Source organism: Tiliqua scincoides, chromosome 3 (assembly GCF_035046505.1).
Source record: "Tiliqua scincoides isolate rTilSci1 chromosome 3, rTilSci1.hap2, whole genome shotgun sequence".
NCBI classification, from domain to species: domain Eukaryota; kingdom Metazoa; phylum Chordata; class Lepidosauria; order Squamata; family Scincidae; genus Tiliqua; species Tiliqua scincoides.
In genome coordinates this window covers 180,381,544-180,669,901 of record NC_089823.1, presented here as the reverse complement: position 1 = coordinate 180,669,901, position 288,358 = coordinate 180,381,544, and the positions used below count along the sequence as shown (strand labels likewise).

At 43.0% G+C, this 288,358-nt stretch overlaps 2 protein-coding genes and 1 pseudogene across 16 annotated transcripts in view; all 3 read right to left on the bottom strand.

Annotated features, from left to right (window-relative positions):
• Window positions 1–90,242, bottom strand: part of AFAP1L2 (actin filament associated protein 1 like 2) — a 96,757-nt gene extending 6,515 nt beyond the window's left edge. The window contains exons 1-17 of one of the 2 annotated variants that reach the window (XM_066620060.1): window positions 90,062–90,242; window positions 39,791–39,919; window positions 38,617–38,691; window positions 35,876–35,970; window positions 24,945–25,035; window positions 22,660–22,743; window positions 17,894–18,099; window positions 16,930–17,109; window positions 12,563–12,652; window positions 10,422–10,506; window positions 7,862–7,966; window positions 6,610–6,821; window positions 4,814–4,959; window positions 1,607–1,718; window positions 805–1,044; window positions 527–710; window positions 149–313 (exon numbers count right to left, since the gene is read on the bottom strand). In XM_066620060.1, the coding sequence (XP_066476157.1) occupies window positions 149–313; window positions 527–710; window positions 805–1,044; window positions 1,607–1,718; window positions 4,814–4,959; window positions 6,610–6,821; window positions 7,862–7,966; window positions 10,422–10,506; window positions 12,563–12,652; window positions 16,930–17,109; window positions 17,894–18,099; window positions 22,660–22,743; window positions 24,945–25,035; window positions 35,876–35,970; window positions 38,617–38,691; window positions 39,791–39,919; window positions 90,062–90,077 (2,215 nt within the window). In that variant the 5' untranslated portion in view covers window positions 90,078–90,242. The remainder of the gene's footprint in view (window positions 1–148; window positions 314–526; window positions 711–804; window positions 1,045–1,606; window positions 1,719–4,813; window positions 4,960–6,609; window positions 6,822–7,861; window positions 7,967–10,421; window positions 10,507–12,562; window positions 12,653–16,929; window positions 17,110–17,893; window positions 18,100–22,659; window positions 22,744–24,944; window positions 25,036–35,875; window positions 35,971–38,616; window positions 38,692–39,790; window positions 39,920–90,061) is intronic. The other variant, XM_066620059.1, reaches the window with a different exon arrangement.
• A 19,667-nt stretch (window positions 90,243–109,909) lies between these two features.
• On the bottom strand, window positions 109,910–284,798 carry ABLIM1 (actin binding LIM protein 1). 14 transcript variants are annotated; one of them, XM_066620057.1, is made up of 26 exons: window positions 284,321–284,794; window positions 261,340–261,474; window positions 238,268–238,451; window positions 237,061–237,170; window positions 222,142–222,268; window positions 220,002–220,095; window positions 193,540–193,627; window positions 191,578–191,636; window positions 188,331–188,393; window positions 177,851–177,928; window positions 171,550–171,705; window positions 161,683–161,727; window positions 160,104–160,139; window positions 159,811–159,940; window positions 146,266–146,286; window positions 144,060–144,164; window positions 141,459–141,506; window positions 136,019–136,165; window positions 132,300–132,391; window positions 132,103–132,199; window positions 127,784–127,848; window positions 126,722–126,782; window positions 126,325–126,332; window positions 124,566–124,640; window positions 118,946–119,026; window positions 109,910–116,029 (listed from the first exon to the last, which is right to left on the bottom strand). In XM_066620057.1, the coding sequence occupies exons 1-26, from the start codon at window positions 284,334–284,336 to the stop codon at window positions 115,916–115,918; spliced, it is 2,235 nt and encodes a 744-aa protein (XP_066476154.1). In that variant the 5' UTR covers window positions 284,337–284,794; the 3' UTR covers window positions 109,910–115,915. The 14 variants fall into 14 exon arrangements, with proteins under 14 accessions (XP_066476154.1, XP_066476142.1, XP_066476140.1 ...); XM_066620045.1 differs by lacking the exons at window positions 109,910–116,029; window positions 118,946–119,026; window positions 124,566–124,640 and adding an exon at window positions 232,641–232,748 and having other exon boundaries at window positions 124,663–126,332; window positions 132,300–132,394; window positions 136,019–136,159; window positions 284,321–284,797; XM_066620043.1 differs by lacking the exons at window positions 109,910–116,029; window positions 118,946–119,026; window positions 124,566–124,640 and adding an exon at window positions 232,641–232,748 and having other exon boundaries at window positions 124,663–126,332; window positions 132,300–132,394; window positions 284,321–284,796.
• Window positions 192,925–193,044, bottom strand: LOC136646901 (5S ribosomal RNA; annotated as a pseudogene).
• Window positions 284,799–288,358: the final 3,560 nt, after the last annotated feature.

Genomic DNA, 288,358 nt, shown 5'->3' with positions numbered 1-288,358 from the left:
TTACTTTTAACATAGGAGCCTATGCAGCAATACTATGAGATACACCTCAATCCCACATCCAGTTGGGTCACCAAGCATGCCACAAGCACAATACATTGAAGCATGTCGTTCCTCTGGTGGAATGAACAGGGGCGTCAATTATGTTTACCTATGCAGTTGATCAGCATCTCTTTTAGCTCCCGCTTTTCTTTCCGAAGTTGTGCCAGCTGAGAGCGGATTTCTTCTTTCTCCTTTTCCAGGCGGTCCCTCTCTTCTGAGTACCGCTTCGCTTCAGCCTCCGTCCTGTTTTTGCCTAGTTTGGTTTCTACAGGTGCTACAGACAGAAAAGCAAAGGTAGACTCAGCTCTGCAGCTAATTTTGTACATCTAACCTGAAGAAACCATTCCACACTGGGAAGCCAAATACACTGACACAATATTTTAGGATGGGCTGTAAATGCAGTTACAGCAGACATAGCTCCTGCCGTAAGACATTATCATCTTACAGTTCTTGGCTCAATAAATACTACCAAAGTCCATGGACCCACCTGTATTTGCCACTTTGGACCGTTCTTGGACTTTCTCTTTGGGTGCAACTATGACGGTAGTGGAGTCCTTGATCTCAGGGTCACTTTGTGGAAAGGCAATTTGCTGCTGCTGTGTCTGGATTTTTACTGTGGTTGTCCGTGGTAGCAGCAACTCATCCAAGTCTAGAGTCCTCTGTTGCGTGGGCTAGAGGAAAGAGAGGTAGAGAAATATTTAGCAATTAAGCACCATAGGAAGTTAGCTAGCTACACATGACTGCCCATTTGTTCCTGCATGGTACCTGGTCTGGAATCTCCATTGATCGTCTACTCGAGTCTGCTTCTTTGAGTATCATGGATGAGTCTTTTTCAGCCTCTGTTGAGTTTTTTCTGATGGCCCTTTGTAAAGAAGGGGAACCTGAAGGGGACACCTGAGCTTGCCGCTTGCCAGCACAATGCAGGAAAGATTTAACTGGAGTGAGGTCTAGGTAGACCCTGTCCTGGTCCCCTTCGCATTTGCTTTCATTTGGGGGCACATCATCCTGTGAAAGATGAAATTGTATGTTGTTGCAGCAATGCCAAAACAAAAAAGGCCTCTAGTCAGAGAAAAGGGGACTCTCATTTGAGAAATTGTCAGTGGTACATGTGAAAATTCAACACTGTTGCATCATTCTTTAGCATTCGTATTCTAAAAGTGGATTTAGAAACTGGTGACTAGCATTACCTAGTAAAATGGTTTAATTATTGCCTACAGTTCAGAAAAGGTATGGACAAGACAGAAATGTCCAAGCTTTTTTTTAATGTCGAATCTTCTTAAATAATTTTTCAAACTACTTATTGACTCTCCTCTATGAAACTGCACTGTACCAGCTCAGACCACTGGTCTTTGAGTTCCATATTCTTTACATTGTCTAGCATTAGTTCCCCAGTTATCAGACAGGGGTCCTTCCCAGCCTGAGGCAGATGCCAGGGATTGTACCTGTGCTTTACTGCATGCAAAACAGGTGCTCTACCACAGAGCTACAGCCTCCCTCTTCGTCCTTCCAACCTTCTCTATACCCTGAAATCACTGGAAAACCAAAGGCATCCACTGCAAATGCTCACCACTGTCGCTTCTGGAACATCTACATCATCATAGAGCTCCTCTTGTTCCTCCTTCCCCTTTGACATGTTATCAATATAGGCATTGGGCTCCGAGTATTTCCTCTGCATTAAGCTGGAAAGGATGAAAGCAGATGTGCTGTCAACGGCCATATATGCTGAATGAGATGATGGTGTAATCTTAGGTCACCTTCTTCTCTCAAATTATAGCAAGGTTTCTATTACTCCTGATTACAACACCTTATGTTCTACCAAACATCCACAAATATGCAGTATGCAATGAAATCAGCTCCATGTGCTTCAGACTGAAAAAGCTAGTAGCTGCCATTAAATCATTCACCAGTAGAGGGCAATAAATTAACTACTAGGTTTTCTTTGGCCCTTCTTAGTCACAAATGTGTGATATGTCCAATCTAAACTCAAGATGGAAAACTCAGCTTCCTGAGAATCCCACCCCACCTTTCATTGCATTTCATGTTCTCTCAGTTGTAAAGTAATATAAGTGTGTAAAGTCAATGTAAGTAAGTGTAAAGTCATGCACATTGGGGCAAAGAATCAAAACTTTACATATAGGCTAATGGGTTCTGAGCTGTCTGAGAAAAATCAGGAGAGAGATCTTGGGGTCCTTGTGGACAGCTCGATGAAAGTGTCAACCCAATATGCGGAGGCAGTGAAGAGGGCTAATTCCATGCTTGGGATCATTAGAAAAGGCACTAATAAGGCAGCTGATATTGTAATGTCATTGTACAAATCGATGGTAAGGCCACACCTGGAGTATTGCATCCAGTTCTGGTCGCCGCATCTCAAAAAGGAAATGGAGATGGAAAAGGAGATGGAGATGGAAAAGGTGCAAAGGAGAGCAACCAAAATGATTACTGGGCTGGGGCACCTTCCCTATGAAGAAAGGCTACAGCTTTTGGGGCCCCTTCAGTCTAGAAAAGAGGCGCCTCAGGGAGGACATGTTTGAGACATACAAAATCATGCAGGGGATGGACAGAATAGATAGAGAGATGCTCTTTTCCCTTTCACATAACACCAGAACTAGGGGACATCCACGAAAGTTGAGTGTTGGGAGAGTTAGGACAGACAGAAGAAAATATCTCTTTACCCAGCTTGTAATTAGTTTGTGGAACTCTTTGCCACAGGAAGCAGTGATGGCATCTTGCCTGGTTACCTTTAAGAGGGGATTGGACAAATTTCTGGAGGAAACGTTCATTACGGTGTACAAGTCATAGTAGGTATGTGTAAGTTCTTGGTTTTAGAGGCAGGCTGCCTCTGATTGCCAGATGGAGGGGAGGGCACTGGGATGCAGATTGTGTCTGTTGCCTTGTGTGCTTCCTGGGGTATTTGGTGGGCCACTGTGAGATACAGGAAGCTGGATTAGGTAGGCCTTTGGACTCTTAGGGCTAAGAAGAGCAGGGCTCTTCTTAAGTTCTTATGTTCCCCATGATCATTGCCAAAATATTCCCTATTCTGCAAAATGCTATATATATGGTCAAGATACATTATAAGATCCAAAAGCCACTGAAAACACTCTATCCATTCATAATTTGCGCACCAGTTCCTTAAAATAAGGCCTTAGAAAGAGGTGCCTGTGGACACCCTAAAAAACTGTTGTTTGGATGTACTCCTTGATCCAGACCTCCTAATGGATGATCAAGTGTCAGTGCCAAGAAGTGCTTTCTACCAGTTTCCCTGGTGTACAGCTTTAGCTATTGTTGGAGAAGTCATACTTAGTTACAGTAATCCATGCTCTGGTCGTATGTAGTTTAGATTATTGTAACACTCCTTGTGGAGATGCCTTTGAAGACAGTTCAGAAGCTTCAGTTGCTGCAACATGCAATTGCAAGGCTGTTAACTGGGGCAGCTTACAGGAATCATGTGCTATGTCCTTGCGATGGTTCAATTAAAGTGCTGGTTTTCACCTTTAAAATCTTGGGATCCGGATATCAGGAATCACCTTTAAAGGACTGGAATCAGAATACCTAAGGGCTGCTTTCTCTGTTATGTGCCTTCTCATACTCTCAGATCATTATCTGAGGTCCTGCTTTGGGTACCTGGGTTACACAGGCCTACAAAACTGAGGGTCAGAAAAGTTTTTCCCAAACTTTATGGTGGTTTGATATGAATTTGGGGTGCCGATTCAAAAAATGGCATCTGTCTTGCCCTATCACTAGTTTTGGAGATATAGTATAACCTATTTAGTGAATGGTTCAAGCAGCTTCCTCATGAGGAAGTTGCTTGAACCATTCACTAAAGAGGTTATACTATATCTCCAAAACTAGACATGATAGGGCAAAACGGATGCTATTTTTTGAATCAGTACCCCAAATATGCCCAGGAATTGGTGCAACGTTTAAGGAAGCAAAATGTGTGTTGGCCTGTGTATCAGAAGTATGACAGACATCCACAAGAAGCAGGGCCTTTTTCAGTGGCAGTGCTAGTCCCTGGGAATGCTCTCCCTTGATGTACCCTTAGGTACCTTGTCTGAGATGGCTTTTTGATACTGGCTGATACTGGGACTCAGTCTCTATTTTCTAATCTGATTTCTAGTCTATTTGTTTGGGTTGTTTCTGATTGGTGACATTTTGATTATTTATGATGTTTTATTGCTATTGTATTATTATTGTCAACTTTTGGAAATCACCCTAGCTCCTTCAGGAAATGGGTCATACGTATACAAGTTTTTAAAAGAAAAAAAATGAATAAGTGCCAACAGTTTAGGAATCATCTGCCCTAAAGGACGTGCCAAAAAACCAGAGTCTGTGCATATTCCTATACACTTTGCACAATATATAATGATCACAGAATTTGCATTTTGGCATGGAATCCCCTGATCATAAAATATTGTATTGGTGAAGAAATTGCAGTAAACAAAGCAAGCCATCATGTTTCACACAGCCCTTTTAACAAGCTAAAATGGTCAAAGGAAAAATGCATTGCCTCTGGACTGGATATAACTACCACATCAAACAGTAATGTGAGATAATTGTCATCAAGGTGACTTTTACCAATCTCATGTGGAGGATGAATTTGAATGTTCCTCAGAGCCAATTCTTTCTCTGCTGCTTCATTTTGCTAGCAATTATAATCAAATTGTGCATTCATCTTTTTCCAGCATCTCTTTCTGTCGGTACAACTACTAAACTATCAGATGAGACCAACTCTAAAAATAGGTTGCATGTCAAATCTGCTCCCATGGTAACTTACAGAAATGAACTCTTTGCCGCATTCACAATACAGGAGACTCTGTCAGCATCAACATAATCATAGGTAAGTTCTTCAGGGTCTGTTTTGGAGCCAGATTCTGACAAAAGGAGGCCGAGCCAATAGCCCATTTCTTCACCAGTCTTGGCCTATCAAGGAATCAAAGAAGACACCAACTGATATAGGCATGGGTTAAACTTCTAGGAGGTAGCTAGCTTCCACCTTAGAAAGCTTTCTCATCTGGAAAGGGAGTGTCATGATTCATCAGGATAGCAGGATAAGCAGAATGCATGGGAAGGAAATCAAATTATTAAGCAGTGCTTAAAACCCTCTCTGACAAGAAACATAAACAGATTTAATTCTTCTAAATTGCCTTGGTTTGAATAAAGCTCATTCTGCCAAGACTTCTATGTTAAAGGCAAAGTTTGTCCTGTAGCAGTAGGTAACAGCTTGACTCCCTGAAAACAATGCTGGTAGATGGACTTTCCCTGACCCAGCCTTTCAACTAAAGGACTATCTTTTCATTCCTCTGCCTAAAGAGGGCACTAGTTGGACTTTCTCAAGCTTGTGCTTGTCTGGTAATTAAGATTTAAACTTTTGTGACAAAAGGTGAGAGAGGACAGCCTGCAAACACTCTGAATGACCCATGAGAAATTATGCCATGACCTCCAGCCTGCCTGAACTAAAATGCATCACAGTCTGAAGTGCATCCCAGTTTCATGAATGGGGATTGTCTGAAGTGACTTGTTGGGTGGCTCTTATTCTGGTCTAATCAAGCTCAGCCATCCATCTGCGCAACAAAACAACCTTTAGAGTCTCTGGCAGTCTCTGGAAAGCCTGTTGTTGGCTGTAAACATGCCTCCCACAACAAAATGCAGGAAATTTGTCACATTTTCCTCCTCCTACTCCAATGCTGCTGATGTCAAAGGATCTAAGATTAGAGGTAAAAAAAAGGAAGGAAAATAAACCTGATTCCAAGGCCAATAAAAGTCACAAACATGAACGACTTGGTCCTTGTGTGTCACCTTTTTAGTCCTACAAACTGAAGGTAACTCCCACCAGATTGCTCCAATTTTTCACCAGCCTTAAGATGAGCTCAGCACAACGGATCACTTGTGACTGTTCCATGCAGCTAACTGTTATGTTCACTGCTTATCATTTCCTTGTACAATGTTTTGTTCACAAACATTTGTATACTCCTTTGAGGGGAAACTGGACAGAGGCCAACTTGGATGGAGGTTGACTTGCAGTGAGTGCTGAAGGAAGCAGGCCAGTAATTTTCACAAATGTTTTAATGCATGTTACATGTATGAGTTGCAGCTGGAATAATTTACTGCCAGCAGATTCTACTACATGCCATTTTAGTCAGCTGTGGTTTGAAGACAATTTTGTTTAGTTTGCTGTATTTGGAACTATATCTGCTGCTTTACTTGTATTTCTAGGGGGACGGGGACAGACACAATGGTATTTCATTACAGCATTAAGGGTCTGTTTGGCTGAAAAGAAGCATAAAAAATAAATTCATACATACATTTCAAGGGGCAGAAAAAATTATATATTTGTCTTTTATACATCCACGCTACTCAGTGCAATGAGCTCCAGAAACATGGAATGTATAACTGACAAAGCTGTGGCCGTTTGGATCCACATGGATCACCTCCAGGCAGTGGTTCCTGTTGTGTTCCCAAAACTGACCCAGTCAATCCTTAAATCCCACATGCCGTGACTGAAGCATTGAGCAGCTGCATTGTTTACAATCAAACACCTGTGCTGCATCTAAAGGAAGTGGCAAGCCATACCTCTAACATGGCCCGTTCTTCTCCATTATGCATGATACGGAATGAGTAGAGGTGGTCAGGGCTTGGGTATGGGATAACTTCACAGCCTATCAGGTTCAGAGACTGCTGAGCAGATTTACTTCTGTTCTTGTCCTGGTAGAAATGGAGCTGTCCATCCTTCACGTAACACCACCGAGATCTCCACTGGCTGTTCACTAGTACATTCAGATATGCTGCAAAGAATTGGGCACTCACTTAGTAACATCAATGGGACATAAGAACAGCCCCACTGGATCAGGCCATAGGCCCATCTAGTCCAGCTTCCTGTATCTCACAGCGGCCCACCAAATGCCCCAGGGAGCACACCAGATAACAAGAGACCTGCAAGGCCTCCTGGGAATTGTAGTTTAAGAACATAAGAACAGCCCCACTGGATCAGGCCATAGGCCCATCTAGTCCAGCTTCCTGTATCTCACAGCGGCCCACCAAATGCCCCAGGGAGCACACCAGATAACAAGAGACCTCATCCTGGTGTCCTCCCTTGCATCTGGCATTCTGACATAACCCATTTCTAAAATCAGGAGGTTGCGCATACACATCATGGCTTGTACCCCATGGAACTTAAGTGATAGCCTTCAACTTTGGGCCACTGCAATAACTGATCCCAGTTCTATTCATATCTACTCAGAAGTAAATCCCAGTGTAAGAGTAAGCCACTGGATGCTTACTCTTCGGTAAGTATGGATAGGATTGCAGCCCTAGAGTAGGCTTCTCATTCATACAGAGAGTCATAGCCAAATTCTGTCACATAAGAGCAGCTCTGATGGATCAGGCAAAAGTCTATCGAATCTCGTATCCTGTTTCCTACAGTAGTCTACCAGATGCATCTTTGAAGTTCATAAGCAGAACATACCCCTATCCTGCTATTGCTTCCCTATACTTCAGAGGGAGGTTATTTTACATGTGCATACATTAAGGATATCTGTCTAAAATCTGACCCTAGGTTAGAATCCGAGCAAGACATAAAACCCAAACCCTGGATGTTTATTCACAGACAGCTTTAACTCTCAAAATTCTTCTAACTAAAAGTTCAGGATTTTATTACCTCACTTTCTTTTCAAGAAGGGGGAGCAGATCAGGAGCCATCTTAATAATTTCTAGTCATAACAATTTGATTACGGCCTCTACATCATCTTCTAGACTAGTTTTTTCAGGGTGTCGCAGAGTTGGAAACAGATAAATACTTCATAGGAATTTCTTTCAGATCACTTACTGCAAATATCCAATGACCTGTCTGGACTGTCCAGTGAGGAAGACTTTTTCCTCCCAAGGTTCATTAGGTTGCTTAGCTTCAAGCCAGGTGTGTTTTTCTTCTTAACTATTAAAAAAAAGGAAGAAAGCAATAAGCCATATACCAAATTATACTGATCACTACGTAAAACAATGTGTGTAATTTCATTTAGGTTACAAACGGCATCTAAATAACAGCATTAATAATGCCCATCTACCATTTTTGTTGAGTGCTCATATGCATGGAATAACTGCAGGAGATTTACATAAACCGAACCAATTATGAATAGGTGTGGCACTTTAAGAAGACGACCCCTGAATGGTTGTCTGTCTGTAGAAAATCCAGCCATGCAATTCATCTGGGAGACAGTGCATAGCAATGCTAAGATGGTGCTTACAATTGAGCTCATCTCCATATGAGTAGAGGCACCTTGCAGGACATTGCAAGTACCCATGAAGTTGTCTTTTTGAGTCTAACAGCCCAAAACTATGCTTACGGGTGCTGCAGGCTACAGCTGCATCAAAATGGCCACCACTGCATCCTTTGGGGCCAAGGAAACCACCCTGAAATTGGGCTACTCCAGTCTGCGCCAGCTAAATTGCTGGTGCACACTTGAGAAACCCCGTGTTGGGCTTCTGAGCCTGACATATAGCATAGGATCCAGCAAAGGGGGCCTCGGCCAGTCCCAGCCCCCTCCTTGGCCAGTCCCACTTCCTGTCCCACACTCCCCCTGCCCATAAGAACATAAGAACAGCCCCACTGGATCAGGCCATAGGCCCATCTAGTCCAGCTTCCTGTATCTCACAGCGGCCCACCAAATGCCCCAGGGAGCACACCAGATAACAAGAGACCTCATCCTGGTGCCCTCCCTTGCATCTGGCATTCTGACATAGCCCATTTCTAAAATCAGGAGGTTGTACATGCACATCATGGCTTGTAACCCGTAATGGATTTTTCCTCCAGAAACTTGTCCAATCCCCTTTTAAAGGCGTCCAGGCCAGACGCCATCACCACATCCTGTGGCAAGGAGTTCCACAGACCGACCACACACTGAGTAAAGAAATATTTTCTTTTGCCTGTTCTAACTCTCCCAACACTCAATTTTAGTGGATGTCCCCTGGTTCTGGTGTTATGTGAGAGCGTAAAGAACATCTCTCTATCCACTTTGTCCATCCCCTGCATAATTTTATATGTCTCAAACATGTCCCCCCTCAGGCATTTCTTTTCTAGGCTGAAGAGGCCCAAACATCATAGCCTTTCCTCATAGGGAAGGTGCCCCAGCCCAGTAATTATCTTAGTCGCTCTCTTTTGCACCTTTTCCATTTCCACTATGTCTTTTTTGAGATGTGGCAACTAGAACTGAACAAAATACTCCAGGTGTGGCCTTACCATAGATTTGTACAACAGCATTATAATATTAGCTGTTTTATGTCTTCATAAAACGTCCATAAATGTCTTCCCCCACCTCCGCGCCACCCAGTACTTACATGGATGCTGGCAGTGGCTGGGTCTTCCTCTGCAGCACTAACAGGCACTGTGGCACTTGCTCCAAGGGTGCCGCAAATGTGCTTTATGGCACATTTGCAACACCAAGTGCTGGCGATACGAGTGTACCATAGGCACTGAGGCCCATAGGTTTGGGCCCTAAGATTCTTTGACACAATCTTAGTCCCCATATCCCACTGTAACTCAGTCTAAGCATGCATAACTTAAATAGTGATATATTATTTCCCTGCTTACCCCATGCCCCTCCTTTTTCTCTGTTGTCACCTTTGTATTCATATCTAGATTGTGAGCTTCACAGGAGATGGACCTTCCTCTCATCTCCATAAAGCATTATGAATATGCATGGTGCCATATAAATGAGCCATTTATATTTTAGTGTGTCCTCTGTTTTGAAATTCAGGTAGACAAACTCTTACCTTGTTTTACCTTCATTCTCAGAACAAATAGTGATTCAATTTACCACAGTATACATGTAACCCTGTGATATGCTGGGCACCTGGAATATCTCAGTGCACTGGATCAAAGAACATAAGAGAGTGGATACAACTCCAGGACAATGTCTTTAGAGCAGCAGTTGCAAAAAAGTGATCAGGCTAACAACGATCCTAAACCTATTTACGCACATGTCCCACTGCAGTGTGTTGCAAAGTAACGTGCAGTGTGTCTCACCACAAAACCTTACTAGGAGCCTCCAGAGATTGCTTTTGGGTCGCACCAGAATGTGGGGTCCCAGAAAGTCCACAGAAGCAAACCAGAAGTCATGGAATTGACCTAGAAGTTACTTTCAAGACATCCTGAGGCCTGCAGAGGCCAATGGAGTGTCTCCTCCAAGACACTCAATTTCACTAGCTCTAAATCCATGTCATATAATGCAGTCATCATGCTTCACAATACATTACAGTTAAATGGGAGAGCAAACGGATGTTCCCCCAGTCTTGTACCAACCAGGCAACCTGCAAAGTCAGTAGGATCTTCCAGGCTCTCTTCCCTCTTCTCCTCACTCAAAAATCACATAAGATTTTTAAACTCCTATTACCGTCTTTAGTTTCTGGCAGTTCCAGATGACCATCAGTGCTGCTTCCACTTTCTGCTGCCACCAAATATTTTTCAGATGATTCAACCTGCAAACAAGATGTAGGAATGAGATCTGCATTGCAGATCTGGTTGCAAGCTGCAGTGAGGTACTGGCGGAAATATTGTTCTCTGTAAGGAATCTACAGGCAAACTCCCCTTTACATTTACCAAAATTATTTCAGAAGAGATCACAAAAGGGCTGCATATCAGGAACTAGGGATGCTACTGCCAAAAAGGACATGGAGGTATGCACATATCCATAGCAGTGGGAACCAAGGCTAATTTACAGACAGGACTATCTTATGCATGTTTACTCAGAAGGAAATCCCACTGCATTCAGTGGGGATTATTCCAGGAAAACATGCATGAGACTGCAATCACTGATTTCTCCACAGAGAGTCTCCACAAAGGGTTCTCTGTTCCATAAAGATGAATGCTCTAGAAGTGCTTCTAAGTTTCATGAGCATTCAGTGACACTCTTATTACATTCAGAGATGGTTCTAGATGTAGGCAAGCTCTCTCCTTCACACTTGTTCCTAGCATTTTCTCAAAAGCTTTATGAGGTATATTAATGCTCACCTCAAGTCAGTTGCATCAGGCTATTTTTCAGAGATTATTCTTCAGTCCTCATTGCCATATGCTGACTCTCTGGCTGTGAACATCTCAGTATAGTTTACATGTGGCTTTGATGGCGCCTAACTGAAATGCCTGACACTCGTTTATATTGTGATAAGCTCTATTTTGTGTCACTTTTGCCCAGTGAAACTTTCTTTAAACATTGGGGTGAGTTTTGATGTTTACTTTAAGGGCCAAACTACAGGCATGCACCGCTTAACAACCTTCCACTTAATGATGGACTGCATATACGACGGTGGTCAAAGCACAACTAAGAGGCTCTTAAAGAGGCAGTCAGGTCTCCCATAGCCTGCAGCAGGATGTCTGTTCACACAACAAAGAGGCTCTTAATGCAACAAAGAGGCAATCTGTTTCCAGTAGCCTGTGCAGCCAACTAGTTTCTGGCAGGGAGTGTCTGTTTACACAACAAAGGCACTAGATTGGATTGAATGTTCACTTAATGACCTAATCACATAACAACAGGGATAGGAGAACATATCCCTGTTGTTAAGTGGCGCACATCTGTAGATGTTTTTGTAAACCAGCCTTTAACATATTGATTTAAAGCAGGAAATGGATCAGAAGTTGTCCTTTAAAACCCCAGTAGAGTTGTGAGGAGCTTGTTTGGTGCAGCTGTGTGTGTGTGAGAGCAAGATCTTTACAAATTGGTCCTTTGGAGGAATATTTGGTGCAATAATGGCAGAAGAAAAAGGATTATAAAAGCTCACATAGCTTACATGGTTGTGATCCCACACTGAAATGGATCTCTACCATAGCTGCATGGGGGTTTTAAAAGACCATCTCTGGTCCATTTTCTGCTTTAACCTCATTTCAAAAAGTACTATCTCCTTTGGCCCTGAGTTTTTACTGAGGTTGCAGAAAGTTTTCAGATTTCTTGAAGCTGGTTTATTCAGAAGAAAATCCATCTTATGGAATTACATATACCTTCTTATTATGCACTGCTTTTATTATTCAGAACCATCCATCTGGAACAGACTAATGACCATGTGTTTTTTCTCCTTTCCCCAGGTTGCAGTTTAGTTTGCAACCTTGGAACAATCTGTTCAAACTACAAAGAAGTTTCTGTTTCACCTGACAGTTTGTCTTTGTCTGGGATATCCAAAACTCTCCCCTTCTGAAATGCTTGTTTAAACCAACTCTTTCATTTGGATTTGAACAGAGCTAAATCTACAAGCACTGTCTAAAACCAGATTTCCTCTTGAAACAAACGTATTGGAAAAAGAGGTGGCTACAAAAGATGTCCAACATCAAAGAATGCAAAGGCAACTTGACGTGATTCCAATCATGCTCCTCTCAGCAGAGAAGGGCTGGGTTCCTTTTATATGCAAGTTTCAGTTATTTTCCTGTTTTGATGGGAGTAGCTTCCCTTGTATAATCAGATAGGTTTAGAAAAGAAAAAGTGATTCAGTAGACAATTTTAAAAAGCTACTTTTTTGAAATAATGTCTCTTTAAGAAATTAGACCTACTTTTGGATAACTAAGCCGCTGGGAGTCTGGAATATACTGGTTCCCTTCACTCATTCCCTCTGGATACAGACCGCTTGTCTCTTGGATTACCTATGCAGAAAAGAAAGAAGCAAGCTGTGAGCAAGGCCTTGTTGCTGTGGCTATATTGTGGGGGTTTTTTGTGTTCAGCACTGTAAGTTCTGCAGTAAACTGACACTTAAATCAGTTCACACAAAGCTGCTTTTAATTAACAGGCAAAGAAGTGGAGCTTTTCAAAGAGTGAGACAGATTAGCCGTGGAAACAAACAAGGCACAACCAGAGGAGGTGTATGGCCAGATTCAATACCATTCCAAGTAAATTCAGGATGGTTTCTATGCAACAATGACGGTGTACATCAGTAGAGAAATCATATATGTATGTGGTATATGAGTGTGTATGACACAAAGAGTTGCCAACTTTTTTACTGCTCCTGTGCCTTTAATAGTAGCTTTGTCTAAGATAAAAGCACTTCCATTTCTGGTTTTGAAAGGCTATTCCTGCTGGTATCTACTGGTCACAGAGCCGTTTTGACTTGCTCTGTTTTTTTCTTTTGATCAGTTGGACAAGCCTTTTTCTTCTGGTCTGGAAATCCTAGTACCACACCAATCAAGGAGGCTGCATTTGCTTGTTCCTTTAAAACACAGGGAAACAGAGTGCTGATGTTTTCCAAGCCACTATTCTCAGGTCCAAAGCAAACAATACATCCACACACACTTCAGAACTCTCACAGTACATGTGTGTTTTGTACCCTACTGAAATACAAATTGTAATGTGAGAACATAAGGGAGGTCAGGGAGGGAGGTTATTATGCATTTGTTCGGCTTGAGCGTGGACGACCAAGGCAGGCCCTGATTCTGTAAGATTTGGGATGACAGCAGCAACAACAAACTATCAAGCGACCATTATGAAATACTACTGTACTGGGGGACATATGATGAATGCTGACAACTGGTGATGCAGTGGTGGACCTCCCATTCATTCTATGGGACAAATGCCCCACGTGTGAAGCCTTGTGCACCTTTAGGACCCCGTGGAAGCCTTTCTGAGGCTCCCGACAGGGTCAAAAATTGCTTCTGGTTTTCCAGAAACACAGTTTAAAGTGTCAGGGAACTTGAGAGGCTTCCCCGACGTGTCCTGGAGTCGCCTGAGGCTCTGTGAGCTCCACATAAGTGGGGGGGGGGGCAGCATCGCAGACATTTGCCCCAGAGCACAGGGCTGGGGAGGTCCGCCACTGCAGTGATGAGAGTTGCTCTTCCAGATGCCATTCTGTGCCACTTGATATGGCCATCCCTAAGTATTCACAGAGTTCTAAAGGCTAAAATGAGCTAATAAAGCTTTAGCCATAATGGATAAAACTGAGGACTTCTTCAAAACCACATCACCCCCTCCCAAAGACACCAAAACAAAAACACCAAAAGGGAGACCAGCCACAACCTTGCAACATATGGTACTTATGGGCAGCTGAAATGAGTACTGAAGAGACCTGGCTGAAATCCCTATTGAGTTTTTTTGGACTCTGGGATCTCACTGAAAGGAGTTGTCTGCTAGCATTTACCAAGGAGAACAAGTCTTTCCCCTCAGAGCTGATTCTCGCTTTGCATTTTGTAGTGAGAGACCAATATCCATAATAAAAGCACACACCTCAGAGGATGGTTGTGGGAACATCAAATCTAATGCCTGATCCTTTTTAAAATCATCAGATGCAGGGCCCCTTTACTCCCAGGCCATAAACTTTGCTGTTGCCACAAATGGATCAGTAGGACAGGGAAAGAATTTTCATAGTGAAAATGATTATAACCATATTATCCTGAGCAGTGGTCCATTCAGTGGTCCATGACTTTGTGTACCTTGGCTCAACGATCTCCGACACTCATTCTCTCGATACCGAGCTAAACAAGCGCATCGGTAAAGCAGCTACCACGTTTTCCAGACTCACAAAGAGAGTCTGGTCCAACAAGAAGCTGACGGAACATACCAAGATCCAGGTCTACAGAGCTTGCGTCCTGAGTACACTTCTGTACTGCAGCGAGTCATGGACTCTTCACTCACAACAGGAGAGGAAACTGAGCGCTTTCCACATGCGCTGCCTCCGACGCATCCTCGGCATCACCTGGCAGGACAAAGTTCCAAACAACACAGTCCTGGAACGTGCTGGAATCCCTAGCATGTATTCACTGCTGAAACAGAGACGCCTGCGTTGGCTTGGTCATGTCGTGAGAATGGATGATGGCCGGATCCCAAAGGATCTCCTCTATGGAGAACTCGTGCAAGGAAAGCGCCCTACAGGCAGACCACAGCTGCGATACAAGGACATCTGCAAGAGGGATCTGAAGGCCTTAGGGATGGACCTCAACAAGTGGGAAACCCTGGCCTCTGAGCGGCCCGCTTGGAGGCAGGCTGTGCAGCATGGCCTTTCCCAGTTTGAAGAGACACTTTGCCAACAGTCTGAGGCTAAGAGGCAAAGAAGGAAGGCCCATAGTCAGGGAGACAGACCAGGGACAGACTGCACTTGCTCCCGGTGTGGAAGGGATTGTCACTCCCGGATTGGCCTTTTCAGCCACACTAGACGCTGTGCCAGAACCACCATTCAGAGCGCGATACCATAGTCTTTCGAGACTGAAGGTTGCCAATACAGGTCCATTCAGCTTACTACTGTCTACGCTGACTAACAGTGGCTACCTGGCTTTCAGATGAGGGACTTTCCCAGGCAGACCTGGACATACTAGGGATTGACCCTGGGACCTTTTCCAGGCAAAGTAGGTGCTCCACCATTGAACTACAATCCCTCAACACTGTATCCCCTCTCTATAAAAGGAAAGGGGGCTACAGAAATTTTACAACTCTGTAAATGTGGTGTGGAATCGCCTTTGCAAACCAGGTTGTTAGATCTGATAAATTTATTCCACTTCAATCCTGTTTCCACACACAGATCTCCTCCTCAATGTTTGTATTTTACAGAGCAATACTATGCAGGTCAGAACTAAGTTCCATTTTGTTCAATGGGGCTTACTCTCAGGAAAGTATGTATAGGGTTTCAGCCTTAATCTAGTAATCCAGGTCTTCGTTTGCTGTGCTGTCAATGAGAGCATCTTTCCAACAGAACTGACTATTTCACTTTACTTTCATTAAAGATCAGAATCATGAAGATTTAAATTAGCAACATTTTCAAGCCTTTAAACTACCCGCATATCAGCTTCAGTCAGCTGAAAGTGAGAAGAAAAGTCAGATTAGTGGCTCCATAAATGATTCAACTCCCTCTGCATGCTCAGAATTAATAATCAAGATTTGCAGAATAGAGCCAAGTATCTTCCCACAGTCCTTGACTGTTTCATGTTCTAGAATTTCTCTTTCCCGACATTCCTAGGCATTTTTACAAAAGGCAGTTTTAATAGAAGTGATAGTACAGGAAGTGATACTAAAATGTTCCTTTGTAAAGTTTTCTTTTAAAACTCAAAGCAAGCAATGCTGGAAATTTGCTGAGCTGAAAGACACCCTTGGCTGTTGCTTAAAAGGCTGGGATGTGAAGTTCCTCTTCATCCTCCTACATGCAGAGGGCAAAAGGGATTCACTTGGATGTGCTCTTATATTAGTCACAAAGCCCAGCAAATAAGGGTCAAGAGTGGGGCAGAATCTGTTTGCAGTAGAAGACATATGGGGATAGAGGCAGAACTCCATTTAAAGGAAATCTTGTAAATTATGAATGGGACAAAGTCCTTCTGCCTTCTGATAAGTTTTTATGCTGCTGGTCTTGCATCAGGATCAGAGTGTGCAACACCATGGCTGATGAAAATATCCTGTAGCAGAGTTCTATTGCCTTGGGAAAGAACTCTGATTTGAGTGAGAAAAGTAACTGCACTGCTTGTCCCCTAAACAGACCATTAATATGCTCTTCTTTGGTCACTGTGAGCAGCCGCGGACCTCCGCAGCCCCGCGCCCGGGGCAAAGCTCCGCAAATGCACCCCCCGCAAGCTATCGCCATCCCCCGCACACAGATATCCACCCCCCTATTCACCAGAGGCTCACAGAGCCTTGCACGACCTCCTGCCATGCCAGGGAAACCTCTGTGAGGTTCCCTGGCGCTATAAACTGTACTTCTGGCAAACCAGAAGCACAGTTTCCATCCCCGTCGGGAGCCTCAGAAAGGTCCAAGCAGCATTTGACCCAGGCAGGTCTATGGCAGGCATGCAACTGACTGGGAGTCCTCCTCATTCAGGTCCCCTGTGGTTTCTCATCAGGCAAACTCCATACATATCCAGTGCTTTAACAGTACTGTATAACTATGGGCTTATAAAATCCATATAAGCTTAAGGTCCTTCCAAGTGCTATCAACAGAGATTAGTCTACTCACCTTGAGCCACTGTTCTGCCTGATCCTTACTCTGCAAGCCCAGCACAATTACGTCTGCATTCATTGGGATGATCTTCAGCTTGTGTTCCTGCTTCCTCACATTCTTTTCCTTGTGAATAACACTGCAACCCAACAAATTAACATCCAGCTGGGGGTTGTGGTCTTTGGATGTCTTATAGCACTGGGAACAAAAGAATAAAGGTTTTTTTTTTTTCCCCTGATGACCAAACATGACTCTTTCCTTAATATCAAAGCTTCTAAGGAAAGATTTAATGTGCAGAAACCAAATTTGCACCCTGTATTTTTTTAATGTAAAGAAATGTAGAAATGTACTCTTGGTGACCAAGTAACAGTTGACAGCAATGGTACAGAAAAGATGCCAAGGTTTACGGCTCAATGAAAGAACTACTGGGGTCCTTTGTGTCCTACCAAATGATCGCGTGGACCCATTTCCAAGCTGTCATGACATGTTATACAACCAAAAATCGACAACAGGGAAAAAATGGCACTCAGTTTGCTTTCTTGTGTTCTTTCAAACAGTGAAAGACTAATAGATATTTTCAGCAGAAAAGGGGGATAAGAACAAGCAGATGTGGTATTAACAATTCCAACTTTGTGGTCCCTGCATGACCATCTGAACGCCTCTCCCATGCAAGCATAAACTCCCTTTCATGCATATATACTCATGACACCCTCTAAGAATGGGGTGGCACAGTGGCACGAGCTCCCTATTATGAACCACCCATCTACAAGAGTTGTAGGCTTGTGCCTGTGCAGGATCTGATATCATTGCCCTGTTGCCTCTTCCCAAATACCTGCTCTGCGAGTGCTTCCAGTCATGGAGGGTTTTCCTGTCATGCTATTCGGTCATATTAACATTCTAATTTTTGGAGGAACTTCAGCTTTTCTGCTATGAAAAAAACTTTATTGTAGATATTTTTTTTCTAAATCAAGTGCACACTTACCAGCAACCGGTTGTCCTTAATGACACAAAGCTGCTTAGCCCATTGGCCCAGCCATTTCTTCCGCCAGAGGAAAGCACAGATTCGAGAATCTTTCATGAGTTCAATGGAAGCTTCAGGGGAAGGCCACTGGTGGGGGGCTGACTTGCCTTTACTGCTCTCTTCTTCATCGTAGGATTCATAGGAGCTGCTGACTGCTTCTCCATCCTCTGCAATCAAGGGGAGGAATAGACGTTATACACGCTTTCTGACGAAAAAATGGTTGGCTTCTTCCATGCTTTATTAGGCAAGCCAGGGAACATTTGAGCATGCATGACAGGAGGATGCATAGATGAAAAGGCAAGGAGGGCCTGGATGTTTGCAATGTTTATTAAGCAGAGCTGGTCCAGTGAAGATGCCATCCTTACTTGTCTTATGCCACTTGCATTACTTTGACCAACAATGCACAAGCCAGACATAGGTCACAAACTAACAACTGTATTCAACAATCGTATCCAACATTTTGATAACAGCGATTATTTGAATGTGTGAAGTTGCTATGATGGATCAAACTCTAATCCCTTCACCCAAAACATGAATGGCATTCATGCGTAATTATAAACACTCTCTTGATCCTTCTCTTTTTCTACCTTGCCTTCTGCGTTGGATGAAGACTTTTAATACAAATAGTACCAATGAACATACAGACATTTGTATATTCTACACATCTTGCTTGTAGTAATTTGCCTGGCTAATTAATCCAGAGCAACCTAGCACTTTAAAGTAAGCTTACAATTACCAATTGTTGCTGGGTTGGATCCAAACAACCAGGAACAGAAGACAGTTTGAAGAAGGGGGTCTCCCCTCACACAGGTACCTTTGCCCACTTTTGGTGGGTTGCCTTCTCCCGTCTCGGTCCCATATTCCACTCTGCTTCTAATTCCCCCTATCATGAGGAGGAGCTTTTAAAGGGAGTTGAAAAGGGGTTACAATTGGGGAGGGACAGAAAGATCCCTTTACTTAAGCTATGCCCTGCTTGTGATTATTTGGATCAACCCACTCACATTTTATATAAATATTTTACTTCCTTCAGAATTGCAGAAAACATCATCACTTAACTCAAGGAGGAATGCATTTTAAATGTTCTAAGCTCTACTCAATAAATGTTTCATTTCCATTCATCAGAGAAGATGTAAAAAAAAAACATGACAAGCAGGTAAAAACAAAAAGTAACAAAAGCTAATGAAATAACAATGAAAATGAAAGGTTCATTTGTGGAAAATCTGCCACTGAAAATAGTGTGAGAAGCAAATACAGTTCAGATTTTATCCTGTGTCCTGCCACCAGTTTGTTCATATCTGATACTCATTTCCTGATTTAATGAGCATTTCATTAAAGAAGAATCAAATGCCCCCACTCAAATGATCCTTACTAATGACTGGATATATGCTGGCTGATGTCCCTAACCTGCTCAGTCACTTGCTTGGTCTCCTCATTCATCCTCATAGCTTATCCCTGTAAAGGTGAAAATTACATGGCCTAATTCACTATAGACCAGGGGTGTCAAACTCATTTCATGCAGAGGGCCGAAGTTAGCATGCAGGGCTCCTGCTGAGGGCCGGAAGTGATGTCATTAAGCAGAAAGTGACATCATTAAGCAGCTAATGGCCAGAAAGCAGAACTTGTTCTCATATAGAAACTCATTAACTGCAAATGACCGAAGAGAAAGTACACAAATCTTGACCATATTTCAAGATGTGAGGAAGTCCAGTTTTCATGTGGGCTGCCATTTCAGCTATAACACCTCAGCAGCTGAGAGCCTGAGGACTGGATAAAAAGCTTCCAGGGGCTTATCCAGCCCCCGGGCCTTATGTTTGACACCCCTGCAGTTTACATATTTCTTTGTCCAATTTCTTTGTCCAGGGAGGAGGAGAAGGGAATTGCCATTGGGCAGGAGGTCTGGTCTAGAGGGTAGAGCCTTCGTTTGCCTGAAGATAACATCCGAAGGTCGCCAGTTCGAGGCCACCGGCACCGTGAACGGCAAGACCTTGAAGCAGCTGACAAGCCTAGCCAAGTTATGCCGAGTTATTCCACCTGCTCTTTGGTGGCTGTCAGCCTGTGTGGGAGGAAAATGGAGGCCAGAATGCAATACCAGATCATTAAAGATCCATCTGAAATGTTGTGGTTCTTGAAAGACAGAACCTTCTTCAATTGTAAAAATCCCTATTGGGATTTAGTATAGCCTGCCTATGTAAAACGCCTTGAATTAAAGTCTGAGGAGAAATCTGACGACCAAGAAAGGCGGTATATAAATACCTGTATTATTATTATTATTATTATTATTATTATTATTATTATTATTATTATTATTATTATTATTGATCTTACACAATTCCAGCTGCATCACAATCCCACAAGGATGTCTCACATTTTCCTTGACTTTTTTTTCTTTTCACAAAATTATAGGGGTCTGTCTACAAGTGCATAGGTATAACAGCACATATTCAGTGCTGTTGTGACATTTTAACAACAACAAAATGATCCCAGGAGGAATTCGTCTATATTTACAAGAAAGACACAAAAATGTTAACTTGAGCTGAAATCAAAAGATAGGTGACAAGTGCTGGTGGGACATGCCAAAAATGCCAGCAAAACTCACTCATACTGCATCTCCACACAAACTCCTTCTAGTTTTGTCTGAATAGTGCAGCCAGGCAGCTTCTGTCAATTGGCTTTTGCTGCTATAGCAGCAGCAGTTGCTTGCATCACGGAAGTTAAATTTCCACCTTATACCTGACACACTGCCCTGCTCTACTAAAAAACAACCACCACCTTGCTATCTCCTTTCCCATTCCTACCCATACCTTTCTGGAAAAGCCCTGCCCAAGGAAAGTAAACCAGGTAAACACTGGTGTAGCAGTGCAAATGAGTTGTGTTACACCAATGTTCAAGCCAGGTTGAGCAGAATGTTTGAAACTTCTTGATACTGAGTTGACATTGGTCCATCTTGCTCAGCATTGTCAACACAGAGGAGCAGCAGCTGTCCAGGGTTCAAGCCAGGAGTCTTTCCCAGTCCTACCTGAAGATGCCAGGGCCTGCATTTGGTGCCTTCAGCATGCAAACCATATGCCCCGAGCAACAGCACCTCTGCAAAGGTAAAGCCCCTGTGCCAGAGTTATCAGCCATGTTCTAAGCTTGCACCAGTGAGCTTGACATGAGCTGTGTCACTGGCACTGAAGTTCAGAATGAGGCCACAAGGCAACAGGAAGGGAATTTTCATGCAAAAATGATGCTGGGTTGGCACAACATAAAAACCCAAGTTTGGAACACGTGCATTTACACAAGCAGCGCACTAGCCATCCAATGGAAGATTTATACTTCTCCCCCAGAAACCGAGTGTGAAATTCAGCACTTGCTCAACATCTAACCACCATGCCCCCAAGTTCATGGCATACATACATGACACTCCACAACGAGGACTTACTGGACAGTCCTTGTTGGGTCCAACTTTGAAATGTGCAAATGTCTGCAAACAATTACAAAATCCTGAAACACTAGCCAACATGGTGCATTTGTTGCATGGTTCACATGTGTTAGTTTTGAAAGTGAAAAGGAAAAAAAAAAAGGTTTTCTTGTTTCATTTCTAATAATAGACCTAAACCAGTTCAACTTCTTATCCAAACTGTGGCTTTAGATGTGACCACCAAAGACTTTAATTTTGCAACTGTTCTGTAGACACACCCTGCTCAGTCTCTTGCTTTGGACACATTCCTCAGATGCTATCAAATGTTTTCTATAGGTCTTACACACCCAGCTAGAAAAGCAAAAAGTCACAGAGGGAGTGCAGTTATCTGTGAGAGCTACTCATGAATCAGTTGTTGCTTCCTGAACGTCAAAGGTAAAGATGATACCCACTAATATAAACCATGCATCAATAAGGAAAACAGCGAGTTCATGCAGTCATTCTGCTCTCTCTCTCTCTCTCCCCCGCCCCCGCACCCCAGTGGAAAGTCATCTTCACTGTCAAATGGTGTGTATGTGTGAGTGTATGCAACACTTATTAAATAATTACATATCTTTTCCAAGTCCAGCCTAGAACCAGATGAAACTACTGCATTACAAACATGCCTTTGTTCTCTTTTCTCAGTTATTCTCACTGTACAGCAGCCCAGTTTAGGTGTTCAGCCTGATGTGCTCTGTGGTCATGCCCCCTGCTCTCCTGTGTTCAACGCTTGCCTGCAGGGGCAAGTGGAGATTCGTGACCTGTGTTCTATAATCTTGGCCAGCCAGGAGAGGAAGAAACTTTCCCCAGGTACAGTGCTTGCCCCATAGATAAGCGCTGGACACAGGAGAGCAGAGGGGTATGGCTGGCCAGTGTGCGCCCATACCTTTTACCTGGGTTCAGGCTGGATGCTTGAACAGGGCTCCTGTTTACAAACATGCAAACAGCCTTTTTCTTATGAATTTAAGCAGGGTTGTTGCCTGATTCAATAGAACTTAATCAATTAATGGCATAAGTTCCAGCTGAATCATTCAGCTGCAATACAAGGAGAATATTACGTACTTAATATTGGCATTGGTGAAAAGTTGGTGTTAGGTTGGTGTAAAGAACACATTACAATGATGTAATTTGTTTATTTGAAATATTCTGCCAAATGATAAGGATGGGTGTCAATTTACTAATTTGCTCTCTTTGTGTATGGAATGAAAATGATAGTTTCAATTTTTCCCCCACATGACAAAAGGTTTGAAAGACAATGTATGAGTGAAAGTTTGAAAACATGCCATACCCATGGTTATTGTGGCATATATTACTCCCTCCGTAACCATCAACCCTGGCCTCGATCCAGTAGCTGCAAGTCTACCGTAAAGACCTGCGTATTCACACATGAAGAAGAAAGAGACAAAGAAAGAGACCTACAAATGAACTAGCCAAGAATTACACTCTTAGCAGGAAAAAAAACATCATTAAAAAGAAAATATACTGTCTCCCCTTGTCTTATGCACAGTTCATTTGGGCAGATTCAACTTCATGTGGCCGGCAAACCAAAGGGGGGAAAAAGCAGAGGAAAAACAACAGTTTAAATAACGCAGGCAATTCCGCCTGCCAATCCACTTCCTGAATACATGCCTTGGAAAGAGACTTCACTTAGTCAGTTTCAGTTCTTGCACCTGCCTCTTATAATTTTTAAAGAGACAATACATATTTTTCAGACATAAGGGATTTTCAAAGTAATTTTTAATACATGCAATTTTAGCTTCAGGCTCTGACTCTTGAACATAACCCTCATGTAAAGCAAAGGGTAATTGTATTATAGCAATGATTAGAAATAGTTGACTGAATGATAATGACCATCATTATCAAAAATAAAATCAGATGGTGCAAATTCAGTATGAGTGGCTATTCTTCATTGTAGATACCATTCAGTTCCACAATGCTTCTTATCGCACCTACCAAGCAGAAGTGATGGAGAAAATTCTTAGTGTTCATGAGGATGTAGCAACAAAAGAGGCCACTACTGTGTTCATAGATGAAAGGAAGCAACCAAAACATGTTCTGCATTTGTTCTATCATAAACCCTTAATTCTTACTTTACATACTATTTACATATACCTTTATGTAAGATTAACCATTATGCTGCACATCCTATAGGAGAACCAGTGTGGAAAGTTAGTCAGAATGTTGGACTTAGGTCAGGATGAGCAGTATTCAAATCCCCATGTAGCTCATTGGGTGACTTTGAGCTAGTCACTGTCAACCTAATTACCTCACAGGTTAGTGTGAGGATAAACTGGGATAACCCCCACCCATGCATGCCAGCCTGTACTCATTGGAGAAAGAGTAGGACGGAACTGTAATTAATAATAGTAGAGCAGTGTGCACTCAGAGACTCTACAACTGAACTCCATAAACCCGGAATTCCTGCAGCAGGTGTGCTTTTCAGTACAATGGTATATCTGCACTTGGACTATACAATGATGCATATGGACGTACGCATCAGAGTGTGTTACTGAGTTACACATATACGAAAAACATGCTGGCTTGGCACCAAAACTGCACACCTTAAGGCAAAATAATAACTTATATCTTAGCAAGTCGGAATGGTACCAGACTTGGCCTGTTTAACTTTTAGATGAATGTTTACTTTCATCTTTCGACACAAATTGCCCACAGCACAGCCGTCATCCAGGGAAAGTGGGTCAATGATTAGGATATTAGTATGCAGCCTGGCAGAGTTTATCAAAGTGAACTCAGTGGTGGTTTGGTTAAATAATCCCAACAGAGCTTCCCCCCCCCCCCCAATTCTATGATCTACAACTCTTAATTGGGCAATTATGTATTTTTCCATGTGTAAAGGAAAACCAACAATGTCACATCACCTCCTTTGCAAGTGCTCATGCATCAAGGGTGCCTTCTAGTCTGTTCCAGAGACATTCCAGGAAGATGTCTTGCTCAGGCATGCAGGTACATGTCAGAAAACTATTTAGAAACTGTAAGCTGAAACAGAAAACGAGGCACAGCTTTGTAGCTAACTCCTGCTAACTGGGCAAAGAGGCACCTTTGAAAGTGTTGGATCTCTTATATTTAGCAAGGGGAGAGCAACTGTCACTATTTAACCAGCACAGTGTCTCTTCTAGTGGCTGCTTGCTGACACTTGCTCTGCATCTTTTTAGATTGTAAGCCCTTATGGAACAGGGAACCACTGAATTGTGCTATATAAACCACTATGTGAGTTTCTTCTTTGAGATGAAGAAGTATATAAATGTTTGCAATAATAATAACAGTAGTTCTTGCTTCTCAGAGGGGAAAAGGGAACTGCTGGTAACACATGCGCTCCATGAATTCATACAAGGGATATCATTGCACCTGGGATTTTTTTTGGCACATCGCTAATTCTCTCATGAAATCAAAACAGTTTAGCTGGCAATGGGACAAACAAAAAACATGTGAGTGTGTGTATTAAAAAAGATTCTAATGCCATTTGTGCTTACTGTTTCTGGATGTTTCTCTTAATTCTCAGCAACATCCAGATTAATAACATCAACAAAAAAGAGGAGAAATACTATTATTTACCATTTACAGAGACACCGTAAGGCTCAGCTTCTTCATAGTACCCTTCTGGAGACTCAGTTTTGGGGCCTAAATGCTGTTTTATTTCTGGAATCTGGGGAACCAACAAAGAAAAACAAAGAAGTTTGTAGACAAGAAGACAAATAGATTAATAGAATCAGTAATATGGATCACAAGAAAATACTGTTTTGGAAGTAAGCAATGTATCATTTAGGCAAACTTCTAACACAGGAACAGATAGTTGAACCATATTGTTAACACATATTAACATATTATTAGCTCAATAATGGCCCCGTTGCAATGCAATATAAACCCATAGTTATCACAATGTATTTATGAAACCAATCCATGCAATTTCCTGAAATCCAATCACCCAGGTATTATTTCAGACTGATCTGGGACTCTTGTCCCCCTTTCATAAATGTGTGAATTTTGGTAGAAACCCCACAGCCCAATTCATCAGGCCATAAACCTACCAGGAGTAAACAGTAGAATTAGAGCTGTCAACCTTTTTTTTCTGGCAAGGGCCCTGTGCCTTTAAACTGCATCACAAGCAAATATAAAGCAAATGTTTCTCTTGGCATGGAGCTGCAGTTGGGAAGAGTTTTTCTGCGGGAGTTTTGCATGTTAAAAGCAGAGGAGCCATGCTCAAAAGGAAACTGCAATGGGTGTCATTTATTCTGCTAAGGCCCACCACTTTCTTACTTTTCATTGTAGTAAAGCCACAAAAGATCGTTCTGGAAGAAGTTGTAAGTATAGGAAATCATAATTTAGATCAAAATTGAATCATTGTAGCTTTTCGTTTAACTGAGCTTTTAGACACAGGATGAGTCATACCTAGAAAGAATATCTCATTGAATTCCAGATGGTATACAATTCTAGACAAAGATTAATAGAAGGCCCCCTTTTCTAATAGTAGCATTAGCAATTATTTGATGAGGTTCAGATTTAGTTCCTGCTATTTATAAGCCTTATCTGTAATTACAAGTATTTTTAGTTACTAAAATATCAATGAACTATGTACAATCAGAAAGTAGAACAAAGCCTTATATCCTCTTTGAGTTAATCTCATAACTGTACTATTCAGTTTCCTCACTTAAAAATGTGATAGCATTAATTGGAGCAGGATGGGGGGAAGCTGGGAAATACATCCAACTTCAAAGTCAGTATAAGCAAAAACGAAGGAAGGAGATAAATAGTACTGAAGTAAACCAAGATACTCAAAAGATTCCAAGTACTGGAAAATCCCTGGGTGGCTGCCAATTCCATCCCAAGTACACAGGCCAAGGCTTGGCAAGGAAACAGACACCCAGGATCCTGTGGAAAGACTAACATACAAATGGCAAGGAGAACTTAATAGGAGTTCATATTTACAAGACATGCTGTCTAAAGCGAGAAACTGCCATGGGCTCTGCTTTCTAAGCACATCTCCAAGAAACTGAATGCATCGGTTTTCTTCTGCAGATACACATGTACTCAAATGTTCTTTGTGTATATGAAAGGATCTGGCTGCCCCAGCATTGCCAATGCAGGCAACACAATCAAACAAACAGGGCTGATTCACACACCACTTCCTTAACAGGCAGCTCTGGGATGGAGAGCAGTCTGCCCACTGACCCTGCATGCATTATCACACCTACAGTTGCAATTTCTCTTGGCTTTGAGAGTAACCTTAGCCATCCTTAGCCATATACATATATATGGCAGATGACTGATTTTACATAAACACAGCTCTCTTGAGTAACTGGTCTCAACTGGTCCCTTGGCAAAATATTTACTCGCCTTTGCAAAACGGTTAGATGGAAAGCAATACACAAAAAAATGCAATGAACTGATAGGTCAGCTATTATGACAACTATGGACAGCATACAGGAACCTGGTTAAATATTTAAGTGCTTAAAAACCAAACTGGGGCATTAAAACTACTTTCACGGTGGGGGCTAGACAGGGACCATATCTTGGATTTACATCTCCTGCTCATTGGCACTGGAGCCGAGTGATAAAATACCTTCCAGAAAGATTAAAGCAACAAGCGCACTTGGCAGCCACCTCTGTCTGCAGACATGAAACAAATTGCAGCATCTTCCTCCGTTATGAAATAAGTGCCGGATGAGGGAAAGTGAAAGTACTACTTTACATTGTTTCCCGGTAACAATGGAAACCCGATGGGATTAGGTGGAGCAGTAGTTTCATCCTCTAATGATTTTAAAGTTCCATATATTACTTTCACCCAGAAGCATGCAGAACCAAAATACAACACTCTCTATTTTAAATTGTATTTTATTGTATATAATATGTTTCTTTTAATGCAAACTGCTTTAAAAACTTAAACCCTTACATTAACTAGCCAGTACTGTAAGTAAACATCGCCAACATAGAAAATGGTACATAGCTGCAGTGGCATAGCTAGCAGGTGCAGGGGAGGCAGTCTACCCCGAGTGCCAACCTAGCGGGGGAGTGACACCACTAGTGACCAAAATAGCTAAAATTGAAGTTGTTAGGAATAATACCATCATGTTATAAACCATTCAATGCATAATTTACAGCAGAATGCAATGAAACAAACTGGAGTGAAATACCTCAATTCTATCAAAAGTTGTAGCCAAAAAACCAGAAAACAAGATCGCAACTGTCTTATGTAACAAAAAGTACAATTTCCTTAACTTAAAATGGAGCAGTGAGACTGATTGTTCAAAGAGCCAATGAGATGCTATTATGACACAGCATGGAACCAATAAGGTGTTAGCAAGGTGATACCCTGGGGACGTTATACCAGGGGTGGATCCAATGTTTGTTTTGGGGGGGGGGTGAGCACTGCCTTAACTCCAGGGCCCTGGTCAACCATGCAGGTAGACCTGGGCTCCCACCCAGACTTGAAGCCCAGATCAACCTGCTGGGTAGATTTGAGCTTCCATTCCAACTGCCCTCTGGAGCCCTCTTCTAGGCAGGTAGACCTGGGCTTCCATCTGGATTTTCCATCTGGGCTCCCATTTCAACTGCCTTCTGGAGCTGCCTCTTTTAGGTAGGCAGAACTGGTTTCCATTTCAACAGCCCTCTGGAGCTGCCTCTTCTTGGCAGGTAGACCTGGATCCTCGTATGGACTTGGAGCCCAGATCTACCTGCTGGGTAGACCTGGGCTCCCATTCCAACTTGTAACTGATTTTGCTCTCCATCCGGGTGGGCGCCCTTACTGCTGACAAAGTAATTTTGTCATATGGGAGGGTGACAAAAACTTATGGGCCCCAGGTGTAAAATCTCATAGGTACACCACTGCATAGCTGTATTGGCCATTAGAAGAAAAAAAATCTGCACTCCAAAATAGGGAAAAGTCATTAATAGGAGCAATCAAAAAGTGACTGAATATCAAAGAGAGATTTTTTAAGTTCTAGAGATTCTTCATCATAAAGGTGGTAGATAAGTAGTAAACAGTTGGGTCTCCTATAACGTTTCACCTATTTCTCCCCTGTCTTTTTGCTTACCATTTGCCCAATGCAAAGTTCTGTGGGAACTGGAAAGCTTGCTATTTTATATTCTGCTACTTTTTGGTTGTTCCTAATAAAGGGACTGCCCTATTTTGGATTATGGTTAATTTATAGCCCAATCCTCCAATGTAGCTGTACCAAGGAGGCTTGTGCTGCATCCTGGTGGGGGAGGGGGACAAATCCAGAAGATGCATTGTCATCCTGGTCACGATGCATTTTGGGGTGAGATTGGGAGAAGGGAGGAGCCTCACACAACCAGGAAGATGGTGCGGGCAGCTCAGAAGACTGCCTGCAGCCCTCTAAATGCAGCAGTTTCAATGTACAAGGGTGAGCAAAGCTATTTTTGGTTGTTTAAGCCCTCTCTGGCAATTGTACAACATCTGCACAATAATTTCAACATCAATGCCCAATGGAAAGTTAAATGGGCAGTCAAACGCCCAGAAACAGGTAGATATCTAGACAATCCTACATTTAAGGTGCCAGGTTTCGACTTACCTCGCCAGCACTGGAAAACTTTGAACAGCATCTGTACCCTACATGGTGTTTGCCAGGACTCAATGTTTAAATGGGAGCTAGTATCTACCCCACAGTGTGATTGCAGGTTTTCCTGCCAAACCATAGACCACATTGTGTCTGTCTGCAAACTGAAGGCATATACTGGCCCATGGTCTGACTTTTTCAGTGAAGGTAACTCTGTCCTTGAATGGCTGGACGAACTGGACATTGATATTTGATTTAGTTTAATTGTTATACAAGTCCATGTATTATGCCATACACGAAATAAATAAATTTGGCTGTTTACTTTGCCCATGTTTTTAAAGTGTGTCCCCTGGTATCAGCAGATAACTGAAACCTTAGATGCCAGATCAGCGGATGTTGGGGTATGCCTGTATAAAAAAATTCAAGTATAATAACAGCAACAATTATGATCAAAACACCTCAATCAAAACAACAGTGAGAGAGAAGAAACTTGTGAGAGAGGATTAAAAACAGCAGGCTTTAAATTCCCATCAGAAGACTAACAATGAGGGTGCCATACTTAAGTCAAGTGGAAGAGAATTCCAAAGCTGTGACACTGCCATAGAAGGCCTACTCCTAGTGGCCACTAATCTGGTTTTGGCCAGAGATGGTACATAAGGGATGACCTTAGGTGACAGTCAGTCTCATATAGGAAAAGGCAATTCTTCAGTTACCCCAATCCCAATCTATACAGGGCTTCAAAGGTCTGTATCCACGCCTTGAATTACACATTAAAATGAAATGGCAGTCCAAGTGCAATCACGGAAATAGCGGTCTGACAGAATCAAACCACTGTGTCTCTATGACTACATGAGCCTCCACATTATGCATCAATTGTAATTTCCAGACAGTCTTCAAGGGCAGCCTCACATAGAGAGTGTTACAATAGTTGATGTGAATAATGCATGGACCACTCTGATCAGGTCTGGTTTATTCAGGTAAGGCTGCAATTGGTGCAGTAACCTAAGCTGGGCAAAGGCCATCGTGGCCACTGCCACCCCCTGCCTATTCAAGAATCTAAGAGGACTTCCAAGCTGCGATAATGAATCCTGAGACAATGGACCCGGCCTACAAGAATGAGGAATACAGTTGAAATTCCTTTGCTGATTACCTTTGGTCATTCACAGCCCCAGTTCACACAGATGAGGCAGTCAATGTTTCTTAACTGCGCTATTTCAGACTGCAGAGAAATGACTAAATGCTCCTCCTTACAAAGAAACTGTATACATCCATGTAGGTAACTACAGATTGGGGGAAGGGTTCTATTTTGGCCTTCCTGGCAACCTTCAGTCTCGAAAGACTCTGGTATCGCGCTCTGAAAGGTGGTTCTGGCACAGTGTCTAGTGTGGCTGAAAAGGCCAATCCGGGAGTGACAATCCCTTCCACACCAGGAGCAAGTGCAGTCTGTCCCTGGTCTGTCTCCCTGGCTATGGGCCTTCCTTCTTTGCCTCTTTGCCTCAGACTGTTGGCAAAGTGTCTCTTCAAACTGGGAAAGGCCATGCTGCACAGCCTGCCTCCAAGCGGGCCGCTCAGAGGCCAGGGTTTCCCACTTGTTGAGGTCCACTCCTAAGGCCTTCAGATCCCTCTTGCAGATGTCCTTGTATCGCAGCTGTGGTCTACCTGTAGGGCGCTTTCCTTGCGCGAGTTCTCCATAGAGGAGATCCTTTGGGATCCGCCCATCATCCATTCTCACGACGTGACCGAGCCAATGCAGGCGTCTCTGTTTCAGCAGTGCATACATGCTAGGGATTCCAGCTCGTTCCAGGACTGTGTTGTTTGGAACTTTGTCCTGCCAGGTGATGCCGAGAATGCGTCGGAGGCAGCGCATGTGGAAAGTGTTCGGTTTCCTCTCCTGTTGTGAGTGGAGAGTCCGTGACTCGCTGCAGTACAGAAGTGCTCTCAGGACGCAAGCTCTGTAGACCTGGATCTTGGTATGTTCCGTCAGCTTCTTGTTGGACTTTCTTAATGTGCCAGGAAGAATATTAATTATGGATTCATCATTTGTCCTGAGTAGTGGCTTGGGGCTAATTCACACATTAATGTACACCATTCAATGAGTCACCACTCAATAATTCTCCGCTGGATATCTAAACTGTTGCCACCAACAAGTAATGTATTGGACGTTATGTGAAATTCTCTCAGAGTTGTTTCATTTACAATAGTTGCTTCACAGATGGACATCTTTGCTCAATATTTCAGTAATCAAATGACGAGTGATACTGTTTTGCATGCATTTATTACTCCTAGATCTGCTTTTTCTAAAACCTGTGTGGTACAACAGAATGGAGCAGGCAGTGCTAATTTTTACAATGAAGTAGCCAGTATATAAACAACAGCACTGAAGAGCAGAAGTCCCAATTCTCTGGAAGCAGAAGATGTTGATCACATCCAGAATGGTTGGAGATGTCTAGTTTGGATCAGTCAGGGGACAGAAGGTAGAAATGAGTTTGATGAGGAAGAGGTGGCTGAAGAATTGTGCCAAGGTTTCCCTCCTCATGCCTTAGTCAGGCTGAGAGATGAATGACTTCTTTGATTTGTTCCACTTCAGGGCCAAGTTATGTCAGCCACTAGTTTTCCCATACTAGAGTCAGTCAACAGGGTGAGTTTCAGGCAGTTTAGCTGCATCCCTTCTGCCACAAGTCTTCCATAAAAAAGGCAGGCTCTGCTCAGTCACAGCCAACCCCAACAAACTGCCCTCCATGGGCCCCCTCTGACCTGTGTGGACCCAGAGGAAGACGTTCTGCTGAGACTACCATTCAAAGGTTATGGACACAGAAGTGGTCTTAGTGCTGGCCCATGACACTGGCCCTGTATTCACTAATATTCAGAAATGTCTGTTGCCTGCTTGTTTCCACTGGTGCCCCTACTACTATTTCCTCTACCAGAAACAGTCCTCTGGGTTGTTCTAATAAATTCATAGATCCACCCCCTTTAGACTACGCAAACAAACAGAAATAAAGGGTGGTGGGATCTCTCGTAGTTCAGAAAGACTGGCTAGAAAATCTTCTTTGGTGATAGAATGTATTAATTAGAACAAAGGCTCTGTTCAAAGATTCTCAGATCCCTTTTTTTAGCAGTGACACCCCATCCATAAAAATCACCTGCAGCACAGTTTGTGAAGAGACCCTTCAGAATAATTTCAGATCAAGACCACTGCATGCTGGACAACTGTGTCCCGGTCTAATGCACCTCAGTACTAGACATTTGTGTCTCTTCTTTTTGTGTCCCAGACATTTGTGTCCCAAAATATGTATATTTATATTACATGTACTTTTTGTTTTAAAAATGCAAAGGTAGGATCTGGGTTAGGGCTAAGCTAAGAGGCTTGCAGCCCAATCCGGAGCTCACAGCGCTGGTCTACGGTCAGAGCTGAGTGTCAAAAACGTGCCATAAGGCACATCTGCAGCCCTCAGTGCAGGTCCAGCGCCGAAGCTAGCTCAGCACTGGCCAGTGTTGGGCTAGCACCTGTGGGCTGCCACTGCTCTGCCACTCCACAGACGTCCAAAGTGCCAGGCAGCAGAGAGATAGGTGAGGGTGTGGGTGGAGGTGGGGAGGATGTGTTCCAGGGTGGGGTGAGGCAGGCAGAGGGTGGGGAGGAGGCATGCTGCAGGCCTGACATGGAGGCTCTTGATTCTACGGCAGCCCAAGGGTTGCTGCAGAACTGAGTAGCCCCATTGCGGGGCTACTCGCCTTACCCAGGAGAAGGGTCCCCTTTCTCCAAGAAGCTGCCAGTGGCTGTCCTGTTGCACGTGGGATGCAGCACGGAAGTCCTGGCACAACAGGCAGCTCAGGATTGGGCTGTTAGGATATATAATATGGTGTTTGTTGCCCAATTATAGTGAGATGCAAATCACTGTGATGCAAAAAAAAAAACCACAAAAAAAACCCAGACGTGAGTGTCCCTGGATGCCAATGACTGGAACACATTTGACCAGAACACAGTTGTCCAGGTTGCAAATATCCTAGTACCTCTCAGATCACCATTTGACCATAGTTCATAGAGTCATTTCCTCAGCAGCAGCCCACAAGCTCTTAGCTTGTCCCATGCGTATTCTTTTTCAAGTCCTCTGTATTTTTACAGCACAATACTCCCAACAGCTGAGATTCTTAAGCCTATGTGCAAGTGGTGAGACCAACCCTCATTGAAAGGAAAAGGGGCAGAGTTAGGGACAAAGAAAGAAAACATCATTCAGAAGATTAGTCTTACAAAATGGGAGCCCAGTTTAAATGTGCAATCACCTGATGGAAAGAGCTAATTGGAGGCTAATTTTGATGACCATTTGCCAACCAGCCCTCTGTCTATGCATTGAAGGATATGAACATGTAGCAAATACACACAGCCTCCCTTCTCCCCTTATATCTGGGCATCACTGATTCATTGAGTTTCATCGAAAAGTAATAATAAGCAGTAGCACCTGGGCATGAAGGGACAGAGCATGGCATGTTCACATTCTTCTTAACCTGGTTGGGGATCTGGCTTGAGTTGTTACACAGAATGTTGAAAAGATTAACAACTGGATGTGACTACCCAGTCAAAAAGGGAATCAACAGCAAAACTGAGCATCTACAACGGAGAAAGAACAGCTCAATTCAGGGATCACTCCAAAACTTGGTTAACAAAGTTTAACTGTGGTTTGGCGTGATGTCCTAATAGACAAGCCAGAGTTTATGATTCAAACCGCACAACAAAATTAGAAATCATGGAAGTGGGTTTAAAACCATGTCTGTGCTAACTATAGTCTGGCAGGATACCTGAAATGACAACCATACCCATTCCTCTGCTCTCTCCAGAGGCTGGAGACTGAGCATAGTGATGGGGGTGTTGAGCAGGAGCAAAATGAAAGTGTACAAGCAATTCTAAACTGTGGTAAGATCATGGTTTAGGTTCTAATGGATACTGCAAAGCATAATTCAGTAGGATCTGAATAGAGCCATTGGGAGCACCCTTGGGAATGTGTATTTTGGCACTGGTGGTCTGTGCTATATAGTAATGGGTTCCCTGGAGTGGAGTACACAAATCCACTTTAGTCAAAGCTGAAATATAACACTATAGAAAAAGTTGCAAGACTGGTGTGAAAGACTTGGAGGATGATAGCAACAATGGATGACAGCAATATACTAATAAAGGTATCCCCTGCTTTCTGAGGTTCTTGTTTTTGATGATCCGCTCTTTCAACACATTTCAGTTATACAGGGAAGTCATTCATTCAGTGCATGCTCCACTCTTTCAACCTCTCTCTGCTGTTCTAAAGGCTAAAACTGCTGCCCCCCCCGATTTGCATATGACATGGTGATTCAAACTGTTTTGATATGTGCATGTGTGAGATGGAGAGTGTGCCAACATTAACTCCTGATCTATTCCCTTTCCTGAAGGCATTAATAAGAATCCATTTGCAGAAATCTTTGTGTGACAGCAGAATTTGCGAGATAAAAAAAAGGCATTTGCAGTTTGCTAGCTAAAAAAGCATTGGAAACAACATTTATAAACTAAAAAAAAAAAGACTGGGTTCCACTTTTCAACCGTTTCTACTTTTCAACACTGCTCCGGTCCCTAACCTGTTAAATGAGTGGGGGATGCCCGTATTGGTGTACAACTTTGGTGGAGGAAGAGGAGGGGAACAAATCCATTGACTTCAGCAACATGTGGACTGTTAAGGATTTAGTCTAACAGAAAATGTCTACCTGTCAGAATTTTAGATTTCTTTATATTCTGAATGGGTCAGTATCATGAGTGAGTGAAAATAATCTGAATACAGCTTTTTTCATAGCTACAGGCCATTATAGCTGGGTGTTTTTCTGGCCCACATAAAAGTTGTGTTTCCAATGGAAAGTTGCCTTTTGGCAAGAAAACAAACTAGAATGGATCAAGATGTGAGGTTGATTGGGAGCAAAGAGAGAGAATACAAATGACTTGCAACAGCAACCCATACATGCAAAATTTGGTCTTCATTCTCCAGAACAAATGTCTGATTGCATCAATTAACTCCCACTTGTGTTTTTGCTTGATTATTTCATTTTTGTTCTCTAAAAGTCTCACACAACACTGATTATCTGAACAACATTCAAAAGCTGGAGCTTAGTGGATTATATAGATAACTCAATTAAAGGTTTACAATCAAATTATTATGTCCTTTGGATATAGCTGGTGTGAACAGACTCAGTACAGGCTGCATGGAAACTTTCCAAATAAGAAATTAAAAGAAAATGTGTCCAAAACACAAATTCTGATTAGCTACGATTAGCCTTTGGCCTAATCAGAATTATCTGAATTATCTAATCTGTTGGCCTAATTGTGCAATATCTGAAAATGAAACAAGGGAAATGAACAAAGCAAATCAGAGGAAGTCAGCAAAGGAAGTATCCTTGTTTGGAATACTACAAAGGAAGCCTACACCATGGCTTCCTCATGAGGAAGCTGCTTGAACCATTCACTAATGAGGCTATACTATATCTCCAAAACTAGATAGGGCAAAACGGATGCCATTTTTGGAATCAGCACCCCAAATTCATATCAAACCACCATAAAGTTTGGGAAAAACTTTTCTGACCCTCAGTTTTGTAGGCCTGTGTTATTAATGCACTGTTTGTGAGTGCACGAGACTCTGGGAATTATTTCATCACCATTATGTATTGCTCTGAAGGGCAATAAATTCTGTCACCCAAACTATGAGTCCATGGCCCACCAGTGGGTCACAACCAAATTTTTGGTGGGTTGCAAAATGGATAAAGCAGAATAGGCTATGTGCATCATGGATTAAACAATTTGTTGCATGTGAGGGAGCACTGCCACCCAATTACCATTATAGCCACAGAGGCTTGAGCAGCTGGAATAGTGAAACTTTTTTTAAGGCGGGTCCTAATGCTAAAAAGTTTGGGAACCTTGAATATTACACAGCAGATATTCAAAGAAAGCAAAGGAACAAAGAGGCTTACTATTTTTGGAGGTGGAAGGTCTGGCAAACTCTTCTGAGGAGGAGACATGTGCTGTTCCACTTCCCCGTTGGTCAAGGCATCCTTGTGACCCAAGGCTAAGGCCCAAACAGAAATAAAACATGTGGCACTTCCTCACAAACTGTCCATTACACAGCATACGTATTCTGTAACATTCTTAAATGCTAAGATTTGTTTTGGAGGCTGCAGAGCACCAATTAGAGAGCGTACTATGGACCACACCAATGGCATTTGATACGACTTCCAAAAATATGGTGGAAAAGCAGTACAGCTAAGGACATGTTCTCTTGCTAGCTGTATTGGCACTCTCTGCTTCACACTAAAAACTGCAAAGACCAAGATGCCTTAAAAATAATCTGTCTACTTGCAAGGAAGGGCTGGTGTCTATACTGAGCAGTCCTAAGACTTTACCCTGTCATTATCATTCCTGAGAGTGGTTTAAACTTGCAGGCAAACCAGTCTTTTGCTAATTTTTTTAAAGCATTCTGGGAAGTGCCTTTCTTTTGAGATACTATGGCGTTCAGGCAGCAACGGACAAGCAACTTGTTGGGGGGGATTCAGAGCCCAATCCTATGCAGTGTGTGTCGGCTCACCGCTGGTGTGCACTGTCACAAATGTGCTGTAAAGCCAGTGGTGGGCTAGCACTGGTGGAGCAACAGTGCTCTGCTGCTTAGCGGTTGCATGGACTACTGGGCACTGGAGAGGTAGGTAGGGGCATGGGGGAAGGTGGGGAGGAAGCATTCTGGGAATGCGGAGGGAGGGTGGGGAGAGGGCGGGCAGGAAGCATGCCAGGGGCAGGAAACGGGGCAGGAGGGAGGCGGGACCTTTGCTCCACCAGATCCTGAGCCTCCGTGTCAGGCCACCCGCCAACAAGGAGGCTCTAAATTCTATACCAACTCTTGGGTCACTGTAGAATCGAGTAGCCCCATTGTGGGTCTTCTCGCCTTACCCAGGGGAAGGGGTTGAAAGTCTCCTTCTCTTGAGGAGCTGCCGGCACTGCCCGCTGAGCACGCAGGAAGCAGCGGCAGCCATTTTTGGCACCACTGCAGCCCCACACGCTGGGCAGCTCAGGATTGGACTGCCCAGCTCCTCCGGGACTGCCTGTAGAATAGACAGTGTCCAAACTCTGGCTACTCTGATAGTGAATGCAAGAATTTCTCTCCCCTCTACTCAGGGCTTGATGATGAGCAGAATTGGAAACAGATGACTGTTAGCCATACAGTAGCTGCTTCAAAACCACATGGTGACTGCTGAAGAATGTACCACACACAGTTGTAGCCATATGAAAATGCAGTGTCTATACTATTTGGTCCAGTCACTTGGTAAGTCCAGCATTTGAATTTTTGAATGATTGCAACGCCTGTAATCACAAGCAAAATAAATATTCTTGCCTTCTTCAGTCATGAGAGATTATCAGGGAAATCATCATGGAGAGATAATAATGGAGATCCTGTTCATGTATATGAAAAGTGTTGCTGCAAATATCCCAAGCAAAACTGCTATTCAAAATAGATTTGAAACTTGCATGGTCTGATGGCAATTAGGATATTGTACATATGTTAACACGGCATTGGCAAGGACGCCATGAACTTTGCTGCATAATTCTATGATTTAAAAATAAAAATAGTCAGGATGACATTACTACTTTTCAGACTTTCTGAGAAGGCATAATAACACTGAGCTCTGAATCTACATCCTGTAACAGGTTTCTAGTATAACGTGGAAGGCAGCAGAGCAAAATCCAATATGTCTAGTAATGCTATTAGCCAAACAAATTGGGCATCTGCTGCTTCTACTGTAATTTCTCTGATTTCCTGATCTGTGCTTCTGCATGTCTTGATTAAATGGAACCAAGGAAGTACCTTCCTATAGTCAAAGAATGCCCTTAGACAGTTTGGAAAGTGCAATAACAAAGTTGCAATACTGATATTGGGGATAACAAGGTCTGCTAATCGAAGTTCATCTTCGCTTATTCACCCAGAGATTGCTAGAATGTTTGACATGCAGCCTTTATGCACAATGTTGCCATAGAAGTAGAGAGAGAAAATTTATTGAGTCAAATTGATTTGTGCTGGATCTGCAGAAATTTTAATGCATTCTCTGGCTCTCCCCTAAACATTTTAGTCCAGTGGTTCCCAAAGTGTGGGTCACAACCCACCACTGAGAATGAAAACTGGGCCATTCCCCCTTAAGGGGAGTGGCCTAGGAATGGGTCCCAACAGTGCTGCAGTGATCGTGGTGCTGCATGGACCAAGGGATATTCCTACTTACCTAGGGGCATCCTGCTGCCTCCCAGGGAGTCCTGGAAGCTTGCAGCCACCTCCACGACCTTTGTGTGGCTGCAACAAGCTCCATTCTGCTCTCAGAGCTCACGTGTAGTTTGTGATTGTGCAAACCAGAAGTGAGCTCCAAGAGCGGAACAGAGCTTGTTGCAGCCACACGGAATGTTATGGAGGTGGCTGCAAGCCTCTAAGAGGCTGCAGGATGCTCCCAGGTATGTGGGGATGTCCCTGAATTGCCACAGTGCCGCGACTGCTGGGGCGAGATCAGGGCCACCCTCCTGCTCCTACCTCCGCAACAACTCACAGCAGTTCCAATGTCCAAGTAGGAATTTGGGAACTGCTGCTGTAGTCAAATACTTAAAACCTAACAAAGCTTTAGGTGTTTGTCATTTCACATCTGGGAAATGGGATCGCAAGCAAATAAAAGCCTTAAATTCCTACCTTTGTTTGATTTCTGGAGTTCACCCTGCTTATTGATGGTAACTTTATTCATATAAATGTATTCCTCATCACCACCTACAAATAAAACATAATACACTCCGTATTGCTTTTGTACATAGTTTCATTGCTTAGTGTATGTACAGAGCAAAGCACTTATGGGAGGGATTTGAAAACCAATTACTTTGTCAGAAAAGACTTAACTTCTAGGTTCTTCATTTCCACTGAAGTACCAGAGATAACTTGTTCACATTCTTACAGACTTAGAACTCAAGTGGCCCCTTTTTGCAGAATTTATCTTGATTAAATTGATTTATCATGAGGCAAAGAAGGAAGGCCCATAGCCAGGGAGATAGACCAGGGACAGACTGCACTTGCTCCCAGTGTGGAAGGAATTGTCACTCCCAAATTGGCCTTTTCAGCCACACTAGACGATGTTCCAGATCCACCATTCAGAGCGCAATACCATAGTCTTTTGAGACTGAAGGTTGCCAACATCTTGATTAAAATATAGAGGTGCCAAGGACTTGCAAAGGAATTGTAGTTTGTTGGTTTTTGTGTCTTTTTTTTTTTAACTCAGCCCTTGCAATGATCTGCCAATGGTGTGATTCAAAAAATATAAAACACATCATAGAGCTTAAGATTAAGACTGACCAGAATAAATGCACTTTGCTCAAAACAGGAGCTTTTATACTCTCTTCTTTTCTTGCTTATCTTTGGGAATTTGCACTGAAATGCGACACAACCACTAGAACTCTTTGATTTTAATGGTCTTCTAGCCTCACTATTTCCTTTTTTCTCCATGCACGGGCACACACAAAACCAACTGGAGAGGGGTAAGCTTTCAACCTTTGAGATGCCACAGGACTCCTGAACGCTTTCATATGCAATCTAGGACATCACAGATAAGATGCAAAAGTGATGGGAGAACAGGTCACTGTGGATATGAGCAACCTCCTGTACAAGTAAGGGCGCAACTTTCCAGCACTGGCATAGCGGTGCCAATGGGACATGTGCCTCATCCTGCAGTTGGGTGTCACTCATGGAGGCTTCCTCAAAGTAAGGGAATGAAAGTGCAGAAGCTGCATGGACATATGGGGTTAGGATTGCGCCCTAAGTTAATCTGGAACCTAAAATTGGCTCCTCTGAGAAAAATACCCTGTCAAACTGTTCTTACCACTTGATTTTGTGCACAGCCGAAGGAGGTCGGAGAGAAAGCTCTTTTTTACTACAGCAGTGCTGCTGAGATTTTCCTTGTCTAGTATGTTCAGGAAATCTTCAAGTTCTGTAAGTAGTTGCTCTAGAGCTGTAAGAGACATAAAACAAATAATGTGTTTATAAATATGCTCATCAGTTTAATACAAGAAAGAGGTTCACAATGACTCTTGAATTATCTAATGCTTTTTGAATCCTTTTGGTTGACAGAATTTGATTTAAATCTCTACTGCCTCATGGCTTATCGGCAAGGGCTCAAAACATTTTTGTTTTGTCAGGTGATTGTCATGATTGTGCTGCTGCCAGGAAGAAAAGGGTTGTTTTTTTAACTTACTTGGGGCTCGCTATGGCTCTTGGGAGGGTCTGGGGAGCCTGCGGCCCCCTCTGCAGCTCACCCTGTGCCTCCAAAGTCCTGTAAAAAGGTGAAAAACCCACTTCTGGTTTTTGTCCCGAAACAGAAGTGGATTTTTTTTTCCTTTTTCCAACATTTCCAAGTCTTGGGGAGGACTGCAGGGGGGCTCATAGACCCCCAGGAGAGCCATAGTGACCCCCAGGTAAGTAAAAAAAAAACCTTTCCCTGCCTGGCAGCAGCGCAATCATGGTGTTTGCATTGCCACCACCCTTACTCAGACTTTGGGAACCCCTGATTTATTGTATGATAATTAATTGATGGAACTCTGTAACCCACCTTGGACATTTGCTGCTGCATGGAAAAAGTGGGATATAATACTGAAGATCTGAAAGGGGTTTCTGTGCATGGATAGCTATGCATGATAGCTATAGGTTCTTGCTTTGATTGTGAAAGATATCTAATCATGTGAAGAGGCAACACACAGCTGAATTTGCAGGTTGGGGGTGGAGTCAGTAGGCATATCCAGATCAGAGGGAAGGGGCCAAAGGGCACAATCCCACACCCCCTTCCACATGGTGCAGTCTAAACATGGCCAAGATGGTTCGAAAAGATCTCCAGAGCGTGAGAATGAATCATAGTGGCAGAAATTCTGAACAACTCTCAAAGAGACAGTGACATTTCTCTGCATCCAGAAGTCTATTCCACTGAGCGTTACAGAGAGATTTTTCCATTGCATCCTTTCTGCGTCTTTCTCTCCCACCCCTCCCCCGCCAAAACCGCCTAAAACTTTTTGAGATGGCACTATTCATTTCCCTAACAGACTGCCTTGGCAGAAGGAGCTTGGCTTCTAGCTGTGGCTTCATTCTTTGTCTGCTACAGAAAATCAACAGACCGGCTGATCATTTGGTGCCGTTTGGAGTAAGCATTCAAGTTTCTGAATGGTGGGTGCTGTTGGCCTGTTGTGGATTTCCCAGCCCCTCCTGCCAAGCACATTCCAAGGCTTATAAGGGTCTGCTGCTGTAGGGAAAGGGAAAGTAGATTGTGATGACAGCAGGAGATTGCTATTCCTTTTAGTTGTGAAATGAAACAGATGTGTGGACCACAGCAGCTGAAACAGCTGGATGACTTTTAAGGAGGCTGATCTTCTGAAGGAACAAAGCACACGTATACAGACAAGCAAAATGCTTCCCATCCTTCAGTGCTGCCCATCCGAGATTGCAGTGATGAATGAAACCAGATAATGGTATGTTATCTGCAACGGTTATTCCCAAACTGGTGGGTTGCGAGTAAGCACTGGTAAGCACTTGATCCTGGCACCTTAAGGGGCATTAGTTTGCTGCCAGGGACAGAGGGTTTTTTTAAAATCTTACTTCCACCTGTGTCAGCCTCTGGGGGATGTGGGGAGCCCCACAGACTCCTCTGTAGGGCTCCCTAAGTTTAGAAAAGTTAAAAATAACATTTGGAAACCACTTTTGTTTTCGATCATGAAGCCGGAAGTGGTTTCCGATCGTTATTTTAAACTTTTCTAAGGTTTGGGGTGCCTTGCAGAGGTGTCTGTGGGACTCCCCACATCCCCCGGAGGCTGGCACAGGCAGAGGCATGTTTAAAAAAAACAACCCTCTGTCCCCAGCAGTAGTGCAATCCTGGGGGTCTCTTCACTGCCTTCTCCCCGCCGCCGCAAAGACTTAGTGGCTCCCAAACTTCCTAGGAGAAGTTTGGAAACCACTGATCTACAACATAAATACAGGCATTTCCATTTACTGCGGTATGCTCCAGCAGCCACAGAGTTTAACATAAACAAAATCAGAGACCTCCTTTCACAAGTGATGCTGGGAATGTCGAACCTCTTTTGTCTTTCTGAGTTTGTGGGGGGGAAAATGGTTGACAAATTTAGGGGAAACAAACATTTTTGATGCTGGTTTCTAGCACTGGCCTTAGCTATTCAGTTAGAACCACCAGGCAAATGAATGTCATTCTACTTGGGGGCAGGGTCAGTGGTAGGCCATATGCTTTGCATATAAAAAATCTCAGGTAGAAACCTGGGCATCTATAGGTAGGGCTGGGGGAGGCCCCCCCAGAACAGATGCAGTTGAAATATTGCCAGTAGCTAAAATCAGCTTGACGCATCAAACTAAATGAAGTCCACTAACCTATATGAAGTCCACTAACCACTAAATAAAGTCTGGCAGTCCACTATATCCTAATAATCCTCCTTTTTCTTTTACTGTCTAAATGGAATTGCAAAACTATGGCAGTTGTCAAGTACCAGTTATTCTAGATGGCTGGTGGACTGGATCTGAGACACAGGCACAGGCAAGACTAGGTAGACAAGATCTGGAAGAGAACAACCACATGTTTAGAGAACATCTGCATGAAAGAATATCCAGGACCCCTTTTCTCTAAAAACTTTCCAATCAATCTGTCTAAGCCTGCACCAGATATTTGAGTTTTGTCAATTACAATGCCAATTAGTCCTTAGAAAGCCCATACTTTCTAGTAGTACAAATATAGTCATTTGGGTGTCTGGAAAAAAATGCAAGGTTCTCATAAACAGGGTCAGAATCTTGAAAAAGATGTGCAAACAAATACTGTACACATTTACAAGGCAAAAATGAAGGCAAGAAAAAAGTTCTAATAATTCAATCATATTTCAGGTAGATTTATATGCAGGGATCTAAAAAGCAGTATTGGAAAAGTTTGGACATCTTTCTGTAAGAGATGAATAGGGGAAATAAGTGGCAGACAATGGTCCTTGTTGCTTGTGGGCTGACAGCCCTACTGCTGAACCCATCCATCACAATATGGGCCATTCTAGGAGCCAGACAATCATCTTATTGATGGGCTGTCATCTCTAAACCAGGAACTCTGAACTTTAACTAAAAAGGCATACAAGGCTTTCCAGTTTGCTGAACAAATAACAGACATGCTTGTTCCCCCTTCAGTGAAAGAAGGTGGTGGGAGGATCAGGAAGAAAAGAGAAAGTTTGAAAAACACCCAGAGGACTGAATGAAATGTGGATTTTTTTTCATACTATGATCATATGCTTCCTGATGGCCTTACTGCAGCCTTCAACATGAGTATAGTAAGACCTTCATAAATGAAGTGACTCTCAACTTTTCCACTGTGAACTTTTTCTTCTAGTACTGTTCCAGACTCAATCGTGGCACAGGAAGGGCGACACAGAACAATAAAATTATTATTGCTAACTGCTCTGGGGATCTTCCCAACAGAAAGACATGGTAAAAATGATTTTTAATGAATAAATAAATTTTAAAAAAAACATCTTTGCCAGAGGTTTGTATTCATGACTGCAATGAATTGTCTTATGTTGGACAAGCTTTCATGAAGCCTGCCATCCTGTCTTCAAAGCCTTAAGCTGTCCATTAGACCTTACTATTTCCAGAAACCTCCTGGTACAACAAGTCTGACCACAATATACTGGATTTATTTTATAATTTCCAAAACTCTCTCTCTCTCTCTCTTTCCTAAACATAGCTGAAAAGATTCATATGGGAAGACAAGACTAAGGGCACAACCCTAACCAAGCACTGACCTAGCCACAATGCAGCCCCAAAATAAGGTAACAAACATGCCTTTATCTTAAGGAGGCCCCCCTGACTGCCTCCCCACTGCAGGATGCAGCGCATGCCACACTGACACAGCTATGTCAGTGCTGGAAAGTTGGTTAGGATTGCGCCCTAAGTTCGACATTCTTTTTCTAACTGGTACCCTATTCATGTGATTCAATCCTATCCTGCACTGGAACAGGCAAGCCAAGAGGCTTGCGCTGTATCCAGCGCAGAATTGTGGCCATAAGCGGCTCAGCCAGAGGCAAGGGGAAACATTTAAATTAAACTAATATCTAAACTGCATGTAATGAGCTAAGTTTGAATGGACTCACCCCTATTGCAGTGGGATTTGATTAGTATTGGGATGTAAGACAGCAGCACTGGGAGAGGTGGATTTTTACTGTTCTCCACTGTGACAATTAAAATTCCACCCTAATCTGCTATTTGTCCCATTGGCAGCAACTTAAATTTACACATCACACAAGTGTGATCCAGGAAATGTAGCACACACTTGCTTCTCAAAGAACATACATATTTTGTAAGACAGTATCAAGAGTTTTCCAAATCAATGTATTCTAGGAGAAAAGTCCATACACACACGTATCTCAAGACAGAGGGTTATGCACCCATGTCTTTAAGAACTAACACTGAAGGTGGCCCTTCCTTGCTGAAAAGTCTCAGACTTGGCAAAACAGCTATTTACCAGATGAAAGGAATTCTGTTAGTCAGCCTATCCCGGACTTCGTCTTACATAAACAAGCTCCTATTATCTAGAGAGAGGAGAAGCTGCATTAAACCTCTAAAAGCCCGCCAGATAAAACACACTGAAAGGTACCACTAATCCTATCATAGATTTAAAAGGTAACCCATTGTTTTTATTTATTGTTTCAGCAGAATTTTTTTTCCCAAAATACTGCTGATGAATGAGTTACTGGTGAAGTGACTTTAGTCTTCATAAAACATTTTAAGCTTCTCACTTTTCTGCTCTTTCATTATTATTTTACACTAACAAAACTCATTGCAGCTCAGCTGTAATTTACTGATTTATCTTTTCTCATCATAGCCATTTGATTATACTGTACTTAGGCTGTACACTGTCATCAAGGGCTATCTTTATAGACAGAAACCCCTCTCATATCATCATTTAAAATTGGCTTGGTCAGCAAAATTTGGGTCTTCAATATTGGCCTGAGCTTCACCAAAAGTCATTGTTGCAGAAAACTGGAGATGTTTGGCGGGAAAGCTGATCTCACTGAACTTGGATCTTTCCTTCAAATGGGCAAATCAGCAAAGAGTTATCCTCTAATCAGGAGAGTGACCTGGTCAGTTTCCAGAGGGATAGCGCCCTGTAAGTCTGCTGCAGCAAAGACAATAAAGAGTCTTGTAGAACGGTGGTTCCCAAAGTTCTACTTGGATGTTGGGACCACTCTAAATTGTTGTGAGGGTGGGAGTAGGGGGGTTGCCCCAGCAGCGGTGCAGCATTCCTGGTGCTGTGGACCCAGAGACATCGCCACATACCCAAGGGTGTCCTGCAGCCTCCTGGGAAGTACTGGAGGCTTGTAGCTACCTCCACGACTCGCTGTGTTGCTGCAATGAGCTCCGATCTGCTATTGGAGCTCACTTCCGGTTTGCACGAAGAGAGCTCTGATAGCAGATCAGAGCTCATTGCAGCTGCAAGAGTCCAAGATCCCTCAGGAGGCAGCAGGACACTTCTCAATAGTAGGTCGTGATCCATGACTTTGGGAGCCACGGTTGTAGTATCTTAGACCAACCAGTTTTTTCAGCATAAACTTTTATGGACTAGTTACTTCATTTGACCTGGTCAAAGTTCCCTAGGAAGTTAAGAAAATAGAAAAGCCTCACTGGATCAGGCTAAAGGCCCATCTAGTTCTGTATCTCAGTGGCCCACCAGATGCCTCTGGGAGCACACAAGACAACAAGATACCTGCATTCTGTTGCCACTCCCCTGCACCTGGCATTCTGAGTTAGCCTACTTCTAAAAGCAGATGGTTGCAAATACTCATCACAGCTTGTAACCTGTGTTGGACTTTTGTTCTAGAAACCTCTCCTATCCACATTTAAGGCATCTGGGCCAGATGCCACCACCACATTCTATGGCAACGAGTTCCACATATTAATTACACACTGGGTAAATAAATATCTTCTTTTGTCTGTTCTAACTCTCCCATCACTCAATTTTAGAGGATGACCCTTGGTTCTGGTGTTGTGTGAAAGGGAAAAGAACATCCCTCTATCCATTCTATCCATTATTATCCACTGCATAAGCTGGTAAAGTACTATATAATATGATACTGAAAAGAAAACAACAACAAATGAATGCATAGTAGCAGGAATTGTTCTCAGTAAGCTGTGCAGCTCGAAACAGAGCTCTGCACAGTTTGAGCTTGGCTGGACCACAAGTCAGTGCTGCTGTATGATATAATCATTGAATGCTGGTAGACACTCTGCCATGCAGCAAGAGAAGGGGTCCATACAGTGGAGTGAACCCTTACAAGAATATTGCCAGTAAGACAAGTGAGACAAGCCACAGAAGCAGCATGGTACAAGAGCCTCCTGGCTCCAGGTGATGTGGGAATGTCACCCCCACATCATCGTGTTGCCCTGCCCTGAGCCGGACATGCGCCCTCCCAGAATGGCTCTGTTTCAGAGCCATTTGAAGCCAAAGGGAAGGCCCAATTCAAGGTGCTTGCTGCTTACAAAGACAAGACCTTCGTGCCTGTCCCCCATCAATGAGCTCAGGAAACATGCCATAAAAGGAAAGTGTGTTGCCCCAGACATCCCCCATATGCCACTGACCCCGACACCCCACTATGGCCTAGCACATAGGGACCAGGGGGGCTTCAGCCATCATCTTCATCTGCTATTGCACACAAAGTACTGGAAGAAACAGTTTCACTTTTGTAGAGGCCTGTGGGAGTGCTTGAGCCAGAGTGTCTCCCCTTGAACAGCCTGAATAGTCAGAGGCCCAGTAACCTGACTGTCCTCAGGTAAAACATACACTTTGCCCTCTTTTTATGTGTCAAATCATGCTTGAAAACAGCCCTTATAGTGAAAATTTGAATAATGAGTACAATTATTACATTAATTTCACTGGGAAAAATTCTCATTCCAAAGTCATTCCAAGTTCACCCCAATGTGCTATGGCACCAGTGTTTCTCAAACTGTGGGTCGTGAGCCAATTTCAGGTGGTTCCCCATTCATTTCAATATTTTATTTTTAATATATTAGACTGGTATGCAACTGCATTTGGGGAAATGTTACAAATCAGTACTTTTAACAGGCTACTATGTATATTCTTTTAACAATAATAGTTACTCCTGGGTAAGTGTGTGTAAGATTCCAGTCTAGGATTGTTAAAAATTTCCTGCTTGATGATGTCACTTCTGGTCAGGACATCACTTCCAGCAAGTCCTGACAGATTCTCATTCTAAAAAGAGGGTCCTGACGCTAAATGTTTGAGAACCACTGTGCTATGCTATGTCTAACAGCATAAATAAAAAGTTGCATGATACAGTAAAATAGAATATTCCTCTAACATTATACAGCATCAATAAAGTTCACAATGAAAATGTTCCAGAAGTTCTAGCAACACAAAATGTGGTCCAGTCTTCTAGACTTTGTATCTAGACCAGAGTCAAAACTAAGCCTGAATATATAATCTGTTGGTTGTCTTGATGCTGAGCTAGAACTAATTCACTAAATACAAGAAGTGGCAATCAGTTCCAAATAGGTGATTCAGGGCCCAATCCTATCCAATTTTCCCGTGCTGGTGCTGCTGTGCCAATGGGGCATGCACAACATCCTTTGGTGAGGAGGCAGTCACAGAGACTTCCTCAAGGTATGGGAACATACCTTGGTATGGGTTTCCTTACCTCAGGGCTGCATTGCGGCTATACCGGTGCTGGAAAGTTGAATAGGATTGGGCACTCAGTAATTAGGCACTCGGAATTCCACTGCAGAATTAATGTTTAATTTTCTTGATTTTTAAAATTTAAAAAAAAAAATCCAGTTGTATGTATTTTGTTTCTAAAAACCTTTTGAAAATCAACATTTTTTAAAATGAAACAATTAGCATTGTATTCATGTAATAGGCTTGCACTGCAAGAAAGAAATCTTGATATTATTCTGCATGACATATACTGCATATGTAAACCGATTTAAAACTGACTCAGGTTATCTGAACCATTTACCGAACGACTTTTTATAGCAAACTGAAAGCGCAGGGTGTAAAAACAAATAAGAGGAACCTGAACTGAATGCAAAACTTATGCAAAATGCTCAGCTCTCTAGTCTAGATTCCTCATTGTGATTTCGGTTAATTGTTTCTGCCACTTTCAGACTTCTTCCTGATAGTTTCTACACTCTGCTTCAGTCTCTCCAGGACAGAACTTGATGCTACATTGTACAACAAAGCAAGAATTTCCTATCTGGATGGCTGGGCGACAAGGGTAGGCAAACACATAGCCTTGAAAGATAAAGTCACTTGGACTTTAATGTAACTCTTCGTACACAATGGTGGCTAACAGAGCCTTCATATTCAACAGAGACAAGCTATCCAAACATTCTAGGGCTAGGCAAGTCAGTAAAGCTCTGATAGGCTTACAAACTTTCTAGGAAGGAAAAGGACACGGACAGAGATGCTGACACACTCCTCAATTCATTTTACTTGTAAAAGAAATGCATTTCAAATATCTTAATCCAGTTGAAGTTTGCATTTCAGGGATGAACTCATACCTATCTCTTCATCCATGCTTCTTGATGGTTCAAAGCTATCTAGATTTGGTTACATTAGAACATATGACTTCTGCAGGAAATACAAAACCAATACTTTCAAAGGATCACATGCTTCCCTTTAAAAATCTCAGCTGCAGGAAAAAAAAACAATAAGTAACTTGAGCTCAATTCTACTTATGTTTCCTAGTAATAATCTGGACTAATTCCTTTCAGCCTCAGGCTTAATTCAACAGGATATGATTATTATCAAACAAAGCAGGAAACACCCTTAAATAATCATTACATATTGGGGAACTCAAACAGATCAGTTTTCCATCTTCAAAGTACTTGGTACATTAATAACTAAATTAAAACCTGGAAGCTAGGAAACATCAGTGTCTTATTGTAGGAATGGGGCCCATACAAAAGTAAAGTTGACAGGAAGACTGGGGCAATATGGCTGATCTCACCTATTAAGGTGCAGAATATGTTCGGCCTTTGTTGGCGTTAAACAAGAAGCACACTACTGTCTACAGCTAAGAACAAATTCACTGAGACCAGAGGAAAAAATGAGTTTAGTCTTTTATCAAGAAAGTTTCAGAAAAGTCAGAGCAGCAAGGTTCAAAGGAGAAGTGATAAGTGACTTGGGGTCCAATTCTATCCAATTTTCTTGCGCTAACACAGCCTCAAGGTAAGGGAACAAACATGGCAACCTCCATGACTGCCCTCCCCCACTGCAGGATGCAGCGCACACCCTGTAGGCATGGCTGCATCAGTGCTGGAAAGCTGGAGAGGATTGGGCCCTTAGTTTCAGGAAAAGTCAGGTTTTAGGAAGTCATTAGAATTTGACAGACAGAAACTATCAAACAGCTGTTATAGGAACCCAGTGAGCTAAGTTCAAGCCAAAAGCTGAACTAATGGGCTCTATTCAACACTATACTGTACTCTCATTCTCTCAGAAATACTGTTCAGACCTCATAGAATTAAGATATCTTTTAAACTGCAGCAAATACTTCAGGGTATTCATTAATTAACCCCACACATTCAGCGAACATGCAGAGGGGGAGTAGAATTGCACCTGCTGGTCACACCCCACTCATGCCAATGCACCCACTGGTCACCTCCTCATTTGTAAGGGCTCCACGCATGTCACACTAATGTTTAACACGAAGCTGTTGAATGATGTGGCTAGTAGCTGTGCCGGTGTCAGAAAATGAGGCAGGTTTCCACTTCCTTCCATACACTCACAGAATGCATGACAATTAACAAGCCAGGGGTCCTTTTATACATGAACTTTGTGTGAAAAACACAAAAACACCATTAACTCTCTGCTGTGTTGTGAGAACAGAAGTATCCATCACTTGAATTCCTATTTACACAATTCCATGAAAATCATGGTCAACTGCCATAAGTCCTCTAATAGCGGTGTAATTGTTGCCAGCAGAAACGGCAGGAGGCTCCATTCACCCGCCACACACAGACCCAACCTGTATCGAGGCAGGTAGAGAGCTGGTGGGGGCAGGTCATGGGCAGGGAGCAGGGAAGGCAGAGGCAATTGGGGGGTGGGGTGGCTCTTCGCAGCAACAACATGCACCAGGATGCTATTCCAGTTTTTCCTGCCTAACTTGCCTCCTGCCTCTCCTAAGATTTATGCCTGCAAAAACAAAGTGGGTCGGTCTGAGGAGACCATTGCTGAACAGGTGGCGTACCAGGAGGAAGTAAAAAAATTTTTTTACTTACTTAAATTTTTACTTATTCACCCAGGCCCTCTGGTTGTCACCCCAACCGTTTCATGCAGTGTGTGCTCTGTCAGTGCAGCTGCATGGTGGAAGATGGCAACGGGATAGGTCTGAGCTCTTGGACTAGTGCATTAGGTACAAGAGAACATTTCCTTTATTGGCCTAGCTAGCTCCTTCTGTGTCCTTTAGGTGATGAAGCAGTAACTATACTGCCTGAATGCAATGTGCCTGTTGCCAAAGCAAAGTGCTGCAAAGCTGCAGTAAAACTGATTGAAGTCAATAGTATTGGCATGAAATGTTGCATCATTAATTGAACCCATTTCTGTCTGGCCCACAGGTGTACACATTGGACCCTGTTGCGTATACAGTAAGTACTACTGTTGTTGTAAGATGTGGTAAACCTGTACTCCTATGTACATTTACAAATGAACAAGTTCCACCGAATTTAGTGGGGATTCCTTCAGAGTCCTTAGCACTCTACGACACAATACTTTTCCAGTCACCCATTCTCTTTTTGTTATGATAGGTCCTCTGTACCTGCAGGACTTAGCCCATAGTTCTTTCTTAGTTTGGCAAATCCAACTGGACCTTCATTCAAAATGCCACAGGTGTTCAACGCTACACAGGCCTTTGTTTTGTATCATAAAAGCAACATGTGAAATTATATGCTGATATTGCTGAGCACTGAAACAGGCTCAAAAACATTATGCATTCAGTAATCATCTGTCCTTGTTTCAGACTCTTTTAAAGAAGGGCAGGATTATGGCCTTGGCTATTTATTTTCCACTTGCAGTTAAGGTAAACCACAAATTCCATTTTTAGCCCACATGTGGACAGAGCACCAGCCACAGTTCACAGTTTCATTTCTACAGCATAAGTAGCTTAGAACTACTGAGAAAGACATGTTTTTATTAATTCAACAGCTTCAAAGAATGGCAATGACAATACAAGATAGAGAATGATCAGTCAAGCAAAGTGCATGAATAGAAACAAGCAGACAAAAAAATGAACATTTTGCAAAGAAGTTGAGGAAGGTACATTCTTAAATATTCTTGAGTTAAAGACAGGTTTAGGGTCGCAATTTTGTGCCAAAGAAGTCCAACCTCTTCTCATAATAAACTGCGCCCACTGAATAGATAATTTGGCAAATAATGGAATGGGAAGGGGCAGGAAACAAGGAATAGAGAGCATTTTAATCAGAAAAAATAGTTTTTCTAGATAATTCCAGATAGATATTGTACATTCACCCAAACTTTACAGAGGTGTAGGCTGTATATATTCTGCAGGAGTAAGCCACAAGATCAGACTGCTAACTGGAACTGGTTGTATTTGCGGTCCAGGGCAGCGCCTTGGCCAATGTAGCCACCCCACTCATCACAACCACTGCCACCATCTTTCTCCTTTTAAAAAGGCAGAGGAGGTAGTAAGAAAAAGTACACAAGAGAAGAGCTACCCTAGTCCTCAAGATTTGTCTCCTCTCCTTCTTTTACTCTGTCTTCTTCACCCTCTGACTTTTCATAAGGCAGAAGCAAGAAAAGGGAGGGGGAGAACAGCAGCAACAAGGTAAAGGAAAGCATGATGGCAGAGGGAGATGTGGGGAAAATACAGGCAGGTAACAGGGTAGATGCAGAGACAGCCTGAAGGGAATCAAGGGAGCAGAGGGGTCACAGGGGAGCTTAAAATGTGCATGGTGCACTTTGCATGCTGCAGTGGGGAGCAACTGGGCTTTAGTTGGACCTGGTCTAGAAAGTGGGTTAACACAGGGGACTGGCCAGGCTTCCACGTAAGAGGATGCACTCTGCATGCAGAAAATCTTAGGTTCAGTTTTTGGCACCACTAGATTGGCTGGGTAAGACCCCTGTCTGAAACCCTAGAGCAGCCATTTTCAACCTTTTTCAGCTCACGGCACACTGTCAAGGCACTAAAATAGTCAAGGCACACTCCCAGTTTTTTACTTACATTAAATTACTACATTGCAATTAATTTTTAATTAATATAATTAATACAATTAAATCATTACATGACAAAGGGCACAATCCTAACCAGGTCTACTCAGAAGTAAGTCCTATTTTGTTCTATGGGGCTTAGTCTCAGGAAAGTGTGGTTAGGATTGCAGCCAAAGCCTGGGGGGGGGACACTGGGGGGGAATGTGCCTGGGGGACTTACTTCTGAGTAGACATGCCTAGGATTGGGTTTTTGGCTGCACTCTTTTTTCTCAAATACAGGAGCAGGCAATTGGCACTTCTCTCCCCTCCCCCACCCCACCCCCTCCCACAGGCACATTCCCCCCATCTCATAATTGCAGTTAGCACCTCTCCTACTGTCCCTCCCCTCACCTTCCAAAGGTCCAGAATCACTTGCCTCACATTCTCCCTCCCCACATTGCCTGCTCCTGTATGTCAGAAAAAAGTGACATACAAAAGCTCAAGCCTAGGCATGTCTACTCAGAAGTAAGTCCCATTATAGTCAATGGGACTTACTCCCAGGAAAGTGTGGATAGGATTGTGGCCCAGCACCCTTCCTCTGAAAGACAAAGGCAAGGCAGGGAGGGTCTCCTTGGGGAGCTGCAGGCAACTGTGGCAAGGAGACACCAGCCATTCTTGGGCTGGTGGCCTCAGCAGACTCACTGGCTTCATAACTGCTTGCCTGCCCAGGCTCCCTCGTTCTCACTCACTCACTCCACCCAGACCTCCTCCAGGCTTCCCTCGCTGCCCAGTCAGCATGCAGGGCAAGCAATAGATACCCAATCCTAGGCGTGTCTACTCAGAGGTAAGCCAACAGGGCTTACTCCCAGGTAAATGAGGATCCCCAGGTAAATGAGCAGGTTGCAGCCTTCCTCTTGCTCAGCCGAGGCTGCTCCTTTTTTGCCTGCTGAAGCGTGAGGGTCAAAGCAGCCCTCTTCTCCGCCTGCAGCTGCTGCCTGCCTCCTCCGGCCCTGTGGCACACCTGAGGCTGCCTCGTGGCACACTATTGTGCCATGGCACAGCGGTTGAAAAATGCTGCCCTAGAGAGCTACTGACAGTCAACATACACAATTCTGACTTACCGGGACCAATGGTCTGAGTCTGTATAGCAGAAGATACCAACGTAAATGCTTTTAATTTCACAGTTTATCTGATCTAGGGACTGAAGACTAGTACAGAAATCAGGGCTCAGCCTCACTGAGTTGTCAAACAAATTAAACCAAAGCTCTGAAGATTTCAAATCCAGGCTCAGAAATAGGCCTTACTCTGAGCATAAGGGGGAGGTGATAGACTTAACTAGGAGAGGAAAAAATAAAGCCACATGTGTTCACAAATATCCCACAAGCATATTTACGGGAGAGACTACAGGAACCCACTCATTTTAGGTTAAAGCATTTCACCCAAAACAACAATAACACAGTTTTGACAAGCATCCAAGTTCTTCCCATAATCTAAGCATATTAGACAAAGGCGAGAAGGCAAAACACACAGAGTTTGAGAGACATGGAAACACCCAGCCATTCCCAAAATAGGAAGAGATCAGATCACAGCTGGAACATGCATGGGATCGTACTCCCTTGCATACCATGGACTAACAATGCAGAGCTCTCACACACAGCATTGCAAACAACAAGGTCAGGAAGTCCAATTCTCCTCTAAAAATACTATGAGAAAAAGTCTGAACATTGCAAGCAGACATCAGTCATGCCACTCACCAGGCAATTTCCAATGGCAGTGGTTTTTAAATTACTGGGGGAAAGTGCTCCCCTTTGAGAAACTCATCCATAGAAACTGAAATTCCCATGAAAAAAGGGGGAAATGTTGGGCTATGAAAGTCCCAAAAAGGACGATCACTGAATGTCGATCTAATAACTGTTCAAAATGTTTATTAACTCTAAAAAGGGAGGGGGGCCTATGATGGTGATTGTCTTCTGTGCTGATATTCAGAGCAGCGTTCAGTCCATGCTTAAAAAAATATCTTCATTAAGGCAATGTAACTTCTATGGGCTGCCTACATTGAGGAAATTCAGCATGTGTTTATGTCAGGGTTGGTTAGCTTAGGAACTGGCTGAAGGCTCACACACACCAGAGAACTCACCCACCAGGCTGATCCCGGCACCCCACCCAGCAACAGTGGCAGCAGGTTTTGTACCAGGGCTTCCAGCAACCTGGTATTGGTACTGCTACATGTATCTTGCTTGGATTGCATTCTGTTTCTCCTAATCATGGGGTGACACAAGGAGCAGGGCTGCATCTCCTGACCATGATAGATGCTGCACAAACAGAACTGGACAGGAGTTTATAATTCTGCTGGATTTCGTCACCTGGGAATGGCTGCTGTTCCTGTGATCTTATGATGCTTATGGTGTGTGGGATGTACTGCTTTATAGCCCAATCCTATGCAAGTCTACTCAGAACTAAGGGCCAAATCCTATCCAATTTTCTAGTGTCAGTGCAGCCATGCTAATAGGGCATGAGCTGCATCCTGTAGTGGGGAGGCAGTCACAGAAGCCTCCTGAAGGTATGGGAACATAAGAACAGTCCCGCTGGATCAGGCCACAGGCCCATCTAGTCCAGCTTCCTGTATCGCACAGTGGCCCACCAAATGCCTCAGGGAGCACACAAGACAACAAGAGACCTGCATCCTGGTACCCTTCCCTGCATCTGGCATTCTGACATACCCCATTTCTAAAATCAGGAGGTTGCACATACCCATTACGGCTTGTAACCCATAATGGATTTTTCTTCCGGAAACTTGTCCAATCTCCTTTTAAAGGCATCTAGGCCAGATGCCATCACCGCATGCTGTGGCAAGGAGTTCCACAGACCAACTACATGCTAAGTAAAGAACATTTGTTCCCTTATCTCGGGGCTGCAATGCATCTGCACCGGTGCTGGTAAGTTGGATAGGATTGGGCCCTAAGTCTCATTATGTTCAGTGGGGGCTATTCTCAAGAAAGCATGGATAGGATTGCAGCCTTATTTTTCCGTTTCACAGTATAGAGCCCAAGAAGCTTTAGGCTGACACATGGCTAACTTATTTTCATGAGTGGTGTGATATTATGGTCAATGTCAGGCTACTGCTATGGCAATCCAGAGTCAACATCCACTCAGCTGGCAGCTTGAATTTCACTGGCAATGATGGCACCAAGTTCTGGAAGTCTTGCACTGGGTCCTTCCATAATGCCTGTGCTTGTCCACTGATGGCTACGGATGATGAAGAGTTCAGGGTTGGCTTGGCCAAGTGGGCCCTCTGGCCTTTGGCCAGTGCCCAGTGTGACTGATCTCTGTTCAGTGATCTTGGGCCAGCCGTTACTTCTCAACCTAGCCTACTACATCGTGAATATAAAATGAAGAAAGGGAAACCATCATGTGGATTTCCCTGTTCTCCTTGGAAGAAAGATGAGATAAAAAAATTAATAAGTAATAATGCTGACACAAAAATGTAAAATTGGAAACAAACAGAATTCAGTTTTAGTGCCAGGATTTCTCCTCAGGTTGTGGAACTAATTCTCTACTCAGTTCTCACACATAAAATAAGATGAAACAAATGGCAATTTAATCTTTAAATTATACAAAACATAATGACTTCAGCAAATAAAATACTCTCCCCCTGCATCTACCCAGCAAGTTTGATCCTGTAGAGAGGAAAACAATACATACTTTTTTGAACTTTGATAGACTTTTGAAAAAAGGGGTCTTAAATATATTTATTATTTGATCCTGTTCATGTTTTTACACATAGAACTCTCTCTCTCTCTCTCTCTGTCCCTGATGCATGGCAGGAGAGCAAGTTAATTAATATAGGCTTTTGGATCATGGGCTGAATTGTTGTTTCTGAATTGCTTAGTATTTTATCAATGCTTCTGTTTTTGTCGAGAGATGGACACTTTTCTTCTCTTTTTCTACATTCCTGTGCACATTTTTTCCCCTTGCCTCTGCCCCACCCCGTTCTTTAGAAGGTTTTCCCAGCTTTCCTCTTGAGTAAATAGTGAAAACCAGAGTGTTTCTCCCTGGGGTGACTCAGTGTATTATTTCCACTTGAGGTCTGAAGCTATGATATCAGCTATGAGGTACAGAGGAACTTGGAGTCTTATACCACATGAAAGCAATGTTCTATTTGCTTGGTAGACTCCGTTGTGCTGTGCAGTCTTCCATCACCTCACCAGAACAATTGTGAAGTGCACATTGAAAAGTTGAAAAAAAAGACTGAATCAGCAGCGGTCAGTTCTAGGGGCAAGAAAACTGTCTGCTATTCAAGGTGCATTCATCCTAAATCAACTGCCTTGGAGACAAACAGGGCTTGACTCCAAACAAACCTCCACCCTTGGTCCTTCAAATGAAGCTGCTGATGTTGCAGACTTTGAACTTTTGCCTATTATAACAGTTTGTATCAACTATATCTTGTGCTTAAAAAAACAAAAAACAACCCAAATTTTGAAAAAACAAAAACCACCGTCCTCTACTCCAGATCAAACATTTTAGATGTTGGGCCCTTTGGCACAACCCTATGATGCTGGAAGGATGGAAATCATGACAGTGGCCACACTTAAGGGATAACAGATGCTCACATCTGCTAAAGATTCCATCTGGCAAGCTGACTTTTGCGTATCAGACTGTCCATTGCCAGATCAAAACTGGCCAGGAAGATCCCAATGAAGCATTCAAAATATAGCACCACAAATAAGCACCCACACATTCAGAAAATACACAACCCTTCCTCAGTCTTGCCCAGATGAACTCTGATTGCCTTTGCCTGTCCAAAATGACTAACTCACACTATCAACTCATGTAGAAGGAACTTGCTGGGCTTTTCAATGTGTGAGGTGGACTTCCTATGGATGTGTGAGCAATTGTGGGGGGGAAATTAATTATTTTTGACCCACCCTCTCACCCAATCTAGACTTGGTGTAAGTTTATCACATTTTTATACCACCCTTCCTCCAAAGCGCTCGGGCTTGTATACATGGTTCCTTCCCTCCTTCTGTCCTCATAACTAGAGGTGTTTGTTTTCGGTAAGTAAGACAGGTTTACAGTCTTACTGAACACAATGTCTTACTGTGTTCTTACTGAACACAACTGGCTTACTTCTGAATAAAGTAAATAACACCATTTTCAAACACCTCTGCTCATAGCACCCCTGTGAGGTTGGTGAGGCTGAGAGACAGTGACTGGCCCAAGGTCACCCAGGAAACATCGTGACGGAGCAGGGATTTGAACCTGGATCTTCCAGTCTAACACCACAAACACTGCACAATCCTGGCTTTCAATTGGAGAAGAATACAGAGTGCACTGCCATGTTCAGCTTCTTTCACACCACACACTCTGCCTGAGCCATCAAGTTGAGGAAGTCAGAGGTGGTCAGATGTGATGCTGGCTTCGTCTCTGAAGAAGAGATGAAGTCACAAGCTTAGTTCATCCACCTCTTCCCATGGAGACATGGGTGGCCACCTCCTGAACCGCTACATATGAATGACTGGATAATGTGTGGTTACATGTTGGCACAGCACCCATATCATCACTTACTTACACTACACTAGGTTCCATACAGAAATGAAGAGGAACATGTTCTTACCTGCAGACCTACAGTCTCGAAATGTGCTCCCCCTGAATTTGCTTTGAGAAAGGCATGAACTCACTTCCTGGTACTCAGAGTCACTCAGGCTGAAACTGGAGAGGCATTACAAGTTCCTTGGCTTTGGGGTTAGGAACGTTTGTGACCTGCTGTTACTGTACATTTTGACCATCAGATTAAAAATTGGCAGAAGTTTGCAAACAGCTGGGTGAGAGTCAGAGTTTGCAAACTGGGAGGAAAATAGAAGTTTCCCTTCCAGAAACTTTAGCAGCTGTTTCTCAGAGATGACATATTTTAACTTCCAGCAGATTCACAAAGCACTATGAGAAAGAAAAAAAAAAAGTCTCTCTGGGCTGCTTCACACATTATGCTTTTCCTATACAGAAACACACTCCAGAAAGGAATATTCCTATTTACCATAATGTACGGGGTTTTCTATGCTGCAAGTGGGGTGCCAAGGCTTGCAGCACCTGCCCAATCTATGAAGCTGCAGAACAAAAGATGGAGATCGCCTCTGCATGGGAAATTATGTGCATCAGACTTCAGACATTAATGTCACTTGATAATAAGGTGAATAGTGATGTTGTAAGAGGAAATGGTTGCCTATGAGTGGAACTTGAGAGAGTTGGAGCCAAAGTGCACCTTATACTTGCCATGAGAGGGATGCTGCTGAAATGGCACCCCCAAAATAGTCTCACATAAAGTTCACAGTCAAAGGCTACAGTATTTTGCAGAACAATGGGTTAAGGATAATCCAATAGAAACCCACTCTTTACTCTTTTATTATTATTATTATTACACATGCAGAGAGAGAGAGAGAGTTTTTAAATAAGAGTAAATCAATAAGTAGTTCCCTGTCCTCAAAAGGCTCACAATCTTTAAAAACATACACATACACACAAAACAACCACCAAAACACACACGGGCGTGCGCACGCGCACACACACACACACACTCACTCACACACACACACACACACACACACAGAAGAGACATCAGCAACTGCTATTGGAGAAGTTGCCATGCTGGGTGAAGAGGGACCCAAGAGTATCTTCCAGACATACCCAAATGGAAATGAAAATACATTTTGGGCACAATCCAAACCTGCGCTGGAGCAGGCAAGCCAGGAGGCTTGCGCTGCATCAATCGCAGGTTTATTGGGTGCAGCGGCTCAGCCAGGGGCAAGGGGAGGCTCTTCCCCTTACCCCTGGGTAAGGGCTGCATGCCCCAATAGGTCTCTTTGGATCTGCGCCACCTCTGGAGGTGGCGCAAGTCTGAGGAGAGCAGAGCGGCTCAAAATCGCTCCGTTCTCCCAAGGGACAGGGGCTGGGATCCAGCATAACCGCCGGGTCCCAGCCCCGCCCCCAGCTACACCGAGGCCGTCCATTGCCCGCCCTCCCCAACCAGAAACGCCCCCTCCCACCTCCTCCCCACTCTTTCACGCCTACCTTCGCTGCTTGTGTCAGCGCAGGTGTGCTGGCACGAGTGGCAGGGAGGAAGCCACTGCGGAGGCCTCCGCCAGCCTCTGTGTGTTGGCACATCCGGATGCGCCAATGCAGCTTCCTCCCACTGAGGCGCAAACGTGCTTTACGGCACGTTTGCGACCCTCCAGGGGCTCCTATACCAGCATAACTGGTTAGGATTGCGCCCTTTGTCACTTTTTTTAACTTCAAACACACCCAATATGTTTAGATTACAGATTGTTCAGACAAATGGAAGCTGGGTTGAGGTCTAATTATCCTGGCTGATGCGAGACTACATGTGGGGGGGGGAGAGCGGAGTAGAAAACAATTAAGTGGTATGGTATGGATAATCTGGAGTTTATTTCTAGCAAGCAAGGATATGTTTCTGCTGACATCATTTTTAGGTGCAAGCATCTATTTCATTTGGTTTCCAGAGAAAAGAGATGCAAAACATTGAAGAACACAAGAACAGCCCTGCTGGATCAGGCCATAGGCCCATCTAGTCCAGCTTCCTGTATCGCACAGTGGCCCACCAAATGCCTCAGGGAACAAACAAGACAAGAGACCTACATCCTGGTGCCCTCCCTTGCATCTGGCATTCTGACATAGCCCATTTCTGAAATCAGGAGGTTGCACATACACATCATGGCTTGTAACCTGTGATGGATTCTTCCTCCAGAAATTTGTCCAATCCCCTTTTAAAGGCATCTAGGCCAGATGCCATCACCACATCCCGTGGCTAGGAGTTCCACAGACCAACTACACGCTGAGTAAAGAAATATTTTCTTTTGTCTAAGAAGGTATATTTTACTAGATCAGCTTTCTGTTGGTGTAGGAAATTCCAAGTATTTGATTGACTTCAGGTAGAATGTGAAAATGTGTAGAGGCCTAGAATAGAAAAGCCTTTGCCTCATAAAGAATGTTTTCCCCTAATCCCATTTCATTTGTCATGACACCCTTACGCAATTCCAGTGTGAGCAGAAATACAAACTCCAGAATGACTTGGATGTTGACAGGGTTTAAGAAGAGAAAGTAGTTAATTTGTCATTCATCTTTTTGTCCCTTCAATTATTTGCGCCATCTGTCTTCAGTATTTGACTCCCACTAACCGACTCCCACATTCCACTTTACAATGCGACTGTTCCCTCCAATTACGTTTAAAGACTGGTATTTATTCATGCCCAGTTTTCAGAATCAATAGCATCCTTTCTTGCTAGCAAACTGAGTTATAACACAGGCACCAATTTCATATGATGAGGGCTTCTCAGAAGGACTATTGTTTTCACCCATGAGGAACGTTTTACGAAACTCTATAGCATAGAATAGGTACAGCCAGTAGCTAGGCCTTTTTACAACCGAGTGCCATGAGAGGCCATACAGCTGCCCAGTTGTTCGCAGTCTCTTCAAGGGTGAGAATTTCTTCTCTAATTTCATCTCTTTCTTTCTCCATCTTAAACATATCTAGCATTTTATAACTTACTTGCTAACATGCATTCAAAGTTAGGCCCTCAGGACTGGCAGGATGTCACTGCACACAGCAAACGTATTTTTTTTTAACGGGAAACTTCGTTGTAAATTCATCATTTGTGCACTTGATCTTAGATCCAAATTCTGTTTTGTTATCTTAAGGGAATTATGCACTTGCTGTTTGCTGCCTTTTAACATGTGACTCATGGACTAGTTTTCATCAATGGAAAATCTCTAGACATTGCTCACTAGATATGCCCTCAGCTTCTCTGGATTTTTATATAGAGAAAAAAAAAGCTTTAATTAATTCACCACTTGCTCTGATCACAGCTCTTTTAGGATGCTGTCAGGCAATTTCATTTCAGTGTCCAAAGCCTGTCTAGTACTAACTTTCGCTCATTCCCATTGATCCTTTTACACAAATATGACTCAGAATTAATAATCCACTCACAAATAATCCACAGAATTACCAGTAGATGTTCCTCGACTATGATATCATCCTACAATTTCTTTATGAACATTTTAGTATTGGAACCAAGAGTTTATATTCAGAACTGATTCACAATTAAAAGCATACTGATTCACAATTTAAAAAAAGAAACTCAGCAGAGTAGCTTTTGAACATTTAGTGGAAATCCTCTTAATTAACCCAGAGTGTTTTAATTAATTGTGAATTAAAGAGGAGCTTTCAGTAACCATTAATTTCAAAACAAATAGCAATTAAACTCTCTTTATGCTATTTTTCTGTGATGCCTTAAAAAACCACATGAGCAGCCATTATATTATGGACAGATCCTTGAAACTTAACACTTAAACAGTGGATGTCACTGACATCTTTACTGAATGCAAAATAGAAAGCTGTCAACTGTTTGCTACAGATGAAAATTAGTCACAAATAAAACTCTGTTTTTGTGAAAACTGGAAGCTGCCAGAAAAAAGCTCAGAATGGCTCTAGAGGTGACTAGAGCAAGACTGCAGTTGCCTTTGGATATCAGGTTGGCTCCAAAAACTGTGGATTTTGTTATCTGTGGTTCTCGGTATACACTGGGAGGTCTGGCTCCACCTGTAGTCTGTTGTAGATAGGAAAGTTTTGTAGTTATGGGGACCATTCCATCATGTGAGATTCCATAGTATTCTGGAGAAGTACAGTTCAGAAACAGGTTTGCCTTCTCGTCTTCCATTTGCATACATACTTGAAACCAACTGAACATCAAGATTCCCAAGAAGTTTACCTACCACAGAGATGTTTTCCATCTCCAAATACCCTGCAATGCCCATACCTTAGAACAGTGGTTTTCACTCCTTTAGTACCAGGACCCACTTTTTAGAATGAGAATCTGTCAGGACCCACTGAAAGTGATGTCATGACTGGAAGTGGAAAATTTTTAACAATCAGGAAACAGGAAAATTTTTAACAGGAAAATTTTTAACAATCCTAGGCTGAAATCCTCCCTACACTTCCCAGGAGTAAGTCCCATTTACGATGTTAAAAGCATATTCATAGTAGCCTGTTAATAGTACAAATCTGTGACATTTCCCCAAATGCAGTCATATACCATCACATCACACCAAGTCTAATATATTAAAAATAAAATATTGAAATGAATGGGGACCCACCTGAAATTGGTTCGCGACCCACCTAGTGGGTCCCAACACACAGTTTGAGAAACACTGCCTTCGAGCAAGAAATCTCCCCCATGAACATCAAAGGAGATACCAGGGTTGATATGCTGTAGTGCAGAGAACATAAGAACATAAGAACAGCCCCACTGGATCAGGCCATAGGCCCATCTAGTCCAGCGTTCTCAAATGTTTTAGCACCAGACTCACTTTTGAAAATGACAGTCAGGACCTACTAGAAGTGATGTCATTAACCTGGAAATGATGTTATGGCTATAAGTGATCATCAATTTAGGCTTCAAACTTAAGCTGCCATCAGCCAAAGGGCCCATTACACAGAGCATTGGTGCTGTTATTTTGCAGAGCTCAATCCGTATATACCAGCTTAGAAGTCAAAGCAGAATGCAGATTTGGATCCTTCTCCAACCACACAGCCCTCCCTCCTTTCCAGTGTCCCATCTTTCCACCTATTCAGGGCAAAGCACCATGCATCTCTCCCTCCAGGAGCCTGTCCTGCCCAGCAGCTCCGTACTCTGTATTTTCAGCTCTGCATTTTCAATAGCTGCTGAGCTAGGTTAAATGCGACTCACCTGAAATTAGCTCATGACCCACAGTTTGAGAAACATTGCCATAGTGTACTCCAGAGACAAAACTCTTATTATTGTGTATGGCTCTCTCAGTAGATAATAGCCTGTAGCACCTATCCTGAGGGAGCAACCAAAACCACACCGATCAAGATGTGTCAGATGAAATCACACAGCAGGTGAGTTCAGACGAAGGCTAGTCCTATATAAAAGAAACTGTTGCTCACTTGTGGAAAATGAAGTGGACCAGGCCTGCAAACTCACTACATTCTGGAAACTTAGACTTGCACAAGAAAATACAGGGGTACAATTCTCTGTCCCTATTACCTTATGCAAATTCCACTGAAGTCAAGGGAAGTAATTAAACAGCTTTGATCATGCATAAATCTCATTCATTTCAATGGGTTTGTACCAGAGAAATACATGGCGGATCTCATCCAGCATTTCTGGAACTCTTTGTGCAAATCTGGGATTTTGAGATGTAGCATTTTGGCCATAGTAACAGATCTGAACGTACGTACTTTGACTAAGTACAGTCTTCTCTCTCCCTGCTTGTATTACGTGATTCTGATCTGAAAACTCTCTAACCACAGGTTTTCTACCCTGCCTGGTGCAATCAGCATGGGGCTAATTAGCTGACTCCACACTACTGAAGATAACTGTATTTTTCCACAAAAACTTCTGTTGCCGAATTCTCTCATGAGGGTGCTTGCAGCTCATTGGCCCTGGAAAACGTGGTGGTGATTTTGATCTGAAATTGGGATTTTTTTCCCCAACTCTGCTAAGAAAGGAGATTATTTTAATCTTTATGCACATGCATGGCTTGTACTGTCAATTTCCAAGACTTTAAAAGGAGAAATTTTCAAAGGGAGCAAATAGCATTTAGGAGCCACAAATTGTTATTTTAAAATATATAGGCTCCCAACTGTCATCTAGGAATGACATTTTCCTACTATATGTCGTGATCATTCTAGATAGCAGAGTACTATACTAAAGAAAAAGGAAAAAGTTACATTACTTGGGACATTTAGAAAGAAGCGGAGGAAGTGAGAAATAATAAATTTACAACTCAATCCTATTCTCTTCCCCCCCCCACCCCACGCCAATGCTGCAATGCCAAAATGGCTACCACTGCATCTGGCAGTGGGAGCAATTGCAGAGGGCTCCCCTCTTGTTCCCTTTCCCGGGGTAAGCCTTCACAGTGAATTCACTGGCCCTGGTCAGCATAAACCGACTTTGCAATATTGGGTCCAGGAACAGAGCTAGGATTCAGTGGCCACCGCTGCTGCCAAACCCAGGAATTCCAGTCCCAGAGTCTACATTCACTGGAGAGTAAGTAGGTGCATCTTCCATAAATGATCACTAGATTTCATGGAATCCCTGGCAGAAAGCATCTAAGAGCAACCCTGTGCTTGAACTTAAGCAACCTAGTTTTGATTATGCCCAAATCAGTAAACACATTCTAATCTCAATAGGAGGCTATTCCAGACATGAGGAAGGACTCAAACCCACATCAGCACATGGCTGTCTGGAAATGGCACTTCAAACAAAAGAAAAAGACTGCTGTAGAAATAAGTCCCAGAAGCTTTTAGCTACTGAACCTGCATAGGAGCTTCTGGGTGTTTACAAGTGTTCAAAAGTAATGACAAACAGGCAAAAAAGGGCAGTATTCATCACACCATGTAATCTGTAGTTTGGCCCTATGTTTCTGTGGTGAGTTCCACCTAGCTCTTGGAGACCGCAGTTCTTGCATCTAAGGCAGGGATAGCCAACTGAGGTCCTAGTAATCCGTGAAGTGGATCAGCATTGGTATCAACGTTCTTGGGGGCCCATCAGTCAAAAACCTGTGCTGGGATCCAGAACCTTTGAGAGAAATTTTATCAGGGGGTATAACGTTTCTTTTGGGCCCCTTCCCTTCTCCACTGGATCACAATTTCACATGATCACTGGATCATAATTTCTATGAATTACGATATATAAAACTATGTAGGCTTACACAAAAGGTGAATGCTAATCTTTACATAATATATGCAAACATTTTCTGAGATCCCAGGAAATTTCCAGCTTCCCTCCTTTGGCTCATGGGCTCCCTTTTTGATCCCAGGCCCAGATACCATGTACCCCCGGCACACCTGAGTGCCCTGAGGAAGGAGTGTCCAGGGGGAGCGTATGCCTCTGTGACAGTCTGACAAACAGGCTTCTTCAGAGGCCCTGTATCACCCTGGGGATCTCTGAGAAAGCCTGACTGCAGATGGGGAGGGAAAGCACTGTTGACACAAGTTGCTTGAGAGCTTGAGGAGTTAGTCTAATGGGTCTCGTAGGGCCCATGTCCAGTGTCCAACTTGGCTGACCTTTGATGCCATCCATGAACTAAACTGTCCCACCACCAACCATGGCTGCTTTAGGCAGGGAGAAAATATTTGCAAAGTTCTGAACACAGAAGCCCACATAATATGCACTTTGGCCCACATTCATTTTCCCTACCTAACAGCTTTTCCCAGCATCATGAATCAGTGAGTTAGGAATTTACCTGTTCCCCAAGTCATACAGTTAAACTCCTTTCTATGAAAGCGCAGAGACTAACATATGCATGAATCACAGCACACAGCCGACTGAATGGCTTTGTCCCAAAATGGGACTCTCCCAGGATGTCAGCCATTCAACAGCTTGAGGATATTCTCCTATTAGAAAACATTCAGTGAGAGGGGGAGGGGGGAGAAGCTAGATTATATGATTCATAATTGCAACTGTGATTGCATTCTGTCTGGATAGGGAGCTACATCCTGCCTAATCAAAATCCGCTCTGTGAGTTCAGATAGATGTGCCTTTGTTCAGTTGCTTTTCAGAAAGAGCTGTGAGTGGTATGCTCTAAGGTCTATGTATAGTAGGAGAATCTTCTTCTTCTGTACCAGGAGGCTCTCTCTCTCTCTCTCTCATGCATGCACATTTTATGCATATCTAGCTATGCATCTGGGGTGGCATAAAAAATGGATAGACATGCCAAGAGTGCCAATTTCTGCATTTTAAGCAATCATGCATTTGCCATGAAATCATGTGAGAAAAGTCATTAAGATACACTAACAAAACCAGAAGTACTAGATTATCTGGTGACTGTATTAAAGCAGGGTGTCACAACTGCAAAAAAAACACAGCAGTCTAACTATAGTAACCCCCAAGATTTTTGGTTTTGGCAAGTGAATGCCAAATAGATGAAATGCTATTATTTTGCTTGCCTCGTGAGCTGCAGTGACCAGACTACTGATCTGCAACAAATAAATACCTACTAGTCACCCAATTTCATTCTGTAGAATACCACACAATTCCTTATGGCAGATTCAAGTAAACCACAAGCATAATTGGGGGAACAAGTTCCTGCATCGTATTTCTTTTCTTCAAGAAGGTCCACAACCTAGTTCTTTCTTCCTGATAAAAGTTCAGAGCAGAGCTTTTCAGATGATCCACAGAGTCGCTTCAATGACTTCGTACAAATACCTTACATGGTGTCTGCTCCATTTCAAGTTAGTCAATGTGGAGTTTGGCTGCCACCACAGGTTTGTCACCATGCAGCGAGAAACACACAGAACAGCTCACTGGCTGAGACAGCTATTGCACAGAGGCAATCCCAAGCATCCCTCTCCCCATATTGCCCCCAAATGGCAACACTGTTGCCCCCAAAATGGCTTTCTGTTAAAACAGATTCAAAATCATTCTTCCCTTACTGAGGTTTCATGTCCACTATATAAATAGCAACTCTGTTATCCAGATTCCTGATTATCCCACCCTATCAAGGCCTCCCTAAGTGACAATTCCTGGTTAGAAAGTGAAGGGGGAGATCAAAATGCAGGAAAAAAAATGTGTCATCTTAAGTAATATATTTAAGGATGCATATTCTGAAAAAAAAAGGTAATGCCTTTATTAGGATCCACAAAATATCAGTTCTACAGATTTTAAAAAATGAATTTGTTTATGAAAACCTACAGACATACATAATAAATTTGTTTATACATACAGCACCACCAGTGGTTCCCAAACTGTGAACTGGGGCACCTCATGGCACCATTGTGAACTCACTGGGGCACAAAAGAACAGTGTCGTGACCACAATAAATTTGGGAACTGCTGGTACATATTATGCTTTACACAAGAATAAAAAGACAGGTGCCCTACTCCAAGGAGCTAGTTTACAATCTAAACAGAACTCTTCATTACTTAATAATGGATCATTGAGTTCGGTCCTGAGGAGTGTGGTGTACGTGACTATGCTGTACGGTCCTTTCTAGTACCCCTCTCCTAAAAATTCAGAGAATTAAAATTTGATATTTGAATCTGTAGAGTGGGAAAAGGTATAGAAAGGACAACCAAAAAGATGGTGGGGAGCACCTTTTCTATGAAGTATGTTAAAAACAACAGAGGCTTTTTTTAGCTTAGAAAAATGATGACTAAGGAGAGGGGGACATGACTGAGAGCCCAATCCTATGCATGACTTCTCAGAAGTAAGTCCCATTATACTCAATGGAGCTTACTCCCAGGTAAGTGTGAATAGGATTGCAGATGGGCAGCCCAATCCTGAGCTGCCTGGAGCTCCCAGACCACAGCTCCACGGAGGGCTGCCGCCAGATCCTGCGCCTCCCGCGCAACCGCAGGAAGCTCCTCGGAAGAAGGGAATGTTCATCCCCTTCCCCCAAGTAAGGGTAGCAGCCCCACAATAGGGCTACTCACTTTACCTAAAGTAAAGGCACTCGTGTAGGGTGAGCAGCCCTGCACGAGTGCCTTGGGTCCTGTGGAGCTCAGCTCTGCGGATCCGCCTCTCTCTCTCCCCCCAACATGCCTCCCCCACACCCCTGGCCACGCCTCCCCCTCCCCGGAACACCTCCCCCACGCCCCCAGCCACGCCCCCGCCTCCTGTTCTGCAGCCCGGCGGTCTGGGAGACCGCGGAGCTGCAGAACATGGGTGACCGCCGGGCACTAGCTCAGCACCAGCTGGCGCTGGACTAGCTCTGGTGGCAGCCCGGCGGTGAGCCGCGCAAACGTGCCTTACAGTGCGTTTGCAAACTGAGGTCCACAGCGCAGAGCCGTGCCGCGGACCTCAGGATTGGGCTCTGAGAGTGCAATCCTAGGCATGTCTGCCCAGAGGTAAGTTCCATTGCGTTCAGGGAAGCTTAACCTCAGGTAAGTGTTATATGATTGTAGACTGAGGTTTATTCAATTCTGCATACTGTGGAATAAGTGGTAGAGAGAAGCTTTTCTCTTTTGTATTACTAGTTCTATCCATTGAAACTCACTGGCAGGTGATTCAAGAGAAAGCACTTCTTCACATACTGCATAATGAACCAGAGGAACTCACATCCACAAAATGTGGAGACGGCCACTAGTTTTAAACAGCTTTAAAAAGGGTTTAGTTTAGACTAGAGGGCTTTCATGGAGGATGGCTATCCGTGACTACTAGTGAGGATGCCCACATGGCACCCCTGGGACAGAGCTAACTACTTGCTGTACATGTGACTTTCCAGAAGTTGGTTAGCCTCTTTGGGAAACTGAATGCTGGACTTGATCTTTGCACAGATTTAGCAAAGTGCTTTGCATATCCTTAATAAATTCTTATCGTTTATCAGTCATGCAACAGTTTGCTACTTTAACTTATTAGCAGTAACTTCTCCCTTGCTACAATTACATTTCGAAATTTATTTAGTAATGTGAAACATAGATTTTAGCGATATAATCAAAACACAAATATGTTATATAACAATAAGGGTTTTGGACTACAGTGACAGCCAAAATCATACTCTTGATTTTGCTGGAGGGACATCAGGACAAATGTTGGCCTTGGTGTTTCCCTAGATCCTAGCCAACAAGACAATTGTTTAGAGAGAGAAACAAGAACATATGTTGCAAAGAAAGAGATTCCAACAAAAACTCAGGCTAGCATGGGAATGAAATTTAATGGCAAAATCTGTATAGTTGGTTAAAGGCCTGGCCAGAGATTTTTTTGTTTTTAACTTTAGTGTGTATTCGTCATTGTATGAATCTCTCAACACATTACTATCTGTTACATAACCTTGATTTGAAGTCTTATTTTCATGGAGCAGGGAACATCAGGTTACTTTTAGTTGCAATAGCTGTGATGGACACTGTATTTTTGAGTCCTGTAGGCAGGAATTGAAAAAGTGATATCCTGTTGGACCAAATTTTAAAATGGCATGCAATCTCTTCTAGGTTTCACAGAAGTCTTCATCAGTCAAAATAAGTATTAGGATGAGTATTTGGTGTGAGCTTAACAGCGCAACCCTAATGTTCCTCTGAGCTGGAGCAGCCCTCCGTGCACCAGCTCCAAATATTGCAAACATGCCGTAAAGCATGTTTGCAGGTACTCAAGATCCAGCAGTGCTGGTTTGCTGGTGCCACATCTGAGCCCAGCGTCAGTCTGAGCAGGTAAGATTGTGCTGGGCAGTGCAGAGGCATGGGAAGAGTGGCAGGAGAGTGGTTTGGAGGTGTGGTGTTTTTGAGAGGGGAAGGGCAGAAGGGGGAGGATCAGGCCCAGGATGGCTGGGGCTTTACTTGGGGAAAGGGGAAATATATCCAGCCTGCTCCAAAGTTGCAGCATAGGTCACGGGGGCTGGCTGTGCCAGAGCAGTTTAGGATTGCATTGCCCATTGTATCTCTCACTCTCACTATACAGAGAGAGAGAGCACACATGATGACCTTATAATTAATTAAGTATTTACAAATGTGGACGGTGAAAACTGATGAGTCCACCACACAGTACTTTGGGCTACAGGTCAAAAAAAAAGTATACTGTTTGTACTTCGATTTGTCCAGAGATCAGACATAAAAGTTAGATGAGAACAAAGAAAAAAAGTAAAACATCTGGAAAAACAGTGTAATATAAAACAGCATCAAAGGAGGAAAGATATACAATACAGGTTAGGAATTTATGAAAATAAATACAGAAATTGTATTTTTATGGGAAACTTTACACCAAATTATTAATTTTCTTATGTTGAGCGGCAATCTGTTAGAAAGTGAGCCACTTAACAATGGATTTCTTTTGCTGTCACGACAATAAAATATCTGTGTGACTGAAATAAATTGTCCATTAAAATGACTGCTGTCAATTACATCCATAGCTATTAGCTAAGCATTACTGCAAGGTTTTCATCTTGTTAATTTCACCAACAGGACATTCACATGGTTTTTATTTAAACACACACACACATACACACACACACTGCAGCAAAAGTATCCTGACTGGCTTAACCCAGATTTTAGGGAACCCTAAGAAAACCCCTCCATGGGCCCTCTCCTGTCTGGCAGAAGCTTAGAAATGAGAAGAGACTGATAATAATATAATGACCAGAGTCTCTGTGGCCAAGTCAATTACTTGCTGCTCCTATCCCCTGTACATTTCATCTTGTTCCTCTCAAGCTTGTTTGCCTTGCCTTTCTCCTGGCTCCCTTCCAGTCCAATATATGTTCCAAATTCTGTGAAACCTCCTCCTTTGAAACCCACAAAGCTTGGGCACTGGGAATAAATTATGCAAACTAATTAAGAAAATGCAAATGCATTTTGCTCACACATACCCCAACAACTTCTTGGCAAGGCGGCCACATTATTCTGCCATGGACTGTGTACAACCATGGTTACTTCTTTGTCAAGAGAGATGGTGGAGTGGAATGGAAGCATATGGCAGACCAAGAAGGTGAAAAGGTCATTGTCTGGGTTACACAGAACAAGCATGGAAGCTTTATCTCTGCTTCCAGTCTTGGTGAAGATGAGCGACTGCCTAGGGCAGTGGTTCTCAAACTCTCAGGAAGAGTTTGCGCCACTGTAAGTCTTGGTGGGGGTGGGAGGAAGGCACAATGTGATCCCCAGGATTGCACTGCTGCGGGCACAGAGGGAGCTTTCCCTAGCAAGCCTTACCTGCTGCCAGGGTCCAATGGAGGGCTCTGAAGGGCTCCCCGTAGATTGGAAATAATGAAAAACATGATTGCAACTCACTTCCGGTTTCACGTTTGAAACCTGGAAGTGGGTTGCGATCACATTTTTCAATGTTTACGAGCTATGGGGAGCCCTGCAGAGTCCCCCGCAGGGTTCCCCACACCCCCCTGAACACTGCCAGGAGGTAAGGCTTGCTAGGAAAAACCACTCTGCGCCCGCAGCAGCACAATCATGGGGATCGCATTGCTGCCTTCCCCCCACCTCTTAAGGATGCAGGACTCAGGGCTTTCAGGCTGGGGTGTCACGATGCCCCAGTTTGAGAACCACTGGCCTAGAGCACTAAGTTACACTCCACATACTTTAAAAAAAACAAAAACTTATTTTGTTTCCATAGCTGATTATTTATGTCGACAACCTTTTTCTTAAAAACACATTGCATTTGCTTTCTAACTTTTCCAAACCCAGTTTTTACCCTTGGGGGGGGGGAAACAGGAGCATGTGCTTTGGATGGAGTTGCAGCCCAGTGGAAGAGTATCTGCTCTGTATAGACAATCAATCCCTAGCATCTTCAGGCAGGGCTAGAAAAGATCCCTGTTCTGAAGTCCTAGAGAAGTGCTGTCAGTCAGTGCTGGAATTACTAGGCAATGCTCTGAGTCCATATTCCGCAGTTACATATTCACTATTGTAGGAGACACCGTGTGGAACTTGAATTGAAAAGGATTGGAATCAAATTCCTGTTTAGCCATGAAACACACCTTGGGCATGTTACTGCTTATCAGCCTAAGCTTTCCTCCAGGAGACACTGCCCTAAATTCCATGCAGGAAGGGTAGGATATAGTCTTGTCAATAAATCAGATTGCTTCCAGGATACATGTCATATCTTGTTTACCAACTGTCTGTGGGAATGAATTAAAAACAGCATCACTTTTACTGCTCAAAATTCTTCACATACAATAGCTCAGAGTCCAATTCTATCCTCTCCCCCACACTAGTGCAGATGTACTGAAAAAAAGCATGCTGTAACCTGGGGGGAGGATGAAGGTGGATCAGGAGGCTAATAATAACAGCAACAACAACTAGGTATTTTTATACCGCCTTTCTGGTCATCGGATTACTCCTCTGACTTTATTCACGACGGTTTACATAGGCAGGCGTTTCTAAATCCCTCAAGGGAATTTTTACAAACATAGAGGTTCTCTCTTTCAAGAACCAGCAACATTTCAGAATAGATCTTCCTGGTTTGGTCTCACTTCTGGCCTCCAGTTCTCCCACGCAAGGTGACAAGCAGCTCCATCTCTCACATGGAGGGCAGCTAAAACGCTTCTTGCTCACACCAAGAGCAGGTGGAATCACTCAGCTCGGTTTGTCAGCTGCTTCAAGGTCTTGCCATTCTCAGCCATTCAGGGAGCTGCCGGTGTCCTCGAACTGGCGACCTTCTGATGTTATCTTCTGGCTAACGGAGGCTCTACCCTCTAGACCAGACCTCCTGCCCCCATAAGGACTCATAAGCCCCCCAGTCCTCAATGGGTTTCCTCAGACCAGTGCTAACTACACAGCTGGTGCACGTTTGAGAAGAGAAAGTGGGCGGGGAGGTTACTGAGGGAGGTGATAGGAATTGTGCACACCATCACTGCTAAATCCACCCCCTCCTGCAACCTCTTCACTCCCATTCCTCCCCCAACCCAGTTTCACCCCTCCCCCACCACTGCTTTCCTGCTCCAAAGGTCATGGTAGGGTCTGGCTATGGATGGGGAGTGCTGCCACCTCTTGCAACAATGCTCCCAAAATGGCCACTAGTGGAGCACTCTGCGCACTGTCAGCAGCCATTTTAGGCTCTGTTGAGTTCCACTGGCACAAAGTGCTCTGGCTGCATAGGATTGGGCTGCGCATTACACTTTCAAGCACCCACCAAGTTAGATCGGTCTTTTTCCCTTTATTGCTAGGGCTCCACAAATTTGCTTGCCAAGATTCAGGAGATTAGTGCAGAATTGTCTCTAACACTTAGATTTAGAGAAGCTAAAAAAGCAGATGATAATAATAATAATAATAATAATAATAATAATAATAATAATAATAATAATAATAATAATAATAATAATACAGGTATTTCTATACCACCTTTCTTGGTCCTCATATTTCTCCTCAGACTTTATTTTATTCAAGGCTGTTTACATAGGCAGGCAATTTAAATCCCCGTAGGGATTTTTACAATTTGAATGGCTCTATCTTTCAAGAAACCACAACATTTAGATGTTTCTTTCTTGATCTGGTCGCACATTCTGGCCTCCATCCTCCCATGCTCAGAGCAGATGGAATAGCTCGGCTCAGCTTGTCAGCTGCTTCAAGGTCGCACGGTGCCGGTGGCCTCGAACTGGCGACCTTCAGATGTTATCTTCAGGCAAATGGAGGCTCAACCCTCTAGACCAGACCTCCTGCCCATCTCACTGTTATAATAGAGTGTTATTATAGAGTGATCAGTGAGTGATAGACATCTCATCTCAACATTTCAAGGTCAGCTTGAGATCCAAGGAACCCATGCCGTTCTTCCAAGTTTGTGGTAGTGTGGAGATTCCCCACACACTGGACAGGCTCAGAAACCAGGAAGACATGTCATTTCCAAGTCCTTCCAAAGCTCCGCATGACATTCTATTTCCTTTCTTGATGGAAGGAGTCAATGGTAAGCACAAATTTTGACTGGCCAACAAGGTCAGCCAGAATTTCTGGATTCCTGCTCACACCACAGACAAGTAAAGCCGAGGCCAAGAAAAGCAATTTGCCTAACTAAAGTCATTACACAAATGAGCTCATAGTAGAGGCAAGATTTCCACAGGGACTTCTTGGTTTGCAGCACAATCTCTTAGCCACTGTGATCACTGGCTGAAATGGACTGGAGCCCAAAAGAGCTACTACAATCCATGGAATCAATGGGTCAGATGGTTTGTGCCAAGGCAGAAACTAGATTCTGGATCACAGTCTTTAAAATGTGCTATTTTTAACTGTCCTGTGCTTGAGGGCAACTTTGAAAATGTAAACATCACATTTTTCTGAAACTAGATGTTATTCAAGTGACCTTTAGTTTGCAAAGTTCATCGGGGATGGAAGGAGAGAGAAGCAGGAAAAATACAGAAAGGAAGGTTCTGTAAGAGCTATATATTCCTTTATGACCATGTTGGCTATATGTAAACCCAGTCACTTATTTACCATCAGCACAGCAATAATCAAATGCCAAGTGGCGTAGAAGGCTCTGACAAGACCCGGGAAGTGGCATGTGTCTCCTCCGAAATCAGAAGGGTTCAAAATGCCTTTGCTTGTAGAGACCTTTGGCACTATTGCTCACTTCTGCTTTCTGCCTGTAGCAGGCTAAAAGCCTTTTGCAGACAAATTATTCAAGTATGGTGAGGGACACGTGGTGAGGCAGCTAGATCAGGCCAGCAAGCCCTGCCCCTGTGCTGCACTCCCTTGATGTGCTCTAGAAGCCTGACCCCACCGGACCACCTCCACACAGCAGTTGCCTGAAATAATCAACCCCTGCTAATTGGGTAAGAGGCACTTTTTCAAGTGGGTGCTCCTTTTTTTAGCAGGGGGAGAGTAACTGGCCCATCTCACCCCAGCAGTGTCTGTTCTGGTGGCTGTCTGCTGGCATTCTTTTGCATCTTTTTAGATTGTGAGCCCTTTTGGGGACAGGGAGCCATTTAGTTATTTGATTTTTCTCTGTAAACCGCTTTGTGAACTTTTAGTTGTAAAGCAGTATATAAATACTGTTAATAATTAATAATAATAATCAACTCTGTCATTGGAGACTAAGGGTCCAATCCTATGCAACTTTTCAGTGCTGGTGCAGCCTGTGGTGTGTGGGGGGCAGTCACAAAGACTTCCTCAAGGTATGGGAACATTTGTCCTCTTACCTTGGGACTGCATTGTGGCTGCACCAGTGCTGAACAATTGGATAGGCTTGGGCACTAAATCTCCCCACAACAGAAATGCTGAGTGAGGCTAGGATTTGCTGGTGTGCTCTCGTTGCTCCCATGCATTCTTTGTCACACCTACATAACATCTGCAAAGAACTGTACTTGTTATGGGATCATCTGCAAGGCATGGCTGCCTATACATTTGAGTTAGAATTCAGAGTTTTATATAGGCTGCAGCGGGCAGAAGGTCACTCCAGAGATATTTGTGATCTAAATTCACTTCCAAAACTTTGCCCACCCACCTGCCCACCTTGGTATTTTTATTTCCTTGTTCCCTCCACGTTGCAATACAGCCCTGTTTGGCAAATGGACAGAAAACTGAGTGGAATACAGCAAATTGAGCAGGATATAGAGACTTGTACACGAGTTATGTGATTGTGCAAGCTACCATGCTGGAACTGGTTCTGCTTCCCTAAGCCACCATTTCACACTGGTAGCTCCCAAGTTTGCATTTCAAGAAAACCAAGACAACCACCAAAAAATTTCCCAGAAGCCCAAAGTCTGTCAATGCCAAAGACTAGAATACCACCATCTCTATTTGACCAATTCATAGAGGACAGGACTATCAATGGTACTAGTCACAAGGGCTATGTGCTTCCTCCAGGTTCAGTGGCACCATTCCACTGAATGCCAGTTGCAGGGGAGCAGGGAAGTATGTCTTCCTCTCCTGCTTATAGGCTTCCCAGAGGCAGCTGCTGGGCCACTGCAGCAAATAAAATGCTGGACTAGATGGGTCCTTGGTCTGATCCAACAGGGATTTTCTTATACACCTCCTTTCCAGCCCCTCAGCTCTAAGATTCTGTAAAATAGGAAAGCAGAACAAAATGTGGCTGTAAGAAGATGGTTGTTATCTTCGGGTATCCCATTAATGTTTTTCTCAAAATCTCTTCAAGGGCCTCTTAAACACTTCAGAGGCAAGGGAGGGGGAGGAAGTAAGTTATGGAAACTGAAGAAAGCAAATCAGCACATCAGAGAAATGCCAGCAGTGTGGAAACTTCCTCTCATGAAAACAATGTCCTGAATGCATACACAGTTTCATAACCCAGTTTGGTAGGAAATGAGGCAGTAGGGCAGCACTATTTACAAAGGTACAAAAGTCTCCAATTGTAATCCACACAATGCAGTGTGGCTTGTCACACAAAGCCGTTTGCCCTAATTGGCCTTAAGATTCTTCTTCTCAGGCGAGGGTTTCTCGTGTTCACTAAACATTGGTGTCAAGGTATCTTATAACTGGTGACTCCCCAAATCTATACACTTTGGGACCAGCCATTCCCAACATCCCCTTTCCATGTGTATCTTGAAACTTCCCACTCTGCTGTCTCCAGCAATTGGCACCAGAACAACATGGAAGGACTGTACAGAAAAGGGTACAATAGCCTCCAGTGGCACCCTATATCTGTCCTAATAAGAAGAGAACCAATTAAAAAATGTTCAAGTAGCACATAGTGTGGCCATTACCAGGCTGCACCACTTCAGTGGAAGAGAGTTTGAATGCTCCGCTTCCCAACGTGTAAACACCAAACCCAATTTCTTGTACCTGTAAAAACAGCATATCCAGGTCACCCTTAGCATTTTCCCCAACATTCTTTTTCTGTGTGGTGCAGAAGTGTTTTTATTTGTTTGTTTGTTTTAAATGTGCAGAAACATTGGGGCATGCAAACTTCCATTTGCACGCAGAAATGGAAGTTTACTCCTAGCAATACATTCCAGGAAGCACATGCCATGCTACTGGGACATTTTTTCTTTGTGCTCCTTATTTCTGGATACAAGTGGACATTCACAAGTTTCCTTATTCTCTTCATTTGAACTGATTCTCAGGTCAGGGTCACTTCTGATGCAACTCCCCCCATGAGTGCTATTTGCTCCCGTTAGAGTTCTCTCCCCCAGGACAAAACTACATGTGAGGGGCTGATCAGGCTCAGAAGAAGTACAGTTAAAGCCCCCCCCCAGCCTTGATCTGGATCAACTCTACCCCAAACACATTTCACTTACAGGCAGTAAATGAATGAGCTCAAACATTGGACAGGTCTGGCATTGGCTGAGGGCCCATGCCCTTCAGAATGCCCCCCTGACCAGGCCTGCTCTCTTACAGAACTAGTGCCTGATGCACCACAAAAGTTAGGGTTAAAGAGCCCCAGCAACCTGATGTCAGTACTGTTGCTAGGAGGAAAAAAGCAGCTTTAGCCATTGAGTTTTGCCCTTAGACTCTAGCTCAGGGGTGTCAAATATAAGGCCTGGGGGCCGGATGTGGCCCGCGGAAGCTTTTTATCTGGCCCTCAGACTCTCAGCTGCTGAGCAGCGCTAAGGAGTTACTGCTGAAAGGGCAGCTCACATGAAAATTGGGCTCTCCCATATCTTGAAATATGATCAAGATTTGCGTATTTTCTCTTCTGTCATTTGCAGCTAATGAGTTCCCAAGGGAGAAAAAGTGCTTATTTTTGGTTAAGACCTGTTTAATGACATCACTTCCTGCCTAATGACATCACTTCTGGCCCTTAGCAGGCATCATGAATGCTATTCAGCCCTCTGTATGAAACGAGTTTGACACCTCTGATCTAGCTAATAAGAAATCTCCCAACATTTTTTTCCCCCCAAGAATGCTGTCCAGGAGCTACCACCCTGATGATATTATGACCAGATTGTGTGAAGCAGTATATAAATACTGTTAATGATAATATTATTTTGACTAGAGTACTAGAAATACTAGAAATATTTTGACTAGAGTACTAGAGTGTTAAAAAGAGGCAAACTGTTGCAAACCAGCTACTATAGTACTTACAAGGACAGCGCACAACATAATCTTTTTTTTTTTAATGCATATAGTGTGCAACAAAATCTTGAGTTTTTAAGAGATTGAAAAGGAAAGAAAATGTAATCTGGTTATATACATATATGTGGTACACAAATTATAGTACAGAATATGCACTAACTTAAAAAGAGTTACAGAAACAAAGTAAAGAAATGTAAGAATTCCATTATACTAAGAACCTTTCATAGGTTTGGACTCATCTGGTGGTGAATTCCAAGAAAATGGGTCAGTCATGCCCTACAGCGAATTAAATCAATGAGCTACTGGAAGGCTGCAGATGACTCCATGAAATCCACCAGGAAAGAAAAGTTCCAAGTTACAAACATGCTTGCAGAGAAACAGGCAGTACCCATTATCTAGCAAAGTCTTGTGCCTGTCAGCCAGCAAGCCAGCTGTTCTAGTCTAGATCTGTAAGGCTTCTGCTCTCCGTATTGTCGAAAATACTTTCAGAATGATGTTAAAGTTTGCCTCCAGCTGCTTAGGTATCTTTTCTTATGACCAACCCATTGGGGTGGCAAGTTCAAAACATGCCAGACTGTGTAGCAATAGAAAAAGGGAAAGTCAGGTTGGAGCTAGGATGTAGCCACCACAACATCCAGCAGTCTGACTTTCCCAACCTATTAGATCAGGTTCCCCTTTACACACAACTGGCCCAGCAGTGACTATGAAATATAAAGCTATCCAGTCTTCTCTGGTCTTGCAGCTGCCATATTGTAAGTTCTGCTTGTTTATAGGGTGGCCATTTATAGATATCTTTAAATGTATGTATTAACACAGGAAACAAGCACATCAGCCCCTCAGGCAACATTAAACATCCCCTTAAATTAGTCAGGATACATGCTCTTTGAAAATCCAATTTAATGCTCCATGTGTTCACGACAACCCGTTAGGCTACCCATACATCTGTTCTATTAGAATCAGCTGTGATAGTTCAAGAGTCAAGCCAGGGCCTTTAGGATAGTGGTCCCACTATTCCCTGCTAATTGCAAGAAAGAGCTCAAGTTCAAGCCTGTCTGAACATGCTGCCCCCTGATATTTGAAAGCAACTTTTCATTGCTTTGTGCCACTGAAATGCACTCTACACATGCTCAGGGCAACCTCTTCTTTACAGTTAATTCATATATTGCAGAGTTGAAAATGATCCACAACAGATTCTGGGGAGCTAACAAATCCTTACTCAGGTGAATTACCGGTAAGCCCTGTCTGTTACATTTTTATTGTCATTTTTCCCCCCCTCTACCTAATGCATTTTCCTTCATCCTCCTATGAACATTGGGGAGAAAGTACAAGCAAGTCTGTGGAAGAGGAGAGAAAAATAGGAAGTGTGGCTTACAAAATACATACAAAAAGCAACCTTAGAGTATGCTCATGTTACTGTCTCCTACTGATCTGGGGAAACGTACAATATCACACTTAATAGAGAACAAGACAGGCCTGCAGTAGAGAAAAAAGAAAGTTTGGGTGTTCATTCCATAAGTAACAAGTCAATTCCTCATGTGCAGTCTTGGGTGGAATTCAAATCCTCATACCTCTACTAGGTCAAGTGCTTAACTGAGGTTATTTGCAAGGTGCATACTAAGTTGTCTTCCTAAGGAAAGGCATATAAACCGTGATGGGCAAGTACACTGGGAAAAGTAGCAAATTTTAAAACAGGACTTTCAATTTAAAATGAAAAGTGGACAAATAGGTTTGCTTCATGGGAATCATAGTCTGAAGGCCAAATACTGGGATATTAGCCTCTAGGCAGAGTTGCTTGTAACTGGATAGTATTATGATGTTGCCATACTCCAAACCATCATCAGATGTGCTTACAATGGAATTCTGCCCACAAAGGCAATAGGTCAGTGGGAAGGAACAAAAAGAAGATATTTTTGTAGACACTGACCCTTCATGTTTGGAACATTAGACCAAACACTCACAGTTTTCCCAGGCTTTCCCTGAGTTCATCCCTTCAAATGCATCCACAGATGCACAGACTCAGCAAACCTAGCAATTCTACAGCTAAAGTGTCATCTACTGTTTAAAAAAAAACAACAAAAACCCATAGTCCTAGACAACAAACCAGGCTCTCCCATAGCAGAACTGACAGCCTATGCTCAGCTTTTCTTCAGCAACAGCTGCTTAGAAAGAAAGCTGCCAACCAGCTCATTCATTTGCATGACGAGGGCTGTGCATTCCACCATCACAAAGACCAGAAGCAGCCTATACTAGACGACTTCAATTCTTGGAATCCAAAGCTCCCAATCTGCATTTGGAAATCCTTGGCTGCCAGTTGCTGACACAATAAACTTTAATGCAAAAATGGACAAGGCATACAAGCAAACATGACAGCGCAAAGGACCTCACAATATTGACACAGAGCGGCCATTTCAACATATGCCCATCTTGGAGGGCAGCTCACCTGAGATTATTTGAACCACCTTGCTCTCTTCAGACTTAGCACATTTCCCCATTGCAACACCACTAAAAAGAAGCAGGAAGAGGATTCTGACAGCCTGCTTATGGCTCCTGTTTAGATCTCCTTGGCTGTGCCGCAAAACCGATGCTTAAATTTCAATTTATTTTGCCTTGTTTACTCCTGAGTTTCCTGGAATCCTGCCTGTTTGCACTTTGCTTACCCTTGATCTTGCTAAACTATCTCCACTCCCAGACATTGTTTTATAGATGAAAATGACCCAAGAAGCAATTACTCAATTTACCACACAATCCTCTACACATTTACTCAGAAGTAGGTCCCACTGTGTTCTGACTCCCAGGAAAGTGTGTATAAGAACATAAGAAGAGACCTGCTGGATCAGGCCAAAGGTTCACCTAGTTCAGCTTCCTGTATGTCACATGCCTTAGGAAGCACACAAGACTACAAGATACCTGCACCCTAATGCCATTCCCTTGCACCTCCCTTATATAGGATTACAGCCTGAAACAAACTATCTGCTCCAAAGTATACTTACACTATTATATTGCACTGTAGTTCCTTACCCCCTGCAATATTCCTTCACTGGCCTATCTTGTCTGTTTACTAGCATATGAGAGGTGATCATTCAACATTCCAAAGCAAGCAGATAAGACAGTTGCGTGATTCCCTTCGGATACTTAAATTAATCATCTTGCCTTCGCCTTCAGTAAGAGCACACCCTTATTTTGTTTTGTTTTCCCAGCACGTTTTCAAGATCCTAGGTGTCTCCTTATTTTACAACTCCCCCGTTTCTCTATGAAGCTTCTGGTGCCTTTGTAATACTTGTTTTAATTACAAATATATAGGTTGAGGATTGAAGGGAGGTAGATATCAGAACATGCCTTACAAGCAAGTTTCCCTGAGAGACATTCTTGCAGCCTAGGCTAGAATGTCACTCTTAGTTTGTTCTCTTCAGTTTCTTTGCTTCAGTCTGGGATTTCCATCAACTCTCTGTCTGTTTCACTCAGGCCAACTCTGCCTGTCCGCTGTTACTTCCTTTGCTCTTCTTATACTGGCCACACAAGGAAACAAGTCATCTTATCCCTTCCTCTCAGATGGAAGTATCAGCATATAGGAGCCTTCAACACCTCATTCAGGAACAACCCTGGAGCTATTGGCCAGCCAGTCTTCATCATCCAACAATTTGACATATATTTTTTCTGGTGAGAAGACCATGGTTGTGTCAAAGAATTAGAATCCATGTTGTTAAAAAAGTCTTCATCATCATAATCTTCCCTAATAAAATATGAAGAGGATTTGGTTGCCCATCTAACCTGCCACATGGGCACTTAGCGCAAGGGTGTGTAAGAAATGTAAAGCATTTTGTAAATCGAAAAAACATAAAAACAACTAAATTTTAGGAATTCTGTGATAGAAAAAGCATCAACATTATTAGGTTCCCCCCACCACCACTGACATCTACTCCTCTATCTTTGAGGATTCTACAATGTGAATTTTCAGGCATAGAATCCCCCCCCCCCCCCAAAAAAAAAAAAAATCCCTGACATTTAAAGGAAGATATGATACTTAACAGGCAGGTAATCTTCAAATCAGTTTCTGCAGTACAGCATTTCTATCTGCAAACTCATCTTTCAGGTTTTGTTTCAACCCTTTAATACTAGGCATTCATAACAAATGGATAGAAGAAGGCATCAAATGAGATGAGCCTACCCTTGGATGACAACCATGTACACAAAACAAGTGAAGTATACACACATTCCTATATTTCCAGTTCACAAACTCTTGGAATTGATGAGAAAGAGCATCTCTCTCTCCCCATCCTTGATTTTCAGGGAAGACTCACATTCTGCCTTGTGCCCTGGAATCTTCAGTAATGGCACTACTGAAAGCATCATTCCAATAATAAGATGCCTTTTCACATTCATTTAATATATTCCAAGGCTGTGGGTCTTCCATGAAAATGGGTACATGAAAATGCCACAACAATAAGGTCATTCACATACAGTCTCCCTCCTCTCGCAGGAATTCAATATGGTCTGCAAACAAATCTTGCTGTAAAGGAGGTCAGGGAAGTAAGGAAGACCACTAGGACAGACGGCATAGTGATTTTGCCATTGCCAAGTCTAGGCATGTGACAGGATGGAAGAAAAAGGGTCAACCAAAACAGATGTCTACCTTCACCAGGGAGGTAAATACTGTATCTACAATTGGAGACCTGCTAATTGCTAGATTTCTCCCCCCCCCCCCCCCCCCACACACACACAAGAAAATTAGTGATGCAGGAACCAAGAGAAAGTGGGAAAGGAGGGTTAGAACACACAAGAAAACAGAATGGCTTCAGAATGTCAAAGCACAAATTGCATTCATCTCTCATAAAGAGATGGTGTGTTCAAGCAGAGAGAATTCTGCAGTCCAATGACCACTACAGCATCTTTAGATCATATCACTGTGTACTAGATGCTGTATGAGTCCCTGTCCAAAAGGGTTTGCAACCAATGAGATAAACAAAACAAGGACAGCAAACACATCAGGGCTTGAAAAAGAGCAGAAGCCGAGATAATCATCATTAGCAACCCATCCATGTACATTTTGAAGACTTTGCCACAGTCACCCTTACAACAATCCTATGAGGTTGGCCAGTTCCACTCTCTCCATGTTACACAGATGGAAAAGAGGGGCTGAGGTTAAAACATAGCGATAGGGCTAAGGCCCACTGAATTCCCAAGCACTGGTCTAAAGTCATGTGATGTTGCAACTTTGATGAAGCTAAGCAGAGTTGCATCTGTCTACTGCCTGGCTATGAGACCACCTGGAATCCCATGTACACCACCTTAAGTTTCATCATGGAAAAAACCAGGAGATTTATATGAAATAAACAACATGTACAAATGAGCTGTGATTTCAGTCAGGGACTCAACACACCCTATGAACAGGTAGGATGGCCTAGCAGACTTTTGTGAAAAGTCTGGCCTAGCAGAGTATTGTGAAAATATACCTAAAATCAGTCCTAGCTTCGATCACATTGCTTTATATGACACCCTTTGCTCATCAGAGAATGACAGCCCAATCCTATTTACACTTTCCTGGGAGTAAGCCCCATTGACTCAAATGGAACTTACTTCTGAGTAGACATGCATAGGCTTGGGCTGTCAGACAATTATTTTTTAACAGCTTGAAGTCAGAGAAAAAGCAACAGGAAACCACTGTTCTGCCCCAGCACTACAGCCATTTCTTTCTCTGTCTTACTTTGCAAACAGAACTTCGGTTTTGTCCCACATTAAGTGAGAGAAGCAGGTAGACAGACTGAGGGTTGGGTCCACAACACCCTTCCCTAATATGATTTCCTTTTGCCCCATAGCTGTTAAAGCAGCAGCTGCAATCTCCAGGTTAGGAGCCAACATTCCTAAGGGGGTAGTAAAGCTTATCATGAACAGTGACTTACTCAAACGTTGTTAGTTCTCTTAAAAGCTGACTAAAGGGAACCACAAAACAGACCAAAACATGATGGTTTGGTTGACTGCACCCAAGAGAAGATATGGTCTGGAGGGATCTGTTGTGGCTGTGCTCTAGAGTTGGGCTGTGGCTTGTCACCAAACCAAGAAAAGCCTCTGTCCTTGAATCTTGGCTGAGTGTGTTACAGTCCTGCCTTTTCTTACATTATTATAACTCAGAAGACTCTTTTAGAAAGAAACTGGAGTATTACAGATCTCTTCTGAGCTTTTAACCTTCCTTTTTATGAATTAGGAGGAGTGCAGTCTTGAAGTATCTACCAGAGTATGAATGTAATGGCCTTCATAGATGAGGGACTGCATCCATATGAAACTCACATCTTTCAAATGCTTGAAATTCCTGCAGGGGAATGACTCCCATGGGCACAGCAGCATGCAGGAAGTACAAAGGAAGCTGCCTCAAGCCAAACTGGACCATCCAGCTGAGCACTGTCAACATTGACTGAAAGTCTGAAAGTCTGAGTTTTTCTCTGTCCTAACCTGGAGATGCCATGGATTGAACCTGGGACCTTCTACAGAGTTATTACAGAGCTATGGCCTACCCTTCCCAGGGGACAATACATGCAAACGCAGTAGCTGAAAAGTATGCTACTGTACTCATGGGACTTGACCCCACACAGTGACTCCTATATCTAGGATGTATGAGTTTTTTTAGTTTTCCTACATATGTTTACATACATCCAATGGGCTATTTCACATGCAGGCATTTCAAGCCTCTGAGTCAGTCCTATTTAATACTTATGCAAATATGTATTACTTAGGTGATACTTACCTATTAATCAGTGCATGTAATCAATGTCAACATTGATTACAAATTAGAGTTTATTCTTCTTCCTCCTACCCTTCCCAAAATCATTAATTATAATCTATAGTAATACCAAGCTTCTAGTCAGAAGTTCCTGACTTGTCAAGCAGAACCTAGTACAGGTGCTTCTTTAGATTTTTTTTCTAGTCAATGATGAGTTCTCCTGCCTTAATATGAACTTAGTTGCAAGTTAACTCTCCTGTAGTCAGACATTAAACTAGAATCCAGTCTAGGAAGCTATAATAAACATTCTTCTCCCTGGGAGAAATGTTTGCCGAGTGTCTAGACTCAAGTTAAGAGTGTTAGCTAATTCACTGTAATTGGAAGCTATCTTTCATTCTGCTCCAACAAGTGCAGCCGTCTGCTTGCTGTATCTGATCCCACATGCACCAAAATATGTAGTCCAGAATTAAGAACTTTGCATCAATCAGCTCATGATCTAGTCTGCAAGCTTAACCGATGGTCAGCTTTGACAGTTACCAACCAACTGGTTAGGAAGGGGTGCTGTCTGGACCCCCCCCCCAAAAAAAAGATAAACAAAGCTGCCAGTACAATCAAAACTGCCTCTGTGAGCTCTTACTTAATGCAGGACAGCACAATCAAACGGAAAGGAAGAAAGTAGTCTCTTATGATGCTACCTTGTAGTGAAGAGAAACATTGGTCCATCAGCATTCTATAATAGCTAGCAGTAGCATTCCAAGGTTTGTGACAAGCCAACTTGCAAGCACCAAGGATTGAATCTGGGCCTTCTGCATGGAAATTGGTCTGGGCCTTCAGATGGAAATTGCTCAGTAGGTGAGCTGCACCCATTCTCTCACATATGTTGCTTTTTTCCTGTCTACAAAATACTCGTTAACAGAGACCTTCATAAATAACCACACACTTCTGGAGTCTCTACCACTGCTTGTTCTTGTCAGTTTCTAGTTAGTGGTTTTGCTTCCAGCTGTACTGCTCACACAAATGCAAGTTCTCGTACATGAAAAGAATGAGTTCTCTGTTCACACCATAACCAAACCAAGAAGAGCTATTTTCAGATTTAATCAGACCCTGCAGAAGAGACTCTTCCCAAGTGATGAAAGGTTCTTCTTCAAAGCAGGATACGAGTACCACAGGATGCTACACACATGAATGGGGGAACGGAAAGCCACTGCAGACTTTTGTAGGCAGCTCACTTTTCCTGTGAATGCAGCTCCTCAGCAGTTTGTCTCTTGTGGAGTAGCAAACCACTCCTCAGTTTTGCAAGACTTACCTGTTTCTCTTGAACTGAGTACCGTACATGCCTGGGATGTTTTGAGCTCTTTATTTATCTCATCACTCTATACCAGCCACCTGCAAAACAAGTTAGTTTTCCTTTTTTTGTATAAGGAAAACAGCAAGGCTGGGTCACGGACTCCAGAATGATACATAAGAGAAACAAACACCTTCTCTTTCCAAACACTTGTTGTTCTTGGCCTGCTGAAGGCCACAGCCTGGGGAAACAAGGGGCTATTCCCACCTCACCCATAGGTTGCACATTGAGGCAGGGTGGCAGGCCACCCGTGAGGTGAGGTGAAGCAGTTGCTTCAAACAGCAGATGTTCACTCAGGCAGCACCCTGAGCCCACTGGCTATCCCTGCTGCAGGCATCTCATCCTGCTTCCGCTTACTTCTTGCTCTTTGCTGGGCAGCTCTGCGTTGCAAAAGAGTAGCATAGCAGAGTGGGCCCAAGGACATCAGGAGACGCAGTACCCCACTTTCAAAACAGGCTCTCTCTTTGGGAAGTGGGGCAACAGTTCCTTATTCCGCCCCACTCTGCTGCTCTACTCTTTCAAAACACAGAGTGGCAAGTAGGAGGAAGAAGATAGGGGATGGGTGGGAAAGCTACGGGTGAGCTTAAGGAGATGGGCTAGACTAGAGTGAGTTACAGGCCAGGTTTCTTTTGCATGTCAAAGGGGGTGTAGCTTCATGGGACAGAGAAATGAAAGAATGCTTATGGCAAAAGCTGCAGCAGCTGGAAGGAACCCATGTTTGGTGCAGGGAGGAAAGACAGGAAGCTTACTTGCTGCTCTATGCCATCCCACTCCCCTCCAAACCATTGCCTTGCCTTCTCTATCTTTCCAATTTAAAACTGCAAATGTGGCGTGAAGGTCCTATTCTGTCGCTTGCCATTTTGGCACCATTTGCCCTTCCTTTCAAACCAGTTCCTACCAATGATCACACACTGAGCTGGCTGACGGGGTGCAGCACAGCCTTTTCAGGAACAGCAAGAGGAAGGTAGCTGACAGGAGGCTGAGGTTAGGGGGAAAGTGAGAAAGTATAAGCGCATCAGTAATAGGGAAGCAGACAAGTAGCTGTCAATACCCACTCCCGTGCAGGCCGTTCAAATTCATTTGGCAGCCTTAATGCCATCTCTCTGCAAATGCTTTCTTCTCTACTCATTTAAAGCAAAAAATAAAAATAAAAAATCCAAGGCTACAACCCTTTGTGCACTTACTAAAGAGTAAACCCACTCAACTGAGTGGACTTACTTCTGGGAAACATGTATAGCATTAATGAACATGCCCATTATCTATCCATAGGAATGCACATAAGAGACTAAGGCCCAAATCCTAACCAATTTTCCAGCGTTGGCATAGCTGTGCCAATGGGATGTGTGCTGCATCCTGCAGTTGGGTGTCCTTCATGGAGGCCCCCTCAAAGTAAGGGAATGTTTGTTCCCTTACCTTGGAGCTGCATTACCCTTATGTCAGTGCTAGAAAATGGGTTAGGATTGCGCCCTAAAGTAAAAAAAATTAGCACACTCATGCTATTGCTCTCCAGTTGTGCCCTAGGGACTAACAACATCCCTAGTCCTTAACAACCTTGTACTAGCGGGAGGGGGGAGCTATCTTGTCTTCTGCCACAAGCAGCAAAGACTCTTGGGCCAGCCCTGTATTGAAACAACTCCTACACTACACAATTATCTCATTTTTCAGAACTGGGTAGTTTCTTCCCAAGGGACCAGTGGTTGATTGCCCTTACTCTGTAGAACTAATTACAAAGGGCTACAAAACTGAGGGTCAGAAAAGTTTTCCCCAAACTTTATGGTGGTTTGATATGAATTTGGGGTGCCAATTCCAAAAATGGCATCCGTTTTGCCCTATCGCGTCTAGTTTTGGAGATATAGTATAGCCTCATTAGTGAATGGTTCAAGCAGCTTCCTCATGAGGAAGCTGCTTGAACCATTCACTAATGAGGCTATACTATATCTCCAAAACTAGACGCGATAGGCAAAACGGATGCCATTTTTGGAATCGACACCCCAAATATACCCAGGAATTGGTGTTACATTTAAGGAAGCAAAATGTGTGTTGGCCTGTGTTATCTGTTCCATGCCTCCCGCTGCTTGCTGTAGGAAGGGGAAGGCAAGATCTTCACCATCATGACCAAGCTGCAAAGTGCAGTCAGGTACCAGCAAGGTGGCAAAATGTAGAAGGCGGGGAACACTCAAACCCTGAGACATTTAAATTGCATACAAAATTTCTCCTTGGGAAGGCAGTCTGATTGTTTTGGTGGGAAAAAACACATACTGGAGAACAGCCCTACATGTCACAAAAGGCAAGTGATATTTAGAGATGTAGAAGTTTGTAAATCATTGTTTTCAAGTTGCGGTTTCTCAGATACCCATGCAAACTGATAGCATTGCCACTGGACCAGCAGCCTCCTGAACATGTAGAGTGGGCAGGCAGTGTCTTCCTTAAAAATGTGCTGATTGCAAGACATTCTTAGCTCATTATACTTTCTCAACACCTCTGCAAGGCAAGAGAAAGAGAATTTCATAAATGAGCCGAGATTTGGAAGAGTCAAACCACCACACTGGCACGTCCATGAATCGGAAGAAAAATTGCCAGAAAGAATCCATATATTTTTTTTACCACACAGCAAACACAAATGTAGTTCTTAGCATGGAAGAAATTCCATTAACCTGTTTTTGTCCAGCCCACAGGTGTACACATTTGATCCCTGCTGTGTATATGTAATGTTGGGCAGAAATGGGTAAATTTTCAACTTTAGGGATCCTGAACCTTTAACAACTGTGTAGGAGAGAGAATTTCAGCAGGTGCAGCTTGTCATCTGTGAGATGACAAGCTGCACCTGCTGAAATTCCCTTTTCTATACAACTTGCTAAAAGTCCAGGATCCCTAAAGTTGAAAGTTTGCCCACCGCGGCTTAATTAACGGTGTGCACTTTCCTAAAAGTAAGCTACACTGAACACAGCTGGACTTATTTCTGGTAAAAATGCACTGGATGGCACTGCAAGGGCAGTGTAAGAAACCGACTCTTGCAGGGTTTACTGGGTGTTAGGGCACAGCCCCTAAATCTATACTCTGGGACAGAGTCCTGGAAAACACAAATGCTTTGGGGCATATGCAGAAACTTTTTCTTCAGCACTAAGTAAGCATACTCATTCCCATGCCATACATTCTGGATTAAGGACTGGAGATTCTCAAGCACAGGGCATGCACTGCAGGGACCCTCTCTTTTTGGGGAAATCATGTACTGGGCAAGACTGCTTCCTAAAGTACTCAAAGGACTTCAAAATTATTCATTAACCATGTAGGATACACCCAGCTCTCCTCTCCACCCTCCTTCAGCCACTCCTTCCATCTACACCCCAGAAGAATCTCACTGACAGAAGAGAGAAACCTGGGAAGTCTGCAAATACTTTCTCAGGTTTGGGCAGAGTACAGAATAGACCCTCCTTGCCATTCTGATCAGCAGCAACAGCAATTCCCCCACAGAGAAGGGCTTGGCACACCCCAAGCCTAGGCATGTCTACTCAGAAGTAAGTCTTACCAAGTTCAAGGGGACTGAGATCCTAATCCTAGGCATGTCTACTCAGAAGTAAGTCCCATTATAGTCAATAGGGCTGGCTCCCAGGACATAGGTTTGCAGCATTGCAGCCACAGTAAGGTGCACAAAACGCAACACTGCCCCCGTTTCCCCGTCAATCGGGTCAGAGCAGAAGCACTTGATCGTTTTTATCTCTCGCCGTCTCCTATCTGATTTCAAGTTCTGGTCCTCGTCCAAAGGTTTCAAGGCACCAGACGGCACAAGCAGCCTGCCCACGATCATCAACCTGACAGGAAACACCCTGGGCTGCTTTAGAATCTCACATTCCTTCAATCTGTCCATCACGATCCCTCTCCTAGCTAAAAAAGAAACAGCCACAAAGCCTCCGTTATGAAATCATCCCAGGCGTTTCAATCACTTGAAAGCCAGCACTGAGTAGGCTCTCCTCCTCCCTTCTTCGGTTCAGATCTGAGACCCCAAACCATCCGATTACCCTGCATGCCGCTGAGCTGTGGGGTGATGGAGAAGAACATACAGTGCACACACCCAACTATGTACCTGTGCTTTCACAGCTGCCTGTCACTGAGCTGTGGGGTGATGGGCAACACACCCACCTGTGCTTCCTCTCCACGCAAACCCACCCTGCGCCAGCACCCCAGTGCATGCCTGCGTCCCCAACTCCAACCCACAAATCTATCCATCACACGCGCAAAGAGATCCGCGTCTTGGGAGAAGGGCGCTCAGCCACAAAGGCTGCAGCAGGCAGGGCTTGGAGAGGCGGCTGCCGGGAAGTGCTTGGGAAGGGTGACCATCCGTGGTGGGAAAACGAACTCCCCATCCTTGGGAAAGCACCGCCGAGACTTCCCCTTTCCCACGCCGGGCAGGCAGCAGCCCCACACCTCGTCTCCCCTGACCTTTGTACTTATCCATCCTGGGATCTCTGCTTTCTGTTCCCCGGGCTGGGCAGAACGGAGGGTCCTCGGAGAGGGCGAAAAAGCGCACGGATCTGTCCCCGAACTTCTGAAGGCTGTTGCTCTCCAGCCCGCTGCAGGGCTACATTTGCCTCCTGGGCTCGCTCTCTTTGGGGTTCTCGCCTTCGATTCGCCCAGGCGGGCTCTGCTCTCGCCTCGCTCCGCCCCTCTCCATAGTGAGGTCACAATGAGCGGCTGCTGGACCAACTGGAAGCGCTTGCGAGCTTCTGTTGCAGGCTTCCAAGTTGCGAGGCTGGCGCCCGTGCGCAGGGCGGTGCGGTTCAAGGAGGGGGGAGAAAGTGGCTGCTTCCCCCACCGTGCTGGGAGATGCCAACGCCTGCAAAGCCAGCGCTGCGCTCCGAGTGAGAATCATCACATTCCTCTGGGTTAGATAAGGAGCCACAGCAGACCACAGAAAGAGAGCTGCCCCCCTTCCCAGCTCGCTGCAGGCCCGCCGGGATGGGCCACTCAGCAGGGATTGCCGGAGAGCAGGCAGGTCGGTGCATGCAGCCCCAGCCAAACCTTCTCTCCACCAGAGTGTTTTGCTCACCCTTCCAGACAGGCTAGAAATAGTTGCAGCCACTTAAAAAAAAAATCCTCCCCCTTTTTTTTCCTTGTAAGGTTAACCCTGATTTATTTGCAGGGTTACCATGTAGTGAACTGTAAAGCAAGAACATTTACCCAGCACTGTACTATTTCTAGGGTGGGAGGAGTTGAACTCTGAGGGTGGGAAAATGCATGGTGGTTGCCAAACTTTATTGACCTGTGGCTCCCTTGACATACCAGGCTGTTGGCCAAGGCTCGCCATTAGGGATATAATCCTGTATTTCAGTGGTTCTCAAACTTTTAGCACCAGGACCCACTTCTTAGAATGAGAATCTGTCAGGACCCACTGGAAGTGATGACACAACCAGAAGTGACATCATCAAGCAGGACATTACATTGGCATCCTTCAGTCTTGGAAGACTATGGTATCACGCTCTGAAAAGTGGTTCTGGAACAGCATCTAGTGTGGCTGAAAAGGCCAGTTTGGGAGTGACATATCCTTCCACACTGGGAGCAGATGTAGTCTGTCCCTGGTGTGTCTCCCTGTCTACAGGCCTTCCTTCTTTGCCTTTTTGCCTCAGTCTGTTGGGCGAGTGTCTCTTCAAACTGGGAGAGGCCATGCTGCACAGCCTGCCTCCAAGCGGGCCGCTCAGAGGCCAAGGTTTCCCACCTGTTAAGGTCCATTCCTAAGGCCTTCAGATCCCTCTTGCAGATATCCTTGTATCGCAGCTGTGGTCTACCTGTAGGGTGCTTTCCCTGCATGAATTCTCCATAGAGGAGATCCTTTGGGATCCGGCCATCGCCCATTCTCATGACATGACCAAGCCAACTCAGGGGTTTCTGTTTCAGCAGTACATACATGCTGGGGATTCCAGCTTGTTCCAGGACTGTGTTGTTTGAAACTTTGTCCTGCCAGGTGATACCGAGGATGCATCGGAGGCAGCACATGTGGAAAACGTTCAGTTTCCTCTCCTGTTGTGAGCGAAGATTCCATGACTCGCTGCAGTACAGAAGTGTACTCAAGATGCAAGCAGGAACATTTTTAATAATCCTAGGCTGCAATCCTATCCACACTTACCTAGGAGTAAGTCCCATTTACTATCATAGTTAAAAGCATATACATGATAGCCTGTTAAAAGTGTAGATCTGTAACATTTTCCCAAATGCAGTCATGTAACATGGTAGCATCAAGTGTAATATATTAAAAATAAAATATTGAAATGAATGGGGACCCACCTGAAATTGCCTTGTGAGCCACCTAAGGGTCCTGACCCACAGTTTGAGAAACAATGCTACGTTGTATAGGGCAGCTGGGATTTTGCGAGGTTTCCATGGCTCCCTTGAGAACCATGACTCACAGTTTGGGAACCACTGGCGTAAGCAGTAGCATTGAGAAGAAAACAAATAGCTTTCAGCATCAGAAGCTCCACCCTTTCTCCTTTTGTCAGACCCATTTAGCACCATCCAGGGCCTGTAGTCACATCTAGTGGGGTTACAGATGACTGACTAATGAGGTGCTGTGAGGTGGAGGCATGTGCTAGGATTTTGGGATCCCTGTTCTGCACCTCCCTGAACTGCCTCACGTTGGTTATTTGGAAAGCAGAGCAGAAGAGCATGTGTGTGGAGGAGATGTGAGTGATGGCCTAGAGCAGTGTTTCTCAACCAGTTGTACTCATAGCACCTGTGATACTTGAGATGGTGTCCACTAGTATTCATGGGACCTCAGGCTGCCACCGCCTGGCAGTAAGACTAGCAGTGCAATTGACAATCTCTGGCAGGAGTCTTGGCATGGCGGGTAGAGTTCCAGCATGCACTTTTTGTATGCTCCAAAAAGTCTTCCTGTTCACCCTGAGAATCTTACCTGTGTTTGTCCCATGGCATCTTGTCTCCCAGTCTGGAAGTAACTGGCAATGACATCATCACCAGTTACTTCCAGAAGTACTTGCAATAGGTAGATCATGCAAAGTGGTACAGGGTGGGACAAACATTGAGGAATGCTGGACTAGAGCAGCTCCTGGGTTTCCTTTTTTCTCCTAAAGATGCTTGTGATCATGAAAAATGCACTGTGAACCAGGGAAAATCTTGAGCACTGTGTGGGTCAGATGTATGGATTGAGTTTTGAGCACTTCTCCAGTTTGGAGGGGAGCACCAGCTACCGTAGTAAAAGAGAGAGACTATTGTTTCTGCCACAAAAAAACAATCTCTCTCTCTTTAATGGAAGCTGTAATGTCACACAACTTCCCCTCCAAAATCCTATGTGGGGCAAAGAAGTGCTGTAGGTGTGGCAGTGCCTCACCCTGGCATCATCCTCTTTGTGTGAAATAGCATTATGTATGAGAGAAAAGTAACTCTGAGCATGTGCAATGTGCTTTTCTTGTAACAATAAGCAGACCCCACCCATGCTCTTATCATTAAGGAACATGAAGCTTCTTTCTTGGCACATCCTTTATTTTATAAATGACCCTCCTATTATAATGGCAATTATAATGTTCTGAGAACAAGCTCCATATGTTTCTGAAATTGTTTCCTTATATCATCACTGAAGCTTAGGGCCCAATCCTATCCAACTTTCCAGTGCTGATACAGCTGCAGTGGAGCCCCAAGATAAGAGAACAAATGTTTCCTTGCCTTGAGGAGGCCTCCTTGACTCCCCTCCCCCTTCACACACCCCATTGAATTGGCTGTATTAGTACTTGAGACTACTGTGAGTTTGGCCATATTGCCTCACTTTTACCTTCTGAATTTTCCGAAAGACTTCAGCGGTTGTCTTGGGGTGAGTTCTATGCCTTAACTGTCAAATAAATTCAGTTAGGGTTGAGTCCTATGCATGTCAAAAGTGGGTGGTAGGTGGCCTAAATCCCAATTAAGTCAATAGGATGGTGCTTACTTCAGTGCACATAGACTACTTCATCATAATTCACTGTTATTAAGAATATTTGTATACTGTGCTGCTTTTCAACAAGGACAAAAAATTGCACTGATTTACATAGCAAATAGAGTGAGGAAATAGCTTCCATCTGAAAGGGGCTTACACTCTGAAAACAGGCATGAGGGACACTATGCTGGAATGAATACAGCCAGTTGCTCCCCCCACCTTCCATGTAAGATTTTAAAGGGCTTTTCTTTACCCAGTTAGAAGGGAGTTAAATGGACCCACTAACTTTTAGCAGAATTACTCTGATATAACTTTGCTGTGAATTGCAGCTTTAAGGATCATGTAGAATCTCCACATAAACTATTGTGGAAACCAGCATAAACTTTTTGTGGTAGTCCAGGAAAGTTCATGCAGAAATAAATGTGTTGGACTTTAAGGTGCTAGAAGATTCTGGCTGCAATCCTTTCTATACTTTCCTGGGAATAAGCCCCCCTGATTATAATGAGACTTACTTCATAGTAGACCTGCATAGGATTGGGCTCTCTGTTGTTTTTCTTGTAACAGACTGACAGGGCTATTCTTATGGAAGGTTTAATTTTAACATGCCTGTGAGGAAAAGAAATTCCTTGTTTCAGATGTAGATTAAGCCCTTTCCAGACAAGGGCATTCTGAGAAACTCTCAGATGTTCCACTGAGAATTGGCTGCTGGTTATCTGGTGGGATGATATACAGTTGAAAGCCAGAGGCTCTGGAAAAATGGGTTCCTGCTGTATATTTAACTGAAATGTAAATTGTGAGAAGCTGGCTACATGATAATGAGTGGTGTAACTTTTGCACCAAAGGGAATAGGGAGGCCTTGACTGAGCATGAGGTGTGAAAGGTTAATTAAAACTATTTTTTGTGGCTCCTAAAGGAGGAAAATGATTTTTCTTTAGAGCTAGGTAACAGATTCTATAATAAAGACCGCCCATTCTTGATATCTTTAATAGTTTCATGTGTTTGAGACCTATGGAATTTTGCAAAATGAAAATCCTGAATCTGTGTCTGAAGTTGGTGATGGGCCAGATGAGATAGGAAGCTAAAATCTGGACAAGCCGGGGATATTATTATTAGAAGTGTTTGTTTACGGTAAGATAGGAATACTGCCTAAGTTTTACTGAATACAATGGGTATACTTTTGAGAAAAGTTAGTACAGTGATATTCAAACACCTTTAGTGAAGAGATCTGTGACCCAGGAATTGGATTGCTAGCTTGTGAGGTTGCACTCCCCTTAAGGATTAGGTTTGCCCATTGTGGGGTGGAGAGGATATTCTTGGACCTAGCTTTGAACTTGGATGTCCAGGTGTTGGCTGTGACCTGGAAAGCCTTTAGCCAAGTTAGGATTGTGTGCCAACTGCATCCTTTCTTGGGTTGGACAAACCCATGCATTGGTGATCTCTAGGTTCAACTACCGACATGTAATTTTGGGACTGTCTACGAAGCCAGTTCGGAAACTACAGTTGGTAGAGAATGCAGTCATGAGGTTGTATTGGGGGCTGTGACTACGTCATGTCCCTCCCTTTTCATCTTCATTGGCTTTTTGTATGTTTCCAGGCGTAATTTAAGTGCTGGATGCAACCTATAAAGCAATGTCTTTCTCCCTCAAACACACCAGTATCTCTCTGTCTCCAAAAACAGCATTATTGTGCCTGCGCAAAAACATTGGTGCAGATGGATTATACCTACATGGAAATGTGACATGGCTGTCCTTAAACCATTTCTGTCCAATGTTGCATATACACAACAGGGACCGAATGTGCACACTTCTGGGCCAGGCAAAAATGGGTTAAATTGGAAACATCTGTAACTTAGATGTCCTTAAGTCAGGGACAATCCATACAATCAAAACCAAAAAGCAACTAAGAAGCCCAGAGAACATAAGAACAGCCCCACTGGATCAGGCCATAGGCCCATCTAGTCCAGCTTCCTGTATCTCACAGCGGCCCACCAAATGCCCCAGGGAACACACCAGATAACAAGAGACTTGCATCCTGGTGCCCTCCCTTGCATCTGGCATTCTGAAATAGCCCATTTCTAAAATCAAGAGGTTGCACATACACATCATGGCTTGTAACCTGTCATGGATTTTTCCTCCAGAAACTTGTCCAATCCCCTTTTAAAGGCATCCAGGCCGGATGCCATCACCACATCCTGTGGCAAGGAGTTCCACAGACCAACCACACGCTGAGTAAAAAGATTTCAGCCCTTGCCAGAAAGCTAACAGGAAAGGGATAGTTCTTAATCTCACTGGGAGGAAATTCCATAATAAAGGAGCTACTGCTGCCAAGTGGGCATCCAGGAACAGCAGAGAGTCCAGGACCTGCAGATCTGCTCTTGCAGAGGGAGTGCATCCCCGTTAAGGAAGGACAATACTCAAAGACCTGCATTGTGGATTTTTCAAACCAAGAGAACCCCTGTTTTGTACAGACTTAATCTCAGCTTCTTAGCTCATATCCAGGTCCTCACCACCTCCCAGCACCACTCTTCAGGTTTCAACCACTTCCACAGCATTAGATGACAAAGAAGTGGTTGAAACCTTAAGTGTGGTGTTTGGAGTTGATGAGGAACTGGGTATGAGTATGAGCGAACAGTCTGCATATTGATGACACCGGCTCTAAGCCCTTAGAAGACCTCTCCTCCCAGTGATTTAATACAGATATTAAACAACACTGACAGGTTGTGTTTTATAGAAAAGGACTGTTTTGCATTGAAAGGCTGGTGCAAGGGGGAAAGAGTTTTTGACAGTTGTTTTGGAGCCATGTTAATAGTGAGGCTAGTGGAACTGCAAAAAGTCAGTAGGAGGTCCTTAGTTTTCTAGCACAGAAACTAGAGACAATTTTTTTAAAGGGGTGAAAAAGCACAAAGAAAAAAAATACATGTACTGTACAACCAATTCTTGTTAACCACAGACTCCTATCCCGTAGATTTGCTGATCCGCATCAATAAAAGTACTGTCACTGCACACTGGTCTCTTTGCACTAAAAAATTCTGAGGGACTTTTGGCCTTTCACACAGTTTTGCTGGCGTAACATGTTCTCAGTGGTTGTCGCTGGCTTAACAAGTCTCCATGTGTTCAAGGTAAGATTCAGGCTCCTAAAGTTAATATAGTGTATAGTGAAGAGTGTCCACGTAACCTTAACCCCTTGGGATCGATAATTCAGTAACCACGATTTCTGTAACTGTGGGTTTTTCTGTGGGAACCTAACCCAAGTTAATGAGAATTGTCTATATATTCACACAATAATTAGACCACACGACTGAGGCCGTCTTGTAACACTATTCTCAGATTTGGTGAGGTCTTTGGGCCAGACCGTGTGTGTGTGTGTGTGTGTGTGTGTGTGTGTGTGTGTGTGTGTTTTGGGCTCAAAAGTGAACCCAAACATAGGGTGAGTATATACAGGAAGCGTGACAACCATGTACAGTATTGCTGACTATTAAGTATAGACACAGAATGTGACTTATCATAAGACTGGTTCATTTCTTGTAAAGCAACTTTCAAACCATCAACTTATTTTTATACATGGTTGTTTCACTGTATTATTGGCAATTTGGCTTTCTGTTTTACAAGGCTATATTTTGTTTTTGTGCTTTCAGAATTCAGGACATACTATTACCTGTACTAGATGTACACACCAATTCCACTAGTATGCAACACATTTGCCCCAAAAAGTCATATGCTGAGATTCATAGTCCCTAGAACATATGAGAGTAAGGGTGCAATCCTAACCAACTTTCCAGCATCGGAGTAAGGGCAATGCAACTCCGAAGTAAGGGAACAAACATTGCCTTACCTTGAGGAGGCCTCAGTGACTGTCCACCAGTTGCAGAATGCAACACATGCCCCACTGGCACTGCTATGCCAGTGCTGGAAAGTTGGTTAGGATTGCACCCTAAAGGAGTTTAGTCTCAAGTGCACTAGTTAGATCCTGAGTACAAGGGAGCAGAATCTGACACCTGTCACTTGTGTATAATTGATTTTACATAACTACACTCCTCCCTATACTGCACTGGTCAAAACATAAGTATTGTAGAGTATCTTAGAGATTGCCTACTTCCGCACAATCCGGCTCGTCCTCTTAGGTCATCAGAGAAGGCCTTTTTACAAGTGCAGCCGCCTAAGGAGGTACGTGGGGCGGCGGCAAGAAATAGGGCCTTCTCAGTAGTGGCACCAACGTTATGGAACTCCCTTCCCCTTGACTTGAGAATGGTTCCCTCTCTTGAGACTTTTCGGCGAGGCCTGAAGACCCTTCTGTTTAAACAAGCTTTCTGAGTTCATGGCCTTTTTAACATCTTTCTATATCTTTTAGTATTTTTACAGGCCTGTTTCCTCTATGATCTGCTGCTTTAGGCTCTTTTTATCTGCCTTTTTATCTGACTACTGTTTTTATGGTATTTGTTAATGTGTTTTTAATATGTTTTTTATCTGTTTGTTAAATTATGTTTTTGATTTGTTTTTAACATGTTGTAAGCCGCCCTGGGTCCCTTTTAGGGAGAAGGACGGGGTATAAATAAAGTTTATTATTATTATTATTATTATTATTATTATTATTATTATTATTATTATTATTATTATTATTATGAGCTTAAAGAAGAGCTATAGAAGATAATCTCTCCTTCTGTTTTGCAAAGCAGACATTGGTGTGGTGGAGCAAGCTCTGCCCTGCCCCTAGTGTGGGTTGTCTTACCATTGTTGCAATCCATAAACTTGGGGGGGGGGGAACTCAGTTGGCTTCTATCCCAGTTGGCCTCCTCCTTGTCCCCTCTGTACTCCTTGTCCTGCCTAGCCATTCTGTGTTAGCAATAGCAACAAAGCATTTTCAAGACTGTTTTAAGCATGCCCAGGAAGCCGTTTTGAGGATAGAATCACCAATGAGGACAGGACTTCATTTTGATGAGGCATCCAATGATCACTCAAATGATAGCATCACTCCAGTGAGAACACCTAACACTAGAGCAACCTGTATGCAGAGCCAGTGCATAATGTCCATCCTGGCAGTTTTGATCCCAACTTAAAGGATTGTGTTTTCAAAATACCAGACAAAATCTTCTGCCGTTTCTGACATCTAGCTTCTCAAGATGAGGCAACCGGCTCACCTTGCCTCATGGTAATGATAAGATCCTGACAAGAGCCATCCTTTCCCTTGAGATAAGTGTTGCTTTGCCTCACACCAGTGTACTCTCATGGATTGAGAACTGGTTGAAGGCCAGGAAACAGAGAGTGGGTGTCAATGGGCAATTTTCACAATGGAGAGAAGTGAAAAGCGGTGTGCCCCAAGGATCTGTCCTGGGACCGGTGCTTTACAACCTCTTCATAAATGACCTGGAGACAGGGTTGAGCAGTGAGGTTGCAAAGTTTGCAGACGACAACAAACTTTCCGAGTGGTGAAGACCAGAAGTGATTGTGAGGAGCTCCAGAAGGATCTCTCCAGACTGGCAGAATGGGCAGCAAAATGGCAGATGCACTTCAGTGTCAGTAAGTGTAAGGTCATGCACATTGGGGCAAAAAATCAAAACTTCACATATAGGCTGATGGGTTCTGAGCTGTCTGTGACAGATCAGGAGAGAGATCTTGGGGTGGTGGTGGACAGGTCAATGAAAGTGTTGACTCAATGTGCGGCGGCAATAAAGAAGGCCAATTCTTGGGATCATTAGAAAAGGTATTGAGAACAAAACGGCTAATATTATAATGCTGTTGTACAAATCGATGGTAAGGCCACACCTGGAGTATTGTGTCCGGTTCTGGTTGCCGCATCTCAAAAAAGACATAGTGGAAATGGAAAAGGTGCAAAAGAGAGCGACTAAGATGATTACGGGGCTGGGGCAGCTTCCTTATGAGGAAAGGCTACAGCGTTTGGGCCTCTTCAGCCTAGAAAAGAGGTGCCTGAGGGGGGACATGACTGAGACATACAAAATTATGCAGGGGATGGACAGAGTGGATAGAGAGATGCTCTTTACGCTCTCACATAACACCAGAACCAGGGGACATCCACTAAAATTGAGTGTTGGAAGAGTTAGAACAGACAAAAGAAAATATTTCTTTACTCAGCGTGTGGTTGGTCTGTGGAACTCCTTGCCACAGGATGTGGTGATGGCGTCTGGCCTGGGCGCCTTTAAAAGGGGATTGGACAAGTTTCTGGAGGAAAAATCCATTACGGGTTACAAGCCATGATGTGTATGTGCAACCTCCTGATTTTAGAAATGGGCTATGTCAGAATGCCAGATGCAAGGGAGGGCACCTGATTGAGGTCTCTTATCTGCTGTGCTCCCTGGGACATTTGGTGGGCTATCAATGATATCAATGATATCTCAATGGCTCTCTCCCCATTTTTAGGAAATATGAAATCTAGCAGTTTGTGTTTTGGGGGGCCAATCTTATCCAACTTTCCAGCACTGATGCAGCCAGGCCAACAGGGCATTGCTGCATCCTGCAGTGGGGGAAGCAATCATGGAGGGCTCTTCAAGATAAGGAATATTTGTTCTCTCACCTCAGGGGCTACACTGGCTCTGAAAAGTTGGATAGGATTGGGCCCTTAAGTTCCAATTCATCCGGGATTTGTTGCCTTTACACAGTTATCAGCACAATTGCAGTGGATGTGTGGTAATTCAGTATACAGTATTCCAGCACAACTTTCTTTCCCCTCAGAAGTTTAAGAATTTCAATAATTTGCCCACATATGCAATTTTGTGACTTCAGATCTTTCATGAGTCAGGCCACACCTGGCAAAAGAAATAACACTTGACAGTAAATTCCTGCATTGGGCTTAAACCAAGAAAGTGTAGTTTAGTGGATGGGTCTAGTCAAGACTGGATGGGTCTAGACAAGACTGTGAGGAACTGCATCAATTACCTGCCATTTTTGGGGTCCTTTGGTGCATTCAGCTGCACTCAAGTTGAAAGGGATTGTGCCTTTACTTATTAGGAAGTTGAAATGGGTAGGATTTTAAGGACAGACCTTCTGGTCCCTATCAGATTGGAAGCATTGTCCCTCAGTACTGCAGAAGCTGCTACTGGATGCCGGTTGTTGTGAACTCACAGGGGCTGTTCCTTTGGGCATATTCCCAATGATAAAATTTTGGGCTTTGGCTTTTTTATTAGACACAATCCACTTCAGTCCAGCCAAAGTCAATAACCTTCCACAGTTCTTCAAGCCACAGCTGCATGTATAAGAAGAAGAGGGGGAAAAACAAACCACCAGCCCCAGAATTCCTCACATGTTGGAAACTGAATTCGCATTGACATGCTGTGAAAAATAGATGCGTGTGGAAACATTTTGTGACCTCAGATATCAACATTTAAGCGGAAACGTCTACTGTGAGTGGTTGATTTATTTGCTCTTTCTCTTCCCCTTCTCCAGCCCCCATTTTGCTTCTGCTGACTTTTATGTAGGAGTCAAGAAGTCCGTTTTGTAAACAACAAAATTTCAGCCCTCCGTTCCCATGAAGCAGTTTCCGCCATCCTTTGCAGGCATCGTGATGCATTCCGTGGAAATAGGTCACATTCTGAGCAACTCTAATTGAAGTTAATGCCTTTTTTCCTTTTTTGCTTTTAGAGAAGTTTGAGGCAGTTGCTTTCCTACAGGAAGAATCCCTGTAATTCAAATTGCTTTTTGAAAGGGTTTAATGTAGCCACATGAGATCTTCTGGCAGAAGCAACTGAGAGAATATAAATAGAAGTTCAAAAGAAAAAGGGGGGAAATTTCCAGTGGGGATGAAGCAGTTGAAAATTCACTGGTTTAACAGGAAAATGGATGAGTAGAAATACTGTTCTCTGACACAATTAGAACTTTATGAAGAACTTTTTACAACTATCTTGTACCTCACCAACATCCTGCTGGGGATATTTTAGTTCTGTAGGAGCACAACAGAAGCAATGGTCCCAATCTAACACAGAATTCACGGCACAGTCTTATGCATGCCTACTCAGATGTAAGCCCATTGATTTACCTTGGAGTAAATGTTTAGGATTGCAGGCTAAGAGCACAATCCAATGCTTATCTACTTAGAAGGAAGTCCCATTGTCTTCAGTAGGGCTTTCTCACAGGTAAGTGTCCATAGGATTACAACTGGGCAGCCCAATCCTGAGCTGCCTAAAACGGCTGCCTCAGCATCCTACACACAACAGGGCCACCACCTGCGGCTCCTTGGGGGAAGGGGACTTTTGTTCCCTTCCCCCAGGTAAAGCAAGTATCCCTGCAATGGAGCTACTTGATTCTGCAGCAACCCTTGGACTGCCGTAGAATCAAGACACTGGATGCAGGCGAGCGGATCTCCTCTAGTCCCTCCTCCCTCCCTCCCTGCTACCTACCCTGGCACACCTCCTCCCCACCCTCTCTCCTCCTCCCCCAGTGGTGCTAGCCCAGTGCTGAGTGGCACTGAGCTAGCATTGGCACTGAAGGCTGCAGATGTGCCTTATGGTATGTTTGTGACACTCAGGTCAGCGGAGGACTGGTGGTAAGAGCTCAGGATTGAGCTGTAAGTGTGTTTAAACTTGTTGATTTCAATAAGTTTAACACTGCAGTCCTATGTATGCTTATTATGAAGGGGGTCACACTGTATTGACTAGGGCTTATTTAAGGTAAATATGCCTAGGATTGCAGTTTAACACCATTTAATTCTTGTGTTAAATTGTGGCCCTTCTGTGCAACCTAACTAGCCTTCCTGAAATCAGACCTGCTAACTGCAGTAGTGATGTTAAATCTAATCTACAAAATGTTGTATGTGGCCATATACTAGAACCCAAAATGTATATTTTGAAGCTGTGCTTTCATAAAAAGCATTATAGTCCACTAAGGTAAATTTTGCAAGAGGTGATTTGCCAGATCAAAGCAGAGCCTGTTAACAGGACAGGCTGTTTGTGAGCTAGCTCTGTGCAAAATCTCTGCTAAAACTGAACAGCTACATAGCTCAGATTTAAGGTTTTGCAAGCAGAACCATTTGGGCCAGTTTAATCTTTATCGCTCCAGTATTTATAGCAACCTAGGAAATTAGCTCTGACAGGTGATTGCCTAATCCCTATATTATTCCTTCTGCCTTCTCTGTCTATGGTCTAAAATTACTACCGTGTATGGAGACTGTAATATACCACTGATGATAATAGTACCATCTAGGTACCCAGTTCGCTATTGGTGTTACAACTCCTTGACTATTAATTCTTATAGGGTAGAGTGTCTCTATTCTCAGTGCTGCTAGATTTTCAGTGCTGCTACCATCTGTGGTAGATTTACAGAAGCACATTGGTGAAGCTATACTTCCCCAATTTGAGAACATGCACATTGTAGCTAAAGTAATGCCACCAGTACTGTTTGCTTGCCCCCTGTGATTTTTTGCGGCACATATGGGTCTTGATGGAGTAAACTGCTTGTTGTGGAAGTTCACGGTACCATAAATTTTAAAAAATTTGCAAGTTTAGACTGACATGGGGTACAATCGTTGTACCAAACTGAGTGTTTGGCAGCAAACAAATGTCTGGGAACCTGGGGCACTGTCCTTTTGCTATGGTGCACTGGATGCAGGAGGTTTGCAAGAAACAAGTGTCTGACAGTGAGTGCCTAACCCTCCCCCTGTCTGGTGTTTTTTCCCTGCACATCCTAGGGTTGTCTCCAGGATTGGCCTACAACTTTCAGGAATCAACATGAATCACTGGGAGACTTCTAAGAGCACTCGCTGACATTACATCATGTTAGGAAAAACAAAATCTCCAGGAAAAACTTCAGTCACTTTAATCGTCAACAGAGTTGGCAAGTCTAGCCATATCCTATTGCTTTGTTCCCAGATGTATATAAGCCACAACTTTGGGAAAATAGCAAAGGGCTTGTAGCAGGAAAGTATCAGGGAGTGAAAGGATTTGACCAAGCACATACCCTGCCCCTCATTTCTCCCCAACTACTTTGCAATGTATTTTTCATATTTTTATACCACCCTTCCTCCAAGGAGCTCAGGTGATGTATGTGGTTCCTTCCCTCCTTTTGTCCTCACAACAGCCCTGTGAGGTAGGTGACACAGAGATAGTGACTTGCCCAAGGTCACCCATGAATCTTCATGGCTGAGCAGGGATTTAACCTGGATCTTCCATGTCTTAAGTCCAACTCCAGAACCACCGCACCAGCCTTGCTCTGATGAGACAAGAAGCAGTGGGTTCCAAAGTCAGTGTTTGACATCAAACTTTCAGCCCTGTGCGTGCTGATTAGGAGGTGCCCCCCAGGCAAAATGTTTTTATACAGCAACACATTAGAAACCTAGGCCAGGAGTCTGTGTGTGACTTTCGATATAGAGGAATGTAGGTTGCCTCTTAAAGCTCTCTGATGTGCCACAGCCCTTATTCTAGAAAAAAAGTCATGAGAGCCGTGTTGGTCCATTAGAAAAAATTCCAAAGCTACACTCTTGTAATACTGTCATTAGACTTCTGTTCTATGCCTGACAAGGGGCCTGTGTGCCTTGGTTAGTGCTAAGAATGGGACAGAATAACTTCCCTGTTTGGTATTTTCTCAAAATGGGGGAATGTTTGTCCCTTCTTCATACCAGGAGCCCTGGGTGCAAACTGAGATCCTGGTGAGGCTAATCAGCATGAGTCTGCTTAATTCCTCCTGTACTCCAACTTAAGGCTGTTATAAACTGCAGCCTTTGGGGGGCCATTGTCCCATGTCCTGTCACCACTTCAATTGCTCTGCTTCACATCCAGCCTAATGAAGAGTTCTGGCAAACTCAAAAGCTTGCTTGAGGTTCTGTGTTTCTTTGGTTGTCTCTAATAAAGAAACTGATTGGGTTGTAACCCTTATTGTGTAATTACAGAGAGACCTTTATATTCAGCTGCTGTGTTATCAAAAAGGATCTCACCCCCTGCAAGTAATAATTGCTACTAAATGCTTCCTAGGCTACCACCCGAATTTTCTCTTGGCAGTGACTTAACATCTAATTGGAGTATTAAGCCATCAAAGAACCTATTTCTAACAGTGATTCATTCACGGACTGTCTTGAGGACTGTTAAGGATTACAAGCCTGCCTGCAGCTTCAGGTTCACACAAGCAGGTCAGTGCATGGCATGCCTTTCATCTGGTTCCACTGCATTTCTTTTGTCACGCCCACCTGAAAAGGTGTTTGTGCTGGAGCAGCCGCTAGAGGAAGAAGCTGGGTGCTCTTTCACCATATGCTTTTTTATGGTGTTTTGCGCCACCATACAGTATATGGAGCTGGCTGAATATATGCAGGCGTTGTGCAGGTGTTGCTACAACCCTAGCGCTGTTCACTCATTATGCTATGACTATACTGTACTCCTTATGCTATATAGACCATCTACACATTTCCTAGTAAATGTCTGTACCAGGGTTCATTTTAGAGATCTATAGCCTGTGTACGCTGTACACAGATTGTGTCTGCATTAAATAGAATGTGCAAATAACTGCATAAAGCTACAAACAGTGGTTGTGTCAGAAAAGAGATATACCTGGATGCAGTTGAAATTGGTGTAACTTGTGGTCTTGTTGGTGTTCGTTTTTAAATTGCCCTTTATTGGAGTCAGGGAGACCCAAGTTATTATTAATTATTATTATTAACAGTATTTATATACCGCTTTTCAACTAAAAGTTCACAAAGCGGTTTACAGAGAAAAATCAAATAACTAAATGGCTCACTGTCCCTTTTTTTGCATCATTCCGGAGATGGCAAATGTGGGCTGCCAAATGTCCTGTACAGTATTTATAGATCTTGCATCAGATGAAGTAGATGGTCACGAAAGCTTCTGCTGAAATAAACGTGTTTGTGTTTAAGGTGCTGACATGACTCTGTTGTGTTTTGCTGTATTTACAGTGAAAGCCTTCTGGGATTGGTGAAAGTGTAACATGCTGCTTTTTCTTTCATATTAATTTTGCTCTCTGATATTGTGGAAGGATTCCAGTTCCTTGCAATGTACAACAGCTAACTCCTTTGGAAAAATGACAGTCATGTTTTCATGAAAACAACAGAGGTAATTTGTGGGCCATCTGGTAATTTGCTCCTATCTATCCATTGTAGTTTTTTTTTTTTTCTACCACTAAGAGAAGAAATTAACTATAATGTCAAGCTGCTTAAATAAGTGTTTACTTTTTTAACCATCTGTAATTGGAATATACTTTGACTACATTATACGTTTATATCTAAAATGACTCAATTCTGCCTTCCTTCCTGTGTGAAGAACAATCATATGCAGAAATGAATTGTCGGGGTGCCCTCCTCCCCAGACCCAGACTTACCTTGTGAGGGGGCCAAGGAGGCACAAGGGGAAGGCAGCTTGGCCAGGCAAGAGGGAGAGCCGCAGGCAAGTATGCCCAGCAACCTCCCACATCCCCAGCTCGTAAGGAGACACCTGCTGACAGGGCACCTCTCCCTGACTGGAGCACCTGGTGTTGAGGAGAAGGTGGGAGGCCAGAAGGACCTGACCCAGTAAGAGGTCAGGGAGGAGGGAGAGACAAGGAAGGTAACACCACAAAGAGAGGCCCTGGTCGGGGTCCCTTTTATGCCCTCCCCAGTAAGGAAGAGGCAGGGCTGGAGGAGGAAGCAGCCTATATAACTGACAGGAGGGCCATGATGAGGGTAGAAAGCCAGGACTGGAGAGGCAGAAGGCTGTGTCTCCAACAGCTCCTGCCTAGGACTTGCTCTAAAGGGCTATGCCAGGGACAAGGGCCAGGGTGACTTAACCCCCTTCCCTTGAGCCAACCTGAGGCCTCCTGAAGGGCCCCAAACAAGGACCATCCTCAAGCAGAAGCTGCCTTCTCCCCCAGCCTGCCAGACACCCCTACATGAATCAAGTGACAGAGGATCAAGTGCATTTTTCTGTCATAGATAAGCTGCCTCTACAGGTGGGGCCTCTTTATCTGCAGGGGTTCCATCCCGCAAGTACCAAAAACTACGGATGACAAACTTCGTGATTTTCAGAGCCCATCTTTGCTCCGAACATGACTGGAGCCTTGCTCCGGTCATGTCCAGAGCCATTTTAAGCCTTGGAGAGGCCATGCATGGCGTCTCTGAGGCTCAGAATGCTGCCTGAAGCATCTGTGTGTGGTAGGATGCTGCCCTGGTTTACCAGAAGTAATAAAAAAGGCTCAGGGTGACTTTCTGAGCTTTGGAAGGACACACGCTGCTGTGTGTGGCCTTGCCAAGGCTCAAAAAAACCTCCCAGATGCAACTGGAACAAGAGAGATCTGCCAGGGGACATCTAGAAGGTCCACAGAAGAGCGTTTAGAAGGCCTGCGGGGGGATAGTCTGGGTGTTCAGTGATGAGGGAAATCCGCAGATGCCGAATCTGTAGATAAAGAGGCTCCACCTGTACTTTTCATATTAGACCAGCAACTCAGCTATCACTAATGTTATAGAGGCATACAAAGAAACTTGTATCTGTAATACCCTTTCACTGCTGATGGTGGTGCATAAGTTAATTTGTTGTGCTTATTACAGCCCAACTTGTTTATTGTTTTCACACTGTCTTTGCCTGTTAAAGTGCTTTACAATGCACTTTTTCATTTTATAAAATCTGCAGCTATTGGTGGCAGTTTTATGCTTGCATGGTTACAGTGCTAATTGTTTGACTGTTTAAATAGTGTTGCAACTGGCCTGGAGTGGCCTTTCCCGGGTAAAAAAGGACAGCATATGCATTTTTGAAATGGATACAATTCTATGGCCCTGTTGCCTTGCAATGGTCATGTGCTCATAGCATTTCAGCCTCGATATCATTTTGCAAGAGAGAGCTTGAAAACCACCGAAAATCTGTGCTCTGGTCATCTTTCAGGCAGCATAAAAAGCAAACATCTATAAAGAATACTTTGCAAAGGCTGCTCCTGCAAACTTTTTCCCATTCTTTCGCTCTATCTGAGCTGCAGAAAACAGTCTGCACATGCTCCAAAGGGCCTTCCATAATAGAAAACTGCAGACAGGGTTGGAATTTCTATTTATTATTTTCAACCTCATTGCAAATAGTACAAGCAAATAGGCAAGTATATTGATGTGGGGGGATAAACAACATTTTTGCTTCAGGAGCTTGTTTGGTGGAAGCCAGCTTTTTTTGTGTGTGGTCAAGACAACACAGTAGAGTCTCATGTTGTCATTCTTGAAGGAAGTAGTCCCAAGGTGCCATATATATTTAACAGCAAATTAGTGTTGACATATGACTGTGTTTCAATCAGATCTAATTTTTGGCACCATTATCTATATTTTTAACATGCTGTGAAGATTCGCTTTAGCAGCTGCTTTGCTGTGTGGAGGAGAAGTAGTACATTCCTCAATCATTACTCAGGGGTCAGAGAATTATTTTAGTATCCGAGCAAGAGGAAAGGAAGTCAGCTTTGGGAGTTTGGAATTTTATTTTTTTAATTATTTGGAATGAAAATTCAGCAAGTCAAGGGATTAAAGAATGCTTAGGGAGAGGCATTTGAACCACTATTGCTAGGTATACTAACAAATGAACAGCCGGCTATTTTATAGTGACAAACACTTTTAAAAGAGTGCCTATGTTATCAAATTGTCCTGGTACTGACAGACTCTTGTCCCAATACTGATTTCACCAAAGTTGTGTAACCATAGTGCACTAAGCATAAAGAGAAATAAAGGAATACTTTGCTTCAAGCACACACAATACTTTGGGCCAATATCAGCACCAAGTGAATGGTGACCTTGGAGGAAAGTTCTTCAGTGAGACCCCTGACCATCCCTGATACCACAGCAGGCCACCAATACTGAGAATTTGGGATTAGCATTATCAGGTTAGCTCTCTGAAGGGAGGGCTATCCTTGGCCAGTGCCTGCCCTGGCTGACCTCTGACACCACCCGTCAGAGGATTATTTCCTTTGTGTTTTATAACAGTAAAGAGACAATTGTTCAAATACCACTGTTTTGCATAATAACCTTTCACTGCTTTCTGGAATTTCAGTCACCTGTTTGTTCTATAGCTTCCATACCATGTATTTATAAACAACTCTAGTGTTGCTCTTTCAGAACAGGTTGGACAATCACTGCTATTTTCCAGAGGAGCTTTCTGGAATATATTAATGCCTCTATTATGGATTATTATTGGGACTTGCTCACATGCATCCCCTAAGAGTGGATGTCCTGTGTTAAGCAGTATACTGTTTTTCTGTTCTGATTTTAGATTTCTTGGTCAATGGGACACAAACAACTGACCTCATGTTCTTCAGAAGTTAAAAGATTTAGGATGGAAGATGGGCTGGATTTCCATTAATTGCAAATTTTCTGATAATTTGAAATTACCCAGAACTGCAGCTATGCAATTGAAAAGACCTCAGTTGTTGAAATAAGGGTCATTTTGCAAAAACTAGTCAGATGTATCCTCTGAGTACATCTGATCCTGATCCTTGCAAGCTCTACTGTATTCAGGCACAATGAATTAACTGCACTTTTCCCAGCCTCCCCTTTCTCTTTGGCCTAGTCTAGGTATAGACTTTGCAAGACTTTTCCAAATTATGCACACATGTACTATGATGGCAGCTTGGTATGGGAAATGTATGACATATTATAACATTAGGCTAGCAACTATTTTGTGTAATTTACCCTTTGAAGAATCTCTGCTCTGCCGTGTGGTATGACAGCTTAGGCCTGAGTCCTAAGACCTTCCTACTGTGGAAAAATCCCAAATGAGTTATCAAAATGCCCACATTTCCCCACAGAAAGCTGAATTCCTTTATCTTTCGAGCTGCAAGATACAGTGGCAGGTTTTTTGATGTCCCCAAGGCTAAGGATTCTGGACAAATGCCACCCCTGCTGATGCCGCAAGCTAGGTCATTCCTTGGCATGTGATCAGTCCATCCTAGAAATGGAAAGGCCTCCCTAATGAGCCATTGTTGGGAAAGCAACAGGAGAAGCCACCTCTTCATCCTATATTGGAGAAGTCAACCCCTCATTGGTTTACAGACAACATCCAACTATCAGGTAGGAGGAAGGTTCAGTAAGGTCTGGGTAATAGGCTGCAGGTTTTGGTACTCATCCCTATTTATTATTATTATTATTATTATTATTATTATTATTATTATTATTATTATTATTATTATTATTATTATCCTGCCTTTCTCCCACACATTCAGAGCCTCAAGGTGGCTAACAACATACAATAGATTAAAACAATATTAAAACACAACCATAAAACAATTAACACAATAAAAACAGGTCAAACCCCTTATGGGTCACATAAACAAACTACCAACTATTAGGAAGAACCCCCCCCCCACCTATCCATTTGGGGGAGGTTAAAAAATTTATCAGAATGAATTTATACATTGTGTCAGTCTAGTGATGCAAAACCTAATTTATAGCAAGTTTTTGAAAATGCTAAATAAAGAAAAACAAAATCCATCTATTTTGAATAAAGCTCAAAACTTTATTCATTTACTTGGTTTGAGTACAACAGTGACGTAGCTTATAGTGGTATTGTCAGATGACATTTGCATCATGAAAATAAAGATGAGCAGCGATGATGGCCAATGTTTTGTTTTGCAGAGAAGCAGATCTAACTGTACAGACAGGCATCAGTGATTTTTTTTTTTCTTATTTTGTTTCAACAGAGGCTCCAAATTAGAGCTGTACCACAACAAAAGGGGAAAAAACCAAATAAAAGGGAAATAATCTGAAAAAGGCGACATAATCTCAGTTTTGGAAACAGGTTGGAAAGAGAAGAAAAGTGATTAAACCCCCAGAGTTAAAAGTCTGTCAGAGTGAAGCAAGATACCGTATATCTCATTAACATGATTTTGCTACAAAACAACAGTAAAGCTCTTTCACTGCAAGGATTTTGTTGTCAGCAACTTAACTTTATGTTGTGCCAAATGGTGTTATCAACTATGCAAAGTGCTTACTATCCTGGAAATAAGCAGCATTTGATAAAGGCTCTTATCTGATCTTGTCAGTGGACAAATAGCCTGATATTACATTTTCCATCACAGTTTATGAAATTTATATCAGATCTTGACTGCATCATTTGTTTCACTGAATGCAGATTAGTTTTAAAAACAGAATGATGCATAGTTGTACCTGTTCCCCTTTGAAGAAACAGCCTCAGGGGCAAAATCTATATCCTTTAAAAGCAATAGAATTGGGTTGTTTTTGCCATGAATTTCCATTGCTAGATTCCACACCTTTCTGAAGTTAATTCCTCAAACTCCTATTGATGTTAATGAATTTGGACTGAAGTTCCTAAAATAATGATTTGATTCATGCAGTATTTTTGTTCTTTCATATGCATGAACATACTAAGGATAAAACAAACATAACTGTCCTTTTCTTTTAGAAAACATTTTGTGATTTGAAGGAATTCACACAACTCCTGGAATGATGCTTAATTTGACAGTTTCTTAACTTGGTATCTGAGGTAAAACTATGAGCTTTTGGCCATCTTTTACAGACAGCAATTCAAGGGAGGTCTCTGCAGCATTGCCACCATTTTTATAGAAGACATTCTCTGTTTTTAGCAGCTGCATGTCAGGCAGAAATTCAGTTGGTGATGCTTTACACCAGTGGCATTTTCATAGTAGAAAAAGCAAAACCTGTTGAATTAGGTTTTTTTCCTGCTATAGAGTCTCTGGGCACAATCCTAACTGTGTCCTATGCCGGCCTGGGAGGGTCGCAAACATGCCGTAAAGCATGTTTGTGCCTCCTCGAGGGGAAGCCGGGCCGGCACTCCAAGAAGCACCGGCCTGTGGAGGCTGACATAAGCCTCTGTGCTGGCTTCCCCCCAGCTCCTTGCATCGGCTTGAATGAGCCGACGCAAGGACGAAAGGTAGGCGTGGGGGAGGCGGGGAGGAGGAGGGAGGGAGGCGTTTCTGGGTGGGGAAGGGTGGGCGGTGGGCAGCCCTGGGGGTGGGCGGTTGGGGAGAGGGAGGTGGGGCTGGGATCCAGTGGTTATGCCAGATCCCAACCCCCATTTCTGGGGAGAATGGAGCGGCTTCAAGCTGCTCTGCTCTCCTCGGTCTTGCGCCACCTTAAGAGGTGGCGCAAGTCCAAGGAGACCTATTGGGGCCAGCAGCCCTTACCCAGGGGTAAGGGAAAAAGTTTTCCCTTGCTTCTGGCTAAGCTGCCTCTTGGTTTGCCTGTTCTAGCGCAGGATAGGATTGTGCTCTCTGTCAGGAAGATAGCACACTTGAAACATAAATGCTAATCAGAATGTTCAAACTTTGCATGTGATCAGGCTGTGCCAGGCTGCATTTTGCACCAGGTAATAGAGAAGAGAAAAAGGAGCACAGGCAGGAAAAAATGTCCCTTAATTAAGCCTATACTGGAGTCTCCTAAATATTTTCATTTCAATTGGATGATGTCTCTGGGTAAGAGTATCACTCCTCCAGAAGAGTTCATGAGTTGTATAAGGATAGTGTTCAGGAACATGCCACATATCTAGTTGACTCTTCTGTGCTTATTGTCTACAGATTCTGCAGGCTTTCACCTTGCAGCTGTACTCCTTTCTAGAACTACAGCTCAGAGACTGGTCAAATGGAAAGTAAGTACAGGATTTAAGGATTCAGCTGCGTCTTAGAAAAGAAAAAGTTTCTCGTGCCTAGTAACTTTTTCTTTTTGAGTGGCTATGAAAATTGCCTTAACTCATTGCTTCCACTTTGGGGGGGGGGGGCGCGCTCAAAATTCTTCTCATATGCCTAAGTTCTCTAGGTGTATACTACTTTCTAGGGAGAGGCTGGAAGTATAACAACAGAGGTCCCACTTGGATTACGCTATGTGAGAACTGAGGTGGTAAAATTGAGGTGTGAGTGATGAGGCAAATCTTATCATAGAGTTCACAATTTATCACAAATCACATCAGAGAATGGAAGCTTGTGGTAGGATTTCATGCTCTGTGTGGTAGTAACTTGCAGATGATATGCTCCCCACATAGTAAGAGGTTTCACACAGTTCACCTAACATTTTGGCATTTCTTAAATGCTCAGCTGGAGAAAGTATATTTGAAGCATAGGAGGTGACAGAGCCTGTATGTCATGTCTTAAACAATAGCAGTCCTCCCAATAGTGTCAAGGTATAGAAATATCCTGAAAGAAAAACCAACAGGGGAGAACAGATGTAATTGACCCTAGGTGAGGGGGGGGGAGGCTGTTAGGATTTGGCAAATTTTGTGCATTTTAATTGGGGTATGTTACCTCAAGGTGCCATCCATTTTTGTGGCCAACAGAAAGTCTTGTCCAGAGCTTGCAGCAGAAAAGCAGGGATACCAAGAGAAGGAAAACAGAAAGGATAGCAAGTCACATGGAGAAATAGTGATGGTCGTGGTAGTAGCAACACTGTGAAGAAGGCAAAAATCAGCCAGGCCTTATATTCCTTTGCAGTCGATTGGCTTCCAGTTCAAAGCACGCACATAGAACAAGTGTTCTATTTTTCCAGTGAGCAGGGTGGCCTATTGTAAACCATGAATGCAGACTTTTTGACCTTTTCACTGTAAATAACAGATGAATATATAAAACAGTATCATGATGTGAAGAGCAATGATAATAATCAAAAACTGAACACAGACCTGTATTGCCATTTGAAGGTCTTTTTAGTGCTACACCAATCGGTTTAAGTGGCAGAAGAGGCTTAGAATGGGTGGCAGTAGGGCTTTTCACCAGAAAAGACTGCCCTGCCCTGCTGGGCCACGACCTTTATTATTCTGTTGCTGGGGCATCTTCCTCCTACTAATGATATAGGGTGAATCTAGACAGTTTACTAAGTGGAAACTTATCATGCAGTCACTTAATAAACCAGTCAAATTGGTATAATCCTGTCAAGTGCTGAGGTGAATTTTACTCTGCCCTGCTTCCCAGGTTCTCTGCCACACTTATACGGAAGTGTGATAATTTTTTCCTCACCAGTTGACAGGATGCTATTGAGAAACCCACACAGATGACCACTTTACTACATATTTTAGCACAAGTCTACATCTCATGTATGATCAAATTAACTCTGGGCAAGACAATGAGCTTTCTCATTGGGTAGCTAACAACCAAGCTAAACAAGGATAAAAGAGTTTGCCCAGGAGGAGTTCAATCACCTGTGTGAGCATGGACAACCAGCTTACCAAGAGCTTACAGGGTAAATAGCTATTTGGTAAACACATACCTGTATTTACCTTGCTTAGCTTTTATTGTTGTGGAAGCAGAAAAGCCCTAAACGTTATGTGACCAAGTGACCAAGTCTTAATATGATATCTGGAAGACAAACAGTAAAACCTAAAATGGTAGTGATTCTCACTCAGGACAAAAAATGACATTTCACTGCATCTTCCTGCTGGCAAGGCACAGCTCTGGGTTCTGTCATAGAAAGTTTTGCACATTCCTAGCAGAAAAGAACTTGCACCACTCTCTGAATGGTTCTGCTAGAAGTAGGCGGCTTCATACTATAACTCTGGGGAAAGACTGCATATAGTACAACTAGGCTTGCCAAATCTGACTGAAGCTATTCCTGGAGATGCTTATAGACCCATCATGAGGTAATATCATCTAGCCAGAGAGGCCCTGTTGACACCTCTACGATCGCTTTCAACAGTCTCCTGAAGGCTGATGCTGATTCCTGGAGATTCTAGATCAGAGTTGGCAACCCTAAATATAATGCTTCTTTATTGATTTAAGCAGCTACAGGCACTCAGGAAAAATAAAGTTCACCTCAGCTGCAGCTTCATTGCATTAAAAAGTGAAAACCAAATCCCTCATTCTTTTGCAAAGAATGAGCAGGTTATGTGAATGAAACCAAATCAAACTTGCTGAACTTGATAAATATTGTGCAGTGCCTCAGTGCATACAAGAAAGTGGTTCGATCTGCCATTTTTTTTAATGAGTCAAGCATGCCTCATTAAAGGTGCCTTGTCTCAAAGAATCTCCCCTGTAAAAGAGCTTACCCAGCTTTCTTGTCATAAAAGCAGAACAGACCAGCAAATGTACACCAACAGTGGCACAGTAACTGTCTGCATCAACAGGAAATTTGGTCCTCATTCATATGTTTCCTTTGTGTTGCAGATCTGCTGTGGCATAGTTTCGTTCTGTTTCTATCAATGTTTATAAAGAACTGCCATTGTTGTGGACATGATGACTTGGTTACTGCCACCACTCGTCTGGACCAGTGGTGACAATGTGGAAAGTGGTTATATAAGTGCACTTGCTCACATGGTTTTCCACAAACTTTAGCAGAGCAGTGCAGGGCCAAACACACCACAGTGCCTCTCACACTGTCGTGGCAGCATCTGAATCAGGCCTTGGATTTCACAGTGGCTTGAGTTTGAAAAGGTTGTTGAATCTCTTTCTGCCCTCACTGTGGAATGAGGAAACCAACTTTGTTTTTGTCTTTTTGCTTACTGCTCTTATTATTTTTGATAAACTAACTCAGCTGTTTTCAACCAGTGTGCGGTGGCACATTGGTGTGCAGCAAATGGTCCACCACGTGTGCCGTGGGAGTTTGAGGGAGGGTAACTTATTAGTAGGGGTATTGGGAGATGCCAGCCCCCACCAGCAGTATAGTGTGCCTTGACAATTGTCCAAAAACAGATAGTGTACCTTGACAGCCTTTTCAGTGTGCCATGAGATGAAAAAGGTTGAAAATCACTGAACTAGCTTAAAGTAAGAGCAGAACAAGATGGAGGAGGGAAGATCTGACAACAAATACAATTCAATTTACCACTGAGATTCCTAGCAGTTATGTGAGAGTGCAAGCTGAGAGTTTGTTCTCAAAGAATTTGGCTGCTATGCAGAGAAGGAGAGAAGCTTTCTCATGGTTACATGGAAAGCAGAGAAGCTTTCTCATGGTGCTCCCTAGGGCATTTGGTGGGCCGCTGTGAGATACAGGGAGCTGGACTAGATGGGCCTATGGCCTGATCCAGTGGGGCTGTTCTTATGTACTGCAGAAATAATAGGCAGTTCTTGAAAACAATGCCAATCAATTATAATGGCTGTGCCCGAAGGATAAATATATTACAATAGGATTTCTTCCTTAACTACAGAATATATGCATTCATTCCTTGGAAAGACCGTGACTACATCATTGTAGACTGATGTCCTATGGGCACTTCCTGGCTCTATCAATATAGTCCCTTGACCTTTGAATAAAAAGTAAAGGGGAAGTGGGGAGGACAGAGAAAGCTTGTGTTATGCATATTCAACTTTCTGTAAAAACTTTGTAATGCAAGAACACCACTGCTGAGATTTTGAACACAGACATGTTCATGCCACAGCACTCTGGCAAGCTTGGCAGGCCTTTGCACAATCACAAGGCATATAGAGGTGCCTTTATCAGATTTTCCCTTTTTCTTTTTCCTGCTTGAGTGGTTGCTCTCCAAAAAGTGTTAAATATAATACATTATCTTATATATGATTTTTTTCATTTTCCCTCCATAGAATGATTCAGAAGAGTTTGGCTTTCTTCTTCATGTCATTGCGTCTCCAGAGAGGTAACTTATCAAATTCCTGTATCGTCATGCCGAATATTTCTTGAAAGACCTCAGGTGCTAAGTGACGCTGAAGAAAGACAGGAAAAAGCACAGCAGTTAGAACAAAGATACAAATATAAGACCTAGTATTTGTGAAAGCTAGTGTGTGTGCGTGCATGTGCGTGTGTGTGTGTGCGCGCGCGCGTGGAGAGGAGAGAAGGTTTCAGGCTTCTGGAAGCTAATTTTTCCCCCCTGATTTTATGTTTTGTTTATTTATTTAAGAAATTTATATCCCGCCTTTCCTTTGCCAAAGGCGGCCAACAAGTTTCACAAAAAACAATGAGGCTTATAATAGAAACAATAAATACAATGATAGAAAAACAATGAGTAAAAAACGGGGGGGGGGGGATTTTGGTACAAATAAGAAAAAGGGGTAAGTAGAATAGCAGCAAGCAACATATAGAAGCACAGGAAGCAATCACGAGCACATCCAAATGCACATTCAAAACATACATTGTTCGAACACTTGATGAAATAAAAATGTTTTGAAACTTGCCAAAAAGCCAAGAGGGAGGGGGCAGTTCTTAACATTCCTGGGAGTTCCATAGTTATGGCACTACTATGGGGAAGGCTCGCCCTTGTGTTGCCATTCCTCTAACACGGGTCACAAGTGTATAGCACTTATTTATTTATTTGAAAAATTTCTATCTGGCCTTTCTCATGCTGAAGCAAGTGCCCAAGGAGGCACTTGTAAAATAATCTCCTCCAATGACTGAAGAGGGCAGACTGGAATGTATTAGGGAAGGGGATCCTTCTGATAACCCTGGTCCTAAAATGCGGAGTCCTTTAATAAAAGTCAATACTTTAAAAATAAAAGTTAATACAGGGGGAGGTCCATGGTATCTGTAGGGGATCCGTGGCATCTGGGAACCCCATGGATTCTGAAACCCACAGATGCTGAAATCTGTGGGTCAAGCACCCTGTTGCCCTCCAAACACAACTGGAGCTGTGCTTGTCACATCTGGAGAGCCAAAAGGCACAACGTCCAGTTTTTGGCCCTCAGAAGGCCTTCTGAGTGTCAGGAAGGCTGTGCGCGGCCACCCACAATTATTTTAATTACATTATTATGTTACAATTAATTTAATTAATATAACTAAGGGCACAAGCCTAACCAGGTCTACTCAGAAGTAAGTCCTATTTTGTTCAATGGGGCTTACTCTCAGGAAAGTGTGGTTAGGATGGCAGCCTTAGATCATTACATGACAATGAAAGAAATTCCCCAGAAGCTTGGAGAGGGAGGTGTATGTGGTTTCAGGAAAGGTTTTGAAGCATGTCTGTTCAAACTGTTATCAATCGATGTGCTCTGATGTGCCAGGAAGTGGCAAAGAGAGATGAGACTGAGCACACTGGAGAAATAGAAATGTGCTGTGAGGGACAGTGAGGAGATGTGGCTGAAACAAGTGCAGGATTCACTGGGGTGGGGGGAGAGAGGGAGAGAGAGAGAGAGAGAGAAAGGGAATGAGAGGCACCTTCTGAACTTTGGAAGGTGGTGAAGTGGGAGGAGAGGGGCAGAAAGAGAGGGGTTAACTGCAATTATGATGGGGGATGTGTGTGCAGGAGGGGAGGAGGTGGGGTGGGGGGAAGAAAAGCATCACTTGCCTGCTCATTTATTCAAGAAAGAATGCAACCAAGCCTCTGTATGTCTACTCAGAAGTAAGCCGCATTATAGTCAATGGGGCTTACTCCTAGGTAAGTGTGGATCAGATTATAGCCCAGTGCCCTTCCTGCCAAAGCCTTGTCAGGGGAGGCAATGCAGGCAGGGTCACTTTGGGGCATTGCAGACAAGGAAAAGGGTCTCTCCAGGATCCTTGCCAGCCAGCTGCTTCTGGCCCCTACCTGCTTCCACCTTCAGGCTCGCTCCCTCCTTCCTCTCGCTGCTCGCTCTCACTCCCTCCACGTTCCACCCGCCAGCAACAGCAGGAGCGTTCAAGCCCCTGCACGGCTGCCCCTTTCTCTCCTGCTGCCGCGTGAGACTCCAAGTCGCCGCTTCTCCCCCGTGTGCAGCTGCTACCGCCACCTGACTCCTTGGACCTGCGGCACACCTGAGGCAGCCTCATGGCACACCAGTGTGCTGCATCACAGTGGTTGAAAACCGCTGCACTAAGGCATGAACCTGGACCATGGTCAGATCCTATCATCTCAGGTACAGCTGCAGTTGGTGCATCAGCCAAAGCTGGACCAACGCACCCCTGGCCACAGCTGCCACCTGGCTCTCCAGGGAGAGCTGTGAGTCCAGGAGCACTCATTACATATATCTCAGTAGTGTACTGTGCTCAATATTCTATCTTCCAAACAAGGCTGGGCTGGGAGTTAAACTTGGAAGGTGGTGAGGACACACACAAAAAAACCTCTCAAACCACTGAGGTTTCATAAGCACAAAATTCATGAGACCTTAGTTGCTTGGTCATCAAATGTGACAGTTAGCACTGGCCCAGTGCCAGACACTGCCCAGTGCTCTGGGCAAGTGCTGGGTGGTGGAGGGGTGAGAGGGAGTGTGGGGAAGGCGTTCCGGGGCAAGGGGAGGGTGGGGGGAATGTGGGGCAGGGGGAGGGACTAGGGTGGGACTGGTAGAGCTCAACTCCGCTGGATCCATAGCCTTGCATCAGGCCCCCTGGCCAGCTGAGCAGCCAGTGCAGAGTCGAGTAGTCCCATTGTGGGGTGTCTTATCTTACCTGGGGGAAGCGGACAAATTTCCCCTTCCCCCGAGGAGATGTTGGGAGCAGCTGTCCAGTGTAGTGGCAGCCATTTCGGCGCTGCTGCAGTCCTGGGCACGGGCAGCTCAGGATTGGGCTGACAATGTCTGTTTTGCTGAGACCCTTCGATTTAAATAAGTGTGCAGTCTGTTTTCTTGTTTGCTCAAAAATCTTTCCTTTTTAGAGCTTTATAAAACAACTAATGTACGCAAAGCCACCTTCTGACCACAGAACAGAACTTCAAAGCTTACCTCCAGCCTGGTTCTATCCACTTCTCTTAGTATTTTACTTCGCCCTCTGTTGGTCACCATCAGCAGTTCATATGGGAATATCTGTTAAGAGTGTAGATGAAGCATCTATTTAGAATTTACTGTGCCAGAAAAAGGCATCATTAAACTATAAGAATAATGTGGTCATTGTTGGCCAACAGCTGCAAGAACTCTAATGGGTTGCTTTAAATACTTGAATGTAAAGTGCACTATTTTCTCTTCTTCCTTCAATTACTTGTTTGTTACTAAAAATCAACTTCCTTGTTTAGGATTATGTCTGTACCAGCTCCTTTTTTTTTTTTTGTTACAGTCTGGGGAGCTTTCCTTCATTCTGTTTCCACTTTCTAATTGTCCTGCTTGCTTACATTGAAGAGCTACTTCTGATGGTGTCTAAGCTTGCCTCTTCAGCTACTGTCCTTCCTAACCTTTTTGTCAGAATTTTGTTTGTTTAAATTAAAGCTGATTTTCCATACATATCTACTCATTCATCATAGTCCATTAACGGTCTGATCCTATCCAACTTTCCTGCACGGATGCAGCCTTGAGGTAAGGGAACAAATGTTCATATACCTTGAGGAGGCCTCTGTGACTGCCTTCCCACCACAGGATGCAGCACATGCCCCTTTGATACAGTTGCAACAGCACTGAAAAATTGGATAGGATTAGGCCCCCACTCATTTCTTCTGTTTTCAGAGGTTTTTCTAACTTTATTGTGAGAAAACCTTTAGGTTACTTGGAAACCTATTAGGTTGTTTGCTTTATTTATTTTAATAATTTACACACAGCCTTTCCTAGTAAAAACCAACACAGAGCAGCTCACAAAAGATTAAAATTCCAGAAATGCAAGACAAACTACCATGGAGAAACCCTAAAAGCAGCAGTTAAAACTAAGGCACCATTTCCCAGCATCAACACAGGTTTTTAAAAGTCTTCAAAACAAGAAAAAGTGTTCGTCAGTGAGAAAGTCATTAGCAGTTGGCAAGCTTCACTTAAGACCACTTGTCAATCAATACCTATCTCTTTTCCTGCAATGTACAGTTAGAAGGGAGTTTGGATGCGGTGAACTCTCAAGTAATGTGAAAAGATGGTGAAGCTGAATAGCCCTGGCCCCAAGCTGGGTGCACTGAGCATATACCTCAGAATACCCCACTATCAACTTTAATGTACAGGGGTCATTTGCCAAACAGAGTAGGAAGGGTTCCTTCAAAGTACACAGTTTTGAAACAACAGTGCTAATTTGGAAAGGAGAGAGAAGGAAAGGTATTGTTGGCCTTGCTCAACTTTGGCTATTTCAGTAACTCACAACAGCATCTCAAGACTGTCTCCCCCTGTTTTTTTTTCACCACTGTACCATATCAGAGTTGCATTAGGGTGATCTCCATAAATTCAGAGTTACTAGGAAAAGGAAAATGCTAACCAGAGGAAATTTCCGTGAATGTAAGCAAGCATAAAGATAAATAACTGAAATGACAACAAACTGAAATTAAATTATAGGAAACCTAGCATACTAACTAATGTCAGGCATACCTTATTGTAGGTAGATTGCAGGTAAATCTACTTTTTAGATTTTACAGAGACTAGGCACCTACACTGGCTATTATGCACAGGATTTGCTTTTAAATATCAACCAAAAACTTGGGATATCTTTATTAAATTTATTTAGCCAACATACTGTAAGAGACAAAAATAGCTGAGTTTATCAATGTAATTTTCAGCAAAGTACAGTAGAGGTGGGATACTATGGAGACTCAGAACTGGATTGGTCTACCTGTAACTCTTTGCATCTGTCTCTCCATTCTGCCTCTTTATACCATTTGTTGGATACCATCAACAAGACAATGGACCATGGCCCACAGAAGCTGAATGAGTGGCCCAGCACCTCTTTTGCCTTGTGTCTTGGTGTATGAATCAAGACAGCATGCAAATATATTGGTTTATATGACCCATTCAGAAGATCTCTTACAATTCAAAAGTTGAAGAAAACGATTACATACTCTGAAACTGAGATTCTCTGGAGTCCTGTCGATCTTCTGCTTAGGAGTATCTTTTCCCCCATTATTTTAAACCTGCACATCTCATAGCAAAATGGTTTTTTTCCTAAATCACTTTTAGAGAAAAGTTTCCATTGAAATCAACTAATTTTTATTTTAGTTCACTGACACTGGTAAATACTTAAATAGGTAAATTTATAAACTTGTATCGTAAGCTGTTTTTCCACTTGCATAAGGGGGCCGGAAGTGATAGCTCAAGACTGTTGCACACATGGATACAAATTGAATCCTGATGAGGCTTCATGTGTGTTTCACCCCATTCCACCCCATTCCACAACATCTCCCTGCTGGAGCTAAATGTTTTAATTCATTGTTGAGCAATACCTTCTACATGTGATTGTACCTTACTTCTGCATGCACATCTTCGGATACAATCTGTTGTTCTGCAGAGATATGTCTACGGTGTCAGTACCCATCAAATTCAGGATGCGTACTGTGTGTGCAAACTCTAAATTTGATAAAACTGCTGTAGCAGATGCCTTGGATTCCTTGCATGAGCCATCTGGCACTGTTTACTAAAGAGGTACCTTGCTGTCTCCCAGTCTCTGCTAGTGGTGTACCAGTGTTCTGCACTGTGTGAATTAATAGGGGCAGAGTGTGCCATCCAGAAGTTCCTGTATTAGGCTAGGATTTTGGACTTGATGACCTGGTCTTTTTAGCTGTGTTACGAAACTCAAGAAAAATGATCAATTTTTCAGAAAGTTTATGAACATTTTCTCTGAAATGTATTTCATTCTTGGCCTCTTTGCTCAGTATGTTAGTAAGACCCAGTTTTCCTTCCCTTGAAGCTGATAGAAGACTGTCAGAATATATATTTTTATATTTAGTAATGAAACTACCAGAACTAACTGTGATATTAATCATTTTGGTATCCATTATCTACATCAAGCAAACATTTCAAAAGAACAATAAAGAAGATCCAGTCATCAATAAACATTCACCACTTAGTTTATTGTAATTAATAATTTATATAAGGTATACGTATATACAGCTTAGAAGACATTTAGTAGCAAAGTCTGACAATCTCACAGTCATACAGTTCATATTAATATATAACATTAATTACATTGTGTTTATCTTTTACAACGCAACATGAAATGGAAATACTTTTTTTAACAAAAGCAACCAAAAAATTAACAAACGTTGAGAACTTTGCAGCCAACTATCATATTCATGTTTTACCAATTCACAATGTATTACTGATCTAAGTACTTTAAAAAATATTTTAGTTTGAGAATGAGGTTGGGCAGGGTTCTCAAACTGTTTTCCATATTTTAAAAACCCATTTTCCAAATCAAATAAATTCAGATCCAGGATTTTTAAATTAAAAGAGCTCATTTGTCATTTTCAGGACTAACTGATGTCTTGAATTGAGAGCCAAATCCTATGCATGTCTACTCAGAAGTAAGTCCCACTATAGTCAATGGGAACTTACTCCCAGGTAAGTGTGGACAGGATTGCAATCTAACTTACAAGAGCAATGGATTACTTCTTTAAAAATATGAAAATATAATACCAACAAAATTCAAGCAGGCTTTGGCCCTGGAAAAAGCAATCATTTTGCCATAATTAGGCATAGCCCAATTGAAGAGACTAAAAATTTACTTCTGAGTAGACATGTATAAGATTGCAGCGCAAGACTATTCAGTCAGGCTCCTCGGTGGCCAATACTAGATATGCAGAGTTATCGTGCATCGAAGAGGAACTCTAGTGATGATCCACTATGGTCTAAGACAGGGGTGTCAAACTCATTTCATACCAAGGGCCGAATGGCATTCATGATGCCTGCTGAGGGCCGGAAGTGATGTCATTAAACAACTCATAACCAAAAATAAGCACTTTTTCTCACTTAGGAATTCATTAACTACAAATGGCAGAAGAGAAAACATGCAAATCTTTATCATATTTCAAGATATCGGAGAGCCCAATTTTCATGGGGGCTGCCCTTTTAGCAGTAACACCTCAACACTGCTCAGCAGCTGAGAGCTGGATAAAAAGCTTCAGCGGGCCGCATCCGGCCCCCGGGCCTTATGTTTGACACCCCTGGTCTAAGAGGCAAAAATTAAACTTCAACTGGAACTGTATTCCAGCTCAGCCATAAGCTCATGGAAGGGAGGCTCAAGGATTTCTCCCAGCCTTATTTCCTCACCTACAAATTGGGAACAACAAAAAATTTGCCATCCTAGGAAACATTACGATACCAGTTTCTTCCATGTACTTTACCATTTCCACTCCCATAGCTAGTGTTTGAAAATGGTGTTATTTTACTCAGAAGTAAGACCATTGCGTTCAGTCTTAGCCTGTAATCCTTTCTTATTCATCACAGAGTTGTGTTTAACACAACCTGTGCTTGTTTAATAAACAAACACTTCTACGTATGTCCCATAGCAGATTTTCTGCATTGGTGGGCTCCTGATTCAGCAAGCCAGCTTTTCTAGATTCTCTCAGTGCCTGACAACCTGCCTTGCATCTGCTGAGTTGCTCAAACACTACTCTTCCTAAACCTTTTACATACAGAGATCTCTGAGCCTAGCACAAAGCCCTTTGCTATGGAATCCTCTGGAAAGAAAGCTGTGTCATGCTGTAAGATTCCAATGCTATTTAAATAAAATGGTGAGCACGCTCTAAAATTGTATTCACCCAGGCCTATCTTAGACCTAATGAGAGGTGCATGGCACCTGCCAGAAACAGCAGTACAGCTTCTTCTGCTCCTCTCTTCCCGAAAGAACAGAGACTGGACCATCCATGGAGTTGGCTGAAGCAGCTGTCTCAGGCAGCAGACTGGCAAAGGGTGCCCACACCCATTTGCCTTCATCCTACTCCCTAGATTGATAAAGGAAGAGGGGAATGGAGCAGAATAAGTTTGAAGGACAGAAGATTGTGGCTGTCAGCTCTGACAGCAAAGACCAACTTTTAAGGAGGTGGCATCCGGGCTGCATCCTGTACTCTTTTTCACATAAGATTACTGTCATCAGACCAGATTGTGCTGAACATCTTTCTAGCAGCTGGGGACTGCTGGAAGCACTGCTGTCTACAGCACTGCTGCTTAACTATGAAACATAAGTCCTAATCTGTATTTCCTTTTCCTTTTACTCTGTACTATCTTATTTCCAGATATACTATTCAATGTAAACAAGAATGAGCTCTCTCCCACTGATGCACTTTTCCTGATGCACTACAGCTGATGTTACTGCCATGTTGCCTCTAGACCTGACTGGTCTGACAATATGCAGGAACTATAATTGTTCCCTCTGGCTGCCAGATCCCTGGAGACATTCAGTAGGGTTGAGATTGAGCATAAAAATATTTTTATGTCCATACTGAACACTAGTCTTCAAGATGGGTTGGCTATGTCAAAAACTCATGTCTGGAAAGGAGATATATTCACCATATAATAAAGGAACCAGAGCAAGAAAGGATTGGCACAAAAGGAGCACTATTTAAATTTAAAAAACCAAAGCAAAAACAGGGAGGCAAACCCACTTTTAGTGACACACCATCATGGCAAACTGTCATTACCTTGAACGAAAATGAATAATATCTGCACTTGCCTTTGGTTCCAACATGTTAGGCATAGATACTCCTCTGTCCATTCGCATTCCAGGAACATGACCATCTGGGAGGGACTGCATTGGATACAGGTAGACATCAGACACATGGGTTACATGCACACACACATAGATAGGGTAAGAGCATTCAAGGTGACTATAGACATGAATTTATACTTAGCTGCCAACATTTAGACCTTTCCATCTGCCAATGGAATCCTATTATTATTTACTACTAAATAAAGGACTTGAGGGACACTCTACTTTCCAGTATCTTTCCTTATTCATAGTGCCCAGTTTTCCTTTGAGTTGAGAAGCTTTCCATGGGCTCCACCAAAACCACTTCTAGTATGAATTAAGTAAGCAAGAGACTCTTCCAGTCACAAGACTGAATGAAGAGACCTGCTGGATCAAACCAAGGGTCCATGCTATCCAGCATTCTGCATTCAACAGCAGTATACCAGATTCCTCTGGGAAACTTACAAACAGGGCATGAAGGTAACTGTACCCCCATATAGTCCCCAGCAATTGCTGCTCAGAGACCAAACTAGACACAATGCTAATCATATATGTTAGTATGCTAATCATGTCACAATACTAATCATGTCTGTCAGTAGCTGTACAGGGTGGCAGGCTTGGAATTGGCACTGTGGTGAGGGGGTTTTAAAAATTTTTAAAAACTTTTTTTATAGGATTGTGATATGGAGGAAACTGTCTGGTATACGAATGCAATCAGTTGCATTACTGGCAATGTTCCTCCTGAAGCAAATAGCAGCCACAGGGTGGGACATTAGGGGAAATGACCATGCACCATGGTCTCATGCACCATGGTCTCAATCCTGCATGACGGTCTCATGGCTGGTATTTAAAAAATCAGCATGAAATAGTCCATGATCTGATCCATATTGCATCTAGTTCGGTGTTGGAAGGATGGGGAATAGCGGGCAATATTAACTCACAGAACTGGTTTGCCACCAGTTCTGTCAAAACTTCTTTACTTAGGTACTTTCCAATTATTCTTTATGAGGGAGGATTTTTGTTTGTTATTATTCTGTGGTAGCTGAAAGGTAAAATGGTAGATTGCCACCCACTCCAGTTGAAACTGGGATTTATGATTTTTCCTAGTCAAATGGCATAACATTTAATAAAGAATTTGTCATAATTATCCAATAATTACTCTTATTTGTGGAAAGGTCTGTAGCAAGTAGTGATGTACTTTCATGAGCTCAAGTATTCAGAGCTGGAGATGACATTTAGAAAAAAAAAATTTCTTGGCCAATCTATGCAGCTTCACAAGTGTCAGTATTACAGGAGTTCATGCTAGCTTTTTTCATGCCCACAGTTGCATACAAAAGGAGGAAAGTTATAGGATCATACATGGAAAATAGGAGGGTGGGTAAGGCTGCATAATAGAGAGGTATTCATAATAGAGGGGTATTCTGGACTTTCCTTTAGTTGGGACTCTACAATTGGATACAGTACTAAGAAATGATTGTTGCAGGCTGCTTCAGTGAGAACCTTAAGAAAGTTCACCAAGCAAATAGAAAAAGCAGTCTCTGAAAGATATTGCAGTTATGTCCTTTCCTATAACAATAAAAATTTACATCGTTGATTAGGTATAAAACATGCAGATAAAATTGAAACCAATGTGTTAAGAGACTCTTCCCTGTAGCAGAAACTCAGGCGTGACAAACAGTGGACAGGTTGTTGAAGGAGCTGTTTAAAATCTCTGTTACTTGAAGGTAGAAAATCCGTACTGTACCTGGAAATCTGAAAAGCAAAAATGCAGGGGAAAGGAAAGAACACACATTCAGGATTAGGATTTTTTTTAAAAAAAGAATTTTAATCTCAGGGCCTCTCTTTCAAGCTAGATTGCAAGCATTATACTTGCATAACTTGCAAATATAAGATGACCAATCAAAATGAAACAATGTTATTTATATGCATGCATACATTAAAGCACAGTTCTCATTTACATGATGCTCTCTCTATTTTAACTCAGTATTTAAAAGAAAGAGCTCCGCATTTCTGGCACCACTACCACTACACATCTGCATACTTCAGGGTGAAATGTTCAAAAGTCAGAAATGGAACTGAAGGAGCTGACCACGCATACTGTTGCAAGGACACAGTGCAAACCACATCCTGCAAGTCCTTACCTCGAGCAGCACTGCTCACGTCACCGTAACTGTTGTACTGACCAAAATCTGTTGAAACTGGCTGTAACAAGAAGAAAGGGATGGATGTCTAAACCACATCATCTCATTATGTGATGGTGCCAAGAATATCAGCACTATCTGAATGTGGAAAGTGACAGCTGAAGAAGCAACTAAGAACTAGCATTGGGGTATAAGGGGATTGGGCTGAAGGGTATTTTCTTGGTCTGTAAATGAGAACAGCAGGCACATAAGCAGAGGGGTGAGAAGCTAAAATCACCAAAGAGGTGGACACGCATAGCAATAGCCTAGAATAAGCCTGTAGCCTCAAGTGGCAGATTTTAGCTCTATTTCATTATCATTAACATTATCATCAATTTAATTGATTATACTTTTACTGGCAAGGGGATAAAATTTTGGTGGCATTTTACTTTAGGTACCAAACTATTCTGAATCAGCACTGTGTCAGCAGTGCTGAAAGTTGTACTAAAGTGACGTTCTTTCCTATCTCCTACAGAGTTTTCTGATTGACTGAAGTTCATGGAAGTCATAGGTTCCAGTCCTATCCAACTTTCCAGTGTGGATGCAGCCCTGAGGTAAAGGAAAAACATTCCCTTGCCTTGAGGAGGCCTTGGTGACTGTCCCCCCATCCCCCCCCCGGATGCAGTGCATGTTCTGTGGCCAAAGCTGCCTCAGCACTGGAAAGCTGGACAGGATTTGACCCTTAGACACTGTGTGCAGCATTATAAAAGCCAACACTGGCTTAGTAAAAAGACTAGGGCAGCAGTCATGATTTACTCATTTAAGTAAACTGCAGGTATCTTTTTAGAAATTGGAGTGATGAAATCCACATCTTCCTCCACTATACCAGCAATTCTGAGACATCTATGGTCTTTACTAATGGCACTGCTGTGTGTAACAGAGAAAGAGTTTTAGAGCTAGCTCACTTTCCCCATACCTCAACAGGCAACTGCATTTGGAGACCTAGTGGAATCCATCCTAGAATAAACACCACAACCTGGCAAACACCTTTTTATGGGAGAAGAACTCCCCCACTTCGCTTACCCTATGAAGTCCATTTCTTCCATAGCCAGGAAGGGAGGAGGTTTTAGAGGCAGCAGCATGTGAAGCTAAATGGGAAGGGGGGGGGGGGAAAGCATACCTTTAGAACAGAGTGCAAGAAAAGCTATGCAGGCTCAGGCCAAAGGCCCACCAGTCTAACATCTGGTTCACCACAGTGGCCCACCAGCTGCCTCTGGGAAGTCCATTAGCAGGCATGCTTCTCTCCTGTCACTGCTCCCCCAGAACTGGTATTCAGAGGCATCACTGACATTGAGCCTGGAGGCAGTGATTAGACATTATGACTAGTTGCCAGTGATAGACCTCTATGTCCTCCATGAATCTGTCCAATCCCCCTCCAAAGCCATCCAAGCTAGTGGTCATCACCACATGTTGTGTCAAGACATTTCACAAACAAATTATGCACTGAAATTACATAGAGAAAAATGTCTGTCTACTTCCCTGCATAGATTCATAACCTGCTCTCACATCCCCCCTTTAACTGCCTTTTTTCCCCCAAGTTAAAAAACCCATGGAAAGGAGGCACTCCATCCCTCAGTGTGGCCGCCCTCTTTTGCATCTTGTACAGTTCAAATGCCATGATTTCTAAATTAATTTATGGTTAGGAGATTAACACAGAATTCCTTTCATCTTACTTTAGGCTTGAAGTACAGTTATTCACCCACTGCAATTCTGTTACTGCTTAACTCTGGTGTGTGCAGCGAAAGAGACCAACATACATTTTAGGCCTTTCCATGTGGGCCCTTAAGACATCCACACAGTCATCCACACCAGAAAATTGGACATATGTGCACAAACACACATGTGTGCACACACGGACACACACACATTGTCCTTAAAATAAACACTTAAGCAGTAATTATATCTCTTCCCTGGCATGTACCACTGTTTGCCCATAAGATTCATCTAGTGAGGCAGCCATTCGTTTGCTATGATCCAGCACTTTGGAATGTGCTGCCTCTCTCCCTGAGGCAATGCTGACTTCCTCTTCCAATGTGGGAAAGGGTAAAGGCTATGAGAAGCATAAATATTGACAAGGTATATGTTGCTTTTTAATAAGGATTTCATGACCTAGCCTGCTGGCTTTTCAGGAACACCAATATTGCTCTGACTTCAGCAAATCTCACATTCTGTATGGTCCTCAAAATGTATGTGAGTATAAATTCCATGAAGATGCTCACTGCAAAATTAGCACTTACTCGTATATATTTTTTTCAAATACATTAAAAAAAACAAAACTTGACTGGCTACAGTCCAAGATTTTCAGAAAACAATTTGAATTAATTCTCTTAACTTTTTACATTTAAAAGTTGTTTTTATTGTGTTCATATATGGCAAAAAGTTACATCAGGATTGGTCAACCACATAACATTTTGCGGCTCGACCTAATGGTAACTGAGGATTTTGCTCATGAATCCATCTCAGAATATGACATGCTTCCACATGCAAGCATTAAATATAGATTTTCTCTGCATTTCAAAAGTTAACTTGTGCACTTGCAGCAGAAGAAAAAAATATATAGAACAGGCTACATGCCTGGTGCCTATGTGCACTTGCAATGTTATTTAATTCTCTCAGCTCTTGCATGCTGCTACACTCCTGCCCATTATATTCACTTTTCCAGCACCCTCAGCCATCAAAAGATCTCCTGCTTCATCAAATAACTCTGCCCTTTCTACTTGCTATCCCTTAAGCTTGGAAGTACCTCAAAGAACACCTAAGAATCACTTGATTAACTTGATTCAATTCCCTTCCTTGCTTGCTCACTTGATTAAAATCCCTTCTAAAAGCCCGCGTTTTCATGAAGCTTTTGATACCACATGTTAGGTCACATTCCCTACTGTAACTAACAGCCCAATCCTATTGAGCTCCTACTGCAGTGGATCTTGCAATCTGCCTTATGTTCTGGCACAGCAGTACAAACACTGCGCCACTGTCAAGTACTACCAAGCCACTGGCAAAACAGCCAGAGGTACTGTGTGTGTGCCAGTAGCTCCCAGACATGGAGCAGGTAAGGTGGCAGAGGGAGTAGTTCAGAGGAGGATCAGGGCAGGGAACAGGCTGAACTGCGGGTGGGAAGGGGAGGATCTCAGCGGCAGTGTACATGGCAAGATCCTACCTCCACTTCCTGGCATGGATCAGCCCCCAGGAGTCACCTTAGCTTTATACCCGCATAAGAGCTGGAGTAGGTCTGAGGAGACCCACTGGAACTGAGGTGGTCTACAGAGAAGTAAGTACAACAAGTCTTTTTTTTGGTGCCATTATGTCGACTGTTCTGCATGCTCTCAGCATGCACGTATTTCCCTCATTCACTCTTACCTTCACCCTGTTCCCTTTTTCTGTTATCTCCCTTGTGTCAATATCTAGATTGTAGGCATATTGGGGAAGGGATCTGTCTTTTCACTCCATGTATGTGGCTGGCACTACATAACTAGATAGGATTTATCACCTTGGAATATTACATAATAAAGGTTTTTCTTCTGAGGCTGAAAATTACGGAGAGTAACATTTTTCTAATTTGAAGGTCTGCTTAATGCAGCAAGTTACATCTCCCTGGCCAATATTTTTATGTTCCTTTAGACATCAATTAAGTTTTCTCCCCAGAAATCAGCATAATGAGCTAATGTTCCTACTGTTCATGACTGCACGCAGAGCCAACATAAGTGTATGAAATTTCTGACTCTATGTATCAGAAATATTGCAAATAGCAACACCATTATATATCTGGACTTTCAAAAGACGTTCGACACGGTCCCTCACCAAAGGCTACTGAAAAAACTCCACAGTCAGGGAATTAGAGGGCAGGTCCTCTCCTGGATTGAGACCTGGTTGAAGACCAGGAAACAGAGAGTGGGTGTCAATGGGCAATTTTCACAATGGAGAGAGGTGAAAAGCGGTGTGCCCCAAGGATCTGTCCTGGGACCGGTGCTTTTCAACCTCTTCATAAATGACCTGGAGACAGGGGTGAGCAGTGAGGTGGCAAAGTTTGCAGAAGACACGAAACTTTTCCGAGTGGTAAAGACCATAAGTGACTGTGAGGAGCTCCAGAAGGATCTCTCCAAACTGGCAGAATGGGCAGCAAAATGGCAGATGTGTTTCAATGTAAGTAAGTGTAAAGTCATGCACATTGGGACAAAAAATCAAAACTTCACATATAGGCTGATGGGTTCTGAGCTGTCTGTGACAGATCAGGAGAGAGATCTTGGGGTGGTGGTGGACAGGTCGAGGAAAGTGTCAACCCAATGTGCGGCGGCAGTAAAGAAGGCCAATTCTATGCTTGGGATAATTAGAAAAGGTATTGAGAACAAAACGGCTAATATTATAATGCTGTTGTACAAATCTATGGTAAGGCCACACCTGGAGTATTGTGTCCAGTTCTGGTCGCTACATCTCAAAAAAGACATAGTGGAAATGGAAAAGGTGCAAAAGAGAGTGACTAAGATGATTACGGGGCTGGGGCACCTTCCTTATGAGGAAAGGCTACGGCGTTTGGGCCTCTTCAGTCTAGAAAAGAGACGCCTGAGTGGGGACATGACTGAGACATACAAAATTATGCATGGGAAGGATAAAGTGGATAGAGAGATGCTCTTTACACGCTCGCATGACACCAGAACCAGGGGACATCCACTAAAATTGAGTGTTGGGAGGGTTAGGACAGACAAAAGAAAATATTTCTTTACTCAGCGTATGGTTGGTCTGTGGAACTCCTTGCCGCAGGATGTGGTGACGGCATCTGGCCTGGATGCCTTTAAAAGGGGATTGGACAAATTACTGGAGGAAAAATCCATTATGGGTTACAAGCCATGATGTGTATGTGCAACCTCCTGATTTTAGAAATGGGCTATGTATCAGAATGCCAGATGCTAGGGAGGGCACCAGAATGAGGTCTCTTGTTATGTGGTGTGCTCCCTGGGGCATTTGGTGGGCCGCTGTGAGATACAGGAAGCTGGACTAGCTGGGCCTATGGCCTGATCCAGTGGGGCTGTTCTTATGTTCTTACCATGTTCCTTCTGTAATCTGGAAATACATTTAAGTTCACAATCTCATTTGTTTGGTATGTGCCAAGACTCTGGAAGCTCCCATTCTTACTCAAGGCATTTTGAGAATTCATTGTGAAAAACAACCAGGGATATAGTGGCTCAGAGAGGAAACCATTTCATGGGGATCTAATTCACACCCCATGTTTTGTGCTGTCACAGAATGAATCCACAACAGACTTAGATGGAAACTGGCCTTATTTCAAACAACATAAATCATCATTTCCCACACACCAGCCATGGGAGTTTTCCAGTTTTGTTGCTTACCCGAATTAACTGGAGAATCATAACGACTGTTGGGAAGTGATGACCTTTCTTTTTCCATCTCTTCTTTTAATATCAGTTGTCCCAAACCTGAGTTGAGCTGAAAATGGGAATTGAAAATAACAGGTTAGTTAGCGAAAATGAATCGGGTATTGCTCATATTGGTACATTTGGGTGATTTTCATCCAAATAATATCCACCTTCATCAGCTGTTCTTCTTGTAGCTGCCGACGCCTCTGAAGTTCTTCCAGATCTTCATCTCGGCCAGTTGATCTGCGCCTCATGTCAGAACCTACTTTCACAAAACCACAGCACAAAGAAAGCTTCTCGAACAAGCGTACATAAGGACTGGCATTTGTTAATAATGCTCTCTTAGCTTTGCTTGCTGAATACAGAAACTAATGACACTAACGGCAATACTGTACATTGTGAAATGCTTTTATACTGAATCATTCCACCTATTTTACTTCCAAACAATCACAGCATAATCAAACATTTCCAGTTTTGGTTCAGCTGTTTCACCTTACATGCAGAACCCACTTGGTCCTGCTTGGCAACTAGTATTGCTGATTTTGCTCATTAGAGGACCACTTCGAGGAAAGTGTGGGTTCCGGAGGCCAAAATGCTCACCTTGATGTCTTTCCTGGCAACATGGTTATTGCTACAGCCACTGCTCTGCTCCATTGTGAATATAGAGATGAACATCCTCCTCTCATCACGGTGTTTACAATGGCAGGGCCAACCTCTGGCTGATCAAATTTGGCCCAGCAATCCCAGTTATTGACCATCTGTTTTCTAAAGAATGAGTTTTCTTTGCATGAGTGCGTTTTCCCCAAATGATAAGTGAACAGCGGAGACCTTGTGACTGTATCAATAATTCCCCAGCTGTGACTGCCAAAGTAATGGAAGACAACTTCTGTATCAGATAGGTGTGTAAGTGAGCATTTTTAGTATAGGATTTGGAAGTACAAACTTAAGCAACTCCAAAACCAAGTCAACTAATACTTGGAGCTTGAATTTGTTCTGTAATTTTAATGCCAATATTTGCCATAGCTAAAGCATTAGAGTTTCAAAAAGATATATACACAGGTCCGACCTTGTTATCTGCGAGGGATCCGTTCCAGGACCCCCTGCGGAAACGCGAATTAGTGCCACTTCTGGTTTGACAAGCAAACTGGAAATGGCTGTCTGAGGGCTCTAGCAGGCCTTCTAAGGTCCGTGGAGGCCTCTGCAGGATTTGGAACGCCTGCTGGAGGCTTCAGAAAGCCACTTCTGGTTTGCTCCTCAAACTGGAAGTGGCTTCCATGGCATCTGCAGTGAGTAAAATCCATGATCTGCCAAGATCTGCCGAATCTGCGGATACCAGGGATATACTGTATCTTTCCTTTTCACTTTACCTCTCACATTATTTTTGATTCACTAAATAGAAGTATAGAATGAGAAATGCATCAAGCATTTTAATGAAAACAAAGCCCTGAATAAATGCTTAAGGTCATCTGCTGAAGTTATAAGAAAAGATTTAAGATGAGAATTAGCATTTCTCATAGAATTAAATTTGGAATTGAATCTGGAAGGCCTGGATACCCCAGCCTCTGTTTTTCTTCTATAAAATGGGAATAATAACATCCTACTTTACAGAATTGTTGTGAGAACAGCACATGTGAACAGCACATTGCTAGAGGTGTTTGAAAACAGTATTATTTATTTTACTTAGAAGTAAGCCCCTCAGGTTCAGAAAGAGGCTGTAATCCTATCTTACTCACTGGAATCAAATTTCTCCATACTGCAAATTAAAAGTGCTATTTAAATAAGTAGTAGTAACTATTTCTTTACATGAAGCATTTGATGCTAAGTACTTCATGTTCTGCACCCAGTTAGCCCATGTTCTGTGATCTGAATAAATCAGTTATTATAAATGTGCTTTGTGCTATTTATTGTAAGTGCAAATATCTGGGAATTTGGGGATGAAAGCATTGGAAATGTGCAGGGGAAGAGTGAAAGATATGAATATAAGGGATATCAGGGGACGAAGGATGCAAAAGGAGAGAGGGTGCTGGGACTGTCTTCACTGACTGTGGACAACTGGATATTATATTCATATGTAAATATTTAGACTCCCAACAACTGGTTTTAATAACAAAAAGCAGTTTCAGGAGAGCATAATTTTCAGTGGGCATGTGGTGCCATTTTTCTATTGTACCACTCACCCCAGTTGCTTTTCTACATACGAGTCTGAGGCTTGCTATGACTCATTTATCTAAATAATGGTTCAGATAATCTTCTGAACTTAATGTTGATGTGATTTTCTTGCCCAAACAGTAGCATGTGCATTTGCCTTTGGTGTGCAACAGGTAAACAGCAGCTCTCTAAGCTTGCATTCCTAGAGGCCATGGAGAATTAATTGCATGGACAAAAGAAATGACATGACGACACATATACTGAACTCTAAAACATATTTTTAAAAGAATGAAAACAGCATGGAAAATGAAATAAATGTTTTAGGATACAAAGATGATATGAACAGGCTACTTTTAGCTCAATCTGCTTTGAAAGCTATTTGTTTTATGTCTGTCCTATCAGGAACCCTAGAAATGTCATTTTCTACAGCTTCTCTTTCCTGATGTGATAAGATGAAAAGGGGGGGGGGAACTAAAGAAGTCAGGCTTCACTGCAGTACTCGAAGACACCACATTGGATTTAATGAGGTTATTTTAAGAATTATTTGTAAATAATTGCCTGTTTTAGGGAGGCACAGCCCAAGATAAAGTGGTACCCGAAGCAGTACCCCAGTTTTGGTGTCCAGACTGGCTTCCGCTGCTGGTACCACCTTCCCACACAGCCAGTTCTTCAAAACCATCTGGATGGAGCATACTGGGGCATGCTCCACCAGGTAGGAAAAGGGGGTGTCCTCTGCTGCCGCCATGATTGATTGAGTAAGGTTACAATGCTTAAGAGAGGGATTGCTGCTTTCCCCTCTTCTTGTTTGGTCTCACTGAGCAAGAAGAGGATTGGAGTGTAGGCTGAAGTGGTTGGGGGAGTGGTGGACAGGGGTCAGTGGTAGATACATGTGGGGTGCATGGCACCCCTACTAGTTCGTCATCTCCACCAGTCTACCATTCAAAGCAGCCACTTCACCCAGCCTCATGGACAGGGCAGCCCACAATTTAGGCATATCCCATCTTGGTAGACTAAGAGCACAATCCTATGCATGCTTACACAGAAGTTTGTCCCATGCAATGTTCAATGGGCCATATCCCCAGGAATGTGTGCATAGATTCCAGTCCTAAATTTCATTAACAATCCTCACAATACTTATGATCATGATCCAAAGAATCATGTAGGCATGCACGCATACCCATATTCTTCTCACTTTCTCAGAAGGACACCCAAGGAACCCTTAAGACCCTATTTAAACAAACTGAACATAAAAAGTACTTGATGTTTTGGGCCAACAGCTTTTAAAAAGGGAAAATCATGTAGAACAGTAAGTGTACGCCAATGCCATTTACCCTTTAAGAGGATCATACATGAAATCCCAACTTTTCTTTAATAACTCTGGGGAGTTTGAAGTGAAGTTTTAGGACTGTGTGTTGGGCGGGTCTCCTAGTGAGAAAAAAACTTCAGAAACAATTAGGCAGTGTGAATGCAGACTCTGGAATGCAGACTTCAGGGACTAAAATCTCACAAATTATTTTGAGGTTATTAAGCTCTGGCAGTTCCCCCCCAGGGATATCTCCCCCCCCCCCACTTTCACAGTGTTACTATTAAATGTATATTTGTTGTTGCACCTATAAAACACTTAAAGATCAGGTGCGAAAAATGTCTGTCCATCTCACACTTTCCAGCATTAATATTTATGGAAATTTATTTATAGGCACTAAGTAGCTGTTTTTTCCCCATGTCACTTGTTGTTCCATACCTACAGCCGCAAGTGAGGGAGGACCTGGCCAGTATTCTGTCTCAATCTTTGGAATCTCGTTGGGTGCTGGAGCGTGGGCTGCTGGGAACTTGGAGGACTTGATGATATCATCGGAGGACTTGTTCTGTGCTGCCAGAGCAGCTGCATCTAAATAGCAATCAGGGGAACTTAGCTATCAGAATTAAGTTGCTGTGTTACAGCCTACATCAATGCTTTGGTTTTTTCTCTTTCATGTTTCATGACAATTCAAATTTCTAACACTATAGACACTGTTTATACCTTCATTTAGCAACAGATAAACTTAACAATTGGGACTCAAAGCTCTGTTCCCACGCCACCTTCCAATCAAAATTCTGAGCTCTTTAGAACAATACCTTATAAAGTGCATACAAACATAACATGAAACTGGAAGTCAAAGTGGAGTTCTCTCATGGACAGAGCCTGACTTTCTCCCACTCTTGCAATGCAAATGCCAGACAGAGCAATTCAAAAACTGATTCAGTCATCTGTCTTGCCCTCCCACAGCCTTCAGGCAGACTGCAACAAACTTGCAGAAGCATTTTTTTCCTTGAGATCAATGCAGGAGAGAAACTGTTTGAAAGATATGCTTCCAGAGTTTCCCCACCATTCAAATAATGTTAGGTCTGTACACAACTTTTGACTGCTTGACAAGACAGTGAGCTCTCTGGAATAACACAAGAATTATTTAGCAGTATTTTTTTTTAAAGAAAACGTCCTCTAACAATAGCTGAGTGTGTCATTGGATTTCATGTAAGGCAAGGATTCAGTAATATTTTAGTGATGTTCTACTAGTTCTAATCCCACTACATTTTACAAAATTTCTGGGGGTAAAATGGCACCAAAAATGGAATTTATGTTAATCATTAAATCCTAATGTCATTCAAAGCTCAGATTCATTAAATTAGCACTTATTCATTGGTCCAAATCAGTAGCAGGTGAACAGTTATGGGATTAGAGGGTAATGCAAAAGGTTGTGCTGATTCTATTGTGCATGAAGCTACTAAAAACAAAGGCCATACACTAGAAAACCAAGTTGTTCACTAAGATAAAGGTCATCTTCACTGTTTTCCATTTGCATTTTTGAAAGCCCCCGCCCCCAAGTGATGTTTTTCATAGCACACAGAATTAGCTAAAATGTGGACACCCACTTTGGGAAAAATAAGTGTGGGATAACAGAAAGTTCTGCAGGGCCATGCTTGAGACGGGTAGGTAAGAGAAGAGACAGTATGGACAAGAGAGGAGTAAATGCAGATATTCATTCCCAACTTGTATATAAATACATTAATCTGAGAGTCATAATGTATTTATATACAAGTTATATATCAAAGTTGGAGTGATCATGTGGAAAAGGCCTTATAGTGAATGAGGCCTTTTCCACATGATCACTCCAACTTTGATATATAACTTGTATATAAATACATTATGACTCTCAGATTAATCTACCCATGTTCAGTTACAGCGAATGAGGCCTTTTCCACATGATCACTCCAACTTTGATTCTACTTATATGTTAGATTTAGTATAATTTCTGGAGTACCTTTAGAAGTGACAATACTATTGCACTGATGACAGGCAGGTTCAGATGACATCTTTGGACCAGTCTGGCCCATTGAGTGAAGCAAGGGCCTGTCTGTCTTGCCAAACAGCAAAATGGAAATTGTATTACGAGCATAAAAATCAGCACACATAGGCCTTGATCACATAGTTGATTTCCTGGAAAATATCCAAGACATCAAAGATGTGATTGAGGTCTACCCATGTTCGATTTTACATTTACAGGAAAACTTTAGATGTGCTGCTGTTCCTATAAAAGTAAGAAGGGATAGAAAGTGCAGGCTTCTTCAGATAAGCCCTTTAAGGTAGGATCTGAACTGATCCATTTGTGTTCATACATAATGGAGGAGGGGATAGCTTTCCCCATTTAAACACCTAACCGAATGAATTTTCTCCAGCATAGGAGAAGGTGAAGTGAAGAGTGTTGGAAGAATGAAATAAATGATTTGAAAGTCTGCAAAATGGGAGTACTGCTGCACTACAGAGAGAATGAAAGAGGATAACGTTTGTAATGTTCATCACCACTATGCTTGGCTTGTATAATGGCATGAACAGGCTCTCAAACTTAAAACACTTCAAAAAATGTATTTGAAATTTTGCAGAATGGCATGGGTGATATGGGTGGGCTGTAGTATTATTCATCATTGAGTGCTTTTGCAAGCAATATCCAATAGAAGCCTGTAAGATGCATGCAGCCACACAACAGTTACAACAGCAACAAATGTGTTATCTGGGAAGGAGAATCACATTTTCCCAGCTACAAAATATTGCTGATTTGAGTGTTGTAAAATGTAAAATGTCCCAACAACAAGGGCGTGTATATTTGAGGAAAGAACAAATGAGAAGAAATGTGCCTTTACTGATTGCATGGAAAGACTCCTACACTACTGACTCTCTATTATTGCTCAAAAGGGGCTCCATCAATTGGAAATGTCTCCTACATAAGCTTAATTGAAATAAATGGAAGCTGTGAGAACATTTCACACAGTAATCTTGAACAGGAATCGTTCTTTTCAAAAAAATGGTTGGCAACCTTCAGTCTCGAAAGACTATGGTAGAAGCCTACAGCACCCAGTATTCCCAGGTGGTCTCCCATCCAAGTACTAACCAGGCCTGACCCTGCTTAGCTTCTAAGATCAGACAAGATTGGGCATGTGCAGGGTAACAAAGGGGTGTGCACAAGAGAAGTTCCAGACGAACAGTAAAATTTTAATGAGTAAATAGCCACCATCTTGGTTCATTGCTCAGGGGTCTAGAAAAGCATGATTTCAAACAGTACTTACGTATTAGAATTGATGAGGTCAGTGGTAAAACATTCACAAGTTAATGGAAGGTGAGTAGACACAATAAAATTATAAAGAAATAAAAATAATGTTAAGAAAAAATGGTAACAAATTATAATAATAACAATAAAAATAATAGTATCATCCCCATGAGACCAATCAGCTCTCAAGGAATCTAACTCTGTTGAATGCTATATTCTGGCACACTTCTGAGTTCCTCTTAGATCTTCCTAATTTTTTTTTCCACAAGTCCTTAATAGCTACTTTCATAAACCTATAATTATATTTTCTGTTTTTAGATGTCATGATAAAACTATTTTCAACACAGGATCAACAAAAAATAATGGAATTCCTCTGAAAATACTGCAGTCTGACCTCTAGTATTTTTAAAAGCCTTTCTTTGATTAATAATGCACTGTTATTGGTGCTTAATTTTTAACATGAGTGGTGCTGAGGCTTAAGGCTCTTCTTTGACCTAGTAGTCTCTACTCCAGATGTTTGGGGGTCCGGCTATGGTTTCTTAGTAGGAAGAATAAAGCACTTGAAAGAAGTTCAAAGACACAATTATTATTTTCAGATATACTAGCGCTGAGATTCAGCACCAAAAGCAGATTTCTATCAGCTCTACCTCAATGTAAGTGCCGTCAATCTACTTCATATGAGAGAACAGAAAGGGACGTGGGAACCAGATGTTCCCATGCAAACCTCAAAAAATGAGTGAGGGTTGTAAGAAAGATGAATTTGCTTGTAGGATTATGCCCTGTCATTACATAGAGGCTGTATCTCATGGAAACTGGTTAACTTTTCCTAATATTTTTCCTATTATTAAATTGGATATTTCACATATGCTCAGAAAATGTGGGAAAATGGTGAAAGTAACAGTGGTTTCTGGATGCAGAAGTATGTTTGAAAATTCTATTGTTTTCTATTGTCCTTTCAGATCAGAATAAGCTGAGGGCCAGACGCAGACACTGCCTCCAAGACCGACAGCAGACAGACTATACAGATCTGGGTCCTCATTGGGCCAAGACTGGGAGTTTGGCTGGGGTTTAAAGCAGTGAGGGAACTGAGTTGGGAGCAACTGTGTATGACTAATATGTCAACCCCAACTCACTAAATAATAATCACAACAGTTTAAAGGATGGGAGGAAGAATTAGTCTCTAGGCAGGCATCCTCCATGGCCAACATTGCTCCATCAGAGATTGACCAAATTCAGTTTGCTGGAGCTGGGTGCTTCCTGGATCAAGCAAAAATGCTGGCAGCAGACCCTGGAGATGGCTCCATGGAGCCAAGTCTAGGGAGATCAGCTACAGGTTTTCTACTCAAGCTTCTACTCAAGTTGGCCGGAGTGGTGGGGATGTAGCAGGTAATATGGGCCTGGTTCAGAGTCAGAATGTCATTGGATAGCAGTTGCTAGGGAACAACTAGGGGGGAAGGCTGGTGAAAGACCAAGTGAAAAAGAGGAAAAAGTCTTGTCCTTCACCTCACCTCTCCAGGAAAGGCTTTCTCTGTTTTTGTTTTGAAGGACGTGCACATTTTCAAGAAGGGGCGAAAATGTTCTTCTTATCTTTAGATAAGGATCTAAACTACATTAATGGGTGCGTGGGGGCATGCGTGGATAACTGAATTCACTGATACTGGATCCACTGATACCAGGGTCAGCTTATACATGTATTTAATTTCTAGTTGTTGTTTTTTTTTTAAAAGATTAGAGATGCAACACCCCCTCCAACCACCCAACAAAAGCTGTAAGATCCCACCACATAAACTTAAAACTTTATTTTGCAATTCTACACTTATCTTTGATAATTCTTAAATCACAGCAGCAGTACACAAAAGGGCTTCATGTGCGCAATACAAGGAAGCTGTTAATGTAGGAGGACATTTGTCTGCAGTTCTCACTACAGGGACTCAAACCACATGTGAGGCAACCTGCTTTTTAATAGCACTTCTTGGAGACTGCTTTTATAAAAATGGCAGAGAAAACCCTAAAGGTAGAAAATGGTTCCTCATTTGTGTGCAGTGTGATCTTTTGGACAGGTCTCAGTGTTGTTTCACAGTTTCATTAAACATCATAAACTGTTGATCTCAGAATTGCTTATTTACTTTTTGAAGAGATGCAGGACTCAATATTAAAAGAAAATGAATGCTAGGGGAAATTTGCATTTGGAATGCTGCCCTGTGAGTTAAAAACAAAACACCCTTTCTATTCTGACTTTGAAAATGAAATAGAGGCAGTTTATATGACTGAAGCAAAGGCCAACAAGACATATTTTGTAACATTCTTGAAGACAAGCAGGGTATTGTTCATCAGTCCAGCAATGATGAATTCCCATAATTCTGGAAAATTACATTCAAAGCACAGAGGCATCTAATGTTTAGTTGGACCTTTCAAAAATGCTCTGTATACATCAGAAAAAAATGAAAAGTACAAAATATAAAAATTGAGAAATCCATGCAATTATCAACTAATGTTATACAATTCTAACATGAATACAAAGTGCTGGAGTTGTCTACTGTTCTGCCATGCAGCTAATTAATATATGAGATTGCCCCACAAGATAGAAAGAATAAGGTTTACCATGCTGCTTGTAGATAGGTGGTTTTCTATAAATATTGATGCCTTGATCTGTAAAAGTAAAAAGCAGAGACATGAATATTTGATTCTCTTCAGTTATTTTGCAGGAAGACCTAAACACCAAATTTAATGGATGTTCCAAACTAAGGCCTGAGCACAGAATCCAGAAAGCTAACTCTAGTATTGCACAAAAAAGAAAGCATCCAATGAAAACAAAACACAAAAACAGATGGAAAGATATCAGACACATGACATGAAATCTTTGACGTAAATAGTTGATAAAATGGTGATGTACCTAAAGTATGAGCCATTCAATTTAAAGTCTTAGTAGATTAGTCGTTGGCTAAACATTTCAGAGGAAGTGTAACCAAAGAAGATATGGCAGAGATGGAGATAGGAGCAATTTGGCAGAAAACAGTTACCATATGATTACCAGGAAATTGCACAAAAGTTCAATTTCCCCTCCAAACACAGACATCACATATAGAAATGAGGTACATTTACACTAAACACTTCAGAACATGGTTCTGAAAGCCACTTCTGCCCAACATTGCATATACGCAACAGGGACGCAAAAGTGTAGGCTGGGCAAAAATGGGTTAATCCGCCATGCTGAAGAACAATTACCTTCTACAAGATTATACTGAGCCTCCAAGATGGTTCTTGACACAATAGTTGGTTTGGTTCTAAAATCAACTCATACCACCAGAAGCCTAAATTCAAGTACAGGAGTATTTTATGGCATATATTCACTTTTAAAGCCTGGCATGGCCTCTATAAAGGCAAGATTCTTGTTCTTCTCAAATACAGGAAATGTAAGGATAGCACAAATAACATGTCATGAGAAAGGTTCTTAGTAAGCAAGAGGAACTCTGTGTGTGTGTAGGGCAGAACCCCCAAAAATGTAATTTAGGTTTTTTTTTTCCATTTAAGTCAGGAATCAGAAAAAAGAAGTGAATACTATAAGGTCAGGTTAGAGTGCTAAGGAAGGTATTTGTAATGTATCATAGCATGCATTCCTCTTGTACTCAACATACTCTTGCAAACCAATTAAATGTGGTTCGGAGGAATGCTTGGAAGATGTAAGTAATGGCCTTAGGCTGCAATCCTAACCACACTTTCCTGAGAGTAAGCCCCATTGAACAAAATAGGACTTACTTTTGAGTAGACCTGGTTAGGATCGTGCCCTTGGTGCTATATATAATAAATAGCTAAGCTACTGTCTTAATGTAAACTTTTAATATTGTTATTCTGTACAACTTCTGTGTGAAGTTCACTGACCGTGTCTTAGGACTCCATGACTACAAAGGTGTCACCACTAGACCCTATGGTAACTAGACCCTAGTTCTGTGGCTGAAATACTTACAGTTAGGCATATTCTTGCTATCAAAGAAACATCTCTATTTCCCACATATAACAGAAAATGCCACTGGAACCATTCATTGACAAGGATGGGTATAAACAGATACATATTCTCTCCAAATACACTGAAACAAGGGAGTCCTGAGACAAGCAACCCAAAACCTAACAAAAGGATTTGCCAACAGATAAAGGGATATATTATATCTATTTTTTCCTTCTTTCATGCTCAAACTTAATATTTTTCCTTGTCTGTAAAACTCAACATTATTGATCTCAAGTCATCCGTCTACTATCTTATTCTTTATTCTGGTACATTCTGGTACATTCTTTATTCTGGTACATGAAAGCACTTGCACAAACATACAAAATATGCAAATGTATTGTTTCTGGATTAGAATGTCCCATTCTGTGACATTCTAATCCAGGTACAATACATTTGCATATTTTGTATGTTTGTGCAAGTGCTTTCATTGATAATAAGCAAGTGGAATTTAAGAAGCAGCACTTATTCACTGCTGTTTCTAGAAACTGGTTAAAAATCGGTTACTAGATTGTGTGCAATATTTATAGCAAGAAAAGCAGAGCTGAACACAAAGCTGAATTTGGGCAGTATCGCTTAAAGCAGACCCCCATTTTTTGTACTAATAGAAAGTGTACAGAAATCAAGTAGATGAAACTGAAGCTAATGAGGAGATCACTTTGTAACAATGAGAATATACAAGCTTTTGACTGAGGGTGCCCAATAAAGCTTTTCAAAAGACATATCACTACAAATTAACTGTCTCCTATAGCAGAGCTATCCCAAACAGAAAATCACATTTAATGTGAGACAGAAAAGCAAAACAATGGCTAAAATATTTTCTTTGTCCCCTAAAAGCAATGAAAGACAGGAACTAACAGGAAGATGGCTACAGTGTAAGCAGGAAAAGACTTTAGTTTTGTACACAATGGTTTCACAAATCCATAGTGTAACCCTCCTTTCTCCAATTCTCTAACTAAGAGAAAAGATTGACTATTAAGGCTTATAAAATGTCATCAAAACCAACATATTCCAATTTCTCTCAAAATTAACAGGCAAACCCTGCTTTTCAAAACCGGTTTATGGTATATTCGGAGTTAAAAAAAAAACACCTAAAAAAACCTAAACAAGTACAGCATGAAAGAATGGAGACAAGACAAAGGGTACGAAGGCTACGGTCTACACTACGACAGGACACCAAGACACACAGTGCCAGCTCCTACCTGGAACATGGAAATGTTTAGGGGCCTGAGCATAAGTTGGTGTTAGAGGGCGGCTGTCGGGCCGATAAGGGGCAGGGGAGTTCCAACCGCTGGACGGCTCATTGCCTCCAATGAGAAGAATGGAAAACAAAACAAAAAAGAGCAGTAAAGAAGCAGGCACAATTCAAAACCAAGCAAAAGACCGAGGGGGGAAAAAAAGACAGGGAGGAAACAAAAAGAAATAGTTTAGAATCAAGAAATGTGGCTAGCACTGGAAGGCACTGCTAGTCTGTATTAAAAGAGACATTCACCTTAGGCTGGCATTGCAGTTCAGGCCGCCTGCATTCTCTCATTCATTCACTCTAACAGCATGCATGAGGGAACAATGCATTTGGATTAAATGGAGACGCCACAAAGCGGAATGAGAGGTTATATGGTAATGATTCAATATCAGCTGGGGTCAAAACTTTCAGTTTCAGAGCCATCATGTTCGGCAGTGTAATCACTGCTAGGGGAATTCTCCAAACAAGTTGGTTCCCAATTTGTTCCCATGCTTAGAAGAAAAGTCTCCCATAATTCAAACGATCATACATGTGACAGAGTCATACATGTGACAGGGTCTCTGCATTTGTGCAAATTCAGGAAACTGACAAAGTCCTGAAAACAGTATTCTTGCTATGCCAACCACGCAGCTAACTCCCACAGTCACCTCCATTTGGATGAGGAGGGCTGGGGGGAAAAGGTTTGCACTTAGGTCATGTGCATATTTGGAAAAAGTTCAAAACCATCACATGAAACTGCTCACAAGAGAGAGGAGCAGAATACAAATTCCTCTCCTGGCCTGAAAGGTTGGCACACCAACAGATTTTCCTTTCTATGCACACCTAGTGGTAGCATGCAAGATATGCCCAAGTTTTTCAAGCATAAATAGCAACACATAATATATAAAACCATGGATCACACTGACAAGTTTGCTTTCCAAGTGTCACACACTGATCCAATTTTGTGTATAAACTGTTCCTTGACAAAGCAGGGAGTATCAAACACTAGGAAAAAACCTACTCATTACAAAAACTCAGGCTAAGTAATATATTCTTGCCGTCATGTCTGTGACTTCTCAATGAACCCAGTAACGTTTTAATTCTACTTTAATTCTACTTGTTTAATTCTACTTGTGAAGTACACTTCACACTTCACATTTCATCATTGCCTCAAGTGAAGGGAAGCATATATTGCCATGCAGTATGCATTCATCAGAAAATTCACATTAAATAATTTGACAACATGTTTACAACATGTTATTACTAGCACCCACAGATGGTAGTCTCTGTATCAGCTATCAGGAACTTGTGGGAGAAGGGGGAGTAATCATGTAAGTACCTGAAAATATGTTAAATGAGTTTATGACACTACAGCTTGAAACTGCCTCTACATCACGGCTCTTCCTCACAGTGAGGTGTTTTGTGTTTGTTGGTGGTGTGGAGATAAAACACACAAGATAGGCTAATCTACATGGAGCAGCTGTTATGTGGCAGGAGTGCGGCTTCCATGTCATTTGGCGGCCATCTGGTGGCAAGTGGTCCTTACATTATGTGCTTTAACACCATGGAGATACAGAAGAACTACCATGTGAAAGAACTACCATTTCAATTCTGATTTTGAAAGTTACCTTTTATACGCTGAGTAGAAGTCAACATGTAATGAACAAAACATTATGGCTCTATCATGTGCCACAAACCTGCTACAAACAAAGACGCTAAACCTTTAGGGGGTAACATTATCAGGTTTTGACCACATTGTTGGAAGTTCACCAGGTGTAGTTTTTGTGCCAACTATGTATGTATGCTTAATTAAGCATGTATGGTATGCACTTCAGTCATCTGGCTCTCAAGTAGACTGGTGCTTAAATTTTCTCTAGAGAAAGTTGAAGGTTGGCAGTAATGTTTGGGCAATTATGGTCAACACTGCACTACGGAATCAGCATAGGGATGCTGACTTTCTAGTCAAATACAACAATATTGATCTGTACATTTGTACATATGCAATCAGACACCATAATGAATAGCTGAGCAGTTAAGGTAAAATAATGAAAATAACTGTTAGGTTTATACTTGCAAAGAAGCAAGTATACAAAAGGTAGTGAAATTTGATCAACACAAACACACACACACACAGCACAAAGGCCCACCATGTATAGGGGTCACTGGAGAACTGAGAAATGGCATACCTATGTAGAATGAAGCAGCATCTGAGAAAAGAAAAGGAGATAAATCACATGGAGAAAAGAAAATGTAAATAAATGAAAGAGCAGAATGTAACCATGTGAAACACAGTGTTACATTTCAGCTGAAGTAAACTAAGTAGAGAAAAATAATAAAGAGCAAATATGCAAACGAATGAAAAAACAGAGCAGGATGTGATCATGGGAGACAGAGTGGTGGTTTTTCATTCTCAGTTCAGTGGGTAAGTCTGGAAATAGAGGGACTGGCTATGTATGACAAAAGGATATGCCACAGAATTAGGTCTTACATAAGAACATAAGAACAGCCCCACTGGATCAGGCCATAGGCCCACCTAGTCCAGCTTCCTGTATCTCACAGAGGCCCACCAAATGCCCCAGGAAGCACACCAGATAACGAGACCTCATTCTGGTGCGCTCCCCTGCATCTGGCATTCTGACATAGCCCATTTCTAAAATCAAGAGGTTGCACATCATGGCTTGTAAACTGTAATGGATTTTTCCTCCAGAAACTTGTCCAATCCCCTTTTAAAGGCATCCAGGCCAGATGCCATCACCACATCCTGTGGCAAGGAGTTCCACAGACCAACCACACGCTGAGTAAAGAAATATTTACTTTTAGCTGTTCTAAATCTCCCAACACTCAATTTTAGCAGATGTCCCCTGGTTCTGGTGTTATGTGAGAGTGTAAAGAGCATCTCTCTATCCACTCTGTCCAGCCCCTGCATAATTTTGTATTTCTCAGACATGTCCCCTCTGAGGCGCCTCTTTTCTAGGCTGAAGAGGCCCAAATGCCATAGCCTTTCCTCACAAGGAAGGCGCCCTAGCCCAGTAATCATCTTAGTCACTCTCTTTTGCACCTTCTCCATTTCCACTATGTCTTTTTTGAGATGCAGTGACCAGAACTGGACACAATACTCCAGGTGTGTCCTTACCATCGATTTGTACAACGGCATTATAATATTAGCCGTTTTGTTCTCAATACCTTTTCTAATGATCCCAAGCATAGAATTGGCCTTCTTTACTGCCGCCGCACATTGAGTCGACACTTTCATCGACCTGTCCACCACCACCCCAAGATCTCTCTCCTGATCTGTCACAGACAGCTCAGAACCCATCAGCCTATATGTGAAGTTTTGATTTTTTGCCCCAATGTGCATGACCTTACACTTACTGACACTGAAGCGCATCTGCCATTTTGTTGCCCATTCTGCCAGTCAAGAGAGATCCTTCTGGAGCTCCTCACAATCACTTCTGGTCTTCACCACTCGGAAAAGTTTGGTGTCGTCTGCAAACTTTGCCACCTCACTGCTCCAGGTCATTTATGAAGAGGTTGAAAAGCACCAGTCCCAGGACAGATCCTTGGGGCACACCGCTTTTCACTTCTCTCCATTGTGAAAATTGCCCACTGACACCCACGCTCTGTTTCCTGGCCTTCAACCAGTTCTCAGACTAGGAGAGGACCTGTTCTCTAATTCCCTGACTGTGGAGTTTTTTCAGTAGCCTTTGGTGAGGGACCGTGTCGAACGCCTTCTGAAAGTCCAGATATATAATGTCTACAGGTTCTCCTGCATCCACATGCCTGTTGACCTTTTCAAAGAATTCTATAAGGTTCGTGAGGCAAGACTTACCCTTACAGAAGCCATGCTGATTCTCCCTCAGCAAGGCCTGTTCATCTATGTGTTTTGAGATCCTATCTTTGATGAGGCATTCCACCATCTTACCCGGTATAGCTGTTAGGCTGACCGGCCTATAGTTTCCCGGGTCCCCCCTCTTTCCCGTTTTAAAGATAGGCGTGACATTTGCTATCTTCCAATCTTCTTGCACTGTGGCCGTTTTGAGGGACAAGTTGCATATCTTAGTCAAGAGATCTACAACTTCATTCTTCAATTCCTTAATAACTCTTGGGTGGATGCCATCAGGGCCAGGTGACTTATTGATCTTTAATTTATCAATGAGGTCTGAAACATCTTCTCTTTTAACCTCTATCTGACTTAATTCCTCAGTCAGGAGCGGCCATTCGGGCAGCAGTATCTGCCCAAGGTCTTCTGCTGTGAAGACAGATGCAAAGAACTCATTTAATTTCTCTGCCATCTCTAAGTCTCCTTTTATCTCCCCTTTCCCTCCCTCACCATCCAGAGGGCCAACCGCTTCTCTGGCGGGTTTCCTGCTTCTAACATATTTGAAGAAGCTTTTATTATTCCCCTTAATGTTGCTGGCCATGCGTTCCTCATAGTCTCGCTTGGCCTCCCGTATCACCTTCTTACATTTCTTTTGCCACAGTTTATGTTCCTTTTATTCTCCTCATTAGGGCAAGACTTCCATTTACGGAAGGAAGCTTCCTTGCCCTTCACAGCCTCTCTAACTCGGCTCAATAGCCATGCGGGCACCCTCCTGGATTTAGTGAAACCCTTCTTTCTTTGCGGTATACACCTCTGCTGGGCCTCTATTACTGTTGTTTTAAGCAGCCTCCATGCACTCCGGAGAGATTGGACTCTTTTTACCTTCCCTTTCAACCTCCTTCTAACCAGCCTCCTCATTTGAGGGAAGTCCGCCCGTCGGAAGTCAAGGGTTTTTGTGAGAGATTTGCCCAGTATTCTTCCCCCGACGTGCACGTCAAAATGGATCGCAGCATGATCACTGTTCCCCAACGGCTCCGTAACATTGACATCTCTAACCAGGTCCTGTGTACCGCAAAATATTAAATCCAGAGTCACCTGTCCTCTGGTGGGCTCCATGACTAGCTGCTCTAAGGCACAGTCATTTAGCACGTCAAGGAATCCGGTCTCCTTTTCGTGACCAGAACACAAATTGACCCAGTCAATATGAGGGTAATTGACTTGACTTGACTTGAATATGAGGGTAATTGTCTTGGTCATCACTGGTTCTCTTGTCAACCAAACATAATATCTACCAGTGGTTAATATTCCCATATCTTTTCCCCTCTTATAAAAATATCTTTTAAAAAAACTGCAGAAACAACCGCATCTTATTTCCTAGTCTGTGCAATTAATTTCATGAACACTTCCCCTCCAAAATGTAGAAATGAAATTCTGTTGGGGCTAGGCGATGAGCAAAGCCCACAGAGGAAGATAAAGTGCAGTGAAATGCTGGCACCTGAAGTGACCCAAGATAGCAAAGCGATGGAATGAAAACACGAGCCAGGTAGATGTCCACCACCAAGCTGTATTTACAAATGTACAAGCAGCAGCCAGTCGCAATCACAGATCTTCAGTAACTCCAATACAGATTCACGATCTTCCAAAACTCCTCACAACGACCCACAAGGTAGGCTCCGGCAGCCTCCCTCTTATACTTCTTCTGACCAATCAGGTAAGGAATGACCTCATCCCCATTACCTCATCCTCTTGTGACTGCATTACCTCACCCTCCCAGGATGTTCTAGCTCCTTTCCCATTGACTTGCATCATGACTGTAAAGTCACTGTGACTCAGCACATTTACCCAGTCACTATTGGTCAGTACAGGGTCACCTGGCACACTTTTCTTCTGCCTTACATCTTGGGTTTACATCTTGGGTTTCTGCCTCTGCCTTGGGTTTACATCTAGATACAAGCCCCAGGCTTTCAGGCCTTGCCATGCTCAGGCAGCAAATTTCCTCAGGCTGTGTCTCAATACCCTGACAAATTCATATGGACACATCAAAATGAAACAATTTTCAAAAATGTTCATAGACAAAAGATTTGAAAAGATTAACCATGTTCTGCTTTGCCTAGATTCCTTTACCTAGAGAAAACCAAATTGTATTTCCATATATCATGAAAATGACACTACAGGGGCAGAAAACAGAGAGGCCAGGGCATGTTGGGGACATTTTTGTTATTCAGGGGATAAAGGGCAAGATGGTAATTTGATGAAAGGCTGGTAAACTTCATTCCACAAAAGTATGCTATAATACTTAACCATTATTTTCTGTATTTACTAAATTCTCACACACTAAAAAAGATCAACTCAGCCATCAGAGCCATCAGATCAACTCAGATCATCAGAGATGATCAACTCTGTTGGGCATCTTTGTTACAAACTATATGCTATGTTTCAGAGACTGGCTCTTCCAGTGTTTTTACATGTTTTAGGGTGCAATCCTAATCCCTTATGTCAGTGCTTTCCAGCACTAGCACAGCGGTGCCAATGGGATATGTGCTGCATCCTGCAGTTGGGTGTCACTCACGGAGGCCTCCTCAAAGTAAGGGAATGTTTGTTCCCTTACCTCAGAGCTGCATTGCCCTTATGTCAGTTCTGGAAAGCACTGACATAAGGGGTTAGGATTGGGTCCTTAATCAATTTAGCAACCATAAACAGTCATGAATATATTATATGCATTTATCAGCTTCTCTCTCTAGTCTACCACATATAGGAAACAAATTGCTCTTGCAATTCTGTTATTCTTTCTTGGAGAGCTGGCTGCATTTTGTCACAGTGACATAGCTAAGGGGGTGCAGGGGGTAGCAATTGTACCAGACAAAAAGCTTGGGGGCGACGGCAACAAGCTGAGCTGACACTGGTGGCCAAAACTGTGAAAACCTTGGTATGTAAGAATAATACTATCAAGTTATATATCACTGGAAAGGTAATTTTAATGCAGAATTCAATGAAATAAACCACACTGGAATATATGTATTCTTTCAAAAGTTATGGCTAATTAACCAGAAAATGAAAACACAACTGCCTTACGGAAAAAAGTGGATATCCTTAACTCAAAACTGACCTATGAGACTATTGTTCCGAGAGCCAATGAGATGTTATTAGGATACAGCATGGAACCAATAAGATGTTAATACGAGTCAGCTCTCATTTCCATGCATTTCCATACAGTCTCCCTGTTAACTGGGTAAAAAAGGCACTTTTTCAAGTGATACTCCTCTTATATTTAGCAGGGGGAGAATAACCATTCCTCTTCACCCCAGCACAATGTCTCTAACCAATAAAGGGCACACTTTTTATTTACTTAATTAATTACTTAATTAAATTTGATTTTGTCATGGGGGGCTACAAAATCTTCTTTGACCCAAGGTAGCAGATAGATGCCTTAGCTATGCCACTGGCTGGTGGGAGGTGGCAGAAAAGTGAGTAGTGAGCTGCTGGGGGGAGGAGGTGGGTTCCCCCCCCCAATTTCACTTTTTAAAAAGCGCAGGCGTGATGTCATTTCCTGTTCCGAGCTCATTTTGAGCTCAGCACTGGGCTACATGAGCATTAGCTACACTACTGCTTTGTAGTAGTTGGCATATCAGAACACCATTGTAATTCCAAGAAGTTCAGGTGAACTCCTCTTGCAGCAGCACTTCCAAAACGGCTGCCAACCAAGCACTCTATGTGCTATCAGCAGCCATTCTGCAACAGTAGAAATATGTTCCACTGTCAGAAAGTGCTCCAGTCAGCAGCCCAATTTTGGATAGCACTGGGCTGCCCTACTGTTGTAGGGTTCTCTTTGGCTCCTGACTAAATCTTTGTAAAGACGTGTCTGAATGGACTACCCTCTGAATCACAAAATAGGAAGCAATATCAGAAGAAAATAAGTCAAATCAGATGAAATGTTCTGTCGCTTTATACATTTTTTAAAATTGCCTGATGAAAAATATTGAGCTTTCAAATTCTCTTTACCTCTCCGATGACCACTAGCTACCACTAGCAGAAGAGCCAGTGGCAGAGGAGCCATTTGTCAAGCTTCCATCACCCTTTGACAACTTCCCTGGACATACAACTGGTTATCCTCCTCTCTCTAGTAGTGGAAATGAAAACTCTCCAAGGTGGTGCCACACACCACAAATTACATTCAGGATTCCTAAAATAGGATTAAGGAAACCAGGACACACATTTGCCATTTTGGAGAAGTTCCCTCCAGTAAGAGGCTGGAGTTGGAGAGATTAGGAGGATTCTAAATATTCTGAACAAGATTTGGACAAACTGCAATCCAGATTTGCCACATTTGATAGAAACTTTTAACCTGTTTCATGACTGGTTAGCCTTGGTTTCAATATACCAACAGAAGTGTAATGCTTGTTTCAGGGCAGATTCTGAAGTGCACCACCAATAAGAACATAAGAGTATAAGAACAGCCCCACTGGATCAGGCCACAGGCCCATCTAGTCCAGCTTCCTGTATCTCACAGCGGCCCACCAACTCATCCTGGTGCCCTCCCTTGCATCTGGCATTCTGACATAGCCCATTTCTAAAATCAGGAGGTTGCACATACACATCATGGCTTGTAACCCGTAATGGATTTTTCCTCCAGAAACTTGTCCAATCCCCTTTTAAAGGCATCCAGGCCAGATGCCATCACCACATCCTGTGGCAAGGAGTTCCATAGACCAACCGCACGCTGAGTAAAGAAATATCTGGTCTGTTCTAACTCTCCCAACACTCAATTTGAGTGGATGTCCCCTGGTTCTGGTGTTATGTGAGAGTGTAAAGAGCATCTCCCTATCCACTCTGTCCATCCCCTGCATAATTTTGTATGTCTCAATCATAATAACAATAACAATGGAGCCACTTCTGTCTAGGCATCACAGAAACCTTTCCACAGTGTAGAAGGGAAAAACTGAACAGAACAGTGCACAACAGCTTTTGGCATACAACAGGATGAAGAAACTGCATTGGTTAGTGCGACAATGGCAGAAGTTCTGAGGAGAATATGTGAGGAGAGTGACTGGAGGTGAAATTTGAATGGAAGGGTGTCAAGGGAGAAGAGTAGAAGCTAAAGTAAGAGTGGTAAGAGCTAACAAGAGCAGGAAAACAGTAACAGATAAGGGCTACTTTGGGAGTTCTTTTATTTTACAAATAATAAACAGTATATAAATGCAAATAAAAAATAAGGACTGGAAGTCCTCCATTCCAAAACATCAGAGGTGTGATCTGGGCATCGTGTCTCTGCCTTCCCATCCTCCCCGCCTCTTACAGGAAAACAGCACAGGGCTCTCAGACTGGGACACTGTGACGCCCCAGTTTGAAAACCACTGCTCTACACCCAACCCTCCCAGCTGGATTAATCTATTTCATCCAGGTTATATGCTAGGAGCTGAAAATCTGTAACACAAATAAACTTTTTGTGCATCTGAAATACAGCTTCCTGCACTCTTGTTTCAGAGCTTCACATGAAAGTACAATGGAAAAAATTTCTAGATGGAAAGCAGATTTCTTCCTAGGACACACAGCACAAACACTATAATGGCAGCTAAGCGCACTGCAGAACCTGATCGAGTTCCACAATTTCTATCATGTGCCATGTGCCAAAAGGAGCCTGAATGAAGTCACCACAGAGTAGCGTGCAGATGCACAGCTCATGACTCTCTGCAAGATTTACAATATGGTTATTGTGCTTTAAATAAATCATTTCCTTCCTGGTTTGGTTTCTCTCATTCTGCAGTTCACACTGAGAACCCAGGGCACAAACTTCAACTCTCCAAGAGACTTTCACATTCCACATCTCACACTTCAGAAAGTAATAACTATGAGCTGATCCACAGTGAAGTTTAGCGATGTCAAATTTACAAGAGCCATGGGCTCTTCAATGTAATGGGAAAAAATGAGAATGACTTTTTAAAATGATAATGCTATAGTAAGGTTTACAGCATGGAAAGTGAAACAGGAATTTATGGATCAAGTGCATGCAGACATGAGTTGTGCCTCAGTTTTTAAGGGACCCCACGTTTAAAGTATGAAGGGAGCTTTGCTACCGTGATGATTAGAGCAAACTGAGAGGAAAAGGTTGTACATGAGTATTGTGCAATTGGGGAACAAAATCCCTATAAAAACACACACTCGAAAGTCAGGAAGAGATAATTTGGAGGTTGAGGTCTAGTAGCATTACTGCTAAAGTAGTGTTTCTCAAACTAGGTGGGTCGCGGGCCAATTTCAGGTGGGTCCCCATTCATTTCAATATTTTATTTTTAATATATTAGACTGGATGCCACCATAGTATGTGACTGCATTTGGGGAAATGTTACAGACCTGTACTTTTAACAAGCTACTATATATATTATTTTAACAATGATGGTAAATGGAACTTACTCCTGGGTAAGTGTGGATTACAGCCTAGGACTGTTAAAAATTTTCCTGCTTGATGATGTCACTTCCGGTCATGACATCATTTCTGGTGAGTCCTGACAGATTCTCATTCTAAAAAGTGGGTCCCGGTGTGAGGACCACTGTGCTAAAGCATTACTGTCCATGAAAGTTATCAGTGTAACATTCAACAATAAATGTTACTGGTGTTAGCCCAGGATGGACAAAATATGTCACAGGCGTTAAGCATACAAACCCTGCCATTGTGATTAATTAATCTAGGTGACTGCTGCTGCTGTATCAGGTCCTGACACTGACTGGGTACAGGGAGCTGAGAAGACTTACGTGGGCAAGAGACAGGTGAGCACTGAAAGAAAGGGACGGTGGATGAAGAAAGCGGCAGGGCAGTCTTTGAGGAGGATCGGGGGTTCTAGAAGGAAGAGCAAGTGGTGGACAGAGCAAGGGAGGACAAAATAATTATTGATGTTGCAAATATTTTGAGGTTTAAAAGTAAGCACATCTCTGAAAACAATTTCAAAGAGATCAATTTTAGCCACAGCATACACGTGACTTTCAGATGTGATAAATATAAGCTATCACAAGGTTATTTTTCCATGCCCTTTTCAGATGGAGAAAATAAGAGAATGTAGCATCGTGTATTTGGCGTGGGGATTTACCATGTAAGGATGCATTCTTCTTTCAAATCATCTGAAGGAATACAAGTACTCCCTGACTTATCTGAGCCACGATTTTGAAGTTTCTATAAAGTTTGGGCTGTGCAAGAGAAGCCACCTGCGCTCACCACCTGCTGCACTGTTACTGGTCACCACTCTGCAAGCTGAGACTGTTCCTAGCCACCCACATTTTCCTCTTTCATTTAAACATCCTGCATGGAAGAAGGGGCGAGGTAACCCTGCTCCAAGGACCAGAACACAGCAATCTCGCTCCTTCTTCCATGCAGTGGTATCACTCGGATTTGCATCACCCGGTATGGGAGGCCAGCACATCACCCCCCATGATGGAACTCCTCCCACATAGTGGGCGGCACAATGACCAGGTTGTGGGCGTGGTGACGTACCATTGCCCACCCCACTGCTTTCTGGTCTATAACTTTTGATAGAACACAGATACTTCAATGTGGTTTTTTTCATTGCATTCTGTCATAAATTACGCATCAAATGGTATATGTGATGGTATTATTTCTAAAAATCTCAATTTTAGCAATTTTGGTCACTAGCGGTATCACCCTCCCCCCCCCGAATGTCACCTTACTAACATCTTATTGGCTCCATGCTTTGTCATAATCACACTTCGTTAGCTCTTTGAACAAATCAGTCTCATTGGTCTCTTCTGAATTAAGGAAACATACTTTTTTGTAACATAAGACAGTTGTAGGTTTATTTTCTGGATAGAATGGAAATATTTCACTCCGGTTTTATTCACTGCATTCTGCTGCAAATTACACATCATATATAACATGATGGTATTATTCCTACAAACCACGATGTTAGCAGTTTTGGTCACTAGTGTGTGCCCCCCCCCCCGTGCCTATCACCTGGTGCGGTCCACACCCCCTTAGCAATGCCACTGCTTGTGGGCTCTTGTGAGGAAATATAAGGCAGTCTAGGAATGTTATGTTTACAGAGCAAAGCAAGTGGTGAGATGTACAGAGTGACAAGTGTAGGTGGCTCCTATTGAACAGCTCAGTTCCGACTTACATAAAACTCAGCTTATGTATTGGCACCTGGAATGGAAACTTTGCATAAGTCAGAGAGTGCCTGTAAATACCAATTCATATGGCACATTTGTACAACATATTCATCTCAAGAATCTGATGGGTAGAATTACCTGATGACTATCCATTAAGAAGTGAAATTGGCCTTAAATACCAAGGAAGAGGATGAAAGACTGCTGCTGTAAGTGATAGATGACTCTGGGCAATGCCAGCATAGTGGTGGTTTAATGCTAGATTTTAACTTGAGGTGTACAGGCATGGGAAGACGTGTTGCTGGAGAACTTACAGAAAATGTGAGACATGTCACTGAGTTTGAAGAAAAGGAACAACATCCAGAATTATGACAATTTTGAATTACACTCCACATATTGGAAACAGCAGTATTCTACTGCACGTATTTTAAAGAACCGAAAATGGATAATAATGACACTATATATTACAATTTTATATTTGAACTATACTAAGGGCCCAATCCTATCCAACTTTCCAGCACCAGTGCAGCCGCAATGCAGCCATGAGGAAAGGGAACACATGTTCCCATACTGTGAGGAGGCCTCTGTGACTGCTTCCCCACCACAGGATGCAGCGCATGACCCATGGGCACAGCTGCACCGGCACTGGAAAAGTGCATAGGATTTGGCCCTAAGTAGTCATAATTTTGGTAATTAGGTTAAAAATATGCCTCCATAATTTTCAGTGCCACACTTCCCTAAATGTAAGAAAGTTTACTCTTGAATACTAATTTAAGGAGGGCCCTTAGAAAGGACATATATTCCTCAAAGAGAAGATATGTCAGGTCTAACATAGTCATGATGCAGGCCTCAGGCATGCTGGGAACCACTGCCATCTAGTGGAGAGGTGCCTTATTAGCTTGCCTAGAAAGCTAATAATTCTCCAGTGTATCGGACACTTGCTTGAAAGGCCTGACCTTACCTTTGACATGGGGGATGAAGTGGTGTCGGAAAGGGGAGTAGGGACGGGAGTCATTGTGGGTGGAGCTGAGACTGCTAGTGCGCAGGTGGGAGGACTGTTGCACACCAGTAGACAGCAGCTCTGCAGCAGCAAGGAATCATGAAGTAGGACAGAATGGAAACAAAGAAAAGAGAACACAAAATAAGACAAAAGCAGGGGAGCGGCAGGGAGAGGACCATTGGATACTAGGCTCTGAAAAGCAGGAAGAAACAAGATTAAAAGGTTCCAGGCAACAGAGGTCGAGACAAAGTCACAAGAAGCAAGTGAAGACAGGCTCTGATTTGTATTGGATACCCCTTTGGCACAGGATAAAAGAGTATGCTTTCTGTAAGTTGTGATTGTCGTGTATGTATCTTACACTCTGAGCTCAAGTCAGTTTCAAAAGCAGCAGCTGTTGGGTGAAACAATGCCAATGGAGAAGCTAGCAAGCTCTTCGCTATTGTGTAAAGACATTCTAGAATTGCATTTCTCAACCAGTGGTGCTGGTACCACTGATGGTACTTGAGGTGGTGTCCAGTACCCGCAGTACCCCAGTCATTGGCAACAAGACTAGCAATGCAACACAATAAGCAGCAACAGGAGACACAGATCGGCAGGCAGAGCTCCAGCGTGTGCTTTCTGTATACTCTAAAAAGCCCTTCCACACACCCTGAGCCTCTTAGCAGTGTTTTTTGTATTGCGTCTGGCTTCCCAATCTGGTAGTAACTGTTAATGACATCATTGCCACTTACATCTGGTGGTACTTCCAACAGGCAGACCATGAGAAGTGATATAGTGGGGGACAAATGTTTAGAAATGCTGTTCTAGAAGTAAGTTTATGGTCTTTTCCATAAAAAGGACAAAAAGTGCTTTGCCTCCAGTGTGCCACTTGCAACAAAAAATTTTAACATGGCATACCTTCCTTAAACAGAATACATGCTCTACCAATGAAGTACTTTCATTTGGCTTGCAATTGAAGAATATGTCCTTCATTTCTTGATCAACTGATCATTCAATTTATCACTTCAAGATCAATTTCTTCATGTGAAAACACATTCAAGGTTTAAGAGCTGCAATTTTCAACCAGCGATTTTGTTGTGGCATATTGCTTTGGGTCCACAGGTGTGCCCAAGGAGTTTGGGGGAGTATCATTTGTAAGTAGGGCCATTGGAGGATGCCTCCCTAAGCAGGGCAGTGTGCCTTGTCAATTGTCAAAAAATTGATGGTGTGCCTTAAAAACTTTAGCAGGTCAGTTTGGTGTGAGACGAAAAAGTTTTAAAATCAGCATTTTAAAGAGTATGCAGAGACTATAAGCTTCTGCATTTGTGTAAAGAACGAAGCACCCTGTATAGTTTATAAAAGCAAAGAAGATCTTCCACAAGAATTTCGGAATGCAACCTGATTGCTTTCCCATACTATAAACAGATTTCTGAAACTATCTTAGGGGTGTGCCTATATCCATGTAGATAAACAACACCAGGAAACCATTCAATATAGTTGCAAAACAGGCTCAGTCATTTTTGGGTTCTTAGGAAAATTCCACAGATTTGATCCTAAGGGGAATAAAAACACTTTCTACACCTACTGCACCAAACATTTAATTTATTGCTTTTTAAAGTCTATATAATTTCTCATGACAATTAAGGGATTAAAATTTTTGAAATACTATACTTTATGCTCTATGCATAGATTCAAATATTAGCGCGGGCACCAAAATTCTTCCAGAAATGGAACCAGAGACAGCGTGACTGTCTATTATTGTTATAGAAAGTATTTCTATTACTGACACATGAGTCTATGGTCTCCATTCACATTTGCAACTCTGTACCCGCATTATGTGTGTGTTAATCTGTATGAGAAAAAGGAGGTGGAAGAAACATATTATTCCAAGAGAAATAATGAGAAATGGCCATTGTTTGGACAAAGCTCTGAATCAGAATGAAATTTGGGGAAAGTCTGGGTTTATCCATAATCCAGCATTTATGGAGAAATATCACAATAAGCAGAAATGTGCTGGCTCAATGAGCAATGTGGATCTTAAAACATCATCGTCAGTATCATACGATACGCCAAATTTGGTTTTTGTGCCATGCCATTAAAACAAAGAACTCCTTCTGCAAAACAACTGTTTTCAGTCCAACTACAATAACAACAACAAATCCTTGGAACTAAAACTAAAAGCACATTAGTCTTTTGATAACAGGGTTCCTATTTTAAAAATATATCGCTTGCACAAGGACATTTGCTTTCTCTGATTTGGGAAAGGGATGCAATTCTCCCCATTCAAATCTGGCTCCAAAGTTTAAAGTTCCAAATTACAGATAACCTTAAATTTTGAACATCAAAGGAGTTATGTGACCTGTTTTAATAGATTATTAGGAGTATTAGCAAGCTAGGAGAAACCAGGGCCTAATTAAAAAGATGCCTATAGCTCAATATTCAGTCTTACTTGACACTTATAAAAGTAAGTACAGACACCAATTATAATTGCCCAAGAGTTGAACTGTGGTGGCATTTAGGTATAAGCCATAAAGTTGGTATTATATTAGTATCCTAAGAATGCTATTTCCCCCTAAGATTCAAACATTTTCCCAAATAACAGGACCCATTGCAAAAAAAACATGTTGTTGTATAATTAGCTGAAATTCTAGCCCTCTTTAGTTAAAAACTTAATCAAAAAGAAGGAGGAAAAAGATCAAGCAGTTTTATAGCATGTAAGAAATCTTTTAATTAAACCCAAAGAAGCAGATTCTTCTCCTTTACACCTCCACAACTTAAAGAAATAAAGATTCCGATCAGGAACCACAAAGTGGCAACAGTCCTTACCAGGTCTGTGAAAATGCTGGGGTGAGCGTGACATTGTGGGAGTGTAACTGTGACGACTGTACACAGGGGAGCCAATGGAACCCTGACTGGTTGATCGGTGGATCATCCGTTCCCGAATATCTTGATAACCCTAAAGAAAGACCATTTAAAACATACATTGATATTCAAGCATATAAGCACAGAATGGCTACTTGTTGTTTAGGCAAGTTGCCTGGTTCAGGCTTGGCAGCAAAGGAAAAGCAATAATAATATTACAGGAATACAATGAAGGTCAAGAGTTTCATCGAACTTACTTCTGCAGATGGGGTTGGAGAGAGTGTCCTTGGAGACTGCAAGATATTGAAGAATGAAAGTTATATATAAGACTTTGCTCTTGATTTGCTGCACGTGCCCTAGTAATAATATTTTCAAGTCTATTATGGAAGTGAAAACATGAACAAATTCTTGGGGCCAGCTAAATATAGGGATGTCGGTCACACTGGCCCCTGGATCTAGGGAACTCCTCAAATTTCAGGCCACAAAAAGGATGAGTGCTTAATTTAAGCAAATATTCTGCACAAGCGAACTTTAACAGCTGATTATGGTACTAATTATAACATTAGCTGGAAAGACGACAATCACAAGCATTATTAATTTGACAGTTACAGTAGTTCTGCAAAAACCTTTTAAAACAAGAAATTAATGTGCAGATATTTCTTTGGCTCAGGGTTTGAGTACCACAACAAATTCTACTTTTTAGACTGTTCCCATATATGACACATGATGAGGCCTGGAACAAGTTTCATGGCTGAGTCTGGTGAACCTTGCTCCCCTTGAGCCCTCATCTAATCCTAAAGCAGGAGAGATAACATTTCTAGGTAAAGAAACAAGCCGGAAAAGTTACCATCCCTTTTTGAAAACAATGTCATATGTGAGGATCTCTTTACAACATGTTAACAACATGCATTTTTATTTGGTGCCGATTTAAATTATGAATGGTCATTTCAGAGTGAAGATGTGGGATAAGAAAATTAATTATGTTTGGGGGCAGCCTTTCTTCAAGAGCCCATTTCAGTAACCATCACCCACTTACACAAGTCAGGCTAAGAAATAATGATCACAGCCACTTTATAATCTGTATAGTAAAACAAGGATTTGAATCCACATCCAAGTCCAACACTGTACAGGAGCTCTTGAATGTATCTGGGATAGGCTGTATTTGTGGCAAAGGATGGTATATTCGCTGCACCACACAACCACATAGGTGCTCAGGTCATGGACTGGATTCAAAAGAACTGTGAAGGAAAATCGCTACCAATGCCATTTCACAAGCACTTCCTCCAAAGATTGCAGAACAATGCAAGCAACAGGTAGTTCTCATGGTTCTGTCTGTACAATCACTTATACAAGCAGAATATCATGTTCTGGATGAAGTTTCACCTTTCCTGTGCAATGCTTCAGCACAATACTGTAAAACAGTTTCTCCATGAACTGAGGTCACCCGTTGCGTGTGGAACAGCACCTATGGCTACCCACCCCATGTCCAGTGCTCTATTATTCAATCCAGTCTCTGAGGTTACATAGTGGCATAGCAAATCTTGTTACAAAACAATCACAAAGCCATCCCAGATCAACCCATGCCAGTTTGGTCATGTGAATTAGCCCTGAAATAGAAGTGCTAGTTTCCAATAACCTCCCCTTAAAATGTTCCTACAATATAAAAATCAAACATATTCAGGATTTGTCCAACAATTCTCACTTGCAAAATAGGCAGAGATAAGTCAGTGACTGGCAGTCAAGCATCATAACAACTAATTTCCTTTCATGTCCACTTTAGGTTTATATGTTACTACCAAAGACTTGTATGAATGTTGCACCTTTTTTCCAACTTACACTTTCATCGTGCACAGGTGAACTGCCATATCTTGAACTCTGAGTCTGTCAAGGAAAGTTTGGGTTCATCATTCTTTGTGCAAATTCTGGAAAGTTTTTAACAGAAAGTAAAGCAAAACAAAGCCTAAAAATCAATAACCTCAGGTGCACTTGGGTAGCACCATGCTACCAAGGAAAAGGCAAGGTGGAATCTAGTAAAAATCAAGTCTTCCACAAATATCCTGAAGTTTGATCCTAGGCACATTATTTGTCAGGTCTTGAGTGAGTGATCCATTTGTCATGGTCAATGTCTGGCATTGAAAGTTTCAAGAACAAAACTGTCAGGGTTTGTAGCTAGAGAAATATAGCCCTGTTTCATGACTGCATCTCGGTTCTCCATGTGTTTACAAGTGTAATTCACACCAAACCCAGAAGAACTCATAGTGTGCTAAACCCACAGTTCTGTATGTAAGTACAAGAGCAGAGAGTGCAACGCTTTTCTATTGGATGAAAATAAGCCTTCAGATTTGAGAGCAGCATTCTGAGAAGAACCCAGTAAGGCTGTGGCACTAGTTCAAGGTGCATCAATTGCAGTGGGTTTTCCACTGGCAAAAGAGACTGAGAAGAGGGCAGGGGAAAAGAGGATAGCACATAGTCCTTTCAGCAGTGGTCAGAAAGGCACTTCCTAAACCTGAATATTGGCCCAGCTGAATTAGCTAAACCTCCACTGCCCATGGTGGCCCAGCCATGAGGTGGACTGAGGTGGCAGCTTCAAGGAGTTGGTGGACCCATTTGGGATGCCCTGCATATCATGTCTGCCTGCTGCCCACCCAGCTGCTTCAGCCCATGTTCTAAAGCTCTCTGCACTTTCAGAGAGTGAATGAGAGAAGGAACAGAGCAGCAGCAACCCATCTCTTCCTCCAGCTCAGCCACTGCAAGCAATCACAATGGTAGTGCTGGAGAAAGGAGGAGGCAAAATTATCCTGTTCTGATTGCTTCCTTCTGTGAAAGTGATAAAAACAGGATCACACTGCCTCTCCCCACCTCCTTCATGCCCAGGAGTTAAGAAGAGTGTGACTTTAGTGGTTCCTTTCCCTTCTTCTTGCTCTTTTTTTTTTTAAATGGTTAGGGGACAGAAGAAAAAAGGGGACAGGAAAAGGAGGGAATTAGGCCTCCACTTCAACCATCATTGGTGTCACCCTGAGTCAAAACTGTACAGAACTCCCGACTTGTTTCATCAAGACTTGTCACCACATAGTTACTCAGAGACTCAGAAGTAATGCTCTATGGCAGTGGTTCCCAAACTCACCAGGGACTTGGCACCCTTCGCACTCACAGGGGTGCTGCATGGCACCATGTAGCCTCTTTTTTCCAGCTCGCTGGGCCGACATGCAAAATCTCATGAGAACAGCGCACTATGTCAGCTGGGAAGAGGCTATGCAGCACCCCGTGAATGTGTCATGGTACCCACTTCGGAGCCTCTACTCAATGGCCTTTGAAAAAAAGGAGATCATGCAGAACTCCAGTTAACATCAAAGCTTTACGTGTGATACCATGAGTCAGAGTCAACATAACCAGTTGAATGGCTGGTGCCGTTCACTTTATCATGAAACAGAGACAGGAAAAAGTGAACATGAAGGCAAGGGGAAGGGAGAGAATATCCATCCATAGAATCACTCAAAAGGGAGAAACCTGAGTTGCACATCTATATAAATATGTATTTGGTTCAGAATTCAAACACAAACTGTTGTAATTAATACCACGTTACCAGTAAAATAAATAAATTACTGGATAACACTGGGGGAGCAAAGGATTATTGTTTAAATCACAAGGTACCTTTTCTTGTCTGGAATCTACAGACTTGGCACAAGCAAAACTTGAATCAGCTCCACTGAGAATGTGCTTTGTTGCTGATTGGGTGGCCCTAGCAATTACACAGCAGCAGTCAGTTTAAAAATTAGGTATTGCCCTGCAAAAGCAAGGGTGAGAGAGGCAGAAGCAGCAGATGGCTAAAGACACTTAAAGGTAAAAGGTGAATAATGACGGAACAGAACACAGTCATACACTAAAAGCGCAGGCAGCCAAGAGCTCTGATCTCCCTTGTTCCTTGGAAAGCTATGGAGAAAGGAAAGCTGTGGGGAGTTTACAAGCAGGAAAGCCTCAGTTAAATAAATGAAATACATGAAATGACGCTCATATGCCACAGCTATAAAACCTTTCCCTAACAGATTTAATTAATGTTAACAGATCTGTTAATTAACAGATTTAATCAAAAGTTTTGATTCACTGAGAAATCAGATTCTCTACATTCATTCCTTGGCTTCGTGCGTTGTTCTGAACCAGAAGCGTTGCTGGTTAGCCTCCACTAGGTGGCACTGTGTGAAAATGTTTTCCATAGTAAGCCCTAAAGGTAGCTGTTGTGAGACTTGCCCGATATATCACTGACTGTACACTTTATAAAAGTTAGGGCCAAATCCTAACCAGTTTTCCAGCACTGACACAGCTGTACCAATGGGGCTTGGGTTCATCCTGTAGTTGGGTGGTAGTCACAGAGGCCTCCTCAAGGTAACAGAATGTTTGGTCCCTTACCTTGGAGCTGGAAAGTTGGTTAGGATTGTGCCCTTAGTGTGTCAAGCATAATGCTGACTGCCTTCCTTCCCAGTGCTGTAAAGCTAACTGTGGCCACAATCCTAACCAACTTTCCAGCACTGACATAAGGGCAATGCAACTCCAAGGTAAGGGAATAAACATTGCCTTACCTTGAGGAAGACTCCATGATTGCCACCCCGACTGCAGGATGCAGCACATGCCCCACTGGCATAGCTATGCCAGTGCTAAAAAGATGGTTAGGATTGCGCCCTAAGCTGTGTATTGTTACCTAAATTCAATCTGTGTGCACAACTTGGGTGAATCTAATCTTTCCTGGATATTATACTGCACATTGTTAGAACTGGCCTTAAGAATGCAGAGTATTATGAAAGTGTGTGCGCACACATATCTATGCTTACACAACTACAGGAAAGATCCCTCCAAAATGAATGGGCAACAATTCAATTTCTAGCACTGAATTTTATCTTTCCCTTGCGTGTATGACCCATGTTGACCCCAGATCTTCTCCATCTTCAAGGGCAAACAGTCAGTGAATCAGCATGGACAAAGGACAGATACATCCTGTGTAGAGAATCGAAGAGTTGAGTAAGTGCACCCAATCCCTGAAAAATGCTCTGTACAGCTAGACCTGTATGTACAAACAACGTTACTAATTGCCCTAAGACAGTGTTTCTCAACCAGTGGTACAGGTACCACCAAGCGGTACTTGAGGTGGTGTCTGATGATACCCGTGGGAACCCTGGACACCTGTCGCCTGGCAGCAAGACCAGGAATGTAACACAACAAACAACAGTAGGAGGCTAAGTTTGATGGACAGAGCTCTAAAACATGCTTTTCTGGGCTCAGAAAAACCCTTCTGTCCACCCTGAACTTCTTACTGATGTTTGTCACATCATATCTGGTCTCTCAATCTGGAAGTAACTGACGATGATATTATCACCTGTTACTTCCAGTGGTATTTTGAATAGATGGACCATGTGAAGTGGTACGGCGGAGAACAAACGTTGTGCAACACTGCCCTAGGAGATTCCACTCCATAAACCACAGCAAGAATAGACAATAAAGCGGCTTTGGAGCTTAGAAATGAACCAATTTCCCCGCTGGTCTGTTGCTTTACATATCTTCTGACAGGTCCTTTATTTCAGAGAAGGCTGACATGGCTGGATTACAGCACAGAGCCAGCTGTTTATACCTCAATTAGCAACTGAAGTTCCTCAAGGAGGAGAAAGACTGCTATATAACATTGCTAAGTAATGTTATGATCTACCACAGTGGTTCTCAAATTTTTAGCACCAGGACCCACTTTTTAGAATGACAACTGTCCAGGACCCACTGGAAGTGATGTCATGGTCGGAGGTGACAACATCAAGTAAATTAAAATAAATAATTATAAATAATTAAATTAAAGTAAAACAAATAAATAAGAAGTCAGCCCTGTTCCACCAAGTGAATTTTCTCTGTAGCCTGCCTGTAATAACACCCCCCCCTGCAAAAAAATCAGTAAGATTTTCAGCCCTACCCAGTGCCCAGTCTAAGTTCTTATATTTAAAACATTTCATTATCCACCTAGCTTTACAAGTCTAAAAAAGAAAAAGAATTCACCAGTTGAAGCCTCAGTTTTATTCTTTTTTGGGGGGGGGGCGCCTTCTGGAGCATTTGTTGAGCTGCACTTTCATCAGATTGGGACTATTCTGGTGGCCTTACATTCCTCTTTGCCTGACCTAACCACGAGGCAGGTTTGCTTACTCATGAGTAAACACAAATATGTATCTTAGTGACACTTTTCATAGGGCTCAATACATTCATCAGCTTGGAAGGAGGGACTTCCTTCACTGGTGTTTTTTGGGTGTTGCGTTCATCAAATCGGGACCATTCTGGTGTCGTTGGATTCCTTTCAGCCTGCCCTTTCTGATGGACTAAGGCAAGTTTGCCTGGGCACGTGCAAGTGCACAATATGGCTCAGTTGCACTTTCCATAGGGCTCCATGCATTTGCCTTCTCAGCTACCAGCTTATCCGTTAAAGTTGCGGTTTTCAAACTCTCTGGGAGTTTGAAAACCACAGTAAGTCCTTGCAGGGAAGGGGAGGGAAGCAGCAGGGCTGGGGGAAGAATCTGCAGGGCATCTGCAGGGCTCCCCAGCCTTCTAAAAGTGAAAGGGGAGCGATCTTGCTCCACTTCTGGTTCTGTGGAAGTGAAGTGTGACCGCTCCACTTTCACTTTTAGAAGTCTGAGGAGCCCTGCAGACGCTCGCGCAGGGCTCCCTGCACCCCAGGATGGCTGCTGCAGGGACTGGTGAGTGCATCCCAGTCCCTGTAGCCCCGAGCTTTGCAATCCTGGGGAGCGTGTCACTGCCTCCTCCCTGCCCCCGCCCCTGATTTTGAGAAACTCTGATCTAGCACAAACAACTTAGCACCTTGTAAATTAGTTGTCTAAACTTCATGTACAGAATGGGATAAAGGGAAAAAGACTGAACACAGCAGAATCAATTGCAAGAGAAAATGCTTTCTTACTTCCCAGAGTTATCTACAGTTTCCAGAAGGACAAGATCAGCCCAAACCATTCTTTCTTATATGCCTGGAAAACCAATGTTGGTTCTGATAACTGGGCATCTTCCTCAATAAAGAATGATAATTTTATTCCAGAATAATATGGACTTCTTTTGCACTACATTAGAGCCCAGATTATGGCTAGTCCATCAATGTCGCAGCAGACTGGTTGGGGGCACCCCTCTCTGTCTGCCAATTTGCCTCAGCTGCTCTTCTTTCTTTTTCTATTCCCTAGACTGAAGAGGGGCAGAGAGGAAGAGGAAATGGGAGAGGAGGAAAGTGCTGAGCTAGAACCTTCATGAGAGGGAGCAGCAGAGGCTGATACATCATTGTAAGGGAGGGGGCAGCATTTGGCAGGCAGTCACAGGCATCAGAAGGTCTTGGGCCAGCCTTGTCAAGTCAGGCTAGACTTGTCTTGTTTTTATCACCACAGGCCACAATCATCTGTACTGTTCTCTCATCTGGAGATTATGTACCTTATTTCTAAAGCCTGTCACTAGCCCTGATGTGCTTCTATTTTCTTTGGTAAACATCAGCTGGATCAGAACTACTACTGCTCCCCCAGTCTGAACCACAGGAGGGACAGGGTGCTAAAACTCTTGCCCCCATTATGGTCCTGATTCAGATAACTTTCTTCCAATAGCTGCAAATCAACAGCAAAAAAACAGTTTTCACGTGTGTCAGCAAGATCTTCTTTCCCTTGACAAATAGTAAAGAATATGGTTTAAAGCAGCTCTCACCAAACTACGGCCCATGGGCTGAATCCACTGTTTGGCAAGAGACCACCCTCTCTGTTCCCCTATGCTGCTGCTTTGTTCTGCTCCTGATTTGGGCACAGGGATGCTCTGGGCAGTCACATCTGCCTGGACTTCCAGCTGCAAAACCTGATGGGACACTGGGCAATAGACATGACTCTCCAGAGCATCCCTGTGCCCAGACTGGGAGGAAAACGAAGTGGTAGCACAGTGGAATGGCAAGCACTGGTCGGAACGGGGAGGACTTTTTCAGAGTGCAGTGGACTCCAGTTTGGAGACCAATGGTTTAAAGCCTGATCCTTTCCCCTTCTGTGATCCTAATTAATGAGGGCTCTTCAACCTCTCCAGACTGAGAGCAAAATCCAAAGTCCAGCTGAAATGTCTGCGTGACTTCCTCTTTGCCGACGATGCAGCTGTCACTACCCACTCTGCCAAAGATCTCCAGCAGCTCATGGATCGTTTTAGCAAGGCCTGCCAAGATTTTGGACTGACAATCAGCCTGAAGAAAACACAGGTCATGGTTCAGGATGTGGACTCACCTCCCTGCATTACAATCTCTGAGCATGAACTGGAGGTTGTCCATGACTTTGTGTACCTTGGCTCAACAATCTCCGACACTCTTTCTCTCGATACCAAGCTAAACAAGCGCATCGGTAAAGCAGCTACCACGTTTTCCAGACTCACAAAGAGAGTCTGGTCCAACAAGAAGCTGACGGAACATACCAAGATCCAGGTCTACAGAGCTTGCGTCCTGAGTACACTTCTGTACTGCAGCGAGTCATGGACTCTTCGCTCACAACAGGAGAGGAAACTGAGCGCTTTCCACATGCGCTGCCTCCGACGCATCCTCGGCATCACCTGGCAGGACAAAGTTCCAAACAACACAGTCCTGGAACGTGCTGGAATCCCTAGCATGTATTCACTGCTGAAACAGAGACGCCTGCGTTGGCTTGGCCATGTCGTGAGAATGGATGATGGCCGGATCCCAAAGGATCTCCTCTACGGAGAACTCGTGCAAGGAAAGCGCCCTACAGGTAGACCACAGCTGCGATACAAGGACATCTGCAAGAGGGATCTGAAGGCCTTAGGGATGGACCTCAACAAGTGGGAAACCCTGGCCTCTGAGCGGCCCGCTTGGAGGCAGGCTGTGCAGCATGGCCTTTCCCAGTTTGAAGAGACACTTTGCCAACAGTCTGAGGCTAAGAGGCAAAGAAGGAAGGCCCATAGCCAGGGAGACAGACCAGGGACAGACTGCACTTGCTCCCGGTGTGGAAGGGATTGTCACTCCCAGATTGGCCTTTTCAGCCACACTAGACGCTGTGCCAGAACCACCTTTCAGAGCGCGATACCATAGTCTTTCGAGACTGAAGGTTGCCAATACAGGTTCAACTACTTTTAACCAAAGGAAACTGAGGTATGTCAAGGCCAGTGACATATTTGTCATAAGGAAGCTGCTAATCACGATGCAAAAGACCTGTGAATAGAATCTAAAATATACCCACACACATTGCTTCATTCCAGATTATTAACTCTACTTCCCTAATCTTGAACGGTTATGTGCAGAAGACTTTGTATACAATCCTATTTATTTGTTAGCCTGGCTTGTACTGATGCTACATTTTTTTTTATCTCAAAACCCCTAGATCTGATCCTTACTTCAGATCCTAGTGTCAACATGGACTGTGATGCCACCTGTCCACCAACAGATCTATTACGCCATGCAATGTACAAAGTAATATTTAGTACAGTGTTTCCCAAACTGTGAATCGGGATCCACCAGGTGGATCACGAGCCAATTTCATTCATTTCAATATTTTATTTTTAATATATTAGACTTGATACTTCCATGGTATGTGACTGCATTTGGGGAAATGTTATAGATCTGTACTTTTAACAGGCTACTCTGTATATGTTTTTAACAATGATAGTAAATGGGACTTACTCCTGGGTAAGTGTGGGCAGGATTGCAGCCTAGCTTGGTTAAAAATTTTCCTGCTTGACGATGACGCTTCCAGTCATGACATCACTTCTGGTGGTACCTGACAGTTTCTCTTTTTAAAAAGTGAGTCCCGGTGCTAAAAGTTTGAGAACCACTGATTTTAGAAGCATCTCACGTTTCAATATTCTCAACAGATATGTGTAAAGGGAGGATACAGATATAGAAAAAGGAAATTACTTGTGAAAGGTCACCCATTTGTTTTGATGGCAGAACTGGGAAGAGGACCCAGATTTCCAAACACCCACTCAACCAAGTGCCTTCTCTAATATATTACTATGCATCTTTGGTATTAGAGTAGAATATCTAGCAAACATGGAGTTAAACTCCTCTCCCTCCCCCATTACTTCTCTAGTCTCAACTCACTCATAAAACAGCTTAGGTTTTTAAAAGAGTGTGCTGGAGGACTAACACATACATCAGTTTGTAGCATTTTGTCAGCCTCGTAGCCAGTCTGTGTTCACATTTTCTTTATAGGACTTATATCCCTGGAATAAACCTATGAATCCCCTTCAGATATCTTCATACAGGCATAGCTCTGGCATCCACTCCCAGTTTTACAACATCCGTGCTCAAGTTTGTGGTGGCAATTTGCTTGGAACACAGTCGTCAACAAACATAACAGAAGCCAGGAAATATAAATGTAATGAAAAAGAAATGATGAGAATGGGCACAGGGTTCTCCTATATTCTGCTAGACAGATTGCTCTGCAATTTGCATTACTTTCTTTGCTTATCTCATTTCTACAAGGCTAATGTAGATCATTTTAGCCTCAAACATTGTTGCAGGCCAGAGTTCCTAAAGGGATCTACAAACAAAGACTATTTTACAAGACACAACTCACATATGCTAGGTACGTACACAGTCTGCACTATCTGCAGGAAAGCAGTTCATTTAGGGAGCCTTTGGAGATGCTCAGGTCCCCCTAAATCACCAAGGATCAACTGTTACTAGCAGGAGGATGGTTTTGACATAGCTCAAGTGTAATCAAGCAAAGACTAGCCTAACATCTGCACATATCCTGAAATGGGGTAGGATTGCTTCTCAAAGGGTTCAGGGATTATATGAAGAATGGTACTCTGAAACTGAAGTACTCCATGCAACAAAAGAGAAGTTCAACCTACCAGCATTCTCTGAATGTTTTAACTGGGAGAGCAACTTGTCCCATATCATTCTTTAATTCAACATGTGCAAGCCATGTTTTGTCTGAATTTTGGGCAGTGCCTCCATTAATGCAGTGAACCCTGACAATGTATGCAATGCAAACATGGAGATGCTTGTCATGCTTATGGCATCTGAATATGTTTGCCATCAGGATATTTTGATGGTTCTGCAGTGTGGTGACCATTAAGAAGCACTCATCAAACAAGAGATTAGGTTGCAGAAAGCAGGTTTTTGTGGCTCATCTTGCTCATCCTGTATCTTGCTCATCCAGAGTCACGATAGTCTCTGAACACTTTGAAATGTATGCCATGCAACAAGTCATTCTGTATTCTTCCTGTTTCAATGTCAACCATGGGTAGGTATCAATGTTCCTTCAACACTGTGTTCCTCTTCTAATTAATTCTGGTCCCTTTTTTGCTGTGAAAAGCTCAGGAACTTGGATATTCTACTGGTGCTTCACATCCCTGCACTTGCTTCGTACATGCACTTGGTAGCTTCCATGAAACTATGAGGAAAACGGAGCTGCAAACTATACAGTGAGAAAAGGCAATTTCTCTTTTAGCTGCAGGTGGGAATTACAGGGTGAGAAACACAGAGGAAAAGCATGCTTGTTTTTTTTGCAGCAGCAACAGCATAGCAGATCTCATGCTGCAAAGAACACCAACATTCTTTCAAGGCTAGAGAGAGGCAAAGCATTTCTGAAAAAAACAGCAAGAGCAACATTGAAAGAGGTGTGGGTTATAAAGAGGACAGAAGCCAGGCTGACCTGTAACAACAGTGCATATAAGAAGAGAATGGGTGACTCCCCAATTCATTACCTCTCCAAGACTCTGCCTCTCCTGTCTCTCCTCGTAGGCGGAAGTGTAGAAAGGCTCATATGTAATTAGGTCTGGACGCTCAATGTCATAAATGGCCTTGACTTTGGGAATGGCTGCTAAATCCTTATAATCAAGGATCTCATTGTCTACTTTTGCCTGAAGGTCAAAGACAGAAGACAAATTAACACACACACAAACTTGCAGATTCTGCTGTATGCAATTCATTTTTGAGGGGTTTTGCTTTGTGCAACAGACTTAGAGAAAATCCTGTTTGCCAGTCTGTTTGAAAAAAGCCACCAGGGCCGGCCTTAGGGCAATTTGGCTAAATAGGGTCCCACACAAGGAGGGTCCACACAGTGGGGCAGCAAGCAGAGAGCTTGCAGCCACAACTGGCACCTTGCTCAGTAGCTGATACTCTGGCACGGAATCTTCCATGCCAAGGTGTCGCAAGAAGAATGCAGCAAGTGTAGCATTGCTACTGGACGACCCTCCCTTCTGCCCACCACTGGGTCCAATTGGCTTCAATTCCCCCCACCCACCCCCAAAAGCAGTTAGCAGAGATGCTGCTACCAAGTGCCTTGGTGATGCTGCTCATCCTGGTGAATGACGGGAGCAGGAAGCCCAGCAAAAATGTTTTGCATTGGGTCCCGCAGCTCCTAAGGCCGGCCCTGAAATCAATCACTATTTTATTCAGCTTTCAATAGCTTCTTTAACAGAGTAGAACATGTTTCTTTTCTTTTGCTCCAACAGGGCCTGAACTTGGCAATACATCAGTCCTAGTTTGTTAAGAGTCTAAATCCAGCTCTGCCAGTAACTCAGTGGGTAACCTTTGAAAAGTAACTTCCTTCTTTGGATTTCATTCTCCCACCAGCACCATACACCCCGCCAATGCCTGGCTCAGAGACAAGAGTTGGGGTAGCACGTGATGACAGAACAATTATTACTGCATTCTAATTATATTTCCAACCCACTCATCTCCAAGAATTCAAAGAAGTATACATTTAGTTAAGAAATGGCCCCCCCCAAAAATACCCAATCAAAATTTATTAAAATATAAAGCTAAAAGTTCCAAAACAAACCACCAGCACCCTAACAAGAAGACTGTATAATCAGTTTCAATCTCCTGAAATGAAGAGGACTCTACCCTAGACAATTAAAAAAATCCTCCCTAATCAAAACAAGTCTGTGTATTCAAAACCAGTGAAACTGAGCTTTGCTGGAAGAGAAAACCCCATAGTGAGATTTATTTTGTGCTTTGACCTACTTGACACACAGATGGAAATTATAAAATGGTACCACTGATAATCACAAGAGCCTTGTGGGAAGCGGCACCCGCTAATTAAAGTGCAGCATATAGGAGGAGATGAAGTTTAGACATCATCTTGCCATTTGGGGATTGGCCTTGCATGGGCCAGTTGCAAAGCATGTGATTTACATATACAGCATACGGTCCCGGGTCCCATCTCTGTCTTCTCAAGGTAGTCTAAGTACAGGGCAACTCCTTCTATAGCTCCTGTAATGTTCTGACTCCTCCATGTCATGTTTATGTTCAAAAACTAACAACACAGATCATGAAGCTAAGCAGGAAGCTAACAAAGCTCCAGCAAGTCATTAATTAGAATGACTGGTCTCATTTCAGCCTATTGAGGTTTATGAACAATAAATTAAATTGCAGTATTCAGATTTCAGCCAAACGCTTACACTTCATCTTAAACTGGCCAACCACTGTAAGCCTACTTCAGTCATATTGCCTGTTCACAAAAAATGAAACACCTGGGTCCTGTGCCTTATGATTTGGGGAGAATGGGGGAGGGATTAGATGGCTGGTGTCATATAAAACATTTGGAAAACATCTGACTAAGGCTGAAATCCTATGCACACTTTCCTGGGAGGAATCCCCACACAACACAGTTGTACTTACTTCCAGGTAAACATGTATAAGAGTGTGCTGTAAATGTTTTCAGTGAGTTATACTGAATTTTACTATGAAAAGGAGCTATCATTAAAAATATAGTTCCTTTTTCTGTTTGCATTACTATATTATCTCCTTTGCACTAATAAATGCTTCTTAATGCTGGCTGCTAAATTTATGTGAGTATTCAATTAAACTAAACTACATCTTCCTGAAGCCTGTTTTAGAATCTTCCAGCTCTAACCAAAATGAACTGGTGCAACTGTTAGCTTTTTTTTTTTTAAAGCCATTCTTGTTCAAAGCAGAGCATGCATGTCTGGACATTTTTAAGCCTGTGTTGCTAAAAGAAGACATTTTAATTACTCCCTTGTGCATAGTAATCATATACAGAGATTACCTGGTGCTGCAGATTAAAGGCTACACCAAGTAACCAGCAGTTGACATTCCCAAGCCTGCCCAAGGTCCGAAACTGACCCATGCCAACACTCTGGCTTCACTCCAGGGTGATGCTCTGGGTTTGAAACCAACAGTTCATACAAAAGTCCACTTCAAGTACCTGCCCCAGCTGATGTGAACAGAAAACCCTTCACTGACTTTACTGGATGCCTAATGAACACCTTTTTTCTGAATGCCTAGTTATTTCTGCACTTGAGAAGATCCATGGGTCAGTTTGCTGAAAATGCCATATGGCAGAGCTGATATCAGCTGCGGATGTAGGCATAATGAAACTCCAGGTAGCATTCATGACTCTGCATGGATGACTCTTTAGGTAATCCGGGGGCATGACAATATTGCAAGCAGGTTTATGGCTTTACTTAAAGAAGTCTGGCACCTCCTTATATAACTGTTCTATAAAGTGGAATATGTCACCCACTATTAGGGTCATCAACGCCAGATATACCTGATCTCTGCTCCAGTTCAAAAATGAATGTTCTGATTGTCACAGTATTAAGGAGTAAAAGCTAAATAGCCTTTATCATCCTTTCTGACACAATCAAGTATATGTTTTAAGGAAAAATTTCATCCCCGGCCTTTTCATATGCATTTTTTACAATGAATCCTGTGTAATATGTAACGTGGTACCTTTTTAATGCTTTAATTATCAAAATCCTATTGATAGGTTGCCAGGTCTTTGCGAGAAGATGGTACTTCAAAAAGCAACGAGGGCTTCAAGCTGTTGGAAAAACAGGGCCCATCTCCAAGCAATAATATGGCAACACTAGAGTATTTTCATGTGTTGCAATAACCACTTACCTCTCCAAAACACTCTTTGGAAAAGCCTATCCTTTTACGGCTCTGATTATATCTACATAAAGGTGGGGGCAAAGAGGTTAATGAGTAATCTCAAATAGGAATGCCACTGAGTTCTACCACACCACAACCTTCTACATTATTGTGTCAATTTCTGGTCGCCACATCTCAAAAAGGACATAGTGGAAAAGGTGCAAAAGAGAGCGACTAAGATGATTACTGGGCTGGGGCACCTTCCTTATGAGGAAAGGCTACGGCGTTTGGGCCTCTTCAGCCTAGAAAAGAGACGCCTGAGGGGGGACATGATTGAGACATACAAAATTATGCAAGGGAAGGATAAAGCGGATAGAGTGATGCTCTTTACACTCTCACATAACACCAGAACCAGGGGACATCCACTAAAATTGAGTGTTGGGAGGGTTAGGGCAGACAAAAGAAAATATTTCTTTACTCAGCGTGTGGTTGGTCTGCGGAACTCCTTGCCGCAGGATGTGGAGACGGCATCTGGCCTGGATGCCTTTAAAAGGGGATTGGACAAGTTTCTGGAGGAAAAATCCATTACAGGTTACAAGCCATGATGTGTATGTGCAACCTCCTGATTTTAGAAATGGGCTATGTATCAGAATGCCAGATGCAAGGGAAGGCACCAGGATGCAAGTCTCTTGTTTTCTGGTGTGCTCCCTGGGGCATTTGGTGGGCCGTTGTGAGATACAGGAAGCTGGACTAGATGGGCCTATGGCCTGATCCAGTGGGACTGTTCTTATGTTCTTAGACTGAAAATCCACTTGGGTCCCTTTGCTGAGAAAGGCAGGATAAAAATAAAGTAAGTAAATAAATAACTAAATAAATCCAGGTGTCAACTGGTATGGAAGCACAGTTCTAGAAACAGCTAGGGGCTACCAACACAGACAGGGTCAGGTTTGGTCCACATATGAACTCTGAGCTGTAGGCTGGAGGAGATGCCAAACAGTAGGGGTGCCCTTCACACTGTGTTGGTTTACCACTTCCCCTGGCCTGCTGCCCCCCTACCAGTCAACTACAGGTGGAGCCTATTTATCCGTGTAAATTCCGTTCCGTGACTGTTCCATGACCATGACGCTGCGCGATTAACAAAAAACACGTTGTGCTAAATTCCATAGAGTTACGCAAATTTGCTGCAGCCTGACACTTGGGGCTGGAAGGAAACTAAGGCAGCTGTTATCAATCCCCTCCCCTCCGCTCCTTCACCTCCCCCTCTTTCCCCTTTCACAGGTGGGATGCTGAGCTTTTAAGAGTCCAGTCCTATGTGTTTCTACTCAGAAGTAAGCCCCATTGTAGTCAATGGGGCTTACCCTCAGGAAAGTGTGGATCGGATTGTAGCCTAAATCTCATGCTTTGCTTGCTGGGAAGGCTTGCGGCTGGAGCAGGAGAGCCTGCAGCATCTCAGTGGTGGTGGTGGTGGGGAGAAATTCGGCAAACACTCCCCGGGTTTTTTAAAGCAATCCCCTCTGTTGCTACCGCACCTGCCCCTGTGTGTGTGAGTGAGTGAGAGAGAGAGAGAGAGTGCGCACTCCACCTTGCTGCACATGTTCTGGTTACACAGGGTTTTCCACCCCCCTCTTTGCTGGTTCAGGGGCTCCAAGAGTGTTACTGTTCTTTGCAAGGGGAACCTCTTCCAGGGCTCCAGGGCTATTTCCCTGTCTGTGCCAGGTGGAGCCTTTTTGCAGTGTTTTGGGCTGCCTGGAAATGGATCAGCGCAGGGCAAAGGAGGCAAAGGTGTGTGTGACTTTCAGTCCCCCCCACCCCATTCAAGTTGAGACAAATTTGCAGATAAAAAATCCGTGGATAAATAGGTTGCACCTGTACTTCACCTTGCACCCTGATTCTCTTTTCATTTTCTGAGAATACATATGAAGATTAGAGCAGTGGCAGCTCATCTCTTCTCCAGTGCTGCTGCTATAACCAAGCAGTCACAGCAGCAGGGCTGGAGGAGAAAGCAGGTGGCTGCTGAGAACTGGTTAAAATCTCTTCAAGGAGAGTGATGACAGCAGAATCAGGCTGCTGCCACTGCTTCACTTTTACCTGCTTGGTGCTTTTTCAGCACAGGCCAGACAGAGCATTCTGAGAGTAGAAGAGGTTCCTCTTCTCCCAGTGTGTTTAGTCTGCTTGCATTGAACAGCCAGGTAGGAAAGAAGGAGGTGGCACCACTGGTGGTGATAAGGGTGAAAGGGTGCTCTGTGATTGCTCTGCCTCCTCCTTTCCCACCTGACCTTCAAAACAGGCTAAGCAAACAAAGTGACACTGAATTGCTGTCACTTCATCTTTGATCCAGTCTCAGTATACTATACTTAAAGACATCCCCTCCTCCCTGTCTTGGGGGTCTTAGGGTATGGCCTGGAATATGCTGGTTGCTCAAGTCACCAGCCACATGCTCCCCTTTGGGCAATCCCCAGGCTACATGAGACCCCCATCTCTCATGCTTAATGCACTTTGATGCATTCCACACTGAAGATTTGGTACATGCAAGGTAGGAGTTAGCCTAGTCCAGTGGTGTCCCCTGGGCTCATTCTAGCAACAGTGAACACACAATAAACTAGTAAAAACATGAACTAAAAATGTCCCAAAACCCTAAACCACAGTGATTCTACCGGAACACAGCTAATTAGGCCTGGTGTATGTTGACAACTATTTAGAGTCATTTGTTCCTGCCACATTAATTACAAAAAATACCAAACAAAATGTGAAGCAGAGCAATTTAAGGTGGAAGACCTGGGTATTGAAGTGTGATGGCCCCTGTACAAATCTCTTCATGCACACTTGGTTTCAGCTGCCATCCACAAATAAAAAAGAAGCCTCCAAGCCTTCTTTCTTTCCAATTGTTTGCCACAGGACAGATGGGAATCCAATAGCTATAATTTTGTGCAAACTATTTGGGTATATTATATTCGGTAATGCCTGAACACTGGATCAATAATCTGGAAAATGAAATCCTAACAAGGCAAGTATTTCTGGTTGAGATTTTTGCACATGCCTAGTAAAAGTGTGAGTAATGGAGAACAAGTCCACAATCTTACTGGCAACTTGGAAAATCTTGGTTGCAAATTCTTCATGAAGGCAGTTATCAACAATAAATATGAGTAATACAAAAAGTATACTTACATAGATTGAATGCCCTGGTGAGCCAGGTATACTAGAGCCAGGCCTGGAATAAATACTTTCTGAGGATGTTCTTGTAGGCTGTAAAAAAAATAAAATGTTCACCACTAAGAGATTGACTAGACAATGTACCCTGTTTGAAACACAGAAAGATATATCTGCAAATGCCCAAGTTAAATCTTGTCAATGAAAACAGTACAGTTTTCATCACGAACTCGTGATACAAGCTGAGTTTCTCTTGGTGGAAGAGTATCACATTTTGTGGATAGTAATAGCTTTTTGTCTACATAGCCAGAAAGGATGAATGAAAAACACTGAAGCATCACAACAGCATCTTTGCGTATTCCTGTGAATGTCTGATGCTGGAATTCAGCTACAAATCATGTGGAGGGAAAGTGCCATAACTACATGGTAGAGCACATGCTTTGCATGCAGAAGGTCCCAGTTTTAATCCCTGACATCAAGTAGATCTGGAAAAGGTCCCTCATCTCGGACAGCCCTGACAATGTCAACAATACAGAGCCGAAAGGACCAACAATATGACTTACATACAGTCATGCTTGGGCTTCTGAACCTGCTTAAGACAATAGGTTCCACTGAATTGTTTTTCTTGTGACAGCAGCCATCCTCACCACAGATAAGAGGAAGACATGAGAAAGCATAACCATGATATCTACCCACTATAGAGGTCCATGAACCCCATGAAACCCAACCATGTACTCCATACTAAATGTGCCATGGAATAGATCTTTACTATATTATGCTCTCAGACTACTAGACCTCATCTCAAGACTGGGTGCTTTTTCATGCCAGTCACATTCACAAAAGAGCTTCCTGAACTCCTAGCTGGACACAGTAGCAAGTAACCAATGGCTTGGATGTAGGATCCTAGAAGCTGGGACGTATTCCAAGACAGTTATCTTTTTCTCTAGGACACATCTGCAGTTACTGAAAGAAGCCTGCCTTACAGGATCCGGTTGTCAACTGCCTTGAGAGGAAATTATCCTGAAAAGCAGGGTATAAATACACAAAATGAATTCACACCATTTTCATCCTCTACTGGTTCTTTACAATATTCTGGGGACTAGTGACCGCTTAACTTACTCAAACTTACTCAAGTACTGCATATCGAATGGCCTTGCTCTAGAGCAGGGGTGTCCAAAGTTTTTGGCAGGAGGGCCACATCATCTCTCTGACACTGTGTTGGGGGCCGGGGAAAAATTTTACATTTAAAATTTGAATAAATTTACATAAGTTTACATAAATGAATATATTAAAGATGAACTTATATGAATGAATGAATGAAGGTCTTGCAATAACTCAAGACCTATAAAAGGCCTTACACAAAGCAAGGTTGGCCTTTCCTTGCTGCTGCATCACTGACATGAAACAGCAAGCAGTGGAGGAAGCCCTCATCCCACAGCTCACACAAGAGGTCAAACAGTCGCCCTCATGCTGAGAGCAGTTGTGTCGGGCCAGTGTGGGCTCCAACAAATCTCTGGAGGGCCAGAGGCTCATTGGAGACTGGGGGGGGCTCCCTGAGGGCTGAACTGAGAGGCCTCAAGGGCCGCATGTGGCCCCAGGGCCGGGGTTTGGGCACCCCTGCTCTAGAGTAGGAATGGCTGAAATCCAAGCTCTATTCTACATTTTCATAGGGTCAAAAGTTGCAAGAGGCACAGGTCACACACACCTTTGCCTCCTTTGCCCTTCGCTGATCCATTTCCAGGCAGCCCAAAACACTGCAAAAAGGCACATATGGGAGCAAAGATTTATCTTCAAATGAATTAATACTTCCCTCTCTCCACTAAATTCATGTTGTGAGCTTCCCAGAGCTGGATGCAAACTTAAGAAGGTCCTCAGATAACAAGTGGTTATAATGTTCAGTATAGTGGGATATTTTAAATAGAGCTGTGAATAAGTTTTGCTCTTTAAATTTTTTGAGGGGACAGGAGCCTTTTCATGAGTTCCTGCCCCCCCCAAACTGAGCGTTTTTCAGTTGTTTGCAATAATTGTTGTTTGCAATAATTCACAGTTCTTGTTTTACTCCTCGGCTACTGCTCAAATGCCATTAGGGGAAAGGCACTAATTAGGCTTTTTCCTACCCAGCGAGTCCAGAGAATCAGGGATCACACATTTAATACAATGATTTAACAGCACCATGTTGTCAATCAGGCCTGGCTAGGTGACAGCAAACCAAGTCAATGCTCTTGGCTCATTTTGGGGTATGGAGAAGCTCCCATTGCAGAAGAGATGGGCAACCTAATAGGATTAGGTTCACCCTCTGATGGATCCAAAAGAATTCCCAACTGCTCTGGGAAATTCTCCTGGTGTTATGACTAATGCTCTCGCTGATGATTTGGTCAACCTCTGGAACGGAGAAATTGTCTCCTAAGCATCTTCGTCAGCTGCCTGCTCCTAAACATCCTTTTCAACTGATAACAGTCCTAGCTCTCTGGTTTTCTGGAGTGCTACAGGCAATGAAGCAATTTGGGAAACGGTTAAAGTAATGGTGGAGGAAGACAAACATGGATTGCTTGATGGGGATGGAGCTGATGGGCACAATTTTATGGGCTCTGCTCTTATTATGTTGGGCAGGTTCCAAACTGTAAAGCTATCTGATTGCTCCTTGACTCTTTCATGATTGGCTTATGGGTTCCAACTTGTCCACCATGCTATTCAACACCTATATGAAATTACTAGGAGAGTTTGTCTGGAGGCTTGGAAAGAGGTGTCATAAATATGGTAATAGAGATGCTTGTTTCCAGTAAGTCTTACTGAGCACAATGGGCTTACTTCTGAATAAGGTAAATAACACCATTTTCAATCACCTCTAGTAATGACACCCAAACAATGGCAAGACCATCCATGATGGGGATGAGCCTCATTGCACTGGACACAAGACTGGGACTCAAGGGAGGGGTGAACAAATGTCTGCCACCTCCCCACCCCCCCCCCACCCAACAGACAGAGCCGGTGTCTTACTGACCTCTTACTTACTTACTTTTGCCTCCATGTGGGCTCTTTAAACAAATGAGGAAATGCAAAGTGCATTGGGGTGGTCCTGGCATGCTTCTCATTTCCTGCTTTGTTTCAAATGGATTTAGGAGCCAAATAAGGAGGACGGTGAAGCTGGCAGGGGGAGACGTGGAGCTATCAGTCAGCCCCACAGCCCTCAATGTCTCATTTTGATCTGACACCAGCAAGGCTGTGGAGGTCTTGAATTCTTGCCTGGCAGCCATAAAGGGCTGGATGTAAGTTATCAAGTTGCAACTCAATCCAAGCAAGACAGCGGTGCTGTTAGTCAGTAGGAAAGCTGATTCTGGGATGGGTTTACAGCCTGTTCTGGTTGCACAAATAGCTGCACTGACAACTGAACTGCGCACCAGATGCCCATATGGATGCTGATGTTGTCTATCTGCATGACATTATTTTCAGTAGGTGAAAGAATATGCATCCCCACCCTCTCTGTTCACTTCTAGAGCTGGACTGGGACTAGGAAACATTAACCCTGTTTTCTTGCCAAGTCCCTTAAGAAACATTTTCACAGTCTTTCAAGACCCTCACTAAAAAGAAGTGGAAGTAAGAGGGCGGCTGCTCTGTCTCTCTCTTTCTGTGTCTTAATCTAGTACTATTTACTAATTAAACTCTTGGTGAACTTGTTCTCATCTCACTGGCTAGAGAACAGAGAGCACGCAGTGCACACTGGAGGGAAATGGTTTGCCTTACTGACCTCACTCTGGAAATATTTGTGAAGAAAACAGAGAAGCTGGTGGGGTTTCCTTATCTTTTAAGTAGCGATTTCCTGTAAAGGACCCTTCAAGCTTTTTCACTGGGAAGTCAAACTCCCAGTTTTGTGATAGTGATGCTTCAAAGTCAGTAAGCAAAATGGATTTGCCAAATTCTCTCTTTCTCTCTCTCTCTCTTTGTGTGTGTGTAACTGGGATGTTAAAAAGTACATTTCATTAAAGATTCTTTCACACCAAGGTATTTTGCATGTCCCATTTTAAAGAAAGAACAGCACAGAATTAAAACAGAGAAGACAGAGAAGAATTAAAAGATTAGAAACAATGGTGATGTAACAGTGGTTCACAGCAGCAGCATAGCTAGAGGGGTGCAAAATGCTAGGTCTTTCACAGTGCCAGATGATGCTGGGTAAGTGGCCCCTCCCCCTTGCCACCTGAGCCAGTCAGGGCAGTGAAAACAACATGGAAGCATCTCCTCCACATTATCTTCACCACTCTCACTGGCTCTGGTGGCAAGGGGGAGGGTTTGCCTACATGGCACGGTTGGGCACTGTGAAAGAGCATTTTGCACCCCTCTAGCTACGCCGCTGGGTCACAGCAGATGCAAGAAATAAGGGAAGCATTGACCTGCCTTATATTAAAAGTTGCCACCTTTTCCTTGTGAGAGGCTCTGTGTCAGGAAAACTGTTGGCAGGTATATTCTTTTCACATATTTGCTCAGTTATAAAAGTAGGGGGAAAAGCAACGGTATTTCTGATTTGATTATTTGCTCTTCCCAAAATTTTGCATGATTTAGGAGGAGGTATGGTGCCTTTTGTCCAGGAATGCAAAAGCAACTGACATGTTAAATGCCGATTGTGCTTGCTTTGGGTACATCAGTGTTAGCCTGGTGTTTCCTACAGCAAACACCAGAAGAATGAATGATTTATGTATGTTCTTCAGTATCTTCTGTATGTTCACAGACCTGACTACCCTGATTATGCCTGCCAGACCTCCAGATCTGCCTGTAAAAATCCGTGAACACTTTCGTTTAATGCCCCAATGCATATATAGATACTTATGGGTATATATAAGCCACATTTCACACACGTGCTTCAGGAATAACTGGTGTAACACTTGCATACTCCCAGCTAACATAATTGCTAACAAAATAGCATATAAAGTGTGGAGCTGCTTTGACAGAAGTCAGATCTATGTATATAAAGAAACCGTGAACACAATGTACAATGCTTAGTAGTAGTTTATTTATTAGTTTATTATAATCCTGTTTCTTATTATATGGCTAGACTAGATTGATTTCCAGTCTGGTACATATATATGCTCCAGCTGCCCCTTTTGTCTACTGAACAATTTCTCTATTATGTACTGGGACAGTCCTTGTTGCTGGTAAAACACTGTCCTGGTTTCATTTATATTTTTGCCTGTTTCATTTTATTTGTTCATAGATTTCTATTGTTTTCAAGCTTGGTCCCCAAATGGCTTCCAAACACTAAGGAACCCACTCATCAAGAACCACATTAAGTTTAAACTTTAAACAAATGAAATCCAAATTCAATCAAGTCAGGTCTCTCCCTCACAAGACAGCTGATGTTAAATGGCCTTGTGAAGAGTGGCAGGAGGAAGGGTCAGTCCCGCGGAATCGAAGCAGGCAACTGAGGGCCTTTGCACCTTCGCCCTCACAGGGCAGCTGGTGTTAAATGATGGAGGAGGAAGGAGGAGACAGTACAGCTGAAGGAAAATAGATGTAGGGCTGTACAGAGGTTGGTAGATCATGCACTGGCCAAGGGACAATACCCACCAGAGGGCTCACCTGGCCAGGTCGACTCCTGAATCCTCAGTATTAGTGGCAGTCATAGTGCCCAATGCACCATCAGGTGATGCTGGGGAGGGAGGCAGCAATCTAGTGCTGATACTGAATGAATGACATCTTCACCTGCCTTCTTCTAGTTTTCCTAGTTCTCTCATATTTGCTAAATGGCCCTATGGAAAAGCTGGCAGGAGCAGGCTTTTAATGACAAATAATGTTTTTTGTCTCCTTCCTATGATTCATGGGTGGGGGCTTGTTAAAATGTTTGGCATGTGTTCCTATCGTTGTCATTCTTCAGGATTCACCTTCTTCCTCAAGGCTTCTTGAAGTTAAATCTCTGAGATGCTTTTCATCTCCAGTGGACATGCAGGTAAATGCACGTGAATGAATATTAAGGCACCATGCAGTCCACAGTTTGTTAACTAATACACTGCCAATCTTGGTGTATATTTTAAATTGGTCATAATGTATTGTAGAAGAAATTGTGTTTATGTATTGTAATTTAATCAAAAGAAAGAACACCAATCTGGATTTCAAATTAGCAGAAGATGGGTATTGATAGAATAAATGGGTAACAAGGAATAACAGGAATGAGTGCTGGTTCAGGCAGGCATCCTTGATATGAATATTCAAATACGACAAGTTTTTCTTTATTTCAAATGCAAACTGCTAGAAGTGTGTGTATGTGGGATCCTGCTAACTGGTTAAGAGGCACTTTTTCAAGTGGGTGCTCCTCTTTTATTTAGCAGGGGGAGAGTAACTGGCCCACCTCACCCCAGCACTGTCTGTTCTAGTGGCTGTCTGCTGGTATTCTTTTGCATCTTTTTAGATTGTGAGCCCTTTTGGGACAGGGAGCCATTAGATATTTGATTTTCTCTGTAAACCGCTTTGTGAACTTTTTGTTGAAAAGCGGTATATAAATACTGTTGTTGTTGTTGTTGTTGTTGCGCTTTATTTTTACCTTTTCTAATGGCCTAATTAAGGTTTCAAGGACATACAGGCTGCAATCCTATTCTCACTGACCTGGGAGTAAATCTCAGTGAACTCGGTGGAGTTTTCTTCTGAACAGACATGCACAGGATTGCACAGTTATATAACTGCGACCTTAATCTCCTTTACTTCTATTTTGCAGCTCCCTTATTCTTCATCATAATTTGGTTTTGCTTGCAAACAGATTTATATTATTCTGACCTTTAGCATAATGACGGTCTGCTAGCTCTGTCATCCCTTAGCCTGATCTCATTTGGCTGCTACCACTTTTCAACTGTGAGAAAACCTTGAGCTTCATTGACATATTTTTGGATATCTATGCTTTCACTTGGAAAAAAAAAAATCTACAGTTGCCATCCTTCTGGATTATGTGTGGGTTTGCACCCTGTTGCTTAAGCAGACTGCCTATGTGATAAAATTTTCACTACTTTACTTTTTCAGACTCTCTCGCCCCTGACTGCATGAGCTCCTTGACTCCAGTCAGAATCACACAAGATCAGTTTCAATCCTTTTCTCTCCCCCCCCCAAATGTCTTCACATTTCCCTTAGTCTTCTGTGAAGAAAATTTCCTAATTAGTCTGGAACCTGTAAAAACTATATGATTCCCTAAAGATGGCTGTTCCACAATAAAAAACAATATTCAATAATATGAAAAAAAAATTCATAATAGAAAAATATCTAAAATTGGAGTGCATTGTACATTGATTCTAGATCTGCTGGGACATGAAGGAATCAATGATGCATATGTTGTTTTCATGACCTCCCAGGTAGCCAAATTCTCAAAGAACAATTTGAACAGTGCTGCTTTCATGCTGACTGAAATATTTCTCGTGTTGCTACTTTATGCTTTTCTTCTTATCTTTGTTTTGTTTCTCTCTTCATGCCTTTGACCTCAGCACAAAAGTATTCCTGTTCCTTTTGCATATTATGATTTGTTTTAAAGGTTATCATTCTTATCAAAACCATGCTGTCCCGCCCAAACCCGATTCACTCATTATTTCATATTCAAACTCAAAGCCTGATAAAAAGACACTGCTGGTTTCATCTTGACATTGGTTTAGCCATGCAATGCACATTATTTAACGACAGATCATGTTTAAAAGCACTGCAGCCATCAGCATCATCCAGCACAGTGATGCGATGGCTATCCATTTCTACGTTACAGATGTTCAAGTCATGCTCTGTGGAACTATATGGGGCAAGGACTCCATATCCAAAATGATCCCTTGAACATCGAGCCAGAACTGGATGCACTACTTAGGGTATAAGGACACTGTGCCATGGCAGCTTACAGTACCTGCCTTAGTTTTTTGATGGAGTTCATTATACAAGGTGGTGAAAACAGCTGGAGAAGAAGGAATAGTTTGGTTTTGAGTTGCAATTATTCTACAGTCATTCCACATTGCTAACAGGAGTTCAAGAGATCCTCAGAGTCAGAAATAAGATGAGACATAAATGGTACAAAACATACTAAAAATGCAAGGTTAGTCTACAGTTAGTCTACAGAAGACAGGTATGTTTCTAAAATTACTTTATGGTGACTCACAGATTAGCACCCAGTTCAAATAGCATATGAAACTATAGTTTAATCCTGGCTCTGTGTGACAGTCTTGAGTCTTAGCTTGGGCAGGAGGAGAGGAAGGTTTTCATCTCCAGTTCTGGTTTAGAACAAGCCAGGCTCTATCATGGCATCCAAACCTGGCAAATCTGGACTTGTTCTAACCATAGATTACAACTAAGTTCGAATATGAAACAGAATATATGTGAAGCTACAGGTTCCCATACTTTCCCCATAGGTGGAAAGGCAATTTTAGGGAGAGGGGAGGACTTTGAATGCAAAAAATGGGACACAGGGAAATATTAAAATACTCCCTCCTCCAGCAGTACTGTTATAATCAAATCAATGATCTACTCCCCCCCTCCAAAAAACCAGAGCTTTGATTAAAGATCTTCTAGCATCATATGTAATTTGCCCCCCTCCCAGTATATTATTTAACTCAGTACCAAGCTTTTCTGAAAGTTAAATTTGTTAAGGAGTGGTCCAAAAACTCACAAAATAGATGGGAATGTCTCATTGCATCAACATGTGAGAGTTTTAGGAAATTATCAGAGAAATCAATGCTGACACTGAAGTTTCCAATACTGAAGTTTCCAATATTGAATTCAAACCCATATTGAATTTCTAGCAGCTTGGATACTGACTTTATTCTAAAATTTCAGAATTAAAATCTCATATCAAACCCCCTCTGCTATTAATCGAGTTGCAAAAAATGCTCAAATGGGTGATGTCTGCTGAAGACTTCTAAGGCTAATGCAAGTGGTGATGGCTAAAGTATTCCCATACGTATAACAGGATACAAACTTTGCTATGTCTCACCTACCCCAATGGGCTGTATAGCTCAAGATGGACTTTCCAAAAGAAATAAAACTTCCTATGTACTAGGCATGTCCATCTTTCTGCCTCTTTCTTAGCTCGTAAATTGCTCTTCCCAGATACAATCACTTAGAACCCTTTCCCCCTTAATACTTTTATCTTGAAAAATTTTGTCAGGAGGATGGTCACCACAGACCAGAAAAGAGAGTTCTAAAGGATGACGGATGAGCACATGAGATGAAACATGAGGTTTCTGCCAGAGGTTGCTGCACTGCTGCCCTTCACTCTGAAAAAGGGAAGTTCAGCAGTACAGCAAGACAGGCTGCCTCCAGGTTTCAAACTGCTTTCATTCAAAGGATGGAATTTTTCCTCCCTCTCCCCCCCCCCCAACCTGGGAACTTCTGCCTTTAAGAGCTGCATGACGAGTTGCACAGTATTGGCCAACATGAAGATGCAGTGAGAAGAGTCATTTTGCCTGCTGAACAGCTGTTTAAAAAGCTGTGAGGCATTCAGAAGCCTTGCCAAAGAAGCCTACAAACTGCCTGTGCAAATGGATGCGTTGGGAGACTTCTTGTCCGACGACATGTTCAGACCTGTAAACAGTACAGCAATTTTGACATGCTGCTCTGCCACCCTTTACACTTCACACTGAGGGTTGCTTCACAAAGTTTATGGACGCAATGAATGTCTGAGTTGACAGTAACCAAGGGAATCTTGAACATCTGAGTTGACAATGATCAAGGGAATCTTTGGCAAAGTGGCTCCATTCCTCCACGGGTTTTCTCCGCAGCTCCTCCTGCTTTAAGTAGCTTTTTAGAAAAGGTTTTCATAATAAGTAACGATTTCAACAGCTGATAAGTACTTGTGATGAGAATTAAACCTGACAAACTGAGCACACAAACACAAATGCATCACCTGCAACCCTTCAACGTTTGCACAGGAATACACATATACATCAACACTCTTAAAGCGACATGCGATAGATATTCATTATGGTTTCAGCAATCCCGAGTAAGGTATAAACAGTGCATTGAATTCTGAATCCACACAGACTGAGCAAGTTATTCAAACATTCCCGAGTCTTGACCTCCACTGGAACAGGTAACAGAGAATGCAACACTTTTTATTGAGTTGCTCCCACTGAAGAAGCACAAGGTATGACAACTACTCACTTTGCTTCTCAGGATGCAGCATGATAATAGTACCCCAAAATAATATGTACAACAGTCCTGCAACTTAACATTTCAGTACTAAATGATTGCTTTGTTTCATCCTTTCCAGACATACAACAAACAGCAGAGTGCTACTTCCTGCGTACTATCTTTTAGGAAACAAATATGGCAGTTGTGACAAGACTCTGTGTAGAAATCCATAACCAAGTGCACAATATGTGGTGCCAAAGAAATAGAATGCATCAAGCAGATTAGCAGAAAGTGAAGACAGGAAGAGCTTGGTGTGCGTGGGAGGCAGAAGTAGGAGCAAGGGCAGGGGTGACAACAGGTCTGCAGAAATTTGAAACACTTCCACGGAACTGCCATTAAAAAACTGTACAAAGCCACAACCACAAACCTCTGCAGAGCCTGGCCTGCGAAGAACCAAACTCTTTGGATAAAAGAAATCAGATGAGGAATGCTGCCATGAAATACAAAAAAGGAAAGCAAGAGTGAAAAAGATAAAGGGTTCTCCCAGATACAGATAAAATAAAGAGAAGCTCCCTCCTCCCCTGTGATAAAATCATTGATGTCTTCTTAAAATCAATTGGCTGATAAACAGTCTGCAGTAGAATACATCTTATCAACAGCAGATCAACAAACTGTCAAGCAACTGTGAAAGAAACAGCTTCTCAGCACTAACGTATCAAATTGCTTTATTTCCTGTTTATTTTGGCATTGCTAACCTTCTATGAAAAAATCCAAAGAAAAAAGAGTTTTGAGTAATCATTGTTTTTCTGAACTCCACCTAATATCTAGACCAGTGAGAATTCTGATTAGGGTGGGTGCAATCCAAGTTCAGTTGCAAACAATATGGAGGTGGCTGTAAAAGCTGCTTCAACAAAAACAAGATTTGGTTTTGTGTACTATGAGCTTCAGAAAAGAAAACCACGTGAATCTGATCCTGATTCTCTATAGCAGTGTTTCCCAAACTGTAGGTCGGGACCCACCAGTGGGCTGCGAACCAATTTTTGACGGGTCATGAAAAGTTTCTGAAACCTTTTTTAAAAAAAACTTTGCAAGCACCCTTGCCTAGTTTGCAGGAGAAAACTGTTAGCTAGTATGAGGCAATCTTCATACCTCCAAATTAAAATGTCACATTTTCCAATTTTCCGCAGTATTTGATGTACCACAGATCATGTGTAAACTGGGTTTCAGTCTTTTGTATGACCAGGAGGTCCCTAACTGCACTTTTTGCTCTCTATCCTTCTGGGTACACTGAAATGCCTATAAAGATTTGGGGGAACAGTCCTTGAACTCCATTTCTAGGGAGAGTCTAGCAAATGTCTACATACACACACTATATGTAGGGTCTACAGCAGCCTTGGGTGCATAGGACCCCAATTATTATTAATTAATAAACACCATTAATTGTGTGTGTGTGTCTAGAAATCTATGTGGGTCACATTGTCGCTTTTAAAAGTGGGTCCTGGTGCTAAACAGTTTGGGAAGAACTACTCTAAAATATTAAGTGCTTTCCATGACTACCATCTCCAAAGAAGGATTCTTTAAATCTTGGATATCTTGGCAAGCTGAACAGTCTTCAGCTAAGGAAAGAGCACTTGCACGTATAAGAGAAAAAAACAAAGAGAAGATACTTGGGGGGAACATCTACAGTTTCCTTGGGAACTGGGAATAAGCTAGCTGTACTGTGAAAATGCTGTCTGAATTAGCTGAAGGATGTTTGTAACAGCCATGTTGTAGTAGTGGGTGCTGCAAAACAATGAAAAGCCCCTTGGACCATCTGTAGCAAAGATAATATTACATACCAGCAACAGATACACATCTTGGCCAGTGCCAGAGCACACTGGCTGTTCAACTCCTTCAATGTTCAGTTCATTGATAACGGTAACACCCTAATGATAACACCCTTTCTCGTACCAAGCCTTTAACCTGGTCATTTATCAGTACTCAACCTCAGGGCTCACTTAAGCAAGAAATTCTGGATGCAGCTAAGCAGGCTGAAGTCTTACTGATTTCAGTAAGACAAAGGAATGCTTAACAGCATGTCTTACAACCCAATCCTACCTTTGGCTGCACTGCCAGAATTCATGTTCCAGCAGTGCAGCCTGACTTATGGTGTTGTGAAATGTGATGCTCTACAAATGTGCTACTGGGCCACGGCTGGAATTAGCAAATGGTGTGGCTGCATCGATGTAGCCTTCGTGAATCCCCCAGCACTGGTAAGTCAGCAATGGAGATGGGCCTGGGTGGGGGAGATTGGGGAGTTCTGTGGAAGGAATGGGGGGCAGGGAAGGGGAATTTAGCAGCAATGGTGCATGCCAGCTCTTATCCTCTCTTTTTAAAACCTCCTTACCCCTTTTCCCACATCAGATATACACCACCAAAATAGATGGCATATGTCCAAATAGAGTCAAGTATAAATATTTTTACTTACCTCCCATTTGATTTTGAGTTGCCCCCCCCCCCAAGATGCGTGGCTGCATTGAACTGTTGGCAGGGGATAGGATTGGGGCCTTCAAACTTTAGACTCCCCCCTCAATCAGGAGTGGGTTTTTTGCAACCCAAGAGTCAGCATACCCATTTATGATTCTATTGCTAAAACATCGGTCTTACCAAGGCCAGCCCAACATTTCCAGGCACTTGAGACAGCATGCCCAATGCTGCCCCCCCTTACCTGGTGATGTGCCAGCTACTGCTCTTCCCATTTCCTGCATTCCAATTGAAAAATTGGAGGAAGAGTAGGGAAGGTCAGAGGGTGACTAGAAGGCACTTCCTGCCAGTCTGCTGCCTGACGCAATCTGCTTCCTCAGTTGGCATCACAGATGGGTTGGCTCTGAGTCTTACACACAAATTCCAAAGGGGAAGCTGTGTTAGTCTATTGTGGCAAAACAATATCTTGAGGCACCTTGTTCTACATAATCTTTGTGGCATAAGCTTTTTGTAGGCACTTTGTCAGGTGACCTTGTAGGTCACCTAAGCGGTTAGATACAGAAAACACCTGAGTATATTTTGAGTATATATATATACTGAGTATACCTACTGAGTATATATACTCAGAAAACACCTGAGTATAAAAGGGGATTTAAAAAAAAATCAAATTAAACTACAAGACTACATAAACTACACAAGAGAGGTTGGCAGGTGTGTCCCATTACTATACAGAGTACAATGCATACAAGATCCAATAGACCCAAATACAAGACCCAAATGATATGAGGATGAAACCAACCATCCTGATACTTACGCTGCTAAGAGAGAAGACTGCAGGAGTGACTAGCACATTCTTTGTGGCATCAGGATGAATCTTTCAGAACCACATATATGGGGCTGCTTCGAATGATACAGTCAGCATTCCCCTCTGCACCAAGAGTTAAGGAGCTCTTGCAGGACTAAGTACCACTACTGTAAATAGCACTCAGAGGTGGAAAACCCTTTGGTCAAACACCAGTTTAATTGCTTGCTGTGCAGGAAACAAATCTTCTGAACTGTCTTATGAAGATCTGCCCTAAGTAGCTATTAATGCAATAACCACCTAAGGTTCCTGGGGGGGGGGGGGAGGTGTCACCTACTCCAAGTGAAAGTTGTCAAAAGTGTTACATCTGCAAAGAACAACCTTCTCAGGTTTTTAAAGAACTTCTTACCCGTAGTTTTTCTTCTGCTTTTGTGGACTGCTTACAATCGGGATGCCAAACTGTGGAACCTAGAAGATACACATGCAAGATGTCAGAAAAAGTCACTTCATTTCTCATCATACCATATTCAATTCAGAAGTAATACAGTGCAGTGAACAAATTACACACCTCCCACTTCCCTGGTAGGCAGGAAGTTCCAGAGCAGCTTATTTAGTCAAGTTCCAGAGGTTGCGGCAAAAACTGGAAGTGGTTTTATTTTTTGCTTTTTACAGCCCTTTGGAGACTCATGGAGGCCTGCAGAGGGTGTCTCACACTCCCTGGACCCTCTGGAGAGCCATAGCGACTCCCAGGTAAGTTAAAAAAATAAAAACTCTTTCCCCTCAGCAGCAGCGTAATTGTGGTGATCACATTGCTGTCATCACTGTCGCCCTGCCCTTAAGGTGGTAGCGACATAATTTCTCTGGCTGGGGTGTTGCGATGCCCAAGTTTGGGAACCTCTGGTTTATAGCTAAAGAAAACCCCCACACTAGGGCCAAGCAAAAGGAGATTCCTGAGTGTATCATGCTGTATCTATCTCTGAACCTTCTGGAAAAAATTGGGTACCCCTGGTAGAGACATAATACCATACCAGATAAGAATGTCTGTTCCAGTAAGGCAATTCCCATCTTCTTACATTTCAGCCCCTAAAAGCTTTATTGCTCCAGTTTCACACTTGGAATGAAGCACAGCTTTCTCCACTCAGGAATGTAACTCTTAATAAAGAAATGTGGAAGAAAGGAGTGCTGACAGTCACTGTTAAAAGGGCTTTTGAGAAATGAGCAACTTTTCAGCTTGGTCTGTACAAAAGTAAGGTCAAAGTTAACTAGTTTCCCAACCACATTAAGCTTCACTTTGAATCCCATTTGATTCGTGGTGGAAAAAGAACATGCCTAGCAATGAAAGAAAACCAAAATTTCCAGGAGTTGAGGGTTTTTGTTAGTTACGGTGCAGGCCATAAAAATCAAGGCAATATTCATCCCGCAAAAGGCAGAAGGATTACAATGTAAACGTCAGGCTAAATGTGAAGGGAGAACCCTTATTTTACAAGGTCCCTTCTTCAGCACTGTGATAAAGGACACTTAAACAAAGGCTATTTTATTATCAGCACAATCCATTCTAAACATTCTCAGGAGAATGAAGAATGCACTTGGGCACTGATGGTCAAGTTTATGTTGTTAAGGAAGCAGACAAGTGACTCCTTCAGCAGTAGAAGTGTAACACAGATTCCCAAGTAATGAGAATGTCTGGCTCAGAGGCAAAGCTACTGAGAACCTACAAATGGTTTGGCAACCTTCAGTCTCGAAAGACTATGGTATAAGCCTACAGCACCCAGTATTCCCAGGCGGTCTCCCATCCAAGTACTAACCAGGCCTGACCCTGCTTAGCTTCCGAGATCACATGAGATCGGGCATGTACAGGGTAACAGTTGCTACAGTTTGGGTAGCAAACACCAGAGCCAGCATCAGGTTGATGTGGGTAATCCCTGGCCTTGAACCTACCAACATTCATAGCCACTGCTACCACCAGGTATTAAAGTCTGCTGGCTTTCTGATGAGGGTAGGCCCACAGGCAGGGTCCAACCTGGCCAATTCCTGATGCCATCCCTGAGGATCATGATACCCACAGGCTACACCCTCTCTGTCAAAGTTCCCCTGGGGACCAAAGAGCTCTGCACTGCAGCAATGTGGTGAACTTCTTCTTGGGAAAAGCTATGAGGCACTTCAGCTGAGTTAAGGAATCACAATGACAATAAAATAAAAAGAAAAATAAGCATTATTTATACAGTATTGGAAGCAATCTCACTATCAAGTAACAGTCATTGTCTTAAATAATTGTTTGAGACATTTTTATCTGGAGACATTGCCAGGCTGACACAGAAGGGCCCAGCGCTATTGCACGGACCCCTTAACAAACACTGTGTTATAATCCTACCTTGCAGATACATTTCTTCTCCTTCTGTGAACATCTGGTTGCACTTGCTGCATCGTGCACAGCTCGGGTGGTAATGCTTGTCACCTGCCTACAGAAAAAAAAACACAAGGAAATGTAGAATGACCCAGTTCGCCGCTACTCATTATATGCCTATAGCAGGGGTGCTCACACTTTTTTGGCTCGAGAGCTACTTTGAAACCCAGCAAGGCCTGGAGATCTACCAGAGTTTTTTTTACAATGTTCGCGCCATCATAACATAAAACATTTATGTGTACAATGTATGTTGGTGTACCTTGAGCCCCACTGAGTATAACAGGACTTACTCCTGAGTAGACATGCCTAGGATTAGGCTGTGAGGCTGCAATCCTAGCCACACTTACCTGGGAGTAAGCCCCATTGAGTACAATGGGCCTTACTCCCGGCGTTTCCTCCCAGAGGCACCTGAAGGGGGGGGTCGGCACTCCGCGATCTACTCATTTTGCCTCGCGATCTACCGGTAGATCGCAATCCACCTATTGAGCACCCCTGGCCTATAGTATCACCTTGGCCCAAATCCCATTGGCGCCCAGTCCAAAAGTTTACTGGGCTAAGGTAGTTAAGGCACACATCATTTCCACAGTTTGCAGCATACCCAAGCGCCTTTATTTCTCTGTCCCAGAGGATCTGTTACCATACAGTATGGTGAGAAGCAGATAGCCATGCACTGTGACGGTACACCCATAGTAGCTTTCCTCTATTCATGCTGAATGTGTTTTATAAACTCATATTCTACATTGCCCTCTTTCAGTTTAAGCCCAGAGGGACCATTTGCTTGTTTAATCTCAAAGGTTAGTTCATTCTGTGGTTTTTACTTTTGCACTGCTATTAGCCTTGACTATGAGGAGGCAATTTTGCACCTGTGGATTACAGGAACCAGCAATTTAATTCAATTCAATGTATGTTAGCTGCTCACTATTTTTACAATATAGCAGTCACTCAGTATAATCTTGGCCTGAGCTGGATGTGAATTACTGGCCTAGAAGTGTTAAATGCTTTTGAATTCCACCACTAAATCCAAAGCCTCCAAGTTCCAGGTCTCCAAAACATACTGATACTCCAGATAAACTAGGCTGAGCAGATTTAAATGTCATCAGTGTGTGTGTGTGGGGGGGGGGGGGAATATAGACCAGGGGTTCCCAAAGTGTGCATTGCAATGCCTTAGGACAGTGGTTCACAAACTTTTTAGAGCCCCTAGAAGCTGCTGCCTGATTTATAAATGCCAAGGGGTGTGGCTATAATAGTGATTGGGCAGCTGTGCTTCCCCCAAGTAGCAGCTCGTTTAACCCTTGATGCTCATAGCATAATCTGCCCTGACAGTTTCACAACCCAAGAAAAATTGGATCTTGACCCACTGATCCCAGACCCAGAACCACAAAGTGGGAACCACTACTTTGAAAATTGTGGCATGCTCACAGGGGCACCATGGGATGTCCCTGGTGACCCCTCCTATCTGTTCTCCTAGGTGCCGCCAGCTTGGATCTCATGAAATCTTGTGAAATTTGGGTGCACCATATTGGATCTCGCACGATTTTGAGAGATCCAAGATGGTGGCAACTGCCTGAGCTAGGAAAAAGAGGCTGCAGGAGCACCATGACCCTGGTATGTTTGGGAACCATGGAAATAGACAAATTCCTGAAAGTGGATTTATCTTAACAGGAGGCCTAAGGAGCCAACCCATTAACTCTTTACCAGAACCACAGATCATCATGTTAGAAATGTATTAAGAGGGTATTCCCAGAAATGTTCTACTGATTGAGGTGTGAAGTGACACTTAGCACCTTGAAGAGAGCTACCTTAAGGAGTAAAACAGCCATTAAATAATTGCAGTGATGAACAACTGTAAATTCAACTTACAGCAAGAACAACAAATCCTCAATCTGTCACAGTGCTACTTAGTGTTTAAAAAAACAACACAGCATCATGAATAGAGAGCCACATCCATTTACATTCAGAATTAGGGCAAGTTCAGATCTGCCTTGTGAAGAATGTATCTTATTGGCATTTCACATCCTTCCGTTATAAATATGACTCTCTTTTCCTTTGTGCATTGGTTTCTGCTTTGTTTTTACTGCCTTCACACAAAAGGACACATCTCATGTCAAGCTAACACCCCTACTATGTTGTAACAATAGCTATAAAAAATTCACCATGTTAACAGCTAAAGTTGGATTTGCACAAACCTGCACATGGCAAAGACAATACATTTTTCAATATTCATACAGCAACACAGGTAAAAGATTCAATTGCATTAATTTTGAACATGAATAGGGAGAGTTGTCTAGATTTGTTTTGGTTTGGTTTCATGTTAGTTGCAAGGGAAGGTCCAGGCTGTTTTTATTTCTCAGTCTCATTTTAAAAAAATAACATGAAATATTTCCAGTACATTTTGGGTAACTAGACAGCTAGTACTGGTCTCTACCCCAGACCCACAATTTGCTGAAGTCCACCTATGGCCCCATCGACTACTATTGACCTTTGTCTCTCCCTCTGCCAAAAACTGTCAGTCTTTGATTCTGACTCCTCCCTGGGACCTACACTATGCTCTGTCCACAGATTCCACCCAAGCACCAGACTTGTTTATGTCAAAAATTGGAAACAAACTCTTGGCGCAGTCATAGCACACTAAGGAAACATAGCAGCAGGCCTTTTTCACTGCAGATGTAATGATATATCTGCGTAATTGACTAGAAATTATCCATTCAAACATAAATGTATTCGAATGTCTAGTAGGGGAACAATACACCTAGGGCAGGGGTGCCCAAACCCCGGCCCTGGGGCCACATGCAGCCCTCGAGGCTTATCAATGTGGCCCTCAGGGAGCCCCCAGTCTCCAATGAGCCTCTGGCCCTCTGGAGATTTGCTAGAGCCTGCACTGGCCCGACGCAATTGCTCTCAGCGTGAGGGCGACTGTTTGACCTCTCTCGTGATCTGTGGGATGAGGGCTCCCCCCACTGCTTGCTGTTTCACGTCTGTGATGCAGTAGAGGCAGCAAAGGAAAGGCCAGCCTTGCTTTGTGCAAGGCCTTTTATAGGTCTTGAGCTATTGCAAGACCTTCATTCATTCATATAAGTTCATCTTTAATATATTCATTTATGTAAACAATGCAAATTTATTCAAATTTTAAATGTAAATTAATTCTTTTTTTTCCACGGCCTCCGACACAGTGTCAGAGAGATGATGTGGCCCTCCTGCCAAAAACTTTGGACACCCCTGACCTAGGGAATACATGGACTTGATAAGTAAGTGAAGGTGTGAACCCACCTCGAGTGAAAAAGGATCGCGTCTTATTTCAGACTTGTTTCTTTCCCACCCTGCCCCCAGACTTTACATTTACTTTGCAGAAGGAACAGCTATAAATAGATTGACTTAGGGCCCAAACCCATCCAACTTTCCACCACAAGGGCAATGTATCCTAGAGGTAAAGGAACAATTGTTCCCATACCTTGAGGAGGCCTCTGTGACTACCTCCCCAATGCAGGAAGCAGTGCATACCCCATTGGCACCGCAGCACCAGCACTGGAAAATTGGATAGGATTGGGCCCTTAGTCCAATCCTATTGGGCGGCAACACTGGCAGAATGAGTGTTCCGCAAGCATTAACTGCCTTATGGCAGTTGTAAAAGTCCTTCCGGTGAAGGGAACATACGTTCCCTTACCTAGAAGAGACCTCCACAATTCCCCCCCCCCCACACACACACACACGCAGGATGCAATGCAAGCCATTCTGACGTCACTGCATTAGTGCTGGAAGGGGGGATCAGATTGGGCTGTTAAAAACATTAAGTTAAAATGAAGCTCTTTCTAGAAAAACAAATTAGTTTTTGAGAAGTTGTACTCGAGAGAAAAAGAAGTTTTCAAAGGTATGCTGTTCTTACATGAAATATTGCAGGATACACAGAATTTAAAAAAAAAATGCTGTGTACAGATTTATGCCCTGCTTGCAACTGTCTAACTTCCTTCATTGTTTGTATAACTACACTATAACAACAGCGTGATTGTTATAGTTAACAACAGCGTGATCTGGGAGATGTTGCACTAGCACCTCCTATCAAAAGAATGTATATGTGGATTCAAGTTTTGAAAGTTACTATTTCCAAGGGCCTTTAAGGACATTTTGTCAGATTTCAGCACACAGTGAAGGATTAATTGGCAGTGCATCTCTCAAAACAAAAAAGGATCTCTTACACAATAAGTCCCCTTATGAAGATGAACTGCCTGATGTATATCGTATGTTATATTATGTTGGCATCCTTCAGTCTCGGAAGACTATGGTGTCGCGCTCTGAATGGTGGTTATGGAACAGTGTCCTCTCCAGTGCGCGAAGCCTGGGTAAAGTAGGTATGGAGGATAGGCTGTTACCCATGCAGCAAATCCCCCCTCTCCACGTTGCTGGAATGGTCCAATGGAAAGGCAGAAGCCAATACGGTTGGTTCCAGCGGCGTCGCAGGAGTTACCAGAGCGTGACTGTGTTCAGCCATGAACTGCCTCAGGGACTCTGGCTCCGGATTTTGCCGCGAGGTTGACACCTGAAGCCTTTTCCATAACTGGATGTAGCCACAAGGCAGTGGAGGTTTGGGATCAGAGTTTTCCTTCTCTCAGATGAGCTGCCTTCCCAGGCTAACGAGTCCCATCTACCCGGTGGCTGTTTAGACGCCTCTTATGACAAGTACAGCCAAACCGAGGGCCTATTCTTATCCCCCAGCCCCCAGGGGTTGTATATTGTATATACATATACATACACACACTATATATACTTCAGAAATGAAAGAAGCAGAAGATGTTTACTGGACTATAGGTACTTAGCTGCATTTGGTTACACAATTTGGCAGAAGGAGGTCCATAGATTGTTCTCTTTGTGCCACCTTGGGCAAAAGTTAGCATCAACAAGAGCATTAAACTGTATCATTTAATGGTTTAAACTAAGACTTTCTTGCAGCCTTGGACTTCCTCTAGACAAATTAGGAAAAGATAAACTGTTTGGGGGCTGCCTAAAAATACTGGACAAATAAGGTTGTAAGAAAAATAGACATTAGGGTCTGCATTTGCCACTATTTGCATAACTGTGAACTGCAGAATTTGAAAGTTTGAAAAAACATGTAGGGAAAAAAACAAAAATACATTTAGAGGCAAATCGAGTGCATACAAAAAATTTTCTACTGGGAGTTAGAAGAGCTGGTTTCTTCTCATCTTAGATTTTAGTTCTACTGATTGTCTGTTTTCCTGCAGAGACCTGTCCCTATTTAACAGGCCTGTTAACCTCAAACCAGAGATGCTCAGAGTCCATTAAAAAGATCATTAGTTTCCCCTCAGTCTCAGACAAGTCATTGTAAAGAAATAACATTATGTTTCTTCAAACTCTTTGAAGAATCATAAATGCAAGGTTCCAGGCATGTATCTTCAAATATGGTCAAAAATAGGGTTTACTGGTCAGTTAGAAGTCTTTCAGAGCCAAATCCTTTCCCCCACTTCTGGTGCAGCCATGCTGAAAAGCCGTGTGCTGTATCCGGGGGGTGGGGGCGGGACCCTGAATCAAGAGGCTTCAGAGAAGAAAGATTTAAATTCCCTTACCCTTCTGTAAGCCTGCCACTCTGTAATGGGTTACCTGGGGCAAGTCCAAGAGAGAAAGGGGATGGGTCTCCCAACAGAGGGGATAGGACCCGGTGCACCACATCACTGCTAGATCCACCCCCTCCCACAGCCTCCATGTGGCATTCTTCCCCATTTCCTGCGCAGCTTCCTGCGGTAGTGCTTCCAAAATGGCCATGGAGCATTCTGCGCTCCATTAGAAGCCACTTTGCAACAGCAGAAGTATCCTCCACTGTCACAAAGCGCTCTCTAATACAGCCCAATCCGGTATAGGATGGACTGTAAATGAAACCTCTTTACATGCGTAGACTGGTCAAAAACCCACTGTTGCAGACTTTCCAGTCAAAATGCCAATGCCAAAGTTTTGTTTGCGATGCACTGATTCTACAGTGCAAAGTACTAATAGTCAGAGGAAGACCTTCTTAGGAACCCCTCATCTGGGTTTACAAAAAGAGCAGCTAGATGTCAGGTCCTCTTTCTAACAGTACCCTGGCTGAATCTCTTGCAACCTTCTGCAGATTACCTAAGATCTTCCTTTTTAGGAAGGTGTTTGGGTTAGTAAGACACATTGGTGTGAGATACCCTGCTTTTTATTACTGAATTTTAACCAATATTTTGTAAATTGGGTGTTTTGAAATGGTTTTAAATTGTTTTATTTTCTCAAGCCACAACAGTAAACAATCCTTGACCAAGCAAATTCCACTGGCACAATTAACATTTTAAGTTTCAGTAGTATTTAGTTATGCTTGACTTTATGTTGCATCTATAGAAAGTGTGCAATGTAAGTATGAGGACCAATGCAAGACAGACTTTCTGCAGAATTTTTCCAGCCCTTATTTTCTCCAGCAAAACAAGCGCTTTTGGAACTGAATTCTGATTAGATTGATGTTTTCTGTCTCTGTTAAGCGTAATATTTCCTAGTATGTCTGATCTCATTTCTGCGCTCCTTTCCAGAAGAACAGCCATTGGGAGGGAGAAATGCTCACTATCAGGCATCCTGCAGGATTTCTTCACTGCCAATGGCTCTGGCAGAAAAAAAGGCTAATTGTGAACAGACATTCTCTCTTGGCCAAGGGATGCATTTTTAGGGGATTACAATGTAACAACAGCTGGGTCCAGCCCTTCTATCTCAATAGCTTTTCCCAATTCCTTGGTATGGATTTGGGGTGGGGGGGGGGAGTGTGAAATAACATCATTTAGACTAATACTGTTTTCCTCCCACAATGAAAGTGACTCCCCTTTGAACCGTAATGGCTCATTCCACTCCAACAACAAGGACTAGCAAAACATTTCTGTTTATGTTGCCCTGGTTTTAAGCACTCTCCCAGGAGCAAAACACCATTAAGAACAGCCTGCCTTTGTGTGTTTGGGTATTTTATGACCCTCAGAACTATAATGGAACACCTTACAAATGGAGGGGCCTAATATTTATGAAATGGCTTTCTTTCCGCAATTTCCCCAAAGCTACAGGTAATTTCCTTCATATGAAATGCATCTGACACTTTATTCGCAGACCACATCTTCTGACATTGGAATTCTTAGGTTATGGTGATATGTTGCTCCATGGTTTCCTTACACAGTTAGCACTGGCTAAATGTTATAGTTTGGGAAAAGCCTGTCCCCTTTGACTTTCTTTCCACTGACATCATAAGGGAGCATCAATACACCGTATTGAAAATGTACTGACTTTGTGAAATACAAGAATCAGTTCTATGCAACTGAAAAAAAGATATTAGGGTATGGGTGTAATGCTTCAAGCACACCGACTCCCATTATTGAAAACATATGCATGCTACAAACTTACTGAAGGGGTTTGTAAAACACTTGTTTAATACTGAAGCCTAATTTACACTTGCAAATTTTTGGAATAAAGCACACTTCCCACACGCTCCCACATGTTTGAGAGAAGGCATGGCTTGAGGAGGAGCCCAAGGAAGGCAGACTAATCAGATAGGTTAAGAGAGAAATAGTGCAGGAGGTTTCAGTGGGTGCAAATGGCTGCAGCTTGGCTGTACTGGGCTGATGATTACTGGGCTGGGGCACCTTCCTTATGAGGAAAGGCTACAGCATTTGGGCCTCTTCAGCCTAGAAAAGAGAGGCCTGAGGGGGGACATGATTGAGACATACAAAATTATGCAGGGGATGGACAGAGTGGATAGAGAGATGCTCTTTACACTCTCACATAACACCAGAACCAGGGGGCATCCACTAAAATTGAGTGTTGGGAGGGTTAGGACAGACAAAAGAAAATATTTCTTTACTCAGCATGTGGTTGGTCTGTGGAACTCCTTGCCACAGGATGTGGTGATGGCATCTGGCCTGGATGCCTTTAAAACGGGATTGGACAAGTTTCTGGAGGAAAAATCCATTAGGGGTTACAGGCCATGATGAGTATGTGCAACTTCCTGATTTTAGAAATGGGCTATGTCAGAATGCCAGATGCAAGGGAGGGCACCAGGATGAGGTCTCTTGTTATCTGGTGTGCTCCCTGGGACATTTGGTGGGCTGCTGTGAGATACAGGAAGCTGGACTAGATGGGTCTATGGCCTGATCCAGTGGGGCTGTTCTTATGTACTGGGGCGGGGGGGGGGAGAGATGCTGGAAGACTGGCCTAGTAGAGAAGGTACAAAGGGAAGTGTGGTAGGCATAACTGTCTGACTGTTCTATTGCCTTTGGAGGAGTGGCTCCAGGGGCAGCCGGAGAGGAAGAGCCAGTGGCAAGCAGAGGCTGCCTTGACCACAGAACAGGAAGCAGTGAACTAAACAGTATCACAGCTGGAGAAGGGGAGCTGGTCTGAGTACAGGAAGGGCTGGTGAAGAGGCTGCTTCTAGCCAGCCTGCCTCACTTCCCTTGGTCAGACTTTGAGATGGCAGTGCATGCTCCTGGGAGAGAACGGGGTGGCAGTAGGCTTGAGAAGAGTGTTAAATCCTGCCTTTGGTGCTCTGGGTTGCATTCTTCTTTACTGCCTAACTATGCATGTCTACTCAGAAGTAAGTTCCATTAGAGTCAATGGGGCTTACTCTCAGGAAAGTGTGGGCTGCGAGTAAGCCTCAGCCCCTCTGTATCTGCCTTCTTGTGCAAGGCTCCATGCACAGAGAATTTCTGTGTCCTGTTCAAAGTTTTGTCTTGTGTGAATGGCTGGCCAGAGCAAGACTTTGCATGCAAGACAGCCTATAATGCCTTGTTCAAGGCTACATTCAGTTTGCTGGTTTGTGCATGGCACTTCTGTGTGCTTCATGCGAGGTGCCATTTATGATGGCCAGTGTGTGGGCATGCCCCTTCCCCATCCCCATCCATTGATTTAGTGCCAAGAATAGCACTGATGTCTCCCTAACTATTTACATACATTCTTATGGTAAACCTATTCTTAAACTCAAGTTAATATTTACACCTGCCACAACACATTCAACTTGGAAAAGAAGACCCATTCATTGGGTAAGTAGAGAGAGGCTGTTGCAAAAGGGGACCTTTTCTTCAGACACCATCATTTCACCATGAGACACACACTAGGAAAACAACTACTACCTGAAATGGGAAGTAGCAATCAACAGACAAGAGCTGTGCACTTCAATTGTAACTCACTGCCATATATGAAGGTCAAATTATTTGCTCTTGGCAACATACAGTCTGATACACAAGTCAACTACATCTGAGGATTTTCATTTAAATCAACCAAAATGACAATGCTGTCATTTAGATGCAAGTACAGCAAGTGAATTGGTTTTGTAAATTGCTCTGCAAGGGAACTTCAATTACCATCTTTACTGTAACATAATTCCACTCACTACTCTAGTGTCAGTGAAGCCCCTTTAACATTTCAGACGAAAGTACATTTACTTGGCAGTAAGTCCCAGTGATCTTCCAACAAGCAATATCATTAAACTACAGCAGAGTAACTGACTCTCTTGAGGATTAATGATCCCTTTGGTGACATCTCTAAAATTCAAATTTATACACAACTGAGATTCTGTGGATTCTACTGTACAGATTCCTGTACATATTACTGTGTTGTAGAGTTTTCACCTGTTGATCTGTGCTCTCTTTTTTTGACAGAAAGGAGTTTCAGGGCTTCAAAGAGTGGCGCTAAAGATCCCAGATGTTTATTTGTCAGAATTCTGAAACAGACTTTGCAGCCTTCACAGCTGTAAAGCAAATAAACATCAGGGACAAACTTCACATAACTCAGAGTTACATGTAGTATGGTTGCATACAACCCCAAGTCCTAGTGTTCTGCACAAATAGAATAATTTATCTCAGATCACTTTAAAAAAATCCATAATTTTGTAAATCTCCATCATGATGGTGAGGGCACAGCGTTCTTGTTTTTATTATTATTATTTTTTGGTAGGTTAAAATTCCATGAAATGATTTAAAACAAGATCTATGCTTGTTTTGGGTGGCCGTTTCAAACAATGAAGCAATCATAAAACAAAAACGTGTGTTCCATTTCACCTTGAAAACACTTAAATGTCTCTCTTAAAAGCAGAACCAGGTGTTGGCAAAGTCTAAAGACATCACACAGATCCCAAATTCTATCAGAATTTTTAAATAAGGGGAGGAGGAGGAGCCAACAGTGGACGAACAGACATCTTCCCAGGAGCTCCTGGGAGACAGTTTGTTTTCCCCCAAATACTGCAGGTCTGAAGAGGACCTGAAGTTCTTTGTTAGGAGAGACAAGATCCTCATCAGTGCAGGTATATGGGAAACTGAAAGCCCAACTTGGGGGGGGGGGCTTTCTTCTCAGAGAAATCTAGTCATTTGTGACAGTATTGGGGGAGGTGCAGTGATCTGCAATCAAGCTGCTGGCTCCGTGCTGAGATGCCATATGGAGGAAGAAAAAAAGGGTGAAGTGTAAAGTTTAAGCTGGAAATTTAAGATAAGTAAGTGTTAATATTGTCCCCGGCTCTGATTGACTGATTTGTCTAAAAGCCCTGGATATATTGGAGGCGTTAACGAGAGACTTTTTAAGGAGGTTGAAAGCGCTCTTTTTCTCTGTCGTGGAATAAATTGTTCGTGGATTATAATTACAACTATAACTTGGGTGTGAACTAAAATCCAGAATTATTCTTGGACATAATTGGATATAAATACAATTCTCATTTGATTTGAAAGAGCTTTGTTTTCTCTGCACTAGAGACGGTGAGACTGTTTTCTTGCGTTTTGTTTCTCTCTCCATTAACCGCACTGGACTGTTATCTGCAAGAGGTATGTAAGGAATGCGGATGGTAGAGTAGTAATGACGTGGTGGAAGTAAGGAGAATAATACGTTGTGGACATCTAGTGGACTAGAGAGAAATTGCAAAATGGATTATGTTCCAGAAATGTGGATACAGAAAATCTTGATTAATACGGAGAAATTGCTTGTTATGGAGCAACAACAGCTGAGTTGGTCCTCGCAGATTCAAGCCAGTCTGGAGACTCTTTCCCAACAGATAGATGTTTGTAAGGAACAATTGGAAGATGTGGAGAAACAAGCAGAAGATAAACAAGGGAGTGAAAAAGCGGACAAGAAGGAAAATCAACAGGATGATCAACAGGACAAAGAAAAGGTGCTGATGGAGATCAAGAAAGATAAGATGCACAGAGTAACAGGAGTGCACAAATCACAAAATTTGTTGGAACAAGAAGGAGAAAATATATCCCAGTTAACTGGAAAAATGAACACGCCCTATATAAGAAAGTGTATTGTTGGCATCCTTCAGTCTTGGAAGACTATGGTGTCACGCTCTGAATGGTGGTTCTGAAACAGAGTGTCCTCTCCAGAGCGCGAAGCCTGGGTAAAGTAGGTATGGAGGATAGGCTGTTACCCATACAGCAAATCCCCCCTCTCCACGTCACTGGAATGGTCCAATGGAAAGGCAGAGACCAATACGGTTGGTTCCAGCGGCGTCGCAGGAGTTGCCAGAATGTGACTGTGTTCAGCCATGAACTGCCTCAGGGACTCTGGCTCCGGATTTTGCCTCGAGGTTGACTCCTGAAGCCTTTTCCATAACGGGATGTAGCCACAAGGCAGTGGAGGTTTGGGATCAGAGTTTTCCTTCTCTCAGATGAGCTGCCTTCCCAGGCTGACAAGTCCCATCTACCCGGTGGCTGTTTATTCGCCTCTTACGACAAGTACAGCCAAACTGAGGGCCTATTCTTATCCCAAGTCCCCAGGGGAAAGTGTAGCTCTATCAGATTCTGTTATAGAGATAAATTATTAAAGATATTACAGGAGAAAAAATGGAAAGTAAAGAAAAAGAACCCTGAGAGGTAATCTGAGGGTTAAAGAAAATTGGAAGATTTATTCAGCTAATAACAATGGCCCAAATTTATTTTTTTTTTAAAAAAAAGAATACATATGAAATTGAGAAATAAGAATTAGAATGTATTAAAAAAAATATAGCTGGAATGCAAACATGTGGAAGAATTGTTTTATATGTGGTTATTATGTCAAAGAAAAAAACGTGTAATTAGATTGGAGTTGAAATAGCTGAGGTGATAATTTTGGTAACTAGATTATTTTGTTTTAATATTAATGAGCAATTGAAGTTAGTTTACGCTTGGTAGAAAGCGAATATTTAGAAAATATATAGGGCATTAGGAAAAATTTATTGTATATTATATAAATAAATGGATAAATCAATAAGAGGTAGAAATAGATGAGTAAGTAGATTAGGAGATATAGTATGATTAATTAGTAATAGTATATGGTATTTAGCACTCCTAAATGTATGTTATATGTTGTAATAAAAAAAAAGAATTTTTAAATAAGAATCTAACCAGAAATACATATCAGTTTTATGAATCCTTCAAACATAAAAGGCATTACATTTGCACCCTTTTCATGACCTCATTGCACTGAGCTAATATCAGTGTCTTTCTACTATGACTCCAAAATCTTGGTCCTAGCTGGTTACAGTTCATTTAGGCCTCATTGGTATAAATATATACTATGTCAGGACATTTTGCACTTAAATACGCGGAATCTCATCTAACATTTTGTTGCATAATCAGAAAACCATGGAGTTTACACAATCTACCCTTACTCCACTAAAACATATTAGAACCTTGGGCATTCCATTGTTCTGTTTGGGTAACCAATTACTGATGTAAACTGAAGCACACAACTGTCTGGATTGAAAATGCAAATTCATAGATGTGTATTTGTTGGGTATATGCACCTGTTTGCGTGTATGGTACTAGCAAGAAGCTCCTATATTTTGACAAAGGCCTGAACCGATTAGCCTTTTGGTCTTTTCTTGTGCTGTAATTAAGAACACAAGAAAAGCCCAGCTGGATCAGGCAAAAAGCTCATCTAGTCCAGCCTTCTGTATCTCACAGTGGCCCACCAGATGCCTCAGGTGTCTTACTGGAACAGACATTAGGGTGACTGGACTATAGTTTCCCAGGTCCCCTCTCCTTCCTTTTTTAAAGATCAGCATGACATTTGCTATCCTCCAATCCTCTGGCACCATGGCCGTTATAAGGAAAAAGTTGCATATTTTAGTCAAGAGATCAACAACTTCATTCTTCAGATCTTTAATAAGTCTAGGGTGGATGCCATCTGAGTCCGGTGATTTATTGATCTTTATTAATCAGGTCTGAAACTTCTTCTCTTTTAACCTCTATGTGACCTAGGCGCAAATCCTTTCCAACGCTCGCATAGCTGTGCCAGAGGGGTACGTGCTACATCCTGCAGTTGGGTGGCACTCACGGAGGCCTCCTCAAAGTAAGAGAATGTTTGTTCCCTTACCTTGGAGCTGCATTGTCCTTATGTTGGTGCTGGAAAGTGGGTTAGGATTGCGCCCTTAATTCCTGAGTCAGGAGGGGCTGTTCAGGCAAAGATCTTCTGCTAAGAAGACAGATGCAAATAACTCATTCTATGCTCTGTTAGAACTTCCTCTGTTCAGAGGACTCGCTAGGGGATGTGGAGGGTATGAACTGCACTGGGTGAAACCATCAGGGAGGGTGAAACCATCAAAGACAGGGACCCAAAAGGAAGGGAGCTGGAAATTTCCTGAGATCTCAGTTGGCCTTATGGAGAGCAAAAGACAAAGGTCAGGCTCTGTTGTAAGCTTTTCAGGATAGAAACCTGTACTCTCAGCTGCTCTAAAGTATCATGTACATTGATGGTGCTACATAAGTAAATAAACAAGCATGCTCTCTCATACCATGCACAGCTCTGACATAAACTGTCATCTTTTTCCAACCTCAAAAACATTGCACTGAAGTCATTTTGGATATGAACAAAAGCTACATGACAAATGCTGTTGGTTGGTTCAATCTTAACAAGTAAATCCTAAAGAGCCCAGTCCTAACCAACTTTCCAGCACCGGTGCAACCACAATGCAGCCCCGAGATAATGGAACAAACATTCCCTTACCTTGAGGAGGTCTCCGTGACTGCCTCCCCACCACAGGAAGCAGTGCATGCCCCATTGGCACAGCTGCACCAGCACTGGAAAATCAGATCGGGCCCAAAGTCACTGCCGCTGGAAATCTGGTCTACGCTTTCTGATACAGGTGGAGCCTGTTTATCTGCAGATTTAATAACCACGGATCTGGCTCGTTATGAGTCTCCTGGGCCCCCACTCAGCCAGACTTGGCCCAACTTGAACCCTCCGAAGGTAACCGAAGGGCCCCAGAATGCCTTATAAGGCATAAAAACGTCACTTCCGGCTTTTTGGGCCATTCTGAAGCCTGCAGAAGCCATGGGCAGAAGTGTGTGGCCTCAGCGAGCTTCAGAAAGCTCTCCAGAGGTGACCAGAGCACAGCTGGAGGTTTTAAAGGGGCAGATTTCCTTATCCGCAGTTTTTCATATCCTTGAGGGGGAGTCACAGATCTGATCCACTGCAGATACTGAGGCCCCACCTATATGTAATCATGCAATTGAAAGTACAGCCCATACAAATATGCTTAGTTTCCCCACTCCTCAAAAAATTAAAAAAAAAAAAACCTGCTTAGTGCCACAGACTTTTACAGGGCACTAAAACCAAAACATACACATTGTTTCATTAAAAAATGCAGCTGTGACCAATACACTTCACTGGTACATGTCAATTTCACATGCAGCATTTTAACAAGCATATGCTGGATATATTTCTGAAGAGTAAATATCTCTGCAGACATACAGCTGGGTCCTCATAGAGTGCAATGGGTTTGCATCACACACACTTATTGCAAGCTTCAAGAAAGGTATTCTGTGAACACACTACCGAAACTACAAGGTATATGTGTTCTAACAAAGGGATCTATCCTTGAGTGTCTTTGACTGCAACCCTATGATACTTTCCTAGGAGTAAGTCCCACTGAACTTACTCTTTGAGGATTGTGCTCTTTGAGACATTGATTGCAAAGTAATTATAGTAAGATGTAGCTCCTCCTAAAACATATATTTGTAAAACAAATGTTGGGGCAGCTTACAGAAGTAAAACAAAACAACTTATCTGTACCATTGAGGAGTTTCATCAGTGGGCAGTTCCTATGTTTTTCATTTCTTCACTTTGCAATCAAAATTCAATTTTGAAAAACATTTAGACTTGAATGTGAACTGATATGGAAACATTTTTCCATATAAAATATACTCAAAGGATAGCACATTAACCTAGCACATACTAAAGGTAACTCAATAAGAAAGCAAAATGTAATATCATACATGGCTCATTTATTATGGATTTATTAAACTCATGTGCCTAGTATAATATGTCCCACAACAGAGACAGGAAAGACAAGCATATTCTGTTTTTGCAACCTGTTTGCCATGTGGATATAAGAAATTGGATTCATCTTTCCAGTCCCTTCCCCTTTTCGATCCCTCTTTAAACTGAATGCTTTAACATTCAGAATACCCACATTTCCATGTATACACACATTTCCATGCAAGAGGTGTATATCTCACAACTTTATTTCACAAAGAGGCATTTACCTTCTGCACAGGTTTCTTTGCTCTGCTTTTCAAAACTTTTCAGTTTCAATGTGCTGCAGATTCCACTTTCTTCAGATTTGAAAAACCATGAAAAATGTCTTGTTGACACCAAAGAACTCACTCTCCCACTGATCAAGCTATCATAACCTTCAAGTATATTTTTCAAATCCAAAACACAGTCCTCTCTTCATTTGAAACCACAACACCACATTCTGTTTCCCCAGTCACTGCACAGTACACAGAGAAAGATTTTTCCAGCTTTTCAGTACAAGTCAGCAATCAATGGACCAGTCCATTATGAAAAAAAGTAAAGGGGAGGTCACACTGGTTCAGGTGAGGACAATACCATATGTTGGTATCTAAGTATAATAACTTGTCAGAACTACTCAGAACATTTCTCCCTCAAAGTAAAGTGCTGAAGTCAGCACCCCTGGGATTTTGTGTGATTTTGTATTTCTTCTAGATCTTCTAGCAAAACTGAGCACCAGAGCTTTCAAAAAAGGCATGAAGTAAAGGATACCCAGTATTCAAAAGTCTGCCCTTATACTTGAATCATTAAAGTATCTAGTAGGTCTTATGAAATGAAAATGAAATATTTTCTTGTTCATATATAAGACCCATCATATTCATAAATGACTTTCGTGAAACACTCTCCTTGATTCAATTCTCTTGATTGGTTTCCTGGACAGCTGTGGTATAGCCCTACATTGTCAGGTCATTTAATAGCAATTAACTAATAAAGCTATTCTTGTACTTTCGGACAGTTTGCAGTTTGCAAAGCGATCAAAGTCAACTGAACACAGAATTCAGCTATTCAAAAACATTCCAAAAACAAATTCTGCTAGCAAAGATTCAGTTCAGCTCTGTTACTAAATCTGCAGTTTAATTGGGTTAGTAATTGGGTTGGCTTAATTGTAATTTCAGTCTTCATTGTCACAGTTCTGTTATATTGGGATTTCACCCTTTTCTGAGAAACCCAGTCCTAATTAGTAAAATTCCACTGGAAATTACAGTCAGATATTAACCATGCCCTGAACCCATGCCAGATGGCATCAGCTACAGGTAGGCCTAGGAGACGTTACTTATTAGTGTGATACAGCCTTGTTTATTTTAAGAGCATGATATTGACCACTTTGCCAGATGCTCAGCTGGCAAGAACAAGTATACAGGTGGAGTCTCTGTATCCTCAGATCCTGCATCCATGGATTGGGTTCAACGCGGGTCCCCGGACCTGCACTGAGCCAGACTCAGGCCTCACCTGGACTCTCGGAAGAGCAAAAGGGGTTGAAAATTGTGGATTCTGTGAGAGGGGGAGGTTCGAGAACGATCCAAGGCCCCGCCTGTAAGAAGGATGTTTTTTTCTGAATATTTCTTACACTTTATATTACTTGTACTGTCACCTCATGCACAATCCATCCATCAAAATTAATCAGTCTCCCAAGAAAGAGATTCATCTAATCTTTCTGGCCATTACAGAAAAGGACCTCAGAGGACCAGCCCACAAGGAAATTAATCTGGGTGGACAGATGACATGTGAGCTGACAGGACAAATTAGGAGAACTAAGGTCTCACCAGAAACTATGGATTCCTTTCTCAGCATAAATTCTGATAGAAGAAATAAAAATGCACAGACTACCCGGGGAAAGACACTTTTATTATAGTGATGATGCTATAATTTAGGGCTTAATTTCTGAAGTCACTAAAATACTCAAGTTTAATTTGATTTGGTCAAATGAGCTGTTTAGACCTCTTGTTTACCTGGGGCACCGATTTGACACATACATCATGACTGACAACACAATCCTATGCATACCTACTCAGAAGTAAGGCTAGTGGGGCTTACTCCCAGGAAAGGGTGTATAAGATTTCCAGATATTGCTATAAGGGGAGGAACTAGATTAATTTGATTATTTACTAGATTAACAGTGCAATCCTATGCATGTCTATTCAACGTAAACCCCGCTGAGATTAAAAGAATTTACTCCTGGGTAAATGTAGATTGCAGCCTAATTCAGCAAGAACAGTGATTTTCACATTGGTATGTTGAGAATGATCTGCAGGTGAGCTGTGGAAGTTTGGGGGAGGATCACATATAGTTGGTCCATTGAGGAATGTGAGCCCAGGACCATCAGTGTGGTGTGCTTTGCCAATTTTAGTTTCTTCTCAGTGTTCCATGAGAAGAAAAAGGTAGAAAAATTGCTGATCTAGACCAGGGGTGCCCAAACCCCGGCCCTGGGGCCACATGCGGCCCTCGAGGCCTCTCAATGTGGCCCTCAGGAAGCCCCCAGTCTCCAATGAGCTTCTGGCCCTCCAGAGATTTGTTGGAGCCCACACTGGCCCGACACAACTGCTCACAGTGTGAGGGCGACTGTTTGACCTCTCAGATGAGCTGTGGGATGAGGGCTCCCTCCACTTCTTGCTGTTTCACGTTTGTGATGCAGTAGCAGCAGCAAAGGAAAGGCCAGCCTTGCTTTGTGCAAGGCTTTTATAGGCCTTGAGCTATTGTAAGACCTTCATATTCATATAAGTTCGTCTTTAATATATTTATTTATGTAAACTTATGCAAATTTATTCAAATTTTAAATGTAAATTAATTCTTTTTTCCCCCGGCCCCCGACACAGTGTCAGAGAGATGATGTGGCCCTCCTGCCAAAAACTTTGGACACCCCTGATCTAGACTATAAGCAATGATAAAGATAAGGATACAGAGCTACTGCCCATCCTCTCAGATTCATTTTGTAAGAGTGACTGAAATTTGTTCCTCTACCTCAAACATATGATGACATTTGAGAACTCAGCTATCATTTTTGGATGGGCTTTTATTGCATTGTGAAAAACTGAAATGTGAGTTTTATATATAGAATTATATGTAGAATAATATACAATTAAACAGTGAATGTTGGTATCTGTTGTCACACATAATTTTCCTCTTTTTCCTGTTTGGTAAATGACATTCAGCAGGCTCATCTGATGCTTGGACATTTTATAGAGGAGTATTAACTTTACACTGTGCACTTGTGCTATATATTTAGGGCTGCTCTTCCTTTGTATGGTTTCCTACAAAAAGGGGGGGGGGTTAGACCAAAGGAACATTCTTGTGACAGCACCCTTCTGTGTTTTCAGTGGAACCCAAAAGCTGAACTTTAGAGAAGAGAACATGGCAATACCAACGCCTGGGAAGTGTGAGAATAGTGCAAGTGTTGAGGATAGTGATAAGAACAGGGACACTGCTACGATGGGAACAAAAATGGAGATTATTAAGCTAGTAGAAGGAGGCGAGTAAATGTTCCGGCTTCCCCACACTCAGGGCACCTGCGAGTGGGTCCACTGAGCCTCAGCCAGTCAGGGGAGGCGCAGGGCCAAGGCATGAAAGGGCACTAAGTTTAAATGGTGGCTGCTCTGCCTGGAAAGGCAGGCAGCCAAGAAGGAGTGCCAGGCAGACAGGAGCTTCCTGGACTGGCCAGGCAGGGAGCTGCTTGGCTGCTAAGTCTGGAGAGTGAAGTGGGGGGGGGGGGAGAAGGTTACAAGAAAAAATTAACCCCCCCCCCCCCATGTTCTCCAGTTCTCCAGCAGAGCTGACCCAAACTCTGTCCTGCTTGGCTGAAAAGTTAGGCTAGACTGGGGGAAGTCCAGGCAGCCCCTCCCCCTCAGGAAGTTCTGAACTCTGGCCTGCCTACCTAAGAGGGAGGAGCTACAAATCTGGAGGACTAACCCGAACATGGAGATGCCACTGGAGAATGTCAACTGTGTGGTTGGACCATCATCAGCACTGGATTAGCCTTATCAGCCCAATGCTAATCCAAGAGAAGGCATTGACAGTCCTACCCTAATTAAATTCCCGTGTGGTGATGCAGTGGTGCCAGGGCGGGCATCCTGTGGGGGAATTTCAGCTGATGGAGCTCTCCACTAGATAAGGAGACAATTGTCCCTTTGCCCCTGGGTAAACCCCAACAGCTGCTATAAATCAATTCAGAACTGCACCAGCGATATCGCTGGCACAAGTCTGAGTTGATCTGTGCAGGTGGATCAGGTCCAGGAATGGGAATAGGGTAGGGCACACACTGGCACTGTGGATACCACACCCTCCTGGACCCAATCTAGCCACCTGTCACCGCTCTCCCCTGCCCCATTCCACTCCCTGCCCACCCTTGCATTTGACTCACCTGGTCCGGCCGGCATTCTTCACTCCACCAGGACACACATGCCAACTAGTAATGCTGCCAAAAAGCGCTTTACAGGTTTTGACCTTTAAAGCCCTATACTGGTCTGGGCCAGGATATCTTAGAGACCGCCTACTCCCGTACAATCCGGCTCGCCCTCTCAGGTCATCAGAGAAGGCCTTTTTACAAGTGCCGCCACCCAAGGAGGTCCGGGGGGCGGCTGCAAGAAATAGGGCCTTCTCGGTAGTGGCACCAACATTATGGAACTCCCTTCCCCTTGATTTGAGAATGGCTCCCTCTCTTGAGAGTTTTCGGCGAGGCCTGAAAACGTTGTTTATACAAGCCTTCTGATTTCTGGCCTTCTTAACATTTTTATACATCTTTTAGCTTTTTTACAGGCTTGATTCCTCTGTGACTTGCTCTTTTTATTCTGTCTTTTAATCTGACTACTGTTTTTATGGCCTCCGTTAATGTGTTTTTAAATGTTTTTATCTGTTATGTGTTAATGTTTTTAAAATCTGTTTTTTTACATGTTGTTAGCCGCCCTGGGTCCCTTTAGGGAGAAGGGAGGGATATAAATAAGGTTTATTATTTATTATTATTATTACAGCACTTTTGTGAAGAGCACACCAGCAGAACATGTGTTCTGCCTGCACTGAAGGAAAACTCTGATCCCAAACCTCCACTGCCTTGTGGCTACATCCAGTTATGGAAAAGGCTTCAGGAGTCAACCTCGAGGCAAAATCCAGAGCCGGAGTCCCTGAGGCAGTTCATGGCTGAACACAGTCACATTCTGGCAACTCCTGCGATGCCGCTGGAACCGACCGTATTGGCTTCTGCCTTTCCATTGGACCGTTTCAGCGACGTGGAGAGGGGGGATTTGCTGCATGGGTAACAGTCTATCCTCCATATCCACCTTGCCCAGGCTTCGCGCACTGGAGAGGACACTGTTCCGGAACCACTATTCAGAGCCCAATACCATAGTCTTCTGAGACTGAAGGATGCCAACTAAGGACTGGGACTTACAGCAATGGATTGTAGGATCCACCTCTGTAAGCCCTCAGTTGGATTCTGCTGTCAGTATACTATTTTTTTTTAAAGATGCATTTAATGGAAAGTTTGTTTATTTAAGACAAGCTCATATTTTTTTCCCTACCATCAATTCCTGATAAGGGAGGATTTGGACAGGAGCCAAAAGGAACCAAGCATTTTCCCATTGATGTGATTTCTCTCCGCTAGCAAAACCGCAATCCTTTGTTGCCATGGCAATATCTCTAACCTAGCCTTCCCACAAACTGTGTGATTTCTCGTGCATGCCCCAGATTTATTTCTTGCTAGATATTTTTCACTTTCTAATGAGTTTATGCAAAAGCTCACCTACTTGCTTTATTTCATGTAAGTGAGGAGGTGGGGGGGGAATGGAGAAGCAAAGATCCTGGTAGACGTTTTCAAACAGATCTTCTCTTGCGTGTTTTTATTTTCAAACTGGATAAAGTGACAGTGACAAAGTAGACAAGTTGGCAGGTGTAAGAAATGGTGCCCTTCGTTTGTCCTTTGCAAGAACATGCAATTTACAACACAAGGGTTTCCATCACTGTCCAATTAATGTGCCTTCAACATGACCTGACAGATTCCTTCTAGGATACTGCAAGTTCTACAGACCATTTCACCCCTGTTCTGCTGCTTGAATGACACTATGATGCAGAAAATAGAATACTTGTCTTTACCAAACCATTCATTCTCAAACATTTCCTGCTACATGAAAGCAAGAAGAGTTATCTAATATCTTATCTACCTGCTCTATTCAAGCATATGAGAGTCCAGGCTACCTAAGAACATAAGAACATAAGAACAGCCCCACTGGATCAGGCCATAGGCCCATCTAGTCCAGCTTCCTGGATCTCACAGCGGCCCACCAAATGCCCCAGAGAGCACAACAGATAACAAGAGACCTCATCCTGGTGCCCTCCCCTACATCTGGCATTCTGACTTAACCCATTCCTAAAATCAGGAGGTTGCGCATACTCATCATGGCTTGTACCCCATAATGGATTTTTCCTCCAGAAACTCGTCCAATCCCCTTTTAAAGGCGTCTAGGCTAGACGCCAGCACCACATCCTGTGGCAAGGAGTTCCACAGACCGACCACGCGCTGAGTAAAGAAATATTTTCTTTTGTCTGTCCTAACCCGCCCAACACTCAATTTTAGTGGATGTCCCCTGGTTCTGGTATTATGTGAGAGTGTAAAGAGCATCTCCCTATCCACTCTGTCCATCCCCTGCATAATTTTGTATGTCTCAATCATGTCCCCCCTCAAGCGTCTCTTTTCTAGGCTGAAGAGGCCCAAACGCCGTAGCCTTTCCTCATAAGGAAGGTGCCCCAGCCCCGTAATCATCTTAGTCGCTCTCTTTTGCACCTTTTCCATTTCCACTATGTCTTTTTTGAGATGCGGCGACCAGAACTGGACACAATACTCCAGGTGTGGCCTTACCATCGATTTGTACAACGGCATTATAATACTAGCCGTTTTGTTCTCAATACCCTTCCTAATGATCCCAAGCATAGAATTGGCCTTCTTCACTGCCGCCGCACATTGGGTCGACACTTTCATCGACCTGTCCACCACCACCCCAAGATCTCTCTCCTGATCTGTCACAGACAGCTCAGAACCCATCAGCCTATATCTAAAGTTTTGATTTTTTGCCCCAATGTGCATGACTTTACACTTACCGACATTGAAGCGCATCTGCCATTTTGCTGCCCATTCTGCCAGTCTGGAGAGATCCTTCTGGAGCTCCTCACAATCACTTCTGGTCTTTACCACTCGGAAAAGTTTGGTGTCGTCTGCAAACTTAGCCACTTCACTGCTCAACCCTGTCTCCAGGTCATTTATGAAGAGGTTGAAAAGCACCGGTCCCAGGACAGATCCTTGGGGCACACCGCTTTTCACCTCTCTCCATTGTGAAAATTGCCCATTGACACCCACTCTCTGCTTCCTGGCCTCCAACCAGTTCTCAATCCACGAGAGGACCTGTCCTCTAATTCCCTGACTGTGGAGTTTTTTCAGTAGCCTTTGGTGAGGGACCGTGTCAAATGCCTTCTGAAAGTCCAGATATATAATGTCCACGGGTTCTCCCGCATCCACATGCCTGTTGACCTTTTCAAAGAATTCTATAAGGTTCGTGAGGCAAGACTTACCCTTACAGAAGCCATGCTGACTCTCCCTCAGCAAGGCCTGTTCATCTATGTGTTTTGAGATCCTATCTTTGATGAGGCATTCCACCATCTTACCCGGTATGGATGTTAGGCTGACCGGCCTATAGTTTCCCGGGTCCCCCCTCTTTCCCTTTTTAAAAATAGGCGTGACATTTGCTATCCTCCAATCTTCTGGCACCATGGCCGTTTTGAGGGACAAGTTGCATACCTTAGTCAAGAGATCTGCAACTTCATTCTTCAATTCCTTAATAACCCTTGGGTGTATGCCATCAGGGCCCGGTGACTTATTGATCTTTAATTTATCAATGAGGTCTGAAACATCTTCTCTTTTAACCTCTATCTGACTTAACTCCTCGGTTAGGAGGGGCCGTTCGGGCAGCGGTATCTGCCCGAGGTCTTCTGCCGTGAAGACAGATGCAAAGAACTCATTTAATTTCTCTGCCATCTCTAAGTCTCCTTTTATCTCCCCTTTCCCTCCCTCACCATCCAGAGGGCCAACCGCTTCTCTGGCAGGTTTCCTGCTTCTAACATATTTGAAGAAGCTTTTATTGTTCCCCTTAATGTTGCTGGCCATGCGTTCCTCATAGTCTCGCTTGGCCTCCCATATCACCTTCTTACATTTCTTTTGCCACAGTTTATGTTCCTTTTTATTCTCCTCATTAGGGCAAGACTTCCATTTACGGAAGGAAGCTTCCTCGCCCTTCACAGCCTCTCTATCTTGGCTGGTTAGCCATGCGGGCACCCTCCTGGATTTAGTGGAACCCTTCTTTCTTTGCGGTATACACCTCTGCTGGGCCTCTATTACTGTTGTTTTAAGCAGCCTCCATGCACTCTGGAGAGATTGGACTCTTTTTACCCTCCCTTTCAACCTCCTTCTAACCAGCCTCCTCATTTGAGGGAAGTCCGCCCGTCGGAAGTCAAGGGTTTTTGTTAGAGATTTGCCTGGTATTCTTCCCCCAACGTGCACGTCAAAACGGATCGCAGCATGATCACTGTTCCCCAATGGCTCAGTAACGTTTACATCTCTAACCAGGTCCTGCGTACCGCACAAAATTAAATCCAGAGTCACCTGTCCTCTGGTGGGCTCCGTGACTAGCTGATCTAAGCCACAGTCATTTAGCACGTCAAGAAATCCGGTTTCCTTATCGTGACCAGAACACAAATTGACCCAGTCAATATGAGGATAATTGAAGTCCCCCATGATTACAACCCTGTCCCTCCTTGTCACCTCCCTGATCTGTTTCCTCATTTCAAGGTCCCCATCAGATTTCTGGTCTGGAGGACGATAGCACACCCCCAGTATTACATCGCTGCACAAGCCTGGTAATTTAACCCACCTAATGACAGCAGGAACTATAGTGGAACCCAAACGTAATATAATCTGAATTGTTACTTAATATTTCCTATAAGGATTCTTAATGCATTTATATTTAACAAAGGAATCAAATGTCATTTATTGATAACCAGTGTTCTGATGCAGCTGAAGTTTCAAAGATGAGATGTGAATAAAGATGATTAATGGATTAGTCAGATTAGAAGAATGCGCTCTAATGTATTTAAAATGATCTCCCAATGGCAGATAGATATCTATATTCCACCTGACAAGTTATCACTTCTGAATAGCTACAGTTCCTTCGTTAGACTTACAATCTTTACCTCACTGGCAGTGTTGAATTTAAATTACTTTAACAGATAAGAAAGGTAAGGGGAAAAAAAGGCTGGTTTCTCAGTTTCAAACTACAGAAAGGCTTATGCTGCCCCCTGGTGTACTTTTGTCATGGCCGCACTGAGTTTAAATTACTCAACTGACGTTTGTTAGCAATGTACACACAAACTCTCCTTATCAATTCTGAAATACCATACTGAGAAAAAAATTATAAAAGTATACAATGTTTTTTAAAAAAGACATTTTATAGCAAGTCACGCCTCTGATGCTTTCAAGCATCCAGAAATCTACTCTAGAGAAAAACTGCATGAAGGGCAATGCTGAAGATGCTAAATAATCCATCATTTTGAGTTCTAAAATCTGAGGCTTTGTTCTTTTTTGATTCATGTTCTGTTTGTTGGTTTGCTACTATAAATAAGTAATGAAAGTAAAGGGACAACAGTAATTCCTAACAGTGTGCAGTAAAATGACCGTAATACCAATCATGTTCTTTATACAGAAGGAGTCAGTTTCATTTCTGTGTTAAATGAATATGTTTCACTCTAAAAAGGAACACTGAACCATGCTGGAATCCTTGCAGGCAATTCAGATACAGGACAGACTTCAAGTCAAAGTCATTTATTTATAAGGCTCACAGAAAAAGGCTGCTAGAGGTTATTGCATGTTTAGGAAAGGGAAAGTGGCTCTGGGATTCAGGCACATGGGCACCATATTTAGTACCCATCTAGCATAGGGCTAATAAAATGATATATAGAAGTGATCATGACCAAAATAAAAAGCATGGGAACATCCCTTCACAGGTTTCCTGTCTGTTCTCATATCATGCACAAGCTCTTTGTCCTTACTCTCAAAGTCCTCCATGGTCTCCCCTCCTTCATATCTACTACACTCCAGCTCTACTGCCTTCAACTATCCAAAAGTCTCCTCAATTGACTTTCTCTTTGTCCCCTGCTGCCCCTTATGTTTGGAACCTGCTCCCAGAACACTTAACATGATGCTTCCTCATTGGCTTCCTTTAGATTCTTTTCTAAAAATCAACTTTTTCTATGGCACCATGCCTTAGGGCCTAATCCTATCCCATTTTCCAGTGTTGGTGCAGTTGCGCCAGTGGGGTGTGCGCTGCATCCTGTGGTGAAGAGGAAGCCACTGGGGCCTTCTCAAGGTATGGCAACATGTTTTCCCTTACCACAGGGCTGCATTGTGGTTACACCGGTGCTGGAAAGTTGGATAGGACTGGGCCCTTAGTCCTTTCCTGCTCTGCAACAAAGCTAAGTACAAATTACAAAAACAGCAGCCCATGCTTTATCTGTTTACCCTCTTTTGTTGTCTCCATGTCAAAATCTAGTTTGTAAGTCTCTCAAGACAGGGACCTGTCTTTTCATTCTATGTACATAAATGTACATTTATGGTGCTGCATAGACCATAATTATCATTACCACCACCACCACTAATAGGATGGCTCAACAAGTGTCAAAACAGCAAAATTATTCTCGCACCATAAGATGCTGGAGTGTAAGTAGAAACTTCTATATTAATATTATACATTTTAACTTCCAAGTCATTTACAAACTTCTTATCAAATTGTTTTATCCTCAGTATAATTTATTTGAAGGAAGAGAAAATCCACACTGTTATAAATACTCAACATTTCACCGTGACACCTGATCAAAAGCCAAAATATGCCTTGGTACCTTCTTGTAAAAAAAAAACAACTGTCCAGTATGATTAGATATCACCTTTTAAAATAAAACAATGAATGGTGTGTTCCAGAGCATCAAGTGTTGGTCATAGTCTGCTGCAACTGAACATTATATGCTCCGTTTTTTGCCTTTAAAAACACAACAAATACAGATGGATAAAACACAGCTACTAAGCAATGGGTTTGGCTTACCTCTAGAACTTTCCCAGTGATGAACTGGTGACATGCTTCACATTTAACGCCAAAGAGAACCTGATAGTCCTTTTCACAGTAAGGGGAACCATCTCTGAAATTAATTCACAAGATGTATATTAGTTTCTTCTACATCCTGCATCTTTTCATGCAAAACTCCCACAGATGCACTGGTTGGTGTGGGAATGAGAATGTGCACTTGACAAAACCAAAAAGGAAAAACCCCAACTCCTGCTACTTGATAAATGTTAAAAAGTAGTTTGTTACATTTTAGTCCCAATCCTATTCAACTTTCCAGCACTGATGGAAATGGGGCACACCTGCAGTGGGGGGGGGGAGGGACAGGAACTCCTCAAGGAAGGGGAATGTTTGTTCACTTACTTTGAAGCTGCATTGCGGCTGCATCAATACTGGAAAATTGGATAGGATTAAGACTTCTGTCAGATATATCCCAGAATGCATACTCAGCTGGATGTTATCACTAACCACACAAGCATTTCTGAGAGCCTGTGTGGTGTTGTGTGTTAGAGTGTTGGACTATTAGCAAGGAGATGGTCTGCCTGAGTCACTACCTTCCTGTGACAGCCTCCCAGTGAACTGAGAGAGACTCATGGGGATGTCCTGTTCACATTTGCTTGAGCCGCAAAGGGCAGAAGTACCCTGTACATATTCTAATGTTTATACTAAATGTTTCCAATTTGACCCACACTACACTTGCCACTTGAACTAATTATGCCCTTGGCTGAATTCACTACAAGCACCCTACTCATTTCTTCTTTTTGTACTCTATCTATGCGGAGTAAACGAAGAAACTTTGTGAAACCCTGACCAATTCAAGTCCATATGAGAAAAAATTCCTACTCATGCCCTAACAAGGAGCAACCAGCTGTGTTCACAATGCTTTTCAACATGTAGAAAAAAAGGGGAGGAGATGGAGGGCAGAACAGGGGCAGCATGTAGTGATTAACATCAGCCCTTTTGCCCATGCTGTCTGCCTATTCTTCCTACTAGTCAGACTGGGTTTTACAGGAAAAAGTTACTACTTCTGTTGCCACTACCTAGGCTAGGGAGCCCAGACAGTCTCTTGGAGGTTCTTCCTCCCTGGTAAATTAGGAGGCCCCAAACATTTTGGGGTATCCTAGAAATTACTCAATAATGAAACTTGTTGGTCATAGAACTAGGAGAAACCCACCTACTCCCTCCCAAATGAATTTGGGCTAGACAAATGTGAAAAATATGAACAGTTTATTAAAGCGTTGAAGGAACAAACCTATAAACAGCGAGGGCACAGAAGATCAAAGAAAGACACCTCTCAAAAAGCAAAACAGGTAAGATCAAAAAAAAGAAAAGAAAGAGTGGTTGGGAAGTCTGGCAAGGAATTAAAATGTAAGTGGCAAAGAAAACACACACCCTGACTCAGTTAACAGAAAACTATCCCTGCTCTAACTTATTCATGGTGTCTGACCAATATAACCAAAATGCAGCAAGGCAGATGGGTGTGCCCCTTTCCTTGAAACAGCACCTGTTTTCCAAAAATGGACTGGGTACCACACACAGAAACCTCCTTGGCTCCTTATAAAATCTAGGGTTGACAATGTCATGAGTTCACTTGACTGGATGATCCAAAACCACCTGGATACTTCTACCTGCCACTTGATCTGATCAGATGGGTCAAGATGCCAAATCAGCTGTTGCATGCCAATCCCAGCAGGTCGAATTAGCTCTACAGGATGTCTCAGCAGATTTTAGGATCCTGAGACATCACAGAAGCCACTGGGGGTTTAGAAGTACCCCAAATGAAAGAAAAATAGGCCCAAGGGGGGGGGGAGAATCGGTTATTTTTCACTTCCATCCGAAGTATAGATATCAAACACTGGAGAATTGAACAGGAAAGGAGAAATCTCTATCATATTAGCCAGTAGCCAGTTCCTCTCCCTTAAAACAAGCATGAGGTTTCTGTTAGCGTCTTCCATGGCAGACCAAGCACAACGCCAAACTCCTACCTGCCTTCACAGTAGCAGGCAGACGAAGAAGAAAAATATTCTCATCACATAGTTGTGGGACCTATCACTTATTAAAAGAACAAATCAAACAAGTGTATATTTTTACACAATAAAAAACACAAAACTTGGTAGCTTACTTGCTGATGTATTCTCCAGTGAGGACCTTTGCACAGGCCTTACATTTGAAGCACCCCAGATGCCACTGCTTATCCAAGGCTAGTAATGCTTGTCCATTTTTTATATCTCTTCCACAGCCTGCACAATCTGCAAATAAATCAGAATGCATACATCAGGCAATAGAATTCTAGTCACCTGCATTTGGGATTAGTCATCATTCCCAGATGAAACTAGCCACAGTCATTATGAAAGATTTGATCTTTTCCAACAAGATTAACAATTCAAAGCCATGTTCCAGTTACATTTGAGAGCTAGTGTAGTATAGTGGCTACAAAAATGAGCTAAAAATTGGGACATTTTCAAATCTTACCTCTGCCACGACTTCACTAGATGTTCTTAGGAAAATGTTCTCAACTGCATATGGGGAATACTGTTTATTTAACTGACAGGTAAGGATTAAATCAAGATAATACATGAGCTCTCTGTACATACAAAAAAACAACACAATACAGATGTTAATAATTATTATTATATGCTGCAGATATTTTAATTTCAGATCAGATCTCATCAGATAATGAGAGACAGGGTTAGCCCTGCCTTGACAATGCAAGTCTCTGAAAGAATGCAAAGCAAGGACAGTTTTCTTCTAGCTTTACCTAAATGCTAGATTAGTGGTTCTCAAACTTGTTTGAATGACAATCTGTCAGGACCTACCAGAAGTGATGTCATTAACCGGGAAGTGACGTCATGGCCAGGAATGACATCATCAAGCAGGAAATTTTTTAACACCTCCATACAACAAAATCAAATTAATTAAGGGTGCAATCCTGAGGCACCCTTGGGCCGGTGCAAGTCCCTTGTGGGTTGGCTAAGCAGGCGCTTGGAGGTGCGCTGGCCCACAGAGGCTGAATTCAGTCTCTGCGATGGAGGCACCATGTCTTGCGTTGGCTGAGCTCAGCTGATACAAGATTCTGGGGTGGGCGGGGAGGAGGCGGAGGGAGGTGTTCTGGGGTGAGCAGCCCGGGGGTGGGTGGGGAGTTATGCCAGATCCCAACCCCACTCCCCAAGCAGCGCAGAGCTGCTTCAAGCCGTAATGCTCTCCTTGGACTTGTGCCACCTCAGGAGGTGGTGCAAGTCCGAGTAGACCCATAGGGGCTGCAGTGGTTTACCCAGAGATAAGGGGAAGAGTTTCCACTTTCCTTTGGCTGAGCCACTGTGGTTCCCTGTCTTGCGCTGGATACAGCGCAAGTCTCCTGGCTTGCCTGTTCCAGAGCAAGATAGGATTGCGCCCTAAGTAAATTAAAAGTTTACAATAAATATAAAAAATTTATTTAAAGACGAACCTTTGTAACCCTCCCAAGCAGTTGCTGATCTGTTTTTTAAAAATTCCCCAAACATCCCAAAGCCCTCAAACCTATCCACACTGCCCAGGAGCAAGCTCCATTAACTATCAGTGTTAAAATCTATCATATACATAACTAACCTGTTAAAAGTACAGATCTGTAACATTCCCAGAAATGCAGTCACATACCATGGTAGCATCAAGTCTAATATAGTAAAAATAACACATTGAAGTGAATGGGGACCCACCTGAAATTGGTTCATGATCTACCTAGTGGGTCCTAACCCACAGTCTGAGAAATGCTGTGCTACACAATGGTCAATTTTAAATCTTGTACAGAGTCAAACTAATTATTATTTAGAAAATAACATTTTGCTCCTGCTCCAATAGTGTTAGCAATTGGACCTTTTTGTCTCACATTTTTCACTGCCTTCTATTTAGGGATAATATTTCTACCCTGTAGGTGGCAGCAACATTCTAGATGTGCCTTATAAAACTACCAAACTTTTTTTTAAAAAGCACAAGTCTTGTGTTAGAGGGAAACAGTTATAGCAGCCTCATGTCAAATACTTTGATCAGTTACTGGTGCTAAAACTTGATTACAGTAGGAACAAGGATCATAGGGTTAACCTAAAGGCCTCACAAATACATGTACTTTTGAGGAATTAGAGACAACACTGGGCAAGAGTACTCCAGGCCACAGCCACCACCAGGTCACCCAGCAGCAAAGCTGGGTTCAAAAATATTCCCAAACTGTGAACCCGATATTGAAAAGGAAGTGCAACTCCAGAATAGGGGCCCAATCCTATCCAATTTTCCAGTGCCGGTGCAAGCGTGCCAATGGGGCATGCACTGCATCTTGTGGGGGGGGGCAGTCCCAGAGGCCTCCTTAAGGTTTGGGAACATTTGTTCCCTTACTTTGGGGTTGTACTGTGGCTGCACTGGTGCTAGAAAGTTGGATAGGATTGGGCCCAAGGTTGGAACACCATTGCCAAATCAGGGGCTCTATTGACCAAGGGAATCTTTGTCTCACCAAATTTAATTTTTTGCTTGTTTGTCCTCATCTGGTCCCTCTCAAAAAAACACTTTTCAGTTTCAAGGCTCTTCAAACAGTTCTTGATACAAATTACAAGGAAAGTCACAAATGACTATGACTCAAAGTTGTGGTTTCAAAATCTTTCTTTTAGAAAGCAATTCAGTCAACAATTTTGGCTCCCAGTTATGATATCTTTTAACCTAATTTTCTTGGAATCTATAGTGCAACTCTGACAATATTTTTTTTAAAAGGTTGCAAATAGCTTCATTGTTTAAACAAGGTCTAGAAGGAAGAAGCAAAAGGTCCCAATATCCAAACCTCACTATTTGATCTTCTCATTTTTATATCACTCCCATCCAATTGATGTGAAGCACCATTACAAGAATAATAAAAGGAAAACCAGTCTAGTCACTGCTGTAAAGAGTTGCTTTGATTAGAAAGCCGCCGCCATCACCCATGACAAATGTGAACATTGGATTATGACAACTTTGTGTCAAGCCAACACAGAACCTCTTGATATTACAAAATACAAGTGCCTTGATATCAGGTTGTAAACCTGTCAAAGAAACAGCAGCTATGAAAAGCAAACTGGGCTTTCAATAACTATTAATTCTGCTTTTTAATTCTCTCTCTCTCTCCCTCTCTCCTTACTTACTTATTTACTTGTAACATATGGTTTTATGCCCGTTCAAAGACAAAAAAATCATCTCTAAAACAATTAAATTAAAATTTCAATGGCATTATGCTACTAAGTCCGAATCATTAGGGCACAATCCTAACCAGGTCTACTCAGAAGTAAGTACTATTTTGTTCAATGGGGCTTACTCTCAGGAAAGTGTGGTTAGGATTGCAGCCTTAGGCTATAACTTCCCTGTAGCATCTCACTGACCACTGTCAAGAGAATAAATGTGAAGCTAAAATAATCACTGATTTGACTATAGTGAACATGCGCTGCCCTTGTGCCTTCCTTGCAAACTTTGCTGGGATGCCTGTCTGGTCAGAGTCCATAGACAAAATGCTGAGATAGAAGGACCATTGCTCTAATCCAGGATGGCAATTCTTACATTCAGATAGGTCAGGTGTCTCTAGATAATGCTGAATCATGGTAAATATGATGGTGCTCCAGGATAGCTTCAAAATGTCCAGTGATATCTGCCCCTTTGACATAAATGGAATAGCAGTTCAGGAATAGCTCTGGACAGTCATTCAAAACAAAATTTAACAAATGGCCTGATGGCCAGTCTTGAAGCTGCTCTATTTTCCAAGGAGCAAATGTACTAAGGCATTTAAGAAAACACACACCAGCAATTCTTTCTTTGGTTGAAGAATAACTAACATCAGTTGATTTGTGACCTGTGAAAGCACCATGAAAGCCTGTTGCTTCTATAAAACATGAAGCTAGAGAGGTCCTTCTTCAAACAGGGATTGTATCACTTATGCTTTCTGACAAGTCATGCTGCATCTATGGAAATACATATTCCTATGACATGTTTCCCCTACCTGTACAGAATAATAGCTAGAGCTGTCTCATATGTGACAAACTCAGGGAGCCGAAACAAACCACACAGAGACCAACAGATAGTCCAAGGCCATGAACACAATTGTTGGGTCTGGTATTGAGGCAAGCATCAGAAGCTCACCAGATCTGGGAGGGAACTTCAAGGTCAGGGTGAATATAGTAAGCCAGGGACAACATCAAGAAGTAGAGGATTTAGGGCAAGGCACAGATAACATGGGGTGTAAGGGTTATGCAGGAGTGAGGCCTGCAGATTGCTAGGTGGGGGTGGGCTGAGGTGAGGAAAAGCCATGTGTTTCATCTCCTCTTGAAGTTGGTTCTTGGGTTGAAATCTCTTAAGAACATAAGAACAGCCCTGATGAATCAGGCCCAGGGCCCATCTAGTTCAGCTTCCTGTATCTCACAGCAGCCCACCAGATGCCCCAGGGAACACACACAAGACCACAAGATACTTGCATCTTGCTGCCACCTCCCTGCATCTAGCATTCTATTTACACTAACACTAACACCCCCCAGTGAAGACACCAGATTGCAATTGAGTTTAACCTGTGCTACTTTATTACACGCCCATGACTTATGCCTCAGGGGCATATAGTCATACACATGACCCTCAGCCCAAAACACTGGATAGCCTCCACCCCGCTGCTGGCTGCATAATTGCAATGACCTTCACTGAAATCAATTCCTTGCATCTGTTTTTTAGTCACACTTGAAGAGGAACCGTATGCAGATACCTCTTTGCATTTAAAGCGGTAAATAGTATCTATTTGCTTTTGGAAAAAAATACAGCTGTGCAAATGATTCTGCATATATTGCCCCTTAAGTAGAATTTGTTTTATATGACCTTTTTCAAGGTCCAAATCAAGGTATTTTTCACAATTCAAAAAATGCTCTTTTTGGGGAGGAGTGCATAAAGTAGAAACTTCCTCGGATCATTTGGAGATGAAGCCTATTCCCCTGAAGAATTTGGGTCCCTTTGTTGTATGAATGTCATGTTTGATGGCAAGGTTCTTCTGTTGCTGTTGGCAAGGATTTGTTTTGCTCCAAGCAAAAAAAGGAAAAAGAAAGACTTTGAAGTATTTCTTTTGACAAATTTATTCCCTTATGCTACTTGACTGATGGGCTCTGTGTTATATTCATCTGATTTGATGGCACGACTAGGCATATAAATTCTAGACGTGCATAGATAATACATGCCTCTCTAGATACAAAATACATTTCAGAATATGGGGTCTCATTTACAGCCCCCTTGATCAGAACAGGATTAGAGAGATGTCATAGTTAAGTGAAATGTTTTTACAGTTTTGATATGGCCTAGATAGATTTATGGATAGGTACCACCACACAATGGGTCCGCGTGTCTTCAAGTGAATCACAACCATGAGACAAAGCAATGTAAATAAACAAACATACAAAATGCAGAAACTTATTTGCTCTTAAACCCAGCCAATCTTGAAGTCTCCAGGTGGGAAATAGTACATTTAACACCCCCCCTCCCGGTGATGTCCAATAGATACTATAGCTGGAAACTACGTTATTTATTTATTTATTTTCAATTAACACACACAGACATACAAACATATAACATACATTTAGGAGTGCTAAATACCATATACCATTACTCATTAATCATACTATATCTCCTAATCATACTATATCTTCTAATCTACTACTCCTCTACTTCTGCCTCTTATTAGTTTATCCATAAGAACATAAGAACAGCCCCACTGGATCAGGCCATAGGCCCATCTAGTCCAGCTTCCTGTGTCTCACAGCGGCCCACCAAATGCCCCAGGGAGCACACCAGATAACAAGAGACCTCATCTTGGTGCCTCCCTTGCATCTGGCATTCTGACATAGCCCATTTCTAAAATCAGGAGGTTGCACATACACATCATGGCTTGTAAGCTGTAATGGATTTTTCCTCCAGTAATTTGTCCCCCTTTTAAAGGCATCCAGGCCAGATGCTGTCACCACATCCTGTGGCAAGGAGTTCCACTGACCAACCACATGCTGAGTAAAGAAATATTTTCTTTTGACTGGTCTAACTCTCCCAACACTCAATTTTAGTGGATGTCCCCTGGTTCTGGTATTATATGAGAGTGTAAAGAGCATCTCTCTATCCACTCTGTCCATCCCCTGCATAATTTTTGTATGTCTCAATCATGTCTCCCCTCAGGCGCCTCTTTTCTAGGCTGAAGAGGCCCAAACGCCGTAGCTTTTCCTTATAAGGAAAGTGCCCCAGCCCAGTAATCACTCTGTCCGTCTTCTCAATTTCAATCTCCATCAGCATCCCCTCTAGATCCTGTTGATTTTCCACTCTTCTAATTTATGTATCCACTCTTCTGATGATGATTTCATCCCTCACCATCATCTTTTCCGCTTTCTCCTTCTGTTTATCTTCTGTTTTCTTCACATCTTCCAATTGCTCCTTGCACACATCTATCTGCTGAGAGACAGTCTTTAAACTGGCTTGAATCTGCAAGGACCAACTCAACTGCTGTCTTCTTGTTGTGAGCAATTTTTCCAAATTTTTGAGGATCATTTCAGTCCAAATATCTGGAACAGGCTCCATCTTGCAATTTCTCTCTAATCCACAAGATGTCCACAGCGTATTATTCTCCTTACTTCCACATTGTGTTTTTACAGTCAGGCACTTTTTGAATTTTTCTTACAGATAACAGTGTGATTAATGGAGAAAAACACAATGAAAGAAACAGTCTCAAAGAGACAAAACTCTTTCAAGTCTAATAAAAATTACGTCCACAAGTAATTCTGGATTTTGGTCCACGCACCAAATTATATTTATAATTATAATCCACGACCGATTTATTCCACTACAAAGATAAAGAGCACTTTCAACATCCTTAAAAAATTTCTCATTAACACCTTCAGTGTATCCAGGGCTTTTAGCCAAATCAGTCAATCAAAGCCGGGGACAATATTAACACATACTTATCTTAAATTTCCAACTTAAACTTTACGCTTCATGCTTTTTCTTCCATATGGTATCTTAGCATGGAGCCAGCAGCTTGATTGCAGATACTGCACCTTCTCCAATACTGTCCCTGACGATTAGGCTTCCGAGAAGAAAGCCCCCCCCCCCCCCAGTCGGGCTTTCAAAATCTCTGGCACCTGCACCGTGGAAATAAAGATCTTCAGATCCTCTTCAGACCTGCAGTTTTTTGGGGGAAAACAGACTGTCTTTCAGGAGTTCCTGGAGACATGTCTGTTCATCCACTGTTGGCTCCTCCTCCTTTTATAGTACTTCTCTATATGTGCATGCACATGCATAGGTGATTAAAAGTGTGTGTGTGAGAAAGGAGGGGGCTTAGCATTTACTTATACCATTTTCATATGTTTTTAATTTTGCATGAAATAAATTGCAAAATAACTAAATAGCATCCTTCTTAAGGAAGGGGGCTGCCAGATTAAGAGCACAAAGTGCTCTTCTATCAGCATTTTGTCTTACCCTCCAGAATCAGGTTGTAGACTCTGATAGAGCACATACTTTGCCTGCAGAAGGTCTTCATTGGGCCTCAAGGTTGGTTTGAAAAAGACCTCTCCCCCAGTGGCTTCTTTCACTCAAAGACTGACTAGGCATTTAAGTAGATTCATTTCAGTGAGTAGCTTACCCTGGCCTAATACATTGCAATGTAACAACTATGGGCCCTCAGAAGTTCTGCTCCCTTTGGCAGTGGTACAGCAACACACTTAGGAAGCTCTATGGGAATGTGAACCTCTCCCAAGTGGTGTGCTTATCCAGCAGAAGTCAGTTTGATAAATCTGCAAGGCACAGATCTAGAAGACATCCTGGAGAGGGGGAGGGAGAGGAAGTCTGCGCAACCAACTTGTATTCACATTAATTGCTTTTACATATATTTATCTCTGGAATATTAGGATGTGCAGCTAACATATTAAACAAAGGAATTTGTACTGGATACACATTAAAGAAAAGCATTTGAGATGAGACACATATTTCTCACATAAATCCAAAAAGGAGTTGAGGGCACAGTCAGAAAACGGGTAAGGATTTAGGGTCCAATCCTATTCAACTTTCCAGCTCCAGTGCAACCACAATGCAGCCCCGAGATAATGGAACAAACATTCCCTTACCTTGAGGAGGCCTCCGGGACTGCCTCCCCACCACAGGAAGCAGTGCACACCCCATTGGTACAGCTACACCAGCACTGGAAAATTGGATAGGACTCGGCCCTTAGTTATTGCTTGGGGATCTAAACTGACTGGTTTCTATTTTGCTCAACTGACTGAGCAAAAATCAACTGATTTCTATATATTTTGACATGCCACATCTGACGTTCACCACAAGCAAGTGTCAGGCCTTATATAATCATATTTGCTATAGGTTTTCTAGGTCATATTCCTATAACATATCATACACTGACACTTCATTTACACCCCATTCTTTTGATTCACACAAACATTAATCGTAAATGTATATACTGACACATGCACACCCCAGTTGAAATTAATAAATGAATACAGTTTCTCTATGCAGAATTATAAATAGCAAGAGACTGACAATCCAAACCTACACAGGATTGGGCTGTTGTGTACAGTGGAACAGAGCTCCCCTGTCATAAACTGGCAGCCAACAGTGCGCACAGCACTCCGTCAGTGGTCATTTTGGGAGCACTGGAGCAAGAGGGGGCAGTGCTCCAAGCCCATTACTGGACCTCCTCGGAGCTGCTGCAGCAGGAAAGCCAGCAGTGGGGTTAGGGAGGGGCAATACTGGGTGGGAAGGGGGGAGCGGGGATGGGAAAGCTGCAAGAGAGGGTGGAACTGGTGACAATGGTGCATTGCCAGATCCTGTCAAAGAAATGCATGCCAGATCATGTCTCCTCTTTTTTGAGCTTCCCTGCCCCTTTCCTCGCCTTAGACTTGCGCCAACTTAGAGATGGATACAGCACACACATTTTCAGCACCGTGGCACTGGAGGAAATAGGAACGGGATATTAGAAGCCATCTTTTATCTTGAGAAAATAATGATAATTCTGCAACGGCTATAAGAGCAGGAAAAAGAGTCTGTCCTTCTAGTAGTACAGGCGTGCCTCGGTTACTGCAGAGGTTCCATTCTGGAATCCCCCATGGTTACTCAAAACCATGGATACCAGGGAATGCCCACCATGCCCACCAGGGCAGGAGGTCTGGTCTAGAGGGTAGAGCCTCCGTCTCCCTGAAGATAACATCCACAAGGTCGCCAGTTCGAGGCCACCGGCACCGTGCGACCTTGGAGCAGCTGACAAGCTGAAGCCGAGCAATTCCATCTGCTCTGAGCATGGGAGGATGGAGGCTAGAATGTGAAGCCAGATCGGAATGAAACACCTTGAATGTAGTCGTTCTTGAAAGAAAGAACCTTCTTTGAAATTGTAAAAATCCCTATTTAATAGGGATTTAATAAAGCCTGCCTATGTAAACCGCCTTGAATAAAGTCTTGAATAAAGACCAAGAAAGGCGGTATATAAACAGGTAATACCTGTTGTTATCATCATCATCATCATCCTCCGGAGGTGTGGAGAGCTCTCCTCTGGAGGGTCTTCTGAGTCCAGCAGAGGTCATGCATGCCACCTGCAGCCTCTGTTGGGCTGAGAATGACAATTAGAGGATTAGAATGACAATTGTCATTCTCAACCCAGCAGAGGCCACAGACAGACATGCATGTCCTCTGCTGGGCTCAGAAGACCCTACGGTGGGGAGAGGAGCAGAGCTCCCCTTGTCTCTGGAGGGGGCACGTGGGGGGGCTGTGGTAGAGATGTATTAGGTACAGATTCTGTCCTGAATGCATTCTGCTATACAGATCGTTGGTGCTATCTGCTCCTTTCCAGAAGTCTCTCTCAAACAGGTGATCATTACTGTCAGTGCTACTGTACAGTACATTTAAACGTTCTTAAATTGGAAGCTATTTTATGGTTATTTTCTATTTTAAAAATGTGGCAGAAAAGAGGGTAGCACTCAAACAGCAGCAAAAAAAAAAGGAGAAACTTCCAAGTAGGTCCAGAAAAAAATTATTTTTTACAATATATGATGAGATATATTTTAAAAAATACCAGTGCCAGGGTCATCTAGTATGGAAGAGGAAACATTTGGACCAGGAATGTTCTGATTAGTCAGTCTGTTAGCCACAGTGCCACATCATGATGTGCTTGAATGGCTGCTGGGCTTTTCTTTCTTTGGCATACGGTGTGTTAGTGAGAATAGAGAAAGAACTTACACAGGACCGGAAGGCAACAGGAAAGTTGAGAGAATGGGTATGTCATCATGACCGGCAAAAATTAAAGGTGCAACCCGAGGTTTTATCAGTTCCCATGACAGATTAATTTAATTTCAAAAGATGCAATCAACAAGACTCAGATCTGAAGAAAATACAAAGTGTGTGCACATATCCTGTGGCCATTGTCTCATTCTGAGGTATTGTCTTGTCCCCAGGCCAACTGTGTAATTTTATATAGTAGGAAGCACACATTGTGCAATCAAACCCAAGCTCTTAGTAAGCTTGTGATGTTAGGAAACAACACCCAGTTGAATATGTAGGTTACACAGGCACACATATAAGAAGAAGTTGAAAGCAATGTCAGAATACTAAACCAGAAAAGAGATCCATAACCTGTGGGTAGGTGGAAGGTCACCGTGCTCTTAAGACATCTTCGAGGGAGATACACTTGCTGTAGCCTTGCATCAATATTGTGTTCTTTGCAAGCAGTAACTGCATGGACTGAAGAGCATTAAAAGGCCATATTACGAATTTACCAAAGGCCAAAAAAGCTGTTTGAGAAGATTTGCACTCCTCACTGTGCAAAGAGGCTCTTTCCAGTCACAAACTGTTGCCCGGTAAGAGTAATAGTAACGTTTTGGAGCTGCTCCTTGGAACAGAAAGCTATGCTTTGTTTTTATGCTTTTGCTACAAAGCCTAGTTTCCATTTCAATTAGCAAGAAGGAAAGTGGGACAGTTAAAACAATGATGCAAGTCTTGGCCTGGGAGTGATACCCAAAAGGACTAGAATGAACTTCTTTAAAAAGACACAAAGGCTAAATCCCAGTGATCATGGATAGAGATAAAGTGGCATTCTTGTTACCAAGGTGAGTCTAGAGTTGAGGAAAACTGAACCATTCCATGAAAGCCATGTAATTTATATAGAATGATCTGTGCCTCCCAGGAGTCTCAAAGTAGAGTCACAAAGCTTTGCAGACACATTTGCTGCTATAACTCTGAAAGAAGAAGCCATTTAAGTGACATCCAGCTTCATTTTATTACAGAGCCTGCTGCACTGAGAAGGTGGCAGGATGTATCACTGATAGGCCATGTGGTGGGTTGGGAAGGAAAAACTGAGGAGGAAGGTGGCAACATCTTTAGCACAGGAGCAGTTTCTCTCAAACCTATCCAGAGTCCAAAGTTAATCCTGCACAGATATTCAAAATTCAAAACAACAGCAACAAGAAAATACCCACTCTTAGAGCCCAATCCTAACTAGGCTTTATAACATTGTAAAGGCAGTATATAGCGGGGTACCCGTATTCATGGGTCCCATATCTGCAGATTTACTTATCTGTGGATCAGGTATCCTGGCAGAGGCTGAGGACAGATGTCCATGGCCTCTGCTGGACTCTGCAAAGTGGGGGAAGGCATTTGCCTGTATCGGAGGTTTCATGTAACCGGGGGGGGGGGGTGTTCCAGAATTGCAGCTGCACCGGTGCTGGAAAGTTGGATAGGATTGGGCCCTAAGACATTTAACACTTCTATTAAAATTGATTTACTCTTTCTTGAATATGATTTACTTTCTCTTATCACATAGAAGAACATTTGACTGATCTTAAGGAGGGCCACATCATCTCTCTGACACTGTGTTTTACAAAATAATTAAAGAATTAACAAAATAATTAAAGAATTAATTTACGTTTAAATTAAATTAAATTTACGTTTAAAATTTGAATAAATTTACATACGTTTACATAAATGAATATATTAAAGATGAACATATGAATGAATGTAGGACTTGAAATAGCTCAAGGCCTATAAAAGGCCTTGCACAAAGCAAGGCTGGCCTTTCCTTTGCTGCTGCTGCTGCATCACAGACGTGAAACAGCGAGCAGTGGAGGAAGCCCTCATCCCACAGCTCATGCGAGAGGTCAAACAGTCGCCCTCATGCTGAGAACGGTTGCATCGGGCCAGTGTGGGCTCCAACAAATCTCTGGAGGGCCAGAGGCTCATTGGATACTGCGGGCTCCCTGAGGGCTGCGTTGAGAGGCCTCGAGGGCCGCATGTGGCCCCAGGGCCAGGGTTTGGGCACCCCTGAATTAGAGCATCATTAACATAAACAAATAGCAGAAACTCCCTAGGCAGGTGGAATGACCCCATTTCATCTAAAATCTACAACTAGGCGACTCTAATATTTTAGCATTCTTTTTCCCCATCTGCATTTCTTAAATAAGCTTTCTCACTAATCTACTTAAAAGTGAGTAACCAAGTAACACAGACATATCCTATAAAGAGATTTACTTCTGAATAGGACTGCATTACAAAATCTAACTTCAAAAGAGCAGGACAATTGATGATGAATGTGGTTTGCCTCTTTGGAAAAAAGCAAAAGAGTTGGAATATTTTACACTAATTAAAATTCACCTATTGGAACCGGGGGGGGGGAAGTATATTGATTCACATCAGAAAGGAAGTGAGAAAGTTTTTTATAAGATAAATATTTGCCAATAATAATTTTCCCTAAGTTTCTTTACTGAACCCGCCTCCTCAGGAGAAAGAAACTTTCGTCCCCTTCCCTTGGATAAACTGAGTAGCCCTGCAGTGGGATTATTTGATTCTATGATGACCCAAAGATCAGCGTAGAATACAGAGCCTCTATGTTGGGCGGCCAGCCAACATGGAGGCTCTGGATCTGGTGGAGCAAAGTTCCACCTGTCCTATCTCCCTCCAGCTCCCTTCCCTGGCACGCCTCCTCCCCAAGCCTCCACCTACCTATCCACTACTTGGCAGACTGTGCGACCGCCAAGCGGCAGAGCTCCAGCACTCCACCGGCACTAGCCCAGTGCTGGCCAGCACTGGGCTAGCACCAGCAGAGCACTGGTGCTAGGGCTTGCAAATGTGCCTTACGGCATGTTTGTGACAGAGCGCACCAGTGGTGAGCCGGCACGCAAAGACTAAGATTAGGCCTGAAAACTTCCAGAAATGTTTCCCATAAACCTACAACCCTTCCACATACACACTTGGTCTACCGATTTATGCACACATATTCTAGTCCAATTCAGGAGCAACACTCACAACCAGGCACAGGTCTTGAACTCATAGGCTGCAAACCTACCCACACTTTTCTAGATGTATGCCCTATTGAACTCAGTAGGACCCACTTCCAAGTAGACATGTACAGAATTGTGTTGATAGTCTACCATTTCCTCTCTGGTCATGACAGGGAGAAAATTTAAAACTTCAATTCCTGGGCTGTTATAAAATACACCTTACTATTGCAGTTGAAACATCTGCTGGTTTGTATTAATAATGCTAACTAAACCATGGTTCAAGAATTACATTTGAACCATATATCTTATCACAGAACCATATTTACTTTCATATTTTTTAAAATTTAACTAAATCTGCAAATACTGTGCAAATACGAGACTGGATTATGGAATTGCCTGTTCATCCTGCCAATATGCATCCTAGCATAATGATAGTCAGGTAAACATTGGCCACAGTTTATAAAAATCATACTGAAGGTTTAGTTTCTGAGATGACATTCTTGAATATTAGTGATCTGACCTTATGACAGTTCAACGATAATTAATATTTACAGATTCTGAAACTCTGATATTTGCATTTCAAAATTCAGAATCTGACTTTGAGGAAAATTTGGACTTTCATGAATGAGCGTTGATGTTTGCCCTTTGTGTAAAGTTCCAAGTACATCTCTGTAATTGAAAACAATCTGCACTGTCAAGACAGGAAAAGCAGATGATCAGTAGTCTTTATCAGGCAGTAATAATGGAATTAAACACTTTCACTTAGATATGGTAACAAAGGAGCAAGGCACACATTGTTCGAAGCAGATATTAACACTTCCTTCCCTTTTGTCCAAGTTTTAACAGGATCATAATCTCTAACAGAATCATGCAAGTCATCAATGTAAAACAAATGCCTGCACACATTCTGCTACTCCACACTGGAGATACCCTACATTTGGTTCGTTTTGCAAATTCTGATAATTATGAGAAGTTAAATCTTTGGGGGGAAAAAACCAAGGGTGTATAAGTGATGAACTTTTAAAATTTGCTCAAATATGGGCTTCCTATCAACAAAGAAACTGTAAGATCTAAAGCTGAATTATATTTACTTTACATTTACTTCATCTTCAGATTTAAAAATCCCAAAAACCCAAAGCAAAAAACTGAAAAAATTGCCAATTCATTTTAACATTTTCAGTGCTTCAACAGGAATTTCAATGCTTACATCTTTGGGATTTCTGACTAAGCAAAACCAGATGTTATAATCTATGAACATCTGCAACCAAAGCACTAGGGACTATTCATAAGAACATAAGAATAGCCCCACTGGATCAGGCCATAGGCCCATCTAGTCCAGCTTCCTGTATCTCACAGCGGCCCCACCAAATGCCCCAGGGAGCACACCAGATAATAAGAGACCTGCATCCTGGTGCCCTCCCTTGCATCTGGCATTCTGACATAGGCCATTTCTAAAATCAGGAGGTTGCACATACGCATCATGGCTTGTAACCCATAATGGATTTTTCCTCCAGAAACTGAGCTCAAAGAAACTGCATTGGATCAGCTGAAGAGACAAATCTGCCAAGTACTTTCCCTATAAGCAGGGAGCGAATAACATAGCAGGTTGTTTGGGCGCCTTTGTGTGGAATGTGGAATATAACAAATCTATATTTCCAGAATGCAGAAATGAGCTACAAGAAAACGTCAGCACTGCCGTTGCTAAACCGAGCAGGCTCCACCAAACAAGAGAGAAAGATCCAGTCTGTCGCTTTGTTTTGGAAAAGATTAAGGGTACTTACTGCTGGAACTGGAGAGCTCTTTAGGACTGGATGACATTGGCTGAGCACACATTTGACAGAGACAGTCTCTTCCATTAAAGGTAACCCGGTCTCCTGGTGGGAAAGGGCGTCTGGAGAGCAAAAGAACAAAAGGATTTTAATTCAAGGTTATCCTTGTGGTTTCATTCTTCCTGCCTCTTTCCCATCTCCCTTCAGCCACCGCCTTTGTAGCAAATCAATATCTTGCAAGTACATGAGCCAAAAAATGTTCAAAATGCAGCACTGGCAAAGCCAGGCAGTTGGAAGGAATCCAAAGACTAAATGCACCTCCACTGGGAGAAAAGTCGGAATTAGACTAGACTGACTGATAGCTTGGTTTTGAAAATGATATTGCAGAAGTGGTATGGAAAGAGGATTTTTTTAAAGGTCTCTAGCATACATAAACATTTTTGTTTTGGAGAAATGGCCGACTAACTAGTGCCTTTTATGCTCATGTAAAAAAACCTCCATTGAGCAGTACTGTGGCTTAACAGTAAAGCCAATATATGTCTATTCAGAAGTAAGTTCCACTGAGTTTAATGGTACTTACTCCTAGATCACTCTGTATAGGATTGTCGTCTCACAGCCCAGTCCTGTGCTTCCCCCGCTGTGGATGCAAGCGCACTAAAACAGCTCGTTCTGCATCCTGCAGGGGGACGGCAGTCCAGGAAGACTCCTCCGAGTAAGGGAACATTTGTTCCCCTACCTGGGGGTAAGCCTCCACAGCCTGGTCTACTCAGACCCACACCACTGAAAGCACTGGTGCAGGTTCATGTGGACTTGGGTCATGAGCTTGGATCTAGGAAGGGAGTTTGGAGTCAGGAAGAGCAATTGTCCCATTCAACCTCAGCACTGTGCCTTTTCTAATGACTGCTGGTCAGTTCACTGCCATGAACTGTTTGGTACACAGAAGCAACTTTCATTAGGTTTTATTACCTAAATTCCTTTGTGAACTTTTTTTTTGAAAAGTGGGATATAAATAGTTTTAATAACAATAAATATTTGCTGACAGTGCTATGCAGATTTTTATCTCCAATGAAGCTCATGTCCAGCACTGCAGTCTTCATTCACAAAATAATTAAAGATGTAACAATTGTATAAAATTTGTCATATTTTAACTTCTTTTTTCCCTTATATTTTTTGCCTGTTTGCGGTTTTTAAATTGCTTATCCAGCATCAGTTGACTTACTTGCACATGGTGCAGGCAAAACAGTTGGGATGGTAGGTTTTCCCCAGAGCAGTCACTACTTCTCCTTCCACAAACTCCCCACAGCCATTGCAGCGAGTCCCATACATCCGCTGGTAATCCACAGTACAGAGGTAGTCTCCATTCTTAATGAAAAAGCCACCTTGAGCCAAGTCACACCCACACACTGTGAAAGAAAAGCAACAAAAAGGAAAAAAATCATTGCAGGAAGGCTCAACAGAACATCACATGATTCACACATAGTTGGAAGGAACAGCGCTATAAGGGCAAGTAATGACTGTTAGAAACAGATGTCCTAAATATTTGGTATTGGTGGTGGCAGCCGCATTGATCAACCAATATGTTATGAAAAAAAAATTATTATACCATTATGCATTATATTTACAATAGGGCAAAATGCAGCCATTGCCAAATACTGACAGATATGCATTGGTATTTTCATACTGAATCTGTTTTGTAACAGATGTACTGGTGGCCAACTTGTTTACAAACATAAGAATAGCCCTGCTGGATCAGGCCATAGGCCCATCTAGTTCAGCTTCCTGTATCTCACAGTGGCCCACCAAATGCCCCAGGGAGCACACCAGATAACAAGAGACCCGCATCCTGATGCCGTCCCTTGCATCTGGCATTCTGAGGTAACCCACTTCTAATATCAGGAGGTTGCACATACTCATCATGGCCTGTAACCCGTAATGGATTTTACCTCCAGAAATTTGTCCAATTCCCTTTTAAAGGCATCTAGGGTAGATGCCATCACCACATCCTGTGGCAAGGAGTTCCACAGACCAACCACACGCTGAGTAAATAAATATTTTCTTTTGTACTAACTCTCCCAACACTCTATTTTAGTAGATGTTCCCTGGTTCTGGTGTTGTGTGAGAGACAAAAGAGCATCTCTTTATCCACTCTGTCCTTCCCATGCATAATTTTGTATGTCTCAATCATATCCCGCGCCTCAGGCACCTCTTTTCTAGGCTGAAGAAGCACAAACACTGTAGCCTATCCTCATAAGGAAGGTGCCCCAGCCCAGTAATCATTTTAATTGCTCTATTTTGCACCTTTTCCATTTCCACTATGTCCTTTTTGAGATGTGGCAACCAGAACTGGATGCAATACTCCAGTTTCCAACAGCAAAAAGTGTTGTTTTTAACCTTTTACAACCCTCAACAACATGGGTCCTGATTACCTTGGGAAGTGTCTCCATAGGAACCCCCTCAGTTACTAAGATCTTCTGAGGAGGTCCCATTCCAAATTCCATTTTATGTAGAGATTAGATTAGATTCTGAAGTGAACGGGGCCTTCCACATAGCAGCTCCACCAATGGTTTAAAATTCACTTTCAAGAGAACTTCATGCAATTTTATCCCTACTGTCTTTTTTGGAAGCAGATGAAGACCACCCATTTTCAGACTGCTTTCAGCCATTAATAGCCCCTCTGTTTCATTTGGCACTGTGTGTTCAGATTTTGTGATAATTTTACTGGAATATTTTTAATTTATTTTTATCTGTTTTATGGATTTATTGTATAGCTTGTTTTTATTGTAATACACACTAATACTTTTATACCTCTGTTCTGCTAATTCATGGAGAGTGCTATATAAATCTTTCAAATATAGTAAGTTCTGCTTTATCTGCATGATGCTAGTTGTCTACAAAAATCATAATTATTATAATAGCTATTAATGAAACATGCCAATTGCAACTGTCAGGTCCTTCTTCTTCTCCCCATCATAGTCTTAATTTCAGTCAAGATTGCATGAACAGTCAGAACTCAGCCAGCTTCGTTGCTTTAGAATTTTCAACATATCAGGAAGTACCCGTAGTTCATATTAATAGGCCAGCGATTTTCAGCCTTTTTCATCTCACAGCACACTGACAAGGTGTTAAAATTGTTAAAGTACACCATTAGTTTTTTGACCATTGACAAAGCACACCATGCTGCTGGCAGGGAGCTCAAATCATCCAATTGCCCTACTAATAAATGACTTTCCTGAAACTCCCATTGCACACCTGCGGACCATCTGTGGCACACCAGTATGCCACGGCACAGTGGTTGAAAATCGCTGCAATAGACTTTCAGTCACCAGGTTCTTCAGAATGGAACAATTAGCCACTATTTATATAGTATAATCTGTATCTCAGCCTCCTTGTCGTCATCATTACAGATGTGGAAATAAGTATAGACTCTACTGTAACTTCCCAGTTTGTCTATGCCTGAACCTGTTTGAATCCTGGACCTATAATGTATCTAGGTTCAACACTATTCTTCTCTCTTGCAGGATTCCATATGTAGTATTAATCATCTCATTCACCTGCTGTTTAATCAAAGTTATTCTTCTACAAAAGTTATCCTAACAAAGTGTTCAGTTCTTCATGTCTGTCAGCATACTTTTATTAATAATTCTCCAATCCACTAAGGAACTTCCTACAATTATCCTTCTGATTTGAATGAGGGAGGGCTGACAGCTCCAGACAAATCATTGTTTCCGTCTGTCACCTGCCACTTTTCACCTCAAAGCAAAACCTCCATTACCTATGGAGAAAACAGGTAATATAAATTGCTATATCCTGCTGAAAGACATTTTTGCTGCAATGGAGGAACTGCCTGACACCTGAATCTTGCCCTGCAGCACACCTGACCTTAATGGCCAATTTAGGGTAGAGAGAGGTCCTGCCCTTCTGAGGAGTGGTTGAAGACAGGAACTCTGATTCAGGCACACTACAACAGAGGACATTTCCTCCTCTTTCCTATACAATTGGCTAAAACCATTGTGTACAGGATCAGGGGCACCAGTAGTTTTCCTCTGATGACTTACAAGATGAAGAAGACAGAACCTCATTTAAGGTTAAACTGTTAGAATCTATGGTTGCTTGTACAACTTAGGAGCTAAAATTCATGATCACAATCAATTAACAGGAAAAAAATTTAGTGAGCCCCTGATTTCTCAAGAAAAAATCAATTGGCCAGAACATAATCTTCTCATAATGAATAAAGTCTCCTGCATTCAAATACCTCAAATACTGTTCAAAAGTTGAAGTGCAAAATTTGATATCGATATTGAACTACATTCCTTGAGATGATGAAAACAGAGAGTACATTATAATATTCTTCTTCCTCTTTTAGTGTATATATCACCAAGTGCCTGCAAGAGTGATTGTTGCTCTGGGCCAGGGGTGCCCAAACCCCGGCCCTGGGGCCACTTGCGGCCCTCGAAGCATCTCAATGCGGCCCTCAGAGAGCTCCCAGTCTCCAATGAGCCTCTGGCCCTCCGGTGATTTGTTGGAGCCCACACTGGCCGGATGCAACTGCTCTCAGCCTGAGGGCAACTGTTTGACCTCTCATGTGAGCTGAGGGATGAGGGCTCCCTCCACTGCTTGCTGTTTCATGTCTGTGATGCAGTAGTAGTAGAAAAGGAAAGGCCAGCCTTGCTTTGTGCAAGGCCTTTTATAGGCCTTGAGCTATTGCAAGACCTTCATTCATTCATATAAGTTCATCTTTAATATATTCATTTATGTAAATGTATGTAAATTTATGCAAATTTTAAATATAAATTAATTCTTCCCCCCCCCAGGCCCCGACCCAGTGTCAGAGAGATGATGTGGCCCTCCTGCCAAAAACTTTGGACACCCCTGCTCTGGGCTATGAAGAGAGTTAGAGGAAGGAAGGGTAGAAGATGAAAGGATTCCAAATTTAGAGCTTCTCAGGGTTCACAAATCCTCGTTAAAGATAGCCATGAGTCACATGTTCTCAATGAGGGGATTCTGTGGTGTTGGCATCTGAAGAATATAGTCCAGGAACCTGCCTCAGCAGGATACAGTTATAAATTTGGACACTCTGGTCAAATTTATACCAGAGGACCAATATACCACACTGCTGAATTTGATGTCTTCCTACCCTTTCCTCAAGGGTAGAGTTAGAGTTTAACTGTCATGTCCCACATTCAATTCATGCTGAGCAGGGGGGGGGGGCATAGCTTTATAAATAGAAAGGCTTTTACTATTTAATATATTAGAACATACTAGCAGCAGTAATTTTTTTTTTCCTAAATGCATGTCCTATTTAAAGGATTTCATGGCTGGCTGGTGTTACTTTTGGAACAATGAATATTTCAGAAATGTTATGTGATTTGGGAGGTTCATTGTCCCCACCCTCAGCTTCCCTAGCAGATTATTCTGGGAGTTCTTCCAACAATGTTAATTTTCTAAAAGCCAGCACTTTTCCCCCTCTGGGGTTTGAAGCCAGAAGGATTCTTTAATTAATGAAGATATGTTTTAAAAAAACAAAAAACCTCAACTTTGTGCAGTGCCCAAGAATGTATTCATCTCAAATTTTTTGTATAAACTGAGAAAAATGGGTATTCAAAACTAAAGATATTCTAATTATTGTTTCAGTGATCATATATTATTTAAACCCAGACTACTTAAGGAAGAGTTATATAAAACTAACAGGTAGGTACAGTGGTGGAGGCCACTTTAAATCACAGAAATGTGGCCTTGGATGAAGGTGAGAAAGCAGATTATTTCCAGAATAGTCAGTCAAACCCTATCAACCCCCCCCCCCCCATGCAGCCATACCACCAGAGTACACACTGCAACCTGGGGGTGGGGTAGTTCCAGGGATCTCCTCCAGTTAAGGGGCCATTTGTTCCTTTGCTCACGGGCAAGCCTCTGCTGTAAGAAAGAGTCAATTCAGAAATGCACCAGAGATTTAGGTAGCACCAAGTCTCAGTGGACCAGGAAGGTGGATATCAGACGTGATGCTTCCACCCATGTCCGAGCCTTCCCAGCCTTGATCAGCCCCCTCCCTCACCTCCCACCCACCCTGCTCCCCCATGCTATTTTAGCAGCACTGAGGCGCCTTTTCCAGGGTGCTGGTGCACAGCTGCTCACTCTTGCGGCAGTGGCCCAGCTGAACTGAATGACATGGCACATTTTGCAACAATAAAGGACTTTGTGCAGTTGAAACACTAGTTCCAGCAGTGCAAAACCCCCATAAAATCGGGCCATTTGTTCACTACAATGCTGTTAGGTATTTGTTTTGTATTCACCTCCCAAAGACATCTAGAACAGAGTTGGCTGTATGGTTCATAACAAACTAAGGATCCAATCCTATCCAACTTTTCAACGCTGATGTAGCCTTGCCAATGGAGCATGTACTGCAACCTGCAGTGGGGGAGGGGGCAGTCATGGAGGCTTCCTCAAGGTAAAGGAACATTTGTTCCCTTACCTTGGGGTTGCATTGTGGCTGCAGTGGTACTGGAAAGCTGGATAGTATTAGGCCCTAAATTTGTCCAATATGTAACAGAGTCTAATGATAGCCACACAAAAGCAAAAGTGATTTTAGAAAAAGCAACTACAGATGCTTAGCTACTATGAGCGTACACAAGGGAAAAGCAATGTGAGAAAGAAAATCTTTATGGGAGTTCACTCCAGTCCTCTGATAAACAGTGAAGTACAGTACATGCTTTGACAAGTTGACAAACCAAAAATTTTAGCTTTCTTTGGGTACGTTATGGCTCCAATCTTATGCATACTTAATGATAATAAGCTCCATAAAAAATAAGACTGTACGTCTGATTTTCAGGGTTTCTCTAAAATCAGATTCCAAGCAATGGGAAATCACATGCATACCACAAACATAATCCAGTAATCCAGTTTTAATAATGGTTGACTGAATTGGCTTTAGTTGCATCTAAACCAGTTGTGTAGACCTCAGTCTAAAAAGGTACTAAGCTGTTATTCTGAGTCATCCTTCCTAGAGGTTATTCTCCTCCTTTTTGCTGAGTTTACCACTGTGCAGTAAGGGAAGCTGACATCACAACGAAATAAGAGACATGCCTAATCTTTTGTTTTGCAAGCTTTTATTTTTATTGGGTCAAATTCTCTGAGTTAGCAGCAATAAGATATGAATGTTAAATTAACAATTTCATCACAATTATTAATGCCTTCTAACTGCACACCCAAGGAATATAATTTTATAAAATAAGTATATTATATAAAAATACAATAATATAGTAAATAATGGCTTGGAAAAAGGACTACAGATGGGACCTTTCTAATTCTTCACAATTCCACTGTTTTTTGTGCTAGCTTTGGAATATCACTGTACTAATTTTTGTTTCTTAAAATGGGTCAGTGCTTTCCTATAATTCTCTCTGCCTTTTTTACACTGTGAACTATGTTGGGCATGAATAATCTCTTCTAAGAAGTACAGTGGACCGAAAATGGAGGCTTCATATACTATGTTAGTAAGAATAAAGTAAAATAAAGATTAAATATGAGGCATATTTGTGCAAGGATAGCTTTGTTCACACATTTCCACAAAAGAGCATGAACATTTAAAGTGCAAATGCTTCATGAGGGACTGTATTCTGCAAACGGAAAAGATGCATTATAAGTAACTTGATTTTATTAGGATTATTATTGCTGTATAATGAGGATGTAAATAGCCAAGCTAAATTACAGGTACATTTCTAAGAAGAGCTTTTCTATACTTACTGTCTTTTCTAACTTGCTACTCAATCTTAACCCCTTTTTCAATGTTGGTTTGTCAGGTTTCATTCCTGATGATTCCATTCTGCTAACACAGCATTGATACCAACACACTCCTGACCCAGGAGGACTCCCAAAATGGTGGCCTATGGGACACCCAAGGTGGTGTTGGGTGAGAAACAACACAGAGGTCACAAATGAACAACCACACTATCCAAGCAGACTAAACAATAGGGAGTCCTGGCGCACCACAAAATCCACCCTTCCCATAGGGAAGTTCCTGCCAGTGAATAACCCACAGGTGGGAAAGCAACCCTAAGGCAGCAGACCAAGCAAAACCACAGCATGGGACTCAGTGGGAGTGAAACCAAAAACATGGTATGGGACTCCACAGGGAACAACAGAAGCAGGAGGGTGATTCAAATACCCAGTCTACGGGCCAGAGAAAGTAGCTAAAGCAAGATGACAGAGGAGAGTACATGTGGATGGAGGGACTCAAGCCCTTCTCCAAGTTACCAAATGGCCAAGGGAACTTGTGCCCTTATCCCAAAAGTATGAGCTAAACAGGGACAGGGAAACAACAGAGGGTGCTCGACCTAGTCTAGCCCCGGTTCCCCACCAGGCACCAGCAGACCATAATGGTGTCCCACAATGCTGAAGCTGCTTGCCAAAATCTACGTCTCTTGACAGTCAAGGGCCGAGTGTGCAACTTCACAAACTTCCAAGAGTAGAGCAACCCCTGCCAGGTTACAGCAAAATCACAAGATGTCTAAAGTCAGGGAGTTACATAGGACCAGTTCGGGGACTGCAGTAGCCCTCATGACCTCGGATAGCCAAATGGAGTACGAGCAAGCAAGCAACCTCGACCAAGAGTGATCCGTGCTCGACTAGCTCTGTATGAACCAAGATTCACCAAATTGCTTCTGAAAGTGACTTTTCTGATGAAAATCACTGTACAGGATAAACTTGATGTCTACATATGGGCAGGTCTGGGGTTTTGAAGGGGTAAACAATTTCAAGCATGGTGTTCTTTTGGAATTCTCAGCATATGATTGAATTACAAACAGGCATAACACAAGTCTTTTCTGTCAGTGCACAGGAGATGGACAAAGGTGAGATGGACAAAACTACAGAGAGACTTAACAGCACCGGAAGCACATAACTAACAATTTGGCTCCCTAACTTCTTGCCAACAGCAATAATCAACAAGGCAGATAAAAACCCCAAATGCTGCTATAGCAGGTGACTTTCTTGCTGAGATATAGGCAGATTAGATCCAGTAGGGTAAGCATAACCTCACTTGCAATTACCATATAAAATGAGATTTCCGCTACACTTTCCCTCTGCAAATTTACAGGAGTGATCATTCTCAGTACAATTTAAACAGGATAGCAGTTTTCATTTCTAAGACCATCTGCATAACATACTTCATGCCAGATATACAAAAACAAGGAAAGATAGACAAGTGATTCACAATCAATATTTGTGCAGGACATCTCAACCCATTTAATCTATTTCTGTACTTACCAATAAAACATAGAGGCTTCTTTGCACAGGGAGGGAATGCAGCTACTCTGTCCTGTGCTGACAGAAAGAGAAGCTTTTGGAAAATTAAATTACGAATGACAGTAAAGATGCACCGTTGGCGCTTGAGAAAGCAAACGCCAACAGGTATTTTCAGGGAGATATCCATCATGAGGGGATCAGATTTGTCACCAAGCATTTATGTCTGCCACACAAACACACAGATGCATATGCAACAGCCACGCATTCACAGTACATGTGCTCATTCAAAGCGCATGTGTGCACAAAGCACATCTCCAATTTTCACTGGAGAACTGAAAATGGCAGTGAGAACCCTGTTATTACATTACTTTTCTTTAGACTAAGGAATACACAAATTGTGCCTATAATCTACTGAAGGGATACCTCAAGGGGTTTTCTCATAGCTTTCGAAATGTGCTATAATCCCTGCCATGATAAGACGCACCTAACCTGCACCTTGTTATCCAGAGACAACATGAACTTGTTTCAAGCAAAAAAAATGCATAAAGTCAAACTCAGTCTGATTTTCTTGCGGCCCCTGAGCAATACAACTGAAGCACCCTGGCAAATATACAGTACTCAAAACTCACTATCCAGTTAATGCAAGTCATAACCCCATGGAATGTGCTGATGTCAGCACATTGCATGCAGACCCCCCCCCCCCCCAGTTAGACTGTATTCGGATCAAAAAGGCAGAAGTAGCTGAGCTGTGAAAAAAGTGAGATGTTAGCTAACTTTACTCAGACTGCAAACCTTTGGAATTAAAAATTGGTTTCTTAATTGAGTTTCATGAGAGCTGAAAAAGGGCCATTCAATTAAAACAATAGCTACCTGAAACATGTATAGCATGTTTCCTGCTCATAAAACAGTTTGGAGGAAGGAAGGTGTGGAGCCCACATGTAGTTTGTCATATACAGTAAGTTTATTTTACTGCATAAATTCCTGTGATTGAATCTGAGCTTCCAGCACTTCTAAGCTGTATGCGTATGGAATTTCAACTATGTGCTGTCACACATGGTATTTCCATGTGTGAGATTCCTTGTTCTTCCTACAGAACAGTTTTCTATGTTGGAAAAAGTACAATAGTAGAAGTGGCCCAAAGCATGAGTGTTCTGTAACTATGCTCTGAGCTACCTTTAGCTTTCTGAATTGCGTTCAGATAACATCTTCAAGAAGCGTGGAGTCAAGCTTCACTGTCATCCAAAGGAATCAGTAAAAAGTATTACCCTATTCACTTTGTACTAAAATTACACATATTCAATTGTACGATATACACAGTGATATTCTGTAAAAAAAATAAATACAAATGCTTGGAAGCAGGGCTGGCCCATCCATGAGGACAACTGAAGCAGTTGCCTACGGCAGCAGTTTGATGGAGGGGCACTTATCTCTGCCTGCCTACTTGCATTCACTGGTTGTCGTCCTCCCACTCCCTGGATTAGAAAAAGCTTATTGGCTCTCATCCAGACCCCAACCATCACCAGGCAGCACTCCAGGTCCTCAATAGCCTTCCTGGGATCTGATGAAAAGGAGAAATAGAGCTGAATATTATCAGCATACTGATGACACCCTACTCCAAACCCCCTGATGACCTCTCCCAGTAGATATATATAAGGAAGGCTGCCCAAGAGAGTCACTTCATCCCAAAGGCTCTGGGCACAGAATTTTCAGGAATCAACAGTGGACACTTCTAGGCACACTGGACTGTCAGCAGATACCGCTGATGCCGGATGTGAGCTGCTCTACAGTACACACATTTTTTTTCGCAGACACCTAATTGCTACTCTCACTTCTTCTCTTCATTCATCACTCAAAGTAAGAGTAATTCCATTGAGTGGAAGAAGCACAAGTGAGGTCAGACAGGTTGTAATCTTGTCGCCAGTCTGATCCTCATTTATATCACCTGTCTGGCCTTTTCATCATGATACCAGCAAGTAGCCGTCTCTGGTTTACGCCCACTCGTGCACCTGAATGCTCTGTAAAATCTCCCTGCTTTCTAGCTGACATGACATGCAACAGCTGAATTTGAAGTGGTTGCTCTTTTTGGTCTGTGGTACATCCATGGCCCACTAACCAGTTTCAGTGGGAGTGGACATCTGTATAAAATTCCCAAATGTTAGAGAAGTAATGTTTTAGAATGGTCTCTTCATACCAGGAGTTCCAGTGAAGAATCTCATTTATTTTATTGTCTGAAGTAGGAAAATTGCCTTATTAGATTTAACATAATGTGTGAAAGTCACATATGGCGGTCATATTGTGGTTCCTATGAATGACCAAAAGTGATGGGAGGAAAGAAAGTGGGAGAAGTAGTTCAGAAAAGGAGGGCAAAACCTAGAAGTAGAGAGAAGGTGAAACAGAGAGGAAGAAAGAGGATACGAAGGCAAAACAGGAGAAAGGTAAGGGAGGAAGAAGTTTTGAGGGACCGATTCCCAAAGCATTCACTGGCTTAGCAGTCTGAGACTAACCCCCACCAGCAGAAAGTATCCCAGATTGCTCAGACTCCCCTACACAGGGACAGAGAAGAAGATCCCTGGGGATAGAGAAGGAGCCACCGTAGGAGTGGCTAACCAAGGAAGGCTCACTGTATCCTGGCACCCACAAACATGCTCCACAAATGGGGTGGTTCACAATGGTGCAGACAGTCTGTTCTCAGAAGAATTTATAAGGGAAGCACAGGTCAAGTTGCAGAATTGTAAGCTCCTTTTCAGAACATTAGAAGCCTAATCAAAGCTGGTTTTTTATTCTGCAAAAACTACTCTCAGACAGGGTTAGCCAAGACGTCCTGGTGCCTGAGGCAGCATGCCGCTTCCTACAAGGCAGCGGTTTTCAAACTCTCAGGGATTGAGAGTGCAATGCAGTCCCCAGGATCGGGTGCAGACTGTTCCCCTTACTCCATGTCACGCTGCAGTGGCCCCAAAGGGTCTATTCAAATCTGTGCCACCTGATGAGGTGGTGCAAATCGAAGCAGAACGGAGCGGCCAGGGGTTGCCCCACCTGAGAACAGGTTCAGGATCCAGCATAACTGCCAGATCCTGGCCCCGCCTCCTGCTCACTTCCTGCCCCCGGGAACACCTGCGGTCCACCCCCTGCCCCCAAACGCCTTCCTCCTGCCTCCTCACCCTCCCCATGCCCCCCCCCCAGCCTCCTGGCTCTGTCGAACTCAGCCAACACACACCCCACTGGGGCTGGATCCAGTGCAGGGAGACTGATGCAACTCCTTGTGCCAGCCTCCCCCAGGTTTTATTTATTTATTTACTTCATTTGTGTCCTGGCTTTCTCCCCGAAGGGGCCCAAAACGGCTTACAATAATAATTAAAAACACGAATTAAAAACATGGATTAAAAACAAGATAAACACATTAATAGCAAGAACATTCTTAAAAACGGCAATCAGATAAGAAGATGTGAAAGGAGCAAACAGCAGCAGTTTTTAAAAAGGCCCCAAGTCTATAACCTTATGTTAAAGGTGTAAAACAGTTAAAAGATGTTAAAAAGGTCAGTAACTCAGAAGGCTTGTCTAAAAAGAAATGTCTTCAGACCTCGCCGGTTGGCACAAACACGCTTTATGGCGTGTTTGCAACACTCCTGGGCCGGTTCAAGGGACTTGGACCAGCCCAAGTCTGCCTCAGGACTGCGCTCTAAGTAAACTAAGGGGGAAAAATGAGAAAAACTAACTTTAATCCTTTAAAAAAAGACCTAAAAGAAAACAATGGGAACACATTTTTCAGAAACTTTGAGAATGACCCTATAGTTCACAATCCATTTCAGTAGTAGCCCTGATTGTGAGATGTATCGTCAAAACAGCAGAAGTGCACTAGCTGAAGAACAATGGCCACAGCTAAAAAAACTGCAGCTTCCCAATGAAATAGCAGTGTTGGGTGCACTGTGGCAGAAAAAGCAGCAAGCGTCACTTAGTGCTGATCCCATTAAGCAATGTGCTAGTTGGAGATCAAAGTCACTCATGATCTGCAAGTGAAATGAACCTTTCAGAAAATACAGTAAACATTAGCATCAGTTACTAATTACTGAGATGAGAAGTCTTACTAGAAAGATGCACTTCCCATGCTGGTTAGAAAGAGTTAAGGAATGTCATACTGCACTGTATAAATCACTCACTTGGAAGAAGTCATTGAGTCTTTTCACATAATTTAAAATCCTGGCACATGATTCACTGTACATGCAACTCAGCGATTACCCAGAATGAGAGGCCAGTGTGCTCCTTCCCCAGTTACATCCAGCAGTCCCCCCATCTTGCATGCAAGGCATTCATGCTCAAAACATGAATAGTTTGCACATACAGAATGACAAGGTTAGATAAATGTACAGAAGGTGCACATGAGCCACCCATTCTAGGTAACAACTAAGCACCACACGTCACTGTGGGAGGGAAGCTGTAAGCCCTAAAGGGATCCTGTGCCATATGCACAGGGATGAATTGTGTCTCTGGGTTTTATATTTAGTGCCAAATTCATGCTAGTCCTGATTCAGTGCCAGGAGCTTGGAAAATAGTCAGAATGCATTAGATGTACTCATTGAAGCTAAGGAGGTCATGGCTTGGCCCATAGCTGGATGAGATACTGCCTCAGAACTCCATGTACTCTGTTCTGAACTCCCTGGAGGAAGACACTAAGAGCTTTGTTGCAAAGGACAGTCCTGCTAATTGTTCAGGAGAGACGGGAACCATATACAGCCTCCAAAACCTCCTATATTCATGCATGCAGGCAGGTAAGCATACATATTTCAGAGACGGATTGTTCATTAAACAGTGGGGCAATGAAACCAGAGCCTTGTTTCTATTCCAATGGGCTTTTTAAAGAGCAACATGATCACAAGTGTGTTTGAGAAGTACCACAGTCAGTCTTGAAAGAATTAAAAAAACAACAACTAACAATCAAAACAGCCATACTAAAGTTAGGCTGCAATTCTTTGCACACCTACCCTGGACTTCACTGAAAATGGGACTTGCTTCCGAGTAGAAATGCAAATTGATTCCAGAGTTAGCACAAGTATCTGACTTCATTGGAAATTAACACTGACTTCAAGCACTGTATCTCAAGTTAAAAGCAGTCCCTAATTGAACCATCTGGCACAATAGACAACAAGGAGCCTACAGAATTAAACACAAACAAATCTACAAGCCAGTGTTTCTCAAAGGTTGTAAGAGCTCAGTTGATGGATCACAATACAGCCAATACAGTTTGGGGACCAACGTGGCACAACAGAAAGGTAGGCCAATCCTGAGCTGCCAGGAGCATGGGGCTGCCACGGTGTCCAAAATGACTACCGCAGCAACCCAAGCACCCTGGGCAGCCACCGCCAGTTCCTTGGGAGAAGGGGACTTTCAGAGTTGGCACAGATTTGGATAGTTCCATGTTAGACATGGAGCTCAAGCTCCAGTGGAGCTGAGCTCCACCGGTCCCACCTCCCCTGCTGCCTCCCCCCACCTCTCCCCGCCTTCTCCCCACCTCCCCTGCCCTGGAACGCCTCCCCTCCACCTCCCCCTATGCCCCCACTTATCTCTCCGCTGCCTGGTGGTCCAGGCGACCGCCAGGTGGTGGAATGTGGGCCCAGTACCAGAGCTGGCCCAGTGTGGGCTTGTGCTGGGCTAGCTCTGATGCTGGGCTCGTGGTAAGGTCTCGCAAATTTCCTTATGGAAAGTTTGCGACAGTGCGTGCTGGCAGTGAGCTGGCGTGCAGTGTTCAGGGTTGGGCCCTACCAAACACTTTTCACATTTGTCCTCTTAAGTTCCATTCTCCTCTTTCTTTTTGAGTCCAGGGAGAGGGCTCAGTCTGGGTCAGTGATGTAGAACCCAGCCAAAGAAAATTCAATTGTATGTCTATTCACTCAAAGCAAATGTATGATTCCTGCTCAGATTATATGCAAGTTACCATTCAACACCAAAAGCACATTCTTAGATACAGGACAGGCCATTCTAAAAACTGTGAAGTAATTGTCTGCCATCAAGAGATCAAAAAGAAAAAGAAGTGGGTTCAACTTAGCAATGGCCCTGTTTGCAGCTCTGTTTGCAGCTTACTGAAGCAGAAAACCCTCCTGAAACATTATCTAAACCAGCATATATCATTATGACATTACAGAAAGGCTTTTGTAGGTAAAGCCATATGGAACAAGAATTATGACTATAAACAGGGTTGACCAAAGACATCCTGGCCATTCTCCACCAGTCACCACTCCTCCCACTCCCTGGACTCAAAAAGAAAGAGGAGAATGGAACTTAAGAGGACAAATGTGAAAAGTGTTTTTCTTTGGTGCCTTCAGCTGCTTTTATAAAAACTTTATCAACATTTTACAGGTGCAGTTGAACAGCACCTAACTGTGAACTAAATCCATCAGCAGACAATTGCAGGAACAAAATGGTCAGTTTCAACATCCCACCGTTTGGGAATTTATGCATTGCTCATGGAAATTTATAGTTGTTGATGTTAATCTGTTGTTGCTGGACTTTGTTCAGGTAGGCCTCAGGATTCCTGGAACTAACTGAGTGATTGGTAGGAAGCAGAATTAACTGCACTAGCATGTGTGCTGACAGATTGCCATTCTGAGTTATATAAATTATTTGTTGCTTTGGAGATCAAGATCATACTTGAATGGCATGCTTACTGTTATATGCACTTAGTGTCCCATTCTATAATTTAAAATATACAATTAACAAATCAATTACATTACATATTTAGCCATCCTGTGTGCCCGGTTGTTGGGATGGGGTAGAGTGGCATGATTTAAATCTTTATTTAAAATACATTTAAAGTGCAAGGTGCTTTCAGTTCTCTTTTTCATAACCAACCAAGGGCCCAATCCTATCCAATTTTCCAGCACCGGTGTAGCCGCAATGCAGCCCAAGATAAGGGAACAAATGTACGCATACCGTAAGGGGATCTCTGTGACTGCTGCCCCATGAAAAGATACAGCGCATGCCCCATTGGCACAGCAGCACCGGCACCGGAAAATTGGATAGGACTGGGCCCTAAGACAAGTCATTTTCACACAACTGAGGTCAAAACCCATCCAATTTTCCAGCACTGACACAGCCATGCCAATGGGGTGTGCACTGCACTCTGTGTTAGGGGGACAGTCACAGAGGCCTCCTCTGTTCCTTTATGTCAGGGCTGCAATGTGGCTGCATCGGTGCTGGAAAGTTGGATAGGATTGGGCCCTAAGACCCAATTTTCAATCCCATTATGCAAATATGTCAAACTAATCCAGTGAAACTCTACTGACATTCCCTCTCTGTAGAGAGGGAACATATGATGGGCTCCTCCTGCTGGTCTAGTTTCCAGCCAATGGTTGCCCTGCCCTTCATGCTTCCCACGTTCATCCATAGAGTGACCACTCAACACCGGAAGAATTTGGGTTCCAGTCACAGAGGGGATGCTTCAGTATATGTCTCTGCAGTGAAACTCTTGAATGCAGTGAAAGGGATGGAATACACATGCCATCACAATATCACGTCATTAGCAGGGTTGGGGTCAGCCAGAAGAATCCATCATATAATCCATTCATGTAGAGGAATACCTACATAGTGCTCATGCCTGTGGCAAAAATGGGACTTCTATTCAAAACTCCCAAGTGTAAGGGCAACCAGGTGTACAGTACAGTGAAATACCACTGTTTTTGTTATCATTTGGTCACAGTCTTCTTCACTGAGGAAAAACTGGAACAAACACGGCATCAAACAGTCCTGCTTACATTCCAGCTCTCACTGAAAGAATAATTGCTGGACCAAAGTTTTTCCCATCCTTCCATGTAATAAAGCACAAACATTTCATACATTCACAGAAAAAAAGCACTCGAGAATCAGCATACACTTTAAAACTTTAAGAACAGTGAAAATTTTACATAGTTAGAAAACTTCAGCTATTTCTTCTTTCATGTACCCCACACATTTTGTTGACTGCATTTCTTTTATGTTTTTTCAGTCAAGTCAAATAGCTGTTCTCTTCAAAGAAGAGCAGATGGGGCTTCTACAACATGCCCAGTTTTGTGTATTCACCATAATTTATGTTGCTTGCGTGAGTGTCAGGGTGGTTCACAAAGCTCCAGTCCTTTCATCTACACTGCAGCACATCCCTCAGTTCTCTCTGTTGTCTTCTCCACTTGAGTTATTGAATGGAGCTGGATGACAGACCAAAGGTCAAAAGATCTAACAGTCTGACTACATTCCAGATGGATTGCTCGGGTGTCCACTTCTTAGGATTCAGGTTCTGTTTCCTTCATGAAGTGCAGGTAACCCAGTTCACACTCAAAAGTTTATAAAGTAACTCCAGATCAAAATTATGAGTTTTAGAAAACTCACACTCTAATGCACTGGTTACGAGTGCTTCCAAATGTGTGCATACAAATGAGAACCCACATACCCCCATTGCAATATAATCATACCACGGAACAGTGACAAGCTTCACAATGGAAAGGTGTTTAAATTAAAAGAGCTATCTGACCCATAAAGAGACTGCCACTAAATCTGTATTACTCATACTGCCTTTCTGTTATGATGTTCTCTGCCAAATGAAATGTAATTAAGTTTTACAGAAAAGCTTTAGACTCTTTAAGAAGGTCTTGCATAAGACGGTTTGGTCTCATAATGGCCATTTCGAGTTGCTAATATAATTGTGTTTTATATATTCAGTCTGGGTCATTTTTGCTTTGCAAAGGGAAGAAGATGAGCAGACTCCAAATCATCTCTCCCCACACTTGGTGCTTTTGTAGGCAACAGGAGGACACAGAGAGGTGATAGGGAGTTGTGACAATCTTTCTTTCTTCTCCTTCCTGCAGTGGGAGGAGCTGCCATGACTTGCACCCACCTGCCCGTTTGACCCCCCCCTTCCTTGTCCATCTGCCCTCCCCCTCATCAATAGAGGGTGCATGTGTGAGATTTTGTGGGGAGATTCATGTGAGCAGGAGCATGGGTCACCACTGCTTTCTAGATCAGGACTCAGGTGCTGCAGGGGGAAAAAGAGTGGTAGAAAGAGAAAAAGGAAGGAACTTACAAATAAGTGCAGAAAAAGATTTATTTTAAGATACTGTTGAAAGCCCAATACATTTCAGCATATTGCTGTCTTGGGGGGCACTAAGATGGGGTCTATTAGGAAAGTTCTATTAGGAAAGTACTGCCAACCTGAAAACTTAATGGTTAAAATAAATCATGCAAATATTTCAAGCATGCAGCTATTAATCTTAAAAATAATTTAATATTTCAAAAGTAACCAGTGTATATTTTAAATGTAAGAATATTTTCTAAACTGGGAGCATAGGCTTTTCGTTGTTATAGGCTATAACAACATTCCTGAGGGCAAGGAAACACACTAGGAGCACAGGCTTTTCTAAAGAGTGACATTCACTGTCCTTTAAGTACAGCTTCTCTCTGGTTGGTCAGTTGCTGAGTAATTGAGAGTCTTTGCATATTATCATGCAAAGTTCACCTCTCTGAGGATAAGTACCATTATTTCTAGCCTGCTAGCTCTTTATTGCCATTCATGCAGAGCTAGAAATAGCCAGAGCTGGATCATACAGCCCTGGAATAAAAACACAATGAACACAGATGGTTTTTAATGGTACAGAACAGTAAGTAGCTGTATCTAGACTTAGAGATTATCATAACACAATAATGTTATTGCTGCTGCCAAGAGAGTTTACTGACTGGACTCCTCAGACTGTCCAAGCTTGAAGAGCCCCGCCCCTGACGCCAGATGTCTTGTGTCCATCCGGAGGCACTGTAGTGGTGGTCCTTTGGTGTCACGTGCTGCGCTGCATGTTGGCTCAGGGGATGAGTGCAGAATGGGCCCAGGTGTCGATTTTCAACTGTTCGGTTGAATTATCATTCAACATAATGAAATTGTTGACTAAACAATCAATCCCAGCCTGCACCCTAATTACCTCTCCCTACTCATATAAAAAGTAATCCCTTCCTTCTATCCCTTTCAACACTACAAAACTCTTGGAAAAGACCCACAAAAAGAAACCCCAGTCAGAAGGGGACTAGATAAGGCAGACACATATCAAATAAATGGAAAGAAGGGGAAGTGAAAGGGCAGAGGTGTTGTGATATCATTGCTCCAGTTTCTCTCCTGGACAAGGTTTCTCATGCCTCTTCCCAGCATTGGGAAAGGCTCTGAGCCTTCCCTGATGTTGGAAGGAGGTGTGGCATAGCCTGCAGCGCCTCACCCTTGGGGAGAACATCAGAATGTTCTCCCCAAGGGTGTTCTCCCCAACAGTAGGGTTTTGTGCACCTTCTCCAACCATCAGGAAAGGTTCAGAGCCATTCCCAAAGCCAGGAGGAGGCGCTGCAAAGCCTGCAGTGCCCTAAAGGTGACTGGTCAGAACAAGGGGGGAATCAGGTGCCTCTCCGGCAAGTTACCTGGGGTACATACCCCTCAGGCGCCGCCCTAGATAAACCTCTGTTAAGGACTGTAAAGCATTACTAATATGTGAACTACTAATTTTCGAATAGAGCCCTTTTGGAATTGTTGCCATTTTTATTACTTTGCTTTTTTATGCTCTTACTGTTTCAGGAGGTGCTAACCCAAAAATATGTGTGCGAGTCCCAAAGCACAAAGAAAGGTAAATAGGAATACTGGGATGTCCAAATATAATAATGGAAATGCACACTGAGGAAAATACTTATATTTTAAATTCAAACCAAGGCCTACGTTGCAACACGGTAATTTTCTACGTATAAACCAGTGGACTGAGGGCAAGGAAACACACTAGGAGTTCATCGCTTCCTACATCACAAGTGCATCTGTCCAGGTGCAAGCACATCTTGGAAAAACCACAGAACAACACATTCTGAAACAGATGACATACACAGAGGTACATCCCATCAATATCAAGAGACATGCATTCACCATATGTGCTTAGGAAGAAGATCATACTGTCTTTCACTCATTTGTACAGCAGAAGTGTAGCAGAAGTCGCATGTCTGGCAAACCATCAGAAGCATCTGTTAGTTGTCAATGACAGAAAGTTCTCTGATCAAATATGTAATAGTGGTGAATGGTTAAATCAGTGTAATCAAACTGTTTAGCATCACATTCACTGTGATGTAAAACAGTGTATATTATGATGCAAAATAAAGCAAAGCCACAACTCTCTCAGATCCACACATATTTTGTTACCCTTGGAGAGGTTATTCACTCTTTTCCACGTGATTTTGGTTTGGCAGCTCACATTGCAAATGATTAATCTGTCAGCAGTTTATAAATATCTTCATCAACAACCATCTAGAGCAATGCAAGTCATCTCCAGACTTGGAAAGAACATGTATTCTATTAAACCAAAATCAGGGTCACTAAACTGCTGCCAGCAGGTATGAAATTCTATAATGGGAAATCTAGGGGGAACAGCTAAACCAGCAAAGATTATATCAGGCAACAGTGGAGAACACAGATACTGCAAAAGGGCACACAGCATGCTGTTCTCCATGACACTTTAACAGCCCAATCCTATCGGGTGTTCCACCAATGAGTGGAATGAGTTCCACCAATGAGAATGAGTGTTCCACCAATGTCAACTGCCTTACAGCAGTCGCAAAAGACAGTGCATGAAGGTGTGCCAGAGCCTTCCCCTGTGTGCTGGAGGATTATCGGTCACATGCTGAGGAAGATATGGCAGTATGGGATGCAGGGCAGGCTGGGGCGGGCAGAATGAGTTAGAGATGGGAGTGGGGACTGGGGCAGATGGAATGGGGCAGCAATGGGGGTAGGGGATGGATGGATCAGCTGCAGCAAGGATGTGAGTTTGATGGTGGCAGCAGCCTCCAAATCATAGCCCCCTTCCCAGACCTGATCCCACGGCCCAGGACCATGGGGACCTATACCAGTTAATTCACTAGCATAGATCCAAGTAGATCCCTCCATGCTGTTAAGGCTTGCCCCAGGTAAGGTAACAAATGTTCCTTACCCAGAGGAGACCTCGGTGACTGCCCCCACTCACAGGATGCTGTGGTAGCCATTTTGGCATTGCTGCATTGGTGAGGGAGGGGGACAGATAGAATTGGTCTGTTAGTAAGACTGCTAATCTAGTGAGAGGATGATACAATGCAGCCAGCTCAGAAAGGGAGCTGGGATGGCTTAAAGCCAAATTTAAGGTATTCTCATATGATAAAGTAGAAAGCTATGCAGCTAGCAGGTACAAGAAGTAACCTAAGGAATACATACCCAGTTTACAGATGAGGCAAACTGAAGCTCTCACACGGAGTGGTAGGTTCAAGAAAGCAGTAAGATGGGGGAAGAGTGGCCCCATACCCTCCATCTTACTGCCATCCCTTCTACACAACATAGAGGTGCTCAGTAAGATGGGAAGAAGATCTGGACAGTGGCACCCCAACTGCAGTCACCTCTCCATCTTCCCATCCACTCACAACTGCATATATGGACCAGAAGATGGAGAGGTGGAGCCTCTCTCCCCTTTCTCTTACCTACAGCTTCAGCCACCCTGAACTCAGACTCATCACTTGCCCAGGACCTGTTTAAAATAACCTGGAAGAGCAGAGCATGCTGGGAATGCCCTGCTCTTCTGGGTCCTTTTAAATAGGACCCTGGTTAGCAAGGATGCTCCTCCCAGAGCAGCCAAAACTGGAGGCAAGAGAAAGGAGATTTTAATTTTAAAATAAACAAATTCATATTTCTTGCAAAAAAAAAAAAGATTTGTTATAGTAACAAAAACTTCCCAAAAATACCAAGTTTACTACAAAGCAGGAAATGGAAACTTTATCCATGGCAGGGAAAATCATAGGCCTCTTCTTTTTTTAAAACAAACAATTTTCACTTTGGTTGGGAAAAAGTCAACATCCCAGCGTTATAAGATTATCTTCACAGAAATTCCCCAGGTTTTCTATCACCTTCCTGAATGACAAATTAAAAGACAGTATCCAAACAAAAGGAAGGCACCTAATCAGATTGCAGGGATCAAGCACTTTCATTGTATTTATTTATGCAAGACACAAGCATAGAAAAAATAATAATAAATGCATTGCAAAAGTATCCTATATTGGGATTTGGATGAACCAAAATACTTGGTTAAAACAAAATAAAGCTAGAGACAGATGATTATCAGGCCTGTTTCTGAGGAACTCCAAGGGTGATAATTTAGCTACATGCACATTATTTTAGTGTAACTACTTATTCTGTATTGATTCTGTTACTTGTTTTGAACATGCTAAATTAAAGGAGAGATATATTACCTGTCTGTGGCTTAGACAGTTAGCCATGACTAACTTTACTTTAATGCAACCTATAGTGTTTAATTATGATGCCATTAACATTTATTTGACTTCTTTCCCAGCTTATTGCATGGGCACAGGGAAGGTCACCATACACTCTTTACCCTCATAACCACCTCTGTTGAAATGAGTTTTGTAGCATTTGCTTAATTGTCTAAAGCCCCACACTATCTCCTTGCCACCAGTGTCAATTCAGTCAAACCAAAAAGGCATGTGCTGCATCCTGTGGTGGTGGGGTGACACAAAGGCAAATAGGAGGTAAGTTTGCCTACTGTACTACACCTATTTTAGTGGTGTATTTTTCAAGGAGGGAAAAGGGGCAGGGAGGTTTTTGAAAGAGGAGATAAGATCTGGCATGTATCATTGCTGCCAGATCCACTTGGAAGCTGAGGCAGCAGGCCAACACCGCCAGCACCATACTGCTACAGTGGCAGCTCCAAAATGGCTGTCCCATGGAACACAATGCAACTTATTCATGAATAAATACCTATAGGATCATGCCATAAAACAGCGACTCCTCTGGAAGTACTGTAGTACAACTTCTCTGGGTGGATTCAACTAAGGGCGCAATCCTAACCCCTTATGTCAGTGCTTTCCAGCACTGGCATAGTGGTGCCAATGGGACATGAGCTGCATCCTGCAGTTGGGTGTCACTCACGGAGGCCTCCTCAAAGTAAGGGAATGTTTGTTCCCTTACCTCAGAGCTGCATTGCCCTTATGTCAGTGCTGGAAAGCACTGACATAAGGGGTTACGACTGCGCCCTAAAAGTCTTGACCAAACGCACCCAGTGAGTGTTACAACTGAAGGTATTTCTACCCCCATTCAACAGCCCACACCAAAGCACGATTCTGCACATTTGGTTTTACACTCAAGTCATCTTGTTCCCCAAAACACTTCTGAAATAGTATATGTTCCTCTTCTCCTCACTAATGTCTGAGCATGTTTTTTTCTTCCTGGAACCTAGAATTTATGACTAAATTCATTCATACTGCATTAGAAGGCAGACAGTGAGAACACAAGAGATTAAGAGCCCAATCCTATCCAACTGTCCAGTTCCAGCACAGCCGCAACACAGTCCCGAGATAAGGGAACAAATGTTCCCATATCTTGAGTAGTCCTCTGTGACTGTCTCCCCAACACAGGAAATAGTGCATACCCCATTGGCACAGCAGCACTGGCACTGGAAAATTGGATAGGATTGGGCCCTAACAGCCCAGTCCTGAGCTTGCTCCACCAGTACTGAGTGTCGCAAACATGTCATAAAGCACATTCGCGGCCTTCAGTGCTGGTCCAGGGCTAGCATCTGAGGATCACCGGTGCTTTGCCTCTCACGCGGACCGCTGGACTCCAGAGAGGTGAGTGAGGATATGGGGGAGTCAGGGACAAGGCTTTCTGGGGTGGGGGAGGCGGGGAGAGGAGGAAGGACCGGCGGAGCTGAGCTCTGCCACATTCAGAACCTCTGTGTCGAGCCACAGGGCCAACACAGACGTTCTCGATTCTACAGCAGCCCAAGGGATTGCCACAGAATCAAGTAGCCCTATTGTGGGGCTACTTGCCTTACCTGGGGAAAGGGGACAAAAGTTCCCTTCTCCTGAGGTTCTGCCAGTGCTGCCTGGTTAGCGCTCAGGATGTCATGGCAGCCATTTTCGGCACTGCAGCAGCTCTGCACTCCGGACAGCACAGGGTTGGGCTGTAATTCCTCACACCCTTTGGATGATGAAGAGATGTAAAAGATCCAACTTCCTCAGTTCACAAACTTGAAATAAGAAGTGAAACAGTACCTTTGCATGTGAAACATTTGATGTGGAAATGTCTGGCCTGGACGCGAAGCACTTCGCCTTTACATGGCTCCCCACACTTATGGCAGTGGATGACTGGCTTCTCAGTGGAGTGGTGAGGCTCCTGAGGGTGGGCCACTGTAAAAACCAAAATATGTACAAATTAAAAACCTTTTAGACTAGCATTTGTGAGAAGGCAAAAAAGAGATTTGTATAAAAAATAGTTTTGTTTACTAAAGCTCGTAGTTAACACCTAGTTTTTTTTACTTGTGAAATTGTCAGCAAAAATCTGTTTTCCCTTTAAAACTAAATAGTGTCGTGCACTAACAGCACTATAGTAGAATTACTAATTTCCTATTTAGAATATTTTATGAAAGTGTTACTGCTTGGAAGACAAACATTCTTTGTTTCCTCCTTCCCCTCTTATAGGTTTCTGGCTTTCTATTTAGAGTGCCCTGTTACTTAATCCATATGAGTACACAGGACACCGAAAAGGAACGGCAACTAATATTTTAATTAGCAATTATTTCTAAATAAGACCCCTGGAGAACCTAGCCTTCAGTGAACCCTCCCTAATCTGTAAGTAATGAAGTTCTATTTCTGGAGCACAAGAGTGGGGCTATTAGCTTTCCCAGTAAAGACTACTCCATTAACTAGTAACTGTGGATACACAGGATATATGAAAGAAGGTGGGTAAGTGCCTATGAAGGCATATGGGTATTCATTTACAAAATACTGCAAGCAGTGTTATTTTCTGAGACCCTATTTACATGAAAATCAGAGGTGTAGGAGACAGCCTGATGAGCTTACAAAAATATTCACTGGTGGTGGATACAAAATTCTTTTTCCTCTACCCTTGTTGACTTGACTTATCTTAATAACTGTATTGTAAAAATCTGGAGTATTTTGTACATGCCCACCTAACATTAACACTCTTCATGGCAAGCAATCCTTAAGTCTCATGGGCTTCATTAAAATCCTGTAATTCATCACAGAATATTTTTCTAACTCATGTAATGGATATAGCACTTCTCATTTGCAATTTTCTTCACAAACTTCATAGGGACCAGGGCCAAGACCACACTATTCTATTACGGTAAAAGTTTATTACATTTCTTTACTTATTTATTAAGATACTTTTATTCCACCTTTCCACAACAGATGCTCGAGGTGGCTAACATAATTCTCAATGGAACCTCTAATACATCAGTATCCAGGCCCTCTGGATTCTGTACCAGCATCAAAACAAAACTTTTCACGTTGAACAGCAATACAGCTGGACCCTGGTAGCAGCAAATCCGGCAACAGCCATTTTCAACCACTGTGCCATGGCACACTGGGGTGCCACGAATGGTCCCCAGGTGTGCCACGGGAGTTTGGTGGAGGGTCATTTATTAATAGGACCATTGAGGATATGAGCCACCCACCAACAGCAAGTATGCCTTGTCAATTGCCCAAAAACTGATGGTGTGCCTCAACAATTTTAGTACCTTGTCAGTGTGCCATGAGACAAAAAAGGTTGAAAATCACTGGTTTAGAATAATATATTTTAAAGGAATCCAAAAACCCATGATTTGCCTAAGGATATTATGTAAGACTGCATCTACAGATAAGACAAAAGAGAGCTTTGAAGTTTTAATTTCAAAGGAAGTAGGACTTTTTGAGTACAGTATTTTAGGAAGTAACTGTGATTTGTAAGATGCTCATTAAAAGTTGGCCCAGTTGCACAAAAAATACATAATTTATTTTTATTCCCTATATCTGCACACTTATGACACAGATATGCCCCCAGATCCACATTCTGAACATTAAAATTGCAACACCACCCCACACCACTAAAGCAGGGATAGGCAACCAATGACCCATGGGTCAGATCCAACACACCACCTGAAATTATCCAGCCCATAGTCCCAAAAAGATTTATCCACCTGATCCACAGTGGTCCTGAAAAATAATTCAAGACTGTAATTCTATCTCTGTAAGGCTTACAGCGTAAGCAGACCAGAGGCAGAAGTTTCCTTTGAGCATCATTCTGTGACTGGGCATGTATCTCTCTGCACTGTGCCCATCTCTTTTTACTAAGCTCTATGGCCTAATTAGGAGGTTCGGGCATGCATATTGAATATGCATTTCTTATGACTGACAGAACCAATGTCTGGCCCCTATGTGGAAGACTATGATTTAAGGTACTTCTTCCAAAGGAAGGTCTGGGATGCTAGGATACAAAATGTCAAACTATCAACAGCATCTGTTATTAAAATTGCTCCTATTTATAAAAACAAGAAAGGACACCTCCAAGCAGACCATTCACACTGAATAGTTGTAGTTCTAAGAAACATAATTTGAATTAAGAATTACTTTGTCTGCATTACCCATATTCAAAAACCACAGAATGAGAAACAAAATCCCTCTCCAGTCTTTTTTCCCCCATCCAATTGCCTTGCAGACTTCACGCCAGAGGCAAAAGAATTATTTATTAATGTGACTCAAAGTTTTCACCTTTTATACTTCTCAGTTGAGCAAATGATGGGAAAGTAGAACGGCCTCTCTCACAGTTTCAGAAGGGTCTATATAAATTAGCATTTATATATGCAAAGTACTTCACATGTTTAATCTGTATGTAGTCCTTATAATAACCCTGAAAGGCACGTAAATATTATCCCTGTACTAGAGTTGGGGGAACTGAGACTGATAGAGAGAAGGTTAAGGCTAAGGCTAAAACCACCTAGTGAGAATTCATGGCAGAGGCAAGATTAAAACTGGGGAGATCCTGATTTGTGGTTCAGCCATTACACTACACCAGCTGGTGTAGCACATAAATCCCCATTTACCAGTGTTATGAAGCATGTAAACCTTTGCATGTATATGTACACTGAATGGACATACAGCAGCTTTCATGCAGGTCGGATCATCGCACACTACCATCCCCATAGGCCAGTTTTTCTCAATGTTTCTCCCTCCACCATACCACTTCCCATGGTCCACCTATTCGAAGTACCACCAGAAGCAACTGTCATTATAGTCAGCTATTTCTGGGTTGGGAGGCCAGACGCAATGCGATCAACACCAGTAAGAGGCACAGGGTGGGTGGGAAGGGTATTTTTAAGTATGGAAAAGCATGCTTTTGGAGCTCTGCCCACTGTGCCAAGCCTCCTATCACAGTTGTGTTGCCATCCTGGTCTTACTGCCAGGTGGCAGGTGTCCAGGGCTCCCACGACTACCACCAGACACCAGCTCAAGTACACTGGTGGTATCCATACCACTGGTTAAGAAACACTGCCATAGCCAATAACGTAATTCTTGCACAATGCCTTCTCTGCAGAAATTGTGCAATATGTGATGATGACCTTAAGAGACAGACATAACATTCCACAGGCTTTCCTGTAGCTCAAGGTTTCCACTCCCTATTGCCTTTTCCAGGCTGCTTGCAAGAATCTTGAATGTGCTCTGGCGTCCTTGCTTCTCATTCATGTCCTCCTCACTGGATTTGCAATTTATTTTTGAAATACTTTCACACATATCAGATGTACCACAGATTAAACTGACCTCTGAGAAGCAAGCATCGGGAACCCTGTTTTTAACCAGTGTACGCGTAAAACAAATTCAATGTTGGGTAGATTGAAAATAAGCCTGATTTTAAAAGGACACATTAAACACAATATTTTAACACATTAAACACAAAAGTGAGGGAGTTGTGATGAAAATGCTGGTGACTACTATTTTGCTGGAACCTGCTATCCCCCCCCCCCCCCCGTGGTCCTGGTGATACATAGTTCTGGGGTATTGTGGGTGAATAACGGCAGCCATAAGTGGGAACTGACTCCTACCACCACCACAATGCCCTGGAACGATACATCTGGGGCACTGTAAGGACAAATGACAACTGCCAAGTGACAGACAACTGCTGCTGCTGCAGTCAAGGCAAGCATTACTCGTGAAGCTGGGTGCCACCAAAACAGGAGCAAGTCCACCAAAAAGCATTTTGCAAGGATTCCCCTCAGAACTGGCATCAATCCAACCACGTGTGTGTGACATGCTATCAGTGTATTGCAATGTTTCCTTGTCCACACATGTAGCAGCCAATGAAGCTGAGCAAGAAAAACTCACAATATGATGATATAATGCGACATCATGCATTTTGTAATAAGATATTTTACAGGAGAAAAAGGAGAACATGTAGGACTTTTGATACTAGTAGCAGCCATGCATGTTCATATAGCTCTAGTTTCAGTTTAAAAGAAAAACAACTTTTATTCCTTGTTATTGGGAATTTTCAGAAATTTACATTAAATCAGAAAAAAACACACATGTTGAAATGTTTCAGCTTCCTTCTCCCCCCATCCAACCAGCATAAGAACATATTTTCTTTCTCTAAGAGACAAGGTTTTCTTGGTTCCTCTGTTTGTTTTTAACTCCTTTTCAACACATGTTTGAAACCCGAATACAAATTGCCTGACCCCTTCCAATTTCCTGTGTCTCTTGCATGTTGTCCAATACTACTAAGAGACCCCTTCTGTGTTTGCTGATCTATAGATAGTACTTGATGCATCAGCCATCAACCCCACCCTAGAGAGATTGTTCTTCGTGATCTAACTGGCACTGTGTCCCCTGGGGGCTGGGGCTAAGAATAGGCCCTCAGTTTGGCTGTACTTGTCGTAAGAGGCGACTAAACAGCCACCGGGTAGATGGGACTCGTCAGCCTAGGAAGGCAGCTCATCTAAGAGAAGGAAACTCTGACCTCAAACCTCCACTGCCTTGTGGCTACATCCAGTTCTGGAAAAGGCTTCAGGAGTCAACCTCGAGGCAAAATCAGGAGCCGGAGTCCCTTAGGCAGTTCATGGCTGAACACAGTCACGTTCTGGCAACTCCTGCGTCGCCGCTGGAACCAACCGTATTGGCTTCTGCCTTTCCATTGGACCATTCCAGCGACGTGGAGAGGGGGGATTTGCTGCATGGGTAACAGCCTATCCTCCATACCTTCTTTACCCAGGCTTCGCGCACTGGAGAGGACACTCCAACTTCGCCATACGGCGTCGGCACAACACGGGAAGCAGCAGTTTACCGGTTATAAGTCTTTGCTTGATTGGCGTAGAGCATGACGCCAGGGGCTGCTTCCGACGGTGGGAGAGATCATTGCATCTCATTGGGCAGCTACCGCCCGCCTTAAGCTGGGCAGTCCCCAGCCAGTAAGGTGTTGCCTCGCCACGGTCCGTTAACCTCATGGGGTGCGTGGGGTTTAGGGTGAAAACCGACAAGCGGATCGACAACTCTGCACCATGCAACCGAAAACAGAAAACTACTGCCCTAAAGCTGGGCACCTGGAACGTTAGGACAATGACACCTGGCTTCTCTGATGACCTGCAAGAAATAGACGACGCACGCAAAACAGCTGTCATCGACATGGAGCTGAGCAGACTGCACATGGACATCGTCGCCCTTCAAGAGACTAGGCTGCCAGATTCCGGATCTGTCAAGGAGAGAAATTTCTCATTTTTCTGGCAGGGAAAACCACCAAACGAAACCAGGGAACATGGCGTTGGCTTTGCGGTCAGAAATACCCTGCTGAAATCCATCATCCCACCTACTGTGGGAAGTGAAAGAATTTTGTCCCTGCAGCTCCAGTCATCAGCAGGACCTATCACTCTCATCAGTGCTTATGCACCGACTCTGTCGTCTCCAGCAGAAGCCAAAGACAAATTCTATGATGACCTGGCCACCACTGTCAAGAAAATCCCTGTAAAAGAGCCATTGTTCATCCTCGGCGATTTCAATGCTAGAGTTGGTGCTGATAACAGTTCATGGCCCACTTGCTTAGGTCAGTTTGGCACTGGGAGGATGAACGAAAATGGCCAACGCCTGCTAGAGTTTTGCTGTCATCACGGTCTCTGTGTCAGCAACACGTTCTTCAACACAAAGCCCCAACATAGAGTCTCTTGGAGACATCCAAGATCAAAGCACTGGCACCAGCTCGACCTGATCCTCACCAGACGCTCCAGCCTTCCCAGCATCAAGATCACACGCAGTTATCATGGTGCTGCCTGCGACACTGACCACTCCCTGGTGTGCAGCAGAGTGAAACTGCAAACAAAGCGACTGTATCACACGAAAAAGGAAGGAAGACCTCGCATTGATACCAGCAAGACCCGGGATCAGAGAAAAGTGGAGGAATTTGCACAAGCGCTTGAGGAATCTCTTCCAGGCCCGGCCGACGCAAACGCATCCAACAGATGGGAACATTTCAAGAATACCGTTTACAACACCGCCTTGTCCATATTCGGCAAGAAGACCAACAAGGCGACAGACTGGTTTGAAGCCCACTCTGAGGAGTTGACACCAGTCATTGAGGAAAAGAGGAGAGCTCAAGCAGCATACAAGGTCTGTCCCAGTGAGCGCAACCTGCAGGTCCTCCGAACTGCTCGCAGCAAAGTCCAACAGACTGCCAGGAGATGTGCTAACGACTACTGGCTCCAGCTCTGTTCCGAGATACAGATAGCAGCTGACACGGGCAACATCAAGGGGATGTATGATTGTATCAAGCAGGCCCTAGGTCCAACACAGAGGAAAATTGCCCCTCTGAAGTCTGCCACAGGCGAGGTCATCCAGGATCGGGCGCAGCAGATGGAACGCTGGGTGCAGCACTACTCTGAGCTATATTCCAGAGAAAATGTAGTCACCGAAGAAGCACTGAACAACATTGAGTGCCTGCCTGTACTGGAAGAGCTTGACAGCGAACCAACCCTAGAAGAACTTCACGTGGCCCTGGACTCCCTTGCCTTTGGCAAGGCACCTGGAAAAGACAGCATCCCTGCTGAAGTTCTAAAATGCTGCAAAGAGATCATTGTCACTGAGCTGCATGAAATCCTCTGTCTCTGCTGGAGAGAAGGTGGAGTACCTCAAGACATGAGGGATGCAAACATCATCACGCTGTACAAGAACAAAGGTGACAGGGGTGACTGCAACAACTACCGCGGCATCTCTCTCCTTAGCGTTGTAGGAAAGCTGTTTGCCCGAGTTGTACTAAAGAGGCTCCAGGTACTTGCAGAGAGCGTCTATCCAGAATCGCAGTGTGGATTCCGAGCCAACAGGTCCACCACTGATATGGTATTCTCCCTTAGACAACTGCAGGAGAAATGCAGGGAACAACGACAGCCACTCTTTATAGCCTTCATAGATCTCACAAAGGCTTTCGACCTGGTCAGCAGAGACGGCCTCTTCAAGATTCTCCCCAAGATCGGATGTCCACCCAGGCTCCTCAGCATCATCAGATCCTTCCACAAGGACATGAAGGGCACTGTTGTCTTCGATGGCTCCACATCAGACCCTTTTGACATCCGAAGCGGAGTGAAGCAGGGCTGTGTTCTTGCACCAACCTTGTTTGGGATTTTCTTCGCTGTCCTGCTGAAGCAGGCCTTTGGAACTGCAACAGAAGGCATCTATCTCCGGACCAGATCAGACGGAAAGCTCTTCAACCTCTCCAGACTGAGAGCAAAATCCAAAGTCCAGCTGAAATGTCTGCGTGACTTCCTCTTTGCCGACGATGCAGCTGTCACTACCCACTCTGCCAAAGATCTCCAGCAGCTCATGGATCGTTTTAGCAAGGCCTGCCAAGATTTTGGACTGACAATCAGCCTGAAGAAAACACAGGTCATGGTTCAGGATGTGGACTCACCTCCCTGCATTACAATCTCTGAGCATGAACTGGAGGTTGTCCATGACTTTGTGTACCTTGGCTCAACGATCTCCGACACTCATTCTCTCGATGCCGAGCTAAACAGGCGCATTGGTAAAGCAGCTACCACGTTTTCCAGACTCACAAAGAGAGTCTGGTCCAACAAGAAGCTGACGGAACATACCAAGATCCAGGTCTACAGAGCTTGCGTCCTGAGTACACTTCTGTACTGCAGCGAGTCATGGACTCTTCGCCCACAACAGGAGAGGAAACTGAGCGCTTTCCACATGCGCTGCCTCCGACGCATCCTCGGCATCACCTGGCAGGACAAAGTTCCAAACAACACAGTCCTGGAACGTGCTGGAATCCCTAGCATGTATTCACTGCTGAAACAGAGACGCCTGCGTTGGCTCGGTCATGTCGTGAGAATGGATGATGGCCGGATCCCAAAGGATCTCCTCTATGGAGAACTCGTGCAAGGAAAGCGCCCTACAGGTAGACCACAGCTGCGATACAAGGACATCTGCAAGAGGGATCTGAAGGCCTTAGGGATGGACCTCAACAAGTGGGAAACCCTGGCCTCTGAGCGGCCCGCTTGGAGGCAGGCTGTGCAGCATGGCCTTTCCCAGTTTGAAGAGACACTTTGCCAACAGTCTGAGGCTAAGAGGCAAAGAAGGAAGGCCCATAGCCAGGGAGACAGGCCAGGGACAGACTGCACTTGCTCCCGGTGTGGAAGGGATTGTCACTCCCGGATTGGCCTTTTCAGCCACACTAGACGCTGTGCCAGAACCACCTTTCAGAGCGCGATACCATAGTCTTTCGAGACTGAAGGTTGCCAATACATAACTGGCACTGTGCTATTCAGGAACACATGCCAAGTTGAAATCATGAAGTTGCAGATATCTAAAGAAGCAGCAGAAACTGACAGAAGAGGAGCAGATCAGCTGAATAATATTCTAGAATGACAGGCTTACAGTTGTTCCTAGAATGAAGGTTTCTGTTGCCTCAGGAAAACACTTGCCATCTTGTATCTACCTGCTGTGGATCTTCTGCTTTACCAGGTGAACAGTTAACTCTATTGCAACTCTATCGCAGTAAAGTGAGTGCAAAAAAGGCAACATTTTAATTAACAGGCCACCACCTTAGCCTACATTCCCAGAGTTCAGACATTATGAAATCAGCCTCTCTATGTGTTTGTATTGCAAGGAATAGGAGTTAATATTCATGGAAATCAGCGGCTGTCCCACACATGGTAGAATTTCTCTCTTGCATACCACATATTGCCATTTTATGACAAATGCCTCCTGTTTCTTACTTAGGCAAGAGTAGAATACATATATGTTCAATCTAAGGGCCAAATTACATGTGATGGAAGATGTCTTTGAATCAGTTCTCTTGACTTTACAGGAATAACCTAATTATCCATGAATTTTTCACCTGCCATTTAAAGGAAAAAAGTCATTAACAATAGCCTCGTTAATGTGAAAGAGAGCAGCTGACAATTCATCAGTTGTTCTCTCTCCAGGCACTTAGAACAGCTTCACTCCAAGGCAAGCAACCCCTCCCTTCCCCCTGAGTACATGAAAGAACGATAAATCATTTTGCATTCTTTCCAAGGATGCACTCTGGGTGAAGGGAGGGTGCTGGCTCGAGTGAAGCCTTCCTAAATGCTTGGAGAGAGACAAATTGATGACTTGTCTGCCTAATGACTCTGTCTCACATCACAAAGCTCAGCAAGGCTGTTTTTAAATTGCCTAGCAAAGGGACATTGTTTTTTAAAGCAATGCTTTAATTTGCTTTAATGCGATTTTTGAGTTCTGGGAATGGAGCCCTCACAAATAACAACCTGTATTTTTTAGGTATAAAAGGAGAAGGGATGGGCCCAAAGTGGATTAACAAAATTAATCGGATTTTTAAAAAATGCTAACCATTAGCACCTTGACTGAAGTCAGTTTCAGTACCTTTTCCTGTGTTTTGTTGAGCAGATATTATCTGACTCATGTTCCCTACTCTTTGTTATGCCGATAGGAATGGTATCAATGTCACATCAAGGCTATTGCTACTGAAACAGATGGAGAAAGGGGCACACAACATAGTTGAGCTGCAGTGGTAGACTGGTGTGTGCACCAGAAATTGGCAATCAGGAGGTGACGTAGTCAGGTATTAGGGAAAGGACTGGAGCTCTACCTTCAAACTTAATGTGTTAGCTAGCACATGTAGAAAAGTCAGTTCCTATGTTCCATTTCTCTGACACTAACATCCCACTCTAACACAAAATGGATCTCAAGATTTGGGTATTCAGATGACGCGTGAAGCTGCAGAGATAGAAGTCTGGGTTAGTAGGATTCACTATTAGTTAATAGGCACAAAACAGAGTACAATATGAAAATTCTTAAGAAAGGAACAAAACTTGCTCCTAGCAACAAACTGGGATCACCAGGTGCCAGAGAAGTTCTCAGTCCAGTACTGTCTGAGCAGATATGCACACTGCTACTTTCTTCAACAGAAGTGAGTGACTGCCATTCACTTTCTGGTACTGGCCCATCCTGCATTGAAGGGGACACCTCGGGAATTTTTGCAAAACCCAGACCCTCTTGCTCCTCCTCTGCCTGTCAAAATGATGGACATTTTTGTATGAGGCTACACAGGGTCATCCAAATGGACGGCTCCTGACTGTCAACTGAGAAACTCCTTGAACACATTATCCAGACAGGCTCCCCAGTTATCACTGATCATTCATCAAGATAAAGACAAAGGAACTCCAGCAAGCAAGAGTTCTTCAACTACAGCTGACAAAATTAATCATGTCATTCATTCAGAAAGTCATTTATCTTTATAGATGGGGCTGAAGTATCCCGATGGATTCATTTGGGGCTACATTGGGGCAGGAAAGTTGGATAGGATTGGACCCTGAGGGCTCAATCCTATCCAATTTTCCAGCACTGGTGCAGCTGCAATGCAGCCCTGAGGTAAGGGAAGAAATGTTCCTTATGTCAGGGCTGGAAAGTGGGTTAGGATTGCACCCTAAATAAGTTAAAAGTTAAAAGTTTACAATAAGTATGTTTAAAAATTTATTTAAAATAAAGAACCCTCCTGACCCTCCCAAGCAGTTGTTGATCTGTTAAAAAAAATTCTCCAAGCATCCCAAAGGCTGCAATACTACCATACTTACCTGGAAGTAAACCCATTGACTATCACTGTCAAGAACATATACAGGTCCAACCTTGTTATACACAGATTTGACTCAACGCAAATGGCCACTGCAAATGAGAAGGAATGTGCTGATCCCTAGAGAAGGGGAAAATGCATCACTTTAAAATCACAGTTTAAAAAACTGCTTTTGTTACTGTTGAGCGAGAGTCATACAAGCAATCATTTCATTCTTCAGCTAAGTCAGGCAAAGGAAAGGGGTCCTTTGCATTTCTAATTGCTGACTACCTCTCTACAACAGTAAGAAAAGCTGTTTATAAACCACAATTGTAAAGGGACTCACTTTTTAATTATTTTAAAATTGCTTTTATTTAACACATTTTATGGTATCAGCATGGAGTCCCAGAATCAAACCCCTGTGAATGTTGAGCCATTACCTTATTAGGAGCAATGGAGGGGCAAGAAACCTGGAAGTGGGTCTTTAAATCTATTTTTCCACTGTTTTTATCCACAGATTTTTTTTTTATCCACTAGAGCAGTGTTTCTCAAACTGTGGATCGGGACCCCCTAGGTGGGTCGTGAGACAATTTCAGGTGGGCCCCCATTCATTTTAATATTTTATTTTCAATATATTAGACTTGATGCTACCATGATATGTGACTGTATTTGGGGAAATGTTACAGACCTGTATTTTGAACAGACTACTATATTATTATTGGCAACCTTCAGTCTCAAAAGACTATGGTATCGCACTCTGAAAGGTGGTTCTGGCACAGCGTCTAGTGCGGCTGAAAACGCCAATCTGGGAGTGACAATCCCTTCCACACTGGGAGCAAGTGCAGTCTGTCCCTGGCCTGTCTCCCTGGCTATGGGCCTTCCTTCTTTGCCTCTTTGCCTCAGACTGTTGGCCAAGTGTCTCTTCAAACTGGGAAAGGCCATGCTGCACAGCCTGCCTCCAAGCGGGCCGCTCAGAGGCCAGGGTTTCCCACTTGTTGAGGTCCATCCCTAAGGCCTTCAGATCCCTCTTGCAGATGTCCTTGTATCGCAGCTGTGGTCTACCTGTAGGGCGCTTTCCTTGCACGAGTTCTCCATAGAGGAGATCCTTTGGGATCTGGCCATCATCCATTCTCACGACATGACCGAGCCAACGCAGGCGTCTCTGTTTCAGCAGTGCATACATGCACTTTGTGACTTCCTCTTTGCCGACGATGCAGCTGTCACTACCCACTCTGCCAAAGATCTCCAGCAGCTCATGGATCGTTTTAGCAAGGCCTGCCAAGATTTTGGAACAGACTACTATGTATATGCTTTTAACAATGCTAGTAAATAGGACTTACTCCTGGGTAAGCGTAGGTAGGATTGCAGCCTAGGAGTGTGAAAAATTTCCCTGCTCGATGATGTCACTTCTGGTCATGACATCACTTCCGGTGGGCCCCAACAAGATTCTTTTTCTAAAAAGTGGGTCCCGATGCTAAATGTGTGAGAACCACTGCACTAGAGCAGGGGTGCCCAAACCCCGGTCCTGGGGCCACTTGCGGCCCTCGAGGCCTCTCAATGTGGCCCTCAGGGAGCCCCCAGTCTCCAATGAGCCTTTGGCCCTCCAGAGATTTGTTGGAGCCCACAATGGCCCGACAACTGCTCTCAGTGTGAGGCCAACAGTTTGACCTCTCGCATGAGCTGTGGGATGAGGGCTCCCTCCACTGCTTGTTTTTTCATGTCTGTGATGCAGTAGCGGCAGCAAAGGAAAGGCCAGGCTTGCTTTGTGCAAGGCCTTTTATAGGCCTTGAGCTATTGCAAGACCTTCATTCATTTATATAAGTTCATCTTTAATATATTCATTTATGTAAACTTATGTAAATTTATTCAAATTTTAAATGTAAATTAATTCTTTTTCCCCTGGCTCCCGACACAGTGTCAGAGAGATGATGTGGCCCTCCTGCCAAAAACTTTGGACACCCCTGCACTGGAGGTTCTGGAATGGAACCCAAGCAGATAACGAGACACGATCTGTACTATACATACTAGACTGTTAAAAGTACAGATCTGTAACATTTCCCCGAATGCAGCCACATACCATGGTAGCATCAAGTCTAATATACTGAAAATAAAATACAAATTCTCATGAATGGGGACCCACCTGAAATCGGCTCATGACCCACAGTTTAAGAAACACTGCTGCAAGGCATTTTAATCCTCATACTGCAAATGGAGGGCTGAGACTGGGAGGGACTGCTTTGCCTAAAATCACTTAATGTATTCAAGGGAGTGACAACAATTGAACCAGGGCAGTCCTGATTCATAGCTTAGATTAGGGCTTTTCAACCTGGGGCATCGCTACGCCCCAGCCTGTGGGCCCTGGTCCCTGCCCCCTTAAGGGGCGGGGGTTGCCTGGAGGCAGGGAGGAGGCAGTGGTGCAATCCCCAGGATCATGTTGCTCAGGGGGGCTGCAGGGGCTTGGGTACAAGTACCCAAGCCCCTGCAGCATCCCGGGGGTGTGGGGAGCCCCGCACCACCTGCAGCAGGGCTCCCCGCAGCAGTGAAAGTAGATGCAGAGCGATCGCGCCCCGCCACCACTAAAGCGGAAGTGGAGCGCATCGCTCCACATCTATTTTCACTGCTGCGGGGAGCCCTGCTGCAGGTTGCGCGGGGCTCCCCACACCCCCGGGAGGCTGCAGGGGCTTGGATACGTGTACCCAAGCCCCTGCAGCCCCCTTGAGCGGCACGATCCTGGGGATCGTGCCGCTGCCTTCCCCTGCCCCTTCTGCCTCCCCCCTCCCGCCCACGCAAGAACTTAGTGGATCTCAAACTCTCCCAGCGTTTGAGAACCACTGGCTTAGATTCTTAGCCACTATGCCACACTAGCTCAAGATTTCTTAACTGTTTCAACCTCCAACTACTAGCTTATTTTTAGAGATGTTCTGCACATTCCCAATAGATCCCTAATGACCAGCATGCAAGTGGCCACCCTAAAGACAACTGTTCATTTAATCCATCCAAATTGAAAATTGCCCATTTAATCCATCTGAATGGATGTCACTAATTAACTGACATCATGGACACTCCAAGTAGAAGGGCATCTAACTATTTACTAAGAGACTACCTATTACAAACAGAGAGGAATGGCTGAGGTTTTAAACTTCACCTGCAGCAATGTTGACTTTGCAATCATTTTTTACATCTATATTGGAAGCAAGCTAATCATGGTGTGAAAATGCTGATGACCCAAGCATGGTTGGATTATTTGTTTGCTAAAGTCAGCACTTCAAGTGGGGAACAGAAGGTAGTCTGATAACACTAATGCAGTTTGGAAATGACCTTGTCTAAGAAGACAAGTTTGGTGCACAAAGACGACAAGGAGGTGCAAAAGGCTACAAAACCAAGATTTATTATCATTTCCTTAAAACGTCTGATCAGAAGAGAACTATGAGATCCATTTATAAATAGGGTTCCACTTGGTTCATGAATTAGAATTATTTTTAAGTGGCTGAGAGATACGTACCTGTACTGTAAACACAGTTTGCATACATTGCAGCAGGGCAAAGTCTGGGATACTTTTATGGAAAGAAAAGCATGATTTGCTAAAGAGATGGTCTACGTTAAGGTTACGAAGACATAGCACAATCTTTTGGGTGTTTATTCAGAAGGAATTTCTACTATGTACAAAGAGAGCTTTTTCCCAGGGAAATTGGGATCGCAGCAATGGCCCTGGGCTTTATGTTGATATTGTATGTTTCTTAATGCTTAAGCCTAACCCTAAACTTGCCCCTACTAACTGTGCTAAGAGGCACCCTTTAAGTGGTGCTCTACTTATATGGAGCAAGAGGAGAGCAACTGTCTCTCTCTTCACCCCAGCATGGCATCTTTTCTAATGCCTGTTTGCTGGTGTTTCTTCTGCATCTGCAAAATCTCATATGTTACTATAAAATTTAAACCGATTATAGTATGAACGTACAGATGAGCAAGGAAAGGAAAGGCAGCACAATTCAGAGTTGAAGCTTCTGCCCTCCCCAAACCCCTGCCTATGTATATTTATACTGTATTTACAGCTGAATAGACACAGTATAATTTTGTTATGTGGCCATCATTACCACTTTGAATTCAGGTGCAATATTGCTTTGTGCAGGATCTAAGCCAGTATTATCTACTCCGACTAGGACCTAATTTCCAAAGCAGAGACCTTCCCCAGAGCTGCTATAGACCATCACCACTACACATAGCAACAGTAGAGCCTTTTGGATATCACAATAGTGATAGTTGAACCACTTTGCTGTAGGTTAATCTGATGGGTGCAGTGGAGACATTTAAAGGCTCAGCACCATGTGAATAGGCTCAATAATCTGGGATCTTTTTATGCAATCTATTCTTCTCATCTTGGAATGATGACCTCGTAGGACAACCTGGTAGCACAACCAGACCCCATCCAGATGGTGGTGCGTCTTTAAACATTACAGCAGCACTATGGAATACATCAGGGGTGCCCAAACCCTGGCCCTGGGGCCACTTGCGGCCCTCAAGGCCTCTCAATGCGGCCCTCAGGGAGCCCCCAGTCTCCAATGAGCCTCTGGCCCTCTGGAGCATCGTTGGAGCTCACACTGGCCCAACGCAACTGCTCTCAGAGTGAGGGTGACTGTTTGACCTCTCACATTAGTTGTAGGATGAGGGCTCCTTCCACTGTTTGTTGTTTCACGTCTGTGATACAGTAGCAGCGGCAAAGGAAAGGCCAGTCTTGCTTTGTGCAAGGCCTTTTATAGGCCTTGAGCTATTGCAAGACCTTCATTCATTCATACAAGTTTATCTTTAATATATTCATTTATGTAAACTTATGTAAATTTATTCAAATTTTAAATGTAAATTAATTCTTCCCCCCCCAGCCCCCGACACAGTGTCAGAGAGACGATGTGGCCCTCCTGCCAAAAATTTTGGACACCCCTGGAATACATCATGGGGAAATGGCTCCTATATTACTGCTGTAAGATCTAATTGACATCTTATTTTTAAGTAGTTTATCACATAGCTCCTGGGTGTCTGAATCCCAAATTACCAGGTCTCTTAACAGGGAAAAGTAACTGTACAGCAATTAAAGATGCAGTTTGGACAAATAGGATGCAGCAAAAGTAAGAAACCAGAAGAACACTCAATGTGAGCTGCTCCTCCATTCTAAAGACTTTAGGTAGACTAGAAAAAGTGGAACAGGTATATTAACTTTCTTTTACAACCAGGAAAAAATGAATTGAGAAAGACTGAATGACTCTTTGAAGTTTCCACAAGGGATCTGTGAAAGAACTAGAAACTGCAGCATTACCATTCTCAACCCCAAGGCCTCTGTTACAAAAAAACCCCGAACAACAAGTTTAGACATCCCTGCATAATTTGGCTAACTTAAGTTACCGTAGACTTGCCTATAAGGCAAAAAATTTCTTCCCAGAAAAGCAGCCTAAATCAATGCCCCGCCTTATCACCGGGGCAGGCAAGCAGCAAGGGTGGCGGGGAGACAAGTGAGCCAGCCAATCACTATTGTGGGAGGGAGGGAGGGAGGGAGCAAGTGATCTTCTGCTGAGAGGAGGCTGTGCAGGCTGGGGTTGCTGCTGAGCTTTGCAGCTGCCTGCGGGTGTGCTCCATGTGCTCCTTCAGGCTGTTGCCCAGCTGCAGAAGCTCCAAGCGCAGGGCAGGGCAATTGCCACCGCAGCCATCAGCAGCCCCCCTCGATCAGTACCAGCGCCCATGGAGGCATCTCTGGAGCGGCACCCAAGACAGAGCAGGAGACAATGAGCTGTGTGTGGGAGGGGGCATCTGAGCGAGGGAGAAGCAGTCATTTGAAACAGCTGAGTCCATCTCCTCTTTCCTTCTTGTTCCCCCTTCCTACTGTATTTAAACTTCAAGCGCTCCATTGGAAAGCCCAACTTGCTAACCCCCTTCCCATCTCCCCACAGATGAAGTTGGACAGGGTGGGGAAAGGGGAGAGTGTGATCTTTTTAAAGAGAGAGAGGGGGGCAGCCTGCAGAAGGCTGTACCTTTGTTTCTCAAGCCATTGAAAGGGTTAAGTCCATCTCCTCTTTCCTTCTAGTTTTTGCCCCCTCCCCCTTATTGAATCCAAACTTTAAACTCTCTGTTGCAAAGCTGAGGCTTGCTAGCCCCTCTCCCCATAATCATTCACCACTGATGAAGTTGTACTGGGGAGGGGGGGAGAGGAAGAGTTAACTTTTATAAAAGGAAAAGTTTGTGTGTGTGTGTGTGTGTGTGTGTGAGAGAGAGAGAGAGAGCACTTAAAACAGTTAAGGCTACAATCCTAGCCTCACTTTCATGGGAGTAAGCCCCACTGACTATTAAGGGACTTGCTTCTGAGTAGGCATGCCTAGGATTGGGCTCCCAGTCTATTCCCTCCTCTTGCTTTCTTCTCCACCTCTCCCCTTACTGTATACAGTCACACTTCAGTCTCTCCCTTGCAAAGCTTTTTGCAAGCCTCCTTGCTAACCTCATTTCCCCCTATCCTCACCAGTGAAGTTGGACTGGAGGGGAAAAGTCCCTGAATTTGTGTATGGGGGGGGGAGCATCTGTGTGAGTACCAGGGTGGTGTAGTGGTTTGGGAGGTAGACTCAGACCTGGAAGATCCAGGTTCAAATTCCCCCTCAGCTATGAAGCACCCTGGGTGACCTTGGGCCAGTCACTTTCTCTCAGCCTCACATACCTCACAGGGTTGTTGTGAGGAAAAAAGGGAGCAGCCATGTACACCACCCTGAGCTCTTTGGAGGAAGGGCGGTATAAAAATGTGATAAATAAATAAATTAATTAAATAAATAAAATTAAAAATAAAATAAATATGTGTGTGAGAGAGAGAAGCAATCTCCCTGTGTGTGTGTCCTTTTTCACTGGAAGAGTCCTGGAAACCTTGCAAAGATGCAAAACACAGGAAAAGTAGAGAGTAGAATTTAAAGTAGAATTATTCTGCAGCAACAGGTATTTTAGCCAGAGATCTTAGCTGCATGCTGGCAGGTGCTAGGAAGCACTTGCAACAGCTGCTTATGTAGTAAGCTTTTAGGAGAGCATGCTTGCTTCTGCAGTATCCCCAGGCAATCAGGCATTCCTCCTCCTCTGCCCCTGCTAGTCTTCAAAAGGACAGGACATGCATGTTGTCAATGGGGCTTACTCCCATGGAAAGTAACTCCCAGGAAAGTTTCCTTACTCCCAGGAAAGTTCGAGTAGGATGGCAGCCTTTGAGCCCAAGCCAGTGCATGCCTACTCAGAAGAAAGTTCCATTATTGTCAATGGGGCTTACTCCCAGGAAAAGATGGCAGTGAAGCTAAGCCAGCAGTGGGGGGTGGGGGTGAGAGGAAAAGGGCAGAATCACCCCACTTCTTTAAGAGTGAAACACCCCTGACAGCCTTGATGCTGCTGTAAATCAAGAGGGGAAAATAGCCCTCAGACCAGGTGAGGGTGGACTTGTTGCAGCTGCAAGATGCACCTTCCCTGAAAGTGGAAACACTCCCATCAAATGTCTCAGAGTACCATTACTTAGGAATAACACCCAGGGAAAGCAATGGGTTTGCTTCTGAGTAAATAGGGTTTCAGCTATGTGCAGCTGCACTTGGTCACAGCCATTTGCTGTTGCTTGTCTCTGCTGTGAATTGAATTGCACACTCCCAGTTGTGTTCTAAGTTGTATGTTATATGTAGAGCTTCTGGCTTAAGTGCGGAAGACTCTGCCTTTGCAATGTTTTGCACCAGATATGTCCTGAGAAATTCTGAGTGATAGATCACTTTTTTATGTTTTAGTTTTTTTCCTGTGCTGGTCTTCAATCACTGGTTCAAACATGAATTGATCACCAAAAATTAGCTATTGGTGGGGCTTTCACAGTCAACTAGCTACCTCCCTTCCTGCCTTGCTGGCCCTGCAAGGCATTCTGGAGCACTGCCATTATTCCATTCTCTTTCAAGTACCCCTAAAGTTCCTGTTGAGTGCCCCTGGGGGTACATGAATCCCAGGTTGCGAACCACTGTTCTATTAGTATGTTGTTTACAGTGCACTTAATACTCTGACAGTGTTTACAAAAAGGTTGTGGAGACCAGAATTAAAAAAGCTACTGAATACAAATGTATTTTATGATCTTTTACTTTATTTTTAATAGATTAGATGGTACAGTTCTTAGATAACAATTACTGGACATTTTTCAGGATCTGGCCTCGGGTAAAATCAGACAAAATTATAGTCAGACACCTCCCTAAGTTAAACCCCCGACTTATCCGAGGGTCACAGCAAATTCCATGATTTTGGGCTCAAACCCTGCCCTCGTCTTGTGCCCTCTTGCCACAAGTGCTTTCACAAAGAAACAGATCAGAATTCCATTTGTGACACTTTGTCCCAGGCAGACTGCTGTGTCGGAGCACGTATAAAAATTCATGGCATTATCCTACACCAGTTAAAACATCTCACCCTAATATATTTCATAGGGTTACAAGATAAGCCAGTTGTGAAGCACAATGGAATTTTCAATTGAAAACAGGGCCTAGGCAGAGAACGCATCTGGGAAGTCAACTGAGGGGAGAGGCTCATCGCTCTCTGCTCTTAAACTGCATACCTAGACCTACTGCCCTTTACTCCTACTTTGCTGCTGAATTCACTCACCCCTGACACATACATTACATGCTGCATCTTGTTCGCAATGCTCAGACTAAATACAATTATAGGTCGAGATAAGTATGGGCTAAGCAACAGTGAAAAGGGAGCAGGGAGAGTCAGACATCCAAACCATGGCAAGGGACAGATAAAAGCAGGCTGAGGGGTATGGATCAGAAATCAGGAGAAATTGCCCGATGAAGCTTAATCATTACACTCCGGTAGGAAAAGAAAGTAACACTGACCACAATAATCCAAAAAAATATAACTGCTTGGTAGAAATAGCTGTGGTGCTTCTTTACAGAATGCTGTGGAATAGATGACATTGTGAATGAAGGCCACCCACTATATTTAGAGTCAATGTGTTTTGAGATAAGGGCCACAGGACAGTCCTAGCAGGAATTACCACTTGGGCTAATTTCTGAAACCGTTAAGTCTACAGATTTGAAAACCAAGCCCAAACATGATATGTACTTTCCTAACTTAGGGGAGCGGAAGTTATGCTAGGTTTAAGATAGGATCTCTAGACAGGATCATCAATCACAGAATTTGACCTCCACTAGAGAAGTGGTTACTATTAACAGTGATCTACCACTTAGCTGGAAAATATCACCATGCTGGAATGCCACCAACATACTGTTACATTCCTCAGTGAGGCTTTTCATTCTCAACTGACAGGTGGATATACAGAAGACAGGTACAGACTGAAGAGAACACATACATTCCCCCCCCCCTTTCCTGCATATAGGAGAGGCCAGGGTGCCCTTGGATGTGACAGGAAAAGGTCAAACCGGTCAGTTAAATTAAATTCACAATTATCTAAGTGAATTGGATGTGCAACTGAAGGAATTAAAAAATGATATTAGTAATATACATTTTCACAGCATCTCTCAGTATCGCGGCACCTTAGAACAATGTTTCTCAACCTGTGGGCCGGGACCCACAAGGTGGGTCGCGAGACAATTTCAGGTGGGTCCCCATTCAATTCAATATTTTATTTTTAATATTTACACTTGATGCTACTGTGATATGTAACTGCATTTGGGGAAATGTTACAGACCTGTAGTTTTAACAAGCTACTATGTATATTCTTTTAACAATGCTAGTAAATGGGACTTACTCCTGCATAAGTGTGGGTAGGATTGCAGCCTAGGATTGTTAAAAATGTTCCTGCTTGATGATGTCACTTTCTGTCATGACATCACTTCCAGTGGGTCCTTACAGATTCTCATTCTAAAAAGTGGGTCCCAATACTTTTTGAGAACCACTGCCTTAGGATATTGCAATGCATTCACAGAGAGCTGCAGGAAATCCCTGACGGCACCTTCTACCTTTTCTCCCTGGCGCTATCATCTTGGATCTTGCAAAAACTTGTGAGCTTTGGACACTACCATCTTGAATCTCACGTGTTCCTAGTTCCAAGACAGCAGCGCCAAGTTGAGCCTATAAGAAGAGGCTGCAGGGGCACTTGGTGGGCCGCTGTGAGATACAGGAAGCTGGACTAGATGGGCCTATGGCCTGATCCAGTAGGGCTGTTCTTATGTTCTTATGTTCACTGTGACCCCAGTTACTTTGGGAACCACGTCTCTAGATCAGGGGTCTCCAAACTTTTCGGTCAAAGGGCCGTAACAAATATCTGACACGGTGTCAAGGGCCGGAAAAAAAAATGAAATCTAAAATTTAAATAATTACATTAGAGATAGAACTTTGATGAATGACTGAAATGAATGAGTGAATGGGCTCAAATGTCCAGGATCTCTCCAAGCACCAACACAGCCCAAGAAATAAAGCACACACACTTAAATGGACCCCCATTTCCCCATCCCACAAGCACAACTCTGGTTGTGCTTGGACAACCTGGATAGAGGCTCTCAGGGGATCAGAGTTGGCCACGGGCCGGATAGAGGCTCTCCGTGGGCCGCAACTGGCCCCCGGGCCAGGGTTTGGAGACCCCTGCTCTAGATCATTGCTTCCTCTTCTGCCTGCTTGGGATTCTCAAAAAGAGAAGTGTGAGGGATGAGGAAGATAATGTAGAATAAGAGGATTAAGGAGGAAGAGGTGATATGTGGTGACTAAAAGAGGAAGGGTAGTATGGTGGGGGGAGGAAGGAACGGGGGGCAGCCAAAGGAGAGAGGAGTGGGGATGGCAGCGAGGATGTGCTGCTTCAGGTAAGTTGGAGGTTTGGGAAGGCACTGGGCCCTGTATGTGGGATTGGTGTGTGAACCAGTGTCATGTTTTTTTTTTTATTTGAACAATAATGTATGTGAGAACTAATGCAGACCCTTCCATGCGTAAGGTCTGGGACAACTGGGACTATTGCCCCGCTACTAAAAAATGAGTCTGTTTCATAGAACTTGTCTGAGATGTGAAAACTGGCATTTTTAAATATAGTATCAGGAGGAGGCCTAAGAGGCAGTGTGGTGTAGTGAGAAGGAGCAGGGACACCCAGATTCAAATCCCCACTTAGCCAAGAAGTTCACTGGGTGACCTTGGTTCAGTCACCTATCCTCAGCCTTAACTGCTGCATGGAGCTCTTGTGAGGCTAAAGAAGGGGAGGAGAGAGAACCACATATGTAATGCTGGGCTTCTTGATAACTGTAAATAATAATCATCTAATAATTTAAATAATTTTTATAAATAATTTAATAATTATGTTCCTCTGGTATCTTATTTGCATTGGAATCAAGTAGAGTTACAGAAATTAAGGCTGCAATCCTAACCACACTTTCCCGAGAGTAAGCCCCTATTGAACAAAATAGGACTTACTTCTGAGTAGACCTGGTTAGGATTGTGCCCTAACTTATAATAAGTACTGTACATGCCAACAAAAAGAAAAATAATCACTGCCCCAGGAAATAAAAGTCTACATATATTATTGGTCCATATTTCAAATCTGAACCTAGAATATATACTGCAAATCATTTCAGGAAAAGGCAGAGAAGCTTCTTTCCTAAAGTGAATAATTCCTTCACTTAGTCCTCCAATATGTTTATATGGTTTGCATACAGCAGTCAAATGGTGAGTGAGTAACTCAAGCCATTTGCTTTGGAATAATAATGATGTCTATGACAGCAGTATCCCTGCAGAACAGGGAAAATTTGCTAAAACAGGCTGAAATTTTTAAAGCTCAAATCTTGACACCAATTGCTTTGGGGGTAGTTCAAAAATGGGACAATTTCGAAAGTATGTGGGTTCAAAATTGCTGTTTGTACACTAAAATCACAGTGTTGAGGCTTAAAAAAAACAAAAACAGATTCCCAAATAAAGATTGCCAAGCACAACAAAAGTATGATTCCAAAAATGATTCTATGTATATATGTAAAAAGATGGATTAAAAAGGACATGGAACTTGAAACCTGGAACCTGCTGCCTAGGATATGCCTTTAAATTAACTCAATGGCTAAAAATCACAGGAATATTTGAAAAGAAAAAATGAGCAACAAGAAACAGGAGGGAACCACCTCCACACTGGCTTGTATAAGGAAAAGCAAACATGACTGACACTCTAATTTGCCAAACCAGTCCTAACCTAGGAGGTATATATGGATAAATTACCTTTTTCTTTCACCATGGCCAAGGAAACGTCTTGGTAGTAGAGGCAGCAAAGATTAACTGAGGTGTTTTATAAACACATATACACACTTGTGCTCTTTTTTCAGCAGCAGTCGGCAGAGATGAGCAGCAACAACAACGACAAAAATGCCCAGAAGGCAGCCTATTCCAGAGAACTCTGTACGTTTTTCCCACCAGATCTGACGTAATCAAAATGCTTGGCGTTGTCTCTTCCTCGTTTGGACTCTTGCCTCGTCACTCTTTCCTTCTCTGTCTGATTCACTTTTCCTAATGGCAGCTCATTCCCAGCATATGGACTCTACCCCTTCTGCAGCAGGAGGGGGGAAAAATCCAAACGGCAGCCTCAGCCGCTGTGAAGCAAAGGCAAAATTCCACTGTCTCTAATCCACAGTCATTGACACCACCTTGCAGGCTTCTGACAAGGCACAACAACAGAGCTGGCAACCCAGGACTCCCCCAAGTGACAGATACTAGAGTACAAGTGAGAGGCGCCACCGGAACAGTTGCAAGTCACAAAATGGAAAAGGGAGATTTACTAGGGGTGTGTGTGTCTGTCTGTCCTCACTCTCTGCCAGCCTTAGAAGCAACTTGAGACAAATGCAGAGTCCAAGGCAGTGGTAGCTGCAAGGTTGTCTACGTAGGTTTTCAGTTTTTATGACAGATGCAAGCGTCAAAATCCCCATATATAAACAAGCTTCAAGGCTTCTCTATGCACTGCACTAAAAAATTGGTGGAGCATGTTGTATGAACCATATACCAAAATGTCCAAAGCAGCAGCAATCAAAACTAAAAGAGATCCACTGCTGGATTTTAGTTTCTGTTCAGTTCTCTATCTCTCTCTCATACAGAGAGAGAGAGAGAGAGAGAAATACCCATTGGCTGACAATCCCTCTTGGTTCCCAAGCAACATTTTATAATCACTGAATCACCGATTTATATGAGATCTCTGTATTGTAAGTAAACAAAAAACATACACTGGGACTGTTTTCTGTTGCAATATTTCTGTTCTTTTCTGTTGCCAATTCCTTTTACCTTAGCAGTAAGTACTACATTCTTCTGACTGGGGGGGGCCCTCAGTGTGATTGCAGGTTCTCCCACCAAACCATGTACCACATTGTGTCTGGCTGCGAACTGAGGGCGTATACTGGCCCATGATCTGAGTTTTTCCAAGAAGGTAACTCTGTCCTTGAATGGTTGCATGAACTGGACATTGATATTTGATCTAGTCTAACTGATATATAAGTTCATGTATTTATATGCCATGCGCTAAATAAAAAATAAATAAATCTTCTGACGGCACTCAGAAGATGCATTTGTAAAGTTCATACTAAGGAGTCCCAGTTGTCTCTAGGTTCCCCCACCCAAGCAATAACATGAAGGCAATCTACCCCTGCAGTAGTATTTTTAGGAAAGCATTTTGCAAGTCTTACGTCAGTCATCTTCATGACACCCCCTTGAGGTAGGTCACCATCATTATTCTTGCCATTATATATAAGGGGATCTGAAGGCTGCTTCACATAATATATTCTTTCCTGATATGAGCAGTCCTGACATAGTCAGGGCACATGGGATAAAATGAATGTTGGTAGATAACAGCCAGCACCAATTTCCATGATTGCTGTATAGGAAAACTGTACCACAGTCACAGGCACTATATGGGTAAAATGCATTTGGAGTACATTTCAGGGGAGATTTTACTGTCCTTAGAACCAGTAGAAGGATTTATGATGGGATTGTGTAGTCCTTCCCCTGAGCATCTCTTTCTTCAAGGCCAAAGCACCTGCCCTTCAACATTAAAACTGCACCAATGTTAGCCATGACTAACACCAGACTGTGTCCTCAGTCCGGTATCTGTACAGCACTTTGGTCTTTGGAAAGCATTGAGTCCACAAATACCGGCAATGAGCAAGTGAACAGAGACAGTATCAGAACAATAGATGGCAGGTACATTACTTGTTATGATGATGATGACTTTTTGCATGCATTTTTATACTTTTAGCTGTGTTAATGTGCTTTTATACGTTGCCTTGAGAGCCTCCCTCACAGGAAAGGAACATAAGCAAGATATAAATTGCTTAACAAAATAAACAAAATAGATGCAGTCAGAGTTTATTCATTGCAATTATTTTCCCACTAGGCATAATGGGGATTAAATAATCCAGGTTCCTTTGTATTCCTTTATTTATTCCTGTATTATCTGGATAGATGACACGCATAGGAAAAAATGTCTGGGGGGAAAAAGTGTCTATTTCCTCATGAGGTTAGGTTGAGCTTTTGTTGTAAGATCCTTGATAAGCAGTTGGATCTGAGGCCCCAAAGGCTGGTATTCCAGTTTCCATGACTCAAAAAATCACTAATAGCTCTGTGGCATCACTGAATGATGATGGGCTAAGCCTTTTTGCTCTTTTAGATACTGTATATCTCTACAAATTTGCAGGCCAGTTTGGGCATGTCATGGTGCATTGTGGGTTTTGAAGGAAACATATCATCTGAATTTCATTTATGAACCATGGTTCTTCCCTTACCCTGAAGCTGCCATGCTAAACCTTCCAGAAATCACTCTGTCTGCACATAAAAAGTATTAACCTTTTGTTGCTGTGATCACCCAAAATTATTTAGAAATCACCTGAAATCAGACTCCCAAAGGATATAACCACCTGGCCCACAGTGGTCCTAAAAAATAATTTAAGTTTGTAATTCCAGCCCAATGAAGTTTCCACTGTAGCTTCCTTTGAGTATCATTCTCTGTCTGGGTGTCTATCCATGTCGTGCTCATCTCTTTTTCTTAGCTCTATGACCTAATTGGGAGGTTTGTGCATGCGTATTGACAGACCCAATGTCTTGCTCCTCTGTGGAAGAAGGGTGCCCTATCTTAGAGCCTGGTTTTCTACCTGGCAGCCACTCTTCCATTCTTTCCTTATATGGCGAGGTGGATGAAAACGGTGATAACAAAATAAAAACATGTAACATCACTTTCTGCACTTCTCATTTTTGTAAACACACAACCCTGAAATCTGCAAAAAAAAAAAAATCATTTCATTTTGTTTTTATCTATTATTTAAAGGGATGTGCATGGGTAATGGCTGTGGCTGCATCTGCTGGTACTATAGCAAGTATATAACCTACCTAGTAGACTTTTAATGTTATTATAACTTATAATTATAATGTAAATTTTAAATAAAAACACTACACTGCTTTCCGCACTTCTAACTTTGGAAAACACTGAAATCTGCAAAAAATAAAACTGTTTTCAACCATCTATACTTATATGTTATGAATTGTTTAAATCCGCCACCTGGAGTTATGATCACATTACTCTTTTGCAAGGTCTTTTACCTTGAGACTAAAACAAATCTAAAGAAAAAGTTCTTTGCTCCCAGGAAGGAACCATTTTTGTTGCATAGATTTTCAGCTCCCAAATATAAACTGCCTGGACTGCCTGATAAATCTACGTAAGAGTGGAACAGGTCACAGAGTTCATTTCAGACCACTGACTTTTGGGGAAAGCAAAGTTCAGGTCTTAAATGAGCTTGAAGAACATTTTGCAGATCAGACACTAATTTCAGCAGGAAATCTGAAAAGGTTAAAGGAGAGAGTCAAAAAGGACCTGGCAGTTTATAGCCCTTAATAGTACTGAAAGGTAACCTGCCACATTCAATAACACGCTTCACTTAGCAATAATGTGCTTAATTTTACCTCATCCGGTCACAGCAAAGGTATTTGTTTCTTCAGTTCTGGTGGACATTAGTGCAAAGCAATTGTCCATAAGCATTAGCCGTAACAACAACTGACAGTTTCAATAAGGTGTCATTCCTTTCAGGGTGAAAATATATGAGGAACCAGAGGGGTTTTAAGAGGCAATCCTAAACACACTTTCCTGGGAGTAAGCCTCGTGGACCACAATGAGGCTTACTTCAGAGTAGACATGACTAGGCTTGTGCAGTTCATGTCATCCAAATTATGTAAGATGCTTAGCATGGTTTGAAAAATAGATAGTGCTCAGGTACTTCCAATATTTTG

Excerpts from the sequence above, each read along its gene's own strand:
- ABLIM1 (XM_066620057.1), bottom strand. Across the intron at positions 159,941-160,103 it reads CTCCAACCCCATCTGCAGAA|GGTTATCAAGATATTCGGGA; the intron begins GTAAGTTCGATG and ends GTCTTTCTTTAG. Across the intron at positions 132,392-136,018 it reads TCCCTCACTTGCGGCTGTAG|GTTCTGACATGAGGCGCAGA; the intron begins GTATGGAACAAC and ends TTGTGAAAGTAG.